Source organism: Dendrobates tinctorius, unplaced genomic scaffold (assembly GCF_039654945.1).
Source record: "Dendrobates tinctorius isolate UK_male_01 unplaced genomic scaffold, ASM3965494v1 ptg000128l, whole genome shotgun sequence".
Taxonomy (NCBI): Eukaryota; Metazoa; Chordata; class Amphibia; order Anura; family Dendrobatidae; genus Dendrobates; species Dendrobates tinctorius.
In genome coordinates, this window is record NW_027361796.1 from 1,187,439 (window position 1) to 1,475,000 (window position 287,562).

At 45.8% G+C, this 287,562-nt stretch overlaps 2 protein-coding genes across 4 annotated transcripts; one reads left to right on the top strand and one right to left on the bottom strand.

The window, feature by feature from the left end:
* The first annotated feature begins 7,045 nt into the window (after window positions 1-7,045).
* On the top strand, window positions 7,046-67,178 carry KCNV2 (potassium voltage-gated channel modifier subfamily V member 2). The gene is made up of 2 exons (XM_073542608.1): window positions 7,046-8,482; window positions 66,900-67,178. The coding sequence occupies exons 1-2, from the start codon at window positions 7,046-7,048 to the stop codon at window positions 67,176-67,178; spliced, it is 1,716 nt and encodes a 571-aa protein (XP_073398709.1).
* A 24,524-nt stretch (window positions 67,179-91,702) lies between these two features.
* PUM3 (pumilio RNA binding family member 3) lies at window positions 91,703-243,590 on the bottom strand. 3 transcript variants are annotated; one of them, XM_073542610.1, is made up of 18 exons: window positions 243,426-243,590; window positions 225,093-225,187; window positions 221,805-222,005; window positions 220,566-220,701; window positions 215,534-215,609; window positions 213,849-213,942; window positions 211,421-211,487; window positions 202,617-202,791; window positions 192,290-192,393; window positions 179,106-179,184; window positions 177,126-177,224; window positions 165,221-165,274; window positions 152,145-152,225; window positions 118,009-118,151; window positions 106,051-106,273; window positions 104,286-104,373; window positions 95,243-95,333; window positions 91,703-91,934 (listed from the first exon to the last, which is right to left on the bottom strand). In XM_073542610.1, the coding sequence occupies exons 2-18, from the start codon at window positions 225,175-225,177 to the stop codon at window positions 91,802-91,804; spliced, it is 1,929 nt and encodes a 642-aa protein (XP_073398711.1). In that variant the 5' UTR covers window positions 225,178-225,187; window positions 243,426-243,590; the 3' UTR covers window positions 91,703-91,801. The 3 variants fall into 3 exon arrangements, with proteins under 3 accessions (XP_073398711.1, XP_073398710.1, XP_073398712.1); XM_073542609.1 differs by lacking the exon at window positions 243,426-243,590 and adding an exon at window positions 243,355-243,415; XM_073542611.1 differs by lacking the exon at window positions 243,426-243,590 and adding an exon at window positions 243,265-243,289.
* Window positions 243,591-287,562: the final 43,972 nt, after the last annotated feature.

The following is a 287,562-nucleotide window of genomic DNA, read 5'->3' on the forward strand; positions in this document are numbered from 1 at the left end:
TGTGTGCAGAAATTCAAAATCTCCCTTATCCTGTAGTCACTTTTTTCACACCTGTGCCATCGAGCCTGTGACATAGCGCTGTGATATTCAGTGGGCCTCACACAATCCATAAGTGTCCAGTGTCCACAAGTGTGTGCAGAAATTCAAAATCTCCCCTGTCCTATAGACACCTTGTACCTTGTTTTACATTACTATATAGTTTGTTGGATTTTGTCTACATTTCTACAAAAAATGAGGAAGGCTGGTGGAAGAGGCCGTGGAATTGGGCGGGGGTTGGCAGCTGGTAATGATGGTGTTGGTGGTGGATCTGATGGTAGTGGCAAGAGCAAAATAGGACCGAACGCAGGAGGTGTTGAGCCTGCGTCATCGTCTGGCTCCATAAGGCTTCGAAGGCTTAGTTTTCTAGGAGTTGGCAAACCGCTTTTAAAGCCAGAGCATCAGGAAAAAGTTTTGTCTTACATTGCTGACTCAGCCTCCAGCTCTATCGCCTCCTCTTCTGAAGTTGTAAAAAGTAAAAGCACTGAGTCGTCATTGGAGGCTCATGTTCATGAACCACACTTTTCCTTGTGTCCTTCACCCCAACCAAGATTGAAGGATGACGCAGGCCATACTACTGATTACTCCATGGAGCTGTTTTCACATACCATGCCTGGATTATCAAGTGAAATGGTGAATTACCCAGGCCAAGATGAATCTGACATGGAGTGCACTGATGCACAGCTGCTGATAGATGATTCTGCTGGTACATTCACTCAGAGCACTACATTGTCCTCGCAGTGTACAGAGCCAGATTCTGACCCTGATGAGACTCAGGTGCCCCTTCCCGCACACTATACCACCATACACGGTGACACAGAGGAAGGTGCACATGACATTGAAGAGGAGGTAATGGATGACCCAGTTGTTGACCCAGATTGGCATCCATTGGGGGAAGAGGGTGCTGCTTCCAATAGCTCAGATGAGGAGCATCCACAGCAGACATCGACATCGCAACAGCTGTTATCTGGCAGGCCCGGAGCACTCCAAAGACAGGTTCCAAAAATCAAAAGAGTTGCTGGACAGCTTGTCCAGAGGGTCAAAACATCACAGCGTGCTAGGCCGCAAAATGTCTGCCAAAGTAGGAAGAGTGCAGTGTGGCACTTTTTTGAACAAAATCCTCATGATCAGGCCAAGGTTATCTGTAAGAAGTGCGCAAAGACCTTTAGCCGAGGGAAAAATCTGAAAAATTTGAATACCAGTTGCATGCTTAGACATTTAACCACCATGCACTTGCAAGCGTGGACACAACACCAAACCTCAAGTGCCACATGTGCAACTGATCACAAAGAAGGTAGTCAGCAACGCTACATTGTTTCCCCCACTGTAAGCCCACCGGTTAGCACAGCAGCAAATGTTGAGGTGTCGTTGCAACGCCACAGCAGTCAGGGAATCCCACTGTTATATCAACGAAATACTGAATCTAGGCCATCAGAAAGAACACCAACTCCATCACCATCATCAACCCTCTCTCAGTCCACCCTGTCCACCGCTACTTCCACCATATGCAGCTCTCAAGTCCAGCTCACCCTCCCAGACACTATGAGTAGGTCAAGAAAGTACTCAGTCTCTCATCCGCGAACACTGGGTTTGAACGCCCACATTGCCAAACTAATCTCGTTTGAGATGATGCCCTATCGGTTGGTGGAAAGCGCAGCTTTCCGCGAACTCATGGCCTATGCAGTACCACGCTATGACCTACCCAGTCGCCACTTCTTCTCTCGCAAAGCCATCCCAGCCCTCCACCATCATGTAAAAGACCGCATTGTCCATGCACTCAAGCAGTCAGTGAGTGGAAAGGTGCACATCACAACTGATGCATGGTCCAGTCGGCATGGCCAGGGCCGTTACGTGTCCATCACTGCGCACTGGGTTAATGTGGTGGATGCAGGGTCCACAGGGGACAGCGGTGGTGGGACAGTGCTGCCTAGCCCACGGTATAGGAAACAGTTGGCTGTAGGCGTTCGACCCTCCTCCTCTTCCTCCAGAAGCGAAAGCTCGTCCACAGAGCACAGTCGTACGAGCACTCCATCTGCAGCTGCCACTGTTCACACGAGGTGTCCCCCTATCGAGCAGCTAGTGGAAAGCGTCAGCAGGCTGTGTTGCAGATGATGTGTTTGGGCGACAGACACACCGCCGAGGTGCTGGCCGAGTACTTGAAGCGACAAACTGAGTCATGGCTGGGCAGTGTACATCTTGAGGCAGGCAAGGTAGTTAGTGATAACGGCCGTAATTTTGTGGCAGCCATAGCCCTTTCAAAACTCAGCCACATACCTTGCGTGGCTCACACCTTGAACCTGGTGGTGCAGTGCTTCCTCAAAAATTATCCGGAGTTAACAGCCCTGCTCCAGAAGGTGCGAAGACTGTGCGCGCATCCGCCGGTCGCCTGTACACTCTGTTCGTATACAGAAGCTGCAGCGATTGCTCCACCTTCCCAACCACCGCCTCATTATCGACATTGCAACAAGGTGGAACTCCACCCTGCACATGGTGGAGCGGCTGTGCGAGCAGAGGCAGGCCATAATGCATTTGTGGGAGGATACACGGCCAGGCACTTTGAGAGCAGACATGGAGTTGACAGGTGTGCAGTGGTCGAAGCTGAAAGACCTCTGTAAAGTCCTTCAGTGTTTTGAGGAATGCACACGGCTGGTAAGCGCAGACGACGCCATCCTAAGCATGAGCATCCCACTTATGCGTCTGCTCATGCAAACTTTGACGCACCTTAAGGAGCAGGCGTCTGCAGCCAATGTTGACGAGGAGGGAATCCTTGATGACATTCAGCCATTGTCTGCTCAGGGACCTCTCCTGGACGAGGTGGAGGAAAAAGAGGAGGAGGAGGATGATGATGGGGATGATTACTTAGGGGAGGAGGATGCATCTCGTGGGGCAAGTGAAAATGTTGGCGTGGCAAGGTCTGGTACAGGGTATTTTGCGTGTCTGGAGGGATGTGGATTTGCCAGAAAGTGCTCCTCCAACCAGCACTCGCAGTGCATCATTGACACCGGGAACATTGGCCCACATGTCAGATTATGCCTTGCAGATCCTAAAAAGGGACCCCCGCATTGCCAGAATGATGAACGATGACGACTACTGGTTGGCCAGCATCCTGGATCCACGCTATAAAGGCAAATTACAAAACATCATGCCACAGGAGAACCTTGACCTAATATGGACTAATAAACAAGCAACTCTGGTAAATCGGTTGCTTGAGGCATTCCCAGCACACAGCAGCGGTGATGGTTCTCACACGAGCCGTACGGGCCGGGGGCAGCTTGGCAGAGGTGTTCATGGTGCACACAGCAGAAGTGGTGTTGGACAATGTTGTGGACTGATTTTTCAAGTACCGCTCACACAACTGGTAATACTGCATCGATGGAAAGTGACAGGAGACAGCAGTTGTCAACTATGGTTACAAACTACTTTTCCTCCCATATCGATGTTCTCCCACACAGGTCATTCCCCTCTGACTATTGGGCCGCTAAACTGGACACCTGGCCTGAATTGGCACAATATGCCTTACAGGAGCTCGCTTGCCCGGCTGCAAGTGTGCTATCGGAAAGAGTCTTCAGTGCAGCTGGATCAATCCTGACAGAAAAAAGGACCCGTCTGTCAACCCAAAATGTGGATGATCTAACCTTCATTAAAATGAACCATGCATGGGTTTCCAAGGATTTTGTCCCACCTTCCCCTGATGACACATAGGGTGACAGAAAAATGGCTTGCTTTGGTCCACCTCTTCCTGGGACTTGACCTATTTCGCCTTTTGCATCAGCTGAATGGCCAACATCAACATATGCCACTTTCTAAAACTCCCTAACTGTGCTGCCCCCCCCCATGGCCGGGGTCACCACCTAGCGCACGACACCGTGCGAGTGCCGTTTCCTTGGACAGGTGGGTAGGCCGACTCTTGGGCGCGGGCACTGGCACAGGGTCCCTCATAGTGCAATCAAGTGTCTCTGACGGTGGTGGTGCACACCCGCCGTCAGACACACCGCCGTACTATGAGGGGCCCAGTGCCAGTACCGACACCCACGAGTGGGCCCCCCTTGCTTGGGCTGGGCCCCAGCATTTGCAATCTTTACCTCTCCCTGCTCCTCCGCTGTGTAGTCTGGGCCGTCAAATCCATACTGTGCCTGACACCGTCTGAGCCTGCCTCCTGATGTATAGACATATCTTTTGAATGTGTACGCTATCCATACATGTTATCCGGGGATACGGTACCCTTTCTCACCTTTGTGCAATCACGTGTAATCCATACTGGGCGTGAGAACGGCTGGCGAGCTGTTAAGCAAGCTACAGCACCTGTGGTTTGCACACGTAAGTTTTTCATTTTTTCAGGAATGACGGTTAGGCCTAATTCCGGAACTGCAGTTGACCTGCACTTACTGGGAAATCATCGTTCACGGGTAATAATTGTAATCAGTGATCCCCATCACTAACGTTGTTCAGCGGGTTATCTGCACCTGTAAGCGACAAACGCTGGCCTTTTCAGTGTAGCGCACATGCAGCCACGGACATGTAAGGGCATGACACACCAGTTATTGGCCAATCTCATGTGCCAGAGCCTCACGTGTCCCTCTAGTAAGCCGGACTCGGACCGCGGGGCATGACGGAGTCTCGTTCGTTAACGGAATTAAGCTTGCAATGTGTGCATCTTTTCTGTAGCTGGCATGGTTGAGGTTTCCCAGGTGGAGTCGAATTTAACCGTAGGCTCCACTCCTGGTGGTGCCCTTCTGGACATTCCTTTAAGGTTCAGCTTTGCAACCATACTGCCCACGTAAAACAAACACTTTGCCTTCATGAACGCTGTTTGGAGGGTCATGACTCGTGGGAATAACGCCGCCCAATCAGTTAACCTGCTAGAGAGATCCTTCGTTGCTCCCAAGCATGACATCACACTCCCTAGGAGGAAGGTAATGCCACTGTGGCGACCGTACTCCTGGGGGCGACACAAGTGCACTGATGCCCAGCCACTGCTCGATGAATCTGGTACATTGACCCAGACCACTACATTCCCCTCGCACGCTACACGGCCTGAATCTGACCCTGATGAAACTCAGGTTACCCTTCCCATATACAGTTCCATCTTACACGGTGACAAAGAGAAAGCTGCAGATGAAAGTGCAGGTTCGGCCCACCCGCCATCAGACACACCACCGTACTATCAGGGGCCCTGTGCCAGTGCCGTCGCCAACGAGTGGGCCCCCCCTGCTTGCTCAGGATCACAGCACTTGCAAGCTTGAAATACTGTGCAGTGAGATGGAAGATGGGGACGACGAGGAGTCCAGACTAGTACAGGGATTCCCTAGCGAGGAGACTTATTTGATTGTTTTCAATGTTGGGACAGCAATTTTTGGGGAGCACTATACTCTGGAGAATGATAGATGGGGCCCACCATACACTGGAACATTCCAAAGGTGGACATCAGACACTGGAGCAGCATTTACAGGGCCCATTATACACTAGAGCATTAGAAATGGGGCCCATTATGTTTGGAGCATTATTTGGGCCCATAAGACAGTGGAGCTTCATCCATGGGGACCAACATATACTGTAGCATTATGTGGAGCTCATCATATACTGTTTCAAACATTATATGGGACCAATGATTCTGTATGGAGAAATAGATGGGCCTCGTCATGAGATGTAAAAAGTGAAGTATTTTTCATTGTACTATACCGCTATTTCTCTGCCGTATCGGAGCATGATAACTTGTGGTATGTAGAGTTGAGCGAAACGGGTCGAAAAATTTCAAAAGTCGACGACTTTTACCAAAGTCGGGTTTCATGAAACGAAACCCGACCCTAGGATGAGGTTGGCCACGAGGTCGGCGACTTACGCACTGTAGGTGTGTTTCCTGTCCTCCTCTCACTGCCGACTTTTATTCCCCATTGACTTACATTGGGTTTCGTGTTTCGGGACGACCCCGACTTTTCCCTATAATCAGCCGATCTTGCTCGACCCGACTTTTGGAAAAGTCAGGTTTCACGAAACGAAACTCGACCCTAAAAAACCAAAAGTCGCTCAACTCTACCTATTACCCATTATACTACATAGTTGCATTAAGAATTCACACCTTCTTACAACTCCCCAATCTGCAACCACACAACCCTCGTTAAACTCTCTACTCTGGCTACTATAAACAACCTTAAAGTAAGACACCGGTACCTTATAACATGACATGTAACGCTTCCCTCTCTTAAAAGCAACTCTAATGCACAACTATACAATGTTTCTTTAAGAAAATTGTGACTTGGTAGCAGAAAAAACATGTATGCTTGGTTGGACACAATTTCCCAGGCTCATATCTAAGGAGCTCAATGACTATTTATGTAAAAAAAAAAAAAGTTATGGGACCTTTTCTTGAAAAAATGTATAAGAGCATATCTCAGATATTTAATAGACACAACTGACAGACCCCCTTGACTGTGGTGCCTGATATTTGAAAAGGAAAAACACTGCTTCACATCAAAAAGAATAGAATCTGTGACATGAGCTCCTATTGTAGTCTCCAACGCACACGTGAAAGGAGCCTAAGTGACCTGAAATACTAATAACACACAAGAGTTCTTAGGTCGGTCGCAGGGGCATAAGCGGCTGCCAGGCACCTGATGGACTGCTAGAGCACTTTCTCTTAGTTCATTAAATACCAATTTATGGTTATTGATTGTAGAAGCAATAATGTATGGTGTAATAAGTAGTGCAAATATTTGAGATGTTTCTCTCACTAGTGAAAATTTGCAGTGAATTTGCCATCTGTCTTTACTCTTTGTTGTGCTTTATGAGTTGAACTGAATGATGGAAGTTTTAAGCTGAATGGGATAATATCCTGAAAATCCCTTCTTAAGTATTCAGATCTTCTTTGTCAGCAAGACTTAAAACTGTCAATGACACATCCAGCAGATAATTCTTTGCTATTGTTCCATACAATGACCATGAGATCAGCTTTCATACAACTCATATACTCTGTAACAGAAAGGCAACCAAAGCTTCTGTCCCTTCTGCATCCATGACGAACCTTTTCCTACAAGGGACATATGCCTCCAGACAAGAAATGCTTCACTATAGGCAAAGGACAAAGGTTCCACCATTTTCATTCTTCAGAGATGGATCTGGAAAGCCTCATGCAGATGAGGACAGATTTAGTAGAGAATCCTCTAGTTATCAACTGAATTCTGAGAGCAATTATATTTACTACATTGAAGATGAAGATGATGATTTGGAGGAGCTAAAATGGGCAGAAAAAGAAGAGAAACGATTGGATGGATGGAGAAAGCAATTTATTTCAAAACATGACCCTGGATGCTTTGAAGATGAAGACTCCCATCTATTTTCACCCTCTTTTTTCAGAAAAACTCGAAACAATTTGCTGCACATCAATGTTGGGGGTACGAGTTATTATATATCATACATAGTAGCGGCTAGTTATCCCAAAACTCGCATAGGTCGTTTGGCTACATATACTGACCGACAGCGCAAACTAGACCTGTGTGACGATTACAATCCTATTGAAGATGTCTATTTCTTTGATCGTGATCCAGCTATATTCCATCACATCTATAACTTCTATCGTACTGGAGTGTTATGGGTAAGGAATGAGTTGTGTCCCCGCAGCTTCGTGGAAGAAATTAATTATTGGGGTGTAAGAGTAAAGAACACCCCCCGTTGCTGTCGCATATCTTTTGAAGAAAGGCAAGATGAGCTGAATGAACAGCTAAAGGTCCAAAGAGAGCTCAGAGCTGAAATGGAAACAGAGGAGAATGAAGAGCTTTTTAGAGGCATGCTTTATGGCCCTTTGAGACGCCATATTTGGAATTTGATGGAGAAGCCATTCTCTTCAGTTACTGCCAAGGCCATGGCAGTGGCATCTAGCTTTTTTGTTCTTATTTCTGTTGTTGCAATGACACTTAATACAGTTGAAGATATGCAATACAAAAATCCTATTGGGATTGTGAATGGCAGACCTTACTTGGAGCATGTGGAAACCTTGTGCATAACATTCTTTACATTGGAGTATATGCTTCGTATTATCTCAACACCGGATATACAGCGCTTTGTACGCAGTGTTATTAATGCTGTAGACCTGATAGCAATACTACCACTGTATTTGCAATTACTCCTTGAGACATTTTCAGATGAAGACCAAAATGGAAAAAAATCCAGTCATGAACATGAGATAGAGGCTGTAGGAAGAGTTGGAAAAGTTGGACAAGTACTTAGGATCATGAGGCTGATGCGCATATTTCGCATCCTAAAGTTGGCACGCCATTCAACAGGGCTCAGAGCTTTTGGGTTTACGCTTCGTCAATGCTACCAACAAGTGGGATGTCTACTGCTTTTCATTGCCATGGGGATTTTCTCATTTTCTGCCATGGTTTATACTGTTGAACATGATGTCTCTGGAACTAACTTCACCAGTATTCCTCATGCCTGGTGGTGGGCAGCAGTAAGTATTGTACTTCTTGTTATATGTTAGTTTTTAAAGATTATCTCTATTTTTTTTACGATTCAAACAAGTTTTACATTTATTTTACGTAGTTTTTTTAAATGCTTTTATAGAACAACACGTTGTTCTCTTTTAGCTACCACAATTTTTATACAGGAAAGATGTATATCTTTGTACCGTGTTAGCCAGTAGATAGAAAAATATTCAGGATTGAGAGTCCTCAGTAGTTGATACCTTTTAATGGCTAACTGAAAAGATGGTAACACATTGCAAACTTTCGAGACTACTCAGGTCTCTTCATCAGGCTAGACTAATACAAAATCTGAAGTCACATATTTATGCACAATACAGCCTAGAAGGATACATCCAGCTACATTCAGGACACAACTGACCTATTGAATAAACTAGCAGCAATAGGTCCTCTACCAGAAGGAACCTGTCATGATCACGTGTGTCAGGACGCAGATGTTTCCGCAAGGCGAACCCATATGACACACGTGACCCTGGATACACCGCCTCCAGTGGGGCGCATTTAAATAATAAAACGTGCAGGTGGATACGCCACCTCCACCTGGCGAATTTGGGTATTACACGTTATATACATAAAATCTGGAAACCCCGCCTCCAGTACAGTGAATTTAAATAATAAAGGGGGAACCTGGGAAACTTTAACAATGGTGGGCCCTGCGATAGGGAATGGGGGACGTGGAGACCTCCTAAGCTCCCCTGAGCCAGTGTCCCTGCACTCCTTACATTCCCTAAACAGGCTCCGCACCTGTCGCCGCACGCGTACCTTAACGCCCTTGCTCACCCTGACCCTAAACCCTCACTAGGGAATGGGTCGGTGCGGAGACTAATCCCACCACTGCACTAATAACACACATGAGGAAAGAGACAATACAGGGGAAACAACACTTAGCTTTGCTCTGTTGCGTGCGCTCCTAGCAACAGAGCCCTCCACCTGAGTGCATCTTCTCCTCCACCTGGATCCATCACCATAACGGGATCCTTCACCTTAGTGCAGCCTTGGAGCAGAGTCCAACACCAGTTGCAGCTGCTTAGTACCAGAGTCCCAAGGAAGTGTTCAGCTTCTGCCACGAAGTCAAGCATGCTTGAGTCCAGCTCAGCGGCCAAGTCCCACATGGTGAGTGCCACTCTCCATAGTAGCCACTCCACCAGCCCATGCAGACACTTCCCGCTGACTCCATCACTGCGACCCCACCACGCCATGCGAGCCCTTCGTCCAGACACCATAGCTGCAACACGTCCCCCCTGGCTAAGCTGCGCAGGACTCCTCACCAGCTCCATCCTTCCTCCAGGCTCTCCCACACAAAGTGAAAGCAATCTCACAATATCACAGGCAGTCATTGCACACCCCTAGCACACCTTTATAGGGTGTCACACCTGATCCCTAATTAAGTGCACAAAAACCTAAAGTGCAATACTGCTAACCACCACCGGGGACAGTCAAGACACCTTGGAACTTTCCAAAGTAAAAAAAGTTCACCCAGTGCAATTTAAAACTGTCAGATCATGACAGTACCCCCTCCTTAATGAGGGGCCTCTGGACCCTCAAGACCACCCCTCATTAGGGAAACACCTACAGCGGGGACGCCCAGACCCTGAGTTCACCCCACCATTACCTGACACTTCAGGTTAATGACAAACGCACCGCTGGTATTGGCAATAAAGTTCATTTTGGAGGCACCACTCATCTCCACAGCGCCGACCTGGGGAACGAGTTTATGTATGTGTATGTTTGTTTGTTATGAGCTGATCAGGCTCCACAACACACTTCCACAGGATGTTTTTTGGTGGCACACATACATGGTCGTTCACACACAGGTCCGGACCTGAACGTTTATTGCACACATACATTTGTCATATTTTGGTGAACTCACTCTGGACTTGACAACAGAGGCGTCCCCCTGTGTCACCACACTCACACCCCCGCTATTCACCAAGGGACACCACCCTCCAACCCTTTCACCATGAGGTCTGCACCTCCCAGGGTTGGTTAATGGCGAGGGTTGAGATTTGTCCCTACTCCCCCGCAGCACACCTACTGCACACACCAGGAGGAGGAGGGGACCGGGAAATGGAGGAAAGATACACTCGCTGGTCGCCTCCATACGACCAGGAGGGGCGGCTTCTTCGATGGTATAGAAGATTTGGCGTAAACCCCACGGACTATCACACCAGTCAGCTCACATCAGGGGCGTACCCCTTCACCTCGGGGAATACCAGGCAGCTCCGTGGGGCACCATTCCTCCCACCTGCCTGGGTGCGCCCGCATGCATTAACCAGTCCCACTCCCCAGCAGTGACTCTAGGGGGCTTTTAGCCAGACCGCAGCCACCATTTTTTTTTTTTTTTTATTTTCTGGTTAGCTGAGCAGAGGCCCCAGACCCTGATAACTGCTGCTGCAGCGGCACTAACACACCTTGCCGCTCCCCACACCTCAGTGAGGCCCGGCAGCAAATACCATAGGTCTCCACATGGCCAAGGCTCACCAGAAAAAAAAACTGTATGGCCTGTGATAATGTCATGATCACGTGTGTCAGGACGCAGATGTTTCCGCAAGGCGAACCCATATGACACACGTGACCCTGGATACACCGCCTCCAGTGGGGCGCATTTAAATAATAAAACATGCAGGTGGATACGCCACCTCCACCTGGCGAATTTGGGTATTACACGTTATATACATAAAATCTGGAAACCCCGCCTCCAGTACGGTGAATTTAAATAATAAAGGGGGAACCTGGGAAACTTTAACAATGGTGGGCCCTGCGATAGGGAATGGGGGACGTGGAGACCTCCTAAGCTCCCCTGAGCCAGTGTCCCTGCACTCCTTACATTCCCTAAACAGGCTCCGCACCTGTCGCCGCACGCGTACCTTAACGCCCTTGCTCACCCTGACCCTAAACCCTCACTAAGGAATGGGTCGGTGCGGAGACTAATCCCACCACTGCACTAATAACACACATGAGGAAAGAGACAATACAGGGGAAACACCACTTAGCTTTGCTCTGTTGCGTGCGCTCCTAGCAACAGAGCCCTCCACCTGAGTGCATCTTCTCCTCCACCTGGATCCATCACCATAACGGGATCCTTCACCTTAGTGCAGCCTTGGAGCAGAGTCCAACACCAGTTGCAGCTGCTTAGTACCAGAGTCCCAAGGAAGTGTTCAGCTTCTGCCACGAAGTCAAGCATGCTTGAGTCCAGCTCAGCGGCCAAGTCCCACATGGTGAGCGCCACTCTCCATAGTAGCCACTCCACCAACCCATGCAGACACTTCCCGCTGACTCCATCACTGCGACCCCACCACGCCATGCGAGCCCTTCGTCCAGACACCATAGCTGCAACACGTCCCCCCTGGCTAAGCTGCGCAGGACTCCTCACCAGCTCCATCCTTCCTCCAGGCTCTCCCACACAAAGTGAAAGCAATCTCACAATATCACAGGCAGTCATTGCACACCCCTAGCACACCTTTATAGGGTGTCACACCTGATCCCTAATTAAGTGCACAAAAACCTAAAGTGCAATACTGCTAACCACCACCGGGGACAGTCAAGACACCTTGGAACTTTCCAAAGTAAAAAAAGTTCACCCAGTGCAATTTAAAACTGTCAGATCATGACAGAACCATCCTGGCCACCATGGATGTGGAATCTTTGTACTCTAATATCCCACACCAAGATGGTTTAAATGCCTGCAAATTCTTCATGGAAAACACAGGGACTGATGCTGATGCTGTGGTGAAACTTATAAAATTCATCCTCAACCACAATTACTTTGAATTTGACAACAGGATCTATCTACAGGAGACTGGCACAGCTATGGGAAGTAAAATGGCTCCACAGTATGCAAATCTTTTCATGGCCAAGCTTGAAAGCGGTTTTTTGTCCTCATGCCCCATCAGGCCCCTGGCCTACTACCGCTTCATTGATGATATTTTAATCTTCTGGACAGAGTCTGAGCAACAGCTAAAGACGTTCCACGAACAGTTTAATCAATTTCATCCCACCATCAATTTAACACTCAACTACTCCAGTACCGAGATTAATTTTTTGGACACCATCATTAAGCTAAAAAACAATGAAATAGAGACATCCCTGTATCAGAAGCCAATCGACCGTCCAACATACCTTAAATGGGTCAGTTTCCATCCAAAACACATAAAGAACTCTATTATCTATAGCCAAGCCATCAGATACAATCGTATATGTTCCAACCCCATGGATAGAGACAAACACCTTGGTCGCCTCAAAAAGACCTTTTTGAATCAAGGTTACCATCCAAGAACAATTGAAAACCAAATTACAAGAGCCACCAGATTGTCAAGGAATCACCTGCTACATTACAAAGCTAAAGAAGAAAATAACCGAGTGCCTCTAGTAGTTACCTACAACCCAAATCTGGAGGTGCTAAGGGGAGCTGCACGGAAATTACAACCTTTACTACAAAAAGATGCCCGATTACAATCCATTTTTCCAGACCACCCACTGCTGTGTTTTAGGCAGCCCCCAAATTTAAGAAGCATCATTGTCAGAAGCTCCCTGTCCTCTCCAACAGCTGCAGGAACCTTTCCTTGCAACCAGAAAAAATGTAAAACCTGTCCATTTATAATGACCACGGACAAGATAAAGATCCCCAACTCACATCAGGACTACAAGATCCCAGGTACTTTCACCTGCATTACATCTAATGTGGTGTAATTAATTATTTGTACTAAATGTCCAACTGGGGGTCTGTATGTGGGGGAGACAGGGCAAAAGCTTAGAACAAGGATGAATGCTCATTGTCACACAATAAGAGAAAAAAGAATGGATCTACCTGTGGCAAAACATTTCTGTATCCCTGATCACAGCAATGTGGATATGAAATTACTGGTATTGAAAGGTAACTTCAATTCTCAGAGAGAGAGACGAGTTTGGGAGTACAAATTTATGACGAACTTTGACACTCTCAGTGCTGGAATGAATGTGTCGCATGGATTTATGTCTTTTTACATCAATTAAGGAATTTCCTTTTAAAACCTTGCGGGGCAACACAGAACTAGACCCCAATCAGAGGACCATAAAACATCCAGACTCCTTATCTATGAACTGGTCCAATGTTTATATTTATGTTTCTCCCTCTCCCATATTGATAGTTCTGCTTCACGTCACTTGTCTTATCTATTGCATTTTTTCTAGGCTGTATTGTGCATAAATATGTGACTTCAGATTTTGTATTAGTCAAGCCTGATGAAGACACCTGAGTAGTCTCGAAAGCTTGCAATGTATTACCATCTTTTCAGTTAGCCATTAAAAGGTATCAACTACTGACGACTCTCAATCCTGAATATTTCACAATTTTTATAGAAATTAATTCTAAATGTGGGAGGTCAGTAATGTCATAACTAGTGCTGTGTATTAAACGATTAATTCACTATTAATATTTGGTTTTATTAATCCATTTTACCTACTAGATGAATAATTTGAACTCTTTCTGCAATTATAATAAAATCTATATTGTGAAATCTGGTGTCACATTCTCTTTACGATTGATAACTGTTGTATACTGTATGTGTGGCACCCATGCACCCGTGCTATATGGCTGGGGTCATATGAGCATATATATATATATATATATATATATATATATATATATATATATATATATATATATATATACCGGGTGAGTCATAAAGGACGGACGTTTTTAAACTAATCATAAAATCGTTAAATATAAAGGACGGATGTATTTGAAGTGGCTATAACTCACCACCAGGTGGAGGTAGAGATGTGCGGGAGGCGGGGTTATGTTTGTGAGGTGAAAGCATTGTTTTTATTTTAGTTTCAGTTTAAGCTATGGTGCCGTGGACGATAGAACATCGCGTTTTTGCGTACGACAGTTTTGTCAAGAATAATGAGTGTATCACAGCCGTTCAGCGTGAGTTTCGGCGTCATTTCAATATTCACAGAAATCAAGCTGTTCCCGCTCGTAACACTATCCTACGTTGGGTTGAAGCACTCCGTACACGAGGTACACTAATGAACAAACGACCACCGGGGGCTCCACGAACGGCACGTACCCCTGAAAATGTGGAACGCGTCAGGCAAGCCATGCTGCGTAGTCCGAGTCGATCTGCTCGGAAACATTCTTTAGAACTTGCCCTCAGTAATCGTACAGTAAGGCGTATTTTGCATTTAGACCTGCATTTCCACCCCTATAAATTGGCCATTGTGCAACAGTTGGAGCGCGGGGATTACGCAGCGCGACTGAAGTTCGCACATGAGATGGAAGCAATTATTGAGCAAAACGACAACCTTATTTTATTCATGAGTGATGAAGCTCATTTCCATGTCAATGGCATGGTTAATCAGCAGAACTGCCATTATTGGGCCTATGAAAATCCGAAAGAATTACATGAACGACCGCTGCACAGCCCTAAGGTAACGGTGTGGTGCGCTATGGGCAAATATGACGTGATCGGTCCGTACTTTTTCGAAGGCGATAATGGCAATACTGTTACCGTGAACTCACAACGTTATATCGCCATGATAAATAACTTCTTTGTTCCTGAGTTACGACGGCAACATATCCCCATCTCTAGTGTGTGGTTTCAACAAGATGGGGCAACGGCCCACACAGCCGGAGCAACAATGAACGTTCTTCGCCCTCTCTTCCCTGGTCGCATCATTTCCAGGTTTGGCAATATTAATTGGCCTCCTAGGTCCCCAGACCTGTCCATGTGCGATTATTACTTATGGGGTCACCTCAAATCACGTGTATACAAGCTTAAGCCTTGATCATTACAAGAACTGAAGGAAGCTATTCGAGTGGAAGTTGCCCAAATCGACAGAGTTGTGTTGGAACGTGTTGATGCCAACTTCCAAGAACGCCTTTGGAAATGCATCACTGATAATGGCCACCACATGGCAGATGTTGTTTTCCACACTTGAATTTGTCAAATGCTATTAGTATACGTAACCAAATCTGTGAATACATTTATATTTAATAAATATTTAACGATTTTATGATTAGTTTAAAAACGTCCGTCCTTTATGACTCACCCGGTGTGTATATATATATATATATATATATATAAAGATATATATATATATAAAAAAACAGTCCTATTCTTAGCCAGAAAAGTGGGATGACTTTTCCCTTACTTGTCATCCGTATGCATCCATTTTTTTATTTTTTTACTCAGCAACGATTAATCTTTTAGAGGACCATTTACAGTTTCCCATCTTACCGTACTGCAATGTAGCCATAAAAATCGGATGCCGTGCTGATGGTCCCTATAGCATCCAATATTTGTCTCGCACTGAAACAACTCCTGAGTCAAATTGCAGCATGTTGCAAATTTTTACTCCTGCAGAATACAGCTTAGAAAAAAAATGCAGCTCTACACTTCCTCACTGAGTGCAATCCTTTTTGTGTCCAATTGCACTTGCCCAATTTATGTCCAATTTATTTTTAAGAGAGAAGTATTTATAAGTAGAGTTGAGCGAAACGGGTCGAAAAATTTCAAAAGTCGCCGACTTTTGGCAAAGTCGGGTTTCAAGAAACGAAACCCGACCCTAGGATGAGGTCGGCCACGAGGTCGGCGACTTACGCGCCAAAGTCGCGTTTCAAAAGTTTGTTTTGCGCTCTTTTTCAGCCAATCAGGATCCACGGACACTGTGGGCAACGTGATGACATAGGCAGGGGTCACCACCATCTTTCAGAAGGGCATGCAAGTGATTGGCTTGCTTTGGTGGGCGTCACAGGGGTTATAAAAGGGCGTGCACGCCGACTGCCATCTTACTTCTGCCGATCTTAGCATAGGGAGAGGTTGCTGATTCTGTAGGGAGAGCGTTAGGCAGGGAAGAAGAAAAAAAAACTGCTTCTGCTGCTAGCGATTTTGCCTGTACAACACACCAGTCACTGTGTGTGCAGTGCAAGTGGAGGCTATATTGTGGTGGATCAGCGGTGTTGGTTGTTAGGCTGCCTTCTAAGGCTTCCTGACAGCTGCATTGCTGTTTACCCACTGCTCTGCAAACTGCTTTTTTAAAAGCAATCCCAATTTTTTTTTTTGTCCTGCTGAGCTACAGAGCGTGCATTTTTTCACACCATACAGCGGTGTACGCTCCTCACACAGTACCGTGTAACGGCTGTTATCACAGCCACAGTGAAGCTATCTGTGTGTCACTGTGGAAGGATAAGTGGAGGACTTGTTCCGTTCTTACAGACCTACACTCTAGGCAGATTCCTATTCTGCCCAATTCTACATACACCTTGTAGTTTGTGATACACTAGCCAATTTCTGCCTGTGACATAGCGCTCTGATATTCAGTGGGCCTCACACAATCCAAAAGTGTCCAGTGTCCACAAGTGTCTGCAGAAATTCAAAATCTCCCTTATCCTGTAGTCACTTCTTTCACACCTGTGCCATCGAGCCTGTGACATAGCGCTCTGATATTCAGTGGGCCTCACACAATCCAAAAGTGTCCAGTGTCCAGTGTCCACAAGTGTCTGCAGAAATTCAAAATCTCCCTTATCCTGTAGTCACTTTTTTCACACCTGTGCCATCGAGCCTGTGACATAGCGCTCTGATATTCAGTGGGCCTCACACAATCCAAAAGTGTCCAGTGTCCACAAGTGTCTGCAGAAATTCAAAAAGTTTTGTATTACATTGCTGACTCAGCCTCCAGCTCTATCGCCTCCTCTTCTGAAGTTGTAAAAAGTAAAAGCACTGAGTCGTCATTGGAGGCTCATGTTCATGAACCACACCTTTCCTTGTGTCCTTCACCCCAACCAAGATTGAAGGATGACGCAGGCCATACTACTGATTACTCCATGGAGCTGTTTTCACATACCATGCCTGGATTATCAAGTGAAATGGTGAATTACCCAGGCCAAGATGAATCTGACATGGAGTGCACTGATGCACAGCCGCTGATAGATGATTCTGCTAGTACATTCACTCAGAGCACTACATTGTCCTCGCAGTGTACAGAGCCAGATTCTGACCCTGATGAGACTCAGGTGCCCCTTCCCGCACACTATACCACCATACACGGTGACACAGAGGAAGGTGCACATGACATTGAAGAGGAGGTGATGGATGACCCAGTTGTTGACCCAGATTGGCATCCATTGGGGGAAGAGGGTGCTGCTTCCAATAGCTCAGATGAGGAGCATCCACAGCAGACATCGACATCGCAACAGCTGTTATCTGGCAGGCCCGGAGCACTCCAAAGACAGGTTCCAAAAATCAAAAGAGTTGCTGGACAGCTTGTCCAGAGGGTCAAAACATCACAGCGTGCTAGGCCGCAAAATGTCTGCCAAAGTAGGAAGAGTGCAGTGTGGCACTTTTTTGAACAAAATCCTCATGATCAGGCCAAGGTTATCTGTAAGAAGTGCGCAAAGACCTTTAGCCGAGGGAAAAATCTGAAAAATTTGAATACCAGTTGCATGCTTAGACATTTAACCACCATGCACTTGCAAGCGTGGACACAACACCAAACCTCAAGTGCCACATGTGCAACTGATCACAAAGAAGGTAGTCAGCAACGCTACATTGTTTCCCCCACTGTAAGCCCACCGGTTAGCACAGCAGTAAATGTTGAGGTGTCGTTGCAAGGCCACAGCAGTCAGGGAATACCACTGTTATATCAACGAAAGACTGAATCTAGGCCATCAGAAAGAACACTAACTCCATCACCATCATCAACCCTCTCTCAGTCCACCCTGTCCACCGCTACTTCCACCATATGCAGCTCTCAAGTCCAGCTCACCCTCCCAGACACTATGAGTAGGTCAAGAAAGTACTCAGTCTCTCATCCGCGTACACTGGGTTTGAACGCCCACATTGCCAAACTAATCTCGTTTGAGATGATGCCCTATCGGTTGGTGGAAAGCGCAGCTTTCCGCGAACTCATAGCCTATGCAGTACCACGCTATGACCTACCCAGTCGCCACTTCTTCTCTCGCAAAGCCATCCCAGCCCTCCACCATCATGTAAAAGACCGCATTGTCCATGCACTCAAGCAGTCAGTGAGTGGAAAGGTGCACCTCACAACTGATGCATGGTCCAGTCGGCATGGCCAGGGCCGTTACGTGTCCATCACTGCGCACTGGGTTAATGTGGTGGATGCAGGGTCCACAGGGGACAGCGGTGGTGGGACAGTGCTGCCTAGCCCACGGTATAGGAAACAGTTGGCTGTAGGCGTTCGACCCTCCTCCTCCTCCTCCTCCAGAAGCGAAAGCTCGTTCACAGAGCGCAGTCGTACGAGCACTCCATCTGCAGCTGCCACTGTTGCACACGAGGTGTCCCCCTATCTAGTGGAAAGCGTCAGCAGGCTGTGTTGCAGATGACGTGTTTGGGCGACAGACACACCGCCGAGGTGCTGGCCGAGTACTTGAAGCGACAAACTGAGTCATGGCTGGGCAGTGTACATCTTGAGGCAGGCAAGGTAGTTAGTGATAACGGCCGTAATTTTGTGGCAGCCATAGCCCTTTCAAAACTCAGCCGCATACCTTGCTTGGCTCACACCTTGAACCTGGTGGTGCAGTGCTTCCTCAAAAATTATCCGGAGTTAACAGCCCTGCTCCAGAAGGTGCGAAGACTGTGCGCGCACTTCAGCCGGTCGCCTGTACACTCCGTTCGTATGCAGAAGCTGCAGCGATTGCTCCACTTTCCCAACCACTGCCTCATTATCGACATTGCAACAAAGTGGAACTCCACCCTGCACATGGTGGAGCGGCTGTGCGAGCAGAGGCAGGCCATAATGCATTTGTGGGAGGATACACGGCCAGGCACTTTGAGAGCAGACATGGAGTTGACAGGTGTGCAGTGGTCGAAGCTGAAAGACCTCTGTAAAGTCCTTCAGTGTTTTGAGGAATGCACACGGCTGGTAAGCGCAGACGACGCCATCCTAAGCATGAGCATCCCACTTATGCGTCTGCTCATGCAAACTTTGACGCACCTTAAGGAGCAGGCGTCTGCAGCCAATGTTGACGAGGAGGAAGAGGTGGAGGGAATCCTTGATGACATTCAGCCATTATCTGCTCAGGGACCTCTCCTGGACGAGTTGGAGGAAGAAGAGGAGGAGGATGATGATGATGTGGATGATTACTTAGGGGAGGAGGATGCATCTCGTGGGGCAAGTGAAAATGTTGGCGTGGCAAGGTCTGGTACAGGGTTTGTGCGTGACTGGAGGGATGTGGATTTGCCAGAAAGTGCTCCTCCAACCAGCACTCGCAGTGCATCATTGACACCGGGAACATTGGCCCACATGTCAGATTATGCCTTGCGGATCCTAAAAAGGGACCCCCGCATTGCCAAAATGATGAACGATGACGACTACTGGTTGGCCAGCATCCTGGATCCACGATATAAAGGTAAATTACAAAACATCATGCCAGAGGAGAACCTTGACCTAATATTGGCTAATAAACAAGCAACTCTGGTAAATCGGTTGCTTGAGGCATTCCCAGCACACAGCAGCGGTGATGGTTCTCACACGAGCCGTACGGGCCGGGGGCAGCTTGGCAGAGGTGTTCATGGTGCACACAGCAGAAGTGGCGTTGGAGACAGGGGTTTCATGACAATGTTGTGGACTGATTTTTCAAGTACCGCTCACACAACTGGTAATACTGCATCGATGGAAAGTGACAGGAGACAGCAGTTGTCAACTATGGTTACAAACTACTTTTCCTCCCATATCGATGTTCTCCCACACAGGTCATTCCCCTTTGACTATTGGGCCGCTAAACTGGACACCTGGCCTGAATTGGCACAATATGCTTTACAGGAGCTCGCTTGCCCAGCTGCAAGTGTGCTATCGGAAAGAGTCTTCAGTGCAGCTGGATCAATCCTGACAGAAAAAAGGACCCGTCTGTCAACCCAAAATGTGGATGATCTAACCTTCATTAAAATGAACCATGCATGGGTTTCCAAGGATTTTGTCCCACCTTCCCCTGATGACACATAGGGTGACAGAAAAATGGCTTGCTTTGGTCCACCTCTTGCTGGAACTTGACCTATTTCGCCTTTTGCATCATCTGAATGTCCAACATCAACATATGCCACTTTCTAAAACTCCCTAACTGTGCTGCCTCCCCCCCCATGGCCGGGGTCACCACCTAGCGCACGACACCGTGCGAGTGCCGTTGCCCTGGACAGGTGGGTAGGCCGACTCTTGGGTGCGAGCACTGGCACAGGGTCCCTCATAGTGCAATCAAGTGTCTCTGACGGTGGTGGTGCACACCCGCCGTCAGACACACCGCCGTACTATGAGGGGCCCAGTGCCAGTACCGACGCCCACGAGTGGGCCCTCCTTGCTTGGGCTGGGCCCCAGCATTTGCAATCTTTACCTCTCCCTGCTCCTCCGCTGTGTAGTCTGGGCCGTCAAATCCATACTGTGCCTGACACCGTCTGAGCCTGCCTCCTGATGTATAGACATATATTTTGAATGTGTACGCTATCCATACATGTTATCCGGGGATACGGTACCCTTTCTCACCTTTGTGCAATCACGTGCAAGCCATACTGGGCCTGACACCGTCTGAGCCTGCCTCCTGATGTATAGACATATCTTTTGAATGTGTACGCTATCCATACATGTTATCCTGGGATACGGTACCCTTTCTCACCTTTGTGCAATCACGTGCAAGCCATACTGGGCCTAACACCGTCTGAGCCTGCCTCCTGATGTACAGACATATCTTTTGAATGTGTACGCTATCCATACATGTTATCCAGGGATACGGTACCCTTTCTCACCTTTGTGCAATCACGTGCAAGCCATACTGGGCCTGACACCGTCTGAGCCTGCCTCCTGATGTATAGACATATATTTTGAATGCGTACGCTATCCATACATGTTATCCTGGGATACGGTACCCTTTCTCACCTTTGTGCAATCACGTGCAATCCATACTGGGCCTGACACCGTCTGAGCCTGCCTCCTGATGTATAGACATATATTTTGAATGTGTACGCTATCCATACATGTTATCCGGGGATACGGTACCCTTTCTCACCTTTGTGCAATCACGTGTAATCCATACTGGGCGTGAGAATGGCTGGCGAGCTGTTAAGCAAGCTACAGCACCTGTGGTTTGCACACGTAAGTTTTTCATTTTTTCAGGAATGACGGTTAGGCTTAATTCCGGAACTGCGGTTGACCTGCACTTACTGGGAAATCATCGTTCGCAGGTAATAATTGCAATCAGTGATCCCCATCACTAACGTTGTTCAGCGGGTTATCTGCATCTGTAAGCGACAAACGCTGGCCTTTTCAGTGTAGCGCACATGCAGCCACGGACATGTAAGGGCATGACACACCAGTTATTGGCCAATCTCATGTGCCAGAGCCTCACGTGTCCCTCTAGTAAGCCAGACTCGGACCGCGGGGCAAGACGGAGTCTCGTTCGTTAACGGAATTAAGCATGCAATGTGTGCATCTGTTCTGTAGCTGGCATGGTTGAGGTTTCCCAGGTGGAGTCGAATTTAACCGTAGGCTACACTCCTGGTGGTGCCCTTCTGGACATTCCTTTAAGGTTCAGCTTTGCAACCATACTGCCCACGTAAAACAAACACTTTGCCTTCATGAACGCTGTTTGGAGGGTCATGACTCGTGGGAATAACGCCGCCCAATCAGTTAACCTGCTAGAGAGATCCTTCGTTGCTCCCAAGCATGACATCACACTCCCTAGGAGGAAGGTAATGCCACTGTGGCGACCGTACTCCTGGGGGCGACACAAGTGCACTGATGCCCAGCCACTGCTCAATGAATCTGCTGGTACATTGACCCAGACCACTACATTCCCCTCGCACGCTACACGGCCTGAATCTGACCCTGATGAAACTCAGGTTACCCTTCCCATATACAGTTCCATCTTACACGGTGACAAAGAGGAAGCTGCAGATGAAAGTGCAGGTTTGGCCCACCCGCCATCAGACACACCACCGTACTATCAGGGGCCCTGTGCCAGTGCCGTCGCCAACGAGTGGGCCCCCCCTGCTTGCTCAGGATCACAGCACTTGCAAGGTTGAAATACTGTGCAGTGAGATGGAAGATGGGGACGACGAGGAGTCCAGACTAGTACAGGGATTCCCTAGCGAGGAGACTTATTTGATTGTTTTCAATGTTGGGACAGCAATTTTTGGGGAGCACTATACTCTGGAGAATGATAGATGGGGCCCACCATACACTGGAACATTCCAAAGGTGGACATCAGACACTGGAGCAGCATTTACAGGGCCCATTATACACTAGAGCATTAGAAATGGGGCCCATTATGTTTGGAGCATTATTTGGGCCCATAAGACAGTGGAGCTTCATCCATGGGGACCAACATATACTGTAGCATTATGTGGAGCTCATCATATACTGTTTCAAACATTATATGGGACCAATGATTCTGTATGGAGAAATAGATGGGCCTCGTCATGAGATGTAAAAAATGAAGCATTTTTCATTGTACTATACCGCTATTTCTCTGCCGTATCGGAGCATGATGAGTTGTGGTATGTGTTAAAGGGGCGCTCTTTCGCCCAGGGCACATGAAAACCTGGAGCCAGCCCTACCCCCCCACAACTTTAGCCAAATAACCCCCATTTTTCAGTGCGTAACTTGTATTATGAAGTTAATTAAGGTTGACAAGCTTAAGTAAGAAGAATTGATGCTTTTGGCATTCAAATGAGCACTGTAGGTGTGTTTCCTGTCCTCCTCTCACTGCCAACTTTTATTCCCCATTGACTTACATTGGGTTTCGTGTTTCGGGACGACCCCGACTTTTCCCTATAATCGGCCGATCTTGCTCGACCCGACTTTTGGAAAAGTCGGGTTTCGCGAAACGAAACTCGACCCTAAAAAACCAAAAGTCGCTCAACTCTATTTATAAGGCATTTTATATGACAGCCATTAGTCTGGAGCCTCCATGGCTGCCATGGTAATATTCCTTTAAAGTCCTGTAGCTTTTTAATACCCTGTAATACTACAGTATTGCAGTGTATTGTATAGGTGATCAAGAGATTACTAGTTTGAGTCGCCTAATTGGAGACAACGAATTAAAAAAAATATAAACGTTTAATTCATGCCCCCTTTTTCTCCAAATATAAATAGCAAAATTTAAGAAGTAAAAAAAAATGCCTTATTTGATATCACTACTTACCTAATTGTAATAAAATCTAAAAATAATTATCCTATATGACATGTGTCCCCAAACTGTGAACTCGGGAGCCACATATTTCTTGCAGGACCATGATGTGTGGCTCACGATCTGTCTGCCAACTTGGTATATTAGCATCAGGTCTAGAAACCAGTTATGATGAGCAGGTCTGCAGATTTTGAGTTTCTTGAGAGCCCCACATGCAACAGCAGATTTAGATGTGCATGTACTGATCTTGGAGGTTTAGAGATAAATTACAGTAAGTATAGTAAGCTGGACATAGAATGATTCTGCTAGTCAGAGTGATGAGAGTGCTTGATATGAGAATACTGAATCGGGGCACGGTGGGAACTCCTGGGCTTAAGTATGCTAGTTAGTTTGCTTTCTGTGAGAAAGTTTTCAATGTCTTTAAACCGGTAATGGGGGTTTTGAGTGTCGTTACATTGAGGCGGGCAGGAGCAGGATGTCACTACTTGTGGTTGGGGGGGTGATTTGGCTCTCAACCCTCATTTGGAGCGGAATGTGAATCTCTGGGTAAGAAAGGTTGGGGATCACTGCTCTACAATGAACACACCAAAATAAAAATATATATTGATGTATTTTGGTCTCAGCACTTCCCCAAAAATGTAGTAACAGTTATCAAAATGTCATATGTTCTCCAACATGGTATCAATAAAAACGTCAGCTCAGAGGACTAAAATGAATCTTATACATAGCTACATTGATAGTAAAATTAAAAAAAGTTGGAAAATCTCAGAAATGGTGGCACAAATCAATTTTTTTTCACCATTAAAATATAAAATAAATCTGTATCAACTTTATATCGCTGTGACCGTACTGGCCCTTGAGAATCATGTGACCAGGTCATTTTACGACCCCTTGAACACCATAAAAACAAAGCCCAAAAAGCAATGGAGGGGACCCCAGGAGTATGGTCACCACAGTGGCTTTGCCTTCCTCCAGGGGGAGGGTAATGCCAGTCTTGGAGGCAATGATGGGTCTCTCTCGCAGTCAATCTATGCATGCAACACAGTTCCACTCCAGGCCAGCAGGGAGAACTCTGAACCGGGATTAAGGGGAGGAGTGCTCTCTGAGGGCCAAGAGGAAGGGGTGGTTAGTTAGTTAGTCTGCGGAGGGTGAAGTGTGCAGACGTGTGGAAGGAGCGCTGAGATAGAGATGAGAGGAAGAGCTCATCTCTGGAGAGAGCGCATGAACTGGAGCCTGGTCTCCACGGTTGTACGGATACTAACGGTCCTGCAACAGACACCAGAGGAGTAGGAGGCTGTAAATGCCCTACTCCCATCTAAGACTTGAGGGCACAACAGCAGCTTGGATAGTGAGCCAGGACTCAGGAGAGAGGAGTCCCCGAGATAGGCTACAGCTGTCTGCCGTCCAAGTGAGGTTCTTGAGGACATCTGACAGGAGGAACTTCAGTGTAACTCGGTACTGGAGATCCCGCAAATAAGCGCTAGTAAGGAGACTGCACAACCCATCTGCTGAGAGAGAATCCCTGAATTGCTTCCAGGCTAGCCTGCTCCAATACCATCCGTAATCAGGACCCTGGACTGCAGTTATCAAGTAAAGGTACAGAAATTGCACCCCGCTGTGTCTTGTCTGCTTCCTACCTTTCCGGCACCACTGCATCCCCGTGCCAACCACATCCACACTGCCCTGGGACTATAGCTTCACCTGTGGGGAGCTTTTACATCTTTGCTGCGCCAGACCACCAGTCCCAGCGGATCTGCATGCAGTGTCGGCTTAACAACTCCCTTTCCGAGCACCACAGGTGGCATCACGAACTATTCATCTAACTACATTCTACCATTCACATCTTCCTATTACTTGGGCGCCCAGAGCCATGGTCCGGTATGCCGCTGCTGTGACACATCCCACTGATACCGGCCCGGTACCAAGTACCCCACAGCCCTGGGAGGGTGACCCAATTTGGAGTCACGAACAGGATTACGGAGCCCGGTACCCCCCGGGTCCTGTGTGCCATAGACTGTGTTTGTGTAAAAGACTGTGTGTGAAATTGGCGCCAATTGCCGCGCAGCTTGGCGCGCGCGGGAAGAAAAAGGGGTGAGCCTTCATGGGCGGAGCCTGCCGCGGAGCGCGAAGAAGTGAAGTGCCGCATGGGAAGAGAGGACAGCGCGCGAGAAGAGGAGCTGAGGCCTACAGCCCGGAGTGTCGGGCTTGCGAAGCGGCCGCTGGTGAGCTCACACAACCCCCGGCCCTGTCTAACATTAACTAGGGGGGGAAGAGAATGTCCGCGCCACACGACAATGCAGCGGCGGAAGCCAACGCCGAGTACCCCACAGCCCTGGGAGGGCGACCCAATTACTTGTAATTTTTCATAATATTTTCCATATGCTATATCAGGGGTGGGCAATTAATTTTGCCATGGGGCCGCATTAGAAATTGGGATGTTGTCAGAGGGCCGGACTAATAAAATTAACTCAGTTGTACCCAACACTATATATGTATATAATATATAGTATACATATGGTATCTTTTCATAAACAAGGGGCTTTATTAGGCGCTGGCCACTCTACCCAGAGTCCCAGACCCTGGCCTGACATAAACACCCAGTCCAGACCCAAACACCCAGACCAGACCCAGTCTAAAGTAATTGATGCTAGCCTTACATTGCAGCACAGTGTCACTGGTCTGCTTGCAGCAGTATAAATCACACCACGCCTCCACGCCCGCACGTTTTAGCACAGAGTTGGAGGCGTGGTGTGATGTATACTGCTGCAAGCAGATACAACCAACGGCATCTACGCAGCCCTCTCTCAGACAACGCCCCCCTCCAGCCTCGACCAGTCAGCGCCGCAGGTCTGGTGTGTGGGCGGTGCACTGGAGGCAATGTTTCTGTGCCGCTCTCAGGAGGTCGGGGTCCGCTCCGCTCACCGCCGCGTCTGCCGGGACTCCTCTGCTTCCTTCTTTCCTCATGAATGATTCATGAGGAAAGCAGGAACCGGAGAAGTCCCGGACCCCTCTGCAGGCCGGTCACAGGCAGTGGGCGGGCCGGATGCGGCCCGGGTGCCGCCCCTTGCCTAGGTCTGTGCTATATGGTAAAAAGTACACATAGTACCACAAAAAAGCCCTCATTCAGAAAAAAAAAGCATTTACTGGGCTGCTTGCTGCAGTTTTTATAAAATCATTATGATATCTGCTTCAGATCTACCAGTTTTCTGAATGCTGAGCTGTATAACCTCATCCTCACCACAACTTTATGTGTACACTGTGCATAGACAGAAAGCTGCCATTCACTGGTGTATGCGTGGTTAGATAGACTCATGAATATGGAGAATTATATGGCAGCAGGTTCAAAAGTCCTCTAGCGATAACGTGGCATCCCAAGAAGTGACACAGTACTGGCTTCAGGGTCTCTGCCCCTACATTATGCTGCTCTCAGATTAGGTGTTAAAAACCTGCTGACAGATTCCCTTTAAAGAGAATCTGTCACCTCAGAAAACACTGTTTACCTGCATATATCTGCTTTCAGTCAAAGTGTGAGGGCTTGCTTACAACCGCTGCTAATAGTATAGTAAGCGGTGCTGTGAGTGGTGACTGTAAATGCTCCGTACATGCCCCCATGACTTTAAGCCAGCAGTTCTAGAAAGCTGCACTTTCAGTAAAGTGGCCAAAAATCATTGTAACACTATTTACCTGCAGATTGATAGTACACAATCCACTGGGAATTCACATAACAACGTCTGAACACAAAGGACAGACAAGTCATTAGCTGTATGGCTAGACCCGCAGTTATTACATTTCTGCCATTTTCTAGTCTCAAATCACTTGTCCAGTGTTTTCAGACAGCACAGAACTTGCTCCAGCAAAAGCTAAAAGCCAATGTACTATTGATTGTCTTATAATAATAACAGCAGTGATGTCCACTGTGGCTTTGCGTATCACACAAATAGAACACCTTTTTGAATATTTTTAATGTAACTAAACTAACTTTTTATTTTTCACTTTTTTTTAAGACAAATGGCTTAAAAAGATAATGCCACATCTTGAGTAGCCTAGTGCCCAGGGGCGTAACACCCATGGTCGCAGAGGTCGCAGCTGCGATGGGGCCCCTGAGCGCTTAGGGGCCCAGGCCCCAGGGCCACCAGTCAGGGCATTAATGCCCTGACTGGTGTATGGAGCCCGCTGAGCAGAGGCGGCCCGCATTGGGCCCCAGCGGCGGGGCAAGCTGGGAGGGAGGGGGGATCAGAGAGGCACCATGTCAGCGCCGACTCCACCCACCACCGCATTGAACTATACTGGCGTCTATGACGCCGGTACAGTTCAAAGCAATGATGGAGGAGAGAGCGTCAGCTGGCGCTCCCTCTCCCATCATTCCCCGCTCTGCCTCTGACACACAGCGGATGCGCAATGATGTCATCGCGCACTCACTGTGTATCAGGCAGAGCAGGAGACAGGAGCAGCCAGCAACGTGGGCACGAGGAGAAGGTGAGGAGAGTGGGTTTTTTTTTATGCAACAGTGAGTACAGCCAGGACTCTGGGGCCATTCTCGGGGGGGATGTATACCATGGTGCTGTATACCATGGGGGGGTGCTGTGCTGTATACCATGCGGGGCTGTATACCATGCGGTGCTGTATACCATGGGGGGCTGTATTCCATGTGGTGCTGTGCTGTATACCATGTGATGCTGTGCTATATACCATGTGATGCTGTGCTATATACCATGTGATGCTGTGCTATATACCATGTGGTTCTGTGCTATATACCATGTGGTGATGTGCTATATACTATGCTGTTGTGTTATATACCATGGGGGTACATTATATTCTATGGGGGATATGGGAGAGGCTGTGCTATATAATATGGGGGGCGACATTATATTCTATGGTTTAGCAAGTCAGACATCTGCCCTCCGCTCCTTTCATTCTATATGTGGGGGTGGAGTTATGGGAGCGGTGGGGCTGTGGACAGTTCGAGGGATGGAGTCAGGGCTGGTCTCAAGGGGGCCCCCAAAATTTTGCCAGTATGGGGCCCCAAAATTCCTAGTGGCAGCCCAGAGTGGGGGGCCCCATTTGAAAGATCGCACCGGGGCCCATAACTTTGTAGTTACTCCACTGCTAGTGCCAGTACTTTTGTAAAGATTCCCCTAGTTCTGCAGCCTGCAGTCTGAGCGGGCTGGGCGATGGATTTTACAAACAGCCATCATTGGCTGCTTTAGTCACATGAGAAAATGGGGATCCATTAGAAATAGACCCTAGGGAAAAACTGATTGGTTGTAAAATTGATTTAACTGACATACACTCTTTATAGTATACGGTAATAATAATAATATAATTCCATTAGAATATTGAAATAAAAGGATATGTGGTGCTAATTATATACAGTATGTAGGATTCTATTCATCAAGCAGCATATTACCACTTAAAGGGGTTACTTTAACTTCTATATCAGGAATTCAAGATAAAACTGTTCCCCTGCCTCCCAGGTTCCTGCCTGCTAGGGGCAATGTGTTCCTGAATGATTTACAGCTTTAACCAGAGGGATGGTGTTGCTCCTGACCCAACCTGTGCACTTTCTCATACTTCAAGCAGATGTACAGTTGTGGCCAAAAGTATTGACACCCCTGCAATTCTGTCAGATAATACTCAGTTTCTTCCTGAAAATGATTGCAAACACAAATTCTTTGGTATTATTATCTTCATTTAATTTGTCTTAAATGAAAAAACACAAAAGAGAATGAAGCAAAAAGCAAAACATTGATCATTTCACACAAAACTACAAAAATGGGCCAGACAAAAGTATTGGCACCCTCAGCCTAATACTTGGTTGCACAACCTTTAGCCAAAATAACTGTGACCAACTGCTTCCGGTAACCATCAATGAGTTTCTTACAATGCTCTGCTGGAATTTTAGACCATTCTTCTTTGGCAAACTGCTCCAGGTCCCTGATATTTGAAGGGTGCCTTCTCCAAACTGCCATTTTTAGATCTCTCCACAGGTGTTCTATGGGACTCAGGTCTGGACTCATTGCTGGCCACCTTAGAAGTCTCCAATGCTTTCTCTCAAATCATTTTCTAGTGCTTTTTGAAGTGTGTTTTGGGTCATTGTCCTGCTGGAAGACCCATGACCTCTGAGGGAGACCCAGCTTTCTCACACTGGGCCCTACATTATGCTGCAAAATGTGTTGGTAGTCTTCTGAATCCATTATGCCATGCACACGGTCAAGCAGTCCAGTGCCAGAGGCAGCAAAGCAACCCCAAAACATCAGGGAACCTCCACCATGTTTGACTGTAGGGACCGTGTTCTTTTCTTTGAATGTCTCTTTTTTTCTCCTGTAAACTCTATGTTGATGCCTTTGCCCAAAAAGCTCTACTTTTGTCTCATCTGACCAGAGAACATTCTTCTAAAACGTTTTAGGCTTTTTCAGGTAAGTTTTGGCAAACTCCAGCCTGGCTTTTTTATGTCTCAGGGTAAGAAGTGGGGTCTTCCTGGGTCTCCTACCATACAGTCCCTTTTCATTCAGACGCCGACGGATAGTGCGGGTTGACACTGTTGTACCCTCTGTTCAAGGGCAGCTTGAACTTGGCCCTATATTGTGCTGCAAAATTTGTTGGTGTCATGATACCAGTGCTGGGTGACCGGCGCTTCTGGGGTTAATGTTCTGATCACAGTGCAGACTCTCACCTGCACACCTGGGACCTATTAAGGTGGCCTCTCATTGGTTCTGGGGAGGCTTCTTATAGCCTCAGGTAGCTCCAATCCCCCGACAGTTATACTTTCGCCCTTGGCATTGTGTGGTGACCCCTGAGTGTGTTAGTGCTGTGTTCTGGTTGCTTGATTTCCTGTGTATGACTCGGTCTGTTCTCTGGATATCGCTTTGGATTCTGCTTGGTACCTTTTATGTCAGTTTGGTTTTTGATCTCTGCTTGGCCATGACTGTCCGTTCTGTCTCATCCCTGGTACTGAATTGATATCTTGTGTATGACCTTTGGCTTTGTCTGACCTCCCGTCTGTTTAATTTGTCCGGTCCTGAGCACTTGGCTGTAAAGGAGTACATTGCTGAAAGTCTGCGCAAAGGACACATACGTCCTTCAGTCTCACCTGTGGCGGCAGGTTTCTTTTTTGTAAAGAAAAAAGATGGCGGGTTACGTCCCTGTCTCGACTTCCGGGAGCTTAAGCAGATTACTGTACGGAATACGTACCCCCTTCCGTTGATTCCCGATTTATGTAACCAACTATCAGGGGCAAAGTGGTTTTCTAAACTGGATCTTCGGGGGGCATATAATTTGATAAGGGTCCGAAGGGGGATGAATGGAAAACCGCGTTCCTCACGACCGAGGGACTATTTGAAAATTTAGTCATGCCGTGTGGTCTTACCAACGCCCCCGCCATATTTCAGAATTTCATCAACGTGGTATTCTCGGATCTCATTGGTCGTTTTGTCGTTATCTATTTAGATGATATTTTAATATACTCCACCGACAAGCATTCTCATTTGGAACATGTACGAACAGTTCTCCAAAGACTGAGAGAAAATCATCTGTATGCCAAATTGGAGAAATGTGTATTCTGTGTGCAAGAATTGTCTTTTTTGGGGTTAATTGTATCCGGGGAGGGTTTTCGCATGAACCCCAAGAAGGTGCAGGCCAATGCGGATTGGGTGCAACCCCGAGATCTTAAGGGTCTTCAGCGCTTCTTGGGGTTCGCCAATTATTACCGCAAATTTATCCGGGGGTTTTCGCAAGTGGTCAAACCTCTCACGGATCTAACATGCAAAGGTGCAGATGTGAGAAATTGGTCCTCACTCGCAAAAGAGGCCTTTGCGACGCTGAAAAAATGTTTTATGTCTGCTCCTGTCTTGATACAGCCAGATCCTTCCAAGCCATTTGTGGTGGAGGTGGACGCCTCCAAGGTGGGGGTGGCGGCGGTGTTGTCTCAAGCGCCTGCCACGCTAACCAAACTCAGGCCATGTGCCTTCTTTTCCAAGAAGTTCTCTGCTGCTGAAAGAAATTATGATGTAGGCAATAGAGAGCTTCTTGCGGTTAAGTTGGCGTTTGAGGAATGGAGGCACTTTTTGGAGGGGGCAAGTCACCCGGTTACTGTGATCACTGATCACAAAAATTTGTCTTACATCGAGTCTGCTAAAAGATTAAGGCCCAGACAGGCCCGTTGGTCACTTTTTTTTCCTCGTTTCCAGTTTACTATTACATTCCGTCCAGGGTCAAAGAATGTCAAGGCTGACGCCTTATCTCGTAGTTTTCACCCTGTGTCTGTCCCTGAGCCACCGTCCTCCATTCTGCACCCTGGGGTGGTGTTAGCAGGGATCTCGTCTGAATTGGAATGGGAAATTGAGGGGGCCCAGTCGCTGGCTCCTGCGGCCAAACCAGGGGGCAAGTTGTTTGTCCCAGAACAACTTCGCCTTAAACTCTTGCAAGAGTTCCACGAATCCAATTTGTGTGCTCACCCTGGTATATCAGCCACGCGACTGGTAGTTTCTAGGATCTTCTGGTGGCCTACTCTGGGTTCTGATATAAAGAAATTAATTTCTGGTTGTGGGGTCTGCGCTCGTTCTAAAAGCTCCCATAGACGGCCAGCGGGGGAGTTGATGCCCTTGGAAGTTCCCGAAAGACCGTGGACCCATCTGTCCATGGATTTTATTACCAATCTTCCCTCCTCCAGCCGTAATATGGTGGTATGGGTAGTGGTGGACAGATTTTCTAAGAAGGCTCATTTTGTACCCCTGTCCGCATTACCTTCTGCTGAGATCTTATCCAGATTGTTTGTGCAGCATGTGGTCCGCTTGCATGGGGTACCCCTGAATGTGGTGTCTGATCGTGGTGTGCAGTTTGTGGCTAAGTTTTGGCATGCTTTCTGTAAAAAATTAGGGATATCTCTGTCCTTTTCGTCTGCATACCATCCTGAGAGTAATGGTCAGACAGAACGCACTAATCAGTCTCTGGAACAGATCCTCAGATGTCTGACTTCTGCTAGACAGAATGACTGGTGTGATATACTGCCGTTGGCTGAATTCGCCTTCAATAGTCGGGTGAGTCAATCCACTGGTATGTCCCCTTTCTTCATCAACTTTGGGTTCAGTCCTCATTTTGGTGAGTTTTCTCGTCTGGATTTGGGGTGCCCCGGAGCTGAGGAGTCTGTTCAGCGGTTAAAAGATACATGGGCAGAAGTCCAGCGGTGTATATCTAGGTCTCAAGGCAGGTATAAGTTTTTCGCGGACAGGAAACGAACACCTGGTCCCATGTTTCAGGTGGGAGAGAAAGTTTAGCTCTCCACGCGAAACATTAAGTTAAAGGTTTCGTCAGCCAAGTTGGGCCCCAAATTCATTGGCCCGTACAAGATTTTGGAAAAAATCAACCCGGTAGCGTACAGGCTGTGCCTTCCACCCTCTTTCAAGATCCCTAACGTCTTCCATAGATCTCTACTGAAGCCGTTTGAAGCAGTCCGGGGAGAATCCGAGTCCGCTGCTCCTCCGGTTTCGGTTGAGGGACATGTGGAATATGAGATTGGTCACATTGTAGATTCTAGGTTGGTATGGCGGTCAGTACAGTACCTAGTTCATTGGAAGGGGTATGGGCCGGAGGACAGGTCCTGGGTGCCGGCCCGGTTGATGCATGTGGATCGTCTGGTTTGGGCTTTCCATGCTAGGTACCCGGGCAAACCTGGGGGTCCAGAGGCCCCCCCCGTTGAGAGGGGGGTACTGTCATGATACCAGTGCTGGGTGACTGGCACTTCTGGGGTTAATGTTCTGATCGCAGTGCAAACTCTCACCTGCACACCTGGGACCTATTAGGGTGGCCTCTCATTGGTTCTGGGGAGGCTTCTTATAGCCTCAGGAAGCTCCCATCCCCCGTCAGTTATACTTTCACCCTTGGCATTGTGTGGTGACCCCTGAGTGTGTTAGTGCTGTGTTCTGGTTGCTTGATTCCCTGTGTATGACTCGGTCTGTTCTCTGGATATCGCTTTGGATTCTGCTTGGTACCGTCTATGTCCGTTTGGTTTTTGATCTCTGCTTGGCCCTGACTGTCCGTTCTGTCTCATCCCTGGTACTGTATTGATATCTTGTGTATGACCTTTGGCTTTGTCTGACCTCCCGTCTGTTTATCCCTCCTGTACCTCATTTGCCTGTATTGTGCCTGACTTCTGCTTTGCCTGACTCTGAATTTTCTTCCTCCTCTGAAAGCAGGACGCTAAGCCCCGCCCCCTGGCAGTCACATGACCGTTCACATGACCATAGGTCCTGTGCCGGCTTTCTAATATTCTACATTCAGGTCCTGTGCATCTTTATTGTCCAGCTGTTCTTGTCCCCAGGGGTCCCTACGGTGCGGGCGAGTCCCTGCTTCCCTGCTTAGCGGAGGCTGTACGCCGGCACTGTCAGGACCCTGACAGTTGGCAGTCTTCAGACTTCATAATGCCATGCACACGGTCAAGCAGTTCAGTGCCAAAGGCAGCAAAGCAACCCCAAAACATCAGGGAACCTCCGCCATGTTTGACTGTAGGGACCGTGTTCTCTTCTTTGAATGCCCCTTTTTTTCTCCTGTAAACTCTATGCTGATGCCTTTGCCCAAAAAGCTCTACTTTTGTCTCATCTGACCAGAGAACATTCTTCCAAAACGTTTTAGGCTTTTTCAGGTAAGTTTTGGCAAATTCCAGCCTGGCTTTTTTATGTCTCGGGGTAAGAAGTGGGGTCTTCCTGGGTCTCCTACCATACAGTCCCTTTTCATTCAGACGCCGATGGGTAGTACAGGTTGACACTGTTGTACCCTCGGACTGCAGGGCAGCTTGAACTTGTTTGGATGTTAGTCGAGGTTCTTTATCCAACATCCGCACAATCTTGCGTTGAAATCTCTTGTCAATTTTTCTTTTCCGTCCACATCTAGGGAGGTTAGCCACAGTGCCATGGGCTTTAAACTTCTTGATGACACTGCGCACGGTAGACACAGGAACATTCAGGTCTTTGGAGATGGACTTGTAGCCTTGAGATTGCTCATGATTCCTCACAATTTGGTTTCTCAAGTCCTCAGACAGTTCTTTGGTCTTCTTTCTTTTCTCCATGCTCAGTGTGGTACACACAAGGACACAGGACAGAGGTTGAGTCAACTTTAATCCATGTCAACTGGCTGCAAGTGTGATTTAGTTATCGCCAACACCTGTTAGGTGCCACAGGTAAGTTACAGGTGCTGTTAATTACACAAATTAGAGAAGCATCACATGATTTTTCGAACAGTGCCAATACTTTTGGCACTGTTTATATCCAATTTGGCTTTAGGACAATTCTTTTCGTGTTTTTTCATTTAAGACAAATTAAATGAAGATAATAATAGCAAAGAATTTGTGTTTGCAATAATTTTCAGGAAGAAACTGAGTATTATCTGTCAGAATTGCAGGGGTGTCAATACTTTTGGCCACAACTGTAAGGAGGAAGACCAGGCTGTGGGTGCCTGCATCATGCCGGGTCCGGAACTGTCGATGCTGCGTCCCATGGTGCCCGGAGGAAGGAATAGGGGACCAGACAGGCCCCATTCCCCGGGCAGAGGGGACGTGTCTATATAAGTGTAATGTTTCGGTCTCACATATACCTTCATCAGTCTGCGATAGAATATGGGACAGATCAAATACCAAATGAGTCCTCATTAGTGTTGAGCATTCCGATACTGCAAATATCGGGTATCGGCCGATATTCGCTGTATCGGAATTCCGATACCAAGTACCGATATTTTTACAATATCGGATACCGGAATCGCAAGTTCCCATAATGCAATGAGCCAGTGTTGTGGCTGTGATTGGCTGCTGAAATGATGTCATCATGATGCGCGGTCTGTGCGGGCTGCCGGGGGTCTGTGCGGGCTGCCGGGGGTCAGTGCGGGCCTGCCGGGGTCTGTACGGGCCTGCCATGGGTCTGTGCGGGCTGCCGGGGGTCTGTGCGGGCCTGCCGGGGGTCTGTACGGGCCTGCCGGGGGTCTGTGCGGGCTGCCGGGGGTCTGTACGGGCCTGCCGGGGGTCTGTGTGGGCCTGCCGGGGGTCTGTGTGGCCTGCTGGGGGTCTGTACGGGCCTGCCGGGGGTCTGTGCGGGCTGCCGGGGGTCTGTGCGGGCCTGCAGGGGGTTGTGTGTGTGCAGGCATCGTCCGATGGGACTACAAGTCCCATTGGGTTATGCCTACTACAATGACAGTGATTGACACATTGGCCAATGATGGGACAGTAGTAGTCCCATCATCCGGCTAATGTGTTGAATGTAAAAAAAAACAAAAAAACACATACATACTACATACATACAACATTCATACAACATACATACATACCTACTACATACATACTACATATATACTACATTCATACAACATACATACTACATACTACATATATGCTACATTCATACAACATACATACAACATATATACTACATTCATACAACATACATACATACATACTACATATATACTACATTCATACAACATACATACATACATGCAACATATATACTACATTCATACATACTACATACATACTACATTCATACAACATACATACTACATACATACTACATTCATACAACATACATACATACTACATATATACTACGTTCATACAACATACATACATACAACATATATACTACATTCATACAACATACTACATTCATACAACATACATACTACATACATACTACATTCATACAACATACTACATTCATACAACATACATACTACATACATACTACATTCATACAACATACATACATACTACATATATACTACATTCATACAACATACATACATACAACATATATACTACATTCATACAACATACTACATTCATACAACATACATACTACATACATACTACATTCATACAACATACTACATTCATACAACATACATACTACATACATACTACATTCATACAACATACATACATACTACATATATACTACATTCATACAACATACATACATACAACATATATACTACATTCATACAACATACTACATTCATACAACATACATACTACATACATACTACATTCATACAACATACTACATTCATACAACATACATACTACATACATATTACATTCATACAACATACATACATACTACATATATACTACATTCATACAACATACATACATACAACATATATACTACATTCATACAACATACTACATTCATACAACATACATACTACATACATACTACATTCATACAACATACTACATTCATACAACATACATACTACATACATACTACATTCATACAACATACATACATACTACATATATACTACATTCATACAACATACATACATACAACATATATACTACATTCATACAACATACTACATTCATACAACATACATACTACATTCATACAACATACATACATACTACATATATACTACATTCATACAACATACAGTACATACATACATACTACATATATACTACATTCATACAACATACATGCATACATACTACATACAGTCATGTGTTAAAATTGGGCACCCCTATTAATGTTAACCTTTTTTCTTTATAACAATTTTGGTTTTTGGAACAGCTATTTCAGTTTCATATATCTAATAACTGATGGACTCAGTTATATTTCTGGATTCAAATGAGGTTTATTGTACTAAAAGAAAATGTGCAATCTGCATTTAAACAAAATTTGACCGGTGCAAAAGTATGGGCACCCTTATCATTTTCTTGATTTGAACACTCCTAACTACTTTTTACTGACTTCCTGAAGCACTAAATTGGTTTTGTAACCTCATTGAGCTTTGAACTTCATAGCCAGGTGTATCAAATCATGAGAAAAGGTATTTAAGGTGGCCACTTGCAAGTAGTTCTCCTATTTGATTCTCCTATGAAGAGTGGCATCATGGGCTCCTCAAAACATCTCTCAAATGATCTGAAAACAAAGATTATTCAACATAGCTTTTCAGGGGAAGGATACAAAAAGTTGTCTCAGAGATTTAACCTGTCAGTTTCCACTGTGAGGAACATAGTAAGGAAATGAAAGAACACAGGTACAGTTCTTGTTAAGCCCAGAAGTGGCAGGCCAAGAAAAATATCAGAAAGGCAGAGAAGAAGAATGGTGAGAACAGTCAAGGACAATCCACAGACCACCTCCAAAGACCTGCAGCATCATCTTGCTGCAGATGGTGTCACTGTGCATCGGTCAACAATACAGCGCACTTTGCACAAGGAGAAGCTGTATGGGAGAGTGATGCGAAAGAAGCCGTTTCTGCAAGCACGCCACAAACAGAGTCGCCTGAGGTATGCAAAAACACATATGGACAAGCCAGTTACATTTTGGAAGAAGGTCCTGTGGACTGATGAAACAAAGATTGAGTTATTTGGTCATACAAAAAGGCGTTATGCATGGAGGCTAAAAAACACAGCATTCCAAGAAAAACACTTGCTACCCACAGTAAAATTTGGTGGAGGTTCCATCATGCTTTGGGGCTGTGTGGTCAATGCCAGCACCGGGAATCTTGTTAAAGTTGAGGGTCGCATGGATTCAACTCAGTATCAGCAGATTCTTGACAATAATGTGCAAGAATCAGTGACGAAGCTGAATTTACGCAGGGGATGGATATTTCAGCAAGACAATGATCCAAAACACCGCTCCAAATCTACTCAGGCATTCATGCAGAGGAACAATTACAATGTTCTAGAATGGCCATCCCAGTCCCCAGACCTGAATATCATTGAACATCTGTGGGATGATTTGAAGCGGGCTGTCCATGCTCGGCGACCATCAAACTTAACTGAACTGGAATTGTTTTGTAAACAGGAATGGTCACAAATACCTTCATCCAGGATCCAGGAACTCATTAATAGCTGCAGGAAGTGACTAGAGGCTGTTTTTTTTGTAAAAGGAGGATCTACGAAATATTAATGTCACTTTTATGTTGAGGTGCCCATACTTTTGCACCGGTCAAATTTTGTTAAAATGCAGATTGCACATTTTCTGTTAATACAATAAACCTCATTTGAATCCAGAAATATAACTGAGTCCATCAGTTATTAGATATATGAAACTGAAATAGCTGTTGCAAAAACCAAAATTGTTATAAAGAAAAAAGGTTATCATTAATAGGGGTGCCCAAACTTTAACATATGACTGTATATACTACATTCATACAACATACATACATACTACATACATACTACATATATACTACATTCATACAACATACATACTACATATATACTACATTCATACAACATACATACATACTACATACATACTACATATATACTACATTCATACAACATACATACCTACTACATACATACTACATATATGCTACATTCATACAACATACATACATACATACATACATTCATACAATACATACATACATATAGACATACAGTACATATAACATAGAGTACATACTCACCATCACTTGTCACTTTGATCCCCGAAGGCAGTGTCATCTCACTGTAAAAAATATTAAAATAGCAAACAAGCAATATACTCCCTGATCCGCAGAAATCCACGAGTGTCCCACAACGATCTCCTGCAGTGCATCACTGAGAGGTTACTATAGTTCACTGGTCTCACTTTATGGCAAAAGCTGCGTGGGAACTTTCTCACACAGCAATGCCAAAAGTGAGACTAGGGACTATTTTTTTACAGTGGCGGAGGAATACAGTACGGAAGGATACCTACCTCCCATCATTGTATTCCTGGGGCCCCTAGAGAGCGGTGGCATCAGCTGATGCTGCTGTTCTCCACGGGAGATCGTCGTGGGACACTTGTGGATTTCTGCGGATCAGGGAGTATATCGGTTGTTTGTTATTTTAATATTTTTTAAAGACAACACTGGCTTCGGGGATCAAAGTGACAAGTGATGGTGAGTATGTACTCTGTTATATGTACTGTATGTCTATATGTATGCATTGTAAGAATGTATTGTATGTAGTATGTATGTTGTATGTCTGTTGTATGTATGTAGTATGTATGTAGTATGTACTATGTATGTATGTTGTATGAATGTAGTATATATGTAGTATGTATGTTGTATGTATGTTGTATGAATGTAGTATATATGTAGTATGCATGTAGCATGTAGTATGTATGTTGTATGAATGTAGTATATATGTAGTATGTATGTAGTATGTATGTATGTTGTATGAATGTAGTATATATGTAGTATGTATGTAGCATGTAGTATGTATGTTGCATGAATGTAGTATATATGTAGTATGTATGTAGTATGTATGTAGTATGTATGTATGTTGTATGAAAGTAGTATATATGAAGTATGTATGTAGTATGTATGTATGTATGTTGTATGAATGTAGTATATATGTAGTATGTATGTTTTTGTTTTTGTTTTACATTCAACACAATAGCCGGATGATGGGACTACTACTATCCCATCATTGGCTAATGTGTCAATCACTGTCATTGTAGCAGGCATCGCCCGATGGGACTTGTAGTCCCATCGGACGATGCCTGCACACACACACAACCCCCGGCAGGCCCGCACAGACCTTCGGCAGCCCGCAGACCCCCGGCAGGCCCGCACAGACCCCCGAGAGGCCCGTGCAGACCCCGCCCGCGCACACACAGACACGCACAGTGTCCGCCCATGCACCGCCCATACTCTTCCCCCTTCCCGAACTGGATGTACAAGTAAAGAAAGGGGTTTTTTTTATTCCGATATTTCTGTCCCATTGACTTGAATGGGGTTTCCGGTATTGGAATCGGCGATACCCGATCCTTTTTGGGTATCGTTCCGATCCAATCCGATACGATACTTTACTATATTGGATGGTATCGCTCAACACTAGTCTTCATACAAACAAATGTACAGATGATATATATACACATGCTATGACTGAAACTTCAGCATAATAAATTATATTATACAAATAGTGATAGTACAATATATTATACACCAATATTGTGGTTGAAACAGGGAGTGAGGGGGAGAGGGAAGGGTAAGAGGAATGGGGTACCTACCCGACTGCTAGGGAAGGTGAAGATGAATATGTGAGACACAGGTTAATAGCTCCTAAATAGTTAATAGAGAAGATATAAATCACCCAAAATATGGTGATATATAGAAGCTTAGTGAGTAGGTAATTTTATACTTAAAGGGAATCTGTCACCCTTTTTTTGCCCTATGAGCTGCCGACATTGACATCAGTGACTTATCTACAGCATCCTGGCAAAATGGGCCTTGAGTTTTTTAATCACTGTTCCCGCCCTTGTGTCCTGCAACAAATCAACCTCCCAGAAATTAGAGAAATAGTCCACTGTAATCAGGTAGTCTGTCATTCCATGTGAACAAGTCCATTCCTATTTTTGACCATGGCCTATGTGGAATTTCATGTGGTTGCAATGTCTCCTTTGGTTGCTTATCACTGCAGGATGCACATATTTCACATTGTGCTATATAATTTTTAATGTGGTCATTTATACCTGGCCAATAAACAGATTCTCGCACTAGACGTAGACGTCCTTCCATGCCTAAGTGAGAAGAGTGCAATGTTTTCAGTATGTCTCTTCTGAGAACTTCTGGTATAACCGACCTGTCTCCTTTAAAGATGATTCCTTGCTGCACTGACAATTCATCTCTTATGTGGAAGAATGGTGAAACTTCCCTGGAGCATGTTGCTTGTATTTTGGCCAGCCCTGCAAGTACAGTCTTTAAACTCTGGAGACTTTTATCCTTCTCTCTGAAAGTCTGGATTTGCTTCAACTTTTCTCTTGACACTGCAAGATAGTTACACATATTGATGGTTTCAATGTCTTTCTCCTCATCATTTGTGATAGGAAGGTAAGCCCTGCTTAGCGTATCTGCAACCAGTAAGTCTCTTCCCGGACAGTACCCGATGTCAAAATCATATTTCTGAAGTCGTAACAGCATATGCTGTAGTCTCTTTGGGGCATTCAGTAGTGGTTTCTTTGTAATGCTCTCCAAAGGTTTGTGATCCGACTGTACTTTTGCTTGTCGACCATAGGTGTATTGGTGAAACTTCTCCAACCCAAGTACCACAGCCAGTAGTTCCTTCTCAATCTGAGCATATCCCTGCTCTGTTGTAAGGGCTCTGCTTGCAAATGTGAGTGGCTGTTTGTTCTGCATTAATGTAGCTCCAAGGCCTTTTTCTGAAGCATCACATTGTACCACTACTTCTTGATCTGGATCAAAATACTTTAGGGTTGCTGCATCTGCAATAGCTTTCTTTACTTATTGGAAAGCAGTCTCCTGGCTTTCTGTCCATTCCCAGAGCACATCTTTGTGGATTAGCTGTCTCAATGGCTCACACATGTCTGACAGATGACTGCAAAATTTGGAGAGATAATTTACCATGCCCAAAAATCGTTGTACTCCACAAATATCAGTAGGGGTAGACAAATCTTGTATTGCTCTCACCTTTTCAGGATCCACTTTTACACCGTTTGAAGTCAGACGATGTCCAATATAAGCCACTTCTGTCATTTTCAGTTTGAATTTGTCCAAGTTCAGCTTTATGTGTTTTGCTCTGCATCTGTCCAAAAACTGTATCATCTTCTGATCATGAGCCTTGATTGCAGATTCCATATCTTCACCTTCTCCCACTATTAGTATATCATCTGCTATTGTCTTCACTCCAGGAAGTCCTTCCAAAGCCTGCATTGTCTGCTGGAACACCTCTGGAGCAGGTTTTAGTCCCATGGGCATTCTCAGCCATTTAAAGCGTCCAAATGGTGAAGAAAATGTTGTCAATAAACTTGATTCTTCAGTCAGCGACACATGCCAAAATCCATTTTTCACATCACATACAGAAAATATTTTAGCTTTTGATAGATCTGGTAGATAGATTAGATGATAGAACATCATCTAATGTTGGTGTGGGGAAGGTGACTTGATGGACGGACTTGACTGAAGGGAGAAGGGAAGGTTTGTGCACTGTAGACGGATGTTTGTAATGACAGAAGGGAAACAGCTGGGGAAGATGGAAAAGGAGTGCAGTACCTAGATTTGACCACAAGATGGCAGGGGGGAGTGTAGTTCAGGACTTGACAGCAGCTTAGGGCTTTAGAAACCACTTAGTCATGGGGGGCGGGGAGATAGGAACCCAGGAGGGAAATTCCCAAGGAGGGGGATAAATAGAACAGGAGTGGGTTCCAGAGGGTGCTAGTCCCGGGAGGAGCTCAGGAGGAGAAGACTCAGTACGGAGAACTGACAACGGTGGAGAGCTCGACCAGGGGACTGATAGGAAGACAGTCAGGAAGGGTGGCCCTGACACAAAGAACCGCAGGACAGACAAGGCCCAGGGGATACCGATTGGACGACGACCTCGGACTGGTGAAGCGCTGGCGGTAGATAGGCCTAGCGCAGCCCTAGAGAAAGATCCGCGAGAAACGTCACTGCGACTGATGGAAGGTGAAGGTACCCGGGCCTGAATATGGAGAGCTGTAAAGGAGCTGCGATGTATGGCTACGGTCGTCAGGAGGACGGCCAATAAATTCGGACCTGTTGTAACTGAAATCTGCCTCCATCTCGTGTCTTTGTCATCTGGTCACGGTAAGCAGTGGACCACCCCCCAATCCGGGCCATTACCACATTTGGTGTAGTCGGCATGATAGCCGCCGCTAATACTAGAACTTCAGCGGCAAGTCTGCGACAGAAGAAATCAAAAGGACTCTAGTTGCTTTACCTGTGGATTACAAATTTGAGACTTTGTTCCGGATCATTGGCTGTCATCAGAGGATCCGGAGCGGTACAAAAGCCGGACAACATGGCTGTGGTACTCCAACGCCAGGAAGAGGCACAGGCGTTTGCTGCTGTACTGGACGATCTGGGGCTAAATCAAATCCGCTCCCTCATGCTGGACCCTGGAAGATGGGTGGAGAGGCCGACCACCGCCCCACCCAAGAACGGGAGTGGCCCAGGTGGGAAGACCGGCTGCGGCTGTTTGGTGCCATTCGATTGCTGTACACCGGACAGGATGCGACGTTGCAGCTGCCGCGGTCTCAGATGCCTGGAATGGCGGTGGCGTCAGGAGGTCGAATCTTGTCGGGAGACCTGCCCCTGGGAGCCAGACAGCGCCCAGACATCGGTCGGAGAAGAGGAGCGACTGTGGGCCCTGCTGGAGCAGCCGCTGAAGATATCTCCTGGGAGCCTCCCCGTGGGACCAACGAGCCTGGAGGCTAGCCCTGCCGGATGGCAGGGTCAAGATCGGAGGCTGCGGGAGGAGCTGCGGGGTGGCCTGCTGGAAGCCGTGGCACCGGGGAAGGTGAGATGTCCCCCGGCCTAGCCGGCAGCTCCGCAACCGGCCCCCGCCACGTGGCCTCTGCCAGGCCAAGCGATGCCTCTGCCCATGTCTCCGAGCCACCCCGCCCGGAGGCACCACGTCCTGTGTCGCCGATGCGGAACCCACCCGTGGCCGTCCCTGCCACACTCCACCTTGAGGCGGTGGCCTACCCATCGAAGCCTGCCGCCACTCCAGCCCCACTCCAGGTCTCTGCGATGGCCGGGCCGCCAGCCCCCACGGCCAATCCACCGGCATCCGCGGCCATCGCTGCTCCATCTTCGGCTGCGGACTGTTTGCGAGAACCTGCGGCTGCTCCGGCCTCGCCTTCGGCCTCCTTACCAGTGACGGCGGTCACCTCTGCCCCGTCGGCAACTCCGGTTGCAGCCTGCCCCACGGCCACGTCTACTTCGCCCCCGGAGCCAGCTGCGACTCACTTGTTGGGCTCTGCGGCCTACCCACCGGGACCCATGGCTGCCCCTGCCCGTCGCCCGGCCCCAGCAGCTGCTGGGCCTCCGGAATCTGTGGCCGCCTCTGCCCCGCTCTCGACCCTGGCCACGTCCCGCCTACCAGACTCCGCGGCCTACACCGGACCCTCCGTTTGGGTTGTGGAGGTCATCGAGAAGAAGGCCAGAGAGTGGGAGATCTGGGGCCTGCTCCACGAGAAAGGAGAGGCTGCTATGGCGGCTCCACGGTCCACCGGGCGGCTCGTATACACCAACCTGGAGAAGGGATACGGGTTCATTCGGGATCTTGCAACCGGCCAAAAGGTATACCTTAACGTGACTTCCATCCGTCACGGCCGGGCTTTGCGGGAGGGGGACTTGGTGTCCTACTATAAGGAATACTACGCGGTAGCAGTGATTGTCGAGCCCGAAGGCCCCGAGACCCCGTAAAAGGACTCACAGAGACACTTCAAGCACCCCGGGGACCTCACGGCTGTGGAGTTCCCAGCTGGATTGGCGCAACATCGGCCATCAGGAGATGGCCCGGACAACCGGGATGTCGATGCACCGTTGTGCAGCCTAAAGGACCGTTTCACGTCCAAGTTAAGAAAAATGTTTTTTTTGTTGTTTGCTATTTTCTCCTGACACAGTGGGGACACGGGGGGAAGTGCTAATGTTAAAGGAAGGGGGAGTACTTCCATTTTGTGTTTGGAATATTGTGTTTAAAGAAGGAGTAAAAAAATAAAAATAAAAAGGAAAAAAAAAGGAAAAAGGGGTTACTCCTGTTGAGTCACCTTTAACGTTATTAAAGCAAAGGTAACCATATATACGGTGTACCAAAAGTTGGTTTAATGTGTAATATGTACAGTATAAGAATGTGCAACAGGTCCTGGGTACAGGGTAGGATAAAAATGCTGACCATGCCTCTTTTTAAAAATTGAAGGACAATAAGACGGAAGAGAGTGAACCAGACAGTGATCTGTCAGGTCCCCGACACCACGGACACCCCAAAAGGATAGGCAGGCACTAACGATGACCTGGTAGGCGAAAGGCCTTGGTCATGGCATTCCGGACAGTTGAGGGTGACAGAAGGGGAGAGTAGTGGGACATACACGCCATAGAGTAGTCCGGATGGACCTAACCCAACTTGAAAGACGTTGTCATGTGGCGTGCGCACCAGCGAGTAGCGGTAGGCTGCTCGGGGCATGGTGCTTCCGGTTTGGTTCGGCCCCACCGTGTATGGCGGGTTTGGTCCAACAACCGGTCTGACAACAGACAGTGGGCAAGCTTTGAGACGACTAAGGTAGGGAGTACGATTGTCAGGGACGACAATAGACAAAGGAAGGGGGAGTGTGGAGAAGGTGACTTGACGGATGGTAAGCAGTGGACCACCCAGCAATCCGAGCCATTACCACATTGGCATGGGGTAGTGATTTCTTTTCAGCGCCTTGTTGAGTGGCTTAGGATCAATGCATATTCTTAACTTGCCAGATGGTTTCTGCACTATGACCAAACTGCTGATCCAATCTGTGCTCTTATGGACTGGTGCTATCATACCTCTTCTCTGTAAATCTTGCAGTACTTTCAGTGGTTGCATTAAAGCTACCGGCACTCTCCTTGTAGGTAATCTGGTAGGCTGCATGGTGTTGTCAATTTCTAGCCTATATTTACCTTCAAAGCACCCATCACCTTCAAATAAATCAGCATACTTCGTTTTTATTTTTTGAATATCCAAGTTTTGCTCTGCATTTAGTTTGGGATTTGGTACCTGAGAAACGTCAACAGACATAATATTCTGAGACTGTACTTTTATTAAGTCCATTGCCTGAGCAGCTTTTACTCCCAATAATGGTACATGGTTACCACCACGCAACACGGTAAATTCAACTCTGTAACTCTTTCTGTTACATGGGTTCCGTATTTTGAGAATACATGTCCCCATCGGTTTCAGAACACTTTTGTTGTACATCACCAGTACCTTGTCAGTTGGCTCAATAGAAACCTGTTTGTTCAGCAGAGCAGATGGAATTACATTGCAGCTTGCTCCACAATCCAGCTGAAATCTAATGGGCTTCTCATCCAACAAGAATGTTGCATAAAGCTGCTTGGCATCCTTGCCTACTGACTGCCTGACTACATTGACTTTCTCTGCTGCAGGCTGCAGTTGTAGCCATGAAATGTCCTCTGCACTGTCAGTGTCTGGTGTCACAGTGTGGAGCTGTCTGTACTGTTTGCCTGTTCCTTGCCTACAGACAGCTGAGAAATGATTCTTCTTTCCACACGATCTGCAGGTTTCACCATATGCTGAACACTTGGTTTTGTCTCTCTCATGTCTTTTCCCACAATACTTGCAGTGGACAGTGCTTATAGGGGAGCTTGGTCTTGTCTTTCCTTTCATAGATACTGCATGTACCTTATCATCATCATTATCACTGGTTCCTGCCATCATCTTCAGGCTGTGTTTTAACAGCTCAGCAGCCCTGCAGATTTGCATGCATTTCTCTAAAGCCATGTCTTCCTCTCTCAGTAATCTTTCTTTGAGATGACTGTCTCTTATGCCACACACCTTTCTGTCTTTGAATAGACTGTCCCTGATCTCTCCAAAACCACATGTTGTTGCCAGCCTCCTCAGCTTTGTCAGATATCTGTCCACATTTTCACCATCCTCCTGATGTCTTGTGAAAAAGTTATATCTTTCCACTGTCTCATTCTTCTTTGGGTCACAGTGTTTATCAAATGGCTGCACAATATCTGCTAGAAGGAGATGGTCTGTGTGTGGGAGTAAGGTGTGGGCTAATTCTCTGCCATTTTCCCCAATAAGGTAATAAAACAGCTTTACTTTCCGTTTGTCATCACTGGGGTCCACTGTGAGATCCACATACAGTGTAAACTCTTCCTTACAATGTCTCCAAGTCTGGGACAGATTACATGAAGTCATATCCAGTCCCTGAGGGGGCTTCTGACCAGTCTCCATTTTGCAGTAATGTCAGGGAATCTGTACTTACAAGTGCTGTGATCCTCTGTGATCCTCTGTACAGTCCCAGCCTCACACAAGCTCTGAGGATTTGCAGGTTCTGTGCCCAGCTGCCACCATGTTCTATTATTTGTTTCCTGTCATGGATCAGATCAGACTCATTGGATATCTCCAGGCTTTTTATTACATGAGACTTGCAAAGCATTCCTCCATTACAAGATGTCTGCTAACAACCACTAACCAACAAGTTCTTAAACTCTATAGTACACATATCAACGTAGTGAGACCCCTAGAGGCCACATCATCATATAACATATATTTCTACAACCGGCGCGCTATGGGTATAACTTATCAAATACCAACAATTTGAATACATATGTAAATATATAACAACCGTTCCTAAACAGTTAATCTAGGGAAACCAGGGTATCTATTACTACGGTACCGTTAACCTGAGATGAGTCTCTATCTTGCATCAGCTGAAGCCAGTCCCAGAATCTTCGGCGCCAAACAGTTACAGAAAAACAAAGCTCTGTGTGTTGTCAGCCATTGCTGAGCCCACACGCCAGGGACTTGCAGGTCTGAAGCCTCCAGATATGATCCGGAATAGGACTTCAATGGGTCTGGTGGGGATCTCTCTCAATATAGATGATACTGGATGACATCCCTCCTTTAACAGTCACTAGCAGCTTCCTCTGGGAGCAGACCGCCTGAATCTGCACAGAAAGGATGAATTCACTCCTTTTTCAGCTCAGCAGAGCAGGGATTCCACAGAGCTCCACAGTCACACCTCTCATAAATGCTCTGCCCTTGTTTCACAGCAAAACCACCAGTTCAAAAGCAAAAGGGGTTAACACTCACGCAAAAATGCTGACAGCAGTCTTTACAGAGTCCAGATTTCTTATTTCTCATGAGCTTCCTCACACATCTTACACGGCAGTCTCTCAGCTTCTGGAAGTTTCATCTCACAGCGTTCTAGACAGCAGACCCTAGGCCCCACCCCAGCACACACAGTTTCCTGGGCAGCAGCTGCTCTTAGCTCCAACAGGCAAACCCTGCAGAAAAATCTCCCACCAGTTCTCCAGTTTGTCTTGAGGGTGTTTTTTTTGCACTAATACACGGTCGCCTACTTAGAGATATGTCCCCCGTAGTGGAGCTCGTTCTGCATGCTCCACCTGCTGAAATCTGGTCTGAACCAGATGATGCAAAATCTGTAAACGATGGCGATGTTCTCTAACCCCGGCGGACACACCCATCCGTGAGTAGTCCTCCTCTAGGTCCAGCTCCAGCTCAGTGATCTCTTTCCTTGCACGACCAAACAGCAAGGTGTATGGGGTATACCCAGTGGTTCGGTGTATCCGATTATTGTACACCCAAACTAATTTGGATATGTACCCAGGCCACCGGGCCTTCCAGTCTTCTTCGAGAGTCTTCAACATTTGAATTAATGTCTGGTTGAACCGCTCACAGGCTCCATTACCCTGAGGGTGGTACGGCGGTGGTACTTCTCAATTTGGTACATTCGGTGTAGTTTTTCCATCACTTTCCCTGGGAAGCAGGCCCGCTGGTCCAAATGGATACACTTTGGACAACCATAGACTTGAATGAAATTTTTGCAGATGGCATGTGTGGTGGATTCCGCGGTCTGATCTCGAGTTAGGGTCACTACAACAAACTTCATGAAGTGGTCCACCATCACCAGGCAATGTTTGTACCCCTGAGGAGCTGGTCCGATGGTCAGATAGTCTATCATTAACAGTTCCAGAAGGGCAGATGACATGATAGTTTGAATGGGAGCTCTCTGCTCTGGTGGTTTTGCTAACTCACAAGTTCTGCAAAGCCGACAAGTCTCTTCCACTACAACTTTCAGCAGAGGATAGTAAACAAACCATTGCAACCACTGGAAGGTCTTCTCCTGACCAAATTATGCTCCCCTTCCATGTGCCTCGGTAGCCACCTTTAGTAGTAGCATCTCTGGGATTACCATCTGCCAGGTGACTCCTAACTCCCTTTGTAATTGGACTTTTCAGTACAACAATCCATTATTCATCTGGAGATGCTCCCACTATCGAAGAATCCATAGTGTCTCTGGAGAGAGGGCATTTCTTTCTTCTAGACTGGGAAATCTCTTCGACGTCACTCACTGTCTCATTATGGCAAGCTCCCCATCTTCCTGTTGTAACCGGACCCACTCATCACGTGTTCGCCCCAAGATACCTTCCCGAGCCATCACTTGCGCCTTCTCCTGCGTAACCACCACCATCCTGGCAGAGTCTGGGAATTTGGGGGTATGCTCATCTTCTAACTCCTCATCACTATTTCGACCAGGTTTTGCATGTTTCACCCTGGATAAGGTGTCAGCATGAGTATTCTCAGCCCCTCTTTTGCCATTCTGGCTACCTATCATTGCTCCAGAGTTCCTAGCTTTGCATTTTCCAGATGTGCCAGTGGGTTGTTGTCAGTACGCACCAGTACTTCAGACATGGACAAGTACTTCATGAACCTCTCCGTCATAGCCCACACCAACGCCAGCAGTTCTTACTTAAAGAAACTGTAGTTGTCTGGATTACGCTCGGAATCATGAAGGGACCAACTCACATAAGCGATCACCTTCTCTCTCCCGTCCTGTATCTGCGACAACACAGCCCCAAGTCCATGCAGGCTCCCGTCAGTGTGGAGAATGAACGGTTGAGAAAAGTCTATGTAAGACAATACCGGGGCTTCTGTAAGTGTCCTCTTCAGATCCTGAAAGGTCTTTTCCTGACGTTCTCCCCAACAGATGGTCCAGTTCTTTGCGCCTGAGGGCACTCCCTTCAAAAGTTCCAGCTGTGGATTCATTATGCGGGCAAAATTTTTCACGAAACGTCGGTAATACCCTGTCAGTCCCAAGAAGGCTTGGATATCTTTTGCCATCTCCAGTGTGGGCCAGTCCTGTACCACAGCAATTTTCTCTCTGGTTGGCTTTACTCTTTCAGCAGAGACAACATGGCTCAAGTACTCAATTTGGGTTCGGAACAAATTACATTTCTGAGGTTTCACCTTTCTGAAGGTGACTTAGCACTTGTTCCAGTCTTTGCAGATGGTCCTCAAAGGAAGCAGCATAAGCAATAATATCATCCAAATAGATGAGCGTGACCTTGAAGTTTAAATCACCAAAGCACCTCTCCATTAGCCGTTGGCAGTGGCTAACCCGAACGACATCTGATTGAATTCATACAGACGCATTGGGAGTATAAAGGCTTCTTGGGCCGGTCCTGCTCCGACATCGGCACTTGCCAGTATCCGCTGACGAGGTCCAACATTGAAAAGAATTTGGCTTTCCTCAACGCTGACAAGGATTCTTCATTTCTGGGTAACGGATATGCATCTTTCACAGTACAGGCATTGAGCTTATGATAATCCACACAAAAACGTAGTGTGCCATCCTTTTTCCTCACTAGCTGTCACGATCCATTTTTGGATCTGTGGCAGATTCAAGCTTTTTTCCTTTCAGGCCATTGGGGGTTAATGTCGGTTTTCCCCATGCTGGCCTGTTGGTGTAATTGCATTGCTGATAGTTCTGGTGATGTGGGTGGTGACCACTACCACCATCCTTAAAAGGTCACCTGAAGCATCAGCTGACTGTAGGTTATACAGGTCCTTGTTGGAGACCAACCAAGTTGGAGACAGGAGCTTTCTGGTGCAGTGGTGCTTCAGCTGAATGCTGTGATCTGATGCCTTACTCTGCTGTGCGGTGCATTGCAGCAGAGAAAGCTAAGTGTTGTATTTTTGTTCCCCATTCCCTGTGGTGTCTGTCTTTCCTTTCCTTTTTGTTGGATTAGTGCAGCAGTGGGACCAGTGTGCTCACCTGCCAGTTCCCTACTCAGGGATAGGAGCAGGGTAAGTGAGAAATTAGGTCTCCTGGTCGGCAACAGGGTGAAAGAACCCGTATAGGGATGATACGGAGATCAGGGAACATCCTTAGGTGAGTGCAGGAGATGTCCATTCCCCCTGTTCCCTATCGACAGGACCGCTGTTATTGTGTCCCTGGTGTTCATTTGTGTGTTTTGCCATTCGGTGACCGACCAATCGTTGCGTCATGTCTTGCTAGGACAGTCCCCTTGTGACACTATCACTATAGGGGCAGCCCATGGACTTTGACTCTCCCTTATGACGCCCTTCTGCAACATCTGGCTAAGCATACTTTTCACCTCTTGGTACAGTTGTGGAGGAATTTGTCAGTATCGCTCTCTTATGGGTGCGGCGTTTCCCGTTGGTATCTCATGGGTGATGGCTGTAGTGCAGCCAAAATCATCCTCATGACATGTGAATACGTCCTGATATCACCCCAGTAGAGCCTCCACCTGCTGGACCTGTGACAAATTAAGATCAGACAGCTCAGCCCACATCTGTTCCAATATCTGTCATCCTTCCTGAATATGCTGGGGCTCTGGTGCCAGAGAAGAATTCACTGCCACTGTTGAAGGGTCTCCTTGCTTTACCATCAGTTGTACAGCCTGTGGTGGTATCACTTCTTCGGGCATACCCATAATCCGAGCTACTTCACTCCTAGAGGAAATCATGATGTCTTGTTCTCCTAAGTTGACACAGCGTACTGGGACCATTCCATCACAAACAATGGCTAGCGAACGGGCCACAAGGAGCCTGGGAGGTAGTTGCTCTGAAATAGTAGGCTCAATTTGGATCTCTACCAGTTCAAGTGGTGTGCCAGCCCGGAGGGGCAGGGTAAGTACAGTCTGCCCTGGCGGCAGAACAAGTTTGGCTGAGACTGGAATGATCACTTTTCCCAACATCCCCCCATCACTGGAGGACTCTTGAGCATGAGCCACGTGGATCAAATGTTGAAACGCTCTCCTCTAGGGAGTGTGTGGGCTCCACTGCTTCAGAATTGCATCAGAGGGCTCACTAATGAGGAGGCTCCCGAACTCCTTTAGGACATTCATCCCCAGAGTGACGGCATGTCAACTACTTACTTCTCCATGGATCAGCACCACACGCTTTTGGAGCGCCCTCACTTGCCAGGGCCATGGGGTTCTCGGTACCGGGCCGGTTGATCTTCTCAATGGGAGTTGTCATGGCAGCAGTGACCCAGTCCGTGGCCCTGGGGCTCCATTGCAAAAGGGGTTGTTTCAGTGTGCTTATGGTGGTGAAAGTTTATAAGTGATTCGTGACGCCACCTGTGGTGTTTGGCAAATGTTAAGCCGACGCTGCAGACAGATCCTCTGAGACAGATGGTGTAGTGCAGCAATGATGTTATAGCCCTCCACAGGCAGGGCTGTAGTCCCAGGGCAGTGTAGGTGAAGTGACACTTAGATGGTGTAGTGTCGGGCGCAGGAGGGATGTAGCGGTGTCGGGCAGGCTGGCGCAGGAATAAGTGGAGGACACCAGGGCACGTAGTTCCAAAGCTTTACTCACAGTCTGTTGTGGTACAGGTGCCCACATCCGTGCCGTGTCCTCCAGGTCAGGAGCTCAGCCAACTTCCAGGCAAGATGAAGTACTCCTTTCCAACACTCCGCCAACATATGTGCCTTTTCTGAACGTCTCCCTCTTAGCGCCTTTGAGTGAAGTATTCACAGTACTGAGTTACACTGGAGTTCCTCCTGTCAGATGTTCCTAAGAATTCTACTTGTACGGCAGACAGCTGTAGCCTGCTTCGGGGACTCCTTCTACCTAGTCCCGACTCACACACGTTGCTGTTGTGCCCCCAAGTCGGGTGTGGGAATAAAGTGATCACTACTTCTATTCCTCCGGTGTCTGCTGCAGGACCATTAGTATCCATACAACCTTGGGGACCGGACCCCGGCCTTGCGTTTAGAACTTGGGAAGGGTTCTCCTCTAACCCTGGTCCTTGTTCTCTTATTCTCCTCACGTTCCGTATTAATCCTTTCTTTCTTATGGAGAGTCAGGCTTTCTATCCATGTTCCTTTCTTGTGCCAGCAGACCCAGATCACTGAGGTCGGCTGCAGCACTTCCTTCATCCATCCCACTCAGGGGATCTCCTTTCACATACTGACCTCATCAGACTCCTGTGACTAACTGACTCAATCCTATCCTCTTCCCGCTCTTTTAGTGCAAACTACTTTCCACCCGCCTCCCAGCACGCTTCGTGTTCCAAGCAGGGAGCCACCAAAGGGTGCTTTGCTACACTACTATGTTGTGTGGGATGCAGGTTTTGGAGTGTGGTCAGGTGTCTCCACCTTACCTGGATAGTGGGGCACCACACCTCAGGAGGAGGTGCAGTACCTCTGTGGCGACTGAACCCTCAGGGGCGCCACACGTTCATCTCAGGTCCTTGCCACAAATAGTTATCTGCATCCACACCACTCCAGTGACTGGAATGGGCAAGTGATTGGCAGCTGTCAACTTTATCACCGGGCCCTACTCAGGCTGCATTGCTTCAGGAAAATGTTACCGGAAATAGGTTTCAGGCATCGTAGCCACCCGCAAGACAGTATCCACCAGGCAACATACTGCTCGACTGTCCATTTTGGCCCAGACCAAAGGGCATGTTGAGACTAGATTTGTGGGACTTCTACTTCTCCCTTGTGGCTGTTCAGGCTCCGGGCGGCGTCCCCCTGGCTCGGAGCCTTCTATTTTAACGGACGACATTGTTGGAGTCTTCCCCGACATGGACACTCTCTAGCCAAGTGTCCAATCTCTCCACAATTAAAGCAGGTGAGGGGTCTCTGTTGGCGGAACATTTTTGATTCCCGTTGGAGGTCCAGGTCAACTCTGCCCCTGGCACAATTAGGGTACCCCCAGACTTCTTTGCCTTAGCCAACTCCCCTCCAATATCTTGAAGTTCTTTCCGCAATTCTTCCACCCATTGGGGTTCGGTGATCTTGTTTACAGATACCTCTTCACTCTGGACCCTCCCTACTGGGACTGTGACCCCCTGCTCTTGTTCCCGTGTGCGTGCTTCACTTCCTACCTCAGAAAAGGTCAGGCGAGTGTTCACCCACATGCACTCTCGTAGGGCCTGTTTTGTCAGCACGTCCCACAAGCCCATCATCAACTGGTCCCGCAGCATTACGTCAGTAGGGCCTACACCTATGCCGTCTTTTCTAACGATAACAGTGTGTAACTCCTGAAGAGCATTCATGTACTGGGTCACAGTCTCCCCTCCCTCTGCATATGACTAAATAGATGCATCCTCAGCTCCCCTACATACGTAGGGTCCCCCTGAGCCTCTTCCAAAATTTGCAGCACCTTGTTAAAGGTGTCCCGTTCTGGTGGGTCGTAACATAACTAGTTTCTAGCTTCTCCATCTAACGCCATTATGGCCACCTCGGCTTCCAATGCAGTGGTCATGGGGTGCATTCTCATCATCCCCCTAATGCGTTCAGTCCAGCTCCATAACATGGTATTGTTCCCCACAAACTTAGAGAGATTGTTCAATATTGCCCCCAGGGAAATACTGGACCTAGGGCCAACCCCAACTGCTTGGTCTGCCGCCTCCATGCTGTTAGACTGCAACCTGCCTACAACTACCAAATATAAGATCAAGCAGGAAAGCAGGATGCAGTGACAAGCAGGAGGCAGATCAAGAGTTAAATAGTATTTAATACAGGGAAGGAAGAGAATAAGGGAGGAATGGAGGTTAAGGTTCAAAATGAGAATAAGTGTTCAATAAACATCAGTCTGATGTTTCCGGAGGATGGAGGCTTGGAGATCCCTCAGTAGTGCCGTAAGTGACGCGTGATGTCTCTGGCCTAGTCTCGGAGGAATGTGAGGCTCTCCTATGCGTAGGCCCGTAGTGCCAGAGCGAAGTGTCGGTGGCGGAGGCGTCGGTTGCGCCGGCGTAGAAGGATCGAGGTCAGAAGTGGGGCTGGGGATATGCTAGCTGACTCTGCATGTTTCCCCCGGTCAGGCCTATCTCTGATCCGCCCCCTGCAGTCAGGTGCAAAGGTCTGTCCAGGTCAGAAAGTACTGCCCCCAGCAACAATGGTGACAGCCCCAATAGATCCGGCCCTGATACGAGAGAGGTACCACTAGCCTGGTCTCTCTCACTACATCTAAGCTGGAGATCAGAAAGTGCGCAAAAGAGCAGAGAGTTTATGGCCATCAGGGAGAGTGCAGGAGGGTATGCAGCACACTTCTCACCCAGAGCAGCAGCGCCAAGACATTCTGCAGCCAGGCTTACCCACACACTTCAGTGGTATAGTGACAGAGGAGAGCACCGTACTCCCAGATAAACATAGGGCAGCGCTCGTGCGAAGAAGCGTGGGCCGACTACAGGACCCTGGGGAATGGTCCCCTTTGCTGGCAAGTGCGGATCAGCCCACGCTTGGTACAGGGACTCTGGCAGCTTCCTTCCCTTTGGCTGCACAAACTTATGGACTAGGGGCTCAGTGGGCAGAACCGGTGACCACCCATTGCAGGCAGAAGCTGAACCGTGCTTTGCTAATGGCATCTGAGGACTATACGCCAACCGTTGTTGGTACTACCACCCCTGTCGGACTGGATGAAGACCTGAGAAGACCACAATAGGTGCCAGGGCAGAATGGACACATGGGTCAGAATGGAGACACGGTGCAGGATGGAGACACGGGGCAGAATGGAGACACTGGGCAGAATGGAGACATGGGACACAATGGAGACATTGGACAGAATGGAGACATGGGGCAGAATGGAGACACTGGGCAGAATGAAGACATGGGACAGAATGGAGACATGGGACAGAATGGAGACATGGGGCAGAATGGAGACACGGGGCAGAATGGATACAAGGAGCAGGATGGGAGACGCGGGGGCAGGATGTAAACACGTGGTGCAGAATGGTGACATAACGAAGAATGGAGACATGTGGCAGAACAGAGACACAGGGGAGAATAGAAACACAGGACAGAATGGAGACACGGGGCAGAATGGAAACACGGGGCAGAATGGAGACATGGAGCAGAATAGAAACATGGAACAGGATGGAGACACAGGGGGCAGGATGGAGACACAGGGGACAGGACGGAAACATGGATCAGGATGGAGATATGGTGCAGGATGGAGACATGGTGCAGGATGGAGACAGATGGGGCAGGATGGAGACAGATGGGGCAGGATGGAGACAGATGGGGCAGGATCATGGAGTAGGATGGAGGCAGATTGGGCAGGATGGAGACATGGAGCAGGATGGAGATGATGGAGACAGATGGGGCAGGATCATGGGGCAGATGGAGCAGGATCATGAGACAGATGTGGCAGGATCATGGGACAGATGGGGCAGGATCATGGGACAAATGAGGCAGGATCATGGGACATTGCATGGGGCAGAATGGATACTCATGAGGCAGTATGAGAGAACATATGAGACCAGGATGAGAGAACATGGCTGGAGCCAGAAATGAGCCACACGGGGGGCCAGGATGGGGAACATTATTACCATAGGGACTCATTAAGGGATATTATTACTGCAGTGAACTATTTTATTTTTTCAGGATACTGTTTTAAATGGGGGAGGCGGTCCTGTTACTGTGCTGAATAACACTATGTCTCCTTTTTTCTTCATCTGGTGTAGTTTAGAAGTTGGGAAAAAATTAAGCAATTTGTTCTGCAAGCGGTGCTCTAGATAACTGTGTTATTTCCTGCAGAGATGAGCCCTGAAAAAAAGAAGTGATGGTCTGTACTGGATGAAGATGAAAAGCAAAGATGAAGGAATATACCTAGAGACGTCACTGGTGAGTCAGTGTGTTACCTGTACACTGACACTATAACCTGTACAATATATACAGTGCTCATGTGTATAATGTCACTGTTGATCACTGTATTACCTGTACACTGATATTGTACACAGAGCTCCTGTGTATAATGTCACCGGTAATCACTGCATTACCTGTACACAGACACTGCATACTAAGTACAGTATAGATCTTCTGTGTATAATTGCACTTATGATGATATTAGTATTGTGTACTCAGTCATTATGTGGTGGTAATATGCTGTCCGGCCATGGTGTGGCGGTATTTGTTCCTTGTATGTGCTATTATTTGGTCACTATGTGGTGGTAATATGTAGTCTGGAAATGGTGTGGTGGTATTTTTTCCTTGTATGTGGTATTATTGGTCACCATGTGGTGGTAATATATAATTGGGACATGGTGCAGTGGTATTTCTCCCTTGTATGTGATATTATTCGGTCACTGTGGTGGTAATATGTGGTCTAGACATGGTGTGGTGGTATTTGTTCCTTGTATGTATTATTATAGGTCACTATGTGGTGGTAATATGGTGTCTGGTCATGGTGCGGTGGTATTTGTTCCCTGCATGTTATAATATTGATAATTTTAAAAATTGAAAAATGAATAAAAATATACCTCAGTTGTATTGGACATTTCAACAAATGTTTAATAGGTTAGAGTAGATTAGGGCCCAGGAAAAGAGTCTACCTTGTCATGGTGGCTGCTTAAAAAATCTTTTGGCCAAACAAAAGCTGCTTACTATGTGTCTGATATGGTGATGGGAACTGTTAATGTGTGATTGGTGAGAAGTGGAGTTTTTCCAAGAGAGAGCGGTGGGACTGTAGACAGTTCGAGGGGTGAAGGTGGGGCTGGGGTCAAGCCTAGGTGGAGTCTCAAGGGGGCCCAGAGAATTTTGCCAATATAGGGCTCTGAAATTCCTAGTGGCAGCCCTGGTCACAGCTGATAGACTATAAGGATGGATGATAACCTAGGCTACAAGCTTTAAACAGGTAGAGACTACTGATGAGTAGTGTTGAGCATTCCGATACTGCAAGTATCGGGTATCGGCCGATACTTGCTGTATCGGAATTCCGATACCGACTTCCGATATTTTTTCAATATCGGAATTCGGCATCGGAATCGGAAGTTCAGTTGATTGACGGCCTGACGTCATCATGATGCGCGGTGTGTGCGCATCATGATGCGCCGTCATTTCGGGCCTTCCGGGGGTCTCTGCCGGCCTGCCGGGGGGCTGTGCCGGCCTGCCGGGGGGCTGTGTGGACTGCCCGGGGTCTGTACCGGCCTGCCGGGGGGCTGTGCCGGCCTGCCGGTGGTCTGTGCACCCTGTGGGGGTCTGTACCGGCCTGCCGGGGGGCTGTGCCGGCCTGCCGGTGGTCTGTGCACCCTGTGGGGGTCTGTACCGGCCTGCCGGGGGGCTGTGCCGGCCTGCCGGGGGGCTGTGCTGATGTCCGGGGGTCTGTGCAAGCATCGTCCGATGGGACTACAAGTCCCATCGGGCGATGCCTGCTACCATGACAGTGATTGACACATTAGCCAATGATGGGACAGTAGTAGTCCCATCATCCGGCTAATGTGTTAAATGTTAAAAAAAAAAAATACTACATACATACTACATGCTACATACATACTACATGCTACATACATACTACATATATATTACATACATACTACATACATGCTACATACATGCTACATACATGCTGCATGCTACATACATACTACATACATACTACATACATACTACATGCATGCTACATGCATGCTACATACATACTACATGCATGCTACATACATACTACATGCATGCTACATACATACTACATACTACATATATACTACATGCATGCTACATACATACTACATGCTACATACATACCACATACATGCTACATACATACTACATATATACTACATACATACTACATGCATACTACATGCATACTACATACATACTACATGCATGCTACATACATACTACATGCATGCTACATACATACTACATGCTACATACATACCACATACATACTACATACATACTACATACTACATATATACTACATGCATGCTACATACATACTACATGCTACATACATACTACATGCTACATACATACCACATACATACTACATACATACTACATACATACTACATGCTACATACATACTACATATATACTACATGCATGCTACATACATACTACATGCTACATACATACCACATACATACCACACACATGCTACATACATACTACATGCATACTACATGCATACTACATACATACTACATGCATACTACATACATACTACATGCTACATACATACCACATACATACTACATACTATATACATACTACATGCTACATACATACTACATATATACTACATGCATGCTACATACATACTACATGCTACATACATACCACATACATACCACATACATACTACATGCATACTACATACATACTACATGCATGCTACATACATACTACATGCTACATACATACCACATACATACTACATACATACTACATGCTACATACATACTACATATATACTACATGCATGCTACATACATACTACATGCTACATACATACCACATACATACTACATACATACTACATATATACTACATGCATGCTACATACATACTACATATATACTACATGCATGCTACATACATACTACATATATACTACATGCATGCTACATACATACTGCATGCTACATGCATGCTACATACATACTACATACATACTACATATATACTACATACATACAATACATTCATACAATACATACATAGACATACAGTACATATAACATAGAGTAACATACTTACCAATACTTGTCACATTGTTCCCCGAAGCCATTGTCTTTTCCGGAATAAATATTAATATAACAAACCACAAAAATACTCACCCACGATCCGAAGCAGTCCACGAGTGTGTCCCACGACGATCTTGGGTAGAGAACTGCAGCATCAGATGATGTTGCCGTTCTCTACGGGCTGCAGGAATCCAATGACGGAAGGTAGGTATCCTTCCGCACTGTATTCCTCCGCCACTTAAAAAAAAAAAGTCCCTAGTCTCACTTTATGCCATTGCTGTGTGGGAAATTCCCACACAGCAATGGCATAAAGTGAGACTAGGGACTTTTTTGTTGTATGTATGTAGCATGCATGTAGCATGCAGTATGTATGTAGCATGCATGTAGTATATATGTAGTATGTATGTAGCATGCATGTAGTATATATGTATGAATGTATGTAGCATGTAGTATGTATGTAGTATGTATGTGGTATGTATGTAGTATGTATGTAGTATGTATGTAGCATGCATGTAGTATGTATGTAGTATATATGTAGTATGTATGTAGCATGTAGTATGTATGTAGCATGCATGTAGTATATATGTAGTATATATGTAGCATGTAGCATGTATGTAGTATGTATGTGGTATGTATGTAGCATGTAGTATGTATGTAGCATGCATGTAGTATATACGTAGTATGTATGTAGCATGTAGTATGTATGTAGCATGCATGTAGTATATATGTAGTATGTATGTAGCATGTAGTATGTATGTAGCATGCATGTAGTATATATGTGGTATGTATGTAGCATGTAGTATGTATGTAGCATGCATGTAGTATATATGTAGTATGTAGCATGTAGTATGTATGTAGCATGCATGTAGTATATATGTAGTATGTAGCATGTAGTATGTATGTAGCATGCATGTAGCATGTACTATGTATGTAGCATGCATGTAGTATATATGTGTTATGTATGTAGCATGTAGCATGCATGTAGCATGCATGTAGTATGTATGTAGTATGTATGTAGTATATATGTGGTATGTATGTAGCATGTAGTATGTATGTAGCATGTAGTATGTATGTAGCATGCAGTATGTATGTAGCATGCATGTAGTATATATGTAGTATGTATGTAGTATATATGTAGTATGTATGTTGCATGTAGTATTTATGTAGTATGAATGTAGCATGTATGTAGCATGTATGTAGTATGAATGTAGCATGTATGTAGTATGCATGTTGTATGTATGTAGCATGTAATTTTTTTTTTTTTTTTTACATTCAACACATTAGCCGGATGATGGGACTACTACTGTCCCATCATTGGCTAATGTGTCAATCACTGTCATGGTAGCAGGCATCGCCCGATGGGACTTGTAGTCCCATCGGACGATGCCTGCGCAGACCCCCGAAGCCTGCACAGACCACCGGCAGGCCGGCACAGCCCCCCGGCAGGCCGGCACAGCCCCCCGGAGCCTGCACAGACCACCGGCAGGCCGGCACAGCCCCCCGGCAGGCCGGCACAGCCCCCCGGAGCCTGCACAGCCCCCCGGCAGGCCGGCACAGCCCCCCGGCAGGCCGGCACAGCCCCCCGGAGCCTGCACAGACCACCGGCAGGCCGGCACAGCCCCCCGGCAGGCCGGCACAGACCACCGGAGCCTGCACAGACCCCCTGGCAGGCCGGCACAGCCCCCCGAAAGGCCCGTACAGACCCCAGAGAGGCTGTACAAGGGCAGGAAAGGGTTTTTCTTATTCCGATACCGGAAGTCCCATAGACTTGAATGGGACTTCCGGTATCGGAATCGGCGATACCGATACTTTTTTTAAAGATCAGCCGATACCATCCGATACGATACTTTGAAGTATCGGACGGTATCGCTCAACTCTACTGATGAGCAAATATACTCGTTGCTCGTGTTTCCCCGAGCATGCTCGGGTGGCCGCTGAATATTTTAGCATGCTCAGAGATTTAGTGTCTGTCGATTCAACTGCATGATTTGTGGCTACTGGACAGGCTGAATACATGTGAGGAATGCCTGTTTGTTAGGGAATTCCCACATGTAATCAGGCTGTCCAGCAGTCATAAATCATGCAGCTAAGGCGACAGAAACTAAATCTCCGAGCACGCCAAAATACTCGGAGATCACCTGAGCAACAAGTATACTCGCTCATCACTAGTAGAGACCGATCAATCCAGGGCAGCAGGAGGGGAGAATCCGCCAGGGAACCGTCTATCCGACTAGTCTACAGCTTGGCTTTGTCATCGGTGGCTTTCAAAATAGGCTTGTCTCTAAAACGCCAAAGTGTTTCAGAGTCCAACATACAAGGCTGAGTTCATACATACTGGCAGGTCCACTTTAAATGCTCTTTATTTTTGTCGTATTATACTTTGTACTACTCTTTTTAAAGCGTAACCTTTTATTTCAGAAATCAATAGTACACATGAAAATAAGACAGGTTTCAATAATGCCCACCACATCTTAATCTGTGGCCGACACAAGAGCCTCTAATTCATTCATTTTGTTTGCAAGACTTCTTGCATTCGCCAGCAGACATTTAATACTATTAGCACATTTATTACTCCTAATCACCTGCCTACTTTCCTTGGTTACAGCCCCTTAAAAATCCTTATTTCCTCTTACTATGATCAGTGTTCTGCCTGCTCTTTGTCCCCTTTTTTGCACAACATCTCTCCATCTCCCCAGATCCTAGATACTGTAGAAAGCTCCTGCATCCATCTGACCATTTTTGCCCCATCACAGCTGCTCCCTCCCTATTAAGGTAAAGCCCGCCCCTAGAGCTTGTAACCAACAGAGAAGTCAGACCAGATCTCCATTAACCCAAACCCTTCTTTCTTGTACCAATTTCCAAGCCACTTATTTAACACCCTTAGCTCCTGCTGTCTTTATAGTGATGCCTGTTGCACTGGAAGTATTTCTGGTAATACCACCTTGGAGGTCCTGGACTTCAGCTCCTCTCCTATTTCCTTCCCTACTTCCATACTAGTTTTCATCTTCCATCACCTTCTGACTTTCGCCATTTACATTTGAGGAAAAAGAGGTTGATTAAATCTTCTATACTAATATATCTATAATATAACCAGGGGAGCATCACTCTGTCTAAAGCCTTTATAGACTGTGCAAGCGCGACACGCCTGTGCAGTCTGGACCCAGAGTGACGCATCCCCACAGAGTGACGCATCCCCCCAGGAGATCGCGGTATGCGTAAGCACTGAACGCATACCGTGATCTCTGCAACACCTTACCGAACCCGGTGTTGCTGTTGCCGACAGGGTCTTGCGTCTTCAGGTGATGTCTGGAGTGGGCGTGTTGTAGCGCCGGAATCGGCGCCTGTGCAGTCTGCGCTTACCGCCGCCATTTTCTTGAAGACACACTGCAGGGTGTCTCCAAGAACATGGTGGTGGAAAGCGAGGACTGTGCAGGCGCCGAGTCCAGCACCGCAACACGCCCAGAACAGGACAGCGCTGGACACAGGGAAGAAAGGGGAGTATAAATGGGTTTTTTTTTGTAATGTGTGCAGTTTAATAGGGGTGAAGGGGACCATTCATATCAGGATTGGGGGTGAGGGGACCATGCATACCACGAAAGGGGGGTGAGGGGACCATGCATACCACAAAAAGGGGGGTGAGGGGACCATTCATACTCGGATAGGGGAGTGAGAGGACCATGCTTACCAGGATTCGGGGGTGAGGGGACCATGCATACCAGGATAGGGGGGTGAGGGGACCATGCATACCAGGATAGGGGGGTGAGGGGACCATGCATACCAGGATAGGGGGGTTAGAGGACCATGCATACCAGGATTGGGGGGTGAGAGGACCATGCATACCAGGATAGGGGGGTGAGAGGACCATGCATACCAGGATTGGGGAGTGAGAGGACCATGCATACCAGGATTAGGGGGTGAGAGGACCATGCATACAAGGAGGGGGGTGATAGGACCATGCATTCCAGGATTGGGGGTGAGAGGACAATGCATACCAGGATAGGGGGGTGAGGGGACCATGCATACCAGGATAGGGGAGTGAGAGGGCCATGCATACCAGGATAGGGGGGTGAGAGGACTATGCATACCAGGATTGGGGGGTGAGAGGACCATGCATACCAGGATTGGGGGTGAGAGGACCATGCATACCAGGATAGGGGGGTGAGGGGACCATGCATACTAGGATAGGGGAGTGAGAGGACTATGCATACCAGGATTGGGGGGTGAGAGGACCATGCATACCAGGATAGGGGGGTGAGGGGACCATGCATACCACGAAAGGGGGGTGAGGGGACCATGCATACTAGGATAGGGGAGTGAGAGGACCATGCATACCAGGATTGGGTGGTGAGGGGATCATACATACCAGGATAGGGGGGTGAGAGGGCCATGCACACCAGGATAGGGGGGTCAGAGGACCATGCATACCAGGATTGGGGGGTGAGAGGACCATGCATACCAGGATAGGGGATGAAAGGACCATGCATACCAGGATAGGGGGGTGAGAGGACCATGCATACCAGGATAGGGGGGTGAGAGGACCATGCATACCAGGATTGGGGGGGTGAGAGGACCATGCATACCAGGATAGGGGGGTGAGGGGACCATGCATACCAGGATAGGTCAGTGAGGGGACCATGCATACCAGGATTGGGGGGTGAGAGGACCATGCATACCAGGATTGGGGGGTGAGGGCACCTTACATACCACGATATGGATGAGGGCGTGCCATGCATACCAGGATTGGGGAGTGAGGGAACCATGAATACCAGTATATGGATAAGGGGGTACCATGTATACCAGGATTGGGGGGTGAGGGTACCATACATACCAGGATAGGGATGAGGGGTGCAGCACATACCAGGATGGGAGACCATATACCAATAAATGCCCCCCACCCGGGCGTAGAACGGGTTCATAGCTAGTATATATATATATGTGCATGAGGAGGAAAAGGAGCTACGAGGTGAATATAGTAAAAATATTACTACTTTATTGAACAATTTATCAAGAAATACATAATGAAATAACCATAAATGTAAACATCACAAGACTGCAGCAAGATAATCCAGGTGCATCACAAGGGAATTGCGGTGCCTGTTCATGCATAAACAACATATGAGTGTAAAATAAATGGAAAGTGCAAGTGCTTAATGATTTTATGCATATAGGAAGGCTCCAGGTAGCGGTCCAAAATAATAATAGCCCATAAGTAGGAATGACCATAAGAAGTTACATGGAGGACCGAAAACCAGGGAACTCACCAAGATGTATAGGACACCGTAAACGACCCCGAACTGGGTATGAAACGCCCCAACGCACGTTTCGCGTGCACAAGGCACCACTTCCTCAAGACTCCCCTTGAGGAAGCGGTGCCATGAAATCAGATTCTATGTCCCTGCATCATGCTACTCCTAAATTAGGCTAGTTTCACACTAGCGTTTATTCCACGCAGCGCACGGCGCCGCTAAGCCCCGCCCCCTGCCGGCTCCCTGCCCACCCCATCCGGTCATCGCCGCCTACTATCGCACATGGACACTTGCGATCTGCGCACCCTATCTTTAGCATAGGGTGCGCAGATCGTGCGCTGGCCGTGCGCTAGTAGGATTTTGGCGTGCGCTGTGTACTTTTGAAGGTGTGCCCGTGTGTGCCGAACGCAGCATGTTGCATTTCGACGCGCTCGGCGCACCTTCAAAAGTGCACAGCGCACGACAAAATCCTACTAGCGCAAGGCCAGCGCACCCTATGCTAAAGATAGGGTGCGCAGATTGCAAGCGTCCATGTGCGATAGTAGGCGGCGATGACCGGATGGGGCGGGCAGGGAGCCGGCAGGGAGCGGGGCTTAGTGGCGCCATGCGCTGCGTGGAATAAACGCTAGTGTGAAACTAGCCTTACATAGCAAAAACCTATATAATACAATAATGATGTAATGCAGCATATTGTCAAAGACACTGATCTCTTATGAAGCACTGCCACATAATATGGCAGACACAGAATAACACCAGCTGCCGTGGCAAAGCATCGGCACCAATCACTTTGTGATCTGTGAATTTGCGTTGTCTACAGCTTTGCAGATGAACTGAAAGGCTGTTTTCACACATTGCATTGTTGCGACAATTGCAGCAAAAAACATTACCGTTCTCTTGCGATTGCGTCAAAAAACACAATGCAGCTGCATGTGAACCCAGCATAACTTAGACATTTCCACTTCACAATATTACTAATAGAACTTAAGCATCACATCAAAGTACATTTTAATTAATAGATCTTGGAAAAAAAATATCAGTTCTACAATTGAAAGTGTTTAAAAAAAAATGTTCCTGTGCTCAGATAATCTTATGAATGTGCCCGAGTGTAATCATGATTAAGAATGTGTGTTCACCTGAAACGCGTTGATGCGAGCGTTATACTAAATCGAACTCACTTGCCTTTTCATGCCCTGTGTATGGATTTCATTTAAATAAAGAAGAATCTACTCGTGAAGCTGGACTATTTCTTCATTTATCACCCAAGTGTAATGGCTGTGTCTCACCGTGCAGGAACATGGTCTGATCATACCACAGCTCCTGGGCAGGGGAGGAAGCAAGATAGAGTATACAGATATTACAGCACGGGATCACAGCTGATTCTTTGCGTGAGGTAAACAATGTTTTTATACAGGCAGGGGAATGTTATACCTCACAGAAACCAGCAGCTGTGATCCCGTGTATCTGTATGTTCTCTTACGTCCTCTCCTGCCCAGGAGCTGTGGTATGATCAGACCATGCTCCAGCACGGTCAGACACAGCCATTACACAGGACACAGCAGAAACACATTTATAAGATTACCTCAGCACAGGAACATTTTATTTAACACATCCAATTGTGGAAGTTATTTTTATTCCAAGATGTATTGATTAAGATGTACTTTGTTCGTGAGCTAACCGCATTAAATGGGGCTGATCTAGCATATTAAAAATTTCACGGATTGGCAAAAAAATAATTTGATTTTAATAATAGATCCGGTTATATATTTCCTTTAATAAATTCAAGTATTGCAAAGAACAGTTATTACCCATTTGTTTCTGTTTACAGGTCAGCATCTCTACAGTCGGATATGGAGATACCTATCCAGAAACTCAACTTGGCCGGCTATTTGCTTTCTTATGTATTGCTTTTGGGATTATTTTAAATGGAATGCCCATTTCTATTCTGTATAATAAGTTTTCCGATTACTACAGCAAGCTAAAAGCATATGAGTATACTACCATTCGAAAGAAAAGAGGAAAAGTTCATTTTACTGGTCGAGCCATGAAGAAGATATCAGAATGTTGTACCGGAGAACCAACACAATATATCCCAGGACATCACTAAAAAGTCCTGTTCTGTAAAATAATATCAATGTATGGTATATTATAAAATATAAGCAGAAACAATTGTACTCACCTTGAGGAGAGCTGAAACTAACTGAAGTTTATAAAAAGTCCAGATATTGGTAATATTTTTGCTGGACCGTCTCATACTTGATATTCATCATGTTTTTTTATTTTTGGACTAAATTTCAAAGAAAATACTATAACCAATAAGTAACTTCTACACAGAAAAAAAAATAAAATAAAAAAGACACCCAAAGGATATCCACAGTACCTGCCAAAAAGGCATTTTTTATAGGGGTCTATGGATCAATTGAATATTTCCATTTAGGTTGAAATGCATTATGACTGTTTTATAGAGATGAATGATTAAGTTCCAGGCCCCTAGTCTAAAGGTCTCATCAGTATTCCATGGCCTTGGACCATGAATGTGATCCCTGTGAACTGCTTCCTATATGCCTGAACCCTTCTGATTTGTAGGCCCGATGTGACATCACACTTGCATTTTAACGGGCCTACTAATAAAAGTAGTCGGTGGGGACGCAAGCAAGTACTGTGACAAAATTATTGTTATTGTGAACAGTTAAGTAAGTTGAAGATGAATTGATCTCTAAAACTGCTAAAGTAAGAGATAACACATTTCCTTTGTATTTTAGGCAAAATATCACAGCTTGTTAAAACTTTTTGTAGCCAGCCAAGAGTCTTTTAACTCCTGTTTGAGGAATTTTCATCCATTCTTCCTTGGAAAATTCTTCCAGTTCTATGAGATTCCTGGGTCGTTTTGCATACACTGCTATTTTGAGGTCTAGCCACAGATTTCAAATCAGGAGATAGTAACATAGTAATTAAGGTTGAAGGAAGACTTTAAGTCCATCTAGTTCAACCCATATCCTATCCTAACTTGCCCTAACATGGTAAAACCTTTGTAAAACCTTGAGCTTGCACCTTTTGAGGTAGTCTATTGTGGATTTTGACATGTGTTTAGGATCATTATCGATTTGTAGAAGCCATCCTCTTTTCAACTTCAGCCTTTTACAGATGGTGGTATGTTTTCAGCAAGAATTTGCTGAAATTTTATTTAATCCATTCTTCTCTCTACCAATGAAATTGTCCCCTTGCCATCGGCTGCAACACAAACCCAAAACATGATTCATCCACCCCAATGCTTAATGGTTGGCGAGATGTTCTTTTCCTGAAATTCGGTGGCCTTTTTTCTTCACACATACCTTTGATAAATGTGGGTAAAGAGGCTTGTTTAGATGTAGATTTGCATACTTCTTATACTGAATTTTAAGGTGAGGACACAGGAGAGATTTTCTTATGATGACTCTTCCATGAAGGCCATTTTTGTGCAGGTGTCTTTGAATGGTAGAACAATATACCACAACTCCAGAGTCTGCTAAATCTTTCTGAAGTTTTTTTGCGCCAAGCGGGGGTTCTGATTTGACTCTCAAGAAATCCTACGAGCAGCTCTCACTGAAATTTTGCTTGGTCTTTCAGACCTTATTTTGACCTTCACTGTTACTGATAACTTGCATTTCTAATTACATTTCAAACTGAGGAATGGCCAATTTGAATACTCTTTGCTCTCTTCTTATAGACTTCTCCTGCTATGTGGGGCTACACTGTTTCCATTTTCAGAGTGTTAGGCTGCTATTTTTTGGCACATGGTTAGAGGAGACTGGGTTTTTATAAAGCTGGGAACTTTGCATCACGTGGCCTTTCCTAACGATTATAGTGAACAAGCCATAACCCTAACAGGCTAATTAAGGTCTGAAACCTTGGTCAAATCTTCAAGGGCAGGGCCAGTTTTAGGCAAAGTGGAGCCCTAGGCAAAGTTTAAAATGGGGCCCCAAATGCTAACATATTGCACATCACACAGAAGCATTTCGGTTGTATTTACATGTGCTGAGTTCAGGATGCTAAATGAGTGTGATCGACAATATTGTCTGAGAAAGAATGATGGGAACAGAACAATCACTAATGTATCACTAACAGATCACCATACAGCATCATGTTATCAGCAGCACATCTACAGTTTATGCCCCATAGTTCTCCATATAATATAATGTCCCCCATAGTCCTATATATTGTATAATACACTCCCTATAGTCCTCCATATAATATAATGTGCCCCATAGTCCTCCATATAGTATAATATACTCCCTACAGTCCTCCATATAGTAGAATACACTCCTCATAGCCCTCCATATAGTATAATACACTCCTCATAGTGCTCCATATAGTATAATGCACCGCCATAGGCATCCATGTAGTACCATTCACTTCCCATAGAATAATGCACCCCATAGTACTTCATATAATGTATTCTCCATAGTCCTCAATACCGTATAATGCAGCCACCCCAGAGAGTAGAATGCAGCCCCGCCTTACAATATAATGTAACCCCCATAGAAAATAATGCAGTCCCCCTCTTATAGTATAATGCAGCCACCCCTTAGAGCATAATACAGTTACCCCACAGAGTATAATGCAGCCACTCCTCAGAATATAATGTAACCCCCCATAAAATACAATGTAGCCCTCCTCATATAGTATAATGCAGCAACAATTTTGACCACGTATGTATCTCTGTGATTTAGGCTATGTGCACACGGTGCGGATTCTGCTGTGGAATTTTCCGCGCAGATTTTGCTAAATCTGCAGGTAAAATGACCTGCATTTTACCTGCAGTTTTAGTGCAGATTTAGGCTATGTGCACACACTGCGGATTCTGCTGCGGTTCCGCAGTGTTTTTGGCCCTGCGGAACTGCAGCAGTACCATGTTACCCTATGGGTTTTAAAAACCGCTGTGCTCACGCTGCGGTTTTTTCCGCAGCATGTCAATTGTTTCTGCGGATTCCGCTGCGGTTTCACACCTTTAACATAGTAGAGGTGTGAAACCACAGGGGAAAACCGCAGACCAAACTGCAGGAAAACCGCAGGTCACTTTACCTGCGGTTTTACCTGCGGTTCCGCGTGGAAAAACTCGCAGGTGAATCCGCAGCGTGTGCACATAGCCTAAGGCTATGTGCACATGCTGCGGTTTTTGCTGCAGATCCGCTGCGGATCAGCAGCAGTTCTGCAGACAGTGTACAGTAGCATGTAAATCTATGTGACTTACAATCTGCTCTGCACATGCTGCAGATTTTTAACTGCAGAAAAGCTGCGGTTTTGAATTGACATGTCACTTCTTTTCTGTGGATTCAGCTGCGGTTTACCATCTCCTCCATTGTAGAGGTGATAAACCGCAGGGGAAAACCGCAGGCCAATCCGTAGGTAAAACCGCAGGTCATTTTACCCGCGGTTTTACCTGCGGTTCCGCAGATACAAATCCGCAGACCAATCCGCAGCGTGTGCACATAGCCTTAGGGTACGTGCACACGCTGCGGAATGCTCTGCGGATTTGGCCTAGTGGATTTTGTAAAATCGGCAGGTAAATCTGCAAGTCAAAAGACCTGCGGTTTTACCTGCGGATTAGCCTGCGGTTTTGCCCTGCGGTTTATCATCTCTACAATGGAGGAGATGGTAAACCGCAGCGGAATCCGCAGAAACAATTGACATGTCAATTCTTTCTGCGGTTTAGAAACTGCAGCAAATCCATGCGGAAAAATCTGCACCGTGTGCACTGCGGTTTTTGATATCCATAGGATATTATGGTGCTGTACACCGCAGCAAAGACTGCTGCGGATCCGCAGCAGAATCCGCAGCGTGCACACACCCTTAGTGCAGATTTAGTGCAGTTTTTGTGCGGATTTCCCCTGCCGTTTTCACCTGCAGATTTCTATAATGGAGCAGATGAAAAACTGCTACAGAACTGCACAAAAGAAGTGACATGCTGCAGTTTTAAATCTGCACCAAATCTGCATGGAAAAATCTGCAGCATGTGCACAGCGTTTTTTGTTTTACATAGCCTTAAATGGTACTGTACATCACGTGCAGTTCTGCGGGGCCAAATCTGCTGCAGAACTGCAGAGAATCTGCACCGTGTGCACAAAGCCTTATAAGGGCATGAAAATTCAAAGTTTTCTCCAAATTTCTGTTTATTTCACAAATAAACGCAAGTCACATCAAAGACATTTTACCACTATCATGAAGTACAATGTCAGGGAAAAAAAAAAATCTAAATCAGTGGGATCCGTTGAAACGTTCCGCAGTTATTACCACATAAAGTGACAGTGGTCAGAATTGTAAAAATACTGATCAAAAATACTGATGTGTGAATGAGGCCTTAAGCTGTAGGCATCTTCAATTATATGGTAATTTACAAGTGACAGAATAAAGAATTCCATGGTTCAGTTCTCACTTATACAATTCATAAAACAGAAACAAAGCAGACCCCCTTCAAATACAAGAGAATTTCTTTTTATCTGTGAAGTTTAAGACAAAGACTATTAAGCATAAGATGAATGATTAGGGATGAGCAAGCACTAAAATGCTTGGATGCTCGAATGGAGCAATTCATAATGCTCGGATGCCAGTTTCAAGTAACGAGTATAATGGAAGTCAATGGGAAAGCCAAGCTTTTTTTCCAGCAGACCCTACAAATAGGAGTGAACATTTTCAAATGGATGGGAACAGTGCAGAAACAAAATTCTGCATCTCTTGGCAGGAAAAAAGTAGCTGCAAAAACCTGCATTTCTCTAGTCACCTTCCACGACAGCCATATTGGAGGATGTCTCCCCACCCTAATGGGGGACAGGAAATGCACAATAGATTAAATAACCCTCCACTTCCTGCTATCTCCAGTGTTTTTCCTGTCCCCTATGGGGCATGAAGAGGTCCTGATAGTGCTGCCGTGGCCGGCGACCGGAGGCACTACAACATCAGATACCTGTAACGCCGGGCAGTCAACGGTCGGGGGCTCTGCTCTCCTCCGTAGGAAGGCTGCTCCCGTCTCCACTTTGGTGGTACTCAGGACCCTTTCCCGCCCCACCTGCGCCCCCTCAGCAGGGTAAAGTGGGGCGGTGCTGTGCGGCAGAGGTCCTCCTGGAGCTCCCCGGCATCCTCCTCCCCATGCGGCATGCGATCCGGGCGCGTACGTGCACACCGGAAGTGGCGTCCACCTGCATGCCAGGCGGGAACGCACGCGAGGCCTGCAGTTACCGAACTGCGGGCACGGTCCAGGGCCCCAGCCACCGGTCCTTCTGGGCTGAGTGTGACTCTCTCGTCAGGCAGCCGCTAAGCAGCTTGAGGCGGGCCGGGACCAGAATGGAGCACCGCCAAGTGTGCAGGGGCAGCCGCTGAGCAGCTGGGGAATTCAGCTGTGGGGAGGGGTGATTGAAATGACTCCCACCCGTGGACCGAGGGGAGGAGGAGCACACAACACGCTGGATGGTCCTCGGTTATTCTAATCCTGGTCTGGGTGCGTCCAGGTAAGGCCGTTATCTGTACAGTGACTGTGGCAGACTGACCATAGACGGCGACAAACCCTGCCTGCTACTGCGGAGCACAGCATCACCCTCCTACTGTAAGTAGCGGGGTGGGTCCCCCCTTTTCTGTCCAGAGTAGTCTCTGAGGTGGCTTAGTATGCCTTCTCTCTCTCTTGAAGGGAGACAAGGCCTCTGACCTTAAAAAGAATAAACCAGGTGTGGTTCCAGGCTTCCCTCTTCATATAGGAGAAGTTTTGTCAGCCCTGCACGGACGATGTATTACGTACAGAGCAGCCCTCCCTACTGGACAGTATAAAAACTCTCATCGGACAAGAAGTCCAATCTTCTATGATGACATTTTTCCAGCCACAGCCCCCTCCTGCTAGGAGGAAATCGGCACCTGTGGAATCTGATTGACTAGGGTGAATTTGATACCTCTAACTCAGAGGATGCTTGGGAAAATGAGGGTTCCACTTCCACCCTCAGATCTGGGAATACTATTTCTCATCTGAAGGTGCCTCCGGCCATTCTAGGCTGAGCGTGACTACATTCATCACGGCCGCTAAGCAGCTTGAGGCTGGGCCGGGACCGGAATGAGAGACCAGATTAGTTAGTACGGTGAGGAGGAAGTGGAATTCTCTATATGGGATGAGATGTTTGGAGGGGCTGAAGCCAAAAGCCCCAAAGGGGTTTCCCATTCACTGCTGGTAATGGGCCCCTCCCGAGAGAGACTTAGTGTCACCTCAGAATTGGGGAATCGGTTTTTCCCTTGGATGAAGATGGCTCCTTATGGGAAGTCCCTAAAGTGGACATGCAGGAGAGCGGCTCTTCCATTTAAGGGCAACTCTCAATGGCAAGCTTGCTCAGGAAATCCTGGGACGCCTCCACAACCCTGCTTAAGGCCAATATAGCCTCTACGTGTGTAGCCGGGTCCCTGTCTGCTGGTGGTGTACGATGGAGGATCACCTCACTCAGGGGACCTCCAGGGAAGAAACCCTTGACTCTCTTTCCCTATTACAAAAGCGACAGGGTTCCTAGCGGATGCTTCCGCTAAGTCCGTCCGGGTAGCAGCAAAATCTGCGGTGCCAACCGGTCCTTCTAGGTTCATCAGGTGGCGACTGCTAAGCAGCTTGAGCCTAAGCCAGGACCCGAATGGGAGACCAGCCTGCAATCACAGGTCACGGGTCATGCATTTACCTCTCCAACTCAGCCAGGGGAACTCTGTGGCTGAAAGCTGGGGGAGGAGACCCTATGTCAAACGTCTGTACATTTCCCTTTCAGGGAAATTATTATGTGGCCCAGCTCTGGATGATATCCTAGAGAAAGCCACTGATAAAAAGAATGAGAAAATGGAAACGGTCTTAGGAGCGCAGGAAAGAGACTCAGACAAGAGATGGGGTTAAACAACAACGCGTTTCGACGGAGAATCCGTCTTCATCAGGTGGAAGTTTTCAACCTGATGAAGACGGATTCTCCGTCGAAACGCGTTGTGGTTTAACCCCATCTCTTGTCTGAGTCTGTTTCCTGCGCTCCTAAGACAGTTTCCATTTTCTCATTGCTCCTATCCTCCATTGGAGGTTTTCGGCTGGAGCTGCGGTGGAGACCTGACATTTTTGTCTGCCCCTGGGTTGCTTCCTAAGCGCTCCTCCGCTTATCACTGACTCTTACTGATAAAAATAAGTCTCTTCCGGAACCTAGGAAATTATTTTTTTTATCTCCCTCCCCGTGACTAGTTCTCCCAGAATTCACGGTTCTCTGGTCGGGGGCCAACCCTTGAATTTTATAGATTGTTGCAATCCATAACCTCAAACCAATGGGTTATTCACACCTTTCACGATGGACTGAGATTGAGGTTCGAGAGTCCTCCCCCTCAATGCCTAAGAGTGATGTCCTTGCAGGCGTACCTCCAAAAATCCTTGCTGTCAGACATAAAGACACTTCTGCAAGGCGATCTCCCCAGTTCCACGACAGGAGATAGGCAGAGGCCACTACTCTCGCCTCTTCGTAATTGTAAAACCCTCAGGAAAGCAGGGTTAAAATAAACTTAAAACCCTTGAACCAAGTGGTAAAGTACAGATGATTCAGGATGGAGTTGGCTAAGTCGGCAATCCCCCTCATAGGACAAATTGGGTGTTGGCCACAGTAGACCTGAGGGACGCTTACTATCAAGTCCCGATTCATCCAGACCACAGGGAATTCCTCACGTTTGCGGTTTCCCAGGGTCCCTGGGTCAACCACTACCAGTTCAATGTCCTGCTGTTCGGGGTGTCATCAGCCCCTCGAGTGTTTACCAAGATAATGGCAGAGGCAATGATCTTCATTTGCCAGCAGGGGATTTGCATTGTCCCATACCTAGACGACCTTTTAATAAGGGTCCCATCCATGCCTCGCCTGAACCAGGACGTAGGAAAATCCCTGGTGATTTTGCAGTCTTTGGGTTGGATCCCTAACCTGGAGAAATCAGACCTTCTTCAGGGAAGAAGTTTTTAGGGATACTCCTGGACTCAGGAAGGCGAACATCTTTCTTACCCAGGGAACGATAACTCGACCTTATTCAGAGGTCCTCCAGGTTCAGAGACCAGAGCGCACCAACCCTGAGACTCAATGTCCATCCTAGGTTCGCTTACAGCGTGCATCCAAGCTGTTTCCAGGGCTCAAGCTCATACTCGATTCCTTCGGTCCTATGTACTCCGGTGTTCGAAGAAGTATCGGAATACTCTGAGCAAGAGAACCCCTCTTCCTGGTCATGTGAAGGTGTCTCTCCTATGGTGGCTGGACTACCAGAACCTCCAGCGGGGCGTCAGCTGGGATCAGCTCTCCCTGAAAATTGTCACCACGGACGCCAGTCAGAGTCTGGGGTGCTATAGAGGAGAAATCTCACTTCCAGGGGGTATGGCCCCCAGACGTCAGAGCCAGCTGCTCAAATGTGAGAGAAATGAAAACTGTGGAGGAAGCATTGAAAGCAGCATCAACCCTTGTCCAAATCATCATGTACATGTCTGCCCAGACAATGCAACTACAGTGTCCTACATCCGACACCAAGGAGGTACAAAATTCTACAACAAAAAAATTGGTAGCTGCAAGAAATTTTTCTTGGGCAGAGAAATGTCTGTTGTCCATATCAGCAGGCGAATTTCCTCAGCAGGAAGGACATGTATTCCGGGGAATGGAGCCTAGACCAAACAGTATTTTTGGGGTCAAGGTGGGGAAATCCCGATGTGGACCCTTTTTGCCAGCGGTCAAAATGCGAAGGTGGAAACTTTTTTTCCCCGCAGTCCCACCGACAGAGCGTGTGGAGTAGATGCCTTCTCCCATCCGTGGCAGTTCAATCTGGCTTACACCTTCCCTCCGATTCCCACGGTAGCGAGAATACTGCAGAAGATACGGGCATAACAAGTCGCTACAATCCTAGTGGCTCCTTTGTGGCCAGGAAAAAGCTGGTACGGAGCCCTACAGAAAATGGCTCAGGAAGGTACAATACTTCTGCCCCTAGAGGGCCAGTCTCCTTTACTAAGACCCTCTACTGCACCCAGACCTGCACAGAATGAACCTTGTGGCCTGGCTACTGAAGCCAGAATTCTAATGGCTTAAGGCCTTTCCGAGGAAGTGATCCAAACTCTACAGGGCCACCGGCCATTCTAGGCTGAGCATGACTAACGCCATTTACGGGAAGGTTTGGAAGATGTTCTCATCTTGGTGTTCCCTAAGTGCCCTGGACCCCTTCCATCCTAATATCACACAGATCTTAGAATTTCTTCAAGACGGCTTAGTTCTAGGGCTCACTCCTAGTACACTAAAGGTACAGGTGTCAGCTCTTAGTTCATTTACAACCAAAATCTGGCAAGCCATCGATAGATCAAGGGATTCATAACCTCAGCAACTAGAATCCGTCCCAGACTCCGTAGTCAGTTTCTCCTTGGGACTTGAACCTAGTTCTCAAAGGCTTGCCCAGGGAACGGTTTGAGCGACTGTCTTCGACGGCTCTGGAAAACTTAACACTAAAAACTGCATTTTTGGTAGCAATTACTACCGCAAGGCGCATAGGAGAATTACAGGCCCTTTCAATACAGGAGCCATACTTGACCATCACGGAAGATGGCATCTTCCTAAGGTTAAATCCCTCCTTTATGCCTAAGGTAGTCCCAAACTTTCAAGAAGAAGCCTTTCACACCCTCTACGTCTGTAGAGTAGTTCTCTTCTACCTCCAGCAGATGGAGAGCTGGAGGATTGACCAGATTTTATTTATTTAAATTTCCGTTCGGAATAAAGGCAAAAAGGTGGCAAAAATTACAATCGCGAATTGGATCAGGCAAGCCATCAGCCCTCGCCTACTCGTCACAGAACGTTCCTCCTCCTACATCTCTGAAAGCCCACTCTACTCGTCAGTATCAACATCATGGGCAGGAAGAGGGGACGCATCTTCTGAGCAGATATGCAGAGCCGCCACCTGGTTGTCTGTACATACATTCACCAGACACTATACACTAAATTTCAACAGGGATTTAACGTTTGGCAGATATGTTCTGCAGGCTGTTGTCCCTCCCTAAGAAATTAGTTGTTGGTATTTCTCCTATATGGCTGTCATGGAAGGTGACAAGAGAAAATAGAATTAGTCTTACCGGTAATTCGTTTTCTAGGAACCTTCTACGACAGCACTAATTTCCCTCCCTATCTGATAATGTTATTGGATGATTCCTACACCTTGGTGGTAACTATACATGCTAGTGTGTCCAGAAAAAACACTGGGGATAGCAGGAAGGGGAGGGTTATTTAACATCTTGTGCATTTCCTGTCCCCCATTAGGGCGGGGAGACATCCTCCTATATGGCTGTCGTGGAAGTTTCCTAGAAACCGAATTACCGGTAAGACTAATTCTATTTTTTGGTGCTTTTTTGCCTGTGTTTTTGGTTGATTTGAGTGGTCAATGGTGAAGAATGCAGTGCACAAAAGCACAGAGAATTGACATACAGCAGATTATTTTCTGCACCAAATCTGCAAATCAAAAATACTCAACGTGTGCATGACACTTCAGGTGTCTCATTCACTAATGAGTGGTATCAGGTTCTGTGACAACTCTGCGCTGAAAAACAGTGACCAAAACGCCTCAAATCTGCAACATCTGCACACAGCCTAAAATTTTGAACAAGTTTTTTGAGGTTTATATTACAACGAAATCTACCCAATATTATGTAAAAGTCTGTGGATGAGCAATATAATAGCGATACATTTTTTAACAAGTTTTTTGAGGCTTATATAACAATGAACTGTACTCAAGAAGATGTAATTCCCTGTGGATGAGCAATATAATACTGATAAATTTTTGAACAAGTTTTTAAGGGTTATATACCAACAAAATGTACGCCAGACCATGGAATAGTCTATGGATGAGCAATGTAATACCAATAATTTTTTTAGCATGTTTTTTGAGGGTTATATACCAATGAAATGTACTCCTGACCATGGAATAGTCTATGGGTGAGCAATATAATATTGATAAATTTTGAGAGTGTTTTTTGAGGCTAATATATCAACAAACTCTAGCCAAGAAGATGTAATACCCTATGGATGAGCAATATAATAACAATAACATTTTGAACAAGTTTTTTGAGGGTTATATACCAACTTAATGTAACCAAGAACAAATAATACTGTATGACAAAGAAATGTTGTATATCAGAAAAAAGTACCCCAGAACCTGGAATAGTGTATGGGTAAGAAATCTGAATAAACAAGCTAAATTTTCAAATGCTTTTTTTGTGATAGAAAGCACGTAATACTCTTTAGATGAGTAATCTAACCCTGAAATATTTTTCTACGCTTTTTGTGAGTTTCACATAGCACCGTAATGCAACAATAACGGTGTTAAACTGTATGGATAAGTCATTGAATCCACAAAAACATTTTAAACGAAAATATTTTGAAAGTCTATATGATCATACAACACTAGCAGCAGGGGGGTAAGCATCCTTGCCTAAATGAGGAGAGGCCAGGAAGACACACAGCAGAGGCAAGGGTACACAAAGGCGTGGGCCAATTTCATGACACTTGTCCAGTGCCTGATAATCGGTTATTTTTAACAAGGAGGGAAAAGTATTAAAACATGTTCAAGCAATACCTAGCTGACCAAACAAGCCTACTCCCTAATTCCTCTGCGACTTTCAACTATAGGGTCTCAAAACTGGACACCTGGCATGAGCTGTCCCTCTATGCCTTGGAGGTGTTGTGCTTCTCTACTGCTAGTGTCTTGTCTGAGTGGGTTTTAGTGCTGCCAGGGGGGTCATAACAGACAGGCTCTTTCGCCAGTTCACAGAGAATTCAGACAGGTTCACTCTCATAAAAATGAACAATGCCTGGATTAGCCCACACTTTTCCACACCACCAGATGACAGCAGCACATAAAGTGTTTGTAATATTAAATATTTTAATGAGGCCCACCAGTTGTTGCATTTCAGGGGTATATGGATGACCCTGCTCATAATAGTGAGGTCCATGCCTCCCTACAAAGTGGGACAGGAACCTATGTGTCATGGATGGGTGTGTTTCTTGTGCTCCAGTGTCCACCATTTGCACATCACTTCCCTTAACGCATACCTTAAGCATTTTGTAATTGCTAGGACTCTTGAAACCAAGTTTATTTTCAGTAAAAGGAAAAAATTGGTCACGTGCAGCAATCAATGCGGTTTTTGGGAGTTTACTCCATCGTAATGTAGCAGAAAAAATGCAAAAGTGTATTGATGACAATCAAATTCAATCCAGAAAAATGTTTCAATGCTTTTTTTCAGTTTTATAGATCACAGAACTGTTCCCAGACAATGTAAGACTGTATGGCTGAGAAACGTCGCCCATAAAAAAGTTTCAACGATTTTTGGGTGTGTTATAGAACACAAAAAGGACCTCAAAGTACGTATCAAAATATATTCAATTTTTTTAGTCCCACAAAAAAAGCTGCAGCTATATATTTGCCAACAGACTGCACAGGCCTTATCCCTGTCTACAGACTGGATACTGCCACTCTCTCTGCTCCTGCGACTCTCTGTTCCTCCCTAGTCTTAGGGTACCGTTACACTTAGCGACGCACCAGCGATCCCGACAATGATACGACCTGGTAAGCACGTACAAGCAGCACGATACTTGAGTGATAGCGTATCACAGAGCACGTTCGCTCATCAATATGAATTTTCCATTGGTGTTATCAGCCAATAATGTGGTCAACTATAAGTACTAGATTCTAATAATGTTATAATATACATGGTGTCAGTAGTGCCCATGTAGGTAAGGTTTGGGGGGCAACCGACCGGGGGGGTGGTCCGTTACTGGCCGCAGACAGACTTGAGACAGAAACAGGATCGTGTCCAACAGGTCTTCTTTATTAATCAGTCAACAGCTGTGTGACAAACTTCGCAGTCTCCCTCAGCGGCTGCTTGACAATCCGTACAGATGCACACAGCAGCTGCTTGTCAATCTCCACAGCTGCACACAGCAGCTGCTCGTCACTCTCCACAGCCGCACACAGCAGCTGCTCGACGATTCTCTCAGCTACACACAGTAGCTGCTTGACTTCGCACACAGGCCCGGGTACCTTCACTTTCTTTCTTTGACAAATGGACGTCCCTCGCGGCTCTGTCACTGTGGCTGCCCTAGGCCTACCACCACAGCTTTTCAACAGTCCGAGTCCGTTCGGTTTAGTGGTACCCCATGCTGTCTCTGTCTGCGGCCTCTGCGGCTAATTCTGTCAGGGCCACCCCCTGTATCTGGCACAACTGTCAGTCCTCTCAGGAACTTCCTTTTTCCTCAGCCGTGCTCCTTTTATCACCTTCTGCTCTGGTAACTCCACCCCCATGACTCAATGGTTTTTCTTAGCCAATTGCTGGTGTTCAGTCCTAACCTACAACCCTCCAACTCTCCACTGCCCTCTAATAGTCAAACCCCAGCACTACATTCTCTTTATCTACAGCTGTTTTCCATCTCTCACTCCTACACTGCCTTACACCCTTTGCCTTCCTATTACAGACAGGTTCGTCCGTCAGTCCACCTTCCCTACACTCTCCTTCCTTTATCCATTATTGTCCTCGACAATCTGGTCTCCCTCTTTTCTGTTCTGAAACTTTCCCACCTTCTTTTGTCGGACCGGTTGTTGAGCCAGGCCCGCGATACACGGGGGACTGAACCAAACCGGGAGCAATCATGCTCTGAGAAGCTCACGGCTCACTCGCCAGCGCATACGCCACCATGACAATTCCTTCAGGTTGGGTTAGGTCCATCCGGACTACTCTACGGATGTGTACCTCCCACTGCTCTCCCCTTCTGTCACCCTCTTAACGTCATTACCGAGGCCCTGACCTACCAGGTCATCGTCAACGTCCTCCTAACCTTCTGGGGTTTACGTCTGGTACTCGGGGTCTGGCTTAGGGACTGTTGTCTGCTCTGATTCCATCTGTCTCTTCTACCCCGTCAATTTCAGTCATGGTCGGCGTTTTCCTCTTTACTCGCAGTACCCGGGACCTGTTGAACATTTTTTTTTTTTTAGACAACACTTCAACATTTCAAACTTGGCTAAATATACTAAACACAGTTTTTTTTTTTAACTATGCATCTTATGCTTACTTCTAACCATACTAGGCTATCACTCTGTAAATTTTCCATTTAGCACTTTTCAAAGCATAACATCTTCAAAACCATCTATAGCTTTATGCCATGCTTAATTCTTTCAAAGTTAATTAATTTTTTTTTTTTTAAAGGCATAACATTTTTCCTTTTAACCAAAACATAAATATTATGAACATTGATGCTCCCCCTTCCTTTGAAGAGAGTACTCCCCTGTATGCATACCCGCTACACCAAGAGTGGGCACTTATTACCCAATTGAGGACTTCAAACTGTCCCTAAGTCATGCAACAGCGCACAACAGTCCCGGCAGTCCATTTAGAAGGACACTCCGGGCAACCTCCTGGCGGCCGATGTTTCGCCAATCATCAGGGAATGCCACAGCCGTGAAGTCCCAGGGATGCTTGAAATGTTCTGGGCCTCGAGTGTCCCTGATGCCCAAGACGGAGGAGTCCTTGTCTCTTTTTATGGAGGCTCATACCCTTCAGGGTAGGTGATGACTGCTACTGCATAACAGCCACAGGGGCAGTATTCGTTGTAATAGGAGATCGGGTCACCATCCTGCAGAGCCCGTCCATGTCTGATGGGAGTCACATTGAGGTAGTGTTTGTGGCCAGTGGCGAGGTCCCGGATGAACCCATAGCCTTTTGCGGTGTTAATATGCACAAGTCGCCCATATAATTGAGGGGTAGTCATAGCTGCCTCTTCCTTCTCGTGTAACAGTGCCCACACCTCCCGCTCTTTGGCCTCCTTCTGCTCAATAATTTCAGCATCCTGGGCGGAGGGTCCAGTGGGCGGGCCGCAGTCGGGGTCAAGAATGGGGCAAAGGCGGCTGCGAACATTGGGGAGCAGGCCGCAACCAGAGTCACGGATGGGACAGAGGCAGCCACAGGCATCGGCGGGTAGGCCGCGGAGCAGGCCGCAGCAGGGGCCGAAATGGCAGCAGCCCCCGATGGATAGGCCACCGCTGGAAGATGGAGCGCGGCAGGGGCGGCCACAGGTCAGTTCCGTGTCGGCGACACGGAACAAGGTGCCGCTGGGCGGGGCGGCTCAGGTTCGCTGACAGGAGCCACAAAGTCATCCAGGGCCGAGGTCCTGAAGAACGGGAGGTCAGGCGGGGAGGCCGGTGTCAGGGCCCTGTCTTGTACACGGGGCATGGGGGCGGGGCCTGCCTGCGGTGCCGCCGGCTGAGCCAGAGTAACGCTCACCTTTCCTGGCACCCGACACTCCATCCCGCAGCTCCTCCAGCAGCCGATGTTCTTCACCCCGCCGTCCCGGCAGGGCCAGCCACCAGGCCCGATGACTCTGCATGGACGGTCGGCAACAGCTCCTCTAGCAGCTGTTCCTGGTAGTCCAAGGTGGCTGCAAACTCCTGTGCTTTTTGGCGCCAAATCACCACAGCCATTTTTTAACAAGGCCTTTTTTTTTTTTTGCTCCAGATCCACCTGCAGAAATCCAGCAATTCACAGTTCAGTTTGTAATCCACAGGAAAAGATCTTCAACCAGTTCAGCTTGGGTCCTTTGAATCTTCAAGGCAGGCTTACCGCTGAAGATGTTGTATTTGCTGTGAAGATCCTGCCCACTACGCCAAATGTAGGTAAGGTGAGGGGGCAACCGACCGGGGCGGTGGTCCATTACTGGGCACAGACAGACTTGAGACAGAGACAGGATCGTGTCCAACAGGTCTTCTTTATTAATCAGTCAACAGATGCGTGACAAACTTCGCAGCCTCCCTCAGCGGCTGCTCGACAATCCCTACAGCCGCACAGAGCAGCTGCTTGTCAATCTCCACAGCCGCACACAGCAGCTTCTCATCACTCTCCACAGCCGCACACAGCAGCTGCTCGACGATTCTCTCAGCTACACACAGTAGCTGCTTGACTTCGTACACAGGCCCAGGTACCTTCACTTTCTTTCATTGACAAATGGACGTCCCTCGCGGCTCTGTCACTGTGGCTGCCCTAGGCCTACCACCACAGCGTTTCACCAGTCCGAGTCCGTTCGGTTTAGTGGTACCCCAGGCTGTCTCTGTCTGCGGCCTCTCTTTGCTGTCTGCGGCCTCTGCTGTCTCTGTCTGCGGCTAATCCTGTCAGGGCCACCCCCCGTAAGTGGCACAACTGTCAGTCCTCTCAGGAACTTCCTTTTTCCTCAGCCGTGCTTCTTGTTTCCTGTGCTCCCTTCGCTGACTGACTCTTCCAGAAAACTTCCATCTGCCTTTTATCACCTTCTGCTCTGGTAACTCCACCCCCCCATGACTCAACGGTTTTTCTTAGCCAATGGCTGGTGATCAGTCCTAACGTACAACCCTACAACTCTCCACTGCCCTCTAATGGTCAAACCCCCAACACTACGCTTCGTTCTCTTTATCTACAGCTGTTTTCCATCTCTCACTCCTACACTGCCTTACACCCTTTGCCTTCCTATTACAGACAGGTTCGTCCGTCAGTACACCTTCCCTACACCCATTAGAACTACATCTTGGAAATCACAAATGGGGAGATAGAAAGCATCAAAAGCACCACTCACTGAGGAAGCAGGTGTGAAACGCGAATCAGAGTGTAGGGAGGTGGCAGTACACCTCATCATGAATTTAGGTCAGTATCTTTGACCACAGATTAGGTTTTTGTGTATATTGTGTGCCCAGATGCTTCATTCGTTCTACAACCTCTTTTGTTATTCATTTTAGTTCTCCTTTTTAATGTATTGTCTCTTACTCCATACTGGAGATCTTATTTGATCCAATAACAAAAACCTAGAACCAACTGTTGATAATTATTTATTGTTATAGCGCCATTTATTCAATGGCGCTTTACATGTGAGGAGGGGTATACATAATAAAAACAAGTATAATAATGTTAAACAATACAATTCATAACTGGTACAGGAGGAGAGAGGACCCTGCCCGCGAGGGCTCACAATCTACAAGGGATGGGTGATAATACAGTAGGCGAGGGTAGAGCTGGTCATGCAGCGGTTTGGTCATTCGGTGGTTACTGCAGGTTATAGGCTTTTTGGAAGAGGTGGGTCTTCAGGCTCTTTTTGAAGGTTTCGATGGTAGGTGAGAGTCTGATATGTTGTGGTAGAGCGTTCCAGAGTAGGGGTGATGCACGAGAGAAATCTTGTATGCGATTGTGGGAAGAGGAGATAAGAGGGGAGTAGAGAAGATCTTGTGATGATCGGAGGTTGCGTGCAGGAAAGTACCGGAAGATGAGGTCACAGATGTATGGAGGAGACAGGTTGTGGATGGCTATGTATGTCATGGTTAGGGTTTTGTACTGGAGTCTCTGGGCAATGGGGAGCCAGTGAAGGGATTGACAGAGGGGAGAAGGTGGGGAATAGCGGGGGGACAGGTGGATTAGTCGGGCAGCAGAGTTTAGAATAGATTGGAGGGGTGCGAGTGTGTTCGAGGGGAGGCCACAGAGCAGGAGGTTGCAGTAGTCAAGGCGAGAGATAATGAGGGCATGGACTAGGGTTTTTGCAGATTTTTGGTTGAGGAATGAACGGATTCGTGAAATATTTTTGAGTTGAAGTCGGCAGGAAGTGGAAAGGGCTTGGATATGTGGTTTGAAGGAGAGATCAGCGTCAAGGATTACCCCGAGGCAGCGAGCTTATGGGACTGGGGAGAGTGGGCAGCTATTTACTTTAATGGATAGGTTCGTTGGGGGGGGGGGGGTCACGTGAGATGGGGGAAAGATGATGAATTCTGTTTTGTCCATGTTAAGTTTCAGAAATCTAGCGGAGAAGGATGAAATAGTGGACAGACATTGAGGGATTCTGGTCAGTAGGGAGGTGATATCTGGTCCAGAGATGTAGATCTGTGTGTCGTCAGCATAGAGATGATACTGAAAGCCATGAGATTCTATGAGCTGTCCCAGGCCAAAGGTTTAAATGGAGAAGAGCAGGGGTCCTAGGACTGAACCTTGTGGGACTCCGACAGATAGGGGGCGAAGTGAGGAGGTGGTGTGTGAGTGGGAGACGCTGAATGTCCGGTCTGTTAGGTATGATGAGATCCAGGATAGGGCCAAGTCTGTGATGCCAAGGGATGAGAGGGTCTGTAATAATAGGGAATGGTCCACTGTGTCAAAGGCAGCAGACAGGTCCAGGAGGAGGACAGAGTAGTGTCGCTTGCTCTTGGCAGTTAAGAGGTCATTGGTGACCTTAGTAAGGGCAGTTTCAGTGGAGTGGTGTGACCGGAAGCCAGATTGTAAGCGATCGAAGAGGGAGCAAGAAGAGAGATGGGAGGACAGTTCAAGGTAGAAGTGTTGTTCCAGTAGCTTGGAGGCATAGGGGAGAAGTGATATTTTTTGAGGATAGGTGTGATGGAGGCATGTTTAAAGCTTGAGGGGAAAACACCAGATGATAGTGATAGGTTGAAGAGATGGGTTAGGGTTGAGATGAAGACTGGTGAGGTTTGGGATGAAGTGGGATGGGATCAGGTCAAGTGCACAGGTGGTGAGATGTGCTCTTGAGAGTAGAGTGGAGAGTCGATCTTCTGTGATGGTGGAGAAGTTGGTTTTGGAGGTGGAGGGCTGGGAAGTCAGGAGGAGGGGCTCTGGGGGTTGTTGACCAAAACTGTCTCTGATGTTATCAATCTTCTGCTTGAAAAATGAGGCAAAGTCTTCAGCTGAGATGAGTGGGGAGGGAGGAGGTGCTGGGGGACGGAGGAGAGAATTGAAGGTGTTGAATAACTGTTTAGGGTTGTGAGACAGGGAGGAGATGAGAAGTAGGTTTGTTTAGCTGTGGCGAGTGTGGTCTTGAAAGTAGTGACTGTTTGAATGCGATGAAGTGCTCGTTGGAGTGGGATCTTTTCCATCTGCGCTCAGCAGCCCTGGAAGCTCGCCTCAGTTCTTTGGTCAGGCTGGTGTGCCAGGGCTGTCTGTTGATTTTGCGAGCTTTGGTATGTGTAAGTGGGGCAGCAGATTCCAAAGCTGCAGCTATTGTGGTGTTATATAGAGCAGCAGCGTCATCCGCATTGTGTAAGGAACTTATATCTGTGAGAGGGAGGAGGGATTCAGAGAATGAGTGTAGGTCAAGGTGTTTAAGATTTTTGCGAGGGTGTGAGAGTTTGTGGGGTGGGGATTGTAGACATGGAGTGGAGAGGGAAGAGAATGTGAGAAGGTTGTGGTCAGAGAGAGGAAGAGGTGAGTTAGAGAGGATAGGGAGCAGAGGCGGGTGAAGATGAGGTCAAGTGTGTGGCCATCTTTGTGGGTGGCTGTAGAAGACCATTGAGTGAGGCCGAAGGAGGAAGTGAGAGATAGAAGTTTAGTGGAAGCTGAGAGGGAAGTGTCAATGGGGATGTTGAAGTCGCCCATGATGATAGTAGGGATATCCGCAGAAAGGAAATGAAGTAGCCAGGTGGTGAAGTGGTCAATTGAAGTTCACACAAATTTTCATCAGATAAATCAGTCAATTGTAAAAGGGCTTTAGGCTATGTGCCTGTTTATCTTTTTCAGGCATATTCAGCCAGAAGAGGCGCCATTTTGAATGAACATAATGCTCACAAAAGTCAAAACGACCTTGATGTGCAAATGTGCAGTTTAAAGCCCCCGTCACACACAGCGATCTCACTAGCGAGATCGCTGTGGAGTCACAAGTTTTGTGACGCAACAGCGATTTCACCAGCGAGATCGCTTTGTGTGACACCTATCAGCGACCGGCCCCCCTCTGCCGGTATCGTTGATCGTTGTTGGAAAGCTCTGGACATTTTTTTGATCGCTGGTCTCCCGCTGGCCAGCATGCATCGCTGCGTGTGACAGGCGGGAGACCAGTGATCAGCGCGCTGGTAACTAAGGTAAACGCAGGGTTTCTAAGCAGCGCGCTGTGCTTAGAAACCCTGTGTACCTTAGTTACCAGCACGCTGATGCAGGGAGCAGGTAACCAAGGTACACATCGGGTTTCTAAGTGACGCACGCTGCTTAGAAACCCGATGTGTACCTTAGTTACCAGCTCCCTGCATCAGCGCGATGGTAACGAACGTACACAGCGACACCACGCACTCTGCGTCGCTGGTGAAGCTGCCTGTTTGACAGCTCACCAGTGATCATGTAGCGACTCACCAGCGATCCTGACAAGTTGAGATCGTTGTCGGGATCGCTGGTGAGTCGCTATGTGTGACGGGGCCCTTATTCACTATTAACTGCTTCAAGGTTCGTAACCCTGAAGTATATAAAAGTGACAAGCACATTACAGCTGCAGCCAATTAGCAGTCTCCTGACATGAAAACATGTGAGCATTGGGAGACCTGATGCAGACATCACTGGTAAAGCACTGGTAAAGGAGGCGACCATAAGCTTTTATTTTACTGTGTATTTTAGACTCTCTCAGACCAGTTGAGGCTGGCCTTATTGTGAAAAGTCCATGGAAAATAGCCGAACAAACCTTTTTGAACATTTTAAGTGAATCTTCCTCTAACCAAACTATTTTCAGTGGGGAAAATAAGTATTTGATACACTACAGATTTTGCAAGTTTTCCCATCTGCAAAAAATGGAGAGGTCTATAATTTTCATCGTAGGTACACTACAACTGTGAGAGATGGAACCTAATAATAAACAGAAAATCACATTGTATGATTTTTCAATAATTAAATTGCATTTTATTGCATAAGTATTTGATCACCTACCCACCGGCAAGAATTCTGGGTCTCTCAGACTTTTTTTTCTGAAGCCCTCCTACTCTGCACTCATTAACTGCATGAATTGCACCTGTCTGGACTAGTTACCAGTATTAAAAGATACCCGTCCACACACTCAATCACACTCCAACCTCTCCACCATGGTCAAGACCAAAGAGCTGTCTAAGGACACCAGGAACAAAATTGTAGACCTGCCCAAGGCTGAGATGGGCTACAGGACAACAGGGAAGCAGCTTGGTGAGAAGGCAACAACTGCTGGCACAATTATTAGAAAATGGAAGAAACACAAGATGACTGTCAATCTTCCTCAGCCTGGGGCTCCATGCAAGATCTTGCCTCTTGGGGGTAGGGAGGATTCTGAGAAAGGTTAGAAATCAGCCCATTACTACATGGGAGAACCTGATCAATGAACTGAAGAGAGCTGGGAGTACAGTCTTGAACATTACCGTTAGTAACTCTAGACAGCCATGGATCCAAATCCTGCAGGGCATGTGCAAGGTCCCCCGGCATATGCTAGCACATGTCCAGGCCCATTTGAAGTTTGCCAATGACCATCAGGATGATCCTGAGGCAGCATGGGAGAAGGTCATGTGGTTAGATGAGACCAAAATAGAACTTTTTGGTATCAACTCCACTTGCCATGTTTGTAGGAAGGAGTACAACCTCAAGAACACTGTCCCAACCATGAAGCATGGTGGGGGAAATCATACTTTGGAGGTGCTTTCATGCAAAAGGGACAGGACAACTGCATCATATTCAAGGGAGAATGGATGGGGTCATGCATCGTGATTTTGGACAACAACCTCCTTCCCTCAGTAAGAGCACTGAAATTGGGTCATGGCTGGGTCTTCGAGCATGACAATGACCCGAAACATGCAGCCAGGGACACTTAGGAATGACTCTGTAAGAAGCATTTCAAGGTCCTGGCCTGGAGTGGCCTAGCCAGACTCTAGACCTGAACCCAATAGAAAATATTTGGAGGGAGCGGAAACTCAATGTTGCCCAGAGACAGCCCCCAAACTAGAAAGATCTAGAGATCTGTATGGAGGAGTGGGCCAAAATCCCTGCTGCATGGGGTGCAAACTTGGTGAAGAACTACAGGAAATGTCTGACTTCTGTAATTGCAAACAAAGGTTTCTATACTGAATATTAAATTCTGTTTATCTATTGTCTCAAATATGTATGTACGCAAAAGTGCAATTTAGGCTGGTTTCACACTTGCGTTTTTTAGCGCTGCGCCTCGTGCATGAGTTTGTATGCATTTTCGTGCGCATGCGGTTTTTTGTAGTGTGCGCCTAGATGCACCGGACGCAACCTGTTGCATTTTTGGTCCGTCCGATCTGTCTCAAAAAAACGCATGTGCACGTTAGCGTATGCGTTTTTTATGTAACATGGTGAAAAACTGGTTAAATCGCATGCGCAAAAGACAGCAAAGGCATGCAAAATGCATGATGCGTCTTTTGCATGCGTTTGGTATGCGCACGAGGTGCAGCGCAAAAAACGCTAGTGTGAAACTAGCCTTAATTATGTAAAAATCATACAATGTGATTTTCTATTTTTAGATTGTCTTTCACAGGTGAAATGTACCTACAATAAAAATTACAGACCTCTCCATTCTTTGTAGGTGGGAAAACTTGCAAAAACAGCAGTTTATCAAATAATTATTGTCCCCACTGTATATGCACACTATCAACTTATACGCACATTTAGCTCTTTCAAAGACAAGTCCAGTATTACCTTTACATTCTCAGAAATGAGCATTTAAATTGACATGTAAAAGAGACTGAAGAGCTATTTAAAGATCTGAAGCCTGTGTCACTCCAGCATTTCCCAGCCAGCGCAGTCTCCTTCTGCATGACTATTCCTTTGCCTGAAGTCACACAACAGAGGCAGTCTGTCAAGCAGCAGGAGGTGGCGCTGGACGGGGAATAGATAGAACTGGAGTTACCGAGGCTTCAGATCTACAAATGCTGATTTTGCACGAATGGAGAAACAGATTGGTCATGTAAAGTTATAGCTGGACTTGGACTACATACCCAAAAATGGATGTGAAATCAAGCTGACAGATTCACTTTAAACGTAATATCAGCCAATGTCGCCTGATGTATGACAAGCTTTCGATTGTCCCTCCTCCTGTTACTGTTGTCAGTCGGACGGGATGCACAGAGTCTGAACACACTTGGACTCATGAAGGTTCTCCTTTTTTGCTGAACTCCTAAAATGCTCATTTCAGTATCAAAATTACGTAGCCATTCTGGCACCGATCTTCACAGTGAATGCACCAGCCTCAACAAGTCTGAGATTTTTGAAATAATGTATATAGTTTGTATTGTTAGACTGAGAAGCGCCATTGTAATTCTGGTTTACAGAAAATTGCCAGTTTGTAGTTCTTGTAAAGAACCTAAAATTAAAAGTACTAAGCAGAAACAATGTCTCTGTGTAATATATTTAATCGACCATATCTGGTAAGAACCCATATATGCGGCTAATCACGTCTCTTCTTACTCCTTGGCCGAATCACTGGCACGGAGCTACATCTGGAAATTAAAATGACTGATGAGAAGGTCTGGTTCTAATTAATCTTTTGCCATACATAGCAGATTAAAAATATGAACTTTGGCTTCTATAGCAGTGTGATCGCTCGGCTGCAGGCAAGGATTTCTCATTCAACCATCATACTCTCAGTGCATGGCTTTTACTTGCTCTCGGTACTCCTCTCATAAATGCATATTGAACTCCAATGATATAAGGCCACAGTTTCCTACTTCCATGCAGATTAAGTGGTGGATATTTAACATTGAGTGGAAAATGCAATGGGACAAAATCATAATCAATCTGATGAGCAAAAACTTGAGACTATTAGTCTTTTCAGACAGACAGTATGGTCAAAAGGAACCAGTGAGGGGAGCCACTGAAAAACTCCACTTCCTATGGATGTCTGCCTGTCTTATAGAGGTACAGAACATTTCAACTTCTTACCAGAGGAAGTTTTTAAAACTGCCCATACACCTCCGATAGCTGTTGGCCGACAACAACTTCAAAACGCCCCAAATATGTTGCTCTCAAGTGTGATAGGGGAAATGGGTAGCAGCATGGGACCACTGGTGGTGGCTTATTTCCCTAAAGAACGAAGGATCTGGTTAAATTAAACACGCACGAACTTCTTCCCCATTCCAGCCACAAAATCATCACTAGGGAGAGGATGCACCCATATGATGATCAGCAGTCATGGCAACATCTTGTAAGGGTGCTGTCACATTGTGCATATTTTTACGTTTGTTAAGGCTCGTCGGGGCTTCAGTGCTAACCCATCGCCCCCCGCAAGACGGGATTCGGATGTATGCGCAGATGGGGCCATAGACTATAATGGCACCGCTCAGTCATGCATCATTTTCGAGCGTATATGCCTAATGGAGGTGGACACCAAGACGTAGTAGGCAGTCTGGGTGTCAACCTCAAGTGGGCGAATACGCCTGAAAATGATGTAAGGCAGAGCGCACATTTGAGAACCCTGACGGGATCCACGAACGGGAAGATAAGCGCAAAGTGAAAGCACCCTAATGTGCATTTCCACTTTAAAAATAAAGGACCAACCAAATAGGAAAATTTTCATTCAGTATCTATTTAAAAGGGGATTGCCCTGAGAATAAAAATGGTGTCTAAACGATTAACCAAAATGAAAATGTATATGCGTTAAAAATTTTGAAATCTTTAATCAATGTCTCCTTATCAAAGGATAAGACATTCTTTACGTTTCTTCAGTCTTGACATAGCAGGAAATATTTCTTGAAATGTCACAGTCCTCACAACATTATTCATTCTTGTTAAACCCCTAGAAAACCCATATAATTAGTTTACCACATGAAATCATATATTTAGTAGCTTGAAAACAATTAAATAAATGACAGAAAACAACATTTGTAAAGGAGTTAGATTTATAAATATAAAACATTTTGACAAGTCTTTCCCAAGAATACAGATAATACAGAGGTCGTCATTTGTCCAAACTGTTGAAACTAGGGAGAATTTAAGTTTTCTATTAAAGCTTCGATTGCTTTCATGTTTTTGGAGTCTTTTGGTTTGGTCACAACGCCCTTGAGTCCATTTTTAACTTGGGCAGCAATTTCTTCATGCGAACTCTGTAAAAGGCTATAAAAAAATAAATACAAAAATCAGAAAAATATGCGCAAAATCAAGGCAAACATTAAAAATGAACTTAACATGTTGTATTTATTCTATATGTTTTTCTGCAAAAACAAAATAGCTAAACTGTTTCCCACTAGCACATGCTCGAAGCAGTAATACCCCTTTTAATTTACAAACCAAAACAGCAGCGAGACTAACCACTGTGCAATGATGAAAAACATTAAAATATTTAAACCTTGTAATCCCGACCGAATAATGACTTTGTACCATAATGCTCCATAGAACACGGTGCTATTGAGTGCCTGTAACCAGCTAAACAATAAGCGAAGGCCACCAGGAACTGCGCTAATGACTGCTGCCTAACAATGTACAGAAGAGGGCTAGGTGATTACAATGAGCGAGTCACCGAACAAAGGCTAGAATGCTCACGCTGAGCTGTGCTTCATTACAAGTCAACTTTCTGGGTTTCCTAGCGGTGCTGCGAGAGCCAGATCCATTTCTCCTAGGTCAGTTGTCTCGCAAAACTAAGCCAGCCATTCCTAATGAGGATTAGAGAGGTGAATAGTGCAGGGTCTCAAAGGAGCTGGAATTAGCGTGGTTTGTGACCTTCTCCGTACCACACATGATGAATGGGTGAAAAAGGGCAGCGATTAAAATCACAAAGTAGAAGAACTAACAAAAGTTGGAAAACATTAAGCAAATACATAGACGAAGCAAAAGCTTTCTTTTATTTTTCTCAGCTCTACTATTCATCAAACATATATTCCTCCATTTGCTGCCCTGAATTTTTGAGGTCATTTCTAGAAAATTTCAATCCGCAATTGAAGTTCTTCAAACACACGTATCTGTCTAAAAGGTACGTCTTCCCTGACACGAAGGCCTTGCCCACATGTAAACGGCATTCGTAAGCCAAAAGAAAGCGTGGATAAACACAGAACAGGTGTGAACCTACGGTAGGCCACAGTCACACTGCTGTATAAATCGGACTGAGGTTGGACTGCAGTGAACAGGTAGGCACCCAGGTTTCCCGATCAGAGCATGTGTCTATGCAGTCGTCACGCTCGGGTTGGAAGAGCCACCAATCAGTCTGTGCATTGTGACCCCATCTTGGTCCGATTTATACGGCCATCTGACTGCGCCCTTATGGTTTTACTCGGTAGGATCCATTTCTGATTTTGGCTCACAAATAATAATGCAAGATAAAGATTTGTGAATAAGGACTAAAGAGAAGATTAAAACGGAGATGACTAAATCTGCCTCAAATTTTGTTTACTAGCCCACTAAATACAGTATTCCCAATCATTTCTTCACCAAAAGGTCAGTACCAGCGATGGTAAAATGCTGCAATATAAAATAAGCAATGACCACAATGGATGACACCACAAAAAGTCTGAAAACATTTTGATTAATTATTAATTACTTTAATTGTTATGCCCCACCTTTCCAGTTCTCATGTAGCCCAATATCAGTAGACAACTTAGTAAAGTAAGATAAATACAAGTATAAAATAACATGTGAATCCATAAAGATCTATTTCAGATCACAATGGAAAAGGAATTTGTATTTTGTGACCATAGACCAATGTAGTGTCTCAATTTTCTAATAGCAGCGCACCAAACTTTCCTGCAGGCTACTTTTTTTTCCCCCCAAACCGGCTTCTAAAACGGAGATTTGTCCATTGCCACCTCAAATTTGATTATTCAATTTTCCCCCAAATTATAATATAATTATTTAAAGGGAACCTGCCACCTGTTCTGGCCGCTATAAGATGCAGCCACTGCCTTTCAGGGCTTACCTACAGCATTCTATAAATCTTTGATAAGCCCCCGGTCCGACTTGAAAGATATGAAAAATAAGATTCATTATACTCCCCCGGGAGACTGGCGGTTCGGTCCGATTGGTGTCGCAGGTCCGAGGTTGGCGCCTCACATCTTCTTGTGATGCTGCCCTCCTGCTTGCTTCCTCACTCCTGGCATCACACTTCTGCACAGGCATACTTCTCTGCCCTGTTGAGTGCAGAACAAAGTACTGCAGTGCACAGGCACCAGGAAAAGTCAGAGGCTCCCAGCGCCAGTGCACTACAGCACTTTTTTCTGCCCTCAACAGGGCAGAGAAGCATGCCTGTGCAGAAGTGCGATTCCGGGAGCGAAGAAGAAAGCAGGAGGGCGGTATTGCAAGAAGATGGGAGGCGCCGGACCCGGACCTGGGACACCCATCGGATCGGACCGCTCCCCCCGCCGGGTGAGTATAATAAAACTTATTTTTCTTCACTTGCAGGTCAGATCGGGGGCTTATCTACAGCATTATATAATGCTGTAGATAAGCCCTGAAAGGCAGCGGCCGCATCGTATAGCGGCCAAAACAGGTGACAGGTGCACTTTAAGGTGGGATTTGAACTTTTACAAAACGTTCATATCTCATAAAGAAGTGTCAAAAGTTTTAATTGGTGCAGTGACCCCCAGTGTTTGTTAAAATTAGTAGAAAGAAACTCTTCTTCTCATCCAAGCCTTAACACGGGCTCAGAAATTTTGTGGAGCTCATCTTCAGTCTTGAGGACAGCGTTCTTGGGTGATATTGCTCCTTTGTTGTTGACACTGGTGGGGGGGTCAATGCACAAAGTCTCCACTGACCAAGGTTTTCTTGCATACCTTTAGAAAGCTTTTGCCATGTAAAAGTGTAGTAATGAGCGAACATGCTAGGAAAAGGTGTTATCGGAGCATGCTCGGGTGATAATCAAGAGTCTTCGGCATGCTCAAATAATATTTTTTTAGTCCCCGCAGCTGCATATCTCAAGGTTGTTAGACAGTTGCAACACATGTAGGGATTGCCTGTTTGTTAAGACATGAGCATACTCTGATAACACCTTATTCGAGCACGTTCCCTCATCACTACTAGGAAGTACTTAAGGGCGTCATCCAAGTGTAGTATGAAACTGACAATACCGGAGAATCCGTACACTGCACTGTGAGCGGGCTGTCTCTTTGCCCGTATGTATGTGATTTGCATCGCTCACATTCTTACTACATGTGCTTAGCCCCTCTCAGTTCACTTCTATTGAGAGACAAACACTAGTCAGCACATGACTGCAAGTATAAGACTCACAATTACAACCCACCATCACAAACAATATTTAAGAATCCTGACAGCATGCACAGGACACGCAGACAGGATTCAGAGTTCTGCAATCATAGACTGACTGCAGACTTTCATCACAAGCCTGCACAACCCTTTTAAAGGCAGTAAGAGACATATAAGTATGTTACAGGTAAAAGGAAATGTTACGTCTATAACGCTCTAGGTGGCGCTCTTACCAGCAAAGGACTATGGCTCCTCGGTTTACTTTTGCCCAAGTGCTGAGGTTCTTGATGCTGACGTGTTCTATCAATGTTCTAGCAAAAGATGCTGATAAAAATAAAATTAAAAAATACAGTTACTTTGAAAAAACATGAGTATATAAAAAGTCCAAGAATAGGCAGGGCACACACACCAATACATTTTATTCCATAAAAATAAAAATTCCATGACCTTTGGGGTAAGCACGGCTCCCTCCTCACAAAACTTGCCACTGTGGCCGTTTTGCGTCTCAAGTGACGCTCTAAAGGTGCTTTTTTATTTATTTGTCGAACATGGATACTTAAGCACCACTTATGGAAATGCACGATTAAACCCGATGTGCATATTGGAGGATATATTGCTGTCCCTAATCCACACATGAGGATTTTTGAGTAATCTGTATATTTGCGTGTCTTGCTATAGATGCCTTACTAGCAATAATATTTTAGACGTGAGAAACATTTGAAGGGTGATAAAGCTAGCTCTAAGGAAAAACTAAATAGCAAAAGTAGAAAAAGGCAAAACATGGAATAAAGTGTTTTTTTTTTTTTTTTTTTTTTATAGAAGTATGAATGTTCGCATTCACAAATCTACGTTTTACAAAACTGAATAGGTGGTCTTTTTCACTCAGAGCACTGTGGTGATAATTTCATAATATTCAAAGGAGGACGTGAATCTTTTCCTGCCCTCAGAATCTGACGACTAAAAACAGCAGCCTGAATTTAGACAATTGCCCCTTTATTGATTTTGCAGATATGCAATAGCACGACTTATACAATGGCATATAGAAGTTTAGGCACCCCTGGTCAAAATTACCGTTATTGTGAACACCAAAGCAAGTTGAAGATGAAATCTATTATATAAAGCTCAAGTGTGTGTGTGTGTGTGTGTGTGTGTGTATGTCCGGGATTGGCATCCGCACCGTCGCAGCTACAGCCACAAAATTTGGCACAGTCACACGTCTGGACCCCGAGAGCGTCCTAGGCTATGTTGTGAGGCGAAATTTTAACCCCGCGCGTTCCAATTCACCAAACAATTTTGCCCCATCTACATAATGGGGAAAAAGTGTGTATCAAGCCCCGCCCCTCATTATGATGTCATAATGGTTGCCATGGCAACGCTGGTGTCATCATAGGTTGCAAGCCCCGCCGCTCATTATGATGTCATAATGGTTGACTATGGGATGGAGGATGTGTGATGGGTATATGGGCACTGGACTATGGGATGGAGGATATGTATGACGGGTATATGGGCACGGGACTATGGGATGGCGGATATGTATGATGGGTACATGGGCACGGGATTATGGGATGGAGGATATGTATGATGGGTATATGGGCATGGCAACCTTGTTAAATGAGCAAAGGAATAAATCCATATTCATTTGTGTACATATATTCCCTTAAAAACTTTTATTGATAATTTGAATAAAAAACACCAATTCCCGTGTAATCCACAAAGACAAAACAGCCCTATTCAAAAGCTACAATAACCTAACTGGACACCTTCCTAGCCGTGGAGGTTGGCACCCTAGAAGAAATCGATTGTTTGGCGCCCCCACTCGGACGTCGTCTGTCCCTAACTCCCCTAACTCACCCTGGATGCAAAGGTGAGAAAACAATCAATGAAAGGAATGAGATGAAGGAAGGGAAAAAAAAAAGGGTCATATGTAGAATGAATACTAATGGGCAAGAAACATATAAAATATTAGGAGTGACCCTAAAAAAGGTACTAATCTCAAAAAGAGACCAACAATAAAACACGTACAGCAATGTTATTGCACCCTAATTGCAGGTGCTGATGAAGCAAAATATGGATATAAAATCCAAGAATACATCACCATGCGGTTCCTAAATAGAAAAAAGTCAAAACACATGGCCCACATATATAATGCTCATATGAGATAACATATAGATATAAATATCCCAAAAAAAATGAAATAAGCATGCATGGCCATGCAGTTACTTATCAGAAGGAGTAGAAAATCGCCTCGACGCGTTTCCCCGTTGTTGCGGTTCCTCAGGAGGCCTATAACTTTAGTACCATCGATGCTGGATATGTTTTATGATGCCCCAGATACCATGATGAAAAAGGCATAGGGGCGGTCTCAAAAGAAGGAGGTTATATAGCCCACATAGTAAACAATCTTATCAACACACCCAATCAGCATGTCTCACACTAAGCAGTCACAGGAAGTAGAACCGCTCACTTGCCTCACCAATCAGACATCGCTTAAGAAGTTAACAAGATCCCTCTGCGTTCCATCCATAGTCAGCGTGCGTGTCAGCCCAACTGCGCATGTGTGGAGATGTCATATTCCTCCTAAACAGAGCGCCAGTTTCATACTGCGCAAAAACGCTGGGGCTGCATAGATCCATAGTCGGCGTACATGTAGGCCCAACTGCGCATGTGCAGAAATGTCATATTACTCCTAAATAGAGCGCCAACTTCAAACCGCGCAAGCGCAGGGGCCGCAAAGTCAGAGATTCATCGGATCAACAGCGCATGTCCAAGAATTACCCAGGGATAATATATTATATAATTAAAGGAAAAAGAAATGCAAAACCGCACTAGGGCAGAACCCTTTGAAGATGTATCATTATACCCATAATGTTTATACAAAAAGATAGAAAAAATCCATTCTTAAGCCCAGGGATTCTTTCTTTTTTCTTTTTTCAAAAAATCTGGATAAATATAATGAGCCTCAAAAATAAAGAGGTAGAAGTAAGCTTAGATCAGAATAAAAAGATGTAAGAACCAAAATTTAGAACATAATGATAATATTCCTCATAATAGAGCTAGTGTGCCAATAATAACACACTACTTATAATAGACTAGCTAAATCTCTTCAAAACTACCCAAACCATTGAAAGAGCAAAAGAAAGCCAAATAAATAGAAATAGTCATAAGAAGCAAGTATAAGATAGACATTCATTAAGGCCTTTTGGAGAGAGGGATTGGAGCCTATATATCCACTCAACTTCTTTTCTCTGTATAATTTTATCCAAATCCCCCCCTCGGGGTTTTGGTCTAACTAGCTCTATCATGCTAAATGTGATCTCCTTGAGAGATCCACCATGAACCTCATTCATGTGTCGGGCGATGGGTGTATCTCTCTTATTCTTAATATCATTTAAATGTTCACCCACCCTAACTGAGTTCTCTGATTGTCTTCCCAACATAATCAAGCGGGCATGTGCATGTTGCTTTGTAAACCATCCCAGAGGATCTACAATTCCCAAAATCTCTAATATAATAGACCTTAGCGTCCACTGAACTACAGAATGTTTTTGACTGGAACATAACTCCACATCTAGAACAATTTCCACACCTAAAAAAACCTCACGGTCTGCGATCCAACCAAGTACCCTCCTTCTTTGGCCTCTGATAGAAACTAAGGACCAAATGATCCCCAAGAGATCTACCTCTTCTGTAGGTAATACTAGGCAAAGGAGCAATAAAGTCTTTTAAATGAGGATCAGCTAAGAGAATACCCCAATGCTTTTTAAAGATTTGATATACTCTCTCAGCTTGACTGTCATAGGTGCCTATCATCCTAGTTATATCCTTATCGTCCCTTTTGTCCCTAGTTCCCAAAAGAGACGATCTGTCAACAGATAGAGCTTCCTTATAGGATCTCCTCAGAATATATTCTGGATAGCCTCTCGCTTTAAACCTACGATGCAGATCGTCAGCTTGGTTCTTAAAAGTACCCAAATCCGAACAGTTTCTCCTCAAATGGAGAAACTGCCCCTTTGGTATACCTCTTTTTAGGGGAATATGGTGATGGCTGGTCCACCTAAGTAGATTATTTGTGGATGTCGGTTTGCGATAAGTGCAAGTCTCAATGTTCCCATTCTGCTTCTTCGTGATAGTTAAGTCAAGAAAGTTAAGTTTGCTTTTTCAATGGTTTGGGTAGTTTTGAAGAGATTTAGCTAGTCTATTATAAGTAGTGTGTTATTATTGGCACACTAGCTCTATTATGAGGAATATTATCATTATGTTCTAAATTTTGGTTCTTACATCTTTTTATTCTGATCTAAGCTTACTTCTACCTCTTTATTTTTGAGGCTCATTATATTTATCCAGATTTTTTGAAAAAAGAAAGAATCCCTGGGCTTAAGAATGGATTTTTTCTATCTTTTTGTATAAACATTATGGGTATAATGATACATCTTCAAAGGGTTCTGCCCTAGTGCGGTTTTGCATTTCTTTTTTCTTTAATTATATAATATATTATCCCTGGGTAATTCTTGGACATGCGCTGTTGATCCGATGAATCTCTGACTTTGCGGCCCCTGCGCTTGCGCGGTTTGAAGTTGGCGCTTTATTTAGGAGTAATATGACATTTCTGCACATGCGCAGTTGGGCCTACATGTACGCCGACTATGGATCTATGCAGCCCCAGCGTTTTTGCGCAGTATGAAACTGGCGCTCTGTTTAGGAGGAATATGACATCTCCACACATGCGCAGTTGGGCTGACACGCACGCTGACTATGGATGGAACGCAGAGGGATCTTGTTAACTTCTTAAGCGATGTCTGATTGGTGAGGCAAGTGAGCGGTTCTACTTCCTGTGACTGCTTAGTGTGAGACATGCTGATTGGGTGTGTTGATAAGATTGTTTACTATGAGGGCTATATAACCACCTTCTTTTGAGACCGCCCCTATGCCTTTTTCATCATGGTATCTGGGGCATCATAAAACATATCCAGCATCGATGGTACTAAAGTTATAGGCCTCCTGAGGAACCGCAACAACGGGGAAACGCGTCGAGGCGATTTTCTACTCCTTCTGATAAGTAACTGCATGGCCATGCATGCTTATTTCATTTTTTTTGGGATATTTATATCTATATGTTATCTCATATGAGCATTATATATGTGGGCCATGTGTTTTGACTTTTTTCTATTTAGGAACCGCATGGTGATGTATTCTTGGATTTTATATCCATATTTTGCTTCATCAGCACCTGCAATTAGGGTGCAATAACATTGCTGTACGTGTTTTATTGTTGGTCTCTTTTTGAGATTAGTACCTTTTTTAGGGTCACTCCTAATATTTAATAATATGTTTCTTGCCCATTAGTATTCATTCTACACATGACCTTTTTTTTTTCCCTTCCTTCATCTCATTCCTTTCATTGATTGTTTTCTCATCTTTGCATCCAGGGTGAGTTAGGGGAGTTAGGGACAGACGACGTCCGAGTGGGGGCGCCAAACAATCGATTTCTTCTAGGGTGCCAACCTCCACGGCTAGGAAGGTGTCCAGTTAGGTTATTGTAGCTTTTGAATAGGGCTGTTTTGTCTTTGTGGATTACACGGGAATTGGTGTTTTTTATTCAAATTATCAATAAAAGTTTTTAAGGGAATATATGTACACAAATGTATATGGGCATGGGACTAAGATGAAGGATGTGTGATGGGTATATGGGCACTCGACTATGGGATGGTGAATATGTATGATGGGTATATGGGCATAGGACTATGGGATGGAGGATGTGTGATGGGTATATGGGCATGGGACTATGGGATGGAGGATGTGTGATGGGTATATGGGCACTCGACTATGGGATGGAGGATATGTATGATGGGTATATGGGTACGGGCCTATGGGATCGTGAATATGTATGATGGGTATATGGGCACGGGACTATGGGATGGAGGATAATTATAATTTGCTATAACTAACCACAGTTAGTTACTATGCCCGGGCAGCGCCGGGCTCTTCAGCTAGTGATCTCTAAAAGGCCTAAAAATTACACGTTTTCCTTTGTATTTAGGCAAAACACACAGTCAATTTTTACATTTTAAAAATGCAAACGTTTGCGCACCCTGCATGGTTAGTACCTAGTAACATCCCTTTTGAAAGTATCACAGCTTGTAAACACTTTTTGTAGCCAGCCAAGAGTCCTTCAATTCTTATTTTTGGGAAAATTCTTCCAGTTCTGTGAGATTCCTGGGTCGTCTTGCATGCACTGCTATTTTGAGGTCCAGCCACAGATTTTCAATGGTGTTCAGATCAGTGGATTGTGAGGACCATTGTAAAACCTTCAGCTTGTGCCTTTGGAGGTAGTATATTGTGGATTTTGACGTGTGTTTAGGATCATTATCCATCTGTGGAAGCCATACTCTTTTCAAATTCACACAGATCATGTTCTGTTTGCATCAAGAATTTTTTGAAATTTCACCGAATCCATTCTTCTTTTTACCCAAGAAATGGTCCCCGTGCCATTGGCTGCAACACAATCTAAATGCGTGACTGATCCACCACCATGCTTAATGGTGGGGAGAGATGTGTTCTTTTTTCTCCACACATACCTTTGATCATTGTGGCCAAGAGTTCTATTTTAACCTTATCGGTCCACAGGACATGTTTCAAAAATGCATCAGGCTTGTTTAGATGTGCTTTTGCATACTTCTGACTCTGAATTTTATAGTGAGGACGCAGGAGGTTTCCTTCTTATGACTCTTCTTTGAAGGCCATATCTGTGCAGGTGTCTCTGATCAGTAGAACAATGTACCACAACTCCAGAGGCTGCAAAATCTTTTTCAAGGTCTTTTGCAGTCAAGGCTGGGGATCAGATTTGCCTCTCTAGCAATCCTACGAGCTGCTCTCACTGAAATTTTGCTTGGTTTTCCAGACCTTATCTTAACCTCCACTGTTCCTGTTAACTGCCATTTCTTAATTACATTTCAAACTGAGGAAAGGGCAACTTGAAAACGCTTTGCTATCTTATTATAGCCTTCTCCTGTTCTGCGGCCTACACCATTTTCATTTGCAGAATGCTAGGGAGCTGCTTAGAAGAACTAAAAAAAAAACAAAAAAAAAAAAACTGGGAAATTTGCATCTCCTAGCCTTGCCTAACGAAGATAGAGAACAAGCAATAACCCTAAAAGGCGAATTAAGGTTTGAAACCTTGGTAAAAGTCATCTAAGCACACAAATCTCCAAAACTTTTGCATTGGCTTATTTTCCTTTTTTGTAATTTTTCAAATGCAAAAATTGACTATATATATTATTTGCCTAAAATACAAAGGAAGGGTGTCATATTTTACTTTAGCCCTTTCAGAGATCATTTCATTTTAAACTTACTTAACTGTTTACATTAACAGTAATTTTGACCAGGTGTGCCCAACTGTTTACATGCCATGGCATGTCTGAATATATAGTATCTAAAATCTGCAGCAATCAAAGCTGAGCAAGGGGTCAGGAACTAGATTCCAAAATATTGTTTTCAAAATAAACAATTATAAAAACAAAAAGACACTCTACGCTCTCAAATGAAACTATTCTTAAAGCGAACCGGTCATCAGGATTTTGCTAAGTAGACAACAGGCATTGTCAGGTGCGTGTTGTTACACTGATTAAAATGATACGAGATGAAGAAATCTGTCTTGGGGTTCTTGTTTAATCTGTGCTTGCAGTTTTGAGTTAATGAGATGCACTTGCCTCGGGGCGGGCCTTTTTTTTGGTGCTCTGGGCTTAAATGACAGGTTACTGAACCTTCATAGTGACCTGGCTCCTATTTTAAATACTGTGCTGAAGATAGGATCTTGGAGATGGGAATACCCCCTTTAAAAAGAAAGGGCATCGTCCTCCAACAAACCAACCAACCAAAAGGTTTACCAAGATTCATGTCAGAAACTGTTGGAAATAACATTGCAAATCTATGAATGATAATAGCAAGTGCATCTTGTATAAACTTGGTGAGCTTCACCAAAGTGAGATGACTGTATTAGTACATTTTGCCTAAAGAGTATAAATTTCCAACATTTTAAATTTTCTTGATTAGCATAAAGCGTCATCTTTTAATGGTGCCAGTAAAAGAAATAGAAGTGGCAACACTGGCGATACTAATAACAGAACCATTTACAATGTATCTAAGAAGTTTGTCTTAGGCCTGTTTCACACTTCAGTTTTTTTCCATCAGTCAAGATCCGCTGTTTTCCTAAAAAAACGGATCCGCCATTTTGTTTGGGGAATCCGTTTTTTTCCCCATTGACTTGCATTACTGGCGGATCTTGACGGATGGGCATCCGTCGGATCAGTTTTTTTGCGGATCCGCCATTTTTTTTTTTTTGCGTCCGCCGACATGCCTGGACGGAGTTTGTAACGTTTTTTTGGCTGAAGGATCCGCATGTGTGTACGAGAAATGATCTCAGCCAGAAATTTAACCCTGAAATCATTTGTGGCGAATGGTAACAAAAAATATTCTCTCTCTCTCGTCCCCGGACTGCGGTTCCTTTAAAATTCTTCAGCCAACGGATCCATCAAAAAACAGTCCGCTGGCATCCGTTACCTTCAGTTACCAACGGATCCGCTTTCCACCATCTTGGCGGATTTTAACTGACAAGAAAAAACTGAAGTGTGAAACAGGCCTTACGAAACCCACGGAAATGAGGAGTGTGTCACCATACAACAAACACTGGCACAACAAAAAAAAAAAAAAAAAAAGGGGATAACGCAGTTAGGCCAGACAGAGCATGATTAAGAGAAAGGGAAAATCAACATTAATAAATCCTGGGAAATATAAGTGTTAATTACTCCATTCCATGATTAAAAGAGATTGCAGAATCAGAGACGAGAAAGAGATCCCAAGGAAAATCCTTCAACTAAAGCATGAGAAACATAGCTAGATGCAATGGCTACTTGGCATTTGATCACCAGCTGTGAAAATGCACTTTTTTTTGGGCCTTGTTTAGGAACAGAACATTCTGTAAATGTCGATAAAGGCTATAAAGCAAAACATCCCATTCACAGTATCTACACTTCTATGGAGTGACTACAGACACAAATGTATCCTCTAGCGGTATCTTTGTAGATGTTTCACCATGTGGCAGAATTAATAATATAGAACTGTACAAATGTGAGCAGTGTGCTGTAACATTTTGCATCCAAAAGTAAGTACAAACAGAAAGCAGTAACAGTATGAAAGGGTCTGCTGGAAGCATGGAGCAGGAACGGAACACCGGATACATTCTATAAAAGTCATAGAGACGTTCAACATGCAAGCGCTTACCTTCTTTACCACGCTCTTTTAAGTCCTTATCTTGCTTCAGCAACCATTTCAGCACAAGGTGACCAGCAGGGTGCTCCGCGATGTGAAGCTTTAAAGAACCACAATGAAGTTACACTCAAACCCAAGGGGGACCCTGCGCCTACATCAAATGCTACATGTAACCAATCTTTCTTTGATGCACTAACAAATGTCACGCAGTAAGGGGTTTTATAAGGCCTGCAGTGTTTTATACATAGTTTTCAATTCATCTAAAATGTATGCCAACAATTGGGAATGGAAAAAATTAATATCAAGTATATAATAAACACTAAACAAAGTTACAAAGAAATGGGCTGAAAATCTCGGCTTATACACAAGTATATACAGTATTTGATTTATTATGTCAGGCTATTTTTTACCCATTAGATTCTGTGCTAAATATTACACTTTCAATTGGTTAGTAAATGTTGTTCCCATATCTAGTTATTACAGTATTTAAAAAAAAAAAAACAAAAGATACGAAAGCACCTCCAAAAAGAAGCAAATGTGAACAGGTGCAAGCTGAGGGGACTAATACATACATAGCAAAGAATACAGCAACATACTGAATCCACTAAGATAAATACAAATGTGTCATTTTCAAAATTAAATTTATACTGTCGTAAGGCGCTATCAATTGGAAAATAAAGGAATTTTTTTATGGCCACAAAGAATAAAAGGAATACATTTTAAAATTTGCTCCCCTTTCTAGAAATTATTTTCATACATTGAGCAATTTTTTACGGGGATGGGGCTAGTAACAGCAATTTGGATTAGCAGTGGCTTTGTTTTTATTCATTTTTTTAATTTAATGCTCACATTGTGCCCCCCATTAGGTAAAAACAGACCTTTGGGGGGCATTTCATCACACTTCAACACTGAAAGTTTTTTTTTAACCTGATGTTTCCTGTAACTGGAGCTGGTATATTAGGCACAGTTACAGTGGAAATGCAGCCTCCTAGACCCCTGGGTCGGGAGGAGAAAGCAACATTAGCGTTTCTATTACTGCATGCACAGCGCTCGTTCAGCGCTTATGTCTGAGGAATAGAGACAATAACAAACCAGCCCTGCCTTCTCTATGGAGAGCCTGGCTGTGTCTGATGACCGTGTGCAGCTGCTCTACTATGCAATGACATTTCAGTTGGTGACGAGTTTTTGATGTTACAGGTTTTTTTTCAGCATTTCTGCACTTTAGGTAAATTAGAGTGCTTACTCTTTTCATTGTGTTTGAGTGGATTTTTTATTCATTTTTTATCATTTTGTATGCTGTGGTTTGTCTCTTTGTTTGATGTGTCATTTTACATAAAGCTGCTTTGTTTTGGATATTAAATGGTATTTGGCTTTAACAAAAATTATTGTTACAGTCTTGTGAGAGCTGTATGTGCTTTTTAGTGTTTCTGCAGTGGAAATGCACTGCAGTTTATCTGTAGATTTTCCGCCTCTCATGTAATTCTACAGGGAAAATCTGGGTATAAAACTCATCGCACTCACAAGAGAAACTAAGATGTTGCAAAATTTTAAGCACACACCGCAGGTCAGTTAACGCTAAGTGGAAAAGATGGACAGAGGACATTAGATTTTCTAAAATCCCATCCACTTTGCTTGAACTGTAAGACTCTGCGTTTCTGACGCAGCGTCAAAAACTGATAGTGGGCACACAGCCTTATCTGTTGGTGGTCAGGAAGTAATTCACATTGGGACCACCCCTTTAACTATAAGAAAGTAGACTATATCTAACGAGAAATACCTCTCCATCTTTGCCACCTGGTATAAAATCTTGGGCAGCTATACTGGCAATTGCAGACATGACAGCCTGAGGGTCCCCCTCTGCATATAACAGCGTATTCGTCACCATGGTACACAATGCGTTCTGTAACACCAAGTCTTGGATGTTCTCCTCGAGATACTTTAGCAATGGCCCAGAGATGGCTTCCAGCAGCTCGCGGTGTCGCACCGCAGGATCCTTTTTGCTGTAAGGAGAGGACAAAGTTAACAAAACCAAACCTGAAGTGTTTAAAAGCACAAAATTGTGATAAACTTGGCTCTCAAATTTTGACGATACATAAATTTAATCCAAACTGTAGTACAGAGTCCAGACGTTTCGGCCAAACAGTGACCCTCATCAGTGTACCAGACTGCTGTTTGGTGCGGTGTAATAATAAAGACGGATCATACACCGTGCCTCTTTGTATCCTATGATTTGATTAGAGGCTTCGTAGTTTTAGGTAACCGTTTAGGTTCCTTGGAAAAGGAATATAATCTTTAAACTAGAGGGGTATTGTTAACAGTGTGGTATCTGCTGTACTTCTTAGATTAAGTTGTATCTTTAAATCAGGGAGGCACTGTGTGCAATGGAGCACTTGCTATGCTCGCTGTGATATGTTATATCAGTTTCAGTACAGTGGAGCCTGGAGCGTGGTCTAACGCGGTTAAATATCAGGATAATCTGAAACATATTAATTATATGCACAGTAAACATGTGATTATGCCGCAGCGCAAGTGCCACGGCTGGCACCTGCAGAAGGGCTTTTTTTTCCCAATATGCATTTTTAATACTGATTATGTAAACTAGGGGGCAGGTGACTGAGGGATCAGTGACCCATCAGCAGTCTTCATTATGAATATTTAAAAACAGACCTCAAAACTAATCAATGGGATTATATAGTCAGTAGTAACACCGGAAGCAACCAAAAATAACCCCTAAAATTTAACTTTTAATTCAATAACTAAAAACATTAGTGAAAATGACAAAAAGAAGGAGGGGTACAGGACAAAAATGAAGGGTAATAAAGATACTATTTTAGTTCTCTTCAGTTATCATACAGTATGGGCCACCAGCTAAATTGCCCTAGTCAGCCCTAGTTTAACCCTTCCTAGCCGCGGAGGTTGGCACCCTAGTTGTAGACGATATGGCGCCCCCGCTCAACGTCGGTATCCCTAATGACCCCTACGTCTCCCTACATATATAAAAAAGGGACACAAAAAAGAAAAACACACACACTTATAATACCGAAAAAATGAAGAGACAAATAGTCTCATAGATAATACTAAAATGCTATGAACTTATCTCGTAGTAATTCTGATGGTATAAAAACCCCTCAAAGAACTTATCTCATAGTAAAAAGAATGATAAATGGGGTTAATATAAAAAAAGCAGCTTAGAGAAGGACTTATCTCGTAGTCACAAAAATACTAATAAGGTGCAAATGGCAGAACCAATTACCAAATAGCAAAATCAGTAAAAACCAACTACAAGAAAATTCAATGAAAAGCACATATACTAATTTATTTGTCCGGATCCCCGGACAGACATTTAGAAAATAGTACAAAAATTGCACATTAAAGGCAGTAAAAATGCAGCCTATGTAGCACATGCGGCGGCCATTACCTTGAAAATGGGGGTAAGAATCACCCCATTTCACAAAAATACAAAAACCAGCTCAAATCCAATATCTGTGCATAGAACAAAACACACCAAACATGTGCTACCTCACAAAAATCATAGATGAAAATAGGTGAAAAAATGAGACTGCCAAATTCATCTCAGATTATACAATGTGGTACACCGATATTCAAGTGGCAATGCATACATAGTATAAACCAACAGAGCATAATTGCTCAATCAATTGAATCTAATAGATAGTACCACAGAGGGATCTGCCAAAAATAATGTACAACATTATACTTATCAGCCACTTGATGCATATGGAAACCCGAAGCGTTTCCCCCTCTTAGTCCGCTGAGGGTTCATCAGGGGTCAAAAAGTGGGGTCTCATTACCCCTGGCCGAGAGAGCAATACAGTGTGCGACCTACTCCAAGCGCGTTCACCGCCATTGTTTAAAGATTCTGCGCTGGTATAGAACGCCCACTTCCGGTCACCGCAATCCAAGATGGTGGTCTAAACCGGAAGGGATTCATATTGGGGACGAACAGTACTCAGACATGCTGTCCAGTGCAGCAGCCACCTGAATGACGTAGACAACGCACACCCTACTAAAAGGCACTGACAGAAACAAGAATTAGCAAATTAGTGCCTAAAACCAAATAATTAGACAGAATACTACATCCTTCTCGCTGGAGATAACAGATTCCGCAAATAATGTGCAGAAAATCTTATAGTCTAAAAAGAGTATAATTAATTATAGGATGAAATGCTAATTAGGTGCGCGTAACCATCCATATGAATTCAAAAAATAACCTCATTGTTCAGAGCACCTAGTTCCTTGACAAAAATCGATAGAAAAAAATCCTCAATGGTATGGAGTAGAATAAATGTATCCCTAGATAGAATAAAAACTAAATGAAAAATAATCACCAATAGTAATAATATACTAACCCAATCATCAAAAACACTCTAGAAAGCAGGCTGGGAAAATGTGAAACCCACTGATTATAGATAACTACTAAAATTTAGCTGTTCATTAAGGCCTTTTGGGCTCTGTGATTCAAGCCAAAAAATCCAGCGTGTCTCACGCTGTAGGATTCTGTTAATCCCAATCTCCCTGTCTGACTGCGGGCTGCACTCTCTCTATAACACGAAAATTAATATGTTTATCATCACCTCCATGTACCATATTGACATGACGGGCTAAAGGGGTATCTCTTTTGTGTCGAATATCCCCCAAATGTTCCCCTATGCGGACACGTAATTCACGCTTTGTTTTGCCAACATAGTCAAGGGGGCAGGTACAAGTACACAAATATACAACTCCAGTGGTTTTGCAATTTGCAAAGCTTTTCATTTCATAAACCCTCTTTGTATAGGCACAGCAAAAGGTGTGAGATACACAAATATATTTACAAAAACTGCAGTGTCCACACTTAAAAGTGCCTGTTGCTCTATTCCGCAGCCACGTTTCCTCTCTTTTCTGAGGCTCCAAATGGCTGCCTACCACCCGATCCTTTATTGACCTACCCTTCCTAAATGTAACTGATGGACCCGGAGTGATACAATCACATAGGTCATGATCCATTTTCAGGATAGACCAATACTTCTCCAGAATGTTCATGACTTTACCGGATTGATCATCGAAGGTCCCCATCAGTCTAGTGATTGTATTAGAGTCCTCCCTTGCCCTCGGAGCCAACAAGGACATCCTGCTTACTTGTTTAGCGTGTTTATAAGCCGGTTCAATCACCCTTGTTGGGTATCCCCTGCTTCTAAACCTCCTCCATAAATCCCTCGACTGTAATTCAAATCATTCCAATCAGAGCAGTTCCTCCGAACTCTGAGGAACTGACCCCTTGGTATACCTCGTTTAAGGGGGGGGGGATGATGACTTTCCCACCTCAAGAGACTATTGGTCGAGGTTGGTTTTCGGTGCAGGTTGGTTTTAAGCAAGCCATCTGAAGAAATAGAAATATTAACATCTAGGAATGTGATCTGATCTCCACCTACCTCATGGGTGAAGAAAAGACCCAGCTCATTCTTATTAAGGGTATCAACAAAGGACCTGAATGATTCTCCACACCCCGCCCAGAGGACGAGGATGTCGTCGATGTACCGACCCCAGAATAAAATCCTAGGGGACCAGACGACATCCTTGTCCCCAAAGACCTTAGTGTCCTCCCACCAGCCCAGGAGCAAATTAGCATAAGTAGGGGCACAAGGGCTCCCCATCGCTGTGCCCCTGAGCTGGTGGTAATACCTCCCATTAAATAGGAAGAAATTATGACGCAATACAAATTGAAGAAGTTCCAGCAGGAAATTGTTGTGTGCTCCAAAATGGATACCTCTCCCCTTGAGAAAATGCTCAACAGCTCTTAGACCTTCTGTATGGCCAATACTGCTATACAGAGCCTCGACATCAATGGAGGCCAGTATCGTACCTGGGTCCACTATGATTCCTTCAAGTTTATTAAGAAGGTCCATTCTATCTCTCAAATATGAGGGCAGGGATAGCACAAATGGTCTCAACAATTGATCCAAATACATGCTGGAGTTCTGACAAAGGGCATCAATCCCCGAAACGATAGGTCTACCTTTAAGGTGATTGAACCCCTCATGGATCTTGGGCAGGGAGTAGAACGTCGCTGTAACTGGCCACTTGGGTAATAAGAAGTTGAACTCATTCTTTGAGATCAACTTCGAATCTAAAGCCCTTCTAAGCAATGCTGACAATTTCAGACTATATTCCTTCGTCGGATCACTCCTGAGTAACTCATACGTTGATTTGTCAGAGAGAATCCTCATACACATTTGAATATATTCATCTCCATTGAGGATAACAGTGTTACCCCCTTTATCAGAAGGCTTCAATACAATCCGGTCATTATCACCAAACCACAGAGAACCACATGAAAACCCCCCACACAGGCCCGACCCAGGGCACGAACATATCATTAACTGTAAATAAAGATTAAACCCTTAGGGACAGAGCCAATTTTGTACTTAATGAATTTTTACAATTCTAACCACTGTCACTCTGAGGTTATAACTCTGGAACATTTCAACGTATCACACTGACTTTTTTTGTGACATATTTTACTTCATGTTAGTGGTAAAATTTCTTCGATATGACTTGCGTTTATTTATGAAAAAAAAAAATGGAGATTTGTCAAAAATTTAGAAAATTTTGCAATTTTCAAACTTTTAATTTTGTGCCTTTAAATCAGAGTCCTATCACACAAAATAGTTAATAAATAACATTTCCCACATGTCCACTTTACATCAGCACAATTTTTTTTGTTAGGACGTTATAAGGGTTAAAAGCTGACCAGCAACTTCTCATTTTATAACAAAATTTACGAAACCATTTTTTTTAGGGACCACCTCATATTTGAAGCTAGTTTGGGGGGGGGGTCAATATAACAGAAAATACCCAAAAGTGACACCATTCTAAAAACTGCACCCCTCAAGGTGCGCAAAACCACATTCAAGAAGTTTATTAACCCTTCAGGTGCTTCATGAGAACTAAAGCAATGTGGAAGAAAAAAATGAGCATTTTACTTTTTCACAAAACATTTACTTCGGAACCAAACTTTATTTTATTTTCACAAGGGTATCAGGAGAAAATGGACCTCAAAATGTGTTGTGCAATTTCTCCTGAGTACGCCAATACCCCATATGTGGGGGAAAGCCATGGCAGGGCTGAGAAGGGAGGGAGCACAGTTTGACTTTAACGTAAAATTGGCCGGACTCAATTGCGGGCGCCATGTCGCGTTTGGAGACCCCCGATGTACCTAAACAGTGGAAACTCTCCAATTCTAACTCCAATCCTAACAGCCCTAAACCCAACACACCCCTAACCCTAACTCCAACACCACAACCTTAACCCCAACCATAAGCCTAGCGCTAACCCTAGCCCCAACCCTAACGTTAGCTCTAACACTAGTTGAAAAATTTTAAAAATACATTTTTTTTAATTATATTACTTTTACCTATCTAAGGGGGTGATAAAGGGGGGTTTGATTTACAATTTTTTTTTTATTTTGATCATTGTGATAGACCCCATCACAGTGATTAAAATTAACTAATACGAAAAATTTCCAATTGTTTCTGGGTGCCAGCCGGCAGATCTCAGCGGGCATGCTGTGATGCGCCCACCATTTTCATCCCTGAAGACGCTGAGGGCCAGGGGCCAGGACACGGGGATGCAGGAGGTACCGGGGTGGCTCGGGGGACCCCCATTTCTCTTTTTTCTGATGTGCTAGATCATATCAGAGGAGAGAGAAATAAATGAGAAATCAAACTTTTTTTTTTTGCGGTCGCCGTTATTCGGTGAGCAGCCACAACATTGGGGACGGTAAAAAACCGTCCTGAATCATATTCTCTGGGGTCTCTGCTACCCCGGAGATTTTCCGATGCTGGGGGGGGGCTATAACCTTACTTCTCAGCCTCGTTAAAAAGTGGTGCTGAGGAATAAGTACCCTTAACTGCTGCCGTTAAAAGGTGTATCAGCGGTCGTTAAGGGGTTAAACAACAACCACAAGACAGATCAACCAAGTTATCATTGTAATCAGTATAACGGCGCCAACCTGACACTGCGTATAGGTTACTGAGCACAATCCTGCTGACAGGTTTGCTTTAAAGCAAGTCAGTCAGCACAGAATGACTGTTCAAACCAAGTATACAGGCGCTCGATGCTTATGGCGGGGCCAATCATCTATATACACCGTCCCAACTGTGTGTTTTCCCTCTATGTCCATACCCCATTTTCTTTGACAGCATTGGCTTTACAGAGCAAGAGAATGGTGGAGACAGGGAGAAAACAAGCAGGTGGGAAGGTGCTCTTAAATATTTGGTTGCACTGTGATGTGCCTAGCGCTTGTTTTGGGGTTGAACAGTCATTTGGTGTTAACGTAATCCCTTTAAAATGCTTGTATCTGGAGCTAAAAATCACTTTTGCAATTCGGTTTCATTAAAAATGTTGCACCGTTTGGCTACTACAGGCTCTTTGTTTCCCTACATATACAACTTTAATGTGGTCATAAACCAGCGTAGAGGAGCTTTATAAACTCTCCCATTGGACTATCAGAATGAGCTCACTGACAAAATTCTCAGTTAACCCATTTTACATCCAGAAATCGAGCAACACAGAAGCTTTATACAATTGGAAAATTTTTAATGAAAATTAAGGCAGCTGATCCAAGTCATGTAGTCTCAGGATGAGCAGTGACTGCCAGTGTCTGGGAGCGAGGTATGAAAGCGCCCCCCATACAAGACTGAAGATACGCCGAAATAAGCTGCAAGTAGAAAGTTCACATGCTGCGCCCATGAATCTCTCTACAAAAGAGCAACGCAGCACAAAACAGAAATGAACAGCAGAATCAGGGAAGCGCAGGGATTTGTACAAGGTATTTAACTTTTTTGAGCAAGTGGCAAGTCTTAAGAAAAAAAAAAAAATGTCACCAAAAGTGAACAATCCCTTTAGTCTTTAAATGGATATAGGAGTGTAAATGACAGAGTCTGGCAGCTGAGACATTCTCAGTCTAGACTAAGCTTATTGCATTCTATTATGCCATTAATCAGTATGCAGTTTCCACCTTTATCATCTGTCTCTGCCTATGGAAAGTGTTGGAAGTGAAAGAAAAACAAACTTAAAGTGTTAAAAGATATAAAATAAATAAGTATTCCAGCCTTCCTTCAAACCCGCACTAGTAGGGGAATGGCTGAGCTAACTAAGCACTGGGCTTTGTAGGTGCCACTTTTTGAACAAAGAAACAGCATGCTTGCCTGGCCACCACTGAAGCCCCATCTTGCCAGACTATTTAAGGAGCGCTTTGCGTGCCCACCCACCGATCTCTTAACCACACTCATTCAGTGTCTAGAACCCTACAGAGCTAAAAGTTTCAGGCTGGGATAACCTATTATTGTAAGCTGTGAACCGAATACTTCTGTACAGAACCTGGCAGCAGGCTGATTGGCAATAGATACCCTTACATCCTTCACAAGGTTTTTCAGAATTAGAAAAACACGCACGTCCCTTAGAAACCCGATGTGTACCTTGGTTACCAGCTCCCTGCATCAGCGCGCTGTTAACTAAGGTACACAGCAACGCCGCGCGCTCGGCGTCGCTGGTGAAGCTGTCTGTTTGACAGCTCACCAGCAATCATGTAGCGACTCACCAGCGATCCTGACACGTTAATATCGTTGTCGGGATCGCTGGTGAGTCGCTGTGTGTGACGGGGCCTTAAGGCCTAGAGCCAACACTGCATGTCCTGTGTGCCTGGCGAGTAGTGGCCACAGTCAGGCAGGAGCGAGATGTCAGAGTGTGCCTGTGTAAGCAGGTGAAAGGATGCAGTAATGTAGGGAATGTAGAACTAGGATTAACAACAGTGCGGTTTAATTTATAACAATAATGAACTTTTCACAGGGCGGTAACCGGTAATTATCAGTAAAATTATGGTATAACACAACAGTCTTATTATTAAACTTCACTTATCGTGACTCCTCTGTTCCTTAATCGCATGCAGTCCGATGAGCGTTGTAATACCGGCAGCGGCCGGCACTGGGTCTGCAGGCATAACCTGCCAAAACACAATTTAACTTCAGGTGGCAACAGGCTGTCACCGGTTTTGCCTGTTGAGCCCATTAAACTGTAAAGCCGAGATGGGAAGTGCCGTAGTCTCTGTCCTGTACGTGCTCTGCTGCACGCCTGCCAAGGAGGGGGAATACACCTCACGATCCTGCACCTGGCACTCGGTTCTCAATGCGAGCAACGCACACTGTTTGTCAGAGTGCCCAACGCTCTGAACACACACTGAATCTTGGGGGCCCTCACGTAACCTCTGTCGGGCACGGCTCCGCACTTTCTGCGAAGCGCTGTACACCTGCTTCTTCTCTCTGCCGTCGGGAATCTCCTGTCTTTTCCCGCGCTTCCTGTTCTCTCTCCGGTCTCACCACGGCCCCTTTCACTAGGTCATGGGTCCTGTCCGGTTCCCCATTCTTTTTCCCCAGCAACATTGGACAAAGACTCGACAGTTACGGACCCAGCATTGCACAGGTACCCGCAGCCCGGTCTTCCTCCTTATACCTGCAGCCATTGTGTTCATGCCCACACTGACATTATGAGCACCTCGCACAATCATCCAGTGTCAGTGCGCAAGCAGGAGATGCAGAGTTGAAAAATCAAAGTTTGGTAATAACATTATTATGCAAAGAGGAGAGTGTGATGGTGCACCAAAGCATAGGACACGCGCCAAGGGTGCACCAACGCATAAGCCACGCGCCATAGGTGCACCAAAGCATAGACCACGCGCCAAGGGTGCACACCAAAGCGTACGCCACACGGCAAGGGTGCATAGGCCATGCGGCAAAGCATAGGCCACGCAAAAGGGTGCGCCAAAGCATAGGCCAAGCGCCAAGGGTTCGCCAAAGCACCCCAATTTGCATATGAAATACAAGGTTATTTTTACGGTAGCTACAGAGTTAAGTTATACTTTACTTATCCTGAATGCTTTAAAAAATAGTGGCCAGGTCCCTTACATAAATGTTTAAAGTAGTTAAAATGCCATTTTGGGGGTGACCGCCTCCCTTTTTAGTATATTGCAGTCTTACAAGTCCATGTAAAATTTGATTTCCTTTTACTCATTTACCTTTTAATGGAAGGTACACTTTAAAAAGCGTATGTATCTATGTATTAACTATTGCATGTTTCTACAAGCTGCACAACATAGATGATGTCTACCAGCATGAGACTGATGAGCTGCGAATTTCTCTAGGATGTCCAACATTAATCACCATATGGGCTACAGAAATTAAATATTCATTTCTAGACAGATCCAGTATTCATCTGCTCTAGTTACAAAAAATAATGTGATATGTGAACTAGGCCAGCCTGGGGAACACAGCATGTGTGCAAGCACACACATCTATTTTATCAGCTGAAATATCAAAGCTGCATGCGATTTCGCTTGAGGAGAAGGAGACATTGATCATCTGCCATGTTATCTAGCCATCACTTAAAAACAGTAGTGATCACTTGAGCAAGTCTCTGCAAAACAATCACAAAATGTACAACGGTACACAACTACATTTTGTCTGAAGGCAACATGCAGGATTGTACTACTTGAAGATACCATAACCATACATCTATTTTATGGGGGGGCAAGCAGGGGCACACATTTCTGGCACAAGGACAGGCCGGATGCACCAGACACGTTAGGCTTTAAATTTGGCCCATGTCTTATTACCCTAATGCATTTCTGATTACCACCAGCACACAAAGTCAATCCCGCACAAATGTTCTCCATTGTGTTACATTTCCAGTTGATGAAAACTCTGAGCAGTGCTGGGGTTGGGAACTGTTCACCTTCTTTCCAATCAGAGTAGGCACCAAAACTCTCCTGTAGACATTAATAAATCATTCCCAGATGTCAGTTTCCTGTGGCTCAAATGACTGCAGTAAACGGCTATACAGAGGGAAGAACTGCAGCTTAGCAAAGTGACAGGCCCCATAATCATGTACAGGAAACAGAATTACATCTCACATTCGTTTTGGTTGGACTTTTTGCCACAAAAATGTATACATGGTTTTTATAAAAAGTTACAGCTTAATGCAAAATTACATGCAATCACCCATGATTGTACATCACTGGTGTCCTCTTCATAATATGGGAGGTTTTTACTTTAGAGGACAAATGGGTATGGAAATTTAAAGGGAACCTGTCACCAGGCTCTCTCAACATAAAGGTACGGCCACCACCTTTCATGGCTTTTTTCTTACAGTATTCTAGCATGATATATGCAAGTCTCCAATCTTATCTGTATAGCACAAAAAAGACCTTTTATTATACCCACAGATGGTCCAGAGCAATGGAAGCCTCCTCTCTTCCTACAATCGCCATCCTCTTGCTTGCTTCATGTGGAAGACTTGTCCTATGTCACCCAGACAGTGTCCCCCATCGCGGTCCTTTGCCGGCATACTTTCCTCTGCCTTGTCGCATGTACTGCACATGCGCTGGGAAAGGTCAAAGAATGCAGATGACCCGTAGGTAAAGCTGATGCATGCGCACTACGGTACTTTGCTCTGTCCTCAGCCTACGCGATTGGGAGACACTGCGTGGATGGAGGATGGCAGTTGCGGGGATAGAGAAGGCGCTGGATCAAGACCACCGATGCTCATTATACCGGACAGGACCGTGGAGGAGGCATTTTAAAAAAGGTCTTTTCTTGCGCTAGGCAGAGGGGATTTGGAACTTACATACAGCTTACTAGAATGTTGTAATTGAGGCCTTAAAGGTGGTGGGTGTACTTTATATTAAGAAAACCTGGTGACAGGCTCCATTATTTTTTTTTATATAATTCAGGATTTTTTTTTGTTTCTTTCAGAAGTGTGAAATCCATCTTAGCAGCAAAACACCTCACAGACTTGACTAAAAGGGTTGTCAAGGATTTACCAGCTGACTTACCCTCAAGGATAGGTCATCAATGTGAGATTGGTGAAGGATCCAACAGCCGGCATCCCCCACCAATCAGGTGAACACGGATATAACCAATAAATAGGGCAGAACATAGCAGCCCCTTTCATTGCTTAGTGGCCACTGCCAGGCATAGTTCTTTATCTCCCATTTAAGTAAGGCAAGGTTCACATTGCGTTAAAGGCAATGTGCTGACGGCATCCGCCGTCAGCGCATTGTAACAGATGCGTTAGCGCACACATTGCCCGCAATGATAGTAACGCATCCTAACGCATGCCAAAATCGGCATGCGTTAGCGATGATGCGTTAATTCATGACGCACCCTCGAACGCGGTCTGCAGCATTCAAGGGTGCATCGGGTCTAGCGGACAGCGAACGGACGAGTTCGCTGTGCATAGACCTGTATGAACTAACGCATGGTAGCGCATGGTAACGAACTGCTACTATGCGTTAGCGCTATGTTCACAAATGATGCCAAAAGTGACATCTGCGTTAGAGCATCCGTTTAACGGATGTCCCTAACGCAATGTGAACCTAGCTTAAAAAAGAAAAACAGCGGTAATCAGCATCAGCCACTACGTAATGTATGGGGCTGCTGTGGGTCGCTGTGTACATCCTACGGATAGGTCATCATTTATTAAGTCCTGGTCAAACCCTTTAATGTGATCCTCTTATAATGATAAATGACATCAGGTTAATTTGACTGGATTTCCTAATTAAACCGTTGGGGCAATGTGTGGCTTTAAGCAGCCTAAGGAAGATAAGATGTCCAAAAATTAATCAAAGTATTTCTTTCTCTAACATAATCCCGCCTAATCCCACAGAAAGGTAGAACATATTTACCTGTGTGCATTGCCGTCTCCTAGCTTGAGCACTTCAATAATCTCTGGAAGAAAATGTGCAGAATTGCGTCCACTCAACAAATACAGCAGAACCTTCCTCCCATATTTGTCTTGCATTAGTTTGGGCAATGCACTAATTATTTCCTAGGTAAAAAAAAAAAAAAAATACATTTATATATATGTATGTATAGTGGGGCCCATGCTGAACTTCCACATATCTTTACCAAACAGTCTCTAACTACTGCCTGTGCAGCAAATCAATAATTCCAATGTATTACTTCAATGCGATGATTAAATATAAATCTGGCTGGCGATGATGCTCCTGAATTTTTCATGGATCAATGTCTCTCCTGTGGTGAAATGAAGCAGATGCTTCATTGTAATAAACACACAGCAGCAAAAATTAAAAAGTAAACAGCACATTGGGAACAGTAAGCAATTTACTCAAGGGTTATTACTTGGCGGCTTGAGATATTAATGTGACTGCTTTAAATGCATTTTCCAGAGCTGTATTTCTTATCCTTTGTTCGGTTAAGCAGGCCTATCTGACTTTAAAGGGGAATTCCAGCCATCTAGTAAGCTCAACCACTCCAACACAGCATGGGCATGCAGGTCTTTGAAATGGAAATCTATAGAAGCCTTTATACCTTCTATCTGTTGCTGCATTGCAGATAAATTAGCATGTTCATACATATGTAAATGAAACATTAAGTGGATAGCCTTAACAATTGTATAGCCTTAATTCAGAGGCATTAACACTACAAAATATGCAGACAATAGTGATGGCTGACAGGCAGGTGATCCCTGCATGTGTTGTGACTATTAGACAGCCAGGAGACCATGCAGCTGTGGGGACTCGAACATTTTTTTTGAGCACGCAGAAGACTCTGTTAGCTCCCAAGCATGCTTGGATAACGCCTTAACCAAGCTCGTTCACTCATCACTAATAGACAACCTCATTGTTTTAATGAATGAGCTGTAAATCGTATTATAGGCCACTTACTAATATATTACTACTGGGAGGTCCACAATTGAGGTTCTCCTTTGTAAAGTATTGCGTCCTTGTTTAGTAGAGACTTCTTCACAAACTGCAAGGGGATATGGTCTTCAGCAAGCCCCAATGAAATACACTGCACTAGTTAACCATGCTACCAAAACATGTTTCGAGTGACAAGCTCCTCCAGCAGCGGCGATGTTTGGGATGATATGGTGCAGGTGCTAGACAAAGAAAATGTGGTGCTAATCTGCTTATTACAATATTTTAGTAAGTGGCTTATAAATCAGTTTAATGCATTTGTGAAAAAAATGGTGACACAGCCAACCTCTATCACACTGCTGAAGCAAGAATACTATTGCCATAAAGGGGTGTATTTGGCATCCACATGTGATGACCCAGGGTTCTCCAGCAGAAAAATGCCAAGAGCATCCGATCACCACCCCTTCATTAGGTAAGCCACCTTGATGTGAAAGAACCTGGTTTCCGCACACCAGGCCACCTTCTTCCATCGCTATGTGATGCAGTTCTGATGCTCAGATGCCCTTTGTAAGTACTTTCTATGGCAACAGGGGTCAACATGGCACTTTGCCCAGTGTGCAGCTACTCGAAAAAAGGTGATGCACTTTGTGTTCTGGCACCTACCATAGACAGATCATGGACGAGATAAGCCAGACTTCAATCAACAAGTGTTTCAACGAACCTTGGGAGCCCATTACCCCGTTGCCAGTTCCCCCAATGTACTTCGTTGGGACACTTTTGGTAGGTAAGAACCACTACATACTGGGTACATACTATTTGGAGATGCTACATCCCACACAGTTTTGCCATTGTGTACACCACCTCGTCAGTGGCAGTAATATTATGGATAATCAAAGGTATTTAATAGATTACAGTTCACACACCTTAGTTAGGCCTCTTTCACACTTCAGTCTTTCGACGTCAGTTCCAAACTGTCAAAGTTTGAAAAAACAGATCAGTTTTTTTGGACGGATCTGCCAGTGTATGAAATTTAAAGGAACAGAACAAAAGAGAGCGAGAGAATGCTCAGTTCAAAAAAGCAGGTCCGCTGCTAAAAAAAACATTACTTTGCCCATCTACTCCAGACGGCGGACGCTTAAATTCAAACGGATCCATCAAAAAACGGATGCAACGGACGACCATCCGTCACAATCCACCGCTAATGTAAGTCTATGAGAAAAAAACTGATTCCGCAAAAAAACAAAACGGATCCGTTTTTTTCACAAAAGGGCGGATTTCAACTGACGTCAAAAGACTGAAGTGTGAAAGAGGCCTTAGCTGTCTAAGCTGCGGTTTACACAAAGCAGTTCCTAATATTGTTTTTGAAACCCTAACAGATTAACGGAAAAGCTTTTGTTGATGTATTCATCAAAGTGTTCCAGGTGTGGGCAAGCAATATGCTGCCCTGACTGCCATTAACATTAATGCAGTGGAATTGCATGATATAACTGATCAGAGGGGGCAGCCTCAAAATATGCTTTCTGCTTCTGCTCTAATTAGCGTTAGAAATTAGCAATGAAAATGAAATTACAAACTCCTACTAGATAGCACACAACACCGAGGGAGAGGGAGCCCTTATAAATAAAAAGGAGTTCCAATGGATGCTAACATTTCTAACAATTAGGCTTGTTTAAAGGGGTTGTCAAGGTATTTTATACTGATGGCCTATTCTTTACACCAGTCACAACTGATCGGGGGAAGTGGTGGCGAGTGTTGCACCCTCACCGATCAGAAATTGATGGCCATCAATATAAAAGTCTCTGACAGGCCCTTTAACCTAGAAGCACTATAGGTCCAATGCATGGTTGCATTTGTGCTAGAGATGATCTGCACCAGTTTCCTGACCTTGCAGGTTCCTCATTGGGGCATTATAGTCTTTGGTCAGGTGTGACGCTATGCCAGCACAGCAAATCATGACATGAGTCTGGGATCCAGGAAGGTCTGGAAATTCTTCCAGCCTTCAGCCACGGCCAGAGACCACCGACCTGGAATTGGATTGTGCGAAGCGAACCTCTGAGCTCTAATTCGTGCCTTCTTTTATCTAGTTTTTGGAGTTTTTCATTTGTGCCTAATTCGCCTATTAAAAGTCTATTTTTATGTGTTTGTGATTTTTTTTTTGTTTGCCATTGTGGTTGGAGTTTTCTGATGCTCTTGGTCAATTCATCAATTTCAACTTTAAAAAATATAAAAATAAAATGCGACTCATCCTCAGCCACATAAGCCAGAACAAGAAAAACAGGACGTTCTCAGGTCTTATTTTTATTATTGTAGATCTTAGGCCTGTTTCACACATCAGTTATTTTGTTCAGTCAAAATCCGCTAAAATGGCGGATAAGGGATCCGTTCCTGTACTGACCACAACGTTTGTCATCAGACCGTTATTTTAACGGATCCGTCAAAGGAAGAATTTTAAAGGAACCGCTGCCTGGGGAAGGAGACGGAGAGAGAGATTTTTTTTCAACCGCCAGAACAGAGTTTAGGGTTAATTTCCCGGCTGAGTGAAGACTTTCGGGCATGTGCAGTGAGAAGTGCGAATTCTGCCGGCCGAAAAAACGTTGCATGGTCCGTTCGGGCATGTTGGCGGACATCAAAATTTTGGCGGATCCGCAAAAAACCCCTGGATCCAACGGATGGCCATCCGCCGGTAATGCAGCTCAATGGGAAAAAAACCGGGTCCGCCAAGAAATTCAAGGTCATTTCCTTGGTAAAGTAGCACAATTTTGTTTGTTTTTTTAATGAAAAAGCCGACACATTTAATCTAAGCAATATTTCTTCTCCATGAATCATCTTTTATCCTCCCATCTGCACTGGATAGTGTTCCCAGGCCTCTTAATGCCACATTAAACAAACATTTTCAGAAAACACCAAAGTGCAAATTCCATGACTGCTTCTCTGGCTTGGAAGTTACGGTAAATCCTCAACTAATCTTTACGTAATCCTAAGTTTCCATGACGGAAATCTTCACCTGGTAACAGTTGGTAAAGGGATAAAGGGACTTTATTTTAGTGACAGCTATGTACCCGAGACACTGACAGCCTTAGCTGTCTAAGGCCTCTTTCACACTTCAGTTTTTTACAATCAGTCACAATCCGCCATGTTTTGAAAAAAACGGATCCGCAATTTTTTTTTGAGGATCCGTTTTTTTCCCCATTGACTTCCATTATTGGCGGATTGTGACGGATTGCCGTCCGTTGCATCTCTCTCTCTCTGGGCTGCGATTCCTTTAAAATTCTTCATTTGTCGGAACCGTCAAAAAAACGGACGGGTGGCATCCGTTGTCAGCAGTACTACAACGGATCCGCCATCCGTCCTTTTGGCGGATTATGACTGATGCAAAAAACTGAAGTGTGAAAGAGGCCTAAGCAATCAGCACTGTAACATGCTAAAAGGCCCACACATTATTAGTGTATAGCCTAGGCTGCCACGGAGAACTACCATTAGTAAAAGTAGCATGACTTTCTACCCAAGTCATGAAGTCAAAATACATCGTATGACCATGGGAGCTAAATACTACCACAGGACAGGTGATGACTGAAGAGAGTATTTTATAATGTAGCCTTCTAAATTGGCAGCACAAGTAAACTGAGTGTGCAAAGAGTAGAATGGTTCCCAAGTTTTGGAATAGGAATAACTTGCTTATTTTCCAAAGTTAGGTAGATCAGCAGTGCCAGCTCTCCCCGAATGCTTCCTAAAGTCCTTCCTGACATGGCCAATTTCCGTTTTAGCTTTTTCTTCCTCTTTCAAGAGCCATAGATTTTTTATTTTTCTGTCCACATAGACGTGTGGCTTGTTTTTTGTGTGAAAAGAGTTGTAATTTTGAATGACAACATTCATTTTACCAAATGGTGTACTGGAAAATGGGGGAATAAAATTTTAAAGGGCTAGTCCCCCCCTACTTAAACTAAGGGTCCCGTTTCACATAGCGACTCACCAGCGATCCCGACAACGATACGACCTGGTAGGGATCGCTGGTGCGACACTACATGGTTGCTAGTAAGCTGCCAAACAGGCAGATCTCTTCAGCGACCCCGACAGGGATGCGACGCGGTAAGGGTCGCTGGTGCGTTGTCACACAGCAGATATGCTGAACGATTCCAGCCTGCGTCCCTGAGTTCTGCGTCGCCAACGAGGTCGCTCGTCGGCGTCAAACACAGTGATGCATGCTGGCCAGCGGGATGCCGACGATGCAAAACTGGCCCAGGACATTTGGGCACGATCAGCGACATCCAGCGGGGGGGGGTGCCGGTCGCCGCTATGTGTCACATGTAGTGAGATCGCAGGCGAGATTGCTGTTGCGTCACAAAATCGGTGACGCATCAGTGATCTCGTTATGTGAGATGGGGCCCTTTACTGTTCCTCCCCGATAAAATAAAGCCTACACTTACCTCCCGTGCTGGCGCCATCACAGCACTTGCTCTCCCCAGGGCTGTGAGGCAGTGTTGTGACACCGGTTCCCAATCAGCGCTGGTGTCTCCGCCTCCGGACAATCTGAACATGAAGAGGAAGCTAGGGATCAGCTGCAGCCCAGACTTCCTCTTCATCTTCAGTTTGTCTGAAGTCAGAGACACCAGCGCTGTGATTGGGCACTGGCGTCACTTCATTCCACTGCATCAGAGCCCCGGGACCGTGATTCCGACACCGTTGGAACGGCGCCGGCATGGGAGGCAAGTATGAGCTTTATTATTTTATAGAAGCAGAACATTTAGTTTAAGAAGGGATTGTCCTCGTAGTAGACAACCCCCTTTAAGTGATGGTGAAATTGCGAATAAAACCCCCGATATTCCAGCGTTGTGTTTTGGGAATTGAAATTACAGTGTACATTGTCTAGTAAAAATGACGGGGCAATGATTCTTCTCATCAATATAATTACGGCAATACAAAAGTTGTCCAGTTTTTTTATTTTTTTTTTTAGTGGTAAGAAAAAAAAATATTTTGAATTTTTTATTTTTATTGTGTTGCCATTTTCCTAGATCCTTATCGTTATATTTTTCGGTTGATAGAGCTGTGTGAGGGCTTATTTTTTGAGGAGGGGCAAGACTTTGTTTTTATTGATACCATTTTGGGATAAATTTGACATTCTGAAAGCTTCTTACAACATTTTTGTGGTACTGCGGCAACAATAAAAAGTTTAGCAGCTTCTTTTTTTCGGTTTACAGCGTTTACCGATTGGGTTAATTAGTTATATATTTTAATGGATCACACTTTTCTGGATGCATTGATACCACATGTATTTTTTAAAATTATTTTTAATGGGGGAAAAAAGAGGGTGATTTCAACTGTTAAAATATAATGATAAAGTTTTTATTCACTTTATTTATTAGTTCCCTTAGGGGACTCGAACTTCTGATATGTATAGCGCAAGTGATCAGACTAACAATACCACAGTATTGCTGCGTATAGTACCAATCATGGTCTCTTGGGTTTCAAGGAACCTCTGTAATGACAGGCACGGAGGTCTTCAGACCCTGAATGCGGTGGCAGCCCATCAGCGCCCCGTGATTGCGCCACTGAAGCGCCATTGGGCATACAGGAAAATACGCCCCATGCTGTTAATACCTCTGTCAGTGTTTGACAGTGGCATTGAACAAGTTAACAGTTGTTAGCGGAGCTCTGCTCCATCCAGGGATGTTAGAGGAAGGTCCTGGCATACATACAGCCATTAACTGCCAGGCATGGGGCAAACTCACCGCGTAATCTCGCTCCATACACCTGCTACTGACCCGAGTTTTACATTTTTGGCATATGTTGGTGAGGAGTTAACGGCAATCTGTTAGCAGGGTTTTGCCATATATTCTAAGGGCAGCATATCACTTACTAAACTGCTTGTTGTAGTTTTAACTAAAAATCAGTGTTTTATCAGGATATTATCACTAGATGACTAGATGTCTCATGCCAAGTAGTCCTCCTGCTTTGTGTAACCACGCTCCCCACCGTGTACACAGAAAGCTGCCAATCAGTGGGGTGTGCAGCGCCATTCAGAAAACTGGTAGACTGGCAGCTGCGCGAACAGTGATCTTTATCAACTCCATCAAGCAAGCCCAGTAAGTGACACATTACTGAAATCAGGGTTCTGTTCCTACATCATCCTGCTATCAGATTAAACAGCAAAAGCCTGGTGGATAGATTCCCTGTAAATCACTGGGCAGAGCGTTCTTACAGCGATGTGCTCCAATCACCGATGCGGCTGCATACCTTCAGACACTAAAGTGATGAGTAGGAGAGACTGAGCTAGCCCCGTATGCCAGCAGGTTAGGGAAAGCTTATACCCCCCCACACCAAGGTCTAGAGGGAATATTTGGTGCACAGGCTGAAGAAAACGAAAACTGTTAGATGAAGACAAAAAGCTAATTTACACTTAGCAGGAGAGTCTGTGGCCAGAGACAAGCCAGTATCCTGTAAAGTCCACGTCACATATAGCGATCTCGCTAGCGAGATTGCTGCTGAGTCACAAGTTTTGTGACGCAACAGCGATCTTACCAGCGAGATCGCTGTGTGTGACGCTGACCAGCGACCGGCCCCCCTGCCGGTTATCGCTAATCGTCCTGGAATAGCCAGGACATTTTTTTGATCGCGGGTCTCCCGCTGGCCAGCACGCATCGCTGCGTGTGACAGGCGGGAGACCAGCGATCAGCGCGCTGGTAACTAAGGTAAACGCAGGGTTTCTAAGCACCGGGCGGTGCTTAGAAACCCTCTGTGTACCTTAGTTGCCAGCGCACTGATGCAGGGAGCTGGTAACCAAGGTACACATCGGGTTTCTAAGTGATGCGCGCCCCTTAGAAACCTGATGTGTACCTTAGTTACCAGCTCCCTGCATCAGCGTGCTGGTAACTAAAGTACACAGCGATGCCATGCTGTTTGACAGCTCACCAGCGATCATGTAGCGACTCACCAGCGATCCTGGCAAGTTGATATCGTTGGTGAGTCGCTATGTGTGACGGGCCCTAAGTCCATGTTCGGCTCTGACTATACACGTGATGAAATGGTTAGCTAGATTTGTGTGAGATTATAAAAGACACAGATGGACCGTAACACTCAGATGTCTGAATGCGGCCTGTGTACTGACAGATCTGTAGTCCAGCAAAAAGGTCTTCTGACCTGGACTTGACAGACTTGTAGGTATACATTGCTTCCTGTCTGCATAATCTTCGGGCATATTCCCTGAATGCTTTTCACACTGTTTCTATCGGTCTCTGCTGGTATGTTGCTTCCTGCATGTTTACCACCTCAATTCATTGATGCAGATACACACTGATTTCTATCTGCCTATTGAAGAACGTCTATTTCTTGACTGCAGTTCATCCTAAATGCATTTTAGCTCCAGTCTCTTAATTCTCCCCTCTTGTGCTCTGTCTCCCTGCGGCTCCTCCCTTCTGCTCACATGGGCCTATTCTGTATGCACTTAAAGGGAATCTTTCACATTTGACATATCTAAACTATTACTAGCAGGGCTGTGGAGTCGGAGTCGTGGAGTCGGTAGAAATGTACCGACTCCAGCTTTAAAAAAAATGTATTAATATTTCATAATTGAACTTTCATATGAATTTTATAAATGTTACTCAAATATATATGTTCTATCAAACTATGAACAACAGTGATAAGCAGTTCTGCTGGAGATAGAGACATTTCTTACTTCTCGTGTGTCACTGTTCTCCACTGCCCTTATCTAATCTTTTTACTTGGTTAACCTCATGCTGCCCCAACCCCCCTACTTACAATGTATGAAACTGAAAGTGAAAATGTGTTGCAAATTCTTAGTAGTAAAGCTCCTCCTCTAGACTAGATCATACTAGGTGTGCGTCTTCCAAGCATCTCACAGCTGCCTGCTACTCAGAAGAGGAAGACTGTAAGAAGTATTATCCTTTCAACAAACTTTGCATCAGTTAACTGTGAGTACATGAGGAATAATAACAGTATTACTGACCACTATATCAGTTGTACGACCTGGCAATAATTTTGTACAATTGTTTTTAGGAAAAACAATTGTCATTTGGATTGTGAATGCAGAATTAAAAACCTGAGAATGTCAAAGAAGCATCACATTAAATCAGCTGTATTTGAACATTTCACCATCACTCAAGATAGAAAACATTATGTCTGTCAGTGTATGACAAATGATCCAGATGAAAACAAATGCTGTGAAGCCAAGATGAGTGCATATTCAGGCAAAGATAAAAATGCTCCTACCAGAGCTTCTAATCTAAAGAGACATTTACAGCGCTTTCATCCAGAAGTACTGAAAGCAGTGGATGAGAAAGGCTGCATCCAAACCAATGAACCAGTGCCCAGCTCTTCCAGCCAAACAAAGGAGCAGAGAACTTTGCAGCCATCAGTTGCAAGATATTTTGTCATTGACAAAGTTACTGTGACAATGACAGTAGATACATTTAAAAAACAGATCATAGAGCTTGTTGTAAAGGATAGTGTGCCTATTTCATTATTTTCACGACCAGCTTTTGTGTGTCTGAATGGGGAAATGGCCCGCAAGCTTGGTGTTTCTCTGGAGAGAGAGAGTATTAGAAAATTAGTAGTCAAAGAAGAAGCTTTTAAACAAAAGGAAGAACTTAAAAAAACTCTCAAGGGACGCTTTCTGTTTCTTAAAATGGATGCCTGCACACGTCACAGAGTGAACTATTTTGCCATCAATGTCCGATTTGTTTGTGACAAAAATGAAATAGTTACCAAGACATCGGCAGTAAAAGACACCAAAGCTCATCACACCAGTGAGTTTCTCCAGGTCTTGGTGGAAAAGGTTCTGCAAGATTATGAACTTAAAAAAGAGCAAGTTCTTTCTGTCGTAACTGACAATGCTTCAAATATGATAAGTACTATTAAGCTAATGAATGAGAGTAATGATGGTGACCAGCAGCTAGAAGAACATTCTGGGTCCACAGACACAGAAATGTTTGAAATAGAGGAACACAGTATTGTAACTGAGGAGCAAACTGAAGTTGCTTCAGATGAACAGCAACATGATAGTTTAGATGATCTTGTTGAAACTGTGTCAATATGTTCTTTCATTCATCACATGCACTGTGTTGTGCATACGCTACAGCTGGCTATAAGACAGTCTGCAAGAAGGACATGCTGCTGCACTGATTGGCAAGGTGAGAAAATTGGCTACTGTTGCCAGAACCCCTAAAGTTGACTCAATTTTGAAGAGACGTGCTGGAAAAGGGGCAATTATTGATCAAGCCACACGATGGGGCAGTACTTACTTAATGATTCAGTGCTTGGTTGAACTGAAAACCTTTCTTGTAGACATGGCTAACCCTCAACTGACGCTAAATGAAAGTCAGTGGAATCAGGTGACTGAGCTGGAAAAATTGCTAGAGCACCCATTTACAGTGACTAAAAAATTACAAGCAGAGGACTTAACTCCAGGTATTTTCTTAAAGGAGTGGAAGAACCGGATGTTTCGCCTGTCCCAAAGAGGAGGGTTAATTGCAAGTGGCATTGCTACATCAATGAAACGGAGAGAGGAGCTACTATTACAAAATAACATTCTTTTGGCAGCTGTTTATGTAGACCCAATGCATCGGATTCTTCTAGATGATCAACAGCTAAGTAAAGGAAAAGAAGCTCTGTTTGAAATAGCAGTAAGGATGAAAGGGTTGCAGAACAGTCAGGAGGAACAAGAAGAATTTGGTCGTCCTGCCACATCTTCACCCTCATCATCAACTGATGAAGAATTTAATTTCAAAAAATATTTGGATCACAAAGACCGTGCAAAGCGTTCCCGCATAGAAGAGTCATCCCCATCAAGGAACACAGCCAGTACATTTCAGCAGAATTTTTCATGTGCACTAAAAGAAATTGAGAAATTTGACCGTTCATCAAAAATAACAGTGCAACAAGCGATTCCTCTGTATCCTGACATTGTCAGAGATGTTGCCCGAGTGGTTACTGCTTTGCCACCAACACAAGTTAGTGTAGAGAGGTTGTTCTCTGCTCTCAAAATAATTAGATCAGATTTGAGGGCATCCATGAAGGAGGATCTGACAGAGGCAATACTTTTTCTGAGGACAAATTTATAGATTTCTTCTTATTAACTGCATAAAAGTGTTTATTGCATATTTACTTACAGTTTAGAAAAGTTTATAAAAGTTATTTGCTATATTCTAATTAATGTAGTTTTTGCTCTAAGTGGTCTGATTACTTATATGATGGTGAGCAACTGAATAAGCACGATGTTTAATATTTTACAACAGTAAATTTGTTGTTATGAATTGGCTATTTATGAAGGAGTCGGAGTCGGAGCCTGATAAAATCCAGGAGTCGGAGTCGCAACTGTGGCTTACCGACTCCACAGCCCTGATTACTAGGCCACACAGGTTATATACTGCTGAAAACAGTCCTCCTGTGTGTCTCATTCCAGATGGGTTGTTGATAAATCATCTTTTATCACTTTATATAAGTGGCCTGTTCCAGGTTCTGGGGAGGACGGTGCCTGGAAGATAACTCTGCCTCTGAGCTTGTCTGAAATGAAGGAGGCGTTCTCAGTGTGAGACAAGTAACTAACACAGAACAGGAAAAATGAACTTTGTCTTCTTGCAAACACATTTTTGCTACTCTCTCAGCTCTGCTGTATTGTAACAATATTACAACCCTTTCTGCCTGTGAGCTGGAGGCTGAGAAGATCCTGCAGATGTGTCAGGTATAATCACACACAGCTCTGCAGTGAGATCAGGAGACCAGGCCCATTATACACTCACTGGCCACTTTATTAGGTACACCATGCTAGTAAGGGGTTGGACCCCCTTTTGCCTTCAGAACTGCCTCAATTCTTCGTGGCAGAGATTCAACAAGGTGCTGGAAGCATTCCTCAGAGATTTTGGACCATATTGACATGATGGCATCACACAGTTGGCGCAGATTTGTCGGCTGCACATCCCTGATGCGAATCTCCCGTTCCACCACATCCCAAAGATGCTCTATTGGATTGAGATCTGGTGACTGAGGAGGCTATTTGAGTACAGTAAACTCATTGTCATGTTCAAGAAACCAATCTGAGATGATTCGAGCTTTATGACATGGCGCATTATCCTGCTGAAAGTAGCCATCAGATGTTGGGTACATTGTGGTCATAAAGGGATGGACATGGTCAGCAACAATACTCAGGTAGGCTGTGGCGTTGCAACGATGCTCAATTGGTACCAAGGGGCCCAAAGAGTGCCCAGAAAAAATTCCCCACACCATGACACCACCACCACCAGCCTGAACCGTTGATACAAGGCAGGATGGATCCATGCTTTCATGTTGTTTACGCCAAATTCTGACCCTACCATCCGAATGTTGCAGCAGAAATCGAGACTCATCAGACCAGGCAACATTTTTCCAATCTTCTACTGTCCAATTTCGATGAGCTTGTGCAAATTGTAGCCTCAGTTTCCTGTTCTTAGCTGAGAGGAGTGGTACCCAGTGTGGTCTTCTGCTGCTGTAGCCCATCTGCCTCAAAGTTTGACGCACTGTGCGTTCAGAGATGCTCTTCTGCCTACCTTGGTTGTAACGGGTGGCAATTTGAGTCACTGTTGCCTTTCTATCAGCTCGAACCAGTCTGCCCATTCTCCTCTGACCTCTGGCATCAACATGGCATTTCCGGCCACAGAACTGCCGCTCACTGGATTTTTTTTCTTTTTCGGACCATTCTCTGTAAACCCTAGAGATGGTTGTGCGTGAAAATCCCAGTAGATCAGCAGTTTCTGAAATTCTCAGACCAGCCCTTCTGGCACCAACAATCATGCCACGTTCAAAGGCACTCAAATCACCTTTCTTCCCCATACTGATGCTCGGTTTGAACTGCAGGAGATTGTCTTGACCATGTCTACATGCCTAAATGCACTGAGTTGCCGCCATGTGATTGGCTGATTAGAAATTAAGTCTTAACACACAGTTGGACAGGTGTACCTAATAAAGTGGCCAGTGAGTGTATATCACACTGGTAACTCCCCTTCATGTAAAATAATCTCTGGAGGCAGAGTTATCTTCTAGGTACCATGCGCCCCAGAGCCCGGACGAGGTCATTTATATAAAGTGATAAAAGAGGATTTCTCAGCAACAATACAGTTGATATGAAACTTTTTCAGCATTCTACAACCTGAATGCCCATAATAGTTTAGATCGGTCAAATGATGGTGACAGATGCCCTATAAAATTGTATAAATGTGGAGAGCTAGGTCTGATGACTGTGGTCTGCATCGAGTGTGACTCTTTAACCTCTTCATTCCCCAAGTCGGTTTTCACCTTCCTGACCAGGCCAATTTTTACAATTCTGACTACTGTCACTTTACGAGGTTATAGCTCTGGAACGCTTCAATGGATCCCACTGATTCTGTGACTGTTTTCGTGTGACAAATTGCACTTCATGTTAGTGGAAAATTTCTTCAATATACCTTGCGTTTATTTGTGAAAAAAAAAAAATGGAAATTTGGCGAAGATTTGAAAAATGTAGCAATTTTCAAACTTTTAATCTTTATGCCCTTAAATCAGAGTTGTCACACAAAATAGTTAATAACGTGTATGGATGCGGTCTACATCAGGGTAGCACACCAGTGCTTGATATAAAGTCTGCAACTACCACCCCTTTTATAGTTTGGGGACAAGAGTAGCTTTTACTGAAGAAACCAACTGGCTAAATTGTATATAAGGTGTTAAATGGCATAAATGGAGGTCATTACACATTTAAGACACCAAGCACATCGTGGATTACACAATTTATGGACTTGTACTCTCTATGAACTTTGGTACAAGACTAATTAAATTGTATTAGGACATTGTTATGTCACAGTTGGGAACAGCATACAATGCCCTTTATTTTTTGTTTTGGCCTCCGTAATAAACTCTACACTAGCTATGAATCCGCACTTTTGCTTTAACTTTGGAATAAAACATTACACCCCTCTTTTATCCTCGACTACCAAGAAATGAGGCACAACCCTAAACCACCAACATTAGTGACATTAACCCATCCAAATCTTTACATCACCAGGGAAGGTTGAATTTTTTTTTTTAAGATAACAGAAAATAAAATATGTGGAAATTTTAACACATTACATGATGAAGGGGCCTCTTTGCTCCAAAGGCCTGAAATACCTTTACTGACTAACCAGAAAAAGTATATCACTCCTAGAATAATTAGGGGTTTTTTGACATAGAAGTAATATAAAAAAGGTTCTGCCTAACAGTATAATTCTTTATTATGCACAAAAAGAAGCCAACACCATCCTTCATAGCGTACCATGTAGTGGTGCAGGTTAAACAAGCGTGAAGGATAAGCTCAGTTCTGCTACAGAGCAATTTAGCTTTAGGATTATGATGTGACATGGGATTGTGTTAGGTCACTAACCAACGTGCCCTCTGGCCGATGCTTCACTTGCCGAGATGGTATACAAGATATGTGGATGCTAGAAGAGTAGGAGCCATGCCATTATATGCTAGAGATACTAACGTGAGAACTGCCTGCATACTACCCTGCTTATTTGTCTCATGTTCAAGAAAGTTAGGGATGCAAGGTTTGGGGAGTACAAACATTCTCTGTTCTGAAGTGTCGCTGATGTCATTGGAATTTTAGACTAGCTCCATATTAATTAGAAAATGTACAACTATTGCACACAGCCTAGAGAGTATCCCACATAAAGTCAATTAAAACATAACCTTTAATGAACCATTAAAAGGACATAACACACAAAAACATTACAAAAAAGTGCTCATGTGAACCAGTGCTCAATAAAAAATGGTTTGGTCTCACCATTGGTAATAGATATAGCATTCCAGCATCAGGGCGTATCCTGCTGGAAAGACGATCCACTCATGGGGAGCCGAGACATGGGAAAACCAGTGTTAGTGTAAAGTATTCCCCTACACTCCCTGTCGTGCTCCAGCGTTACTCCTGTCCTAAAAAGGACAAAAACCAGTGTTAGTGTAAAGTATTCCCCTACACTCCCTGTCGTGCTCCAGCGTTACTCCTGTCCTAAAAAGACAAAAACCAGTGTTAGTGTAAAGTATTCCCCTACACTCCCTGTCGTGCCCCAGCGTTACTCCTGTCCTAACAAGGACGAAAACCAGTGTTAGTGTAAAGTATTCCCCTACACTCCCTGTCGTGCTCCAGTGTTACTCCTGTCCTAACAAGGACAAAAACCAGTGTTAGTGTAAAGTATTCCCCTACACTCCCTGTCGTGCTCCAGCGTTACTCCTGTCCTAAAAAGGACAAAAACCAGTGTTAGTGTACGTGCACACGCTGCGGAATCTGCTGCGGATTAATCCGCAGGGATTTTGCAAAAACCGCAGATAATCCGCAGGTCCAAAGACCTGCGGATTATCTGCGGTTTTGCCTGCGGTTTGGACCTGCGGATTCACTATCTCCACAATGGTGGAGATAGGAACCCGCAGCGGTTTCCGCAGAAAGAATTGACATGCAATTCTTTCTGCGGATTCAAAACCGCAGCAAATCCGTGCGGATTTTTCCGCAGCGTCGGCACAGCGGTTTTTTTTTACCATTCATTTGAATGGTACTGTACACCGCAGCTAAAGCTGCTGCGGGTCCGCAGCGGCCAAAACCGCTGCGGAAACGCAGCGGAATCCGCAGCGTGTGCACACAGCCTAAGTGTAAAGTATTCCCCTACACTCCCTGTCGTGCCCCAGCGTTACTCCTCTCCTAACAAGGACGAAAACCAGTGTTAGTGTAAAGTATTCCCCTACACTCCCTGTCGTGCCCCAGCATTACTCCTCTCCTAACAAGGACGAAAACCAGTGTTAGTGTAAAGTATTCCCCTACACTCCCTGTCGTGCCCCAGCGTTACTCCTGTCCTAAAAAGGACAAAAACCAGTGTTAGTGTAAAGTATTCCCCTACACTCCCTGTCGTGCCCCAGCATTACTCCTCTCCTAACAAGGACGAAAACCAGTGATAGTGTAAAGTATTCCCCTACACTCCCTGTCGTGCCCCAGCGTTACTCCTGTCCTAAAAAGGACAAAAACCAGTGTTAGTGTAAAGTATTCCCCTACACTCCCTGTCGTGCCCCCAGCGTTACTCCTGTCCTAAAAAGGACAAAAACCAGTGTTAGTGTAAAGTATTCCCCTACACTCCCTGTCGTGCCCCAGCGTTACTCCTGTCCTAACAAAGACAGGCCCCAAGTGGATCCTGTAGTGGACACCCCCACTGATAAGGGGAAAAATAGACAGAAGCTCCCTACGCGTTTCTTCCCCAATGGTGGGGATTCATCAGGGGAGACAAATAGATATCAAGCAGTAGGAAAGGATATATAGAATTAGTGTTATCCGTTACGTCCACAGGCCCTGCAGTGGCGAGGTGCCTAACAAACTAGTGTGACTGTCCCTGTCACTACCAAGTGGAGTCCTGGAGGGGAAAGCACATGGACTCTTGATAAAGACTCCATTATTGGTATGCTCCACCCCAGCGTCTGACATCAGATTGCAAACTGCTACTGATATTAACCCCCTGCATTCCATCAGCTGCTACCTCCTGTTTTCCAAAATGCAGGACACATGCAAGGAAACGACCATATTACCTATTGTTTCTAATATCATATTTCATGCGTCCAAAGTGTGAATGGTATCATAACCAGGTTAATGCAGCCTCTTCCTATATTCCAAAATACAGGACGCGTGAAACAGAAGCTGCCACAGTGCACATAATTACCAGAATCGCATTTAATGCAATCAGTGTGAATGACGTCCTAGGGCAATAAATACAGCTGCTACTGATACCAACCCCCTGCATTCCATCAGCTGCTACCGAGTACCAGAATCGCATTTAATGCGATCAGAGTGTGAATGATGTCTTAGGGCAATATATGCAGCTGCTACTGATATTAACCCTCTGCATTCCATCAGCTGCTACCGATAATAACCTGTTTTCCAAACTGCAGGATGCATGCAGGGAGACGGCCATATTACCCATTGTTTCCAATATCCTATTTCATGCGTCCAAAGTCTGAATGGTATCATAAACAGGTTAATGCAGCCTCCTCCTATGTTCCAAAATATAGGACTGCCACTGTGCACATAACTACCAAAATCACATTGAATGCGATCAGAGTGTGAATGGTGTCCTAGGGCAATAAATGCAGCAAGACTCTCCGATACTGTAAGCATAAACCGCACACTAAATGAATGCCTTTGGAAGGAAAGCACTGCAATCTCATTAAAGAGATGTCAGGCAGTCAGGGATATTCACGCAAATTGTGTATATCATTTGCACTGATCTTATATTTAAAAGTCCAAAATGAACTGAGTGAAAAATACCGTCCTATATTATGAGTTATCAATTACATGACTGGGGGATGGAAGATTTTTTAATATCCACCGAGTATAATTATAAATTATACTCAAGAATCAATAGAATTTGTGAACCAATTATCTGGGCAAATCGACAAGAGGGGCCAGAATATCAGAAAAAAATATATAATGATGAGTAGGTATACAGAATGTACACTTAGTATCCCCAGAGGAACTCTTACTGGTTGACATACACTCCCTTCAGAATTGTCCTTGTGTAGACTCTTATTTTCAAGTTTAGCCCAGGACATACAGTAAAACAGAAAGGAGTATAAAAAAGATACAGGAGAGATAATCTCCCTTCATATATGATAATTAAGCAATCCTGTTTTTTAGTCTGACTCTATAGCTCGCAGGGCCCGGAGCAAACTTTCCACATTGTACTAGAATTTTTGGCAGACCAAAAGATCCACCAAGCAGATGAGGAAAGTAAAATATTATAGAAAGCAGCCAAAATTTAACTGCTCATTCAAACCAAAGGGATGGCATGTATTCAATAGAAAAATCCACCTTGTTTCCTTTTGTAGCAGCATTTTATCAAAATCGCCTCCCCGTGGAGGCATCTTGAGTTTATCAATACCCATAAAGCGGATGGTGCCAGTATCCCCTCCATGTGTGCCATTTACATGTCTAGCGATGGGGGTATCACTCTGGTTACGGATATCCCTCAAATGCTCACCAATACGTCTTCTGAATTCTCGGATCGTTTTCCCAATATAGGTCATTCCACAATCACAGTGAGCCCTGTAATAATACCTTTAGTTTTACAGTTAATTAATTCCTTAATTTGATAGTGTTGCTGTGTATTAGAATTGAAAAATTCCTTCCCCACCTTAACAGAATCACATGACACACAGTTCCCGCATTTGTAGCAGCCTACCGGTTTCCTTGTAGCCACGTTTCTGTTTCGGTGGGGCAAAGTGACTGTGTACCAAACGGTCACTCAGGGTTCGGCACTTCCTATACGTGATTTGGGGACTTTCCACAATCACATCTCTCAAGTCCTCGTCCATTTTAAGAATGTCCCAGTGTTTCTTAATGATCTGTCTCACCGCCGGTGCCCCATTATCAAAAGAACAAATTAGTCTCATTTCTTTTGGTACCCTCTCTTCTCTATTGCGGGGAGATAACAACGTAGTCCTTGGTTGATGGCTCGCAAATCGATATGCCTCCCTCAACACCCAGTTCGGATACCCTCTGGATAGAAAGAGGTTAATATCGGTAGCAGCTGATGGAATGCAGGGGGTTAATATCAGTAGCAGTTTGCAATCTGATGTCAGACGCTGGGGTGGAGCATACCAATAATGGAGTCTTTATCAAGAGTCCATGTGCTTTCCCCTCCAGGACTCCACTTGGTAGTGACAGGGACAGTCACACTAGTTTGTTAGGCACCTCGCCACTGCAGGGCCTGTGGACGTAACGGATAACACTAATTCTATATATCCTTTCCTACTGCTTGATATCTATATGACTCCCCTGATGAAATCCCCACCATTGGGGAAGAAACGCGTAGGGAGCTTCTGTCTATTTTTCCCCTTATCAGTGGGGGTGTCCACTACAGGATCCACTTGGGGCCTGTCCTTGTTAGGACAGGAGTAACGCTGGGGCACGACAGGGAGTGTAGGGGAATACTTTACACTAACACTGGTTTTCGTCCTTGTTAGGACAGGAGTAACGCTGGGGGCACGACAGGGAGTGTAGGGGAATACTTTACACTAACACTGGTTTTCGTCCTTGTTAGGACAGGAGTAACGCTGGGGGCACGACAGGGAGTGTAGGGGAATACTTTACACTAACACTGGTTTTCGTTCTTGTTAGGACAGGAGTAACACTGGAGCACGACAGGGAGTGTAGGGGAATACTTTACACTATCACTGGTTTTCGTTCTTGTTAGGACAGGAGTAACACTGGAGCACGACAGGGAGTGTAGGGGAATACTTTACACTAACACTGGTTTTTGTCCTTGTTAGGACAGGAGTAACGCTGGGGCACGACAGGGAGTGTAGGGGAATACTTTACACTAACACTGGCTTTCGTTCTTGTTAGGACAGGAGTAACACTGGAGCACGACAGGGAGTGTAGGGGAATACTTTACACTAACACTGGTTTTTGTCCTTGTTAGGACAGGAGTAACACTGGAGCACGACAGGGACTGTAGGGGAATACTTTACACTAACACTGGTTTTTGTCCTTGTTAGGACAGGAGTAACGCTGGGGCACGACAGGGAGTGTAGGGGAATACTTTACACTATCACTGGTTTTCGTTCTTGTTAGTACAGGAGTAACACTGGAGCACGACAGGGAGTGTAGGGGAATACTTTACACTATCACTGGTTTTCGTTCTTGTTAGTACAGGAGTAACACTGGAGCACGACAGGGAGTGTAGGGGAATACTTTACACTAACACTGGTTTTTGTCCTTGTTAGGACAGGAGTAACGCTGGGGCACGACAGGGAGTGTAGGGGAATACTTTACACTAACACTGGTTTTCGTTCTTGTTAGTACAGGAGTAACACTGAAGCACGACAGGGAGTGTAGGGGAATACTTTACACTATCACTGGTTTTCGTTCTTGTTAGTACAGGAGTAACACTGGAGCACGACAGGGAGTGTAGGGGAATACTTTACACTATCACTGGTTTTCGTTCTTGTTAGTACAGGAGTAACAATGGAGCACGACAGGGAGTGTAGGGGAATACTTTACACTAACACTGGTTTTTGTCCTTGTTAGGACAGGAGTAACGCTGGGGCACGACAGGGAGTGTAGGGGAATACTTTACACTAACACTGGTTTTCGTTCTTGTTAGTACAGGAGTAACACTGAAGCACGACAGGGAGTGTAGGGGAATACTTTACACTATCACTGGTTTTCGTTCTTGTTAGTACAGGAGTAACACTGGAGCACGACAGGGAGTGTAGGGGAATACTTTACACTAACACTGGTTTTTGTCCTTGTTAGGACAGGAGTAACGCTGGGGCACGACAGGGAGTGTAGGGGAATACTTTACACTAACACTGGCTTTCGTCCTTGTTAGGACAGGAGTAACGCTGGGGCACGACAGGGAGTGTAGGGGAATACTTTACACTAACACTGGTTTTTGTCCTTGTTAGGACAGGAGTAACGCTGGGGCACGACAGGGAGTGTAGGGGAATACTTTACACTAACACTGGCTTTCGTCCTTGTTAGGACAGGAGTAACGCTGGGGCACGACAGGGAGTGTAGGGGAATACTTTACACTAACACTGGTTTTCCCATATCTCGGCTCCCCATGAGTGGATCGTCTTTCCAGCAGGATACGCCCTGATGCTGGAATGCTAGATCTATTACCAATGGTGAGACCAAACCATTTTTTATTGAGCACTGGTTCACATGAGCACTTTTTTGTAATGTTTTTGTGTGTTATGTCCTTTTAATGGTTCATTAAAGGTTATGTTTTAATTGACTTTATGTGGGACACTCTCTAGGCTGTGTGCAATATTTAATCCCTGAGGGTTTTTTGGAATAGTGTCAAAAAGCTCACACTATAGCTGAGTGCAAAATGTAAAACTACTAGCCACTAAGATGACTGGGGCTCAGTAGTTCTTTAACCCCTTCCTGACATCAGACGTACTATCCCGTCATGGGACCCGGGCCCCTATGCCCATGGACGGGATAGTACGTCTAGCGCGATCAGCGGCACCCACGTGGTGAGCGCCGCTGATCGCAGCCGGGTGTCAGCTGATTATCACAGCTGACACCCGGCACTATGTGTCAGGGGCGGTCACGGACCGCCCCAGACACGTTAACCCCTTGCACACTGCGATCAAACATGATCGCGGTGTACCGGGAGTTAAAGGGAAGCATCGGCAGGGAGGGGGCTCCCTCCGTGCTTCCCTGAGCCCCCCACGGCAGCGCAATGTGCAGCGCTGCTGCTGGGGACTCCTTTCCTCCAGGCCCCCGGATCCAAGATGGCGACGGGGGCCTTCGGGGGCCTGGAGGAAGCTGGCTTCCTCAGTGCCTGCAAAGGAGGAAGCCTTGTGCACTGCCTGTGACAGATTGCTGATCTGTCACAGTGATCTGTGATGTGACAGATCAGCGATCTGTCACAGGACAGTGATGTCCCACCTGGGACTATGTAATAAAGTAAAAAAAAAAATTAAAAAAGTGTAAAAATAATTAAAAAAAAAAAAAAATCGCCAAATAAATTAGTAAAAAAAAAAAAAATATTCCCCAATAAATTCATTTTTTGAAAATAAAAAAACCCCAAAACAATAAAAGTACACATATTAGGTATCGCCGCGTCTGTAACGACCCGCCCTATAAAACTGTCCCATTAGTTAACTCCTTTAGCGAACCCCTAAAAAATTAAAAATAAAAAACGAAGCAAAAAATAATGATTTATTATCATACCGCCAAACAAAAAGTGTAATAACGCGCGATCAAAAAGACGCATATAAATATCCATGGTACCGCTGAAAACGTCATCTTGTCCCGCAAAAAACGAGCTGCCACACAGCATCATCAGCAAAAAAATAAAAAAAGTTATAGCTCGCAGAATAAAGCGATGCAAAAATAATTATTTTTTATATAAAATAGTTTTCATTGCATAAAAGCGCCAAAACATAAAAAAAAGACCTAAAAGAGGTATCGCTGTAACCGTACTGACCCGAAGAATAAAACCGCTTTATCAATTTTACCGCACGCGGAACGGTGTAAACGCACTCCCCCAAAAGAAATTCATGAAACGCTGGTTTTTGTTCATTCTGCGTCCCAAAAATCGGAATAAAAAGCGATCAAAAAATGTCACGTGCCCGAAAATGGTACCAATAAAAACGTCAACTCGTCCTGCAAAAAATAAGACCTCACATGACTCGGTGGGTCAAAATACGGAAAAATTATAGCTCTCAATATGTGGTGATGCAAAAACTATTTTTACAATAAAAAGCGTCTTTTAGCATGCGACAGCTGCCAAAAATAAAAACCGCCATAAATAGTAAATCAAACCCCCCGTTATCACCCCCTTAGTTAGGGAAAAATAATAAAATTAAAAAAATGTATTTATTTCCATTTTTCCATTAGGGCTAGGGTTAGGGCTAGGGTTAGGGCTAGGGTTAGGGCTAGGGTTAGGGCTAGGGTTAGGGCTAGGGTTAGGGCTTGGGTTAGGGCTTGGGTTAGGGCTTGGGTTAGGGCTTGGGTTAGGGCTTGGGTTAGGGCTTGGGTTAGGGCTTGGGTTAGGGCTTGGGTTAGGGCTTGGGTTAGGGCTGAGATTAGGGTTAGAGGTGTGTTGGGGTTCGGGTTGGAGTTAGAATTGGGGGTTTCCACTGTTTGGGCACATCAGGGGCTCTCCAAATGCAACATTGCGTCTGATCTCAATTCCAGCCAATTCTGAGTTGAAAAAGTCCTATGGTGCTCCTTCCCTTCCAAGCTCTGCCATGCGCCCAAACAGTGATTTTTGGGGTCCAATTTCTCCTGTTACCCTTAGGAAAATAAAAAATTGGGGGCAAAAATATCATTTTTGTGGAAAAAAATGATTTTTTTATTTTCACGTCCGAGCGTTATAAACTTCTGTGAAGCACTTGGGGGTTCAAAGTGCTCACCACACATCTAGATAAGTTCCGTGGGGGGTCTAGTGTCCAAAATGGGGTCACTTGTTGGGAGTTTCAATAGTTTAGGTACATCAGGGGCTCTCCAAACGCACATGACACCCGCAGACCATTCCATCAAAGTCTGCATTCCAAAACGTCACTACTTCCCTTCCGAGACCCGACGTGTGCCCATACAGTAGTTTTCTCCCACATATGGGGTGTCAGCGTACTCAGGACAAATTGGACAACAACTTTTGCTGTACAATTTCTCCTGTTACCCTTGGGAAAATGAAAAAATTGGGGACTAATTGATCATGTTTGTGGAAAAAATACGATTTTTTTATTTTCATGCCCTGGCATTATAAACTTCTGTGAAGCCCTTGGGGGTTCAAAGTGCTCACCTCACATCTAGATAAGTTCCTTAGGGGGTCTAGTTTTCAAAATGGGGTCATTTGTGGGGTGTTTCCACTGTTTAGGTACATTAGGGGCTCTCCAAAGGCAACATGACACCCGCAGACCATTCCATCAAAGTCTGCATTCCAAAACGTCACTACTTCCCTTCCGAGCCCTGACGTGTGTCCATACAGTAGTTTTCGCCCAAATATGGGATGTCAGCTTACTCAGGACAAATTGGACAACAACTTTTGGGGTTCAATTTCTCCTGTTACCCTTGGGAAAATAAAAAAATTGGGGAATAAATGATCATGTTTGTGGAAAAAATACGATTTTTTTATTTTCACGCCCGGGCGTTATAAACTTCTGTGAAGCACTGGGGGGTCCAAAGTGCTCACCACACATCTAGATAAGTTCCTTGGGGGGTCTAGTTTCCAAAATGGTGTCATTTGTGGGGGGTTTCCACTGTTTAGGTACATTAGGGGTTTTCCAATCGCGACATGGTGTCCGATCTCAATTCCAGCCAAAAACGTCAAATGGCGCTGCTTCCCTTCCGAGCTCTGCCATGCGCCCAAATAGTGGTTTACCCCCACATGTGGGGTATCAGCGTACTCAGGAAAAATTGCACAATAACTTTTAGGGTGCTGTTACCCTTGGAAAAATAAGAATTGAGGGTGAAAAGATCATTTTTGTGGAAAAAATATGATTTTTTAATTGTACGGCTTTATGTTATAAACTTCTGTGAAGCCCTTGGGGGTTCAAAGTTCTCACCACACATCTAGATAAGTTCCTTAGGGGGTCTAGTTTCCAAAATGGTGTCATTTGTGGGGGGTTTCCACTGTTTTGGTACATCAGGGGTTTTCCAATCGCGACAAGATGTCCGATCGCAATTCCAGCCAAAAACGTCAAATGGCGCTGCTTCCCTTCCGAGCTCTGCCATGCGCCCAAATAGTGGTTTACCCCCACATGTGGGGTATTAGCATACTCAGGACAAATTGCACAATAACTTTTAGGGTCCTGTTACCCTTGGGAAAATAAAAATTGGGGTGAAAAGATCATTTTTGTGGAAAAAATATGATTTTTTAATTGTACCGCTGTACGTTATAAACTTCTGTAAAGCCCTTGTGGGTTCAAAGTTCTCACCACATATCTAGATAAGTTCCTTGGGGGGTCTAGTTTCCAAAATGGGGTCACTTGTAGGGGGTTTCCACTGTTTAGGTACATCAGGGACTCTCCAAACGTGACATGGCGTCCGATCTGAATTCCAGCCAATTTTGCATTGAAAAAGTCAAACGGCGCTCCTTCCATTCTGAGCTCTGCCATGTGCCGAAACAGTCGTTCCCCCACACAAATCAGGTATCAGCGTACTCAGGACAAATTGCACAATAACTTTTGCAGTCCAATTTCTCCTTTTACCCTTGGTAAAATAAAAAAATTGAACCTGAAGTATTTTTTTTGCGATAAAAAGTTAGATGTTCATTTTTTTTTTAAATATTCAAAAAAATTCCTGTGACGCACCTAAAGGGTTAATAAACTTCTTGAATGTGGTTTTGAGCACCTTAAGGGGTGCAGTTTTTAGAATGGTGTCACTTTTGGGTATTTTCTATCATATAGACCCCTCAAAGTGGCTTCAAATGTGATGTGGTCCTAAAAATAAAATGGTGTTGTAAAAATGAGAAATCGCTGGTCAACTTTTAACCCTTATAACTTCCTAACAAAAAAAAAATTTTGGTTCCAAAATTGTGCTGATGTAAAGTAAACATGTGGGAAATGTTAGTTATCAAGTTTTTTGTGTGCCGTATATCTGTGATTTAAGGGCATAAAAATTCAAAGTTGGAAAATTGCGAAATTTTCAAAATTTTTGCCAAATTTCCGTTTTTTTCCACAAATAAACACAAGTTATTTGAATGAAATTTTACCATTAACATGAAGTACAATATGTCACGAGAAAACAATGTCAGAATTACCGGGATCCATAGAAGCGTTCCAGAGTTATGACCTCATAAAGGTACAGTGGTCAGAATTGTAAAAATTGGCCCGGTCATGAACGTGCAAACCACCCTTGGGGGTGAAGGGGTTAATGTATGACTAGCAGAGTGAAAGCCTCCTACACTTATCTGGCGCAACAGACCCGCTCAGGCAATTGAGATGCAATGTGCTCGACTATTCCATCTGCCAGGATCTGCAGTATAAAAGAAGCAGAAAAAGCGCTTTAGTGGCCACAATGAGGCAAAGAGTCTCACAGGACGGGTGCTTTGTGGAGCACCTGCTGTCAACTTAGAAAGACGCCATCGACGTGACAAAGTGCAAGTAACGCATGGAGTGCACATCTATATTGTTTCAGGTCCTGGGCCAGGGATAGTTCAGGAAGGAAAGCAGAATGCTTATATTAAAATGGTTTCCAATTCAAAGGATACCAAATATTGGAAAGCATTTTAAGATTTCACAGCCATCATGAAACTAGTAGAAATTATGCTCAACTCCTTCAACTGGAAATACCAAGCTCCCCCTAACTTTAACCCTTTAACCCCCAAGGTTGGTTTGCATGTTCATGACCGGGCCAATTTTTACAATTCTGACCACTGTCCCTTTATGAGGTAATAACTCTGGAACGCTTCCATGGATCCCACTGATTCTGACATTGTTTTCTCGTGACATATTGTACTTCATGATAGTGGTAAAATTTCATTCAAAAACCTTGCGTTTATATTTGTGAAAAAAACGTAAATTTGGCGAAAATTTCGCAATTTTCCAACTTTGAATTTTTATGCCCCTAAATCACAGAGATACGGCACACAAAAACCTTAATAAATAACATTTCACATATGTTTACTTTACAGCAGCACAATTTTGGAACCAAATTTTTTTTTTTTGTTAGGAAGTTATAAGGGTTCAAAGTTGACCAGCGATTTCTCATTTTTACAACACCATTTTATTTTTACGGATCACATCATATTTGAAGTCACTTTGAGGGGTCTATATGATAGAAAATATCCAAAAGTGACACCATTCTAAAAACTGCACCCCTCAAGGTGCTCAAAACCACATTCAAGAAGTTTGTTAAACCTTCAGGTGCTTCACAGGAATTTTTTGAATGTAAAAAAAAATTAAAAAAAAAAAAAAATGAACATTTAACTTTTTTATAAAAAAATTACTTCAGGTCCAATTTTTTTTTATTTTACCAAGGGTAAAAGGAGAAATTGGACTGCAAAAGTTATTGTGCAATTTGTCCTGAATACGCCGATACCTGATATGTGGGGGGGACCACTGTTTCGGCGCATGGCAGAGCTCAGAAGGGAAGGAGCGCCGTTTGACTTTTTCAATGCAAAATTGGCTGGAATTCAGATCGGACGCCATGTCACGTTTGGAGAGCCCCTGATGTACCTAAACAGTGGAAACCCCCCACAAGTGACCCCATTTTGGAAACTAGACCCCCCCAAGGAACTTATTTAGATATGTGGTGAGAACTTTGAACCCACAATGGCTTCACAGAAGTTTACAATGTATAGCCGTACAATTAAAAAATAATTTTTTCCACAAAAATGATCTTTTCACCCCAAATTTTTATTTTCCCAAGGGTAACAGGACCCTAAAAGTTATTTTGCAATTTGTCCTGAGTACGCTGATACCCCATATGTGGGTGTAAACGACTATTTGGGAGCATGGCAGAGCTCGGAAGGGAAGCAGCGCCATTTGACGTTTTTGGCTGGAATTGAGATCGACCATGTCGCGTTTGGAAAGCCCCTGATGTACCAAAACAGTGGAAACCACCCACAAGTGACGCTATTTTGGAAACTAGACCCCATAAGGAACTTATCTAGATATGTGGTGAGCACTTTGAACCCCGCAGTGCTTCACAGAAGTTTATAACGCCCAGTCTTGAAAATAAAAAAATCATATTTTTTCCACAAAAATGATCTTTTAGTCCCCAGTTTTTTTATTTTCCCAAGGGTAACAGGAGAAATTGGACTCCAGAAGTTGTTGTCCAATTTGTCTTGAGTACGCTGATACCTCATATGTGGGAGAAAACTACTGTATGGGGACACGTCGGGGCTCGGAAGGGAAGTAGTGACGTTTTGGAATGCAGACTTTGATGGAATGGTCTGCGGGTGTCATGTCGCGTTTGGAGAGCCTCTGATGTGCCTAAACTGTTGAAACTCCCCACAAGTGACCCCATTTTGGAAACTAGAACCCCCACGGAACTTCTCTAGATGTGTGGTGAGCACTTTGAACCCCCAAGTGCTTCACAGAAGTTTGTAACGCTCGGGCGTGAAAATAAAAAAATGTTATTTTTGCCCCCAATTTTTTATTTTTTTTAAGGGTAACAGGAGAAATTGGACCCCAAAAGTTGTTTTGCAATTTGTCCTGAGTAGGCTGATACCCCATATATGGGGGTAAAACACTGTTTGGGCGCATGGCAGAGCTTGGAAGGGAAGGAGCACCATTCGACTTTTTCAACGCAGAATTGGCTGGAATTGAGATCAGACGCCATGTTGCGTTTGGAGAGCACCTGATGTGCCCAAACAATGGAAACCCCCCAATTCTAACTCCATCCCTAACCCCCAACACACCCCTAACCCTAATCTCAGCCCTAACGGGAAAATGGAAATAAATACTTTAAAATTTTATTATTTTTCCTTAACTAAGGGGGTGATAACGGCAGGTTTGATTTACTATATATGGCGGCTTTTTACGTTTGGCAGCTGTCATACGCGAAAAGATGCTTTTTATTGTAAAAACAGTTTTTGCATCACCACGTTTTGAGAGCTATAATTTTTCCGTATTTTGACCCACCGTGTCATGTGAGGTCTTATTTTTTGCGGGACGAGTTGACGTTTTTATTGGTACCATTTTCGGGCACGTGACATTTTTTGATTGCTTTTTATTCCGATTTTTGGGACGCAGAATGAACAAAAACCAGCGTTTCATGAATTTCTTTTGGGGGGTGCGTTTACACCGTTCCGCGTGTAGTAAAATTGATAAGGCGGTTTTATTCTTCGGGTCAGTACTATTACAGCGATACCTCATTTATGTTGTTTTTTTGCCATATTGTATCCGGGGACCTGCAGGGAAGGAGGCCCCCGAAGCAGCGCAGCAAATTGCGCTGCTCCGGGGGGCTCAGGGAAGCACGGAGGGAGCCCCCCTCCCTGCCGATGCTTCCCTAAACCCCCGGTATACTGCGATCGTGTTTGATCGCAGTGTGCCAGGGGTTAACGTGTCAGGGGCGGTCCGTGACCGCCCCTGACAGACAGTGCCGGGTGCCAGCTGTGATAATCAGCTGACACCCTGCCGCGATCAGCGGCGCTCACCCCGTGAGCGCCGCTAATCGCTATGACGTACTATCCCGTCCATGGGTATAGGGGCCCAGGTCCCATGGACGGGATAGTATGTCAGATGGCAGAATGGGATTCAACACTTAACAGATCAAATATCCCTCGACAGATCATTCGAACTCAGATTCGCCCTAGCTAACGATTCACATTCCAAGCTCTTGAATAAATGGACATACTGGGACAAACACTTCCCTTGACCCCTTCCCTTCTCTCTTACGTCCATCTTGGCGCAGACTCCGCAAGCGACTATGTATTTACTGGAAATAATTTTGTTAATTGTTGCTATTTCACTTTCAGTAAACAACCAAATTGCAACCTTAATGCATTCCTAATGCTTTTGATCACAATTGTAAACTCCTAAAGATTGTTTCCCGTCCTTTCCTACCTCATCTCCCTCCCCCCTCCTCCCCTGTTTCCTGTCCTTTCCTACCTCCTCTTCCTCCCCCCTCCTCCCCTCTTATTCCCTTATTTACTATTTGAAAACTTTCTAATAAAAATTATTGGAAAAGAAATTATGCTCAACGGTAAAAAACAATAATTATAAACATATCTCGTGTTTGCTTTTGTTTACATTTTTACGAACATTTCTTTAAAAAAATAGCCCAAAATGTTACTTTTTAACTGATTTCATTCTGACCAGATTAGCAGGCGGTTGAGTCTTGAGACGTCCACCGATTACTCTACAGACTTCTTAGAAATGCGCAACTCAGGAGAGGAAAGCATAGCAGTAGAGGTAGTAGAGAGTTAGGCCCCGTCACAAATAGCGACGCATCAGCGATCCCGGCGACAACGATATGACCTTGTCAGGATCGCTGGTGTGTCGCTACATGATCGCTGGTGAGCTGCCAAACAGGCAGATCTCACCAGCGATGGGGACCAGCGACGACGTGGGTAACAAGCGAGTGCGTTGCTTAGTTACCCGCTGTGTACCTTAGATACCAGCGTGCTGGTGCAGGGAGCTGGTAACCAACCACGCGGCGCTTAGAAACCCACTGTTTATCTTGGTTACCAGCTCCCTGCACCAGCGTGCTGGTATCTAAGCTACACAGCGGGTAACTAAGTGATGCGCACGCTTAGTAACCCGCGGTTTACCTTGGATACCAGGCTCCAGCTCGCTGATCTCTAGTCTCCCACCTGCCACACGCAGCAACCAGCGATCAAAAAAATGTTCAGGGCTTTCGAGCACGATCAGCGCTGTTGCGTCACAAAACTTGTGACTCAGCAGCGATCTCGCTGTGTGTGACGGGGGCTTTAGACTCATTGTATGAATCCGTACTCCGCTGTGTGCGCACTAGGGTGACCGGATCTCTTATGGGGGGAAAAAAATGTTGGAATCTTGTTAGTCTGGACCCCACAAAACGATTCCCCTTTCTAGATATTGAGATAGCCAAAATTTGAGCTCGATCAAACGACGTTAACCCGTGCCGCTCGTTGCTCAAAGTTTGAAAAAAATCCAAATTTTTGGACAAAAAGCTGACATATGGAGCCATAACTCCAGAACGGTAAATAATAAAAACACGCTTAATATCTCAAAAGAAAGCTAATGTTGTTCTTCAAAATTTATATTTTATACATAATTGTTATTTTAAGTCAAACTGAGTTACAACAGCTTTTAGCCCCAAGAACATGACCTGGTACCACTAGCAGCAATGGAGCATACTTCGTATATTTTGTTAAGTGATAAATTTTGTTTTTTTGGTATATTTTTGAGTTTAAAGTAGAAATATAACAAAAAAACAAGTAATACTGATAAGTCTAATGACATTTTTTATTGAAATTAAAGTTTGTAATATATTTTGTTTCGTTTTTCTAGTTAACTGTTATTTACCTATTGGACTCTGAAATGGCATTCACATCAGGTGTACAAAGCCGGAACAAGGATAAATTATTTCTTGTGGGCTATCCCATTCACCAGATCACCGGTTGTAAACTACCCTCAAATCGTCAAGTCTTATGTGCTTTATTTTATAATTTACGTACTGTGAAATTAACTGTAAGAGAATCAGCAAAACTGACCATACGAGAAGTGTTCATTTTTTGGGGAAAGCTCGAATCCCGACTAAACATGAGCAAGATGCAATTACTAAGCTGGAAAAACTTCACGCCGAGTGGAGAAGTCTTCAAAAAGACCGGAAGAAAACATCGGAAACGGCCAAGAACAAATTTAAACAGTTTGTTGAAAAGTTGAATGATCTCTTTGATATTGCTCAACAAGATGCCTTGGCTCTGATGAAATTGGAAGAAGATAAGGCATTTCTCGTGAAACAGAGGCAGAAGGGCCGCTCAGGTTCCATAGCTGGAGTGGATCTCAAGTTGTCTCGAGCTGAAGAAATCAAGGCGCAAAAGGAACTTGCAAAAATGAACCGACAAATCCAAGAAGAAACTTTTGATATTGGTGAGTTTATTTTATTATTATTATTATTCTAAAAAGTAGATAAACAAATAAGTAAATAGTTTCATTATAATTGAAAGAAAATTGTACATGAGAGCATCATTTGGCATCTTTATGATTGAGTTTATATTCTTAAAATAATACCTATTGATAATTAGAAGTAGGTAATTTAGTACCTATGTATTATTACTATTCTGCTAAAACGACAAGTTTTTATAGTCTTTTTTTTCTCTTTCTTTTGTTGCTTCTTAGAGACGGATGATGAAGACAAGCTCGAAGAAGGAAAAGAAGAAGAAGATGATACTGAATAGGACAGCATCTACCAGGAACTTGAGAGCTTGGAGGAAATGGACATCCCTGAAGAAGCTGCAGAAGATCCAGGACCATCTGAGAGCAAGAGGATGAAAGTTTCATTTGCAAGGGGCGTTAAAGAGATTTTAAACATGAAATTATCCATTGTGTTAGATCGATGTAAGGTATCCGACAGAAATGCCTCGAGAATTTTAATAGCTACTCTAGAAGCACTAAACCTTGACCCTCTTGAGTACAAAGTCTCGAAAACTTTATTACATTCTAGAAGGCAAATGTTCAGAGAACAATATACTAAATTTTTTTTAGATAAAGTAAACATTCCTGAAAAAGAGCCCGTGGTTGTCCATTGGGATGGTAAACTTTTACCGGGTGTTTTAAAACATGAGCAATGTGAGCGAATAGCTATTGCTATTTCATATGGCGAAAAGGAACAGCTGCTGGGAGTTCCTGTAACAGCAAGCAGCTCTGGAGAAGAGCAAGCCGTAGCCGTATATGAATGCCTACAGGAATGGGGTCTTCCCAACACCGTCAAGGCGATGTGCTTCGACACTGCAGCATCGAACACGGGAAGACTCAAAGGAGCATGCGTCCTATTGGAGCAAATGTTAGGAAGAGAATTGCTACACCTAGCTTGCCGTCACCATATCTTGGAAATTGTGTTAAGAGGCGTATTCGACACAAAAATGGGATCAACCACTGGACCTCATCGAGACATTTTCAAAAGATTCCTCACTGCGTGGCCCAAGATAGACAAAGGAAAATACGACACAGGTATCAGTGACAATCTAATACAAAAGCAGCTAACTCCAGAAGTAATTGCAAATGTTACTGCTGAATTCGAGACCAAATTAACTGAGAGCCACCCCAGAGATGACTACAAGGAACTGTTGCAGTTGGTTCTCGTATTTGTTGGATCACTAGACGGCAATGTTGTGGGTTTTAGAACTCCAGGAGCCATTCATCACGCTAGGTGGATGGCAAAGGCTATTTACTGCTTAGAAATGTTCATTTTTCGTCGTCAATTTAAGATGTCTAAAGAAGAAGAAAGTTCTGTGCGTGCCATTTCTGTTTTCCTAGTTAAAATTTATTGTAAAGCTTGGTTCAATGCTCCAAAAGCTCATCTTGCGCCAAAGCAAGATTTAGGTATTTTGCATAGTCTGTTAGACTATAAAGAATGTGACGACATTGCAGAAATAGCCCTGACCAAATTTTCGAACCATTTGTGGTATTTGAATGCAGAGTTGGTGGGATTATCGTTTTTTGATCCCACCATTACAGACAATGAAAAGTTGTTAATGGCTAATAAATTGCTCAGTAGCACAGATGAACCATCAGAGCACGCTAGGGTTGTAAATCCAAAAGTTAGGAAAGAAAAATTAAAAGAGGTAGTTGATGGAGGATTGGTAAATTTACTTACCAAAGAAACATTTACATTCTTTGACCGATTTAATATAAAAACAGATTTCCTAAGACAAAATCCAAACACCTGGCCTCAAAATAATGACTTCCAAGAAGGATTGAAAATTGTCAAAACATTAAAAGTAGTTAATGATATGGCTGAGCGTGGTGTTAAATTAATAACCGACTTTAACGACCTTCTGACAAAAGATGAAGAACAAAAGCAATATGTCCTGCAAGTTGTAAGCAAATGCCGAACATTATATTCTGACGTTTCAAAAACTACTTTAACAAAAGCTCTAGAATAGATTAGATAACTATGTAAAATTATCACCTCATGTAGGTACTACGTCTGTATCTTTTCTGGGTCTGTTTTGTATGTATTATATACCTCATTTTTTTATTTTAAAATAAAAAAATGTCATTAGACTTATCAGTATTACTTGTTTTTTTGTTATATTTCTACTTTAAACTCAAAAATATACCAAAAAAAAAACAAAATTTATCACTTAATAACAAAATATACGAAGTATGCTCCATTGCTCCTAGTGGTACCAGGTCATGTTCTTGGGGCTAAAAGCTGTTGTAACTCAGTTTGACTTAAAATAACAACAATTATGTATAAAATATAAATTTTGAAGAACAACATTAGCTTTCTTTTGAGATATTAAGCGTGTTTTTATTATTTACCGTTCTGGAGTTATGGCTCCATATGTCAGCTTTTTGGCCAAAAATTTGGATTTTTTCAAACTTTGAGCGACGAGCGGCACGGGTTAACGTCGTTTGATCGAGCTCAAATTTTGGCTATCTCAATATCTGGAAAGGGGAATCGTTTTGTGGGGTCCAGACGGACAAAATTCCGACATCGATTTTTTGTGGTCACCCTAGTGCGCACACTCAGGAGAAGCTATGCGCTCCTCTCTCCTGTACTGGTGACTTCTAAGAGGCCTTTAGAACGATCGTGGGGGGCTCTCATGATCCAAAAACCCCACCCAATTTGTTCAGAATTAAAAGCCCTCAAAACACACAAGTACAATAAGAAAGTATAATAAAAAAAAAAATAAATTATATTTATTTTTATTATACTTTGTTATAGTACTTGTGTGTGTTTAAGGGCTTTTGATTCTGAACAAATCGGGTGGAGTTTTTGGATCATGAGAGCCCCCCCACGATCGTTCTAAAGACTGTATCCACACATTTATACATACAATACAAATATATTTAGCAAACTTTAACCCAGAAGGCACCGTATTCTCCAACCAGTCAGGTTAAATGGCTGCCAAATGAAAGGAATTTTAATTACTATGTAATGTCTTAGCTGTTCTTACAGCCAAAATCTTCATGAAATACCAATTGGTAGTAAGTTAAGATAACATGGCACTAAACTGTGAATAGACCCTCCACCATGGCTCGTAAAACTTAACTGGATTGATACTCACAGAGATGATAATCTGCTTTACGAGCTTTGTATCGTCAACACAATCGAACATAGCCAGCAAAACCAAATGAGAAAATTCTCCCTGGAGAAAAAAGAAAAACAGGTTATAGCAAAAAAATAAATAAACATATGCTGCAATCAAGGTGTGAATGGATCGGAAAAGCAGTCAGTGTTAGTGCAGAGGGGCGTGTAACATTCAAGTAATGCTCTTATTGTATTCCCCATTGGCCCAATATTTTCTTCTGGCCAACCCTATCAACTTTCTATATTTTGCCATTTAGATTTCTAGGGAGCAAGAAAAACTAGTGCAACTGTCTTATTCAATTTTATTTCATAAATCAGTAATTCATGTGGGAATAAGAAACTTTGTATTATATGTTATCAGAAAAATCGGCTTCTTTCTCCTCCTGGACTGATATTTTACCTGGGAATTGAGAATTTTGAGAACGAAAGATCAGTCTAGGAGGTTGAAGAAGCAGATTTCTCTGCTAAGATATATTACATGAGTTTCTCATTTTCACAAGTATTAGTGAGTTATGAACTAAAAATTAAGACAGTTACAAGTTAATCCCTTCCCAACATGTTTATGTCATTCCCCAGACTTTAATGCGGGCTCTGGTGCTGAGCCCGCATCTTTGCCCACACGTCAGCTGATTTATTCAGCTGTCATGTACCTTTAACACCAGCAGGTTGATCAGAGTTCCACCCGCGGCTGTCAATCTCTGACAGCGGTATTTAACAAGTGCCAGCTAAAAGTGTGACACAAATCCCGCCAATATGTGCCCATTACGCGATAGAAGGTGCCGATAGGTTGCCGTAACAGCCGGGAGTCTGTGCCTATCATTGTGAATCTCCTGAGAATTCTTGTTCCGGAGTTCATAGATCATAATTTTTGCTGATGCACTGCTATATATAGCAAAGGTGACTGAATGATAGCAGCTTCAAGTCCCCCAATGGGACTATTGAACACAGTAAAAAGTTTAAAAATGAAATAAAAAAAAAAAAACACATTCAAATCACCCCTTTTTTCTTGCACTGAAAATAAAAAAAAAAATAAAAACACATTTATCATCACCACAATAAACGGCGTAATGAGAAAAATAAATAAAGTCGAAAACCCAGAATTGTGGGGGTTTTTTTGGCTGCCACACCATTGCAATAAAACACAATAAGAGGCCATAAAGACACTGTATCGGCCACAAAATAGTGTCAGTAAATATGTCGGCTCAGTGTGCAAGAAAAAAGCTCTCACAGCCCCAGATCACGAAAATTGAAAAAGCTACTGGTCTCTGAAAATGCCACAAACTTTTTTTTTCATGTAAATTACGTATTTTTTTCGGCACTAAAATAAAAAATAACCTATACAAGTTTGGTATCTGCATACTTTTACTGAGCTGGAGAATCATATTGCCAGGTCAGTTTTACCATATACTGAACGTGGTAAATAAACTCAAAAAATAGTGGAATTGCACTTTATTTGCAATTACATTTTTTTCCCCAATCTTCAGTATACAATATGGTAAAATCACTGGTGTACAACTCGTCCCGCAAAAATACAATCCCTCATATGGCCATATTGATGGGAAAAAAAAAAAAAAAAAGTTATGGTTCTTGGAAGAAGGGGAGGAAAAAAACGAAAAAAAAAAAGGAAATTGTCCATGGTGTGAAGGGGTTAAAGGACGACTGAAGAGATGCTCATTCTTTCCACATTTTTATATCTACTACTGATATACATGATGAACAGATACCATGTCAATTAACATTTGTCAGACTTATTACTATAGCAATGATCTAAAATAAAAAGTACATCATCCAACATATAAAACATAAGAAAATCGAAAGATTTATAAGATGTAAAGTCGGTATCCCACCACGATGTGAAAGCCCAAACCCACAGCCGTATGTGGTGGCCAACGGATGAATGACGTATTGGGTGAAACGGAAGTATCACCTTCAAGCTTGTGGGGCTACAGGTCACTGGACTAACTGGTTTTGGGCACAAGGAGACCTGGCTAAAATAGAATTTCTTTTTCCAGCTTGAAGCCAATAAAAATTAGGCCCAAACATGTTTCTCCCATTTTTTATTTGTGCTGGGACAATGCTTCAGGGCTTGAGGTCTATTTTTGGTCTTACCGATTTTTATGTTTAAAGTATGCTATGGACAGACTGGTTAAAAGACAGTCTGTAAACCGCTTAAAATGGATGTCTACTGAGATAAAAAGAATCCGATCTTCATTTCCCTCAGAGAACAGAACAATTCTCTGCCTACAGTAAGCTTGCCCTTCATATTAAAGTAATGGCATATCGCTAGGAAATGTCATCGCTGACCTCTGGCTCCTCCACCGATCTTCAGAATAAAGGAGAGGCAAATCAGATAACGCGTGGTGCCCCCTCTTGTTGCACCTTCCCTGTACAACGGACCCCCCTCAAATAATTAGGGTCAGCTGTAGTTTCCTGCCCAGCCATTTGGCCAGGGAAGAATTAGCACATGGTCCTCTTCATACTCATTACTGGCATCTCAATGGCTCATCCTGGTGACAAGCCATCACTTCACGAGATAGGAAAACCACCGTGATGGACTAATCGTTCTGTAACTAAGTTGCATTGCTATGACATCCTATGTCCATGCCTTTTTAGAATATTAAAGAGAGGTGTTACCTACTCAAGGTCCAGCAGGTAAAGGGGTTTTCCCAGGAAATACAATTATCGCTGAGGGTCCTACAGCTTGAAATCCCACTCATACCCATGGAAGCGAATCAAGCAGAGGTCAGAAAAAAAGGTTCTCGTCACACAAGGAATTTTTGGACCCTGTTCTCAGGGAGCACATGAACCATGGGACAGTGTAAAGATGATAAAGTATTTACTGAGAAAACACTTTTAAACTTGTGCAAGTGTTGATCCCACACCCAAGAAATGAAATTACCACCATTTATTCCTACATATCCCCTGATGCAAAAAAACAAAAAAAAAAAACAGTTTAGCCATAATGAGAGCACACCTCCAGCGCCTAATGATTTATACAGTGGGGAAAAAAAGTATTTAGTCAGTCAGCAATAGTGCAAGTTCCACCACTTAAAAAGATGAGAGGCGTCTGTAATTTACATCATAGGTAGACCTCAACTATGGGAGACAAACTGAGAAAAAAAAATCCAGAAAATCACATTGTCTGTTTTTTTTTTCATTTTATTTGCATATTATGGTGGAAAATAAGTATTTGGTCAGAAACAAGCAATCAAGATTTCTGGCTCTCACAGACCTGTAACTTCTTATTTAAGAGTCTCCTCTTTCCTCCACTCATTACCTGTAGTAATGGCACCTGTTTAAACTTGTTATCAGTATAAAAAGACACCTGTGCACACCCTCAAACAGTCTGACTCCAAACTCCACTATGGTGAAGACCAAAGAGCTGTCAAAGGACACCAGAAACAAAATTGTAGCCCTGCACCAGGCTGGGAAGACTGAATCTGCAATAGCCAACCAGCTTGGAGTGAAGAAATCAACTGTGGGAGCAATAATTAGAAAATGGAAGACATACAAGACCACTGATAATCTCCCTCGATCTGGTGCTCCACGCAAAATCCCACCCCGTGGGGTCAGAATGATCACAAGAACGGTGAGCAAAAATCCCAGAACCACGCGGGGGGACCTAGTGAATGAACTGCAGAGAGCTGGGACCAATGTAACAAGGCCTACCATAAGTAACACACTACGCCACCATGGACTCAGATCCTGCAGTGCCAGACGTGTCCCACTGCTTAAGCCTGTACATGTCTGGGCCCGTCTGAAGTTTGCTAGAGAGCATTTGGATGATCCAGAGGAGTTTTGGGAGAATGTCCTATGGTCTGATGAAACCAAACTGGAACTGTTTGGTAGAAACACAACTTGTCGTGTTTGGAGGAAAAGGAATACTGAGTTGCATCCATCAAACACCATACCTACTGTAAAGCATGGTGGTGGAAACATCATGCTTTGGGGCTGTTTCTCTGCAAAGGGGCCAGGACGACTGATCCGGGTACATGAAAGAATGAATGGGGCCATGTATCGTGAGATTTTGAGTGCAAACCTCCTTCCATCAGCAAGGGCATTGAAGATGAAACGTGGCTGGGTCTTTCAACATGACAATGATCCAAAGCACACCGCCAGGGCAACGAAGGAGTGGCTTCGTAAGAAGCATTTCAAGGTCCTGGAGTGGCCTAGCCAGTCTCCAGATCTCAACCCTATAGAAAACCTTTGGAGGGAGTTGAAAGTCCGTGTTGCCAAGCGAAAAGCCAAAAACATCACTGCTCTAGAGGAGATCTGCATGGAGGAATGGGCCAACATACCAACAACAGTGTGTGGCAACCTTGTGAAGACTTACAGAAAACGTTTGACCTCTGTCATTGCCAACAAAGGATATATCACAAAGTATTGAGATTAAATTTTGTTTCTGACCAAATACTTATTTTCCACCATAATATGCAAATAAAATGAAAAAAAAAACAGACAATGTGATTTTCTGGATTTTTTTTTCTCAGTTTGTCTCCCATAGTTGAGGTCTACCTATGATGTAAATTACAGAAGCCTCTCATCTTTTTAAGTGGTGGACCTTGCACTATTGCTGACTGACTAAATACTTTTTTTCCCCACTGTATGCAGGGACCATCAATCAGTGGTAAGGGGGTGAATGACAGCAGAGAGGGTACTGTCCTCACGAATATAACCCAGCTGACTCTTTAGCAGATATTAAAGGGCTGTCATCAAATTTATCAATACTCACTGCACAGATGTGATGAGCATGGTGTACTTAGAAAATTCATGTCAGAACAGCTGCATAATCCTGATAACACAAAGAGTCCGGGTAAAGTGTGTATTCAATCTTTGCCAACCAAAGCTACAGCTTATGCAGTGCGGTGTGAGATCTCAGCAGCAGGGAGGAAGGACACTGAAGAGCTGTCAATCAAGCTATGTGGGCAGACTAAGTTTAAACTTTCAAAAATGATTATAGTTTGACATAAATATGCTTAGTTAGCTAGACAGCCTCATCAAGTCTAAGATTTTATTTAAAAAATACCATAAAAAAAAAACATGGATTTTTGTGAGTACTCACCGTAAAATCCTTTTCTCCGAGACGCTCATTGGGGGACACAGAGACTGTGGGTGTGTGCTTCTGCCGTCTGGAGGCTGACACTAAGTATACAAAAAAAGAGTTAGCTCCTCCTCCGCCGCATACACCCTCGCCCCCAGACCGGGCGTAACTCAGTTTAGTGCATAAGCAGTAGGAGAACGCGCCTTAAACTCAGGCAAGAAATTACACGTCTGAAAAAGGGACCACCCTGATCCTTACATAAGGATTTGTATAATTCAAAATAAACAGATGCCAACTGGCTAATAGGGTGGGTGCTGTGTCCCCCAATGAGCGTCTCGGAGAAAAGGATTTTACGGTGAGTACTCACAAAAATCCATGTTTCTCCTTCGTCTCATTGGGGGACACAGAGACTGTGGGACGTTCTAAAGCAGTCCCTGGGCGGGATCTTAGCTCACCCAATCCATGCTATTTTGCGCCCCTGATTAGAGGTGCGCAACTGCTGCCTGGAGAATCTTTCTTCCCAGGCTTGCATCCGAGGATGCCTGGGTATGTACGTTATAATGTTTGACAAACGTATGCAAACTGGACCAGGTAGCTGCTTTGCACACCTGTTCCGCTGAAGCCTGGTGTCGCAGTGCCCATGAGGCACCCACTGCTCGAGCCGAGTGTGCCCTGATCCCTGCCGGAACCGGCGTGCCACTGATTTGATATGATTCTTGGACTGTCAGACGAACCCATCTGGCCAAAGTCGCTCTGGACGCAGCGAGTCCCTTCCGCCGCCCTTCTGGAATCACGAATAGAGAGTCTGTCTGGCGGAATGGCGCTGTCCTTGTCACATATCTCCTAAGGGCTCTTACCAGATCCAGGGTGTGCAATGCCTTTTCTACCCTATGCACCGGTGCCGGGCAAAACGAGGGTAAGACAATGTCTTCGTTGATATGGAATGCAGAGACAACCTTCGGCAAGAAGGGGGGAGCTGGCCTTAAAACTACTTTATCCTTATAAAAAGTCAGGAACGGCGGTTTACAAGATAAAGCCGCCAGTTCCGAAACCCGCCTAATAGATGTTATCGCTACCAGAAAAACGACCTTCCTGGACAGGTAAGGTAAGGAGACTTCTTGTAACGGTTCGAAGGGAGGCTCCTGAAGGGCCCTGAGCACTAAGTTCAGGTCCCATGATTCCATCGGTGCCTTATAGGGGGGTACTAAATGTGCGACCCCTTGCATAAACGTTCTAACCTGCCAGACCGAAGCGACCTTTCATTGGAAAAGCATCGACAGGGCCGAGACTTGCGTTCTGAGCGAACTCGGAGCCAATCCCGCGTCCAGCCCTGCCTGCAGAAAAGCCAGTACGTTGGGGATCGAAAAAACCAGAGGAGCCACTCCGCGATCCCTACACCAACGGAAAAACACTTCCCAAGTCCGATGATATATCTTCGCCGAGGAAGGCTTTCGGGCACTCACCATCGTGGCCACCACATCGCGCCTGAATCCTGCCTGTGTTAACAGCCAAGATTCAATGGCCACGCCGTCAAACACAGGGCCCCTAAGTTCGGATGGCAGATCGGCCCCTGGGACAGTAAGTCCGGCCGATCTGGGAGACGCCAGGGTACGTCCACCACTAGTTGAACCAGATCTGCATACCAGGCCCGCCGAGGCCAGTCTGGGGCCAGCAGAATTGCTGGAACCTTCTCTCTCCTTATCTTTCTGATGACTCTTGGAAGCAGAGGTAGCGGGGGGAACAAGTACGGGAGCCGAAACTGGCTCCACGGAAGCACCAGAGCGTCTGCTGCGATTGCCTGCGGGTCGAGGGATCGAGCGACGAACCTTTGAATCTTGGCGTTCTCTCTGGATGCCATAAGGTCCACGTCTGGTGTCCCCCACCGTTAGCAGATCTGTTGAAAAACCTCGGGGTGCAGGGACCACTCCCCTGCCGCGACCCCCTGTCGGCTGAGAAAATCCGCCGCCCAGTTTTCGATTCCCGGAATGTGCACCGCTGAAATTACCACGTGGTTTTTCTCGGCCCAACGCAGTACCAGCCCGACCTCGCGCATGGCTGCCTGGCTGCGCGTGCCCCCCTGATGGTTCACATATGCTACCGCTGTAGCATTGTCCAACTGAACGCGCACCGGCCGGTTTGTCAGCCAACGCTGAAAATGTTGCAGGGCCAATCGTATTGCCCGTATCTCCAGAATGTTGATCGGGAGAATTACCTCCCGAAAGGACCACCGCCCCTGGGCTGTGTGACTCTGGAAAACTGCTCCCCAACCCTGCAGGCTTGCATCGGTCGTCACCACCAACCACTGTTCCGGGGGAAAGGGTTTCCCCTGAACCAGAGACGAGTCGCGAGTCCACCACTGGAGTGACCGTCAGACCGGTGGAGACAAACTGCACCGATGATTGAGGGAAAGCAGCCTTCGGTCCCATGCTGACAAGAGCGCATGTTGAAGCGGACGGAGATGGAACTGGGCAAACGGGATTGCCTCCATCGCCGCCACCATTCTGCCCAACACACTCATGCCGTACCGGATGGATCTGGAGCCCGGCTGAAGAAGGTTCCGTACCCCCTGTTTGATCCTTTGCGCCTTGTCCTGAGGGAGGATCACCAGCCCCTGGGAGGTGTCGAAAACCATGCCTAGAAATACGATTCTCTGAGCCGGAACCAAGGACGACTTGTTCCGATTGATCAGCCAACCTAGGCGGGCCAGGGTATCCAGAGTGATACCGACATTCTCCTGGCACGCCTGAAACGACGGCCCCTTTACCAAAAGGTCGTCCAGGTAGGGTAGTACCGTTATGCCCCGAGCATGCAGCATGGCCATAACCACCGCCATTATCTTTGTAAAGACTCTGGGGGCAGTGGCCAGACCGAAGGGCAGAGCAACAAATTGGAAATGTCGCCCTCCGATCGCAAAACGCAGGAACCTCTGGTGTGGAGGAAAAATCGGGATGTGTAGATATGCATCCTGCACATCGATCGAGGCCAGGAATTCCCCTGGATCCATGGCTGAAATGACCGAACGGAGGGATTCCATCCGGAATCGCCTGACCCTGATAAACTTGTTCAGGATCTTTAAATCCAGTACTGGCCTTACTGTCCCGTCCTTTTTGGGGACTGAAAACAGGTTGGAGTAAAAACCTTGCGTCTCTTCGCTTTTCGGCACTGGGACAATGACCCCGTTGCGCTGTAGCGTCATTATAGCCTGCAACAGACCTTCCGCCTGCGATTCTGTTCCGGGGAGCCGGGAACGGAAGAAACGCCGTGGCGGGAGTCCGACAAACTCTATCTTGTACCCGGACGATATCAGTTCTGCCACCCAAGCGTCGCGTGCCACTGCGACCCAAACGTGGCTGAACCTTAGTAGGCGTCCGCCCACTCTGTCGTCCGTAGGTACGAAGTGCCTCGAGTCATTTTGCTGGAGGCTTTTGTGATCTGGCCCCCCTCGCTCTGGGCAAACGGCCTCGGCCTCTACCCAGCGGATTGGCCCTGTAAGAAACTTGCCTTTCTCTAATCTGACCATCATTTGCGGAGGTGGATGCCCTGGCCGAAGTCCACCTCCAGGAGCTACGAAAGGGCCGAAAACGCCTCTGCGTCTGCCTGAATGCCGGCCAACTCTTCTGCTGCGGTAGAAAACTACTCTTCCCCCCTGTGGCTTCTGAGATAAGCTTATCAAGCTTTTCACCGAACAACCGATTGCCTTGAAAAGGCAATGAGGTCAAGGATTTTTTAGAGATAGAATCCGCTTTCCATAATCTCAGCCATAATGCTCGCCTTACGGCGATCGCATTTGCTGCTGCCACAGCAGAACACTCGGCCGCATCCAGAGCGGCGCCGACGAGATAATCACTCGCTCCTGATATCTGATTTGTCACCTCCAAGATTTCCGCGGGCAGATCCCTGTCTTGGAGGGCCCTATGCAGAGTGTCTGCCCATGAAACCATGGCCTTAGCCACCCAGGTAGCCGCAAAGGAGGGGGCCAGAGCCAACCCTGCTGCCTCATACACTGAGCGGGCAAGCCCCTCTATGAGGCGATCAGTTGGGTCCTTAATAGAAGAACCGCTGGGTATCGACAATAGCGATCTTGATGCTAAACGTGACACCGGTGGGTCCACTACTGGCGACTCCACCCACCCTTTATGGAGTTCAGGAGGAAACGGATATTTTGCTTGCAGCGCCTTTTGCATTGCAAAGCGCTTATCCGGGTGTTCCCTATGTTTCTGGACTAGCTCCTCGAACTCCGGATGTGTGGCAAACCTTCTATGCGGACGCCTGGTTTTCTTGAAGGAGACCTTGTGACCTGAGGCCGTGGACACATCATCCTCGATCTCTAAAGTCTGGTTGACCGCCTCAATGAGGCTGTCCACCGAGTCCTGGTATCCCAGGCTTTCTGGATTCCAGGCTTCCTCCTCCTCCTCCTCGCCCTCGTCCTGATCGCTTCCTGAGCTTGGCGACAGGGAACGAGATGCCCTAAAAATCGCCGCCGACTCCCCAGAGGGCCCGGCCGACGGAGAACGAGCTCTCTTACCATGAGCTTGTCTGGTGCTGGAGCGGCCCCTAACGGACTAAGGGTCCTGAGACGTGGACGAGCTGTCTTCCGCTGGCAGACCACCATCCTTGACCCTGCCCGGGCCCCGAAGGGACTCAATTGCCTTCGTAAGGGACATCATAGAATGCGATAAAGACACTGCCCATTCTGGGGGGTCCTGACCCCTGGGCTCTGCAACAATGGGGGGCTCCTGGGCTCGCTCCGACTCACAGGCTTCGCAAAATTTACCCGGCTGCGCCTTAGGCAGCCTGACCCCACAGGAAACGCAAACAGCGTATAGGAAAGAGTGAGCTTTCCCTTTGCCAGACATATTGCAGGGTAGGGTAGGAGGAGGAGGGTAACCCCTTCCTTGACAACCAGTGCGGCACTCGAAACGGGGTTGCACTCACCCACCGGTAACGTCCCACCTCTTCCACGGGGTGCTCTGGACGCAGCGAAAACCCTGAGACGTGGACGAGCTGCTTCACGTGCCGTTACTCGCCGGGGGCACTGCGGTGCACTTTGGAGAGAGGCGGCGGGGCTTCCGACCGCACTCCGGCGAGGAAATGCGAGGAGGGGGAGGGGGGCGGGAGCCTCCGGTCACTGTGCGCGCCCGCCGCGCTCCCCGGGCCGCCGGAAGTCAGTGGGCGGGGCTTCCGGCCCCCACCGGAAGCGGCGGGCCTCGCGCGGAACTCGCGGCCCTCCCCATACAGCGGGGACCGCGGCCGCCGGCGGAGCTTCAGCCGTACTCCGGCGGGGACCTGCGAGGAGGGGGAGGAGGGGGCGCGCGCTCCCCGGTCACTGCGCGCCCGCCGCGCCCCCCGGGCTGCCGGAAGTCAGTGGGCGGGGCTTCCGGCTACCACCGGAAGGGGCGGGCAGGCCTCGCGCGGCCTTGCGGATCTCCCCATACCGCGGGGACCGCGGCCGCCGTCGGGACTTCTGGCCGCACTCCGCATGTGGCACTACTCGCACCGGGTTCCACCGGGGAGAGAGTCGGGCCCCGTGAGAAAAAGTAACCCCGTCGGGCGGGGGAACAGACAGCCCCGCGGCGCATTCTGGAGGGTCCCGTTCCGGGGGGTGACCCTACAAAAAAAGGTGAGCCTGGCCGCCGGGGGGGCTCTCTTGGGGTGCTCTCAACCCCATCCCTGGGCGGGGAGGGGGAGGCTACTGGGGGTGGATGCTTCGATCCCCTGGCTCACCTGCGCCTCCAACTGCACCCCTGGTGTCACTACCTAGGGGTGGAAGGGGCCAACCTGAAATCCCGCGTTGCAGGAGAGGAACAAAACGTGGAGTCCGTTGGGGATCGCCCATCGCTCACACGTGCTCGCCCGTTGTAGTTCATGGGGAAATCGAATCCTCTCATCAGGATGCGTTGCCCCTCTTTACAAAATAAAAAAGAAAAATGGTTGTCTGGGGAAAAGTCCCAGATGTGTCCCTCGGTGCGGGAGAGAAAACACGTGGAGGACTACTCACACGTGGTCGCCCGTTGATGATTTGGGGAGATCGGACCCTCTCTATAGGATCCGTCGCCCCTGTCTTATCTTCAAAGAAAGGAAGAAAAAAAAAAAAAAAAAAACCTAGTCTGGAGCTCCAGACTGCGTGTGCCTCCATCAGACACTAAGCAAAAAACTGAGTTACGCCCGGTCTGGGGGCGAGGGTGTATGCGGCGGAGGAGGAGCTAACTCTTTTTTTGTATACTTAGTGTCAGCCTCCAGACGGCAGAAGCACACACCCACAGTCTCTGTGTCCCCCAATGAGACGAAGGAGAAAAAACAAAACCTGCCGTTGGATGTCTCTCTAATTGTCCTTCTATGGTCACTCTACAGCCAGTCAGAGAAGGCTCATTAAACTTACTGAACTTCCAAACTTAAGTGTATGAATAGCTTCTTTTAGCAGTCCTGAGAGAAATTGCCTTTTGCTTTACTGCAAATCAGAAGATGACTACTAAACCCAAAATGCTTGAAGTGGTCAGAACACAAACATCCTTTATAGAGGACACTAATGTACAGATTTTACACATACACTGAAGCAATGTGGATCATCTATGAAGAATAAGGGTATGTTCACACTGGGAGTTTTATTGCTGTGTTTTTTATGCTAATTTTCAGCTGCTTTTTACAGTACCAGCAAAGCCTGAGTTTACAGAACTCTCATGCACAGACATTGTTTTTTTTTGTCATCAGGATTTTGTGCTTGGCTGATTTTTCTGGACATAGAGCATGTCACTTTCATCGTTTTTGCAGCGTTTTTCACCCATTGGCTTGAATGGGTGTTGAAAAAATGCAGCAAAAACGCAGGTATCGTGATTTGCAGCCTTTTTTTTCTGCAGAAAAGTCATGGGGTCACTCCACTTTTACCATGCACAAAGAGACAAGCTAGCCCAAAAAACGCACCAAAAAACAACGCACTTAAACCTGCGTTTCTGCCGCAGCTTCTTTCCTGCCAAGAAATCAGGTTTTGCTGCGGATAAAAAAAAAACGCAGCAAAAACGCCCAGTGTGAACATACCCTGTGTCGGAATTTGAAGAACTTAAGTCAAAGTTAACAGTAAGGCTGAGTGCACACGTACTTTTTTGCCCTACGGATATTTCCGCACAGAATTGAAGAAATCCGCAGGTCAATTGACCTGCATTTTTCCTGCAAATTTCTTCCATTTTTAATGCGGTTTTCTTGCGGTTTTTCACTGCAGTTTTCCACCTGCGGATTTGGAGACTGGGGAGGTGGAAAACCGCACAAAATGCTGCGGATTTTGTACCGCAGGAAAACCACACGGAAAAAACCGCAGCGTCTGCACAGCTTTTTTTTTTTCATTGATTTACATGCTACTGTAAATCACACTGCGGATCCGCAGCGTTTCTGCGCGGTAAAATCCGCTGCGGATCCGCTGGAAAAATGCATTGTGTGCACACAGCCTAACTTTCCAACTAAGTCACAACTAATTCTGTTACTTTTATTGCTTTTTGTAAAAGTGAAAGTAATGGACCCAACACATCAAAAATTCTCTGGCGCCTACGATGCACTACAGTATGCCCTGATAGTAGGATAAGACATCCCTACAGCCCTGACTCCTCAAAACTATTACGCCAGACTTCTACATACACCACTATGATAAGTCACAAATTTATGTAAAAATTGAGCAATTCTTGGTCAAATGGGCGGAGCTGCGGCATGACGCTACAGCTTGTGTAATTAATGACTGGCTGTGGCATACCTTACATCGGAAATCTTACTCCAGTCCCTAAATATAGTATCATTTTTGGCGAGGTGAACATCACTTTGCAGACGTGCCAGATTCATTAAGAGGCTTGCGCCTCCTAATGAAACAGTAGCGTCTTTCTCCAACACCCCCCGCATCAACACCAGCGTTGTTCACGCCACACTTGATGAAACAGGACCTCCATGTTCCCTCTCCAGTCAGCTACATAATCGAAAATGGGTCTCACTGTTCAATGCATATCAACAGAAATTCTAGTTTGTTTAAAACTTACTGTGGCAATTTTTTCAATAAATGACTTCATAGTTTTTGCAAAAACTTTTCTGTCCTGTAGGAAAAAAAAAAACAGAAAAAAAAGAAACCATGTTATTAATAAGTTGCAACAAATACAGAGTAAGACCTTATTCAGACATGAGTTTGTTACGTATGCGCCTTTTATAGTTAGAACATGTACCCATTATAGTCTATAGAGCTGCTTACACGTTTGTGTCTTTTTTGTGGATCACGTGTTCAGAAACACAAACCCGGACACAGGATAAACTTGCCTATTCTAATCAATGGGCCTGTGAAAAAAATCTACAGTAATGCCATGTTTCATCCTAGTGCTGCCTATTTTTACAGTTTAATGGGTAGGAGAAAATGTAATTTTTTTTTTTTTTGCATGCAAGAAAAAATGGATGACACACTGATAAAAATGGACCCAGACCAGGAGTGGATGGAAACTGAATCCAGCACATTGATGAAAAACCATTTACTTTTTGCTATAGGCAAAAAAAAATAAAATAGAAAAAACATTGGAATGAGGCCTAATCCAGAACACAGCAAAGGTAGCATAATGTGTGTGTAATTATATATACAGTGGGGGAAATAAGGATTTGATCCCTTGCTGATTTTGTAACTTGCCCACTGACAAAGACATGAACAGTCTATAATTTTAAGGGTAGGTTAATGTGAACATTGAGAGATAGAATATCAAAAATAAAATGCAGAAAATCACATAGTATAAGCTTTGCAGCCCATTCCATATTTGTGATTTTATCCCAATACCCGCTCTGCTGCACTCACCGAACACTGGGAGAAGGGGAGTGACCATCTAAAGTTGTGTAGCGAGCTTTTAACCCCTAGGTCGCCCCCTCCCATTTTCCCACCGCCCCTCTGGGTTGGACTGAATTTTCCTCCCTTGATCATAGTGCTGGAGAAGAAAAAAAAAATGTCCTCCTCCAAGATGGCGCCGCCTGCGCAGCTGCAGTTCGGAGATCGCCGATAGCTGCTATTGTGCATGCGGCGCCATCTTGGTGGAGAAATTTTTTTTCCTTCTCCAGCAAGATGGCGCTGCCGGCACAACAGCAGCTACTGGATCTCTATACAAACTGATTGCTGCTACTGCGCAGGCGTGGTGGCCGCCATTTTCAAAATTACTTTTTTTTCCCCCTCGCTCAAGTAAATCTGCAAATGGGATTACGTGCACCAGTAACCATGTGATTATGCTGCAGCGCAGGTGCCATGGCCGGCATCTGCCTGCAGAAGCGTTTTTTTTATTCAGTATGTGATGGTATTTGTTATGCAAACTAGGCGGCCGGTCAGTGGGGGGGGGATCAGTGACCTGTCAGCAGTCTGCACTATGAATACCTAATCAGAGCACCACATACATGATCCCCGCCTTAGTACACGCGCATACCATTAACACAAAACTGAAAATAAAGATTAAGAAACAACCACAAGACAGAGTTCATCAACCAAGGTATCATTGTTATCAGTATAATGGCACCGACCTGACACTGTCTGTAGGTTACTGTGCACAATCCTGCTGACAGGTGCCCTTTAATTACTGAACATTCTGCACAGAAATTTAAGTGTGGGACACATTATTGTACCCAGCTAAAGACCACCAACAGAAAGGTCGTCAAAAGTGGTACAATGGTTCACATTTTAAAGATTGCTTCCCTCATTGAAGTCAATGGCTCTGTTGGGGTCATAAAGTTACATTTTTCGGGGATTCAGATGGTAGCCCCACAAAGTCATTTACTGGCATGATCTGAACCCGGCCCAACACTGACACAAAACTGGGCCGCTTTATAGTAATCCTTTAACGTCTAGCCGTGCTATCAAGCACGTTCCAATCATTTGTAAATGAGCTGAAGTAGGAATAAGGTGCATTTAATACATTAGCACCCCTTTTATAAGCCAGATGCAGCCATTCAGGTGGGGAGGGTCTTACAAAGAATCCTAGCTGGCAATGTTATTTCATGACACTAGGTTTAACAACATGAATCGGTGTATTCACTTCAATCAGAAGACATAACATGTATTGTCAGAGATTTCCTGGAGCAATGGCTGAGGCCGACGTGACCTGGAATGGTGACATGCATCAAACCAAAGGGGAAGAACGGTTACAATCCATCTCCTGCTTGCAAGCCAATCCTCCGGAATAAGATTGGAATAAATCACGTGAATTGCCTTGGGAATCCCAAGGGCACCCTCCCAGCAAACTAACAAGTTAATCACTTGGCTGACTGCGTATTTTATAAAAGACGCTTTTATATAAAGGAAATGTTACCAAAACAAGCAGTAATTCTTAATTCCAGCATTTATCACTGGTCGGGCATTAAAGACAAAACAAAAAAGGCTGAGAAGGTTAAACGTTTGGAACAAATACAAGGCCAGGCAGTGCTCGCCTGGGGATCCCAAGTCTAGCAGCTAGAAATTATGGCAAGCATGTACAGACCAGTCTAGGAAAGCTCCCCTTGACCTGAATAGACATTTATGTGTCATCTGTAATTTCAGAGGGAAAGGTTGCCATTTACAAACCATTTCTACACTTCCTGAGGGACTTCGAGTAGCTAATATTTTATTTTTTGTTATCAATTTTGTCTATCACGGAAAGCTATGAAAACTTATGAAACTTTGTGAAAACATTATCAGATTTGTCTTTATTTCTGTAAGCCATTTCCAAACCCCAGCTTTTCCTCAGTCTGCCTACCTTTAGCTGCACTGATATCAGAACATACTCATTTGGAGTACAGATGATGGTAGTGTCAGCTCAGAACTTGGGTCTTACCTTGGGCCTTATTCAGCTGTCAGGGTTTTTCTTTAACATACTAGAAAACCTGACCGAGTTTCTGTGTTTGGTGAGAGTCATCAGTTTTTTTTCACAGAGGAGGGGAAAAAAGTTTCATTACCTTCTATCAGTCAGTGAAAAACAGACCGCACATGGATGGCATCTGAGTACTGACCGATTTTCTTCAAGGAGCAATAGACTTTCATTGCAGAGTTTGATCTGACACTCAGATCAACAGTGGATAGGTCTATGAGATTTTGCACGGACATCGCAGTCCTCAAACAATCGCGGACAGCCCTATAGACTGTCATAGGTAAGAATACCATCAGTCAAAAAAAAAACAAAAAAGATGGATTTTTGGTTCTTACCGTAAAATCTCTTTCTTGGAGCCTTCATTGGGGGACACAGATTACCATGGGTGTATGCTGCTGCTGCTAGGAGGCTGACACTATGCAAAAAACAAGAAAATTGACTCCTCCCCGGCAGTATACACCCACCGACAGATACCAAGTACCTCAGTTGGTGAGAAAGCAGTAGGAGAAGCCACGGAACTATAAACATATGTACCAACCCAACAAGGGACTCAAGGACCCAACACGTTACAACTTAGACAGGGAGGGTGCTGTGTCCCCCAATGAAGGCTCCAAGAAAGAGATTTTACGGTAAGAACCAAAAATCCATCTTTCTTTATCGCCTTATTGGGGGACACAGATTACCATGGGACGTTCCAAAGCAGTCCCAAGGGCGGGAACAGCAATAAGGAACGAAAGAACAGGAAGGGCTTAGGTCGGCCGATGCACCACCGCCGCCTGCAGGACCTTCCTACCAACGACTGCATCAGACGAAGCCTGGGTATGAACCCTGTAGAACCTCGCAAACGTATGCAAGAACGACCAGGTCGCGGCCCTGCAAATTTGCAGAGCCGAAGCCTGGTGTCGAACGACCCACGAAGCTGCCACCGCCCGGGAGGAGTGAGTTCTCACTCCCGGAGGCGGCCGTTGTTCCTGAAGACGGTATGCTTCCATAATAGTAGAACGAATCCAGCGAGCGATCGTGGATTTGGATGCCGGAAGCCCTTTCCGGTGACCGGAGATGACCAGCAATGAATGGGATTGACGAAGTGAAGCAGTCCTAGCGAGATAAACACGCAAGGCTCTAACAACGTCCAGTTTGTGGAGTGACTTCTCAAGAGGGTGAGAAGGAACAGGACAAAATGATGGAAGAAAGGAAGGAACGGGCCTGAGGACGACTTTATCCTGATGGAGTACCAGCTAAGGAGAACGACATGACAGGGCCGCTAATTCAGAAACTCTTCTGATGGATGTTATGGCAATCAGAAAGGTTACCTTCCATGAAAGAAAAGACAAAGGAATGTCCTGGATGGGCTCAAACGGCGCTTTTTTTTTTTTTTTTTGGAGAGCGCTAGGAACGAGATTGAGATCCCACGGTTCTATCGGTGAATGATGAGGAGGAGCCATATGAGCGACTCCTTGGAGAAATGTCTTAACCTGCGGTAAAGAAGCGAGCTTCATTTGAAAAAGAATAAACAAAGCGGAAACCTGGCCCTTGAGGGTACTGAGAGACAGACTCGAATCTAAGCTAGGCTGGAGAAACCCAGTATGGACGGAATGGAAAAGGACATTGGAAAGGCTCTTATCGTCGCACCAACGGAAAAAGGCCTTCCAATGCCTATGGTATATGTGGGAAGAGGATGGCTTTGACCATCATCTGAAACATCTGGTTGGAAGAAAACCTGATTCTCTTAAGGTTGCGGCCTCAATGGCCATGCCGTTAAATTCAGAAACCGAGAAGTCTCGTGGTAAAGGGGGCCTTGCGAGAGACGATCCGGACGGTCTGGAAGCCTCCAGGGGACGTCCGCGAGCATGTTCACCAGTTCCGCATACCAAGGCCTTCTTGGCCAGTCTGGAGCCACAAGAAACACTGGCACGCCTTCCGATTTTATGTTCTTGACCACTCTTGGGATCAAGGCAAGAGGTAGAAACAGATAAGGGAGTTGGACCTGGGACCACGGAATAACTAGGGCGTCGCAAGGGACGGCTAGAGGGTCCCTGGACCTGGCTACGAAACGCGGAACCTTGTGGTTCATCCGAGATGCCATGCGGTCGACATCCGGATAACCCCAGCGCTGGAATATCTGATCGAAGACTGTGGATTGGAGAGACCATTCGCCTGACGCTAGGCTTTGGCGACTCAAAGTCGGCTGCCCAGTTTTCCACCCCTGGAATTAGAACAGCGGAGATTGCTGGAACGTACTGTTCTGCCCAGCGCAGTATCTTGGCCACTTCTGACATCACTTGGATGCTGCGCGTGCCGCCATGATGGTTTATGTACTCCACAGCCATGGCGTTGTCCGACTGAATGCGGACCGGCTTGCCGACGAGAAGAGGTTGCCAGCGAAGAAGGGCCAGGAAGATTGCTCTGATTTCGAGAAGATTGATAGGGAGCAGAGCTTCCTGTGGAATCCAGCGTCCTTGGGCCGTTCTCTGATGGAAAACCGCTCCCAAACCTAGAAGGCTGGCATCGGTGGTAATGACTTGCCACTGGAGCGGGAGGAAGGACCTCCCCTGGAGAACTGACGTAGGCATTGCCCACCAAGTCAGGGAATGCCTCACTCTGAGAGGGAGGAGAATGGGACGGTCTAAGGACAACGTCGTCTTGTCCCAAGCTGAGAGGAGGGACAGCTGAAGGGGGCGATGATGAAACTGTGCAAAAGGCACTGCCTCCATGGAAGCCACCATCTTCCCGAGAACTTTCATGCAGAGCCGAAGGGGAATGGGCTTCGGCCGTTTGAGAGCTCAAATTTCTTTGGACAGAGATGCAAATTTTTCCCTCGGAAGAAACACCCGGGCCAGATTCGTGTCGAATTCCATGCCTAGGAAGGTCAGACCCTGAGTGGGTCTGAGAATAGACTTTTCTTTGTTGACTAACCATCCGAGACGGCCGAGGGTATCCAGGGTTATGTGAAGACTCAGGAGACAGTCTTGACGGGACGAGCCTTTGAACAAGAGATAGTCCAGATAAGGGATGATGAGAATCCCCCTGGATCGAAGGATGGCCATGACCGTCACCATCACCTTCGTGAAAACACGGGGAGTAGAGGCTAGGCCGAAGGGAAAAGCCGTGAATTGATAGTGATTTTCCTGAATCGCAAACCGAAGATATTTCTGATGTTGCAAACAAACAGGGATGTGAAGATAAGCATCCCGTATGTCCACAGAGCAGAGGAATTCTCCGGGTTCCATTGAGGCTATCACTGATCGAAGAGACTCCATTTTGAAGTGGAGAATCTTCACATGGCGATTGAGCAACTTGAGGTCCAGGATTGGTCGAAGGGTCCCGTCTTTTTTCAGTACTACGAAAAAATTTGAATAGAACCCTGAAAACCGTTCGTCTGAGGGAACGGGGACAATCACTCCGGCGGAAAGAAGGGAGGAGACGGCTTGAAAGAATCCTGGAACGTGGGACCGCTATCTTGGGGGTCGAGACAGGAAAAAACGTCTGTTTGGCTGGAAGCAAATTTGATCTTGTATCCGGATGTGATGATTTCCCTGACCCAAGCATCGTCGACAACAGACAGCCAAGCGTCCGCGAAAAAGGAAAGTCTGCCTCCCACCCTGGAAAAACTTCCAGGTGGGGGAGACCCATCACTTGGAGAACCCTGCTGGGTAGATTTTTCTGTGGACGAGAAGGCAGAAAAGGGCCTAAACGGCCGGAAACCCTTTCTGTTAAAAAAGCGTTTTGGCCGAGACTGAGGGAGAGGAGTGCTCTTACCACCAGTGGCATCCAAAATTATTTGATCTAGCTTGGCTCCAAAAAGCCGAGAACCAAGGAAAGGCAGATTGGTAAGCGACTTTTTGGAGGTGGTACCTGCATTCCATGACTTTAGCCAAAGGACTCGGCGTACGGCTACTATGTTGCCGTTAGCCCTTGCTACGCAACCAGCCGCATCCAAGGAGGCGGCTAAGAGGTATTTACCCGCATGATTAATTTGATCTGCTAGATCTGTCAGCTCGTCCTGGAGAGCTGCCGCTAAGATGCCTCTGCGAAGAGTTTTTGCCCAAGCTAAAATGACTTTTGCCACCCAGGAGGAAGCGAAAATAGGATAGAGAGAGGCGCCGGATGCCTCAAAAATAGACTTAGCCAGAGATTCTATCTGCCTCTTTGTTGGATCCTTAAGCGATGCCCCGTCCGGAAGGGATAGAACCGTCTTAGAGGCTATACGAGAGATGGGAGGATCCACCTCGGGGGCTTTGGTCCATTTTGTGAGCAGATCTACAGCAAAGGGATACAGGACATCTAAGTACCTGCGGCCTGAAAAGCGTTGTTCAGGGTGCTCCCAATGTTTGGTTAGAGTAGTATTGAACTCCTTGTGGTTTGGAAGGGTTCGGGATGGAGGCCTCGCTCGTTTAAATGGAACAGAACATTCCTGAGGAGGAGGTTCGTCCTGCTTAATTTCCAAGGTTTGGAAGAGGGCAGAAAGAAGACTATCGACCATATTCCGCGTTTTAGATATATTATCTGCTTCTGAACTAGATCCCGATTGGGGATCGTCGTCAGACCTAGGGTCGTCCTCTGAAGACGGAGAAGGACACCTGGGAGAAGCCGACGGGCCTAGCGAACTGGAAGACGAGTCAGACAGAACATGCTTCCTAGAAATCCTACTCGGCCTGTTCCTCTGAAGGTCGCGGTCAGGTGCGGATGACTCACCCTGAGAGGCGGTCGGTGCACAGGTGGCTGTAGATAGCTGAGGCTAACGTTCTAGGACCTGGACCAGGGACTGAGAGACTTTAGTCAGATCGGAGACCGACTGGAACATTGCAACAGCCCACTCTGGGAGAGGGGAAGTACCCTCATCCCGGGAGTCGGTGTGCTCCTGAGAGGCCGACATAGCTGAAGGACTGCAGGACAGGCAGAGGGGAGACGACTGACCTGACGCCCACTTCCTTTTACAGCGTGCACAAGCGTAGTGGATAACGGTGGGCTTGAAAGATAGCGCCGCTGAAGGGTTAAACATAGGTATGTTGAGCACTATGGCTGCACTAAATAGAAGGGCTGCAGAGGAGAGACAATTTTTCCATTAAGCGCCGAGCCTACCGAAGTTCTGACGAGCTGGACCCTGACGTGTCCCCCAAGCAGCGCAGGAAGCCAGTGAAATTGCAGGAGGAAGCTGGCTGTGATCTCGGTGGGCGGCACTTGGCGTCGTGACGAGACTAGGCAATGGCAGAGGAGGGGCGCGGTATTGACGCCCTTAAAAAGAAAGTAGTGCTGTGATTGGTGTGAAATGGGCGCGAGAAAAAGCGCGCCCAGAGTGGGAATTCACGACCAGAGAAAAGGGGAGCGCGCTCCGAACAGGGAGGAGGGAGCGCGCTGAAAGCGAAACCATGTCTCCCTCCCCGCCGAGCTCTTATACTGATGCCCGCGGCGCCGATAATAAAAGGTGAGCCTGCGTTGAACCGCTGCTTACAAGGACCCTGTGTCCTAGTAGACCTTGTGTGCCTCTCCCCCTGATCCTAGTATAACCGGAGCGCGGCTGCGATGTGACGCGCGCGGCTGCAGTGGGGGAGTAGAGGCGGGAAATTCAAAGTTTGAAACCACTGCTTGTGAAGACATACGGGGCTAAAGGGATCGTTAGGGTCTTACCTGACGTCCCTGAAGAGGATGACCGCAGGGGCATGCATAGCAGACAGGCCGCTGGGAGAGGTCCTCTTACCCGTGTCACGTAGAAGACGGCGTCCTTTTGTTGGGAGCGTTGGCGACTACCGTCTTCCTCTCAGCCCTGTCCTAGGAAAGGGATGAGGAGTTGTTTTGGCAAGGACCGGCCACCTGTCGTCCGCCCATAGCACCGAATGGTGATATGGAAAAAGTCCTGCCTGCGGTACTGAGAGTTGCGATGTGGGCGACACCACACTGCTCGCTCAGCCGCATGATATGGGAAAGCAGGGTGAACATTTACCCCCTGTTTCCCGATGTAGAATCTGGAAAATAAATGGGAACAGATTAATACACACACACAAAAACCTAAAAGAAAATGGTTAGATGCGGATCTGGGGAGATCCCGGTCCGCCTCCTACAGACACTAAGCACAAACTCAGGTACTTGGTATCTGTCGGTAGGTGTATACTGCCGGGGAGGAGTCAATTTTCTTGTTTTTTGCATAGTGTCAGCCTCCTAGCAGCAGCAGCATACACCCATGGTAATCTGTGTCCCCCAATAAGGCGATAAAGAAAAAACAACTACTATGTGAAAAACTGATGTGTTAATGACCCCTAACTCTGTTAAGTAAACTGCATGAGATTGTTCAGATGATCACATTACACAGAGGAGGAGACAAGTGCTGAACCCTTTCACTGCCATCATCTGTACTCCAAATGAGTAAATTCTGCTAAAGGTAGGCAAATAGACTGGGGTAAAAAGCAGGGGTTTGGTAGCCACTTAAATGTAATTATTTTTTACAGAAATTTTTCCATGCTGGACAAAATTATTTTTAAAAAATAAAAAAGGAAAATGTAGTTACCCTCTAATAATAAAGTAAGATGCAGTAATCCCCTCCTCCAAGTGGTCATTCATTCAGACATTTACTGAAAAAGAAATCCCCATTATTGCAATGCTGCTGGTCCATTGGTCCTCAGCAGTCAGGTGTTGCGATTGGCTACAGCAGTTAAGTAAACTATGTACGTTATGTCATCACTGCAGGACTGGTGGGGTTCATTGGAAATGCAGTGCTCGAATTTGAAAAAAATAAAAAATAAAAAAGTTGAACATTTGACACTGTGCGCCAGAAAAATATGCCAACATGCCGATGCAAATTTATGGCAAGAAGCAAGCCAACTTCTAGGTGATGTAAACTTGCACCAAACACTCTGATGATCCATCATTCAGCATGAACCACCATTATACCACTGGCATATTTTAAGCAGGGCTGTGGAGTCGGAGTCGTGGAGTCGGAGTCGGTGCTCATTTTGGTGGAGTCGGAGTCGGTATAAAATGGACCGACTCCGACTCCTAAAATATATAATAAATTGGGTACAGTAATTCAATGCAGGATGTGCTGAATATTTTTTCATAGGAGTTTGGGAAAGTTATGAAATGTCCTATAAATGGCTGTTATATTCCTGATCTAAGGCTACATTCACACACAACGTTTTTCCTGTGTTTTTTGAGGATACGTTTTTCAGCTGCAAAAGCTGATCATCTTTTTAAAAAACAGCATCACCTGAAAGGTTTTTGAGCTCATAGATAATGTTTTCAATAGCAAAAGCAGATTAGAAATCTGCTCTATCTATATATCCATTTATCCATATCTGTCTATCCATATCGTATCTGTACCAAAAAGAATGAAAACCGGGTAGTACACCAATATATATTCTGTTCTATCTAAATATCTTGATTATTGGATCATAAAAATGATTAAATGTCTGAGGTTCACATTGTACTACAATAAATTTTTCACTTAAATATAAGCAATATGTGTGGGAGTCGGAGTCGTGGAGTCGGAGTTGGAGTCGGTGTAAGGGAAATTGAGGAGTCGGAGTCGCAGGTTTGGCTTACCGACTCCACAGCCCTGATTTTAAGGATGCCTATCAATTAGACAGTAATCAAAAATATGCCTCATTATGCCAAAAAAAGGTGTGAAATATATGCAGTTAGTTTCATAATTTAGTAGAAGCCTAACAATGCTTTTAGGTTTCGGGTAAAAAAAGAAAAGCCGACTGCTAAAATTGGGGCTTGTGTCAGGCAACATAACAGCAGCTGCTCAATGCGGTGTCCTTTCACCATACTGTAGCTAAAATAGTGCAGATTACACTTCTAGGACAAGGAGAGAAGAGGGCAATTATGGTGCAGTTACCCGTTCTCTACTTCTCAGGAAAGTTGGGGAAATGCGCGTCGCGTCTGATTAATAGGAAAACTGTTTTGCCATTTTCTGCTGTGTGAACCTAGAGTGCGTCTTGGGGTATGTTCACACGTTGAGTTTTTGTGGCCTTTTTTTTGCAAATTTTAAGCTGCGTTTTACAGTCCCCAGCAAAAGCAATGAGAGTTCAGAAATCTCATGTACACATAATTGTTTTTTTGCCTGACTGAATTGGAAAACTGCTACGTTTTTGCAAACTGGAGCATGTCACTTCTTTCAGCGATTTTTCACCCATAAAAAGCACAAAGTGCAAAAACACCAGTAAAAAAAAAAAAAACAACGCAGGTATCAGGTTCTGCTGCTTTTTTGGGGGGTACTAAAACTTTATCAACATGCACAAGACAATAGAAAGGTAGCACAGCCGGCTTTTTGTAAGCAGCTCCTTTCCTGCCAAGAGAGCAGGTTTTGCCTGCAGAAAAAAATGCAGCAATAATGCAATGTGTGAACATAGCCATATATCAAAGCATAGAAACATTTTTTGAAAACAGTGTGATGACATGTAATAAAATGCACGTGTTTTAAATCTAAATTAATTTGTAGGACAGTGCTTTCAAACAAAGGGCACCTTCAATTGCCCATTTTCTGCTCCCATTAGTGGAGTTGGCACAAAAATTGCCTGATAGAAGCAGCTTCATTTTAGGAAACAGTGGGCGTTCTCGCCCCTTTGATACATCTATCAGATGTTTTCTAAAGGGGGTTTTACACATAGCGATATCGTTAGCAATATCGCTAAGACGTCACTGATTTTGTGACGCAGCAGCGATATTGCTAGCGATATCGCTATGTGTGATACTTACCTCCGACCGGCTCCCCCGCTGTCCATCGCTGATCGCGCGAGATCGGGCGGCTCCATTTCTCGTCGTCTGCTTCCTGCTGGGCTTCCTGCTGTGTGAGACGAGCGATGCTGGAGGCGGGCGGGAGGACGTCAGGATCGCTGTGTGTGAAAGGTGAGTATCGTGCGCTGCGTCGCTGCTGCATCGCTGTGAGATCTGCCTGTGTGGCAGCTCACTAGCGATCATTTAGCGATGCACCAGCGATCCTGACCGGGTCGTATCGCTGGTGCATCACTAAATGTAAAAGCGCCTTAAGACTAGTAGTAGTTTACAATAAAAATGTATACCTTCATATAGATATTTTGTAAAATTATCTTGATACATAAGATTTTCATTAGAAAAGGGATTACTAACAAACCTTAGGAGTACCATGCCATAAGCTGTGCATTCCCACACGAGCGCCATCATGCGTATGGATCATATATATAACAGCTTCTCTGATTGCCTCTATCATTTCCTGAAGGAAAAAGAAGAACGAAGTGTAAATGGGAAACCAAAAATACAAATGGCTTTTACACTGCTGTGATAATCAACTTTGAATCCTGATGCAAGCATGGCTGCAAGTTCACCGATATTAGGAGGATTCTCGGCAAGTGCATCGATCCTCTAGGCTATTACCCGCCGAGCACACTGATGTCTGTTCATCACCCCTGTGTTAGGGCTATCAGTAGCCATAAATAAAAGTCACTCAAGCCCATCGAAGTGGCGTCTGAAGAGGAGTGATGCATTAGACTGGTGCACTAGGTTGGAATGGGCCCACTCAGCCTCATTTACATAAAAATTTAAAGTGGATTTTCTCAGAGACAGAAAATCCATTTGTGCCCATGAAGTTATATTTGATCTGGTCTTTCACTACCCTACTCAGCAATTCAATTAACTTGGGCACTCGTAACTTTTTTTTTTAACCCCTTAGTTACCACCAATACACCTTTTTAATGACCTATGATATAAGAGACTAGCATCCCCGGATGGGTGACAATTCAGCAGCTATCGGCCGTACACCTTGCTGCATCAAACACGATCAGTGTTGGTACTGACTATAGTCGTTGAACCAGTTAAATGCAGCTGTCAATGACTACAGCATCTAGATGGTTAACAGAGTGCGGAGGCGCCCTCCTTAACCCCATCGTCACCCTGAGATCTTGAACGTGTGGTCCTGATATTTGCGATGGCAGCTCACAGCCACATAATGGGCTTAGAGTCTGCCGGCTCTAGCGGCCTGTTCAGAAGTTATCAGCATTTAGATGGCGAACACATTTCTTCATTCCTATTATGTCACTTTGCATTAATTCCTGAAAAGCACCTGAAGGGTTAATAAACTACCTGAAAGCAATTTTGAATACGTTGAGGGGGCGCTTTTTATTTTTTTTTTTTAATAGCATCACTTTTGGGGGTTTCCAATATATAGGACCCCCAAAGTCACTTCCAAACCTTTTAGGTCCCTAAAAAAATAAGATTTGTAAATTTCCTTGAAAAAATGAAAAATTCCTGCTACATTTTTAAACCTCCTAAATTGCTAATAAAATAAAACAACATTTTACAAATGGTGCTGATGTAAAGGAGACATGATGGAAATGTTATTTATTAATGTTTTTGTGCGGCATGACTATCTGGATTAAAGGGCTAATCATTCGAAGTTTAAAAATTGCACATTTTATAAAATTTCCGATTTTTCTTTTTTTATATATAAATGCGGAAAATAGCTATGTAAATTTACCACCATAATGTACAATATGTTCCGAAAAAGCTCTCTCAAAATCAATGGGACATGTTGAAGCGACTGACCAGTGTCCATAAACGGACACTGGTCAGATTTCATAAATTTTGCCACTAAGGGGTTAAAGATCCTCATTAAAGGGAACCTAACGTGTCCAAAAATGTTAGTTACCTGCAGATGTAATCTACAGGTAGATAGAGCAAAATTCTGCTTGGTTGCCTTACTGGAGCAGCGGCTCGCTGTTAGTCAGAGGTGTGCAGGGACTACTATTCTATACGGCGAGTGCGGCTGCAAACATTCACAAGGACAATGAAAGACAGCCTGCTCTGCGTGCGCACACGGCAAACCATCAGTCAAGGTTCAGGGGGGAGTGACCAAGGGGCCGCTCACAGTATCGCGAGAAGTGACTAACCACGCCTACACGTGAGTGGCTACAGGGAGGGTCTAAGTTCATTTTCTTCCTCTAGCTGCTGCTCCGGTAAGGCAGAATTTTAACTGGAGATAATATCTGCAGTTGAAAAGCGATTTTGGACATGTCAGGTTCCTTTTAACAGTCTATTAAAAAAAAAAACCACAATCACAATATAGTGACTTGACAGCTTATAAATGTAGTATACGTACCGATCTAACTTTAGAACTTGCATGGGTAAAGAAGTCCAGAAAAACTTTATGCACCAATGAATGCTTGATTACAGCTTCCCTGGGGATACACAAAAAGATGGGATTAGGCACCATTTTCCTATTCAAACAGAGATTCCACTGTCACTACTTACTGCAGTGACACATTGTAATTAAGTAATAAATAGACCACACCGCGCAGCATGGCTACTGTGCATGGCGATCCATGCTCCAGCAATACAATCCAACAAGTGCCTCTCAACAACCCCTTCTGGAATATTATATACACGGGTTATTAAAACAATGTCTCATGAAAAGTGACCTCAGGGCAGATCTGTGCCACAAGTTCAGCGACAACCTCTTAAACGAACAAGCAATAAACTCAAAATTATTATTGAGGGAAAATAAAGGACATGGAAGTAATTAAAAGAGTTGACCCACATGCGTCAGCAAGTAACAAGGTTTACAAATTATCCATGCTAACGTGCACAGCCAAAGCCCACAACCCAACTATGTACAGTTGTGGCCAAAAGTATTGACACCCCTGCAATTCTGTCAGATAATACTCAGTTTCTTCCTGAAAATGATTGCAAACACAAATTCTTTGGTATTATTATCTTCATTTAATTTGTCTTAAATGAAAAAACACAAAAGAGAATGGGGCAAAAAGCAAAACATTGATCATTTCACACAAAACTCCAAAAATGGGCCAGACAAAAGTATTGGCACCCTCACCCTTATACTTGGTTGCACAACCTTTAGCCAAAATAACTGCGACCAACAACTTCCGGTAACCATCAATGAGTTTCTTACAATGCTCTGCTGGAATTTTAGACCATTCTTCTTTGGCAAACTGCTCCAGGTCCCTGATATTTGAAGGGTGTCTTCTCCAAACTGCCATTTTTAGATCTCTCCACAGGTGTTCTATGGGATTCAGGTCTGGACTCATTGCTGGCCACCTTAGAAGTCTCCAGTGCTTTCTCTCAAACCATTTTCTAGTGCTTTTTCAAGTGTGTTTTGGGTCATTGTCCTGCTGGAAGACCCATGACCTCTGAGGGAGACCCAGCTTTCTCACAATGGGCTCTACATTATGCTGCAAAATTTGTTGGTAGTCTTCAGACTTCATAATGCCTTGCACACGGTCAAGCAGTCCAGTGCCAGAGGCAGCAAAGCAACCCCAAAACATCAGGGAACCTACACCATGTTTGACTGTAGGGACCGTGTTTTTTTTTCTTTGAATGCCTCTTTTTTTCTCCTGTAAACTCTATGTTGATGCCTTTGCGCAAAAAGCTCTACTTTTGTCTCATCTGAACAGAGAACATTCTTCCAAAACGTTTTAGGCTTTTTCAGGTAAGTTTTGGCAAATTCCAGCCTGGCTTTTTTATGTCTCGGGGTAAGAAGTGGGGTCTTCCTGGGTCTCCTACCATACAGTCCCTTTTCATTCAGACGCCGACGGATAGTACGGGTTGACACTGTTGTACCCTCGGACTGCAGGGCAGCTTGAACTTGTTTGGATGTTAGTCGAGGTTCTTTGTCCAACATCCACACAATCTTGCGTTGAAATCTCTTGTCAATTTTTCTTTTCCGTCCACATCTAGGGAGGCACTGCGCATGGTAGACACAGGAACATTCAGGTCTTTGGAGATAGACTTGTAGCCTTGAGATTGCTCATGCTTCCTCACAATTTGGTTTCTCAAGTCCTCAGACAGTTCTTTGGTCTTCTTTCTTTTCTCCATGCTCAATGTGGTACACACAAGGACACAGGACAGAGGTTGAGTCAACTTGAATCCATGTCAACTGACTGCAAGTGTGACTTACTTATTGCCAACACCTGTTAGGTGCCACGGGTAAGTTACAGGTGCTGTTAATTACACAAATTAGAGAAGCATCACATGATTTTTCAAACAGTGCCAATACTTTTGTCCACCCTCTTTTTTATGTTTGGTGTGGAATTATATCCAATTTGGCTTTAGGACAATTCTTTTTGTGTTTTTTCATTTAAGACAAATTAAATGAAGATAATAAAGAATTTGTGTTTACAATCATTTTCAGGAAGAAACTGAGTATTATCTGACAGAATTGCAGGGGTGTCAATACTTTTTGGCCACAACTGTATATCGTAATGATCCACCACTACAAACTAGAGAATATGTGTGCGTATATATATATATATATATATATATATATATATATATATATATATATATATATATATATATATATATATATATATATATATATAGAAATATATCCCTGCCTGGATCCGTGCAGAATATAAGGTGAACACCGATGAGGAACTCCTTTATGGTGAGCTGGCTATATGTTCTTTACATTGTTTGAATATATATATATATATATATATATATATATATATATATATATATATATATATAGATGGTAAGGTAGCGCTGTTATTCAAGTAGGGGATACTCGCTAAGCCGCCACAAAACCAAATCCGGCACAGGTTTTCCATAAACAACCATAGTCCATGCGGGTTATTTAGCATCATAAACCCACAGCAGCAACATAAACCTTATTACATCAGCATAGCGTCCATGACAGAGTTCAGCTCTGTAATCCCTGTGGTCACACTGGTTATGCATACACAGGCTCTTCAGCCTCAGTTATCTCACCCACGTCAGGGTTTCCTCATGGTTCCTTCATCATGCTGCAGACGTCCATTCCATCCAGGGAATCATCAGTCACGTGCAGCCATTCAACACAGCATTCCTTGCTGTCAGGAAGACAGCCCCCATCTCTCCCAGATGGGGCCTTCCAAAACAGACCAACCAAGTCCCTGCATTCACTTTATGTGACCTACCCTGGCCACCTTATATGGTTCGTAGCCACGCCCACCGGGTCACATGGCTATGACCTCATCACAGGTCCTTGAACGATTCACACACACTTTGGAATAGCGTTCTTAAAACACCCCCTGGGTGGGTTTGTAGGTAACTGGGTCCACCCGTCTCCCCAGTTACCTGGAGACTTCTACCTGACACATTGACACAACACGTCAGCAGTATCACTGCTGATCAACACTCACATCAGTCTCCATCTCAAGGCCACCCACCTTGAGATACATAATGGTCATTCATGACTCTGCCATTCATCCTCTCTCCTCGGACATCCACACAGCACCCCCTAGCGGACACAGTGGTTACTACACCACATAATATATTATATATATATATTGTAGCTACTACTACAAACAAATGGAGGGATTACAGGTCAGCCTCATGAACCAATGCAGGAATTTGCTCTGAAAAAAACTAGATCAATCAGATATTTGCATTGCCCACACAATGTTGGCTCTATTTTCCAACTATTTCTACCTGTGTATTGTCTTCCTCAGACAGGATTCAGATTATATAACAAGCACAAGTAACTAAAAATGTTATCCCATCATCTTACTTTAGTTCCTAAAGGTTTGTACATGACTTATGGATTTAGCTGCTAAGAAATACTTGGGCTCATACATAATGTGTGGCTGCCCAGATCCCATTTCCAATGTCTCTTTTTAACAAGATCTTGTGAGGCACTTCTCAAGACAAAATACAACATATCCCACTACAATGCCAGGATTTCCCAAAAAGAAAACCAGTCAGACCAACAGTGAGCAGCTGAGCCAGGGGTAAATGGCTTGGAAGCACTATTACTGCATATTAGTTGGGCATGTTCTTCTGGAGAGGTACAATCGGGACTCCATGTTTTTCAGACATGCCTCAAATAATTAATACCAAGACTACTCAAGTTCAACTAGTGTAGACTTCCTACTACACAATGGGAAATGCACTTGATTTATGTTCTTATATAGGTCCGCCAAATCCTCTTCATGTGCATGTTCCATAAATCTCCCCAGACCTGGCCAGCTTGTCAGTCATCTGCTAAGTTATACTTACACTTCTTTTTAATCCTTCACATGCTCCACGTTCTTGCAAAATACTTTTTCTCCCTTTAACTTGAAAAAGGTGTGGGAATTTTTCTACTAGTCTGCATGACTAGCTTCTTATTTGTAATCTTTCTCCAGGAACCCAAGAGGCTCCTTTTCATACTGTCCTATCCAAGATACTGGGCTGTGATGGAGAAGGAGTGCCCATGTACCGACAATTCTTTTCCTTACTGTATCTCATGGCTGGTTTTATATTGTGCTCACTTCAATTAGGGTTCATATTTAATAATGAAACTTCAATATATGTGCTGGAGGGAAACAGAACTGTATGTTTAGGCTATATGACCTAATAACCCATGTGGCAGAGCTGGTATTTTAGAACATATGGACACGCTACTGGAAGTGGCACACAGTTCAATTTTATTGCAATGGACATCAAAGAAAAGTGCAATGGTCAAAGAACTCATAAGGCCAATATCCATTTACAATCTGAACAGATTTTAGGACTGAAGTGTAACCTGAAGAATCATTATTTCAGGATAGGTGCTTCATCTGGCAAACCCCTCCCCAACACAGCCAGTTTTTACCTTCCTAACCAGGCCAAATTTTTGAAGTCTGACCAGTGTCACTTCATGTGGTATTAACTCTGGAACACTTCAATGTATCTCGTATGCAAATTGCCTCTTCAGAAAGGAAGAGGACTTGAACTCTATAGCGCCTCCTGTTGGTAGTAGCGATCCTACAAGTCATTATCAAGTCTTTTACGAGACTTGCAATATGATTTCGGATAAAAGCCAAATCAGAATCGCAATTTGCAAACACGGTGTTTTGGTCATTGACCCTCGTCAGTGCACATTATGAGAACTGATTTGGCTAAGTGAGAGGCTATGGACTGAGATCTAAGGGGTACCGTTTCTCTTTATGGAGTGACATCCAATGTATCCCTGTGCTTCTGAGAATGTTTATTCGTGGCACATTATACTTTATGTTAGTGGTAAATTTGGGTCAATATGTTTTGCGTTTGTGAAACTTTCAGAATTCTGGTGAATATTTTTAAAAATTTGCAATTTTCAAATTTGAATCTATATATTCTTTAACAAGTTAGTCATGATGTACAAAATAATTAATAACCAACAGTTCCCATATGTCTACTTAACATCTGCATAATTTCTCAAACAATTTTATTTTGTTAGGATATTAGAAGGGTTAGAAGTTTAGTACCAATTTCTAATTTTTTCAAGAAATGTACAAAACCTATTTCTTTAGTGATCTATTCAAATTGAAATGGACTTTGAGGGGCCTATACAAAAAATGAAGCCATTTTTAAAACTGCACACGTCTAATACTTCAAAACTGCTGTCAGGAAATTTTTTTTTAACTTTTCAGGTGCTACACAGGAATTTACGCAAAGAAATTTAAAAAAAAAAATGTAATTTTTACTCTAAAATGTCGCTTTAGGTGCAAGGAATAGCACAAGAAAATAAAACCCCACAATGTGTTACCCAGTTTCTTCTGAGTGCGCCAATACCTCACATGTGGTCAGAAAGCTCCGTTTGGACAAATGTCAGGGTTTGGAAGGAGTACCATTTGAATTTTAGAACACAAATTTGGCTGAAATAGATTGTAGGCACTATGTAATGCGGACCATATAGTTTGTTACATACTTTCTTCTGAGTGAGGCGATACCACAAATGCAGTCTAAAAGTTTTGTTTGGACACACGGCAGGGCTTGAAAGAGAAGAAGCAACATTTGGTATTTGGAATATAAATTTGGTTGGACTAGATTGCAGATGCCATTTCTCATTTTCAAAGCCCCTGAGGTACTAAAACAGCAGAAACCCTCACATGTAACCCCAATTTTCACAATGGATACTAGGTAAAAATTGACCCCATAACTTATTAAGCAATTTCTTCCAAAAACGAAGATACCCCATATGTGGTCAAAAACTGCTGTTTGGGCACATGGCAATGCTCTGAAAGGAAAAAAGCACCATTTGATTTTTGGAGTGCAAAATTTGTCCGCAATAGATTGTTAATGCCATGTCGCATTTGCAGAGCTCCTGACATGCCAGAACAGCAGGAACCCCATACAAGTGACCCCATTTTGGAAACTAGACACTCATGGAACTCATGTAGGGGTGTACTGAGCATTTTTAACCAACAGGTGATTTATAAAATTGTTTAACATTTAGATGCGAAAACAAAAAATTACATTTTTTTCCTACTAAAATACTGATTTAGCAACAAATTTATAATTTCCACGAGGGGCAATAGAAAATGGACCCCGTAATTTGTTATGTAATTTTTACTGAACGTGACAGTATGTGGTTGCACAATACTGTTTGTATTCGTGGCCAAGAGCTGTGGTATGTTTTGACTGCAGCAGCTCTGCATAGTTGGGGACAGCAAATAATGTATAGCTGGGGTTATAAGATCTCGGAACAGGATTTTTTTTTTTTTAACACCTCCAATTGCATAACTTATTATTATTATTCCACGGTCTATAGACAATAATGCACTTTGTGAGACAACCCTTTTAACTGGTTCCAGACTGCTCAAACTTTAAACGTCCAGGTGGTGCAGCTCCTAAACTGCAGTGATGTTCTAAAACGTCCCTGCATAGCAGTGCAGCTACCACACGATCGTAACGCTGTGACAGCGGTTGTCAGAGACAGCCAGAGTCCCCATAGGTAAGACACAGACTGTTTACTACCATCTGGGTCTTCTAGCTAATCACCGAAATGAGTACCCAATTTTTAGATAAATCTAAAACATAACTTTTAATAATAATATTTTAAGGGACAATTTTTACACACATATAGGAAAAACCAGTTAAGACTCACAAAGAACACACAATAGTATTTTGTCTGCAACAAATAGGAAGGGGAGGGAAAATTCACCCTATTGTTAGACTTTTATCTCCCTACCTACCTGCGGAGGCTGGTACCCTCAACCTGCGCTGTGGCGCCCCCGCTCGTCGATGGCTATCCCTCCCTCTCCTTAAAGCTGTAGGTTTACGGAATATTTCTGTGGTGATATGCCCAGTGTCATCCCTGCCAATTCTTAGGTCCAAAAAACTGATTGATCCATAACTGATCTCATATGTCAGCTTTAGACCCAAGTGATTGACACTCAGCTCCCCAACAAATTTTGAAAAAGAATCCGGGCTACCCAACCACAGTATCAGCACATCATCCAGGTAACGGCCCCAAAGCAATATTTTAGGGTTCCACCAGGAAGTGCCAACCTCTCCAAAAAAAAATGGTGTCCTCCTTCCAGCCCAGGAACAAATTAGCATATGTGGGGGCACAGGGGATCTCCATTGTGGGGCTCCTGAGATGGTACCCTCTGGAAGTACCCTGGTAAATGCCTCAAATGGAGGGGCGGTGGTGAGGTTTGAGTATGGCGGATACCGGCTCCGCGACTTACGCAGATGGGCACCAGTCCCACGTTGTTTTTAACCCTTCTTTTTATTACAAGATAAGTCCTTTTCTTTGCTATATTGACCCAAGCCAGTATGTTCTCCCAATGGACCACATGATGGGAAAACGCATCGAGTATATGCATACTGAACTTATAGTATCTAGCAGGGCTGTGGAGTCGGTATAAAATGGATCGACTTCGACTCCTAAAATATATAAAAAATTGGGTACAGTAGTTCAATGCAGAATGTGCTGAATATTTTTCATAGGAATTTGGGAAAGTTATGAAATGTCCTAGAAATGGCTGTTCTCTTCCTGATCTAAGGCTACATTCACACACAGCGTTGTTGCTGCGTTTTTTGAGGATACGTTTTTCAGCTGCAAAAGCAGATCAGATTTTTAAAAAACCGCATCACCTGAAAGGTTTTTGAGCTCCTAGATAATGTTTTCAATAGCAAAAGCAGATTAGAAAAACGCAGCACAAACTGACATGCTCATTCGGCCTAAAAACGGATCCTCACAAAATGTGTCTGAATGTCATATCTTGAAACCCACTGACTTTGCTGGGATGCCCAGAGTCACTGCATTTTACTGCAACAACGCTGTGTGTGAATCATGGCCGTAGCCAGCGAGGGGCAGCTGCCCCCCCTAGAAGCAGGGGCACGCACCTATCAAAACTCACTTGTATGCTGCAGTGCTCCCATCCTGCACCAACTCTAGACTGCAGGGAGCAATCTCCCCTCCTCTGTCCTATCTTCTGCTGTCTTCACCAGAGAGAAGAGGGGAAGGGTGCCTGCCCTGCACAGTGAAAGTACTACTGTTCATCTCTGTCACAGGAAGGTAACTAATGCTAATATTGTAGGTGATTATTATGTGCTCTCTGTAAAAGGAAGATCTTAAAGAGACTCTCAAAAGACGATTCATGTTTCTTAAAATGGATGCCTACACAAGTCTCAGAGTGAACTATTTTGCCATCAATGTTCGATATGTTTGTGACAACAAAGAAATTGTTACCAAGACATTGTCAGTAAAAGATACTAAAGCTCATCACAGCAGCCAGTTTCTCCAGGCCTTAGTGGAAAAAGTTCTGCAAGATTACGAACTCAAAAAAGAACAGGCTCTTGCTATTGTAACGGACAATGCTTCAAACATGATAAGTACAATTAAACTGATGAATGAGAGTAATGAACAACAGCTAGAACAACATTTAGGATTCAGTATGTTTGAGATGGAAGGCCACAGTGCTGTTCATGTAACTGAGGAACAAACAGATATTACAACAGAAGAACAGCAAAATTATACTGTAGAAATAGATGATCTTGTTGAAGCTGCTTCAAATCACTTTCCTATTCATCACATGCGCTGTGTTGTGCAAACGCTGCAGCTGGCAATAAGAGATAGTCTGCAAGAGGGACATGCTGGAAATCTGATAGGAAAAGTGAGGAAATTGGTTATTTGCCGCCAGAACCCCTAAAATTGATTGCATCTTGAAGAGACGTGCTGGGAAAGGGGCAATTGTTAATCAAGCCACTCGGTGGGGCAGCACTTATTTATTGACTGAGAGATTGCTTGAACTAAAACGGTTTCTTATAGATAAGGCGAACCCTCAGGTAACCCTAAATTAAGGTCAATAGACACAGGTGGCTGAATTGAAGGAATTGCTTAATCACCTATTTACCATGACTAAAAAATTACAAGCTGAGGATTTAACTCCTGGCATTTTCATAAGGAAGTGGAAGAACTTGCTATTTTGACTGTCCCAAAGAGGAGATTTAATCGCAGATGGCATTTCTGCTTCAATGAAATGGAGAGAGACACAGCTATTGGAAAATAAAATTTTTCTGGCAGCTGTTTATGTGGACCCAAGTTATCGTATATTGCTTGATGATCAACAGCTTACTAAAGGAAAAGAAGCTCTGACTGAGGTAGCAGTTAGGATGAGTGACCTACAGGAGGACTGCCAGGCGCAAGAGGACTTGGGTCCTGACAGTGCTACTGCTGCCATATCTTCATCCTCATCAGATGAGGAGTTTGACTTTGACAAGTATTTGGATGATATGGAGCAGGCAAAGCGTTGCTGCAAGGAAAAAGATTTCACTCTGTCTCCTATAGCAAGCAGATTGACCATATTTCAGCAAAATGTTTCACTTGCTCTCAAAGAAAAATTCATCCGTTCATCAAAACTGACTGTGCATGAGGCAATTCGTTTATACTTGGAAATTGTTAGAGATGTTGCCCATGTGGTTACGGCTTTGCCTCCAACCCAAGTTAGTGTAGAGAGGTTGTTCTCTGGCCTTAAAATTATTAGGTCAGATTTGAGGTCCATCTATGAAGGAGGATCTGATGGAGGCACTTCTATTTCTTAGAACAAATTCATAGACTGCACAAATGTTATTTAGTATGTTTTTGTTGAAAACTGTTTTTTGCCACTTACATAGTTTATTACATAGTGATATATATATATATATATATATATATATATATATACATACATACACAGTGTGTGTGTGTGTGTGTGTGTATATATATATATATATATATATATATATATATATATATATATATACACACACACACATATATACATACACACTGTATATATATAAATAATCGATATTACATAGTGTATTACATATTAACAATTTATTACACTTTTCTAAAGTTGTATTCCAATAAATATATATTATGTTCTATCTAAATGTCTTGATTATTGTATCATAGAAATGATTAAATGTCTGACGTTCACATTGTACTACAATAAGTTTTTCACTTAAATATAAGCAATATATGTTGGAGTCGGAGTCGGTGTAAGGGAAATTGAGGAGTCGGAGTCGCAGGTTTGGCTTACCGACTCTATAGCCCTGCACCTAACGGTTCTAAAGAGGACACTGTCATTCCAGGCTCACCTACGTAGGAGCAATCCAAGCGCCCATCACCATAAAGCCCTGACACATGTAGGTGAAACAGAAAAACCAGGACCCCTGGAACAGCTCACCCAAACCCAACCTGACCAGAACACCAATCACAACAACCTGACAAAAGCCAGAATCAGGAAGATGGTAGACGAAGGCCAGGAGAGGTAGGTGACTGAAGAACGACATTATCAGCTCACAGAAACTGACCATGTACCGGAGTCTACAGAGAGACTACAGACTGGCCCCATATCTGGAAAAACTCCCAGAACCCAGAGACCGCAAGATCCTGAGCCGATATAGACTCAGTGCCCACAGTCTGGCCATCGAATCCGGCCGACACAGGCAGAGCTACAAGCCCAAGGAGGAAAGACTGTGCCAACACTGTGACCAGGAGGCCCTGGAGGATGAGACCCGCTTCCTGCTACACTGCCCCAAATACTCAGCAGTGAGGGACACTCACTTCAGGAGACTCTCACATCTCTTCCCAGATTTCATCACCATGAAGGAGGAAGAGAAAACATATACCCTGCTGGGGGAAGAAGAGAGCAGTGGAGATAGCAGCACAATATGTAAGCGAATGTCATAGACTGCGAGAAAGAGAACTATGATATGCCATGGACTTCTATGGCCCCCACCCTGGATCTGCCCCAACCCCCCCATCCACCTTCCCTATGCCATGGACTTCTATAGCCCCATATTTTTGCAAATCTGTCATTCTTTGTTTTCTTGTTGTATCTCAGTATATACCGTACAGTTGCTAAGGTGGGGCCCTGACATGGGATACTCACCACACATGGGGATATGAACACACACACAAAATGCGCCACACACTACCACGTGCTTCAACACATATACCACCCTCAGCACACATTTCACCACACATACACCAACCTCGCCACATAAAAGTCGAAACACAAGTCGCCACTCAAAACTCGCCACGCTGTCCCAGAGCTGTTTAAAAGATGAAAAATGAGCTGTGATTGGTTGTTATCAACAACAGTTTTCCTTGTAGACAGTTGTGGTAACTGAGGCCTATTATTCTTATCATTTCTATGGTGTTATCGTCCTTCTGTAAAGCTGGAAATAACACAATTTATTACCGTGCCAACACAGACCACCCTCTGACACAGACTGCAGGGGGAGCCCAGTATCACACAGGAGAGGATTAGACACATGGCTCAGCAGTCAGTATCACACAGGAGAGGATTAGATACACGGCTCAGCAGTCCGTATCACACAGAATAGGATTAGATACATGGCTTAGCAGTCAGTATCACACAGGATAGGATTAGATGCACGTTTTTTATGTGCAATACAATCATTATAATTTGTTATAACTAACCACAGTTGGTTACTATGCCCAGGCAACGCCAGGCTCTTCAGCTAGTATATATATATATATATATATATATATATATATATATCTCTCTCTCAATGACATGTATATATATGTATTCTACGTGTATGTATCTATTCTTTCTTTGGGTTTTAACCTGTCATAAGGATCCATTATATGTCCATTTTGCAAGCCTGTAAGAAAATCTCGGAATATGGATGCCATACGAATTACATACGGATGCTGACATGCGCAAAATACGTGACCACACCTTGCTTACGGATGACATACGGAGCACTATTTAGGGAACATTTCTCCGCATTACGCATGTAAAATACCGTATTTCTCGTCGGTTAGTGTGACCCCGGCATAAGGAAAAATCATACATACTGTAGCTCTACTGCAGCAAAGCAAAAATGAACATGTTCAGTATTTGGTCAGTATTTTACCTCAGTATCTGTAAGCCAAACCCAGGAGTGGGTGATAAATATAGAAGTGGTGACGTGTTTCTGTTATACTTTTCCTCTGATTGTTCCTCTCCTGGTTTTGGCTTACAGATACTGAGGTAAAATACTGAGTGTTTGGTGAGTTTTTTTTTACCTCCGCATTTGGTCAGTATTTTACCTCAGTATCTGTAAGCCAAACCCAGGAGTGGGTGATAAATACAGAAGTGGTGACGTGTTTCTGTTATACTTTTCCTCTGATTGTTCCTCTCCTGGTTTTGGCTTACAGATACTGAGGTAAAATACTGAACATGTGACCGTGGGCTTAGGATATGTACATATTTTAGTAGCCTCTCCCAATAACTACACTCTCTTATATTCAAGTTTAAGGGGTTATCCACTACTAAGACAACCCCTTCTTGATCAAAACGTTTGGCCCGATAAAATAATGAAGCCTTTACTCACCTGTGCTGATGCTGTTCCCGCTGTGTCGGCACTCGCTCTCCCCGGGGCTCTCGTGCGGTGTTGTGACATGTGACCCCTTCGCCCAATCAGCACTGGTGTTTCTGCCCCTGTCTTCAGACGAACTGAACATGAAGAGGAAGCTTGGCCTGCAGATGACCTCTGACATCCTTTTCTTGCTCAACTCGACAGAAGGCGGGGACAGTGATGCTGGCTCTGGGCGCAGACATCACAACAGCGCATGAGAGCCCCGGTAAACTCAATGTAGACACTGCAGAAACGGCGCCAGCACGGGAGGCGAGTACATGCTTTATTATTTTGTGGTGGCCAAGCGTGGGGTAGAAGGAGTTGTACAAGTAGTGGACAACTTCTTTAACCACAGGACTATTTAGGGTTACAATCATAGGCTAACAAAATGTTTCCTACAAGGTGGAAAGGTCTAGACAACTTGCAGCAGTGTCTACAATTGTCACGTAACCTCTATATGGAAATACTTAGGATGATCTATTGTAATGGATCCCCAGCATTAAGGAGGTTTATATGTTTAACTCTTCAGCCTCCTTTACCTTTTTGAAATAAAATAAAAATATTCAAACTCATAATCAGAAATCTTTTCAGAAACATTTCAGTTTTGTAGATTGTAATATGATGATTGAACGAAGGCATCTTTACTAAACGTAATGGCAATGTATGGCTATTGGCAAAGCAACCACTTACTTTTGAGCAAGGGGAACAAGAAGTTGTTTCATTTCACCTAAAATGGATTCCTTCTTTTCAGGCTGCACCTCCAACACCTGGTCTAAAGATGGATGAATAGCGGACTACAACAAAATTAAAAAAAAAAAAAAAAAAAATACGTTAACACTTATGGAAGTGACAGATTAAGGCCTACAGAACACTGGAATTTTTTTTATCTCAACTTTTAGTTTATCCATAAATGTTCAGTATGAGGATATTACGTTTAAAGGGAATCTGTCACCCCTTTTCTCGAATATGAGCTGCCGGCACCGACATCAGGGGCTTATCTACAGCTCTCCCGGCGCCTGCGCACTGCAGGACTCTGCCCTCAACAGGGCAGAGCAGTGCGCCTGCGCCACGACAGTAAGAAGAGGACGGCATCGTATGAAGATGGGAGGTGCCGGACCGGACTGCGACACCCATCGGACTGGACCGCCCCCCCACAACCCGGTGAGTATAATCCAACTTTTTTCTTATCTTTCAGATTAGATCGGGGGCTTATCTACAGCATTACAGAATGCTGTAGATAAGCCCCTGATGGCGGTGCCGGCAGCTCATATTCGAAAAAAGGGGTGACAGATTCCCTATAATGGGATGATGTTGAAGTACATCAAATGTATTAACTTTTATATAACATAATATATTATATATTAAATGGATCCTGTCACGTCCCCCATGCCCTCCAACCCAGAAGCATCCACTTATTTATGAGTAAATTCCCTGCCTTAACAGCCCTGTATAACATTTTTCTGAAAAAAAATAGGTTTTAAAATAAAAAAAAAAAAAAAAGAGGATTTATATTGTCCCCGTTTCCTGTGCCAAAGCGACTAATCGATGGGGTGTTAGTTGCCCCAAACTCGTCAGCTCCCTTTCCATGTTATCACGCCAGCCACATCCTCAGCCCCTGCAAATCTCGCGCATACACGCCACTCATTATGGCACAGTCACTGCGTCTCTGGAGCCACATGTACGCCTCCCAGCTTCAGTGGCACACAGCGCATAACCGGAAGCCAACTTATGAACTTCTGGTCATGCGCAATGCGCCTCTGAAGCCAGGACGAATACACGGGGCTGCAGTGGTGCAATGACGCTGCCAAAATGTGTGGCGCGCGTGCATGAGGTTTGCAGGAGCTGGCGATGACAACAGCAGACACACTGCGGATTAAACCCTTTTAACGGCTATGTTCACACATTGCATTTTTGCTGCGTTTTCTTTTTTTCTGCACATAAAACCTGTTCTCTTAGCAATAAAGAAGCTGCTGGCAAAAAGCAGGTTTTGCTGCATTTTTCAGGAGCCCAAAGTTCAGGTTTGCTGCCATCACAGATGCATGAACACACGTCACCAATGCAAGATATAGGAAACCATAAAACCATTTTTGGAAAAGGTCAAATTATTTGATCAAATTATTTAGTGGAAAAAGATTTTTATGTCCACTATGCGTCCACAGATGCCCACACTTTGGAAGCATCAAACATGGGCTGCGCTAAAGCGCTGCCACTTCCGGATTGTGCGCACCCTGGCTTACTGCATTTACTCATTGCTTTTTATGGGTGAAAAAATGCTGCAAAAACGCTGAAAAAAGTGACATGCTCCAGTTTTCAAAAACAAAGCCGTTTTCCAAATCAGTCACGGGAAAAAAAAAAAAACATATGTGCATGAGTTTTCTGAAATCTCAGACTTTGCTGGTACTGTAAAACACAGCTTGAAATTTGCGTAAAAAAAACAAAAGCAAAAACGCATCGTGTGAACATAGCTTAATTCGTCCGTATTGAAAATCAGCAGCATGTCATACTGTGGGTTTATCATTAAAAGCAAATTTTGCATAGGAAAAAAGTTGTTGATTTTTATCTATAAATATACGGTATCTATTTTTTTTTCAAGCTTCACTAGGGAATTTGACGACACAAATGTAAGATCACTTGGGCAATACCTGTATTATAGCATATTAGGCCTGTCAGTATGAAAGTGGCAGGGTCCAATTGGCATAGCACACTTAAAATGGATTTCCAAGAATGGAAGTGGGAAAAAAAAAAAGGAAAACTAATTATAAAAAAAATTCCTAAAATACCTCTAAAATGTAAAAGGCAAGATTAAGATGATCAGAAAAGTCCCAAAAAGGAAAAATCTATTGATACAAAATAGGTGCTGCTGGTCTGTGGTAGTTTAACCCCTACTGCAATAGGAGACAGGATCCATGTGCAGTATCTGTTACTGGGCACCTTGTGTATGGTAGTTTAACCCCTACTGCAATAGGAGACAAGATCCAAAGGGATTTATATGACTAGTTTTGTGCTAACTATACTATTTGTCCTAATTGGTTATTCATTACTGGCTCATACAGTCATATGTTAAAGTTTGGGCACCCCTATTAATGTTAACCTTTTTTCTTTAAAACAATTTTGGTTTTTGCAACAGCTATTTCAGTTTCATATATCTAATAACTGATGGACTCAGTTATATTTCTGGATTCAAATGACGTTTATTGTAGTAACAGAAAATGTGCAATCTGCATTTTAACAAAATTTGACCGGTGCAAAAGTATGGGCACCTCAACATAAAAGTGACATTAATATTTCGTAGATCCTCCTTTTGCAAAAATAACAGCCTCTAGTCGCTTCCTGTAGCTATTAATGAGTTCCTGGATCCTGGATGATGGTATTTGTGACCATTCCTGATGGTCGCCGAGCATGGACAGCCCGCTTCAAATCATCCCACAGATGTTCAATGATATTCAGGTCTGGGGACTGGGATGGCCATTCCAGAACATTGTAATTGTTCCTCTGCATGAATGCCTGAGTAGATTTGGAGCGGTGTTTTGGATCATTGTCTTGCTGAAATATCCATCTCCTGCGTAACTTCAACTTCGTCACTGATTCTGGCACATTATTGTCAAGAATCTGCTGATACTGAGTTGAATCCATGCGACCCTCTACTTTAACAAGATTCCCGGTGCCGGCATTGGCCACACAGCCCCAAAGCATGATGGAACCTCCACCAAATTTTACTGTGGGTAGCAAATGTTTTTCTTGGAATGCTGTGTTTTTTAGCCTCCATGCATAACGACTTTTTGCATGACCAAACAACTCAATCTTTGTTTCATCAGTCCACAGGACCTTCTTCCAAAATGTAACTGGCTTGTCCAAATGTGCTTTTGCATACCTCAGGCGACTGTTTCTGGCGTGCTTGCAGAAACGGCTTCTTTCACATCACTCTCCCATAGAGCTTCTCCTTGTGCAAAGTGCGCTGTATTGTTGACCAATGCACAGTGACACCATCTGCAGCAAGATGATGCTGCAGGTCTTTGGAGGTGGTCTGTGGATTGTCCTTGACTGTTCTCACCATTCTTCTTCTCTGCCTTTCTGATATTTTTCTTGGCCTGCCACTTCAGGGCTTAACAAGAACTGTACCTGTGTTCTTCCATTTCCTTACTATGTTCCTCACATTGGAAACTGACAGGTTAAATCTCTGAGACAACTTTTTGTATCCTTCCCCTGAAAAGCTATGTTGAATAGCTGCAAGTGGCCACCTTAAATACCTTTTCTCATGATTTGATACACCTGGCTATGAAGTTCAAAGCTCAATGAGGTTACAAAACCAATTTAGTGCTTCAGGAAGTCAGTAAAAAGTAGTTAGGAGTGTTCAAATCAAGAAAATGATAAGGGTGCCCATACTTTTGCACCGGTCAAATTTTGTTTAAATGCAGATTGCACATTTTCTGTTAGTACAATAAACCCCATTTGAATCCAGAAATATAACTGAGTCCATCAGTTATTAGATATATGAAACTGAAATAGCTGTTGCAAAAACCAAAATTGTTATAAAGAAAAAAGGTTAACATTAATAGGGGTGCCCAAACTTTAACATATGATTGTATATTTGTTTTTCCATTTTATTTATGTTACGGTGACTCCAAGCGCAATAAGGAGATTTTTGTGTACTTACCGTAAAATCTCTTTCTCTTAGCCTCTATTTGGGGGACACAGAACCGTGGGTGTTATGCTGCTGTCCACTAGGAGGTGACACTATGCTTAATCTGAAAAAGATTAACTTTGGCTCCTCCTCTGCAGTATACACCCCTGGAAGGCGTAGCCTTCTCCAGTTTTGTAACCATGCCTGTAATAAGGCCACTATGTACGAACTCAAAGAACAATATGAGAACTCAAACAAAACAACGGCCCGTAAGGGCAACAGGGTGGGAGCTGTGTCCCCCAATTAGAGGCTAAGAGAAAGATTTTACGGTGAGTACACAAAAATCTCCTTTACTCTGTCGCCTCATTGGGGGGGACACAGAACCGTGGGACGTCCCAAAGCAGTCCCTGGGTGGGAAGCAGTGGACGAATATTGTGTTGACAGTTTCCTAGACTTGGGGTACTGCCGCCGGCAGGACCCGTCTACCCAGGCTCGCATCCGCTGAGGACTGGGTATGAACACTGTAGTGTTTTGTAAACGTGTGGAGGCTAGTCCAAGTGGCCGCCTTACACACTTGTTGAGCCGAGGCTTGGTGCCGAATGGCCCAGGAGGCCCCTACCGCACGCGTAGAGTGTGCCGTGATAATGGCCGGAAGAGAATTGTGAAGGCGGTAAGTCTGTTGTATGGCAGACCTGATCCACCTGGCAAGGGTGGCTTTGGAAGCTGGTAGGCCCTTGCGAACGCCTTCCAGAAGGAGGAAAAGTGAATCAGACTTCCGGAAGGGAGCAGTCCTAGACACGTATATACGCAATGCCCTGACAAGGTCAAGCGTATGCAGAGCCTTTTCCACTCTATGAACCGGAACCGGGCAAAGAGAAAGCAGTGAGATTTCCTCATTGAGATGGAAGCTGGACACAACCTTCGGCAGGAAAGATAGGACTGTATGGAGAACCACCTTGTCCTGGTGGAAAAACCAGGAAGGGTCGTCTGCAGGAAAGTGCCGAAAGTTCGGACACTCTGCGTAGCGAAGTGATTGCCAATAGAAAGACCAACTTCTGTGATAGAAGGCGGAGAGGGACCTCCTTAAGGGGTTCAAAAGGAGGTGCCTGCAATTCTGTCAGGACCAAGTTGAGATCCCACGTGTCCAATGGACGTTTCTTGGAGGGAGCCAACCGGGAAACCCCTTGGAGAAAAGTCCTCACTTGCGGCTTGCTAGCAATGCGCCTCTGAAAGAGCACTGAGAGCGCTGACACCTGGCTCTTAAGCGAGCCCAGGGATAGCCTGGCGTCCAGGCCCGATTGAAGGAAGCCAAGAACCTTTGGTAGAGAGTAGGGGAGTGGAGTCTGTCCATGAAATTCGCACCAAGTAAAGAAAATCTTCCAGGTACGGTAGTAAATCCTGGCGGAAGATGGCTTCCGTGCCCTGATCATGGTTGTAATGACATCCGGTGAAAAACCTGCTTGGGTCAGAACCCAGGTCTCAATGGCCATGCCGTCAAATTGAGAGCCACTGAGTTCTGATGGAAGAACGGGCCTTGTGACAGAAGGTCGGGACGGATGGGGAGACGCCAGGGGGCGTCTGCTGTGAGTTGTACGACGTCGGCGTACCATGTACGCCTGGGCCAGTCTTGTGCGATTAGGATGGTTGGAACTCCCTCTTGTTTGATCTTCCTCAGGACTCTGCAGATCAGGGGGAGGGGTGGGAAAATGTACAGAAGCTGGAACTGGGTCCAGTCTTGAACCAGGGCATCTGCACCGAGCGATCTTGGATCGCGCATCCTGGCCATGAAATTGGGGACCTTGGCATTGAGATGGGATGCCATCAGGTCCACGTCCGGGGTCCCCCAGCGATGGCAGATCTGACAAAAAATTTCGGGATGGAGAGACCACTCCCCCGAGTCCATTCCTTGTCTGCTGAGGTAGTCGGCTTCCCAGTTGTCCACACCCGGAATGTGGACCGCAGAGAGTACCGACCTCGCGTCCTCCGCCCAGTGGGAGGATATGTGTCACTTCTTTCATCGCCTGGATGCTGCGGGTCCCGCCTTGATGGTTCACGTATGCCACCGCCGTGGCATTGTCCGACTGTATACTGACATGAGAGGCTGCTAGCAAGTGATGAAAGGCTCTCAATGCTAGGAAGATGGCCCGAATCTCCAGGATGTTGATGGGCATGGTCGCTTCCATTGGTGACCACTTGCCTTGCGCCCTGTGATGTAGATGCACCGCGCCCCAACCCGTCAGGCTTGCGTCGGTGGTCAAAACCTTCCATTGGCCTGGGAGAAAGGATTTTCCCCTTACAAGCGAGGTTGGCTTGAGCCACCAGTGTAGGGACGTTCTGGCTTTTGATGTTAACTGGAACGCCCTGTCGAGGGAGAATGGATTCCTGTCCCAGGACTTGAGGATGGCCAGTTGAAGAGGTCTGAGGTGAAACTGGGCAAATGGTACCGCCTCCATTGCTGCTGCCATCCTGCCGAGGACTCTCATGGCAAACCGGAGAGATCGGGGGGGATTTTGGAGGAGTATGCGAACTCCTAGATGGAGAGCCAGTGTCTTGTCCCTGGGGAGGAGCAACAGACCCCTGGAGGTGTCGAATAGCATCCCCAGGAAGGTCAGAGACTGACTCGGAGTAGTCGATGACTTTTGTAAATTGACTAACCATCCCAGGCAACTCAGAGTGTCGATTATGATTGAGACGTTGATCTCGCAGTCCTTGAAGGTGGGGGCTTTGATGAGAAGGTCGTCCAGGTATGGAACGACTACTATGCGTCTGGAGTGTAGAAAGTCCATGGTGGCCACTGCCATGATTTTGGTAAACGTTCTGGGAGCCGTGGCAAGTCCGAATGGGAGGGCAACGAACTGGTAGTGGTCCTGGTCGATTGCGAACCTGAGAAATCTATGATGGGCGGGAGAAATTGGTATATGCAGGTATGCGTCTTGTATGTCTATGGAGGCGAGATATTCTCCTTTCTCCATGGACGCAATGATTGACCGGAGGGACTCCATGCGAAAATGACGAACCCGAACATACTTGTTGAGTTGTTTTAGGTCTAGTATTGGTCGGACACTGCCTCCCTTCTTGTGAAATACGAACAGATTGGCGTAGAACCCTCGGAAGCGCTCGTCTGCGGGAACCGGTACTATGACTCCTGTTTGAAGGAGGGAGGAAACCGCTTGATGGAAGGCTCGAGCCTTGAGTGGTGGTTTTGGGGTAACGGAGAGGAAGAACCGGTTCGGTGGGCTGGTAGAAAACTCGATCTTGTATCCGGAAGACACTATTTCCTTGACCCACCTGTCTTCTGTAATAGGCAGCCAGACCTGCTGAAAGAGTAGCAGTCGTCCGCCTACGAGTGGGGTGTCTTCCGGAAGCTGAGAGTCATGATGAGGAGAAAGTCTGAGATTTTCCTCCTTTGGACTTTGCCTGGCCTGCTTTTGACTGCCAGGTCCCTGGCCTCTGTGCCACCCTTGTGTTGTCTCTGCGGGGGAGCGGTTACGATTTTGTGCTGGGCGCGAGACGGACCAGCCTGAAGAATTCCGAAAGGATCGTAAACGAGATTGGTTACGTCTTTTAAACGTGCGTTTTGGTTTTGAGGGAGAGAGGTACTCTTACCCCCGGTGGCGTTGGATATCATTGTATCCAGTTTTTCACCGAAAAGACGCCCAGTGAAGTACGGGAGATTTGTGAGGGACTTTTTTGAGGCCGCCTCCGCTTTCCATTCCCTCAGCCAGAGGATACGCCGGATCGTCATGGCGTTTGATGCTATTCCCGCTACACCTCTTGCAGAATCCAAAGCTGCATGGATCATGTAATCTGCTACTACTGCTATTTGAACCGCCTGGTCCGACAGCTGAGGATTTGAAGCTTGGAGGCCCTGTTGCAATTTTTGAGCCCAGGCTAGAATGGCCTTGGCCACCCAGACTGAAGCAAACGTGGGAGCTATAGAAGCTCCTGCCGCTTCAAAGATTGAACGAGCCATGCGTTCTACCTGCCTGTCTGCTGCATCCTTGAGGGTTGAGCTGTCTGGCAGAGTCTGTGCTGCTAGCCTAGAGACTGGGGGGTCCACTTCGGGTGGATCTGTCCATTCCTTAGTGTCCTTCTGTGGGAAGGGGTACTTTGCTTCTAAGTATTTGCGATTGGCAAATTCGAATTTTTTCTCAGGCTGCGAAAAATGCTTAGAAAATATTTTTTGAAATTCCGGGTGATTAGGGAAGACCTTAGGTGGTTTCAGAACAGTCTCGAAGCAAATCTTGTGTTCTGGAGCTTCCGGAGTTGGATCAGAAATGTCCAGCACCCGAAGGATGGAGGAGATTATATCCTCAACTAGCGCTGTATTACTAGGGGGACAAGGTATCAGAGAATTCTCTGTTTCGTTGTCTGAGTTAGAGTCACATATGCCTTCTGAGTCTTGCGCATCGCTAAGGAGCTCCCTAGCGGGTGAACTAGGGTGGAGGTCTTCTGTGGTTGGGGATCTTTGTGGAGATCCGCGTTGTCTGTCTCTGTCAGGGGACGGTGAAGGTGATCTAGAGCCACCGTGTCTCTCCCTGGAGGGGGACAAACGAGTGGTATGTGAGACACGGATGAACGCGACCTGTGGGTCCGTTTTCGTCTGAGACTGTCGGAAGCGGCATGTCCCTGAGACGGCCTGTCCCTTTGCTGGGTAACGTTCATAGCCGAGACATGACCCTGCAGAGCCTGCAGTAGTGTGGAGGTCAGGTTATTCATAGACTGCGACATCTGAGTAGCCTATTCCGGCGTGGTCGCAGATGCAGAAGCGTTGGCAGGGACATCTTGGGGTTCGGACCCAGTGTTTCGGGTACAGTCCCGGCAGTGCGGGTACTTGCTGCCACTGGGGAGAGTGGACTTGCAGGCTGTGCAGAATGCATAAAAACAGTCTTGCCTGGTCCTCTTTCTTGAGCCCGACATAGTGCTTAGAGGCTGGCTAGCAGGGGCCCTACAGGGGTGGCTATGCAGAGGGAAGCGTTATAGGTAATATGAATTCACAGCTGGGTAAGGGAACCCAGCTGTGATCTTACCCCACCGGTGTGCCCCTAGATCCAGCGCCGACAATTGACGGTCCTGTGTCCCCCAGAGACTGCTGTGTTGCTTCAGCTATGTTTTCTGCTGCCGCAAGATGGCCACCAGGATTCTGAGGTGTAGGAAGAAGGGGGCGGAGAGCTGAAAAGGGCACGCTGAGCTATGTAAAAGCGCGCCCTTCCTGCCTCGATCCGCCCCTTCTATGGCACTGCAGAGTGTCATTTTCGTCATCCGGGGGACGGGCCGGGGGCGGGAATAAGGCGGCGACTTTGGCTAGGCTGAAGCCGCGGCCTAAATTTGAGACCTCATGCCCAGAAGGGCTCCAGGACGGCGCGGTTGTCCGGGGGGTGGTCGGATTTAACCCAGACCCCCCTGGAATGAAAGGAAGGCTAGCGGTGGGGTCATGAGCGCGAACGGGGCCCTGTGGAGGGTCCCTTGGGGGGCTATGCAGCTGGTGCTGCCGCAGCGACAAGGGCGCAGGGAGCCCCGTCTCTGACAAGTGCCATGCCTGTCTGCACCTCCCCCGGTCCCAACAGGAGCCCGCAGCTCGGCTGGGGTCCCTGGGTCTGTAAGCGGTTCAATGGTGCCTGATACAGGCCCTACCTGCGGTGTCTCAACCTAATACCCCCAGAGGGGGATTAGGGAGGGTGCTGCTGTCACCGTCAGGGGGCTTCACCCTTTCCTCGACCTCAACCCAGAGCCGACAGAAACTGGGGAAGGAGGGGGATCTCTATTTCGAACCAGTACCAGAGGGACTGGGGAAGGAGCGACATGGGAAACAGCCACCTCGACCTCAACCAGGTACCCCTAATAGGGGACCGAGGAGGGAGCCATGCCGGGAGTCTCGATGGAGACCCGCTTTTCTTCATCTGTAGTCCGTTGGAAAAAAACAAGTAAGAAAAGACGGAGTAAAAATTTTTAGGTGTGCCTCCTTGCGACACTAAGCAAAAACTGGAGAAGGCTGACGCCGTCCAGGGGTGTATACTACAGAGGAGGAGCCAAAGTTAATCTTTTCCAGATTAAGCATAGTGTCGCCTTCTAGTGGAAAGCAGCATAACACCCACGGTTCTGTGTCCCCCAATGAGGCGACAGAGTAAGTAATATTTTTTAGTTCTATAGAAAATGAGATATGAATACTAGCTTGCATCTGGAGATAAAAAAAAAAATGTGTAAAGCACCATGAAATAGGTTAGCGCTATACATAATGTATTTCAATAATGACTTGAAAACAAGTCGTTTCCCTTTAATGCAGTTAAAAAAAATAAAAGGACCTTAACCTTGTGTTTAATGGAATTATTTTCAAGAGCTCATTCACTTTACCCCATAGATTAGATAATGTGTACTTTAGTCCTATTAAATATTTACCTTGTAAAAACGAAATGTGTTTCCATACAGTTCTTCACATAACATGTTCCTCTGTTCTAAAATGGCTTTGTGGTTGTATGCGTACTCTACAATATATGAAGCTTCAGAGTGCCGCAGAAGCTTTCTCACTTGTCCTTTAAAACTTTTTATTATTTCTGCAACCTGGGATTTTGATCTGTTCATAAAAGAAATAAGACCCATTTATTACACTGTAAAGACCCACCACATGTCAATACAAGTTTGCTTAAAGTGGACGTGTCGCCAGATTTAACAACACAAACAATATAAATTACTAAACAGATCTGTTAGTCCTCAAAGGGATGCTGGGTTTACTTAGAAAACTGTGTGAGAACGGCTCTATAATTCTTTATGAAAGTTTAACTTAATCTATGCCCACCTAACATGAATGACAGCTCCACAGTTACCCTCTTTCCTGCTGAGACCTCACACGGCTCAGTACAAGCTGTAGCTGGCAGTCAGGTTGGGTAGGCAGATTGAATGCACTTACATTTACTGATTTTACGGCATTAAATGATTGCCAATTGATAAATATTTGCTTAAGATCGGTCGTTTAAAAACAGGATTTTTGGGTTGCTTACCGTAAAATCTGTTTCTCAGAGCCTTCATTGGGGACACAGAGACCATGAGTGTATGCTGCTGACACTAAGCACAAAAAAAGGTTAGCTCCTCCGCAGTGTACAACCCACCGACCGGCAGGAAATTCCTCAGTTAGTGAGAAAGCAGTAGGAGAAGTAACAGAACAGATTGAAAACAGAACAAACAACTCAACTGTAAACAACCAACAATCATAAGAACAGGAGTTGTAGAACATGGGAGGGTGCTGTGTCCCCCAGTGAAGGCTGTGAGAAACAGATTTTACGGTAAGCAACCCAAAAATCCTGTTTTCTCTTTCGCCTCATTGGGGGACACAGAGACCATGGGACGTCCCAAAGCAGTCCCTGGGGTGGGAAAAACAAACTTCCATCAGGCCAGCAGACTCACTACCGCAGCCTGCAGGATCCTTCTACCTAGGCTGGCGTCCGCCGAAGCGTAGGTGTGGACCTTGTAGAATTTCACAAACGTGTGAACCGATGACCAGGTTGCAGCTTTGCAAAGCTGCAGCGCAGAAGCTCTGTGACGTACCGCCCAGGAGGCACCCACTGCCCAGGTAGAGTGCGCTCTAATTCCCGGAGGGGCCACTCGATGTTTGACCCGGTAGGCCTACAAAATTGCCGATCTGATCCAGCGAGCAATAGTAGCTTTGGAGGCCGGGTGACCTTTCCGCGCCCCATCTGGAATGATGAAGAGAGAATCTGTCTTCCGCAAAGAAGTCGTCCTAGTTAGGTAGACCTTCATCGCCCTGACCAAGTCCAGCTTGTTCAAAGATCGCTCCCGAGGATGAGTTGGACTCGGACAAAAGGACGGGAGAACAATATCCTCATTGAGGTGGAAAGTGGACACCACCTTAGGGAGGAAAGAGGGCGGAGGATGCAGAACTACCTTATCCTGGTGGAGTACCAAGAAAGGCGAGCAGCAAGAAAGAGCTGCCAATTCCGACACGTGCCGGATGGAGGTGATGGCTACCAGAAAGGCTACTTTCCACGAAAGGAGAGAAAGAGAAACATCCCTGAGAGGTTCAAAGGGAGGGCCTTGCAGAACCTCGAGAACCAGATTAAGATCCCATGGATCTACGGGCGCTCGGTACGGAGGAGCCGTGTGAGCCACACCTTGAAGGAAGGTTTTAACCTGAGGATGGGATGCCAACGTCTTCTGAAATAAAATGGACAGCGCCGACACTTGACCCTTTAAAGAGCTGAGGGCAAGACCCGCATCCAGCCCCGCTTGAAGGAACGCCAGGACAGAAGGGAGCGAAAAACACATGGGCGGAATGTCATTGGTCTCGCACCAAATGAAATAGGCTTTCCAAGTACGGTAATAAATTTTGGAAGACGATGGCTTCCTGGCTCGGATCATGGTATGAATAACTCAATAGGAAAATCACGATCGTTTCAAAACCTCGGTCTCAACAGCCACGCCGTTAAATTGAGCGGCCGAGAATTGGGGTGGCAAATCGGACCTTGAGACAGCAGATCTGCTCTGTTTGGAAGCTTCCAGGGGGCGTCCGCGAGAAGGTTGACGATGTCCGCGAACCAAGACCTTCTGGGCCAATTCGGGGCGATGAGGATGACTGGAATTCCTTCCGTCTTGATTTTCTTCAACAGCCTGGGAAGAAGAGGCAGGGGAGGGAACAGGTAGGGGAGCTCGAACTGCGACCAAGGGCCAGAGCGTCGGCGCCCACTGCGAGAGGAACTCGAGCCCTGGATACAAACTGTGGGACTTTCCTGTTGAGGCGAGAAGCTAGCAGATCTACGTCCGGGGTTCCCCAACGACGGCAAAGCTTGAGAAATACCTCCGGATGTAGGGACCACTCTCCCGCCGCGAGACCCTCGCGACTGAGAAAATCGGCGGCCCAGTTGTCCACGCCGGGAATGTGCACCGCGGATATTGCCGGGACTGAAACCTCTGCCCAATGAAGAATCTTGGACACTTCTACCAGGGCTGAGACACTCCGTGTCCCCCCTGGCGGTTGACATATGCCACCGCTGTGGCATTGTCTGTCTGAATCCAGAAAGGCAGGCCCCTGAGAAGTGTCTCCCAGTGAACGAGAGACAGATAAATCGCTCGTATCTCGAGGACGTTGATCGGCAGGGCTGACTCCTGAGTCGACCATCGACTCTGAACAGTGTGATTGCGGAACACTGCTCCCCAGCCGAGGAGGCTGGCATCCGTTGTCACAATCTGCCAGTGAATGGGGAGGAATGATCGTCCCAGGGAGATGAGAGGAGACGTCAGCCACCAAATGAGGGACTGCTTGACCCGGTATGAAAGACGAAATGGACGGTTCAGGGAAAGAACAGACCTATTCCACCGAGACAGGATGGCGTGTTGGAGAGGTGAAATTGGGCAAAGGGAACCGCCTCTGTCACCGCCACCATCTTTCCCAGGACTTTCATTGTTGTCCAGAGAGATGGAAGTCGTATGATCTGCAGCGATCGTACATCCCGCTGTAGGGAACAAATCTTTTCTTGTGGTAGAAAAACCCTCAATTGACGAGTGTCGAACAATAGACCCAGAAACACAAGATGTTGTGTCGGAACAAGGCAGGACTTTTTGTTGATGAGCCACCCGAAATTGGACAGGGTGTCGAGGACGATGGTAAGACTTTGGCAAGCTTGATGAAAGGATGGAGCTTTGATCACAATGTCGTCGAGGTACGGAAAAAGAACGAGACCTCCGATTCTCAACAAGGCCATCAACGCCGCCATGATCTTTGTAAATACTCTGGGTGTGGTGGCGAGACCGAACGGCAGAGCAACAAACTGGTAATGTTCCTGGCGAATCGCGAAACGCAGGAATTTCTGATGGCCGGAGAATATGGGAACATGTAGATAGGCATCTTGAATGTCTACTGAACACATGAATTCCTGCGTCTCCATGGAAGCCATTACCGACCGAAGAGACTCCATTCGGAAATGACGCAGTCGGACTCTCTTGTTGAGTAACTTGAGGTCCAAGATGGGGCGAACTGTACCACCTTTTTTCGGCACCACAAACAGGTTTGAATAAAACCCTGTGAAACGTTCTGATTCGGGAACGGGCACAATCACTCCGGAACTGAGGAGAGAGGCGATGGACGCAAAGAACCCCGGAACTAAGGCAGGGTCTTTTGGAGGTCGGGACTCGAAGAAACGATCCCGGGGACGAGAAACGAACTCTATCTTGTATCCTGAAGATACAACTTCCCTGACCCAAGCGTCCTCTACTGAGGCTAGCCAGATGTCCTTGAAGAAAAGGAGGAGGAGTCAACCTCCCAATTGGGAGGGACCCTCGGGAGTTCATTGATGGTCATGCTGATGTGGACCGTCCAGATGTAGACCTGGAGGGTCTGCCCTGGGAGGAGTGAGATCGCCAGGAGGGAGTGGGTCTGAAGGACACCTTTCTATTCTGGCGTTCTTGCGGTCTTTGTTGGTTAGAGAAGTTCTCTGTTGTATTGAAACGGCGGAAAGCTCGAAAGGGCCGAAACTGACGCCTTAGCGGAGGTCTGTGAGGCTTGGACTGAGGGAGGAGGGAACTCGTGCCTCCAGTGGCGTCCTTAATAATCTGGTCCAGCTGGGATCCAAAGAGACGCGCTCCCTGAAAAGGCAGATTGGTAAGAGACTTTTTAGAAGACAAGTCCGCCTGCCAAGCCTTAAGCCAAATTGTACGTCGGATTGCCACTACGTTGCTTGACGCCTGAACAGCGCACGACGCGGCATCCAAGGAAGCAGATAATCCCCTGCATGGGAAATCTGGTTGGCCAGATCGGCCAATTGCTCCAGTTGGGCCTTATCTAGGATGCCCTTATGGAGATCCTCTGCCCAAGTGGCTATGGCCTTCGCTACCCAAGCTGAAGCGAAGGCTGGGCTTAGCACTGCTGCAGCCGCTTCGAATGTTGACTTTGCTAAAGATTCTATAATTCTATCATTAGAATCCTTTAGTGACGCCACACCTGAATTCGGGAGGACCGTGTTGTTAGACAGTCTGGACACGGGTGCGTCTACCGAAAGGGAAGCAGACCAGTTGTCGGTGACCTCTTTGGCAAACGGGTACAGCACGCCGAGGCGCTTCCCTCTTTGAAAGCGCCTGGTCGGATTTTCTCTTTCCCTGGTAAGGATCTTGCCAAACTCAGAGTGGGAGGCGAAGACCCTGGAAGGTATTTCTGCCCGTCTGAACGAAACCTCCTGTTCTGAGGATTCCGCAGGGGAGTCTGAGATTTCGAAGGTGTGATTAATCGCAGCAATGAGGTTCTTTACCGTAACCTTCATGTCCGCGTCCTGGTCCGAATCCAGCTCTAAGATCTCTTCGGATGACACACCCGATAACGCCTCACCTGACTCGGGAGAGGAGGCACGGGAGGGCGACTGCTGGGAAGAACTATGTGGGGATGTGAGGCAAGGAGAGGATCCCGGCCGGAGATCCTGTCTGGGCCTTTTGCGGCATTTGCTGGCTGGCTCAGATGGAGATTCATGTGACCTGCTGGACCCTGCAGAAGTGTCCAGGGACAACTTATCAAGGACGGCTACCAGGGACTGAGACACCCTGGTGAGGTCTGCCACAGATTGTGAAAGAGACAAGGCCCAACCAGGAATGGGGGGGTTCGCTTTCATGTGGCACAATAGATGGTTCCTGGACGGGGTCATGCTGAATGGGATTGACTGCAGTCCAGGCAAAGGGGAGTAGGCTGACCTGAGGGAAGTTTGCGATTGCAAGAGGCGCATGCGAAGAACTGGACCAGAGAGCCCGTGGGGGCCGGCGGACGGCCACGCTCAGCCTTAGAGTTAGGAATAATGAATGAAGAAAAGAAGGACCCTGAAGAAATGCCGGAAGGTTGGGGGACAGAAAGGCAGAGGAGGGTGTCAGTCTGCTGTTGCAGAACTACTCACGGTCCGGTGACCCCAAAGCGATGTACCAGGCTCATGAAAATTGCAGGGCCCCAGCAGGGGGTAACTGACGTCCGTTTTTCGTCTCCGGCTAACAGGCTGCAAAGATGGCGGCAGCCTGAGGTCAAGGGAAAAAGCGCGGTCCTGGATGGACAAGAAAGGCGGAGCTAGCCGCCTGAACCAAGGGAAACCGCCCCCCCTACCCAGCCACAGGCCAAGAGAGGCGGTGGGAGGGTCTAGGAACGGGCAGGAGCGCAGCCGGCCTATGTAAGTGAACAGGAGGGGGCGTGGCCGCGACGGGCACGAGGGCCCAAAATGAAGCCGGGGACTAAATTTGAGACGGCGGCCGCCTGTCAGCACGGGGTGGCGCGGAAGTCCCGCAATGCTACCGCGGCCACCCACAAAGAAGACGCCGCCTGAACCGGGCTCTAAGATGAAGCCCCCGAGGAATACCGGCGGCGGGGGGAACAAGGCCCGCCCGGGGCTTAGATGAAATGCGGCGACCGTCGGGAGGCGCGGGCAGCGTGTAGAACCTGCGGCGCTGCCCTGGCACCGCTCCATGCTCCATAAAGGTACCTTCTTTATCCAACGCTGTCTGTAATCTTGTGTCCGCGCCTCGTCCGACCGACAGGCTCTGGTGGGCGAGTGGGTGGGAGGCGGGGGGCAAGGACCATCCGTTGCTGGCACGCACCTGTGCTGAGTTTGTGGTCCGCACGGAGAGCTATGAGGATACAGGGTGGCAGTACACGCCGTACTCATAGCCTCTTTGTGGGAGTACAGTTGTGACTTCTCACACTGTATCCCTCCGGAAACCTGAAAAGGAACGACGCACATCGAGGTAGATATGGGTCTAATGAAAGACCCGTGTCCACCTCCTACTGACACTAAGCTAAACTGAGGAATTTCCTGCCGGTCGGTGGGGTGTACACTGCGGAGGAGGAGCTAACTTTTTTTGTGCATAGTGTCAGCCTCCTAGTGGCAGCAGCATACACCCATGGTCTCTGTGTCCCCCAATGAGGTGAAAGAGAAAACTTGTTTACACAGGCTGACCGCGCGTATAGGATGCCATAGTTATAGGCAGCACAGGTCCCGTTTACACAGGATGATGCGCTGCCGAGAATGATGATCTTTTGGGCAAGCCAAAAGATCATTTCACCCAATTATCAAGCGTTTTGTTCCCTTGTTGCATTATCAGACTTCTTATTGTAAAATGAGCTTTCTTACGAACGCTCACTTCACGATAACCTTAAAGGGATTGTCTGGCCTAAAATGAGAAATCAGCAGTCACTCAATGTGACTGCAGGCTCATGAATCCTTTTGGCGCATTACTGCATGCTATGAGGACTCGCTGGTGTCAGTGAAAACGGCGGTCACATGACTTTAAGTATGCAGTATGCATACTCCCAGCCAAACATTCGCTTTAATTGCGTTTTTTCTATTACCATTTTGTTTCTTTTTGGCATGCCGAGTTTTAAATAAACTCTGCATTTAGGGAATACAACACTCCTAAGGTATACGGTGCTCAGTAAGGTTCCTACTCTGTAAATTTTCATGTAGCAACAAATCCGGCACACTTGGGTAGTAAACGTAGAGAGATCTTTAATGGTCTGGTCCAGTATATAATGTATAAGTCCTGTGACATTTCAGTCTGACCTTTATCACACATACTCAGGTGATAAAGGACTACTGGAGTAGGGCTGTAGGAGCAGCACTTGGATGCTCGGAGAGATGAGCATTATCACCTGTGCATGTTTGATGAAGGTTAGTTTGACCGAAACATCAGAGGACTTTTCCACTATATACTGCTTTATCTTTTTGTTGAGCTTTGTTAAAAATGTAATGATAAAGTCGTGGACAAGTAACATGCATTTTTACTGTGTTTCGGCTGAGGAAACACAATAACAATGCACATGCAGTTTTTTTTATCTGCAGACTTTCCACATCTGATGAAAGTCCATGGGGATTACCTACACATAAAACACATTTACCGCAAGAGAAATTAACATGTTGCAGATTTCAAAATCACACTGCAGGTCAGTTTATAAAGCGTAGAAAAAGAAGGCACAGTGGGCATGAGATTTATATCAATCCCATACACTTTGCTGCAACTGTGCACAAAAACATGCAATGGAAGTAAAGCTCCAAAAACCATGAGAGCTTAACCATAGACTCATGAGCAGTGATGAGCAAACGTGCTCGGATAATGTGTTATTCGGGCATGCTTGGGTGTTAGGTGGTCTTAAAGGGAATCTGTCACCCCTTTTTTGAGATATCATATAATGATATAATTCAATTGTGTGTCACATAAGGATTCTCTTAGTACTTTTGCTTCCCCCTGACCCCGCACCTTTCATGCATAAATACCTTGTTTATATCAGTTCAGATGTATGTAAACTGCCGCTGTCCGGTCCGCTGGGCGGGGCTTATTCAACTGCTCCCCCCCTCCCTGTCTTGCTCTATGCATTTCTTCTTGTGTAGAGCAAGACAGGGAGGGGGGGAGCAGTTGAATAAGCCCCGCCCATCGGACCGTACAGCGGCAGTTTACATACATCTGAACCGATATAAAAAAAGGTATTTATGCATGAAAGGTGCGGGCTCAGGGGGAAGCAAAAGTACTAAGAGAATCCTTATGTGACACAGAATTGAATGATATCATTATATGATATCTCAAAAAAAGGGGTGACAGATTCCCTTTAACAGCCACAAAACATGCAGCTGCACAGACTCGAACATACTATACGAGCACGCCCAAGATACTCTGATAATATCCGAGCACGTTCGCTCATCACTACTCATGAGCAGTGAAGGCACAAAGGTAAAATGTCCAATCACTTGTGACCATATTACGGTTCACTTCTTTTAAGCTAATAACGTAAGGCCCCTGCACTTAGCCTCATACTTATCGCCACCTTCTGCTGTTCTCGGCACCACTCTGGTCAGTCTCAAGAATTTTGTGATCTGCCCGATCGCTCCAGTGTTTGCTGGAGCGAGCATGAGGTCACTTTTCAATGAAAGTCTATGAAAGACTCATTCTGATTCTCACAGACTTACATTGAGAACTTGTGACAATATCCTCTGATGTCCGGTCACTCAAAAGTTGGGGTCACAAGTTGGCATTGCAGGACAGGAGCAGCGCCGGAAAAAGCTGAAGATGGCGGGTGATAGTATAATGTTAGGGATCTTAAGTTATTAGCACCACTTCAACGCTGCAATAAAAAAAAAAGCTGGAGTGAGGCTTTAAATTGATATTTAGACCAGGAAAGGTGTCCTTCTCACAATCAATACACAGGTGCAGGAAAGATAGATGGACATAATATAACTTACCCATACATCAGGAACTTCCTCACAATATTTCGGGCATATTTAGATTTGCTTAAGTCCACTATGTGTTCTGTTGAAAACATGAGATTTATGAAAATTATAGATGCATTAGGTAATGTCCTGGGTTTACCTAAACATGGTTTATTACTCCTTCATACATCAATCATTTTAAAAAGACCAAAATATCAGTTATTTCCAGTACAATTCCCCAAATGGGTCAGCATATAGAACCTAAATGGGCAGCCGCTGTGATCTAGCCGCAAAAAATTAGAGACGACCCACATAAAAATTTGGAAAAGCGGACAATAGGTAATACGTTTGGGGTTGCTGTGTGCTCAAGCCATCGGCATTAACTCTTGCAGAGTGAAGCATTGGAAGGCATAAGTTCCGCAAACCTTTCTGGTGACCTTAAAAAGCTTTTCCAAATTGAAAAAAAAAAAAAAAAAAAATATCTCCCCGGATGAAGTTTATTTAAAATAAACAAACTGTACATTACTCATCACCGAGTGTCTGCCACTGCTTGCGGCGGTAACTTCACATTGACAGCGCTGCAGCCAGTTAGTGAGCTCAGTGGCTTGTGTTCTCAACTCCGGCAGCTCCGCTGAGCTCACTGACTGGCTGCATAGCTGTGTCCTCAACTCCGGCAGCTCCGCTGAGCTCACTGACTGGCTGCATAGCTTGTGTCCTCAACTCCGGCAGCTCCGCTAAGCTCACGGACTGGCTGCATAGCTGTGTCCTCAACTCTGGCAGCTCCGCTGAGCTCACGGACTGGCTGCATAGCTGTGTCCTCAACTCTGGCAGCTCCGCTGAGCTCACTGACTGGCTGCAGAGCTGTGTCCTCAACTCCGGCAGCTCTGCTGAGCTCACTGACTGGCTGCATAGCTTGTGTCCTCAACTCCGGCAGCTCCGCTGAGCTCACTGACTGGCTGCATAGCTGTGTCCTCAACTCCGGCAGCTCCGCTGAGCTCACTGACTGGCTGCATAGCTGTGTCCTCAACTCCGGCAGCTCCGCTGAGCTCACTGACTAGCTGCATAGCTTGTGTCTTCAACTCCAGCAGCTCCGCAGAGCTCACTGACTGGCTGCAGAGCTGTATCCTCAACTCCGGCAGCTCCGCTGAGCTCACTGACTGGCTGCAGAGCTGTGTCCTCAACTCCGGCAGCTCCGCTGAGCTCACTGACTGGCTGCATAGCTTGTGTCCTCAACTCCGGCAGCTCCGCTGAGCTCACTGACTGGCTGCATAGCTGTGTCCTCAACTCCGGCAGCTCCACTGAGCTCACTGACTAGCTGCATAGCTGTGTCCTCAACTCCGGCAGCTCCGCTGAGCTCACGGACTGGCTGCATAGCTGTGTCCTCAACTCTGGCAGCTCCGCTGAGCTCACGGACTGGCTGCATAGCTGTGTCCTCAACTCTGGCAGCTCCGCTGAGCTCACTGACTGGCTGCAGAGCTGTGTCCTCAACTCCGGCAGCTCCGCTGAGCTCACTGACTGGCTGCATAGCTTGTGTCCTCAACTCCGGCAGCTCCGCTGAGCTCACTGACTGGCTGCATAGCTTGTGTCCTCAACTCCGGCAGCTCCGCTGAGCTCACTGACTGGCTGCATAGCTGTGTCCTCAACTCCGGCAGCTCCGCTGAGCTCACTGACTGGCTGCATAGCTGTGTCCTCAACTCCGGCAGCTCCGCTGAGCTCACTGACTAGCTGCATAGCTTGTGTCTTCAACTCCAGCAGCTCCGCAGAGCTCACTGACTGGCTGCAGAGCTGTATCCTCAACTCCGGCAGCTCCGCTGAGCTCACTGACTGGCTGCAGAGCTGTGTCCTCAACTCCGGCAGCTCCGCTGAGCTCACTGACTGGCTGCATAGCTTGTGTCCTCAACTCCGGCAGCTCCGCTGAGCTCACTGACTGGCTGCATAGCTGTGTCCTCAACTCCGGCAGCTCCACTGAGCTCACTGACTAGCTGCATAGCTGTGTCCTCAACTCCGGCAGCTCCGCTGAGCTCACTGACTGGCTGCATAGCTGTGTCCTCAACTACGGCAGCTCCGCTGAGCTCACTGACTAGCTGCATAGCTTGTGTCTTCAACTCCAGCAGCTCCGCAGAGCTCACTGACTGGCTGCAGAGCTGTGTCCTCAACTCCGGCAGCTCCGCTGAGCTCACTGACTGGCTGCAGAGCTGTATCCTCAACTCTGGCAGCTCTGATTCAGTGCCTGATGAGAGTAACAGCTTGTTTTTATAAAACAAGCAGCAGTGAATGCGTGAGAGTTCTCCGAACTAGGAAAACCCCTTTAATGACCATAGTGTTAATGGTTTATCTACTCTGGACCCGCATTTGTCTACACATCGCATCTACTAAGAGACTTGGCAATGAAATAACACGAGGCACCAGACTGGATGGCTGGCATGCACAGTATGACGTACATGATAAAACAAAACAATACCTTTAAGTTCTTCAAAAATTGCTTTCCTTTGCTTCTCATTAGCATGTTTTATATAACACTGGATCACCCTGGTGGTATCATGGGCAAAGGCAATCTGGGGGACAATTACAAGTAAAAGAGATGAGCCTGTCATGATATAGATGACAAGTAACATTTTATGGGAAAAAAAGGTTTCCAAAGAATAAAATTACTTAAAGCATCACTCCAAGCGATGTTTTTTTTTTCAGCGCTGAAGTGGCACTTTAAATTTAAGCCCCCTGCCCTTGGATACAGTCACCCTCCGGCATCTACACCGCTTTTCGGCACCCGTGGCGCCAACTTGCGACAGTAACTTCTGACTGGCTGGAACTCAGAACTTAAATCACAAGCTCTCAATACAGGTCTATGAGCGCCAGAACGGGGCTCTTATAGTTTTGTATTGAAAAGTGACCTCCGCACAGCTCAATGAACCACTGGAGCTGCCGGCAGGTCACTTTTTGCCAGAAAACGCCGGATGGTGAATATCAGATAGGGCACCTACATTTAAAGAACTGCCCCAGAGGTGCAATTAAAAAAAAAACAAAAAAAAAAAAACACACTGGAGTGGTGCTTTAAAGAATTCAATTACAGACAAAATGTGAAAGCTTTCTCGCTTTGGCTCCAACGTCTCTATGGAGAAGAGTGAACTTATCCTTCTATAAAATATATAACTCTAGCTTGGAGATGGTTTACTATATAAAGGCTTAGTGACCTTCTGTAGAGGAGGGAGATTTATAGCAACATCTCTACCTTGTGCCTTCCAGACTCATCTGTATGTTATGCAGTCTGCCATCTGCTGGCAAGCGGTGAACATGACATGTCAGCAGTAGATGGCAAACTGCATTACAACCATCATAAATTACAATAGAAGGCCTTATAAGGGAGAAAAACTACTATAGATAGGATTTTATTGTATAGCTTTTTGGAACATACAGAGGACACAGGTGACTTCTGTGCAGCTGCTTGTGAAACTCTGGTGAATAGCAAGGGGAGAGGAAACCTTAAAGGGAACCTGTCACGTACGTGCAATCTGCAGACCGCTGGGTAGAGAAGCTGAGCAGAATGATACATTTATGAAAAAACAAAAACTTTTTGATATATTGAATCCTTGGCGTTGCATGCATGCAATGGGCACTTACTCAGTGACTGACCGCTACGTCTGCATGCAGCGTCATTCAGGGGAACACTGACCATCAATGACTAAAATGCAAGGTTTACTGAAACTGTTCCCACAAATATTACTATCACCCTAATCAGCCCCTCTTGCTCTATAACATTCTTCCTGAAGATCAGGTACTATTTTCAACACGGCAGGTTCCCTTTAATAATAATAATAGGTGCCAATAATGTGAACATTTTAAATAACGGGTGTACATACTTTTGAGGTCCAATATTAATTACAGGATGTCAAGGGTATAAATAAATGGCCTTTTTTGCTATATACACCACAATAACCATCTCTCCAGAGACACTAAAGGCAAATGTACCTGTACTGTATATCGATCTGTTATGTAATCTCATTAAACTGACTTATGTTCCTTACAGTCAGAGCGCGCCTATTGATTCTTTCCTAAGTAAAAGCAATTATACCCCGAGCATGGAGCGTGTCATAATCATACTATGCGGTCTGACCCAGGAAGAAGGATCATCTGAGCAGCTTCACTTACACTTTTCACGTTCCCTTGAAGCAGCTTCTCCAGTTCCTCCATTAATTTGCTTCTCTTTGCAGCATCACAGTTTTTTCTAGGCACAAAATAAAAAACAAATAAAACTGTACCAAAAAAAAAAAAAAAGACATACATGCACCAAGTAGGGACAGTATGTAAAACAATCTCACAAGATTATGATACCGCGCACAAAGGAACGATGCTGCCACTAGTGCCATCCCTTTGCTTGAGGTGCCAATACAGGTCCTGTATATTTAAGGGTTACCAGAAAGCCAATGGAACACTTTCTTGGCACAAATGCCCATAAAACCATGATGACTAAAACAAATCTGCATGAGAGTAAGCCAGAAAAGTCAGAATAAGGGCAGATAAGACCCTCAGTGAAGGAGGACAGTGGCAGGCAAGATGACCAGAAGCATAGCTAGAAGAACAGAGGCCCCAAGAGTGCCCCCACATCGAGTAGTGCAGCACAGCAGGCAGGACACATTCTGTATTCTTTGAATTATAGGATGCACCCTACTGTAAAATGTACACCAGGTAGACATCTGAAAGGAGGAAACACTCCTCCCAAGAACACTTTCCAGTCGAAAAAGCCATATGAAGGCTTGTTTTTCTGTGGGACAAGTTGTAGTTTTGAAGGACACCATTCATTTTATACTAAATGAACAGCAAAAAAACAATTCAAAGTGGGGTGAATGGTGGGGAAAAACAAACAATCACAATTCCATCATTTTTTAATTTCACAGTTCACATTGTACAGTAAAAATGACCCGGTAATAGGATTCTCCAGGTCCGTCTGATTACAGCCAAGCTTGCCCAGGCAAACCCGCTTCTTTCAGAGACCGCCGGCAGTTTCCTGGAGCAGCTTTGCTGACGATTTCACTGTCGTTCTTGTACCAGCTCCACTTTTGTGCATAGCCTTACAAGGTTTTCTTTTGCATTTTAGCAGTTAAATTAAATAAGAACCTTAAAAAAAACTAGTGTGTGTCATTTTCCGAGACCAGTAACCGTTTTTCTGCTGATGGAGTGGTGTGAGGGCTTGCTTTCTTGCACGCTGAGCTTTATTGACACCATGTAGGAGTATATAGGACGTTATGATTGCTTTTTATTGTAATTTTTATAGATGTGTGGAGACAAAAGAACAGCAATTATAGTAATTAGATTTTTTTCACTTCGACATTTAAAGTACAGTTTAAATACTTTTTTGTTTCAAAAGATCTGACTTTTTTGGACTCTACAACGCAAAATGTTTCCTTTTTCATTACTTTTCTATATCTTTGAATGGAGGAAAAAGGGGTCGACTTAATATATATGTATACACACAGAAACAAAATCTTTCCTTATTAATTTTTATTTATTTAATTTTTTATGTTAGTGGACTTGAACTTGAAAAGGTTTGATCACTTACACTATATACTGTAGTAAAAGTATATAGTAAAATTGTGGTCCTCCTATGAACCCCACCGCTAGACTTCAAATGAGGACTAAGACGTTTCACCAATTTATATCTTGGGTGGTGGGAAGACAGGATTGTCTTCTCTGATTACATAGAACAACAAATCTCATCCATCCTCTTGTGGGAAAGGTATATTGTCATGTTCATCCTGAATGGTCTGGTACCGAAAAGCAGTTCAGGGAACTGGTGGAGCATCTCATTCAGAACCATAATGGTCTTTATTTTACTAGCGAAAAAGAAAGTGATATCAAGGAAATTGAGCCTTTCATCAACAATTTTCTTGGTCAGTTAGTCAACCTTGTATCATAAACCCACGGCCACAAACATCTTCTTAGGCTGGGTTCACACATAGCTTTTTTTTTGCGTTTTCGCGGCGATTTTAAACGCGCGATTTTTGCCATGAAAACGCAAAAATACAGCATCCCATGCAATCCTATGGGATTCCGCAATGCTGTGCTAATGCTGCGGATTTTCCCACGGCGGAATCGCACTGCACTAAAATGCGCCGCATGCTCGTTAATTTTGCGGAATTGCAGCAATTCCGCCCACATAGGAATGCATTGTTCTGCTTACTTTCCGCATGTGGCTGAGCCCACCATGCGAAAAGTAAGCAGAACACTTGCGGATGGTACCCACGGACCGGAGGAGAAGAGACTGTCCTCCGGGCTGTGGGTACCATATCCCTGTAAACAATAGAATTAAAATAAAAAATGGTGTTATTCTCACCTTCTGAAGTCACGCGCAGCCTTCCCGCCTCTGTCCACGCTCCTGGCATCTTCCGGTCCCAGTAATCCTTTGCAAGAATGACCGCGATGACGTCGCGGTCCCGTGGGAGCGCGATGTCTCGCGGTCGTTCGCGATGACGTCGCGGGAGCGCAACATCTCACGGTCATTCGCGCAAATGATTACTGGGGCCGGGAGCGTGGAGAGAGGCGGGAAGGCCGCGTGGGATGCCGGAAGGTGAAAATTATCGTGGGACAGCCATCATCCTGAGACACTTAGAGGGATCTCAAAAGAGCAATACTTGAGATTGAGAAGAAACTGCTTGAATATTGGTGACTATACAGCCAAGTCTAAAGATCTTCAGGGACATTTTCTTTATAAGGGATGTCCCAAAAGAGTATTGATGAGGCTCATAGACATTCTCTATTACAGAATCGTGAATCCCTACTGGTTCCTAAGACTAATAAGGAGAGCAACAATATGATTCAGGTCATTTGTATGTTTCACAACTGCAACAACAAGGTTCGCTCTATTCTTGGGGACTTGTGGGGAATTCTGAAGGCCGATCGTGATCTCCACAATTTGTCACCAGATAGAACTATAGTAATTTGCAGAAAGGGGAGGCGGGGGGCTAAAGGACTGTCATGTCCACAGCCATTTTGTTGAACATAAACCCGTAGGTAACTGGCTCGATTCTAAAACTTTAGGTAAATGTGACGGTTGCAAGGCATGTGGCTATGTCAAGAAAATTAAGTCCTTCACTAATGCCACAATTGTAAATTTGGCAGCTGCAAGACCAGAGGAGTGGTCTATATGGCTCTATGTGAATGTCCCTTGAACTATACAGGGAAGACCAAAAGGAAATTCTGAAGCCGTACTCTGGATCATGTTAGCTATATTAGAAGGAAGGAAGACTCTACCTTGTCCAGACACATACTAGAGGCACAATCGGCAAATCCGTTCAACATACAGTTTCAGGTGATCGAGGTTGTGCGGATCCCATCTCGTGGGGGAAATGTGGACAAATTACTCCTCCAGAAAGAGTGCAGGTGGACACATTACGGTCTTGTCATCTTCTTGGCATGAACATATTGTCTTTTACATCTTTTATTGATTAATAACCTTTGCTTGTTTATCCCTAAATTTTCTTTCGGTGAGTAATGTACTGTACTTGTTTCCTTCTGTTTTATTATTTTTCTCTGCATCCAGTTGCATTATCAGTCTGCCATTTAGATTCCTAGAAGACATTTAACTATATGGATTTCTGGGTCATTTGTGGTCCTTAGTGTGATATATTTTATTGATTTTTGATGCTCACAATTGAGATGAAAATACGACTATACTATATAACCTATTATTAACACTAGTCACACATACTGACTGACGATATAGCAAGATAGTACTGTTCATATTCTAGGTACTGGGAGAGAAATTTTAATTAGTGACGCTTTGTCTAAATATTCTATTTTAAAACTAAATATTAAAAGTTATGTTTTAAAATTTTCTACATACGGTACTACTCCAATTGGATTATACAGCGAAAACTGTGGTCCGCCTGTGAAACCCAACCTTGTAGCTAGACGTACCTGAGGACTAAGATGGCTGCCACAAGGAACTTCAGCAGCTACCATTGGAACCCATGGGCTCTTCGCAATCGCATCAATTAAATGTCACAGTCAGTGAATAACTGCAGCTACATAGTTAACAGCAGCCATCTGTTATGTAACACAATCTCCTGAGCCTACTGAGCCCTACTACAACTAGGACAAACCCTTACTGATCAAAAAGTTTGGCCCTAATAAAATAATAAAGCTTATACTCACCTCCTGTGCTGAAGCCATTCCCACGATGTTGGCAGGATGTCTCCCCGGGGCTCTCGTGCGGTGTTGTGACAAGTGACCCCGACACCCAGTCAGCACTGGCGTCACTGTCTTCACCTTTGGACAAACTGAACATGAGGAGGAAGTATGGGCTGCAGCTGATCTCAGACTCCTCTTCATGTTCATTTTGTCTGACGGCAGGGACAGTGACGCCAGCGCTGACTGAGAGTCACAACACCGCACGAGGGCCCCAGGGAGAGCGAGTGCCGACACCGCGGGAACAGAGCCGGCACGAAAGGTGAGTATAGGATTTAATAGTGGCAAAGCGAGAGGTATGAGAAGAAGAACTTCTTTAAAGACTTATGATATACACTTTCGTCAGGTCACTAAGTGTTAAAACTTCCCTGGTGCTATAATAAGTGGAAGGGTCAAAAACACCAATTTTAATACTCTAGGAATAGAGAGGTAAATTGCTAAAAGGGAAGTTCATACTTGGGACAAAAGTCTGCAGTCACTATTTGACTACAGACTGCCGTATCGTGAGTATGCAGTTACCAAATTTTTCATTTTCAAAAGGATAAAGAGAGAAAACAAACCCTCAAATTAGTTGAACAATTTCTCCAGAGTACGTCGCTAACCCATCAGAAACTACTTTTTGAACACATTGGAATTTTCACCACTTGAATGTTGTTTTAGCTCCAGATTATTCATTGTTACAAGGGTGTAAGACATGAAAATGGATGTCACAATTAGGCGATGGGCGAGAGCGGGAGCCCCTTGACATCACGCAATTCTCTAAATGCAGTGACTGCTATTGACTGAAGCATTTAGATTGTTAAACAGCCCTGCACAGTACAGACACTGGTACCAGTACGCCCACTTGCAGGAGCATCCTCTTGAAGGAGTGCGATTACGTCTTATGTCGAAGGGTTTTAAGTCATTGTTGTCTTTGACTCTTTTCTACTGTGTACATCCTAATAAAGGTATGTTATAACTTAGAACTTATTACTATAGGATAGCGAAGTAGTATTACCTTCTGATATTTTCCCAAATGTGCTTGGACTTTGACATGATGTCGTAATTACTTTTTTCGTTAACCTGTCTGGTCTGTTTTAACTCCTTTTTCTTCTTTTTGAAGTCACCCCACTTGGGTTTTTTAGCTTCTGAACCTGTGACAAGAGAAAGCAATATCTTGAAACATGCAGTCTGGACCACCAAACCACCAGTCAATACTGAAACTGCTGTCCAGCGTGTCTGCAGAATCACGTAGTAAGCTGACCACATTTTAGACTAAACATCTCCAGTCATCTCAAACTAAACCTGTGCAGAAACATCCTTTCAGGCTACTGACACTTCTATTGTCCTCACTTATTCATAGGCATCAGAGGGCAAGAGCGTGGGCTGTTGACCTCAGCGGGGCAGGCATAATTCCAGTACTGCTACGCAAGCAGTTGGTTGTGCCATCCTATACTGAGGGAGAAGCATACAGCTTGGTATTTATTTTTTAATAACGTGGCCTTATGATAGATGGATATATGAAGATCTTGGCACTCAAGTATAATGTGATAAATCATTTTAATTGTAATCCACAGTAAAATATGACATTTTAGTCTATTATAGACCTTCTTCAGACAAACAGATTGCTCATAGAGTATGTGACACAAAAAGATGCTGAGAACTTGTATGAAGTGCAGCGCGAGGTGATAGTGGAACCCCACTGCAGGTATGACACCCTATACAAGTCAACTAACTAGCTCTATGGGCAATCTGTTTGTCTGAAGGTCTACAATAGAATGAGACATCATATTTTACTGTGGATTGCAATTAAAATTAGTATCACAATATACCTGAGAGCTTCATATATTCGATTCTGGATTGGGCCCCTACTTGCGCACCTTCATTCAGGAGTGCCTTGTTCTACTATACTTATGATAGATGGAGGCAACAGCCTTCATCGTGACTATGGCCAATGTCCAACATATGCTTTTATGAATTATGTCCATCAGTAGGCACAAAAGCAAGTACATCACCTGATGTGGGGCCCATACACATTAGATGGCCTGTGGATTCAGATTTCTTATGTGTATGGGATCCTTTAGGCCAAGCACACATGTTGTAGCTTTTTCAGTGTGTCACAAGCAAAATTTGCTGCAGATACTCAAAGGGTGCAGTCCATGACAAATCCTCTTCTCGTCTGCAATGCCATGGATTTTTTGGGAGATAGAGGGCTTACATTTTCTCTAAAATAACAAGCTAGTTTTAAAGAACGTACCATTTTGTTCCTCCATTCCTTGTCGCTTTCTCTTCTTTGTGAAGCCATCAGCCTGTTTTCTGTTTTTCGTTGCAAACTGTTTCACACCAGCTTTCCCTCCTGCATGGTCAGGCTTCTTCTTTCCCTTTTCAAACTTCATGGGTTTACGGTTCCCCCTCGGGCTCTGTTCTGTGTTTTTTCCATGTTTTTGGGAGCCAAGTACTAATTAGAGAAAGCAAACAGTTAAATCACAAAAAAAAGTGTAAATAATAATCATAATAATGCTATTTATGACAATGACAATTGTGTAGGTCATAAATAGGTCAAGGCATGCACCTAGGCTGGGTGGGAGAGTTATATTAAAATGGCTATACGAGTTCATGGAGATATCGGAGGGTCGTTATCCCTTTATACCTAGAAAATATAAGCTAGTAAGAAAACCAGTGTTATGGTAGATAAATTCCTGCAAACAGGATACCATTGGTGAGTCTACGAGAACAGTTTCCACTATGTCTCATCACAGATCAGGCAAAGGAGGGAATAGTAGATCTACAGAGAACACCCTTCATTCATGAGGCCTAAGAGGAGACCCATTTAGGAATCCGGTGCAAAAACTCCTATTGGAATTGATCTATAAAACCCGGACTGTTTTATTGTCTTAAGAGTGTTTAGGCTAGAAGCCGTACTGCACCATTTGCCACCTTTTCTGGGTAGGAACTGGAGATCAACCACTAAGGCCTCTTTCACACTTCAGTTTTTTGCATCAGTTATAATCCGCCAAAAAGGCGGACAAGCGGATCCGTTCTCAACTGATGTGAACGGATGGCACAGGATCCGTTTTCAGACGGATCCTGAAAATGAAGAAATTTAAAGGAATCGCTGGCCGGGAAGGGAGAGAGGGAGAGAGGGAGAGAGGGAGAGAGGGAGAGAGGGAGAGAGGGAGAGAGGGAGAGAATTTTTTTTTTTTTTGTCCGGCACCCAGAAAGAAATTCGGGTTAAATCAGTGTTTGCAGGATCCGCCAGAGAAAAAAACGTTACAAGCTCCGTTTTGAAATTTTTGAGGATGGTGACGGACAGCAACTTTTGGCGGATCCTCACAAAAAACGGATGCAACGGACGGCAATCCGTCACAATCCGCCATTAATGCAAGTCAATGGGAAAAAAACGGATCCTCAAAAAAAATTTGAGGATCCGTTTTTTTTCAAAACCTGGCGGATTGTGACTGATTGTAAAAAACGGAAGTGTGAAAGAGGCCTAAGGCAAAAAGTAAATGGAGACATCTGAGAGAACATCCAAACCGTACATGGCTTTGTAGTTTACAGGTGGAATAACTGCACAATATTGTTTGTTTTTTGTGGAAGATACGCTGCAGATTTAACACACAATCCCCCCCCCTTTGCGTTTCAAGGGGCAATATTTGGGGTGAAGATGAACAGAGCTGCTCAAATTATTTTGCAGATTTTCTACACCACACATGGATCAGAATTGGTAAAATCTCATCCACAACAGTGGTGCAGTAAAACATGATTTATACCCTAAGGCTATGTGCACATGCTGCGGTTTTTGCTGCGGTTCCACTGTGGTTTTGACCGCAGCAGAACTGCAGCAGTTCTGCAGACAGTGTACAGTAACATGTTATCCTATGGGATTAGCATTCTGCTGTGCACACGCTGCAGATTTTTAACTGCGGAAAAGCTGCGGTTTTGAATCCGCAGAAACAATTGACATGTCAATTATTTCTGCGGATTCTGCTGCGGTTTACCACCTATTCCATTGTCCAGGTGGCAAACCGCAGGGGAAAACCGCAGGTATTTTACCTGCGGTTCTGCAGATAAAAATCCAGACCAATCCGCAGTGTGTGCACTTAGCCTAAGGCTATGTGCACACGCTGCGGTTTTTCCTGCGGATCCGCAGCAGTTCTGCAGACAGTGTACAGTAGCATGTAAATCTGTGTGATTTACAATCTGCTGTGCACATGCTGCGGATTTTTAACTGCGGAAAAGCTGTGGTTTTGAATTCGAATATAAAGAATGGGCACATGGGTCAGAGATGATGTGGATTTTCTGCCCTGAAACGCCATTGACTAATAAAGAACAAGTGTGTGGAAACAATTTTACAAAACTCGATCTACCAGCTGAGGAAAACTGCAGAAAATATGGAAAAGATCTGCTGGAAATATCAAGTAGTACTACGGCTTCTCATAGCCGATTTCTGAAAATCAGCAAAGGCGAGTCCTGTTTGACTGAACCCTTAGATTTCTGTAATCACACTTTATAGTTTGGCTTCACCTCACTGACATGACAGTGGGAATCTTCAGGTCAGTACAAATACAGTGATGCCAAATTTCTAAGCCTTTTTTTATTATTTTATTTTAGCAGTCAAACAAAATTCAGTAGTTTGTGGGAAAAAATAATTTGATTTGTGTCGTTATTTCCTGAGATCCGTCACTTTATTCTTTCTCTGTCACTAGAGTTGTGTGAGGTCTTGTTTTTCACATGCTTTAGCTTACATTTTTGTTGTTTCCATTTTGGCGTACAAATATTTTAATCACTTATAATTAAAAACATTTTCTTGTCATATCATTTTGTGGTAGATACGATGTTTTGATTACAAGTCTTTATGTTGCAGCAGCAGCTAAACAAAACAATTTTTGAGTTTTGATTTCTTTTCTCGTAACGCTGTTTACCAATCAGATTCATATGTTTTATATTTCGATAGATCGGATTTTTATGAACACATCGAAATCAAGTGTGTGTATTTTTTATTTCTTAATTTTTATTGGGTGTGATTTGAACTTTTATGGGGTTTTTTCACCACTTTTCACTGTATTTGTCAGTTCGCTTAGGGGGACTTGAACCTGCGGTCATAAGATCACTTCTGCTATATACAGCAATACCAAAGTTTTGCTGTATATAGCAAAAAATCACGGTCTTCTATAAACACCAGCCATGGGCTGGCTTTCACAGAAGTACCGTCATGACAGGCACAGGAGTCTTCAGCAGACCTCCAACAGTCATAGCAACCCATTGGTGCCCCGTAATCGCATCACTGGAGCGCAGATGGGTGATTAGAATGAAGCACCCCCCTGACAACCGCTGCTGTTAGAGGCATATGATGGCTGATTAGTATCACAGTGATCATCTGCCAGCAAACACGTGGGTTTGGCTAGCAAGCCTGCAACAAGGTCAGAAGTGGCGGCGTATGACACCTAAAGTACGTCATATGTCAGTAAGGGGTTAAAAGAAAACTAATAGAAGTGTGATAGGGCCTAAATTATTTCAATAAGGTATTGGCCATGAGTACAGTTACCTTTTTTCTTGAAGGCATCACTCTTGGGAGATTTCTGCTGAGGCTTCAGTTTTGTTTTTACCTGACTTTTACTTTTCCCTTCCATACTGGAAGTTCTATAAGAGACAACAAAAAGTAGATGACACAATAATATTCGCCCTTCATTGACAGATGCAATAACTCTAGGATGGGAAACGAGTCATGAGTTAGGGCATGTTACAAACGGCGCATTTGATGTTGATTTTCAACCCATATTTGTAACCAAAAAATAGAATTAGACTTACTGGTAATTCGGTTTCTAGGAACCTTCCACGACAGCTACATCAGAGGAGGTCTTCCCCGCTCTAATAGGCGACAGGAACAGGAAGAGGTTAAATACCCCTCCCCTTCCTGCAAATACCAGTGTTTTCCTGGACACTAGTATGAATAGTTACCACCAAAGTGCAGGAATCATCCAATAAGAATATCAGATAGGGAGGGAAGTTAGTGCTGTCGTGGAAGGTTCCTAGAAACCGAATTACCGGTAAGTCTAATTCTATTTTCTCTAGTCACCTTCCACGACAGCTACATTGGAGTAATACCAACAGCTAATTTCTCTAGGGGGGGGGGGGGGGGGGGAATCATGGCCTGCAGCACTCGTCTGCCAAATGTTAAATCCCCATTGGAATTTAACCTGTAACACCTGGTGAACATGTGGATGGGCGACCAGGGGCGGTGCTGCATATCTGCTCTGACGAGGCATTCCCCTTTTTTGCTCATGATGTTGCTATCGCATGGGTAGAATGTGCCCTCAGTGAGGCGGGTGGAGCCAGCTTCTGTGATGCGTAAGACAGGCAGATGGATTGTGTGATCCAATTCACGATCGTGTTCTTTGACGCCTTCTTGCCTTATTTCGTCCTGAGAACTGGATGAATAAATTCTGGTGAATCCGCTAAGCTTCACTCTATTGTCGGTAGACAGGACGACTCTGCAAATCTCGAGAGTGTGGAAGGTCTCTTCCTTAGGGTTGGAAGAGCTTGGGCCGAATGAGGACAGTACAATGTCCTAATCCCTAGAAAACTTTGAGTAAAAAGGCGTGATCTAATCTCAAGATAATATCTGTAATGATTGCAAGGTAAGCTTCTTGAATTGACAGGGCCTGCAATTCTCCTATACGTCTAGCCGCAGTAATTGCGACTAAGAGGACGGTTAAAGGGTTAGGTTTCCATGGTCAAGGGATCTAGAGGATCAAATGGATCTTAGGTTTGAGCACGGTGTTGAGATCCAAAGGAGGCCCCTGACTGCGGAGTATAGGACGAATCCAGGCTGCCGAAGCCATAAACCGTAGGATCCAGCGGTGGCTGGCCAGGTCAAGATCAAAAAAGGTGCTAAGAGCTGATATTTATACCTTTAGTGTGCTGGGGATAAGGCTCTGTTCCAGACATTTTGTAAACGTCTAGGGTCTGTGCTGCACTGAGATGGAAGGGATCAGGGGTGCCTGGAGAACACCAGGGCGTAAACCTTTCCCAGACCTTGGCATAGATGGCCTTGGTTATTGGCTTTTGGCTTTCCTGAAGGGTTTGGATTACCCTATCCGAGAGCCATCTGGCTCTTAGGAATTCGGCCCCAATAACCATGCTGCCAGGTTCCCTTTGCCTACATCCGGGTGTAGCAGAGGACCTTGGTGAAGGAGGTCGCCCTTTTTGGGGCAGAAGCCAGGACCTTCCTGGGCCATGGCAGGTAGGGCACTGTACCACTTCTTCCGGGCCACAGCGGGCCGATTAGTATTGTGGGAACTCTGTCCGTCTGGATTTCCTGAGATGTTTTTTGCCCGCATCGGTATGGGTGGGCAGGTATATGCGAGGTTGGAATCCCACCATTGGGTGAAGGGCACCTATTCCTTGCACTCCGTCTATGTGGTTGAGGGAGACGAATACCCCTGTCTTCGCATTTTGCCTGTTGGCGACTAGGTCCACCTCCGCCCCATCTTGAGGCCAGGGACACGAATACCGTCTGGTCCAGGCGCCACTCCTCCGGATGAACGTCTTCTCGACTGAGGAAATCTGCCTGGGTGTTGTCTGATCCTTTCAGACGCACTGACCAGGAGAAGATCCTTGCTGCTATTGCCTTCAGGCCGGCGTACCTCGTACCCCCTTGGCTGGAGATAGGCCACTGTGGTCATGTTGTCCGAATAGATGCAGACGTGGCGATTTTGCATTAGCGATGATGACGTCTTTTAGCGCTTTCCCTACTGCCTTCCGTTCTCTCAGATTTGAGGAACTGGTGCTAATGCTCGGCAGCCATCGCCCCTGAAAATAGGATCTCTCTACTACTGCGCCCCAGCGACGTTGGCTGGCATCTGAGCGGAGTGTTTTCAGGGGAAGCTGAATCCGGCTGACTTTTTCTGAAGATTTCGGTAGTTCAACCACCACCTCAGGGCCGGTTTATCCTGACCAGGGAGGGGGAATCCTTCAGGACAATGGAATTTGTAGCCGCGTAGGCTAGGCGGATCCTGGAATGTAAAAGCATGTGGTTTGTAGAATTTGGGTGTGGGCCTGAGCCCAAGAAACAGCCTGGGTGCATGTGGTCCAATATCCTAGAGCATACATTGACTCTGATGGTCAGTGCCCGCTAGTCCTGAACCAGGTTCTTGGTGGACAAGGTCGACCTGACAAACCATAGGTAGGAAGGATGTCTTTCCCCTTGAGTCCGAGAGAACTCCAAGAAGCTTCCTTCTCGTGGAGGGATAGACCAGATTCGGTATCCAACCCAGGGATCTTATTATCCCCGGGGTCTTTCCTACGTCCATCTTCTGACATGAGATAGATGGTATATAGAAGAGGAAGTCGTCCAGATATGGGATAACGCCTATCCCCTGGCGCCGGATGAAATCACTGCTTCCGCCATGATCTTGGAGAGATACGTGGTCGGATGGATTGGCACATGGTAATATGCACCCTTCAGCTCTACTGTTGCCATTACCCAGCTCTGTCCGATGAGCGGGACTGCCCCTGATAGACTCCATTTTGAACTGCCTGTACCAGACCGATTCGTTTAATGGCTTCAGGTTTATGATTCAGTTCTTCTCTGATGGCTTCCTCACCAGGAAGGGACGTGCGTAATGGCCGTGTCCTTCCCCGCTTTGGCACCTGCGCGTTCTACCGGAGCAGATCTTTGGTAAGGAGCCCTGAAGGTGTGGAGGCTTGTAGGGAGGTTACCCCTAAGCATTACGGGGAAGGACTCTCGAACCCAATTTTTAGTCCATCTCATATGGTACGACGGACCCACTGATTTGTGAAGATGGACTGCCAGCGGGTGAAAAAGAGCGAGAGACGACCCCCAACCGGGCGTCATTGCTTATCTGGGGTCTGTTGATGTAAGGGACAAGGATGTTCCTGCCCTTGCCCCCCCATGCTCTTCTTGAGTATGTCAACAGGACCAGGGATTCCCCGACAGTCTCTTATGCCGGTACTGGCCCAGCCTCAAGATGCTTAGCGGCTGTGATCTGATGAGGGCATGCAAATTCAGCTTAGATTAGCTGTTGACAGAGGTTTGGTCACAGGAGGGACGAAAAATCAGTCTCCTAGGATTTCTATGTTTCGGAAGAGATCCTTTTGTCCGAAGCTGTGTCCAGGATGTTATCCAGGACAGGCTTGAACCCATAGTGGCCCTGGAAGGGGATGGCGCACCATTTGGAGATGTCGCCTCCCTTAGGATTTTAACCAGGGCATTCCTCTAGAGGAGTTAGAAAGGACTGCCGCTTTTGCGGCTACCCGGACTTGGTGAGAGCAGTCACACTCAGCCTAGAAGAGCCGGTGTATTAAAGAATTACCCGAGAACTGTGAATTACAGGCTGGTCTTCCTGGTCCCGGCCTTTCAAGTTGTTTAGCGACCGCCAGCGGAAGCATCGGCTAGGAACCTTGTTGCTTTCTGCAGTAGGGGTAGGGTGTCGGGTATCTTTCCCCCTAAGGTGCCCTGAGTCTGTGCGTAATCACAGAGACAGGGCATGTGAAAGCCATATTAGCTTCTAGCAGATTTGTAGAGTTGTCCCAGGACTTCCTTGATAAGCTCTCAAATATATATATATTTTTCCTCAATCCATTGGATCTTTGAGCTGGGAGGAGCCCTCAAAGAGATAGGCTTTTTTTATATATGGAGGCCTCCTTTTATGGAGGATCAGATTCTGTACATTCTCGTGTACAGGACACCTTCTTTGGGCTTCAGCCCAACATCTCGTCCTGTACCGTGTATTTAACTTCTTCCTCCTCCACCCCTATGGTGCTCTTAACCATACTGATTAGCTCACCCACATTCTCGGAACCAAGTGATATTTCTTGTTCCCTGGTTTTAGGGGTGGACGTGGAAGAGAAACCCTCAATCTCCCGAGCGTCCTCTGAATCCGAGGACTGAATTTCGTCTGAGTCTGATGCTATCAGAGCTTTCTTCCTCCTCCTAGAAGGAGGCGGTCTGGGAGAAGGGAGCCATGGAGGAGTGAACCTCCTGTATTATGAGGGATTTGATGCTATCCAGGAGAGAGGGCTGCTCAGCGCGAAGGACCTCTCTGTACAGGACGGGCAGAGCTTTCCCCGTATGTCGAGGGAGTCAGGAGCACACATTTTACACTTGTGGCTGGTTCTCATAGGGTCAGAGACTTTTCCCATATTAGAGAGAGAGAGGTATGCTACGCCATTTTAGTAAATAATGCTGGATAGCCAGGGCCGACGCCTGCTACTTACAGTAGGGGGGGGTACGCTGGGCTCTGCCGACGCAGAGAGAGGACTTGTCACCGTCCATGCCGTCTACAGTCAGTGTCAGACAGGTGTCTTACCTGGTGATCTCGTCACCCGGACCTTGAAAGATTTGGTCCAATGGGGGGAACCACATGAGGACGCCCCAGAATATGACCGCCGGTCCCAGGAGAAACGCGTCCCCCAGCGTGCGCTCCACCGTGGAACGCATAGGGACAGACCGGAAGTGATGCGCGCCCCAGTGGAAAGCCCAGTAACGCCCGAAGTGGAGGAACGCCACCCCCGGCCAGCGTGAGCCCCCGGGAACTAGCAGCATGGAGGAGGAGGAAGCCAGGGAGCTATCTGGAGGACCCCGACGCGCACATTACCGCCTCGCTTTACCCCCGAAGGAGGCGGGAGAGTCCCGAGTCCCACCATGCAGGCGGAGACGGGAGCAGCCACCGGAGGAGGAGAGCAAGGCCCCCGACCTCAGCTGCCCGGCATCTGACAGGTATCCCAGCTGATACTGGGCATAGGGTGCTCCCGATCGCTGGCCACGGCAGCACCATCGTAGACCTGTTCATGCCCCATAGGGGACAGGAAAACACTGGTAGGTGCAGGAAGGGGAGGGGTATTTAACCTGTTCCTGTCCCCTATTAGGGTGGGAAAGACATCCTCCGATGTAGCTGTCGTGGAAGGTGACTAGAGAAAAAGCATACAGTGCCTGCTGGGTATAAGATGACAAATCTTCTCCATGTGTTGCTGAAAATTCCTGAGTGGAAAATGACACGTGGTGCAGATTTTAAAATTGTGCACAATTCATTGCGAATCTCACCCTCTACAATACAAAGAGTGACATCTGCAGCAAAACCAGCATAAAAAGCACACACTTTGCCGCAGATAGGATGCTGAAAATTCTGCAGAAAATCTGCTAAGTGTAAACATACCCGTATACTAGTATTCACCACAGGGGATTATATAAAGCCCATAAGTACACTGCTCAAAAAAATAAAAGGGAACACTTAAACAACAGAATATAACTCCAAGTAATTCAAACACTGTGTGGCCCTCCAAAGAAATGCCACCCCACACCATTACTGACCCACTGCCAAACCGGTCATGCTGAAGGATGTTACAGGCAGCAGATCGCTCTCCACGGGGTCTCCAGACTCTGTCATGTCTGTCACATGTGCTCAATGTGAACCTGCTTTCATCTGTGAACAGCAAATGCCAAGCATCCTGCATGGTGTTGGGCTGTGCGCACAACCCCCATCTGTGGACGTCGGGCACTCAGACCATCCTCATGGAGTCGGTGCAGTCACATGCACATTTGTGGCCTGCTGGAGGTCATTTTGCAGGACTCTGGCAGTGCTCCTCCTGTTCCTCTTTGCACAAAGACGGAGGTAGCGGTCCTGCTGCTGGGTTGCTGCCCTCCTACGGCCCCCTCCACGTCTCCTGTACTGCCCTGTCTCCTGTCTTGACAGACACCGCAAATCTTCTTGCCACAACTCGCATTGATGTGCCATCCTGGATGAGCTGCACTACCTGAGCCACTTGTGTGGGTTGTAGAGTCCATCTCATGCTACCACGAGTGTGAAAGCACAACCAACATAGTGACCAAAACATCAGCCGGAAAGCATTGGTACTGAGATGTGGTCTGTGGTCCTCACCTGCAGAACCACTCCTTGATTGAGGGTTTCTTGATAATTGCCAATAATTTCCATCTGTTGTCTATTCCATTTGCACAACAGCATGTGAAATTGATTGCCAATCAGTGTTGTTTCCCAAGTCGGCAGTTTGATTTCATAGAAGTTTGATTTACTTGGAGTTATATTCTGTTGTTTAAGTGTCCCCTTTATTTTTTTGAGCAGTGTATAATAACAGGTATAGCAAGAATGGGGATGTTAAAACTTAACCTTTAATAGGTATTTTAAAATAGTCCCTGAACCAATTATAGTGGGGTGTATAGTATATACAAAGTCTAAGTTGCTGTTTGAAATACAAAATAAGACACAGTCCAAAATATCTATAGGACACAATACTTGAATACCGTTATATTCTCAGATAGGCTATTTAGGTGCTCTACGCTACCTTATTTTACCATACCCGTTCTTAACCCCTTCCCGACCAATGACGCCACATAGGCGTCATGAAAACTGGTGCCAATCTGACCAGTGACGCCTATGTGGCGTCATGACTTTAAAGCCCCCTGCGGGTCGGGTGACCGGGGTCACTAAAAGATCACCCGACCCGCAGATAAAGGGGGCTTTGTTCTTCACCACAGGGGGCGTGGCTTCGCCTCCACGTGGCTACGATCACTCTGATTGGCTGTTAAAAGTGAAACAGCCAATCAGAGCGATAGTAATATTTCATCAATGAAAATTGATGAAATATTACAATCCAGCCATGGCCGATGCTGCAGTAGCATCGGACATGGCTGGAGACAGTGATCCGACCCCCCTCCCCCCCACGACTCACGGGGCCGATCGGCCCCCGATACCGACTGCCGCCGCAGTCAATCATCAGCTCCCCTCCCCCTTCTCTAGGCTCCCCCCACCTGGTACCTCCGATGTCTCTCTCCGGCTCCCGGTGTCCGCTGTCCTGGGCGCCTGCCGGCTGCAGGTTCATTTTGATCACTGTGATAAACTCTCACAGTGATCAAAATAGAATGAAAAGTAAATAAACCCCCCGTTTATCACCTCCATAGGCAGGAACAACTAATAAAATAAAGAAATTTTTATTTTTCCATTAGGGCTAGGGTTGGAATTAGGGCTAGGGTTGGAATTAGGGGTGTGTTGGGGTTAGGGTTGGAGTTAGAATTGAGGGGTTTCCACTGTTTAGGCACATCAGGGGGTCTCCAAATGCGACATGGTGCAACCATTGATTCCAGCCAATTTTGCGTTCAAAAAGTCAAACGGTGCTCCCTCCCTTCCAAGCCCTGACGTGTGCCCAAACAGTGGTTTACCCCAACATATGGGGTATCAGCGTACTCAGGAAAAATTGTACAACAACTTTGGTGGTCTATTTTCTCCTGTTGCCCTTGGGAAAATAAAAAATTGGGGGCTAAAAAATTATTTTTGTGGAAAAAAATGATTTTATTTTCACGTCTCTGCGTTATAAACTTCAGTGAAGCACTTGGGAGTTCAAAGTGCTCACCAGACATCTAGATAAGTTCCTTGGTAGGTCTAGTTTCCAAAATGGGGTCACTTGTGGGGGGTTTCTACTGTTTAGGCACATCAGGGGCTCTGCAAACGTAACGACGACCGCAGACCTTTCCATCAAAATCTGCATTTCAAAACGTCACTACTTCCATTCTGAGCCCTTATGTGCGCCCACACAATGGTTCCCTCCCACATATGGGGTATCAGCGAACTCAGGACAAACTAGACAACAACTTTTGGGGTCCAATTTCTCCTGTTACCCTTGTGAAAATAAAAATTTGCGAGCTAAAAATAGAATTAGTCTTACCGGTAATTCGGTTTCTAGGAACCTTCCACGACAGCAGTATCGGAGGATGTCTCCCCGCCCTAATAGGGGACAGGAAATGCACAAGAGGTTAAATAACCCTTCCTATTACCTCCAGTGTTTTTTCTGTACACCCTAGCATGTATAGTTACCACCAAGGTGCAGGAATCATCAGGTAGGGAGGGAAATTAGTGTTGTCGTGGAAGGTTCCTAGAAACCGAATTACCGGTAAGACTAATTCTATTTTCTCTAGTCACCTTCCACGACAGCAGTATCGGAGAAATACCAACAACTAATTTCTTAGGGAGGGACAAGAGCCTGCAGAACACGTCTGCCAAAAGTTAAATCCGTTGAAATTTAGTCTATAGTGCCTGGTGAAAGTGTGGACAGACGACCAGGTGGCGGCTCTGCATATCTGCTCTGTAGATGCGTCCCCTCTTCCTGCCCACGAAGTTGCTGCGGAATGGGTAGAGTGTGCTTTTAATGATGTAGGAGGGGAAACGTTCTGCGAGGAGTAGGCGAGGCAGATCGCTTGCTTGATCCAATTGGCGATTGTATTTTTTGCCGTCTTTTTGCCTCTATTTCGGCCTGAAATCTGAACGAATAGGTTCTGATCAATTCTCCAACTTTCCGTCTGCTGTAGGTAGGACTACTCTGCGTACATCGAGAGTATGGAACACTTCTTTCGTATTGGAGGTTTTTGGACAGAAGGAGGGTAATACGATGTCCTGGCTCCTATGAAAGTTCGAGGCTACCTTCAGCATAAAGGAGGGGTCTAATCTTAGGATGATGCTATCTTCCATGATGGTTAAGTATGCAAATAAACTATAATTATAGAAGGATAGGGAAAATGAAGGGAGGTCAGCTCACCAGTCTCGGTTGCGATCCATAATCCTCCTGCGCACGGAGTCACCTTGATCAGGGGTGTTGACTGAAGCAAAATAAAGGATGGAATCTCCAGCGCTGGACTTCAGTTAAAAATACATCATTTATTGTAAATTCTTAAAATCGAACAGAAAAAATGTGGATAAGGACATACAGGCAGATGGGGTCTCTGGTGGTCTCCAACCAACGCGTTTCGACCTAGAGGGTCTTACTCATGGTTCACACTAGACCAATACTGACGACTACAAATAGTACAAAAACTAGTAAATCACAGGTGTTGGACAAAAGAATTAATGAAAATAGGGAGTATCCCTACCAGTTAACTCTTGCAAACACTCAGCCTAATGTGGAGCTGAAACAAAAACTAGTCGGAAAAACAGGGAAAAAAAAAAAAAAAAAAAAAAAAAAAAAACCTAATAAAAAGATATCATAAGAATATAATAACAATCACAAAAATTATCAGAATAACCAGAATTGAATAGGACTAAGTAGAATGTAAATATATATATATACATCTGCCTGTATGTCCTTATCCACATTTTTTCTGTTCGATTTTAAGAATTTACAATAAATGATGTATTTTTAACTGAAGTCCAGCGCTGGAGATTCCATCCTTTATTTTGCAAATAAACTATAGGAACAGAAAGCGCAATAGGGTCTTACCCGAGTTATTGCTAAACGAATAAATGAAAATTCACTCACCCTTTCCAGGAGGGGTTCAGGCATATAAGATCCGTAGTCAGCTTGCTGCACGTCCAAAGGTCAGCTCCGTGACCTCTAGAACTTCAGATTTTTATGGAATAAATTCATGGACTTCAGTGCGCTGCTTGACAAATTCACGAACCCAGGTTATGAGAAAAGATTAACTGTTTTATTTCCCAACGCGTTTCAAAGTGTATACCACTTCTTCAGGGGATGACATATACCATATATACCATATATGTCATCCCCTGAGGAAGAAGTGGTATACACTTTGAAACACGTTGGGAAATAAAACAGTTAATCTTTTCTCATAACCTGGGTTCGTGAATTTGTCAAGCAGCGCACTGAAGTCCATGAATTTATTCCATAAAAATCTGATGATGGTTAAGTATGGCTCTTGTATCGAAAGGGCCTGTAGCTCTCCTATGCGTCTTGCAGTAGTGATTGCCACCAGGAACACTGTTTTTAGTGTCAAGTTTTTCAACGTCGTGGAAGCCAGAGGTTCGAACGGTTTGGTTGTCAAGCTTTTGACAACCAGCTTCAGGTCCCAGGGGGGAACCTGGCTACAGAGTCTGGGACGGATCCTAGACGCCGAGGTCATGAACCGTTTAATCCATCGATGGCTCGCCAAGTCCTGATCGAAGAATGAGCTAAGGGCTGACACTTGTACCTTTAAGGTACTGGGTGTGAGGCCCACATCTAGGCCATCCTGGAGGAACTCTAAGATCTGTGCAATCTTGGGACAGAAGGGATCCGGAAGATTTGAGGAGCACCAGGACGAGAATTTCTTCCAAACTTTCCTGTAAATGGCGTTAGTCACTGGTTTTCTACTTCTTTGTAGGGTTTGGATTACCTTGTCGGAAAAGCCCTTAGCTTTTAGAATTCCGGCTTCAGCAGCCAGGCCGCCAGGTTCAATTTGTGCGGAACTGGGTGCAGTATAGGGCCCTGGCGAAGGAGATCGTCCCTCTGGGGCAGGAGTATTGGACCATCCTGGGCCATATCTTTCAGGGCTCCGTACTAGCTCCTCCCCGGCCACAAGGGAGCTATCAAGATTGTAGTGACTCGTTCTTCCCGTACCTTCTGTAGTGTCCTTGCTATCATGGGGATTGGAGGGAAAGCGTAGGCTAGGTTGAAGTGCCACAGGTGGGAGAAGGCATCTACTTTCCATGCTCCGTCGGTGGGGCTGAGGGAGAAATAGGTTTCCACCTTCGCATTCTGACCACTGGCAAACAGGTCCACCTCGGGAAATCCCCATCTTGAGACCAGCGATGAAAATACCGACTGATCCAGGCTCCATTCCCCGGGATGAACGTCCCTCCTGCTGAGGAAGTCCGCTTCCACATTGTCCACTGCCCTTAGATGCACTGCTGATATGGACAGTAGGTGTTTTTCTGCCCAGGAGAAAATCCTCGCAGCCACCCGCTTTAGGTTGAAGAATTTTGTGCCTCCCTGGTGGCGGATGTAAGACACCGTCGTCATATTGTCTGAGTACACGCGTACATGATGGTTTTGGACGATGGCCACTGCTGCCTTTAGTGCCTCCTCTACTGCTATTAGCTCTCTCGTATTTGAGGAGCTGGAACTGACTTCTTGGTCCCATAACCCCAGGAAGTGTGATTTTTCCACTGTCGCGCCCCAGCCTCGCTGACTGGCATCCGTGGTGATGATCTTCAGGGGTAGCTGATCCCAGCCGACCCCCCCGCTGAAGGTTCTGGTGGTTCAGCCACCATAGAAGGGAGGCTTTCACGTGTCCGGGCAGAGGAGTTTTTCTGGTAAATATATGGTGCCTTCTTGAACACGGAAGAACGTAGGACTGCAGGGCCCGAGTATGGGCTTGGGTCCAGGAGACAGCTTGGATACATGCTGTCAGTGATCCCAGCATGGACATTGAGTCTCTCAGGGTCGGTGCCCTTTGGTCCCTGAATGTGGAAATCCTCTGCACCAGGTCGACTTGTCGTTCCCTGGGTAAAAAGGATGTCCTCTCTCCTGAGTCCAGGAGAACCCCCAGGAACTTTTTCCTCGCTGATGGATGAAGGTTTGACTTCTCTAGGTTGGGGATCCAACCCAAGGATTTCAGAATCTGTAGACATTTGTCTACATCCTGGTTCAGGCGAGGCCCGGATGGAGCTACTATTAGAAGGTCGTCCAGATATGGGACGATACAGATCCCCTGTTGGCGAATGAAGATTATTGCCTCCACCATCACCTTGGTAAACACCCGAGGGGCTGATACCCCAAACGGCAGGACGTTGAATTGGTAGTGTCTGACCTGGGACCCCTGAGATACCGCAAACCTGAGGAATCTTCTGTGGTCTGGATGGATCGGGACGTGATAATAAGCGTCCCTTAGGTCTATTGTAGCCATCACCCAATTCTGTCCTATAAGAGGGATTGCAGTCCTGACCGACTCCATCTTGAACCGCCTGTATTTTACCACTTGGTTCAACGGTTTTAAGTTTATAATGACCCTGTGTTTCCCTGAGGGTTTTACCACTACGAAGAGGCGAGAGTAGTGGCCTTTGCCTATTTCTCGTTGTGGAACCGGGGAGATTGCTCTTGCTTGTAGGAGTGTCTTTATATAAGGATCTTTGGAGGTGGCTCTGCAGGGAGGTTATTCTCAGGCACTGAGGGGGAGGACTCTCGAATTCTAATCTCAGTCCGTCGCAAATAGTGCGAAGAACCCACTGGTTTGATGTTATGGACTGCCATTGCTCTATGAAACTCGAGAGTCGGCCCCCGACCGGAATACCGTCATTGCTTCTCTGTGGGGTTTTGTTGTTGCTGGGACTGGGAGGCCAGAATATTTCTGCCTCTTCCTCCCTTCGGATAGCTCCACCAGCCCGTTTTACCCTTCCCTTTGAACTCTCTCTGGGAGGGCTGCTCGCGGGGGGAAAGAAAAAAACGTCTTCTAGGTTTCCGCTGTTCTGGTAGCGACTTTTTATCCGTGGCCTTCTCCAGGATATCATCCAGGGCTGGGCCAAATACGTACTTCCCCTGGAAGGGAATCGCACAGAGCTTTGACGTGATGTCTCCTCCCCACGATTTCAGCCACAGTGTCCTTCTGGCTGAGTTGGAGAGGACTGCTGATTTCGCTGCTACCCGAATGGACTCCGCAGAGGCGTCGGCTAGAAACCCTGTTGCTTTTCGCAATAGCGGTAGGGAATCAAGGATCTCTTCTCTGGAGGTTCCTTGAGTGAGATGGTCCTCCAGTGTACACAGCCAGCGAAATAAGGACCTCGCTACACACGTAGAGGCTATATTAGCCTTGAGCAGGGTTGTGCAGGCATCCCATGATTTCCTAAGTAGGCTTTCTGTTTTACGATCCATAGGATCCTTGAGTTGAGATGAGTCTTCGAAGGGAAGAGCCGTCCTTTTCGTCACTCTGGATACCTGCACGTCTACTTTTGGGATCTCCAATAGGGAGCAATCCCCCTCCAAAGGAAATCTGTTCCTCATGTCTGATGGGGTAGTAAGCCTTTTTTCAGGAAGGGCCCATTCTTGCATAACTAAATTTCGGATGTTCTCATGGATGGGGAATCCCTTCTGGTCTTTGGGTTTCAATCCCCCAAACATTTCATCCTGGACTGAGTAATCCACCTCCGTCTCCTCTAATCCCATGGTGCCCCTTACCATGCTAACTAAGTCCCATATGTCTTCCGATGAAAAGTAATATTTTTTGTTATTGGGCCTGGGGGGTAGAAGTGGAACTTTCGTTTCCCCATGCGTCCTCCGAGTCACCGCGGAGGGGGCGCAGGAAAGGCGGGCACGGGGTCCCGAGTCGCGCCAGCAGGCGGAGATGGGAGCGGCCAGATCCAGGAGGGAGGAAGCGAAGTCCCCAACCGTCGGCCGAAGTAAGAGATGGGGTGCTCCGGTAGCCGGCCACGGCAGCACCATCGGACCTCTCATGCCCCCATAGGGGACAGGAAAAACACTGGAGGTAATAGGAAGGGGAGGGTTATTTAACCTCTTGTGCATTTCCTGTCCCCTATTAGGGCGGGGAGACATCCTCCGATACTGCTGTCGTGGAAGGTGACAAGAGAAAAATCATTTTTTGAGGAAGAAAATTATTTTTAATTTTCACAGCTTTGCGTTATAAACTTCTGTGAAGCACTTGGGGGTTCAAAGTGCTCACCACACATCTAGATAAGTTCCTTGGGGGGGGGGGGGGCTAGTTTCCAAAATGGGGTCACTTGTGGGGGGGTTCCACAGTTTAGGTACATCAGGGGCTCTGCAAATGTAACATGATGCCCGCAGACCATTCCATCAAAGTCAGCATTTCAAAATGTCACTACTTCTCTTCCGAGCCCCGACGTGTGCCCAAACAGTGGTCCCCCCCCCCACATATGGGGTACCAGCATACTCAGGACAAATTGGACAACAACTTTTGGGGTCCAGTTTCTCCTGGTACCCTTGTGAAAATAAAAAATTGCGCACTAAAAAATAATTTTTTGAGGAAAAAAAATATTTTTATTTTCACGGCATTGCGTTATAAACTTTTGTGAAGCACTTGGGGGTTCAAAGTGCTCACTATGCATCTAGATAAGTTCCTTAGGGGGTCTAGTTTCCAAAATGTGGTAATTTGTGGGGGTGCTCCAATGTTTACGCACACAGGGGCTCTCCAAACACGACATGGTGTTCGCTAACGATTTGAGGTAATTTTCATTTCAAAAAGTCAAATGGTTCTCCTTCCCATTATATATAACAAAAACGGGGCGCACCAACTGTACCAATCACAAATATATAAATGAAGGTTTAGGTGCAGCAACAATGGAATAATAAACATGAGAAGAGAAGAAAAAGAACCACTGCAAATAGCGCACACTGAACCAGTACAAAAACTATGTTTTATTGATGCAGCAATACAATTAAAAACATAATAAAAACATATGAAGCATCCCACAATATATAACAGTGAAGTATGGCATATCACAATTATAGATTATGCTGTAATAACCTGTATATCAACCATGTGGTCCAACCTCACTGCAATAAATCACAACAACCACCCCATAAACCTGCTCATGGAGACCAAGGGCCCTAATATTGCACATTCACTGCATGAAATAATTCCATGCATGTGTCCCTAAATATTCACTGGTTAGGGCACACAGGTCATAATAAGCCAACAGCAATATGGCCAATGCCCACAATCCAATATTCAATTGTACCACACAAAAATTACTCCAGAGCACCAATAATAAGGTCGCAGTGAAAATACAGCTATAACCAAGTGGGTGCTACACCCAGGATCATACCCCACGCGTATCGCCGCAACCCATGCGGCTTCATCAGGGGAGGTACCTAAATTTTTGCCAAATTTCTGATTTTTTTCACAAATAAACACAAAAATTATCGACCTAAATTTACCACTAACATGAAGCCCAATATGTCACGAAAAAACATTCTCAGAATCGCTAGGATCTGTTGGAAGTGTTCCTGAGTTATTACCTCATAAAGGGACACTGGTCAGAATTGCAAAAAATGACAGTCATTAAGGTCAAAATAGGCTGGGTCATGAAGGGGCAAAGGCACTTATTTTATCCATTCACTCATCTGGGATCCTTATGGTGGTTCAGACCTCTGATATTTCAGGATCTTATGAGGAAAGTGCTCTTAGTGGGTGTGTATTGGTATATTAAGTAAACACCGTGAGTGTGTGGGGGATATATAACAAAATGAGAACACAATATATGAAAGAAAAGAATCATGTGTGTGATAATTTATCCACCCCAGACCCCTAGATCTTCTGTGTAGGTACACAAGAAAATGACTGGGGTGTGTTAAGTTTTAATATCCCCATTCTTGCTATAACTGTACAGAATACTACATCTCTACCACAGCTGCTGCAGGGAAAAATTACATTCAGTTTCCCATCTTATAAAGAGACAGCATATCACTACATGACCAGTTGGCGCCTTGACCTCTGAACCCCCACCGATCCTGGGCGCAAACGGTACAGCATTTAAAGGGGTTATCCAGTCCCTTGACAACCGCTTTATACATGAAGTAGTTTGCCCTTTACAACACAACTACCATATACTCATCTCCTGGACCAGCACTGTTAGGCTATGATCATGTTAAGTTTTTTTTGCCGTTTTTTTTTCAAAGCTGCGTTTCACAGTACCAGCAAAGTCAATGAGAGTCCAGAAATCTCATGCACACACATTGGTTTTATTTTTCTGGCTGATTTGGAAAACAGCAGCATGTCACTTTCAGCGTTTTTTTTCACCCATAGAAAGCAATGAGTAAGTGCAAAAAACATAGGTATCAGGTTTTGCTGCATTTTTGGTGCAAAAACTTAAGAAAGTTGCATCATTATTGGAGCACTAAGACTATCAGTATGCACAAGAGACAATAAAAATGCAGCAAAAACGCTGCAAAACCGGCTTTTTGTAAGCAGCTTCTTCACTGCCGAGAGCAGGTTGTGCCTGAAGATAAAAAAAAAAAAAAAAGTAGCAAAATGGCAAAGTGTGAACCTAACCTTACAGTTGTCGGCACTAGCTCTCCAGTGACATTGCCATATGAGCACTGCAATCACTGGCCACTATTGGGCTGCTGCACGATCGAGGGCTCCGAAGCTCAGCATCAGCCCCGAGTCACTGCTATCGGCTCCCCCTATAAATATATGAAATGACCATCCGATTGTGTTGAAGTCGGTGGGCTTGGTGGACTCAATGCAGGGCAGTAGCGCAGCTACCGGGGGGGCAGAGGCGGCGGTGGCCCCGGGCCCCGCGCTCTGAAAGCAGGGAGAATCCATCATCTCCCTGCTCTGCTATGTTCTCTTATGTGTGCACAGGACCAGTGATGAGGTCATGGGACGGGAGGAGTCAGGGGTCACATGATCAAGGGCCTCTGTGTGCTGGTTGTCATTGTGCTGGATGAGGGGAAGTTTGTGTGGGGTCAGGAGGGGTTTACAGGGTGTACGGAGCGGAGCCGCATGTGTACGAGGTGTACAGAGCGGAGCCGCGTGTGTACAGAGCATACGGAGCAGAGCAGTGTGTGTACGGAGCGGAGCCATGGGTGTACGAGGTGTATGGTGCAAAGCCACATGTGTACAAGGCTTACTGAGTGGAGCCATGTGTGTACAAGGTGTACAGAGCATGGCTGCATGTGTACAAGGTGTACGGACCAGAGCCGCATGTGTACGAGATTTACGGAGTGAAGCCATGCGTGTACTGAGTGGAACCATGTGTGTGAGGTGTACGGAGCGGAGCCGTGTGTACGAGGCATAGAAAACGGAACCGTGTGTGTATGAGGTGTTCGGAGCCATGCGTGTACAAGGTGTATGGTGGAGAACATTCATACCTCCCAACCGTCCCGGATCCAGTGGGACAGTCCCGATTTTGAGAGTCTGCCCCACTGCCCCGGCCGGGAGCTTACTTTTCCCGCGGACACAGGAGTACACGGCGGAGCCCCGAGAAGCACTTTAAAATTCACATGTGACGTTCCACCGGAAAGGAGGTAATTTCGGGAGGATATCGTGACGGAACCATGGAGGCACTTCAGATCCATCCTCATGTCCTCCTCTTCCAGCGCGAACAGCGGGATCGCCTTGGACTCGGGGATGTCGGCCATGTGAGCGGATCATATGTCCTGCACTGGGAGGCTCAGGTTGGCACTACAGTGGGAGCCGGGCTGCTACAGTATCTTTATAGAATCTTTCGCTCTGTTTCTTTATCTCTCTCTCTCTGTTCTTTCTCTCTCTAATCTTTCTCTGTTCTTTTTTTCTTTCCCCTCTTTCTTTCTAATCTTTCTCTCTCTCTATTCTCTTTCTTTCCCCTCTTTCTCTCTCTCTGTTCTTTCTTTCTTTATAATGTAGCCCCATTGATATGGTATAATACAGCCCCCCCAAAGAATATAATGCAGCCCCTCTTATACGGGGTATCAAGCTGTGGCCCCCCCCTCCCCATACGGGGTATCATAATCATGCAACTAGGACTCACGATATAAATGAAAAAAAAAAACTATACTCACCTCTCCTCCTCGCTCCCACGCTGATTTTGGCGGCGATGTCAGGAGCTGCGCTGCAGTCAGACCGGCACGCAGCGGGGACGTAATATTGGTCTTTTTATATATAGATTATTTCTGGCAACAGCGCGGTCATCTGCTTAGGTTCTCTGGTTAGGGGGCCCACTCAAAAGTTTCACCCCCCCTGAACCAAAACCCTAGCTACGCCTCTGGTGCAGGGGGTCTATACAGCGCTGCACTCCCAGCTATGTACTGAGCAGGGAACTGCAGCAAGGACCCAGCCATGTGAATGGGCACTGCAGAGAAAAAGGGGGAGAAGGCGACAACCCGGCTACTTAAAAGGGGGGGCATCTTGTGAAGACGTACAGCCCACCCTGCATTGCCCCCATGGCCTACACTTCCAATGCCGGAGATTTCCTGTAATAATCACATTGACCATAGTGTAAACTAGGAAGATCGCTCATTACTATCTGCAGTGATCCCAGCATGGCGGCGTGCACAGCCCTCCTCTGTATGAGCACTGCCATGGCTGTAAGCATGTCTATGGGAGCACGTACAGGCCCGGAAAGGCAGTGCCGCCAGAGCTCAGCATGTGCGTGAGCCGCCGCCGGGGTTTCCTATCACTCACCGGTCATAGACGTCGCTCCCCGGTCTTATACAATCTCTTCCCGTATCAAACTGTACCCACGTGTGGCTGAACCACACAGCGCATGCGTGAGGTCCGCGACTTCCGTTACGTAAAAGGCCATCTAGAGAGACTGTGTTAACGTTGAAAAATAAAGCTTGTTGAAACAAGATGAATGCCGAGCAGCCATATTGGTTATTGGCTACTTCCCATGCTCTCGCGATGCATGATGACGAGTCTATGCACGATGGATAACGAGTGACGTTAGCGTCTCCTTATGTTACTTGTTTTATTATTGGCGTTTTTTCATTAAACTTTAGTTCCTTTCTTATGTAAAAGCAATTATACTTATTTTTATTTCTATTTGTGCTAAATTCTTTATAATACAAGAGATGTGGAGCCGAGAAACGTGTAGTTACCATGGCTGCCAGCAGGTGGCAGTGTATCATGTCTGTTCCCAAAAAAAGGTTTCTGTCACATTCAGGCTATGTGCACACGTAGCGGAAGTTACCGCAAGAATTCCGGAATTCCATTCTGCGGGAAAATCGCATTTTAAATTCCTGCCATTTTCTTGCGGAAAAACTAGCGATTGGTAAGCGTTTGTAGCTTGCAGAATGCTAGCGTTTTCCAAGCGATCTGGAGCATCGCTTGGAGAACTGATTGACAGGTTGGTCACACTCGTCAATCATAGTGTTTGACCTGTGTGACCAACTTTTTACTATTGAGGCTGCCTATGCGGCATCAGTAGTAAAAAGATCTAATGTTAAAAATAATACAAAAAATAAAAAATGATGTTAGAGTATATTCACCTTCCGGCGTCCCACGCAGCCTTCCCGGGCCTCAGCGATGCTCCCGTTCCCAATAATGCCTTGCGAGACCTTTGATGACGTCACGGTCTCGCGAGGAATAGGGACCGCTACATTATCGTGAGACCGATCAAAGGTCTCGCAAGGCATTACTGGGAGCGGAAGCATCGCTGAAGCCCGGGAAGGCTGCGTGGGACGCCGGAAGGTGAATATAACACCATTTTATATTTTTTATATTTTTTACAGGGATATGGTACAGTCTCCTCTCCTCCGGACCGTGGGTACCATCCGCAAATGCTCTGCTTACTTTTCACATGGTGGGCACAGCCACATGCGGAAAGTAAGCAGAACAATGCATTCCTATGTGGGCGGAATCCCCGCGATTCCGCAAAATAATGAACATGCTGCAGATTTTACCGCGATGCGATTCCACCGCAGGAAAATCCGCAGCATTAGCAAAGCATTGCGGAATCCCATAGGATTGCATGGGTTGGGGTTTTTTGCGTTTTTGTGGCAAAATCGTTAAAAAACGCAGCGAAAATACAAAAAAACGCGACATGTGAACGCAGCCTCAGGGTATGTGCACACGTATGCAGAAAATTCCTGACAGAAAACCGGACTCCTTCCCAGAAAATGCGCGTTTTTTATGCGGGTTTTTTTCCGCGCGTCCCCAGTCTCATAGAAAATAGCTAGAAATGCGGATTTTTCCGCAAAATTAATGAACATGCTGCGTTTTTTACCGCAACGCGTTTTTTTCGTGGAAAAAGCGCATCAATAAGCACAAAAAGTGCAGAATTCATTAAAATGAATGGGATGCTTCTTGTAAGCATTTTTAAAGCGTTTTTGCCAGTAACAACGCTTAAAAAACGCGAAAAATACGCTTACGTGTGCACACAGCCTCAGGATTTTTCGCTTTGTTTTTTAGCATTTTTCCCCTGCAAAAATGCTTTAAAAATGCATACATTAAGCATCCTATTATTAGAATGAAATCCGCAACTTTTGTGCCCATGATACGTTTTTTCCGCAAAAAAACGCATTGCGGAAAAAAACACAGCATGTTCATTAATTATTGCAGAAAATCTGAGGATTTCACTGTACTAGGATGCTCCGGGGAAAAAACGCAAAAAATTGGCAAAAAAAAAAAACGAGGAAAAAACGGGGAAAAAATTGCGGATTTCCTGGGAAGGAGTCCGTTTTTTCTCAGGAAATTTCTGCATACGTGTGCACATAGTCTTAGGCCACTTTTACACATGCCAGTTTTTTTGCTGCTCCTTTTTATGGGCCGTTTTTGCAGGCCTTATTGCCGTAATTTTTGCGGTCTACCGCAAAAACGGGCAGCAAAAAACCTTCTGGGATCGCCGTTTTTCCCTGTTATAACAAATAGCAGGGAAAAAAACGGCAATCCGGAAATACGATGTATCGCAAAAGCAAGCTAGTGTTGTTTTTGCAGTACCATTGAAATGCATTGCAGCCGTGTCCGTAGGCCGTGAAAAATATCGGCTCAATATTTTTTCACGCAAATACGGCCCTCACGGCTATACAGAGCACGGCCCTCCTACTAATTTTTGAGGCCTGTTTTTGCGGCCCCATAGAAATGCATTGGGGCCGCAAAAACGGCCAGCAAAAACACGGCAAGTGTAAAACCAGCCACTTAGCGTGGTTTCACACTGCGCTCAGGCACCTATTTAGTGGCTCTGTCAGGGCTTCAGTCCGAACCCCCACAAAACGGGATTAGGACGTATGCGCCGACAGGGCCATAGACTATAATGGTGATGGCAGAGTGAACGTGCGCTCTGACACTATTTATCATTATAGCGCCATTTTTTCCATGGCTCTTTACATGTGAAAAGGGGTATACATAATAAAAATGAGTACAGTAATCTGAAACGTGCATCATTTTCAGGCATGTACACCTACTGGAGGTGGACACTTAGATGTAGTAGACTGGTCCTTGGAAACAGTGTTGTGATTTCTTTAACAAAAACTAGGCCAAAATGTGGCAGTAATGGGTTGCGTATCGCCAGAAGTAGAACCTGGGCACAATGTATGGGGTGTGATAGTATATGGGGGCTCTACCACGTTTGGGGGCATAATATATGGGGGCACTACACTGTATGGGAACACACTGTATGAGGGCACTACAATATATGGGGGCTCAACACTGTATGCGGGCACAATGTATGGGGGCACTACAATATATGAGGGCACAATATATGGAGCAATACACTATATGGGGGCACTACAATATATGGGGCATTACACTGTATGGGGGCACAATGTATGGGTACTAGACTGACAGATTTGTAGTTTTCCAGAATAAAACCTGCAGTCGATGTTACAAGATAGTCACTGCAGCCATAGATAAAATCATTTAGAGATGCAGTTTCTACAATAGGATCACCTTTGGGGGTTTCCTGCTGTTCTGGCACCTTCGGGGCTGCGCAAATGTAGCAAATCTGTGCTCCAAAAGCCAAATCACGTTCCCTCCTTCTCAGCCATGAAGTGTGGCATAACAGTAATTTCTGACAACATATGGGGCAGCACTATGGAAAAATTGTGCAAGAAATTGTGGGGTCTAGTTTCACCTATTAACCCTTGTGTACTTGACAAATTTGCAGCTAATAAAAAAATACTTTTTTACCATTAAAATGTTATGTTTCCACTTCCCAATGTTATAAAATTCTGTGAGGCACCTATGAGTTCAAAATACTCACTGCACCCCTAGATGAATTCCTTAGGCAGTGTCACGAGGGTGTGACATCCCCCTGGAAAACCTGGAGGTAGACAGTCATGTCGGGTAATGAATTGCAGGTCTTCTTTAGAGATGGTGTGATTTGTGTCTCATATTAAATGGATTTAGTTTCCTCTGGTGCTGAAGAGGTTAATAACCCTTTCTATGTTAGTTAGAAACATGCAGCTCCATTTCAGCTGCTTCTGATCTGGTCATTTCCTCTTCTTATATAAACTTGTCAGGCCTTATTATCCCTGCCGGTGAAAGATTTGTCTTCCTGTGCTGAGTGCTAAAGCTAACTGGTTGGAGTAGAGTTGTAGTGTTCTGTGGTTTGCTATAGTACGTGTGTGTTTAACTCCTGGTCCCTGTTCCATTTAATTTATAACTTCCTGTCCCTGTCCTGCTCCCTATTGTTTATTGCTTTTGTATGATAGAGGTTTTCTATTATCCCTGTTTTGTCTTTGTGTCTTGTTTACCTTACATTTCTGTCCCATGCCTCATGGGATTGGCGAGGGGACAGATTAGGGTTTAACAAGTGCATAGTAAGAACAGGGTGTAAGAAGATGAGACAAGACAGGATCAGTGGTGTGCGGTGGCCTTTAAGGAGCTATCGAGGCTTTCACCACTGCTAGCAGGGGAGATTTCCCCTGGGCGGGAGAAACCATCTGGTCAGACAGAAGGGGGCACGGGGTACTTAAGGGGGATTGAACGTGGGAACGGGGAAGACTTGGCTGGAAGGTGAAAGGAGACGGTTGACTCCCTCTCCTCAGCTCCTACTGACGACTCCCCTGCTTCCAAGCTTCCGTGCACTGACTTAGAGATTTCCCCTGATGCTATTGAGTTACCGTCTGTGAGCAAATCATCGGATACTGTTGTTTTGGCTAGGATACCATCGGCACAGCCTAGAGAATACTCTGAGAGACCGCAAACCGTTGTGGACAGCGCACGTGCTTGCGGCCCGTGCCCGGCGCCATTCCTGGGGCATTCATCCAGAGGATTGTTTCCACGCCACAGTGCATTAAAGACAAAGAGGACTGCATCCATTGGCACTGTCGAGCGACAGTGCTATTCCTTCTTGCGGAACAGAGCCATTTGCGACGCCACCATGAGATATTCCAGCCTTCTCCCTGCCCAAACTTCAACCGATAAGTGCACTGTTTATTTTGTATATCTCTTTTACCTAATTTCATTGCCTCCCTGCGAGGAGTATTGTTGTGAACACCGTTTAGTAAAAAGACTGTTATCCCTTCTCTGTCTCCGGTTACTCACTACATCAGACGAGCTGCTTTTCCCTCTTACATTTTGGCGTAGTCGGCAGGATGCAGTCTAGTAGCACAGAGACAGCAGAACAGGTGGCGGGGCCCAGAACCAGCATTTATCTGGTTGCCATATTGAGTGATTTGCCAAAGTTTATGGGGTCTAATACTATGTTGTGAAGTTGGACGGAGCGCTTGAGGGGTATGATGAGAATGCACCCCATGACCCCTCCATTTGAGGCTGAAGTGGCCATTATGGCCCTAGATGGAAAGGCCCGAGATTCTGTGATGTTGCGTACCCCCCGGGACCGTGATACATTTGCTAAAGTACTTCAGATATTGGAGGCGACTCATAGGGGAACTTAGGACTTGTTTTTTTTAGCCGTATGCAAAGAGAGGGGGAGATGGTCACCCAATACATGAATGCCCTACAAGAACTCCACACCGCCATTGTTAGAAAAGATGGGATGGGGATAGGGCTGATAGATGTCGTGCTGCATGACTTGTTGGTGACTGGATTACGTGACGTCCTGACCAAACAGACGTTGAGAGAGAGGGTACAGGTAGACCCTCGTATTACTTTTGCTGACATAGGAAGAGAAGCCTGCTCACGTGAACAGGAGCAGGGGGTGACAGTCCCGGTAGGGACGGTCCAGAGTGGTGAACTCGCAGCTCAATCGGTAGTCGAACCTCAATGGGCCGAAGAGATGTGCCGAGAGCTAGTGAACATTCAAGGAGAGCTGGCCCGGATGAAGAAAGAGCAGGCAAAGGCTAGCCCAGGCACCGCCAGAAGTCAGGGCGGGACAAATTCTCGTAATGAGGACCGTAGGGCCCATCGGCCGAGGTCTTTTGCATACTACAATTGCGGAGAAATAGGACATTTGGCCCGGGAGTGTCCACGATGGGTTGGGCCCCATCCACGCCGCCCGTTAAACTAAAGGGCTCCGAGCTAGGGGGATGTCACCCGGAGCCAGAATGGAAAGGAAGGAGTAGTGGAAGTCCCACTGACCTAGTATCAACATGTCCACTGGTGTGGGCCGAATTTGATGGACGGGTTGTACTCTGTTTGGTGGATAGCGGGTTGAAGGTGACCACAATGCCAGAGGCGTATTTTCGACAGCACTTCCCGGAAACCCTGGGGCCTGAATGGGGCCCAGTCATGAGATTGACGGCCGCAAACCACCTGCCCATCCCGGTCGCATGGGGCGGTCTGGATGCATGTATCTCTGTGTGGGAGAGATCTCGGATGGAGAGGGATCGTGTTGACTCAGGTAGAAGCTGGCCACGGCCACACTGTAACCTTGGGAATTAATATCTTGAAAGAGTTCGGAAGGTTGCTTAGTGATGAACCCTCACATTTGTCTTTGAGTCAGTGGAGTCCGCATACCCCCCAGCGGCAGGTGTTTCAGCAACTGATATGTATGGCCCACATGCACGAAGTCTCCCGTCAGGGGGAAACACAAGGAAAAGTGGTAGTACCAGCGACCACGCAACTCACCCTACCACCGGGACAGACTGTGTTAACCCTACCTGTCCAAACCCATGCCCCTCTAGAGGGGGTGGAAGTTCAGTTGGAACGCCGGCTAGTGCAGCAGCTGCCTGCAGGATTGCTGGTGGCCCAAACCCTGGCCGTGGTACGAGAAGGAACAGTACTGGTGCGTTGTGTGAACCTCACTAATCATTAGATTGTTGTTCCCTGTAGGAGTGAAGTAGCCCAAGTAGTGGGCATGCCCGAAGAAGTCGTACCACCCCAAGACATACAGCTAGCAGTATGTCCAGAAGATCCATGGTCGGTGAAAGTCACCACCTCCTCGACGGCTGATCCACAGTACATCCAAGAGGGTCAGCGCATCCTGGAGCAAATGCGTGCTGAACTGTCTGAGCTCATCGTTACTGATCCGGCTTCTCGAACCATGAGGATGACTTTGGCTCCACTACAGCAATTACCAAATGAAATTTCCATGGGGAAGACTGCGTCTATCGGAAAGCATTACCGGCAGATTACCCCACAGTTATACCAGGAAGTGAGAGAGATGGTTGGTCAGATGCTGGAGGCGGGTGTCATCAGAGAAAGCCAAAGTCCATGAGCGGCCCCTATTGTGTTAGTATGAAAGAAAGATGGGACCTTGAGGTTCTGCGTGGACTACCGTAAGCTTAACGCCTGCACGGTGCGTGACTCGTATCCCCTGCCCTGGATTAAAGAGTCTCTGTCTGCATTGGGTAAAGCCAAATTCTTTTCCATGTTGGATCTCACCAGTGGTTATTGGCAAGTGCCCATGACCGAAAAGGACCGGGCGAAGACGGCCTTCATACTCCCCATGGACCTTTTCAAATTCAACCAAACGTTGTTCGGCTTGGCCAATACCCCAGGTACGTTCCAGCAGCTGATGGAAAGGTGTCTAGGTGACCTGAACTTTGAGGCTACCCTGATCTACTTGGATGACATCATAGTGTACGCTGCTACGTTTGAGGACCATTTGCGTACACTGGAGCAGGTGTTGAGCCACCTACAGAAGTACGGGCTAAAAGAGAAACCTCAGAAGTGCCACCTGTTCCGGACTCAGATCCAGTACCTGGGACATGTCGTTTCTGCTGAAGGGGTGCGACCATCACAAGAGAAGATTGCGGTGATCAGAGACTGGCCGATTCCAGAAAGCATGAAGGATGTCCGTGCATTCCTAGGTCTAACAGGATACTACCAACGTTTTATGAAGAACTTCACCCGGGTGGTGCAACTGTTGCTTGAACTCCTCAAAGAGGTGTCCCCGAATGCCAAGGGAAGGTCCATTTGCTGGGAAGAAAGACTGGAGGTGTTCTGCGAGTTGAGAAAGGCATTAACCGAGGCCCCGGTACTGGCCTATGCGGATTTCTCTTTATCGTTCATTCTCCACACTGACGGCAACTTGCACAGTCTTGGAGCCGTGTTGTCGCAGGTGCAGGGTGGAAAGGAGAGGGTGATCGCCTACGCCAGTCGGTCCCTTCACAATCCTGAGCACAACCCAGACAACTACAGTTCCTTCAATCTGGAGTTGCTGGTGTTGGTGTGGGCTATGATGGAGAGATTCACAGAATACCTGTCCGGCTCGGAGGTGCTGGTCTGTATGTGATAACAACCCGTTGGAGCACCTAGAGAACGCTAAGCTAGGCGCCTTAGAACAACGATGGATGGCCAGGATGGTGAAGTTCCAGTATTGGATTGCCTACAGGATAGAGGTAGAGAACACACATGCTGACGCCCTGTCTCTAGTGATGAGTGAATGTGCTCGCCACTGCTCGTTACTCGCCCGAGTATCACTGTGCTTGGAGTACTCGCCGAGTGGCGAGCATTTCCGGGATTGTTCTTGTCTCGACCCCGCAATTTTGGCAGACTTTAGAGACCCAATCATGGTGCAGGGATTGTCTGACAGGCTATGAAATGCCGCAGCCATCTTTGTTGTGGTCGTGCAGTGATTGGCTGGCCGCACAGCATCATCAGGGGTATAAGAGACCAGGCACCGCCATGCTCATCGCAGTCACATCCGGAATCAGAGAGAGTAGAGAGAGCTGCAGCCGATATAGGGTCAGAATTGGTGCTTTATTAGTTAGTGTGGGGTCTAGCATCCTATATCCTCACATCCAGCTAAACCAACAGTCATTCTAAGGACTAATTCCGGAGTACATAGGTGTCACGATCCATTTTTGGATCTGTGTCAGAGTCTGGACTCTCTTATATAAACTGTTTTCCTTTCTGGCCCTCAAGGGTTAATATGGGTTTTTCCCCCCAGTGGCCGCTGGTGTTACTACAAGGTTAGTGAGTCTGCTGCTGGGTTTTCCACCCCCGGTGGCCGCTGGTGTTACTACATGCTTAATCAGTCAGCAGGTGTGACCACTCCCTCCTTCCTATAAAGGGTCATCAGGTGCTGCACTCACTGTTGGTGATATTATTCATTTGGAGACCAAGCAAGCTGGACTCAGGAGCAGGCTATGTTGCAGTGGAGCTCCAGCTATCCCCTTGTTCTGGTGCCTTACTCTGCTGCTCGGAGCATAACCAGCAGAGAGAAGCTAAATCTGTTTTTTCAGTTTATTTTACCCTTTGGTGTCTGTCGTATGTTTCCTTGTTTGTTATTTGGTGCAGTTCACTTTATTCTCTGTCTCACCTCCTGGGGAGGGGGTTAGTGTTGTGAACACTTTTGACCTGGCTTCTGAGTTTGGGCTCCCTCTTGTGGTTGCTGCTGGTAATGGAGCTGGTCTGGCTGACAGAAGTCAATCACCTGAGGATGATGAAGATTTAAGTGAGCAACCTTCCCTCAGTTGTTGCTGGTGATTTGGTTTGCTTCCTGAGCATTTTGGAAGTCAGCTTGCCTCCTGCTCTGTCCTGCATCTTTCAGATAAGTTATTTGTCTTCTTGAATCTTTTTACATTTTGTTCCATTTTTGCTCTTCTCTGATTGCTGCTTCGCTGGTGTGAGTTCAGCCTGGTTCCCTGTTGGGACCTGTGCTGGACTCTGTTTCATATGCCACAGCTTATGTCAGTCTTTTCAGTACCTCTAATCCCCTGTTATATCAGTATCTTTGTTTTGCATCCAGTTCACACCAGAGTTCTGATTTAGTGGGGGAGAGGTCGTGTGGCCTCAGTATTTTTGCATATCAGACGTGTTGGATTTTTCTTAGGGTTTTTTGCGTGATTGCAAACAGTATCCTTTCCTGTCCTATTCTATCTAGACAGTTTGGGCCACATAATTTGCTTACTCTATTTTCTACCTGTGTTTGGTGCCTCATCTTGTCTCACTGGCAATATATGTTCGGGGGCTATCTATTCCTTTGGGGTTCTACTCCGGGGCAGTTTAGCTCTCCCATTTCTCTCTTTAGGCTTAGTTAATTCTTTGGCTGTGCCAAGGTGTCTAGGGCATCGTAGGTACGTCCCATAGCTAATTCTAGTTGTGTCATCAGTTTAGGGGTCTGCAATCCGCTAAGCTACCAACCTCTCTGGTTATCTGGTTGCCTAGCCTATTCCCTGGCTATCCTCCTCGGTTACCTAATCATAACAGGTTGGGTGCTTAGCTCAGGGCTAAACAGGAGATAGGGACAGATCGGGGACTTGGGCCTCACTACCATCAAGTGTACCCCCAAGTTAAGGAGAGTCAGGGCACCCCCTTTAACCTGAGGGGCAGTTCAGGGTCCCTGCTTCCACGTCTCCTGCTTCCCCGCAACTGCCCCGTGACAATTGGTTCCAGTATTAGGCAGGCAGGGTAGTGTACGTCGCTCTATACACATCAGTGCAAGGCCTGCAGGCACTGTATGTGTGTATATAGAGCATTGCATACATCAAGAGGGTCCATTCCCTTCCTGTTTTCTGGTACTGCTGCTGCTACCTGTGGGCTATATTAGCCATATATAGCTAGCTCCAGGTTCAATTGGAATACAGACTGCACATTCATTGTAGTAGTATCTCGGTGCCAACTCATATCTGTGCATGCTCAAACTATAGCCAGTTTACGGCTCTTTTATTTTTTTGGGCTAGCTGTACCTTTTTTAAATACAGCAGCATTTAGCTAAAAAAAATTAAAAAAGCCACACATTCATTGTTGTGGTATCTCGGTGCCAGCACACATATGTGCATGCTCAATCTCTTGCTAGTGTATGGCTGTTTTATTTTTGGGGGCTGCCTGTCACTTTGCTTTAAATACATGAGAATTTAGCCCACAAAATAAAAAAGGCCACCCAAACATTGTAGTGGGACCTCAGTGCCAGCTCATATCTGTGTGTGCTCAAACTCTTGCCAGTTTACGGCAGTTTTATTTTTGGGGGCTGCCTGTCGCTTTGCTTTAAATACATGAGAATCCCAAACTGTGGTCGGAGACTGTCTCCAGGGCCTTCGCCTCCATTAAGTCCCACTTCGCTAGCGCTCCCATTCTACATCGTCCTGATGTAGATAAGCCCTTCATCCTGAAGCAGTCCTTTTTCAGAAGGACTCACAAGGTCGGAAGCACCCATGCTTCTTCTTCTCTAAGACCTTCACACCGGCGGAGAGGAATTATTCCATCGGGGACAGGGAGTTGCTAGCAATGAAGCTGGCCTTCTCAGAGTGGAGACACCTCCTGGAGGGGGCTCGCCACCCATTCCAGGTGTTCACTGACCACAAAAATTTGGTCTATTTACAGACAGCCCAGCGGCTGAATTCTCGCCAGGCCAGATGGTCCTTGTTCTCCCGATTTCATTTCACACTGCATTTTCTCTCCGGGGAGAAGAACGTCCGGGCTGATGCTCTTTCTCGCTCCGTGGTGTCATCGGAGGAGGAGCCTCGGCTTAAAGTCCCATCAGAGAGCCTGAGGACCGTGGCTCCGGTTGCTCTCGTCTGTACCTCCGGGCAAGACTTTGGTTCCTGCCCATCTGCGACCGGAGGTCCTCTCTTGGGCTCATTCGTCCAGGGTGGGTGGCCATTTTGAGATCAAACGGACCTCTGAACTCCTGGTGGCCGCATATGGCCCGTGACATCAGGGACTATATTCGGGCTTGAGTCTCTTGCGCCCAGATTCGGCCCTCTCGGCAGCGGCCCGCTGGGTTACTCTATCCTCTGCCGGTTGCGGACAGGCCCTGGGAGATGGTCGGTATGGACTTTGTGGAAGGGTCTGCCCAAGTCCAGCGGCAGCACTGTCATTTGGGTGATCACCGATCATTTGTCCAAGATGGTGCATGTAGTACCACTCTCTCGGCTACCTTCGTCACGGGGCCTGGCAGCATTGTTTATTAAACATGTTTTCCGCCTGCACAGCATGCCGGATAATATTGTCAGCGACCGGGGTCCTCAGTTTGCGTCTCGGTTCCGGAGAGAGCTCTGTTCTCTGATCAGCATTGAGCTAAATCTCTCCTCGGCCTATCATCCCGAGACGAACGGGTTGGTTGAGAGAGCCAACCAGACCCTGGTGACATATCTGCGACATTTTGTCTCGGCCAGGCAGGATGATTGGGCATCCTTGCTGCCGTGGGCGGAGTTTGTCTTGAACAACACTGTGGCTGACTCCACCGGTCAGACCCCTTTCCTCTTAAATTACGGCCAGCATCCTCACGTCCCCATGCCTGTGTCGTCCACCGACTCTAGGGTGGCAGACTGGGCGGTGGAGGCACGTGACATTTGGGATCGCACGCAGGATGCTATCTGGGCCTCCAAGGAGAGAATGAGGTCCTCCGCTGACACTCACAGGTGCCCGGCTCTGACCTTCGCCCCTGGCGACTTTGTGTGGCTCTCCACTCAAAACATCAGGCTGCGGGTGGAATCCGCTAAGTTCGCACAGCGCTATATTGGTCCTTACAAGGTCCTCGAGCAGATCAACCCTGTGGTCTAAATCTTGGCTCTTCCACCACACTTGGCCATCTCAGACACGTTTCATGTGTCTCTCCTCAAGCCGGTTCACATGTCCCAGTTTTCTGAGCCATCTGCCGGGACATCTGACCTGTCGTCAGACGAGTTTGAGGTCAATGCCATCGTGGGATGCAAGATGATGCGGGGCGAAAAATTTTATTTGGTGGATTGGAAGGGTCATGGTCCAGAGGCTCGGACCTGGGAGCCGGTGGAGAACATCCACGCTCCTCTTCTCATTGCGGAATTTGAGCAGAGCGAGGCTCAGAGAGGAGGGGGCCCTAGGAGGGGGGTAATGTTAGGCATCGGGTTCCTGTCACTGCACAGCGGGAATCCCGAGCCTTACTTCCAGCGGTCTCCCATTCTTCTCCAGCCGCAGAGGAGGTTGCTCAGCAAACTCGTCGGTCCCGGCACTCTGCCAAGACCAGCTCTGTGGGTTTGCTTGCTGTTGCCGCCTCTGGCTCAGCTATGGCAACACATGCTGCTCAGCAGCGAGATTCTCCAGGGACTAAGTCCTCATGTCGGGCCACTGAGCATGCCCGCGGAGTGATCTCCCATTGGAGATTGAAGGTCATGTGCTCAGGTCCTGCTCCTGTTCGGATTGGCCCATCCGAGAAGTCAGGAAGGTCCCGGACACTTGCGGCTATAAAAGGGTCGCATGGCCGCTCGGCCAGACTGTATTTTCAGACTATAAGGAGTGAGTGATGTATGCACACGCATGAATGTCTCTGGTGACTGACTCATTATGAAACCCCTACCCTTGGTACGCATGTGTTGTGCAGCCTAGCCTGCTAGCGCCCAGGCAGGTCAGAGTTTGAGTCAAGCATTAGTCTTCATCAGTGACTCGGCATGCCTCAGTGCAAGTGCTCCACACTCCATAGCCAGGGTCTATAGCGGCGTTCGTGGCAGCGACGCCGCACGCTCAGTGGGCCTCTAACCCCATGTCCTTGGGGTAGAGTTCTGTGGCCGTTTGCTGTGCCCTCTTTGACCGGGCTCTGTGAGCTAAACAGGCTCTGGCATCCACGTTCAGCGGTTGTGCGGCTCTGTGAGTTAACAGAGTCCGCTCCTGTTCACACTGGGTGACGTAACCCACATTTGACTGTTTTCACGCCGCCCTATTCTTCCACCATTGTCTAGCAGCAGTGTACCACCTCTGCACGGTGGACCCCGGGCTGCGAATGCACCTACTACTACTTTATAATTTGGTGCGTTCCGCCAGCCCTAACAGGGGGTAATGTTAGGCGTCGGGATCCTGTCGCTGCACAGCAGGAATCCCGAGCCTTGCATTCGGCAGTCTCCCATTCCTCTCCGGCTGCAGAGGAGGCTGCTCAGCAGACTCGTCGATCCAGGCGCTCTGCTCAGACCAGCTCTGTAGGTTTGGTTGCTGCTGCCACCTCTGGTCCAGCAATAGCAACGCATGCTGGTCAGCAGCGAGCTACTCCAGGGACTAAGTCCTTCTTTCGGTCCACTGAGCATGCCCGTGGAATGATCTCTCATTGGAGATCGGAGGTCACATGCTCAGGTCCTTCTCCAACTCAGATTGGACCATCAGGAAGGTCAGGAAGGTCCCGGAAGGACGCGGCTATAAAAGGTTCTCATGGCCGCTCGGCCATGGGCTAATATAGACAAAATTAGACAATGTGGAGTGAGTGTTGTATGCATGCATGAATGTCTCTGGTGAATGACTCATTGGAAACCCCTACCCTTGGTATGCATGTGTTGTGCAGCCTAGCCTGTTAAGTGCCCACGTCTAGGTGTAGGCAGAGGCTGAGTCAGAGACTGGAATCCGTGTCCACTGGTGGCTCTACACGACACGGTGCATGTGCTCGACACTCCACCATAGTCAGTGTCTATAGTGGTGTCCGTTGGTGCGGCGCCACATGCTCAGAAGGTCTAGAGGGACTCTGACCCCGTGTCCTTGGGGCAGAGTTCTGTGACCGCATTCTGTGCGCCCCCTTGCCGAGCTCTGTGAGTCGTAACAGACTCCGGCATTTAAGTTCCGCGGTACTGCGGCTCTGTGACGTAACAGAGTCCGTTCCTGTTCACACCGGGTAACGTTAACCCGCGTGTGACCTTTTGTATAACGCTATATATATCCGCCATTACTAAGCAGCGGTTTACCACCTCTGCACGGTGGACGCTGGGCTGCGAACGCACCTTACTATCATTTATTATTAGGTGCGTTCCATCAGCCCTAACATACCTTAACATATTTCTCAGCAAAATCCATTTTAGTTTAGTTTTGGTGTGCTTTTGGTTGCACCATGAATCCCGGAAAAAATTGTTTAATGCTGTGAACTAGGAGTCAGGAATGCTTCCAGGGGCAATATCCATGATGTCCCCCTGTCATTTCAGCAGTGTTTCCATCATTTTCAGACGTTTTTACACCTTTAACGGACCCCCCGGGGGGATCGCGGCAAAAATGCACGGGTCTCCCATAGACTTACATTGGGCTCGTTGTTCTGTCCGAGTACCGGAGCATTCCAATTTGCTTGACCCGAACAACGAGCACCCGAGCATTTTAGTGCTCGCTCATCACTACCTGTCTCAAGCAAGACATGCACCGCCGGGGAAGAGTACGGACCACGTTGAACCAGATGCAAGTCTCCCGACATGAAGGAGTACTGGGGAGATCCCAAGATGAACGGGTGCAGATACAGCAGGAGGACCATGAAATTTCTTTATTTAGGCACTGGGTGACAAAGGGGGAACTGTCTAGTCCAGAACATCGAAGTGCCTTGACGACAGAAGCATTGAAGATCTTCCGGCAGTGGGAGCGGCGTCAGATGAGAAATGGACTACTATACCGAAAGGTGCAACTCCGGGAAGGGCTGGGAGCTTCCTGGCAGGTAGTGATACCAGAAACAGTACTACCTGCACTGGCTCGTGATGCTCATGAGAGAGGGGCTCACTTCGGCCCTGAGAAAACGTTTCAATGGCTCCGACAGTTTGTTTACCATCCACGAATGAGAGCAGCAGTTGAGGAAGCCTGCAGGCTCTGCTGGGCCTGTGAGTTGACCAAGTTCCCAGAACAAGGGGCTCCGGTGCAGATGATAGTGACCTCCGCCCCTCTGGAACTATTGACTGGTGATTATTTAATGATCGGGCCAGCTCATCAGGGATATGACCACTGCCTAGTTATGATAGACCACTTTACGAAAGAGAAGACTGAGAGGAGACTTAATAGCTGTCTACAAATATCTAAAGGGCTGTCACATTGTAGAAGGATCAACTTTATTCTCATTTGCACAAGGAAAGACTAGAAGCAATGGGATGAAACTGAATGGGAGGAGACACAGATTAGATATTAGAAAAAACTTTTTGACAGTTAGAGTGATCAATGAGTGGAACAGGCTGCCACGAGAAGTGGTGAGTTCTCCTTCAATGGAAGTCTTCAAACAGAGGCTGGACAGACATCTGACTGGGATGATTTAGCGAATCCTGCTTTGAGCAGGGGGTTGGACCAGATGGCCCAGGAGGTCCCTTCCAACTCTACGATTCTATGATTCTATGCAGTGGTCACGCCCACCCCAGATCACACAGCTGAGGTTGCTGCGTATGCCATCTGCAAGCACTTTATCCAGGTGTACGGGTGTCCACAGCGGATCCATTCAGATCAGGGAGCGTGTTTCTTGGGCAAAGTGATGGACGAATTGCAGTGGATCTATCAGTTTGACAGGTCACATACCACACCGTACCATCCTCAGGGAAAGAGGGCCTGCGAACGATTCAACCGTACCCTAATTCAAATGTTACAGACTCTGGAGGATGATCGGAAGGCCAGATGGCCAGAATGTCTCCGAACTTGTGTGGATATACAACAACCGAGTCCATCAGACCACGGGTCACATGCCTTATTCCTTGTTGTTAGGGCGAGCAGAAAAGGACGTCATGGAGCTGGAACCAGGGGAAGACTACCCACGGACAGGGATGTCTACCTGGGTCCGAGAACATTGCCACCGGTTACAGACCCTACATCATCTGGTGCTGACCTGTCTCCGAGAGCTGGAGCATGTACACCATTGAGCAGTGAAGAAAAAATAATTACATTTTTACCACAAAGAAATTGTTTTAGCCCCAGATTTTACATTTTCACAATAGTAAATGGGTAAAAATGTCACCAAAATTTTTCCCATAATTTCTGTTGAATGTGGAAATATCACATATGTGGCTGTACTTTACTGCTTAGCCATACGGTGAGATTCAGAAGGGACGGAGCGCTATTTGTCTCCTGGATCGCAGATTTTCCTAAAATAGTTTGCAGACTCCATATACAGAGCCCCTAAGTTCTAGAAGAGAATTCCCCCTCAAGTAATCCTATTTTGGAAATTATACCCCTTATGGAATTTATCTACAGGTGTAGTAATTATTTTGACTCCATGGGTGTTTTCCAGAAACAAGAAGCAGTGGATGGAAATGAGTAAATTGCAAACTGCTATTGCAGTAGTGACCAGTACATTGTAGTGACCAGTATGTTATGCCCAACTCATGCTTCTGGAGACATGCACCCGTAAATTAGGTGGGCTCTTATCACTAAAGAAATGCCAAACATGTGAATGCTAGATGTGGAAGCCCCCTATATTTCCATTGACAGATAACGGTTCTGAAAGGGGACTTGCTTTTTTTGTGGATTGAATTGAAGCATTTATTTGGAACATTGTACATAACATTTGGGATCACATTTATCCGTCCCTCTATGCTGAGCACTTATATCGGGGTTTCCAGCTAAATCTCTGAGTTATGTAATTCATTTGAAATCCCCAAGGCATCTACTCACTATATTGAAGCAGCAGAGTTACTCTACACTTTTTCTGGCCTCTGTTCAGCAGTTTCCTTCTTTTCAGAAGTGCACAAAACTTTGGCGGACCACGTTTTTATCCAAGTCTAAAAAGACGGACACCCCCGGATCACAGACCACCAGCCATTGTCCACAGTGCCTTCATCTGCCTCATCATAGGAAATTGGGGGTTCCGTCTGATTCACGTATTTCAGAGATTTAAACGGAAACTTGGGTGTAAGCACTCAGCATAGAGCACAGGTCAAATCTGAGCCAAGCCTTACTGCGACTTTTGGGAGGCATAATGAACGAAATCCAAAAACTTGATTTTGCAGCAAAAGCATTTTTTTAGGCTACTTTCACACTTGCGTTTTTTTGCAGCGCGTTTTTTGCGCATGCAGGAAAAAAACGCAGCTTTTGTATGCGTTTTTAGTGCGTTTGCGGTTTTTTGCACATTATTTGTCCTCACCCAAAAAAAAATCTAGATAACAATCTGGCAACACACACGACCAATGGGACGTCAGTGGCGGTGTGGTATGTTAATATATAGACCCTGTCTACAGTATTCTTCACATTTCCTTGATTTTTCTCGTGTCAACATGGATCTGCGCTGGAAGAATTTTCACTTCAACTTGGATTTGGACATCGCGATGGCTAGGGCATATGCAGTTGCTTGCCATGAACAAAGGAAGAGAGAGAGACAGCGAAGACGGCAGCGGCGACGTATGTGGATAAATCCGATTGTTGAACTCCGGGAGAGCCGTGGGGCATACCACACCCTCTACAGTGAGCTACAGGCAAACCCGGAGAAATTTACAGATTATATCCGGATGTCCCAAGAAAGCTTCAGGGATTTGCTTGCTTGTGTCCAAGAATCCATCCGGAGACAGGACACACAGCTCCGTCGTGCGATTCCTCCTGAGGAACGGCTCCTGGTGACATTACGGTACGTAATATTTAAAAACCAAGGGGTGGGGTCTGATGTTTTTTTTTTTTTACATGTACTATTCAAAACCTGGGATAATTATTTTTCGTGAATGTACTAATTTTTTATTTTATAGTTTTAAAAAACCATATACAGAAATATTAATTTTACTTCTTTCTGTTTCGCAGATTCCTGGTGACTGGAGAAATCCTATCTTCACTACACTTCCAGTACCATATTGGAATCTCTACCTTGTCTGGAATTGTTGCGGACACCTGCCGGGCTCTCTGGAACGTTCTTTGTCCAGAATTTATGCCCCTGCCCACCGCTGAAAAGTGGATGGAAATTGCTGACAAATTCTGGACAGTCTGCAATTTCCCCAACTGTTTGGGAGCTGTTGATGGTAAACACATACGGATCATCAAACCCAAAAGAACAGGATCTGAGTACTATAATTACAAAAAGTACTTTTCAATAGTACTCATGGCCATTGCGGATGCCGGATGTATGTTTGTAGCAGTGGACATTGGAGCATTTGGCCGTGGTAATGACTCACAGGCTTTTAAAAACTCAGACATGGGCCGGAGGTTGTATGGCAACCAATTTAATTTCCCTATACCACGGCCTCTTCCCCACACCGAAGCTCCGCCACTGCCCTTTGTAATGGTTGGGGATGAGGCTTTTCAAATGTGCGCAAACCTACTGAAACCCTACTCCACCGTGACTTGGACCACACCAAAAAAATATTTAATTACAGGCTGACCAGGGCCAGAAGAACTGTAGAGTGTGCTTTTGGGATTCTTGTCTCCAGATGGCGAATTCTCGGCACAGCCATTAATCTTAAACTTGAAACAGTCGATGAGGTGGTGAAGGCGTGTGTGGTTCTACATAATTTTGTGATGGCTAAAGAGCACCCGACCTTTGAACTCGATGATGCTGCTTCTAACCCATTGCCTGAATTCACTCAGCACCCTCTCAGGTCATCCGTTGAAGTTGGCCAAATGAGGGACCAATTTGCGGCCTACTTTATCTCTGATGTAGGACGGGTGCACTGGCAAGATGAAATGGTGTAAGAATGTTTTTGTGTGTGTATGTTAATAAAAAACCTGATTTGATACCAGTACCGAGTGCACTATGTTTTTTACACTCCAATAAAATAAAAAAATTTCCATGTATACCTGTGAATTCATGATGTTCTCACACCTGGGCAGGTAAATACACATATGAGTTAAACTGCAGCATCGCTAGTCTGCGTGAAATATATTGGTACGTAAGCAAAGCTGCAGGTTAAATATGATATGTGTATTAACCAGGCCATAATTGATAAATAGTTATGATTAGAGTTGAGCGACTTTGGTAGGATCGGGTTTCATGAAACCAAATTTGTTTCAAATGAAACTGGTCCAACTAATGGAAAAAAAGTCGGAGATTCGTTCAAAACCCAACCCCAATGCAAGTCAATGGGGAATAAAAGTCTGCATTGAGTGGATGAATGTAATCAGCGCAATTCCGACTTTTATTTCCCATTAACTAACATTGTGGTAGTGTTTAGAACGAAACTCGCCTTTTTTTGGCCCGAGTTTCACCAGTTTGTGTTTCATGAAATCGGATCCTAGTCGGTAAACTCTAGTTATTATACTAGGCCTTGGTATTTAACATATGACGTGTATTTTAGCCATCAGTGGATTCAACACACAAGAGTATGTTGTTAATTACAAGGTATATCAATAATCCCCCTTGCATAGTATAACAATAAGTGAAATGAGGATGGTAAAAACAGCCAATCCTCAAAACACTTTTTATGACACCTTGCAAAGTTTAAGGCGCATTGTGTGTACGGCGCAGTGTGTGTAGGCGGCGCCAAAAACATTAATCAAACTTTGTTATGGTGAACCAGAAATTTAAATTTATTTTTAACCACAAAAATTATAAATAACTTTATTTTTTTCTGTGTTTGGGGGCAGATGGTTGCAAGTTGAGGGTGTGCAGTAAAGATGCACAGCTTATAGTTGAAGATGGTGTTCTAGGGGAAGGGGCAACAAAACTTGTGGGGGAAGGGAGTCCAGTTATGGGAATTTAACTAGACACACTAGGAGGAGAGGAAAGAGGTTCAGCTACATTGGTAATAAGTGTTTGTCTTAAACTGGCCTGCCTGGACCTACTTGGGCCCAATGCCCGCCTTGATTGTTGGCGCCTGGAACTTGGGGCAAATAATGAATGTGGGTCCCCGTCTGCTGCTGTGCCTGCTGCTGCTGTGGATGCTGTGTGGTGGTAGTGCTTGTCCTTGCCGGAGGACTGGTGGCGGCAGTGGTGGTCCAGGTTTGCGGAGTGGCGGTGGCAGGGTTACTACATGTTGTAGTGTTTGCGGCAGGACTGTTCCACGTTTGCGGAGTGGTTACTGTGGCTGTGCTCCAAGTGTTAGGCGTCGGATTTCCGGCGCTGCACAGCGGGAATCCCGAGCCTTGCCTCCGACGGTCTCCCATTCCTCCCCAGCCGCAGAGGAGCTTGCTCAGCAAACTCGTCTGTCCCGGCGCTCTGTCCAGACCAGCTCCGTGGGTTTGCTTGCTGCTGCCACCCCTGGTTCAGCTTTGGCAATGCATGCTGCTCAGCAGCAAGATCCTCCAGGGACTAAGTCCTCATGTCGGGCCAGTATGTCATAAGAGTTCGCCTCGGTACATCTTGGGTGAGGTTAACCCGTGTGTGCCGTTATTGCACCGCCATATCGCGTCCGCCATTACCGAGCAGCAGTTAACACCTCTGCACGGTGGACCTCTGGCTGCGAACGCACCTAAACACCATCTTATTAATTGGTGTGTTCCGCCAGCCCTTAACATTATCTTAGCGCCAGGGTCTGGCCGATAATGGCGGATGAACAACGACTGCATAGGTACATCCAGCAGCTGGAGGGTAGGTTGGCAGCGCTAGAGCGTTCCACCTCAGCTGCGGATGTTACCTCGGTCGCCGTTCAGGCAGCTACAGAGGCTGTCGCTCGTGTCTCCACGGCCAGTCCTGCCCCGACCTTGTCCCGCCTCCCGCTGCCCGAGAAGTTCTCAGGGGATAGTGCTTCGTGTAGGGGTTTTGTGAGTCAGTGCTCCATTCACCTAGAGCTGCTGGCTACACGATTTCCCTCTGAGCGGGCCAAGGTGGGATTTATCATCTCCCTCCTGTCGGGCAGGGCCTTGGAATGGGCCACTCCACTGTGGGAGCGTGGGGATCCCCTGGTACAGAGTGCCAACCACTTCTTGGTCGCTCTGAAACAGGTGTTCCTGGGACCTCAGGTCACACATGATACGGCACTCCAGTTCCTGGCGCTAGCCCAGGGTTCGTCTTTGGTCAGCCAGTATGCCATCCTCTTCAGAACTCTGGCCTCTGAGCTGGAGTGGCCAGATAAGGTGCTCATACCCATATTCTGGAGAGGCCTGGCTGATCATGTCAAGGACGCCCTGGCCACCAGGGAGGTGCCCACCACCCTAGAGGAGCTCATCACAGTCTCCACCCGGATTGACGTTCGCTTCACTGAGCGAGGGTTGGAGCGCTCCAGGTCCCGCCAACGCTATAAGTTGGCTCCAAATTTTGCCAACCGCTGGAACCCCTCGGCCCACCGCCTGAGCCTCCAGAGGCCATGGAGGTGTCCCGCACAGGGTCCAGGGCCCGGTCCGTGCGGGTACCCCCAGTCTGCTTCCGTTGTCGGCAGACTGGGTACCACGCTAACTAGTGCCCACAGCGGCCGGGAAATGCCCCCGTCTAGTGGTTATCGGAGGGGGCCTGCTAGACACAGCTAATTTCTCCTCCAAGCTCCTGTTTAAAGGGGCGTTAGAGTTTGAGTCTTCCACTCTGATGGTGGAGGTTTGCGTGGACTCTGGGGCGGAGGGCAACTTTATGTCATCTGCCTTCGCTCAACAACACGCAGTCCCTCTGGTCTTGCTACCTCAGCCAGTCACCATTAGGGTGGTGAATGGGGCGACACTCCCGTCCCTAATCACCCACCAAACGGCTCCACTGAGACTCTCACTGTCTCCGTCTCATCAGGAGATTCTGTCTCTCCTTGTGATGCCAGAAGGTATCGACCAGGTCCTCCTAGGGGTTCCCTGGTTACGGGCCCACTCTCCCCACATAGACTGGTCCTCGGGGAAAATCCTCGCTTGGAGTAAGTCCTGCGAGGGTAGGTGTCTGAGGGACTGCATTCAGGTCGCTACTTCTGAGGTTCCTGCAGATCTCTCCTCGCTTCCAAAGCCATATCGGCAGTATGCAGACGTTTTCTCCAAGAAGGCGGCGGAGATCCTTCCGCCGCACCGCCCTTACGACTGTCCTATTGAGCTCTTGCCCGGCGCTGAGCCTCCCCGGGGTCGAGTATACCCCCTATCTCTCCCAGAGACAGAGGCCATGTCGCAGTATATCAGGAGAATCTGGCAAGAGGATTCATTAGGAAGCCGGGTTCCCTGGCGGGAGCGGGATTCTTCTCTGTCCAAAAGAAGAATGGGGAATTACGTCCGTGCATCGATTACAGGGGACTTAACGCCATAACCGTTAAGAACAAGTATCCTCTGCCCCTGATATCGGAACTATTTGATAGGCTACGGGGAGCGAGAGTGTTTACTAAGCTTGATCTGCGGGGAGCCTATAACCTGATTCGCATCCGTGATGGGGACGAATGGAAGACGGCATTTAACACCAGAGATGGGCACTATGAATATCTGGTGATTATGTAATGCCCCAGCCATCTTCCAAGATTTTGTGAACGATATCTTCCGGGATATGCTTGCCACCTCGGTAGTAGTCTATCTGGATGATATTCTTATTTTTTCTCCAGATATTGACTCCCACCGGAGAGATGTTCGCAAAGTTTTCGATCTCCTGCGGGCCAACTCCCTCTATGCCAAATTGGAGAAATGTGTGTTTGAGCAGGAGTCCTTGCCTTTCCTGGGTTACATCATCTCAGCCCAGGGTTTGGCCATGGATCCTGCCAAGCTACAGGCGGTGATGGATTGGCAGGAACCCCATTCTCTCAAAGCGGTGCAGCGCTTTATGGGGTTCATAAATTACTATCGCCAATTCATTCCCCATTTCTCAACTTTGGTTGCACCCGTGGTAGCCCTCACCAAGAAGGGTGCGAACCCCAAACTGTGGTCGGAGACTGTCTCCAAGGCTTTCGCCTCCATTAAGTCCCATTTTGCTAGCGCTCCCATTCTACATCGCCCTGATGTAGATAAGCCATTCATTCTAGAAGTGGATGCCTCCTCCGTCGGTGCTGGGGCGGTCCTTTTCCAGAAGGACTCGCAAGGTCGGAAGCACCCATGCTTCTTCTTCTCCAAGACCTTCACACCGGCGGAGAGGAATTATTCCATCGGGGACAGGGAGTTGCTAGCAATGAAGCTGGCCTTCTCAGAATGGAGACATCTCCTGGAGGGGGCTCGCCATCCTTTCCAGGTGTTCACCGATCACAAAAATTTGGTCTATTTGCAGACGGCTCAGCGGCTGAATTCTCGTCAGGCCAGATGGTCCTTGTTCTTCTCCCGGTTCCATTTCACACTACATTTTCTCTCCGGGGAGAAGAACGTCCGAGCCGATGCTCTTTCTCGCTCTGTGGTGTCATCAGAGGAGGACGAGGAGCCTCGACTGATAGTCCCATCGGAGAGCCTGAGGACCGTGGCTCCGGTTGCTCTTGAGTCTGTACCTCCGGGCAAGACTTTTGTCGCTGTCCATCTGCGACCGGAGGTCCTCTCGTGGGCTCATTCGTCCAGAGTGGGAGGTCATTTCGGGATCAAACGGACCACTGAACTACTGGCGGGGACGTACTGGTGGCCGCATATGGCCCGTGACGTCAAGGACTATATTCAGGCGTGCGTCTCTTGCGCCCAGAATCGGCCCTCTCGGCAGCGGCCCGCTGGGTTACTCTATCCTCTGCCTGTTGCGGACAGGCCCTGGGAGATGGTTGGTATGGACTTTGTGGTGGGTCTGCCCAAGTCCAGTGGCAGCACCGTCATCTGGGTGATCACCGATCATTTCTCCAAGATGGTGCACCTAGTACCACTCTCTCGGTTACCGTCGGCACGAGGCCTAGCGGCATTGTTCATTAAACATGTTTTCCACCTACATGGCATGCCGGATAAGATTGTCAGCGACCGGGGTCCCCAGTTTGCTTCTCGGTTCTGGAGAGAGCTCTGTTCTCTGCTCAGCATTGAGCTAAATCTCTCCTCGGCCTATCATCCTGAGACGAATGGGTTGGTGGAGAGAGCCAACCAGACCCTGGTGACATATCTGCGACATTTTGTCTCGGCTAGGCAGGATGATTGGGCATCCTTACTGCCGTGGGCGGAGTTCGCCTTGAACAACGCGGTAGCCGATTCCACCGGTCAGACCCCATTTCTCTTAAATTACGGTCAGCATCCGCGCGTCCCCGTGCCCATGCCCGTGTCATCCACCGACTCTAGGGTGGCAGACTGGGCGGTGGAAGCACGTGACATTTGGGACCGCACGCAGGATGCTATCCGGGCCTCCAAGGAGAGAATGAGGTCCTCCGCTGATACCCGCCGGCACCCTGCTCTGACCTTTGCCCCTGGCGACTTAGTGTGGCTCTCTGCCCGTAACATCAGGCTGCGGGTGGAATCCGCTAAGTTCGCACCACGCTACATCGGTCCTTTCAAGGTCCTCGAGCAGATTAATCCTGTGGTCTACCGTCTAGCCCTTCCACCACACTTGGCTATCTCGGACACGTTTCATGTGTCTCTCCTCAAGCCAGTTCACATGTCCCGGTTTTCTGAGCCAGCTGCCAGAACATCAGATCAGTCGTCTGACGAGTTTGAGGTCAATGCCATCGTGGGATGCAAGGTGATGCAGGGCAAAAAGTTTTACTTGGCAGATTGGAAGGGTCATGGTCCAGAGGCCCAGACCTGGGAGCCGGTGGAGAATATCCACGCTCCTCTTCTCATTGCAGAGTTGGAGCGGAGCGAGGCTCAGAGAGGAGGGGGCCCTAGGAGGGGGGGGGTAATGTTAGGCGTCGGATTTCCGGCGCTGCACAGCGGGAATCCCGAGCCTTGCCTCCGACGGTCTCCCATTCCTCCCCAGCCACAGAGGAGCTTGCTCAGCAAACTCGTCGGTCCCGGCGCTCTGTCCAGACCAGCTCCGTGGGTTTGCTTGCTGCTGCCACCCCTGGTTCAGCTTTGGCAATGCATGCTGCTCAGCAGCAAGATCCTCCAGGGACTAAGTCCTCATGTCGGGCCACTGAGCATGCCTGTGGAGTGATCTCCCATTGGAGATCAAAGGTCATGTGCTCAGGTCCTGCTTGTGTTCGGATTGGCCCATCCGAGAAGCAAGGAGGATCACGGACGCCTGCGGCTATAAAAGGTTCGCATGGCCGCTCGGCCATGCGCTAAGATAGACTCAAATAGTTTGGTGTGTATGATGATGGATGCATGTATCTGGTGTCTGACTCATTATGAAACCCCTACCCTTTGATACGTCTGTTGTTAGGGTTTAGAGACTGAGTCAGCGCCTGCTAGTGGCTAGCCTGTAGGCCACAGTGCATACCGGCCGTCTGCACACTTGCACACGCCATTTATTTGATCCCTGTTGGTATCGCAGTCGCGGTGCCGGGCGCTAGCGGTCTAGAGGGACTTCAGTCCTGCTGTCTAAGGGCTGAGTTCTGTGACGTTACGCTAGCGCTTACTCTGCCGAGCTCTGTGAGTGAAAACAGGCTACGGCATCTATTATTTGCGGTAGTGCGGCTCTAAGTCATAAGAGTTCGCCTCGGTACACCTTGGGTGAGGTTAACCCCGTGTGTGCCGTTATTGCACCGCCATATCGCGTCCGCCATTACCGAGCAGCAGTTAACACCTCTGCACGGTGGACCTCGGGCTGCGAACGCACCTAAACACCATCTTATTATTTGGTGTGTTCCGCCAGCCCTTAACACCAAGCATGCATGGGGGTGGCGGTGGTGTTCCAGACAGGAGCAGCGCTTGCCATGGTGGTGTTGGTGAAGTGACCAGCAGCACTCAGACTTGTGGTGGTGTAACGGTGGGTGTCCGGGCTTTGAATAGAGGTGTCCGTGCAGTGGTATGCAGCACAAGTCGGTAGTGAGGTGAAGCGAGTCAATGGTGGCACAGGTGGAAATGACACCACTGACTGCTGCCCGTATCGATTATGCTGCATAGCCTGATAGAAAGCATTGTTGCAGGCCTGCAGCACATTCAGCTGTTGCTCAGGACTAAGGTGTTCCGCCATGCCCTTTTCAATCTTACTAAAAAAATGGTGCGCTGGTCTGTTGAGGTCGGCCTCCAGACGGTCAAGGCGCTGTTCGACAGAATGGAAGCGGTGTTCCATATGGTTAAAACCACGTTCCATGAGTGAAAAACCGCTTTCCACTCTGTCTGACAGGGACTTGAGGATGGCATTAAAGGCCTTGCTCAAGTGCATAAACTCAGGCAAGACATTCCTGTCCAAGGCCCTCTGCCGCTGGCGGGTAGTGCCCGCATAACCAGTGGCAGAGACCTGGGACAGAGGAACACCTGATGGACCAGCTTCTTGGTCACCAGTTGTCTGTGTGGCTGACCTGCAAGGTGCTTCCTGGCTGTCGGATGGCTGGGACGGGTCAGAGGATGTCCGATGAAGGACCGCTCCAGGGCCAGGTTGCAGGGTGCTGCTCCAGGTGCTGTGGAAGAAAGGAAAATCATTACTATCATGCCTTTACAAGAAGCATCAGCTGTGGATTAGAAAAACACAGATTAATAAAAATAAAAACCCAAAAATTATAATACTTACGATCTGGTGGCAAGGACCGGTCTTAGGAACTGCAACGCATGATAGTATCTGTATCTTGTTCTTGTCCTTGACACAGAACCACTGCGAACCTGGCCCTCAGCACGAACATCACTGTTGAAGCGGTCCTTGATCGAGCGCCAACATGTTCGGACTTTGTCCACTGTTGGAAAAACAAACAAAAAACATGTAACAATTGTGTTTGATGCACGACATATGCTATCATGAAACCCAACAGTGCCATCAAGGACAATAGTCACTGCGGCACAATACAGCAATACAATACCCAAAGCAGTGACTGTTGAGCCAGATGACACTGTTGGGTTTCCTGCTAGAATATATCTAGCACGAAACCCAACAGTGCCATCAAGGACAATAGTCACTGCGGCACAATACAGCAATACAATACACAAAGCAGTGACTGTTGAGCCAGATGACACTGTTGGGTTTCCTGCTAGAATATATCTAGCACGAAACCCAACAGTGCCATCAAGGACAATAGTCACTGCGGCACAATACAGCAATACAATACCCAAAGCAGTCACTGTTGAGCCAGATGACACGGTTGGGTTTCCTGCTAGAATATATCTAGCAGGAAACCCAACAGTGCCATCAAGGACAATAGTCACTGCGGCACAATACAGCAATACAATACCCAAAGCAGTCACTGTTGAGCCAGATGACACTGTTGGGTTTCCTGCTAGAATATATCTAGCAAGAAACCCAACAGTGCCATCAAGGACAATAGTCACTGTGGCACAATACAGCAATACAATACCCAAAGCAGACACTGTTGAGCCAGATGACACTGTTGGGTTTCCTGCTAGAATATATCTAGCAAGAAACCCAACAGTGCCATCAAGGACAATAGTCACTGCGGTGTTGTGAGTTCATTTTTCCCTTCACCATTGAGGTCTGATGAACTCCTCTGGTGAAGGAAGGTAGTGAGGCTGATTACCAAACACCTGGGCAGCTAGATGATGACTGGGTGGCTGGAATTGAGGACTGGATATAAGGCTGCCGACGCCCTTCTTCCTGGCTGGTGATTTTCCTGCTGGATTCTTGGAGACCAGTCTGATTCCTGCATCTCAAAGCTAAGTTTTTCTGCTCTGCTTTGTACTCTTCAGTTTTGTTTTTGTTTTGCCTTGTTTTTTGGGAGTTCTGCCATCCCCGGCCGGGGGTGAGCTGAATTCCATTTTTGTCTCTGATCTGTTGATCTTTTGCTCTGTCTTCAGAATATACCTGAGTGCTGATATAGTCTTTTGAAGCCTAGCGACTTCAGGGCCTGTTTTTCCTATCAGTCGGTTGGCTCATTTTGTTAGGGTTTTTGCAGATGGCAGACAGCAGCTTTCCTATCCTGTCCTATGCAGTTAGCTTGGGCCCCATCATTTGCTCAACCTATCTTTCTATCTGTGTTAGTGTTTTCATCTTGCTTCACCGTCATTATATGTTGGGGGCTGCCTATTGCTTTGGGGTCTGCTCTGGGGCAGTTTAGTTTTTCCCCTTTCTGTCTTTAGGCTATGTAGGTCTAGGGCACTGTAGGAACCCCCCACGGCTACTGCTAGTTGTTGTGGATAGGTCCAGGGGTCTGCAATCCGATAGCTGCCAACCTCTCTGGTTTTTCTGGACTTAGCTGGTATTTTGTTTTATCCTCCTTCGGTGACTCATCATAACAGAATCACCAGCCATACCGCAGATCCTAGGGTACTCAATAGCAGGAGAGAATTGTAAAAAAAAAAAGGTGTCAGAATTTATTTTTTTTGTGTGCATATTTTTTCCTCTATATCTCTGAGGCCGTAGGGGGAATTTTTCTCTCAATGGAGATGAAGCAATTGTCTGATCGTGTGGAGCAGCTCGCTGCTGAAGTGCGGGGAATTTCCGCCTATCTTGCTCATTCACATGCTGCTGAACCAAAGATTCCCACTCCTGATGTGTTTTTTGGGGATCGGTCTAAATTCTTGAATTTCAAGAATAATTGTAAATTATTTTTTGCCTTGAAGCCTAACTCGTTGGGGAACTCCGCGCAGCAGGTTAAAATTGTCATCTCTTTGCTGCGCGGCGATCCCCAGGATTGGGCGTTTTCTTTGAAACCTGATGATCCTATTCTGAATAATGTGAATGCATTTTTTCAAGCCTTGGGGTTGTTGTATGATGAACCTAATGCTATTGATCAGGCTGAAAAGACCCTGTTGGCATTAAACCAGGGTCGGGATTCGGCAGAGTTGTTCTGTCAAAAATTCCGAAAATGGGCGGTCCTTACTACCTGGAATGATGGTGCCTTGGCAGCCCTCTTTCGGAAGGGTTTGTCAGAAACTGTAAAAGATACTATGGTGGGATTTCCTGTTCCCTCTGGTCTTGACGATTCTATGTCATTAGCCATTCAGGTGGATCGGCGTTTACGTGAACGCAAAACTACACGAGAGATGTTGCCACCTGTTGAACAAATGTCTGAACCTATGCAATGTGATAGAGTTTTGTCTAGGGCGCAACGTCAGGAGTTCAGAAGGCGTAATAAGCTGTGTTTTTTTTGTGGAGATGCCTCGCATATTATTTCTGTCTGCCCTAAACGAGAGAAACGTTGTGCACACACGTTTTCTGTGGGTGGTGTTCAACCTAAGTTTCTTCTGGCAATTACTCTGATCTGCTCCCTGTCCACATTTTCCGCCAAGGCTTTTGTGGATTCAGGAGCAGCTCTTAACCTGAAGGACTTGGATTTTGCTAAACGTTGTGGATTTCCTATGACACCTCTGCGGACGCCTATCCCTTTGAGGGGTATTGATGCTACTCCTTTGGGGAAGAATAAACCTCAGTTTTGGACCCAGGTGGTAATGCAGGTCGCCCCAGACCATCAAGAAAATTGCAGATTTTTGGTGTTGCATAATTTGCATGATACCATTGTTCTGGGGTTTCCCTGGTTGCAAATCCGTAATCCAGTTCTGGATTGGAAATCTTTGTCTGTGGTGAGTTGGGGTTGTCGGTGTGCCCTTAGTGATGCTTCTGTTTTCTCCACCTCTCCCCAGTCGCATGATGTTCCTGACTATTTGGCTGACTTTTATGATGTATTTAGTGAGAATGAGTCTGCGTCTTTGCCTCCTCATAGGAGTTATGACTGCAATTGAGCTGAACCCGGGGTGTAAATTCCCCAAGGGTCGGCTTTTCAATTTATCTGTACCCGAGCACGAGGCTATGCGATCCTATATTAAGGAGGCATTGGAGAAGGGTAATATTAGACCATCCTCTTCACCCTTAGGTGCTGGGTTTTTTTTCGTGGCTAAAAAGGATGGTTCATTAAGGCCTTGATTGACTATCGTGCCCTCAACAAAATTACTGTTAAATATCAGTATCCGTTACCCCTGATTTCTGATCTATTCTCCAGAGTTAAAGGTGCTTGCTGGTTTACCAAGCTTGACCTCAGGGGGGCGTATAATCTTATTCGCATTAAGCATGGGGATGAATGGAAGACGGCGTTTCATACTCCGGAGGGACATTTTGAGTACCTGGTGATGCCTTTTGGGCTCACTAATGCCCCTTCTGTCTTCCAGTGCTTCATGAACGATATATTCCGAGACTTTGTGGATAAATTTTTGATTATCTATCTGGATGATATTTTGATCTTCTCCAAGAATTGGGATTCTAATGTGGAACATGTTCGGACTGTGTTCCGGATTTTGAGGGAGAATTCCCTGTATGTCAAAGGATCGATATGCCTTTTTGGGGTACAGAGGATTTCATTTTTGGGATTTATTTTGTCTCCGTCAACTATTGAAATGGACCCGGCCAAGGTACAGGCCATTTATGATTGGGTTCAGCCCACTTCTTTGAAGGCCCTCCAGAAGTTTTTGGGTTTTGCTAATTTTTATCAGAAATTTATAGCTAATTTTTCTGGTATTGCCAAGCCATTGACAGATTTGACTAGGAAGGGTGCTGATGTGCTGAATTGGTCTCCGTAGGCTGTTTCTTCCTTTCAGGAGCTGAAGCGAAGATTCACTTCTGCTCCGGTTTTGCGGCAACCTGATGTCTCACTCCCGTTTCAGGTGGAGGTGGACGCTTCTGAGATTGGTGCAGGAGCGGTGTTGTCCCAAAAAGATCCTGTGACATCTAAAATGAATCCCTGTGCTTTCTTTTCCCAAAAGTTCTCTCCATCCGAACGTAACTATGATGTGGGGAATCGGGAATTGTTGGCCATGAAATGGGCATTTGAGGAGTGGAGACATTGGTTGGAGGGAGCCAAACACCAAGTCGTGGTCCTTACTGACCACAAGAATTTGATTTACCTGGAGTCGGCCAAGCGCTTGAATCCTAGACAGGCTAGGTGGGCCTTGTTTTTCACACGTTTTGATTTTGTGGTCTCTTTTCTTCCGGGCGCTAAGAATGTCAAGGCAGACGCCCTCTCTAGGAGTTTCCTTGCTGATTCTCCTGTTGTGACTAAGTCTGCTACCATCTTAGGCGAGGGGGTAGTTCTTTCTGCCATCTTGCCCGATTTGAGACGTGCTCTGGAAGAGTTTCAGGAGGACAAACCTGAGCGTTGTCCCAGTGGAAAGTTGTATGTTCCTGACCAGTGGAGGAAGAGAGTGATGTCTGAAGTTCATTGCTCTGCATTGGCTGGTCATCCAGGTATTTTTGGTACTAGAGATCTGGTGAGTCGGTCTTTTTGGTGGCCCGCCTTGTCTCATGATGTCAGGAATTTTGTGCAGTCCTGTGGGACTTGCTCCCGGTCTAAACCTTGTTCTCGCTCTAGTGGCTTGTTGATGCCTTTGCCGGTGCCCAGGAGGCCATGGACCCATATTTCAATGGATTTTATCTCTGATATGCCTGTCTCTCAGAGAATGACTGCTATTTGGGTGATTTGTGATAGATTCTCTAAGATGGTCCATCTTGTACCACTCCCTAAGTTGCCATCTTCCTCTGAGTTGGTGCCCTTGTTTTTGCAACAGGTGGTTCGCTTGCACAGGATTCCTGAGAACATTGTATCTGACAGAGGAGTTCAGTTTGTGTCTAGATTTTGGAGGACTTTCTGTTCCAAGCTGGGAATTCAGTTGTCCTTCTCCTCTGCGTTTCACCCTCAGACCAATGGGCAGACGGAGAGAACAAACCAGACTTTGGAGTCGTATTTGAGATGTTTTATTTCTGCCGATCAGGATGATTGGGTTTCATTTTTGCCCTTGGCCGAATTTGCTTTAAATAATAGAGCTAGTTCTGCCACTTTGATGTCACCTTTTTTTTGTAACTTTGGTTTTCACCCTCGATTTTCTTCAGGGCAGGTGGAGCCTTCTGCCTGCCCAGGTGTTGACACTGTGGTGGAGAGAATGCACCAGATCTGGGACCAAGTAGTGGATAAGTTGTCTCTCTCCCAGGAAAAGGCCCAGCGGTTTGCCAACCGGCTTAGGACCGTTGGTCCCCAGTTTAAGGTGGGTGATATGGTTTGGTTGTCATCAAAAAATATCGCTATGAAGGTGGCTTCTCCTAAGTTTAAGCCTAGATTTATTGGACCTTACAAGATTTTGGAGATTATTAATCCGGTCTCTTTTCGGTTGGCTCTTCCTGTCACATTTAAAATTCATAATGTGTTTCATAAGTCCTTGTTGAAGAGGTTTGTTGAACCAGTAGTTCCTGTGGTGGCACCTCCTGACCCTATATTGGTTGAAGGTAACATGGAATATGAGGTAGAGAAGATACTGGATTCCTGTCTGGCTAGACGGAGACTCCAGTATTTGGTTAAGTGGAAGGGTTATGGTCAGGATGATAATTCCTGGGTCTCTGCCTCTGATATTCATGCCGAAAGATTGGTGCGTGCCTTTCATCGGGCTCACCCGGATCGCCCTGGTGGCATGGATGAGGGTTCGGTGACCCCTCCTCAAGGGGGAGGTACTGTTGTGAGTTCATTTTTCCCTTCACCATTGAGGTCTAATGAACTCCCTCCTCTGGTGAAGGAAGGTAGTGAGGCTGATTACCAAACACCTGGGCAGCTAGATGATGACTGGGTGGCTGGAATTGAGGACTGGATATAAGGCTGCCGACGCCCTTCTTCCTGGCTGGTGATTTTCCTGCTGGATTCTTGGAGACCAGTCTGATTCCTGCATCTCAAAGCTAAGTTTTTCTGCTCTGCTTTGTACTCTTCAGTTTTGTTTTTGTTTTGCCTTGTTTTTTGGGAGTTCTGCCATCCCCGGCCGGGGGTGAGCTGAATTCCATTTTTGTCTCTGATCTGTTGATCTTTTGCTCTGTCTTCAGAATATACCTGAGTGCTGATATAGTCTTTTGAAGCCTAGCGACTTCAGGGCCTGTTTTTCCTATCAGTCGGTTGGCTCATTTTGTTAGGGTTTTTGCGGATGGCAGACAGCAGCTTTCCTATCCTGTCCTATGCAGTTAGCTTGGGCCCCATCATTTGCTCAACCTATCTTTCTATCTGTGTTAGTGTTTTCATCTTGCTTCACCGTCATTATATGTTGGGGGCTGCCTATTGCTTTGGGGTCTGCTCTGGGGCAGTTTAGTTTTTCCCCTTTCTGTCTTTAGGCTATGTAGTTCTCCGGCTGTGATCGAGGGGTCTAGGGCACCGTAGGAACCCCCCACGGCTACTGCTAGTTGTTGTGGATAGGTCCAGGGGTCTGCAATCCGATAGCTGCCAACCTCTCTGGTTTTCCTGGACTTAGCTGGTATTTTGTTTTTTCCTCCTTCGGTGACTCATCATAACACTGCGGCATAACAGAGCAGGGAACTACTTACTAAATGCCTTTTTGGAGGATGCAGTGGCGCTGTCCCAGCCATCCATCAACTCTGCGGCCACCTCATTCCATAGCCGCCGGTTCACCATAATGTCCTTGTACAGCCGGTCACGGCTGTCCCACAATGGGGCATGCTCCTGGACCAGGCGGATAAGGTGCTCATTATCAAGGTATACGTCTTCATCCCATTGTAGAACCTAGACAAAACACATTCATTAATATTCGAATTTTGTGTGAATAAAAAGTTACAAAAAAGATCCAGAAAAGAGCAAATATAGAAGATAAAAAATAAAGAACATTACAAATCATTTGATACTTACATTCCGTATCACCACCGGGACTTGGCTTGGCTGCTCCTGCTGTTCGCCCTCACTTGTCGCGTCCGCAGAAGATGACAATGTCTGAAAAAAAAAACAACAAATGTTAAGATTGGCGAAGCAGCAGATATACTTACCAAACGCACGAAAATAATCACCTCACGGTCTGCTTGCGCCAGTTCCTGCCGGGATGGGAAATACTCAGATTCCGAAGACATACTGCATGTAAAAATAATAAAACGCATTAGTACATATACAATTTAAAAGGAGAGGCATACATTTTTAGATGTAATAATAGTCTCATTCTTGACGCCGAAGTTGGGATTGAAGATGGGTTCTTTTTTTGCAGTCTTTCTGCTCTCCAGTCTGTCTCTATAGTTGTGGTACAGTGCTGGCAGACACCTCCTTTATATAGACATGTTTTTTTTTGGGTGGGGAATTTTATAACTAGTCTAACCAGTGGACACCTAAAAAAACGCATGCACAAAAAAAACGCATACATGCGCATGCCAATGCGCACGTATGCACACCCATAAACCATAATGGTCATTTTTTGCGCAAAACGTGCGCATACGTGCGCATGCGTTTTTTTAAAGTGGTTGGGCAGACCAAAAAATGCAACATGTAGCATCAGGAAAATAAGGACGCACACCATAAAAAAACGCAGCGCACAAAAAATGCATACGTGTGCATGCCAACGCGCACGTATGCGCACCCATGTTAAATATAGGGGAAAAAATGCATGTGCACGTATGCGCAAAAACGCAGCGCAAAAAAAGCCAATGTAAAACCAGCCTTAGTGTGTGAAACGGCCAAACAAAAAGAAAACTATATAAATCTGGTATCACTGTATTCGCAGTGACCAGATGAATAATGTCATCTATTCACTTATACCGCATGAGGAGCAGCATAAAACATAAAACTAATTCTCCACCTGCTGTTGATTTTTTCATTCTGCTTCCCAAAGATCGCAGTAAGGCTCGGCTCATATTTATCCTATGATCTGCACTGAGTGCTTACACCAGGGTTTCCGTGTAAATCTTGAAAATGCCTGTTTCAGATTTGCTATAATGAGGCAGATGGAGGCACTGTGAATGCCATCTGGCCACCTGTGATCCGACTGTGCCCATGTTTTTTGGCGTACTTAAAAGCGTGGTCCATCACACTTTTGTGCTCTGGTAAAGACTCTGTCGGGTGTCCCAGGACCAGGGGCTCCTTCCCAGTCCCTAATCCCAGGGGCGCTCTAGCTCGCCCTGTTTCCCAGATTACTTCTGATGGTTTAGACACCAAGTCCACATACAGGGCCGGCTCCAGGTTTTTGAGGGCCCCGGGCGAAAGAGTCTCAGTGGGCCCCCCCTTTAACACATACCACGATTCATGCCATGTGGCATCCGTGGTGCTGGCCAGAAAACGGACTTGTCTCCATGTGGATCATACAGACACGCATGTGATCCACATTGACACACGTTCTGTGGCAAAACACGTTCATGGGAAGGAGGCTATTGATTAATAGTGTATGTATGAAGGAAAGATGAGAAATAAAGGAAGAACAGAGAGAGAGAAAGAAAGAACAGAGAGAGAGAAAGAAAGAACAGAGAGAAAGAAAGAGGGGAAAGAAAGAACAGAGAAAGAGAGTAAGAACACAGAGAAAGAAAGGAAGAACAGAGAGAGAGAGAAAAAAAGATCAGAGAGAGAAATAAAGAAAGATTACAGAGAGAAAGAAAGAGTGGACAGAAAAAGAGAACGGAGAGACAGAAAAAAAGAAAGGGGAAAGAAAGAACAGAAAGGGAGAGAGAAAGAACGAGAAAGAAAGAACAGAGAGAGAAAGAGAAATAAAGAAAGAAGGAAAGAATAGAGAGAGAGAAAGAGAGAAAGAGAGGAAAGAAAGAACAGAGAGATAGAAAAAGAACAGAAAGAAAGAGGGGAAAGAAAGAGAAAGAAAGAAAGATCAGAGGGAAAGAAAGAACAGAGAGAGAAAGAAAGAAGGGAAAGAAAGAAAGAATGAACAGAGAGAGAGAAAGAAAGAGGGGAAAGAAAGAAAGACCAGAGAGAAAGAGAAAGAAAGAAAAAGAACAGAGAGAAAGAAAGCGTGGACAGAAAAAAAAACAGAGAGAAAAAGAAAGAAAGAGGGAAAAAAGAACAGAGAGGGAGAGAGAAAGAAAGAGGGGAAAGAAAGACCAAAGAGGGGAAAGAAATAACAAAGAGGGGAAAGAAAGAACAAAGGGAGAAAGAAAGAACAGAGAGAGAAAGAAAGATGGGAAAGAAAAATGGCAAAGAAAGAATGAACAGAGAGAGAGAAAAAAAAGAAAGAACAGAGAGAGAGAGAAAGAGGGGAAAGAAAGAACAGAGAAAGAGAGAGAGAGAAAGAAAGAAAGAAAGGGGAAAGAAAGAGAACAGAGAGAGAAAGAAAGAACAGAGAGAGAAAGAATGAACAAAGAAATAAAGAGGGGAAAGAAAGAGAACAGAGAGAGAAAGAAAAAAAGATTAAAGAGAAAGAACAGAGAAAGAAAGAAAGAACAGAGAGAGAGAAGGAAACAGAGAGAAAGAAAGATTCTATAGAGATACCATAGCAGCCCGACTCCCATTGTAGTGCCCACCTGAGCCTCCCGACGCAGGACATATCATGATCCGCTCACATGGCCGACATGCCCGAGTCCAAGGCGATCCCGCTGTTCACGCTGTTGGAGGATACAATGATGCATCTGAAGCATTCCCTGAAGTGCCTCCATGGTTCCGTCACAATCTCCTCCCAAAATTACCTCATTTCCGGTCAGTTTCCAGCACGACACTTCCGGTAGAAAGTCACGCGCGAGTTTTAAAGTGCTCCTCGGCGCTCCGCCGTGTACTCCTGTGTCCGTGGGAAAAGTAAACACCCGGCTGGGGCAGTCTCTCTCTCTCAAAATCGTGACTGTCTGGCTGGACCTGGGACGGTTGAGAGGTATGAATGCTCCCCACCATACACCTCGTACACCACGGCTCCGCTCAGTACACTACCAGCTCTGCTCCCCACACCTTTTACACAGACGGCTCCGCTCCCCACACACACGGCTCCGCTCCGTACCCCTTGTACACACGCTGCTCCTCTCCCCACACCTCTGCTCCCCACACCCCGTACACACGCGGCTCCGCTCCGTACACCTCGTACACACATGGCTCTGCTCCATACACCTCGTACACACACGGCTCCGCTCCGTACACTTCGTACACACGCTGCTCCGCTCCCCACACCTCGTACACACTTGACTCCGCTCCGTATACACGGCTCCACTCCACACGCTGCTCCGCTCCCCACATCTCGTACACATGTGGCTCCGCTCCCCACATCTCATACACACGCAGTTCCGCTCTGTACACCTCGGACATATGTGGCTCCGCTCTGTACACCTCGGACACACGCGGCTCTGCTCCGTACACCTCGTACACACACGGCTCTGCTCCCCATACCTCGTACGCACATGGCTCCGCTCCTTACACCTCGTACATACGCGGCTCTGCTCGCCACACCTCGTACACACAGCTCCGCTCCTTACACCTCGTACACACGCGGCTCTGCTCGCCACACCTCGTACGCACATGGCTCCGCTCCGTACACCTCGTACACATGCTGCTCTGCTTCCCACACCTCCGCTTCCCAGACCTCGTATACACACACAGCTCTGCTCCGTACACACACAGCTCTGCTACATGCCCCTTGTAAACCCCTCCTGACCCCACACATAATAAACTTCACCTCATCCAGCAGCACGACAACCAGCACAGCCGAGTTCTGCATACACTGAGGGCCCTGATCATGTGACCCAACTCCTCCCCTCCTGTGACCTCATCACAGGTCTTGTGCCTACAGAGAAGCCCTGCAGGAGCGTTGTTATTGCTGGGATTTATCAGGGCTGCGGTGGCCGGTGGGGTCTCTGGCAGGGTGAGGATGGGGTTGGTACATGGCGGGCGTGGTGGCGGCCGTGGGTATCGCTTCTCAGACAGCGTGAGTGGGCCCCCTAGTCTCGCCAGGACCCCGGCATTTGCGCCGGCCCTGTCCACATACCTTGCCTTTGCTCAGTAATCTGCCCTCAGTGTGTACCCTTCCCCCACCCAAGGGAGAGGGGAGGAGTAGTAGTATAACTGTAATACACTAAGCAGACTAACAAGGTAATAAGAATGAAAAATACCAAACATACAAATATAATCACTCACACAACAGAGGAATGCACCGGGCAGTGGAGGAGAGGATGTGGGACCAAAGTAGGAGAAAAGGGAATCATCACACACTCAAAGGCTAGCAACAGTCACAAATAAATCCAAACGCCTTCTCCAATAACAACCACCAACAAACACCAGCCATGCAGCAAAAGCTTCTCTGACAATGAGTACTAGCCAGGACCCAGATTATATAGGAGATAGGAGTGGCTAACAGTGCACTGCTGATAGCCTTAAACTCAACAAAGCTTCCAGGAGCTCTCAACTGAGCAGATTAACCCCTGCACAGCCAAAATAAATTGACACTGTTTAATATGAAGGTGAAGTACTTCTAATCAGTCCAGCATTAGGAGAAATCAGATGCTGTGGTCTGGCTCCTCTCTGTCATGGTCATCCCATGACAGCACTTCTGAAAAGGAGAGAGCTGAACAGAGGTCAGGCAGAGCCCAAAGTAACTCTGCTGCCTCATTATAGTGAATGGATCCCTTGGGGTTTCATCTGATTCACGTCACTTGGAGATTTAGAAGGAAACTCTGATGTAAGTACTCACTGTAGAGCACCGGATAAATATTAACCCAAACGTTAAATAAAAGGTTCCCAACAAAAGCTGCAAATCAATACACGAAAAACTTTCCCACTCAGGTCCATCATCTGTTATCAGAAATATAAGAGGCTTCCAAGTTACTGGTAGCACAAAGGCTCTGGAAAAGCGAATTGGCTCCTCTCCCCCGAAAAGAAATTCAGCAAATTTTGTTTTCCTAAATCCAAATACCCCATCCCTTCGGAGCCCCAGTGTGCAACAATCACATTTAGAGTCCACATGTTTGACATTTTTATAGAGATGACAGCCCGCCTAATTTACGGGTGAATGTCTCCAGAAGCATGAGTTGGTCACTACAATGTACTAGTCACTACAGCATACGGGCACTACGATCACAGTCTGCAATTTTCACTTAGCAACATCCACTTCTTCTTGTGACATGACTTGGCTATCAGGTGACCTTGTACCAGGAGCTCCTATCCTGTCACTAATGCTAGGGGGCGCCTTAGCTCACCCTATTCCCCGGGTTACTTCTGAGGGTGAAGATGCCAGGGCCACATACATTGATTTATCTCCTGTATCCATCCTCTGTCTGTACTCTTCCCCCACCCTGGGAAGAGGGGAGCAACTGTGCACCTCGGTACACCAATCAGATGAACAGGGCAACATGAACAGGGGCAATTGAAAATACCAGGCACACAAATATTCACTCACATATAACAGAGGAATACACCAGGGAGTGGAGAATGAGGAAAAATCAAAGTGCAAAAAGGAAAAAGAAATAATCACACTTACAAATCCAAGCAACAGTCACTGATAAATCCACCATATGCCTTCTCATATAGCTACTATCTCCTATTCCTATCCTCCCAGGCATGCAGCATAAGCTGGCTCTGAAAATGTATGTCAGTCAGGACCCAGATTATATAGGGGATAGGAGTGGCTAACCGTGCTCAGCTGAGAGCACAGACTCCCACAGCTCCCAACTTGGCTGATTAACCCCTGTACTGCCAATATAAATTTACACCTTTTAAAAAGGTGAAGTACTTATTTTCAGTTCAGGAGTAGGAGCAATCTGACACTGTGGTCTTCTTCTCTCTGTCATGGCAACCCTGTGACCGTACCCCCATTCTACAAGCGACCTACAGAACCTCAGGAACAAGTTTATCGGGGTGTGCCACATGAAACGACAGGGTCAGTTTGGCCGCATGGACCATATCCCCTCCAATTTACCAGAAACTAAAGCGACCGATTAACTAAATGATAATCCATGATTTTTGCTATTTGAAAATCTAAGTTTCCATCCACAATGATTGGAGATGATGGTAGCGGCGATGGTACCAAAGATGCAACATATTTTTTAAAGAGAGATCAATGAAACACATTATAGATCCTAAAGGTAGGTGGCAAAGCAAGGCGGAATGCTATGGGACTGACGATGGCAACGATCTTATAAGTACCGATAAACCTGGAAACTAGTTTCCAAGATGGAACCTCCTACTTAACGTTCCTAGAGGACAACCGCACCAAGTCACCAACACTCAGGCCCGGACCCACCAAAAATCTCCGATCAGCTACACTCTTATATTTGGACCCCATCTTCCTCAAATTATTAGTACCACCCTGCCACACGGATGTAATATATGCTGAAAACTGTTTTTTGTCAGGTATTCCAGAAGAACGATTCTTATTAAATGAGCAGAACTGAGGATGAAACCCGTACTCTCCGAAGAACGGGGATTTACCAGTAGACTCATGACAATGATTATTTACTGTGAATTCAGCTACTGGTAAGTAGGTAATCCAATCCTCCTGATTCTCAGACACTAAACACCTAAGATTCTGATTAACCCGCTTAGTTTGCCCATTAAGCACTTTCTGACATTAGACATAATATTCGGTCCATGTGCCCTGGGCCAATTTGACCATGGACGGAAAATTCCGTCATCGCGATAGGCTGCACACACGGGGGATGCACAGCCGATCGCGGCCGGGTGTCACTGATTCTCACAGCTGACACCCAGCACAAAGTGCCAGGAGTGGTCACAGACCACTCCCGGCAATTTAACCCCCGAAATACTGTGATCAAACAAGATCGCAGCATTCCGGAAGCCGACACAGGGGCTGACAGCCCCTCTGCCTTTGGATCGGAGACCCCGCGATGTGACGCGGGGTCCCGATCGTTGCCATGGTGAGCAGATATCGTCATGACGATATCCAGCTCACCAGAGCTAGTAAACTTGCTGATCATACGTAGTGCATGATCTGCATACTATAGAAGTGATCAGCATGCAAAAAATGATTGTTCCATAGTGGGACTAAGCCAAAAAGGAAAAAGGAAAAAAAAAAAAAAAAAATTAAATAATTGTAAAAATATAAAAAAAATCAAAAATAATAATATAATATATATATATTCTATCTCTAAATAAAGATTTGAATGAAAAAAATCTAAACAATAAAAGTACACGTATTTGGTATTGCCGCATCTGCAACGACTCGACCTATAAAACGGTCCCTCTAGTTAACCCCTTTAGTTAAAAAAAAAACCACAAGGCAAAAAACAATGCTTTATCATCATACTGCCAAACAAAAAGTGGAATAACACGCAATCAAAAAGACAGATATAAAATGTCATCTTGTCCCGCAAAAAAAGAGCAGCCATACAGCTCCATCAGCAGAAAAATAAAAAAGTTCTAGCTCTTTAGCTCTTAGAATAAAGTGATGCAAATATAATTATTTTTTCTATAAAATAGTTTTTATTATATAAAAGCGCCAAAACATAAAAAAATTAGGTATCACTGTAATCGTACAGACCCGAAGAATAAAACTGCCTTATCAATTTTACAACACACAGAAGGATATAAACACCCCCCCTAAAAGAAATTCATGAATTGCTGGTTTTTGCTAATTCTGTCTCACAAAAATCGGAATAGAAAGCGATCAAAAAATGTCATGTGCCCGAAAATTGTACCAATAAAAATGTCAGCTCGTCCCACAAAAAACAAGACCTCAAATGACTCTGTGGGCCAAAATACTGTATGGAAAAATGATAGCTCTCAAAATGTGGTGATGCAAAAATTATTTGTTGCAATAAAAAGCATCTGTTAGCATGTGACAGCTGTCAAACATAAAAATCCGCGATAAGGCCTCTTTCACACGTCCTAATATTTTCGGTACCAGAGATGTCAGTGTCCGTGTTTGCCGCATCAGTACCACATGGACAGGAGCCAGGGAAAAATTATAATTGAGAATATTAAAGGACTCTGTGTCATTTTTTCAATTAAAGGACTTTATTCTGGCTGTGTGTTTATTTACAGTACAACTATAGGATAAGTAATGGATAGGTGTCTTATAGACGCTTCTCTATTGCTAAGCTGTGGGCTTGTTGTCACCTGACAATGGAAAGTTGACATCAACCCCGCAAATATTACCCCACATGCCACCGCTACAGGGCAAGTGTAAAGAACCGGGCAAAGTGCCAGAATTGGCGCATCTAATAGATGCGCCTTTTCTGGGCAACTGCGGGCTGCTATTTTTAGGCTGGGGGTTCAAATTGCTCACTACACATCTAGATAGGTTCCTTAGGGGATCTAGTTTCCACAATGGTGTCATTTGTGTGGGGTTTCCACAGTTTAGACACATGAGGGGCTCTCCAAATATGATATGGCATCAAGCCAATTCTGCGTTGAAAATGTTAAACAGCGCTCATTCCCTTCTGAGCTCTGCCATGCACCCAAACAGTGGTTTACCCCCACATATCGGGTACCAGCGTACTCAGGACAAAGTGGACCACAACTTTTGTGGTCCAATTTCTCCTGTTACCCTTGGGAAAATAAAAAAATTGGGGACTAAAAGATCATGTTTGTGGAAAAAATATGATTTTTTTTATTTTCATGCCCGGGCGTAATAAACTTCCGTGAAGCACTTGGGGGTTCAAAGTGCTCACTACACTTTTAGATAAGTTCCTTAGGGGGTTTAGTTTCCAAAATGAGGTCAGTTGTGGGGGGTTTCCACTGTTCAGGCACATAAGGAGCTCTCCAAATGCGACATGGCGCCCAATCTCAATTCCAGCCAATTTTTTGCGTCAAACGCCGCTCCTTCCCTTCCGAGCTCTGCCATGCACACAAACAGTGGTTTACCCCCACATATCGGGTATCAGCATACTCAGGAAAAATTGCACAATAACTTTGCGGTCCTGTTTCCCTTTTGTAGAAAAAATATGATTTTTTTAATTTTACGGCTGTACGTTATAAACTTATGTGAAGCTCATGGGGGTTCAAAGTTCTCACCACACATCTAGATAAGTTCCTTGGGGGTCGAGTTTACAAAGTGGTGTCATTTGTGGGGGGTTTACACAGTTTAGGCTCTCTAATTACGATATGGTATCAAGCCAATTCTGCGTTGAAAAAGTCAAACGGTGCTCATTCCCTTCCGAGCTCTGCCATGCGCCCAAACAGTAGTTAACCCCCACATATTGGGTATCAGCATACTCAGGACAAATTGGACAACTTTTGGGGTCCAATTTCTCCTATTACCCTTGGGAAAATAAAAAAAATTGGGGACTAAAAGATCATTTTTGTGGAAAAAATATAATTTTTTTATTTTCATGCCGGGGCGTTATAAACTTCTGTGAAGCACTTGGGGGTTCAAAGTGCTCACCACACATCTAGATAAGTTCCTTGGGGGTCTAGTTTCCAAACTGGGGTTACTTGTGTTTTTTTTCACAGTTTAGGCACATCAGGGGCTCTCCAAATGCAACATGACACCCGCAGATCATTCCATCAAAGTCTGCATTCCAAAACGTCACTACTTCACTTCCGAGCCCCGACGTGTGCCCATACAGTAGTTTTCTCCCACATATGTGGTATGATCGTACTCAGGACAAATTGGACAATAACTTTTGGGATCCAATATCTCCTGTTACCCTTGGGAAAATAAAAAAATTGGGGACTAAAAGATCATGCTTGTGGAAAAAATATGATTTTTTTATTTTCATGCCCGGGCGTTATAAACTTCTGTGAAGCACTTGGGGGTTCAAAGTGCTCACTACACATCTAGATAATTTCCTTAGGGGGTCTAGTTTCCAAAATGGGGTCACTTGTGGGGGTTTCCACTGTTCAGGCACATCAGGGGCTCTCCAAATGCAACATGGCGCCCTATCTCAATTCCAGCCAATTTTGCGTCAAACGGCGCTCCTTCCCTTCCGAGCTCTGCCATGCGCCCAAACAGTGGTTTACCCCCACATATCAGGTATCAGCGTACTGAGGACAAATTGCACAATAACTTTTGAGGTCCTGTTTCCCTTGGGAAAATAAAAATTGGAGATGAAAATATAATTTTTTTGGAAAAAATATGATTTTTTAATTGTATGGCTGCACGTTATAAACTTCTGTGAAGCCTTTGGGGGTTCAAAGTTCTCACCACATATATAGATAAGTTCCTTGGGGGGACCAGTATCCAAATGGGGTCACTTTTGGGGGGTTTCCACTGTTTAGGCACATCTGGGGCTCTCCAAATGTGACATGGCATCCGATCTGAATTCCAGACAATTTTGCATTGAAAAAGTCAAATGGTGCTCCTTCTCTTCCGAGCTCTGCCATGCGCCGAAACAGTGGTTCCCCCCACATATCAGGTATCAGCGTACTCAGGACAAATTGCACAATAACTTTTGCAGTCCGATTTGTACTGTTACCTTTGGTAAAATAAAAAAAATTGGACCTGAATTAATTTTTTTGTGAAAAAAAGTTAAATGTTCATTTTTTTAATCATTCAAAAAATTCCCGTG

What these genes read in the sequence shown, in the direction of transcription:
- KCNV2 (XM_073542608.1), top strand. Translation starts at nt 7,046, where the DNA reads ATGACGAACCTTTTCCTACAAGGGACATATGCCTCCAGACAAGAAATG. An exon ending in ATGCCTGGTGGTGGGCAGCA is followed by an intron (nt 8,483 to 66,899) that starts GTAAGTATTGTA and finishes TTCTGTTTACAG; the next exon opens with GTCAGCATCTCTACAGTCGG.
- PUM3 (XM_073542609.1), bottom strand. Translation starts at nt 243,389, where the DNA reads ATGCTGAGCTCTGGCGGCACTGCCTTTCCGGGCCT. An exon ending in AGGAAGTTCCTGATGTATGG is followed by an intron (nt 202,792 to 211,420) that starts GTAAGTTATATT and finishes TTTTATGAACAG; the next exon opens with ATCAAAATCCCAGGTTGCAG. An exon ending in GGAGCCATAGTCCTTTGCTG is followed by an intron (nt 91,935 to 95,242) that starts GTAAGAGCGCCA and finishes ATTTTTTTATAG; the next exon opens with CCTTTTACAGAGTTCGCATG.